At 37.2% G+C, this 203,198-nt stretch overlaps 7 protein-coding genes and 1 long non-coding RNA gene across 20 annotated transcripts; 4 read left to right on the top strand and 4 right to left on the bottom strand.

The window, feature by feature from the left end:
• Window positions 1–29,506: 29,506 nt before the first annotated feature.
• Window positions 29,507–31,826, bottom strand: camk2n2b (calcium/calmodulin dependent protein kinase II inhibitor 2b). The gene is made up of 2 exons (XM_084103353.1): window positions 31,428–31,826; window positions 29,507–30,821 (listed from the first exon to the last, which is right to left on the bottom strand). The coding sequence occupies exons 1-2, from the start codon at window positions 31,585–31,587 to the stop codon at window positions 30,751–30,753; spliced, it is 231 nt and encodes a 76-aa protein (XP_083959479.1). The 5' UTR covers window positions 31,588–31,826; the 3' UTR covers window positions 29,507–30,750.
• Window positions 31,827–33,850: 2,024 nt separating this feature from the next.
• chrnd (cholinergic receptor, nicotinic, delta (muscle)) lies at window positions 33,851–40,244 on the top strand. Its single transcript, XM_084103345.1, has 13 exons — window positions 33,851–33,959; window positions 34,048–34,256; window positions 34,751–34,896; window positions 35,372–35,416; window positions 35,673–35,782; window positions 35,870–36,025; window positions 36,127–36,236; window positions 36,317–36,517; window positions 37,418–37,529; window positions 37,665–37,779; window positions 38,628–38,838; window positions 38,940–39,058; window positions 39,781–40,244. Exons 2-13 carry the CDS (start codon window positions 34,199–34,201, stop codon window positions 39,961–39,963), a joined length of 1,566 nt encoding a protein of 521 aa, XP_083959471.1. The 5' UTR covers window positions 33,851–33,959; window positions 34,048–34,198; the 3' UTR covers window positions 39,964–40,244.
• Window positions 40,245–47,904: 7,660 nt separating this feature from the next.
• cnksr2a (connector enhancer of kinase suppressor of Ras 2a) lies at window positions 47,905–134,516 on the top strand. 10 transcript variants are annotated; one of them, XM_084102260.1, is made up of 21 exons: window positions 47,905–48,446; window positions 67,331–67,494; window positions 73,379–73,581; window positions 80,291–80,378; window positions 86,217–86,258; window positions 92,317–92,436; window positions 93,124–93,183; window positions 95,153–95,221; window positions 97,742–97,888; window positions 100,579–100,712; window positions 102,608–102,801; window positions 104,382–104,471; window positions 108,888–109,096; window positions 115,812–115,860; window positions 116,971–117,143; window positions 117,800–117,873; window positions 117,950–118,089; window positions 125,022–125,122; window positions 126,488–127,007; window positions 132,236–132,435; window positions 133,748–134,516. In XM_084102260.1, the coding sequence occupies exons 1-21, from the start codon at window positions 48,383–48,385 to the stop codon at window positions 133,976–133,978; spliced, it is 3,072 nt and encodes a 1,023-aa protein (XP_083958386.1). In that variant the 5' UTR covers window positions 47,905–48,382; the 3' UTR covers window positions 133,979–134,516. The 10 variants fall into 10 exon arrangements, with proteins under 10 accessions (XP_083958386.1, XP_083958385.1, XP_083958384.1 ...); XM_084102259.1 differs by having other exon boundaries at window positions 116,968–117,143; XM_084102258.1 differs by having other exon boundaries at window positions 100,576–100,712; window positions 116,968–117,143.
• On the bottom strand, window positions 118,330–123,585 carry LOC311075121. Its single transcript, XR_014604421.1, has 4 exons — window positions 122,791–123,585; window positions 122,350–122,425; window positions 120,174–120,239; window positions 118,330–119,121 (listed from the first exon to the last, which is right to left on the bottom strand). It is a non-coding gene; the product is annotated as an uncharacterized lncRNA (long non-coding RNA).
• Window positions 134,517–139,351: 4,835 nt separating the features above from the next.
• klhl34 (kelch-like family member 34) lies at window positions 139,352–141,987 on the bottom strand. The gene has a single exon (XM_084102263.1). It carries the CDS (start codon window positions 141,746–141,748, stop codon window positions 139,985–139,987), a length of 1,764 nt encoding a protein of 587 aa, XP_083958389.1. The 5' UTR covers window positions 141,749–141,987; the 3' UTR covers window positions 139,352–139,984.
• A 1,445-nt stretch (window positions 141,988–143,432) lies between these two features.
• On the bottom strand, window positions 143,433–153,661 carry smpx (small muscle protein X-linked). Of its 4 annotated transcripts, none has more exons than XM_084102266.1 (5): window positions 153,423–153,661; window positions 148,933–148,997; window positions 146,593–146,679; window positions 145,738–145,872; window positions 143,433–145,179 (listed from the first exon to the last, which is right to left on the bottom strand). In XM_084102266.1, exons 2-4 carry the CDS (start codon window positions 148,969–148,971, stop codon window positions 145,747–145,749), a joined length of 252 nt encoding a protein of 83 aa, XP_083958392.1. In that variant the 5' UTR covers window positions 148,972–148,997; window positions 153,423–153,661; the 3' UTR covers window positions 143,433–145,179; window positions 145,738–145,746. The 4 variants fall into 4 exon arrangements, with proteins under 4 accessions (XP_083958392.1, XP_083958391.1, XP_083958394.1 ...); XM_084102265.1 differs by lacking the exon at window positions 153,423–153,661 and adding an exon at window positions 152,075–152,410; XM_084102268.1 differs by having other exon boundaries at window positions 143,439–145,179; window positions 148,933–148,994; window positions 153,423–153,537.
• A 2,412-nt stretch (window positions 153,662–156,073) lies between these two features.
• On the top strand, window positions 156,074–162,887 carry mbtps2 (membrane-bound transcription factor peptidase, site 2). Its single transcript, XM_084103414.1, has 11 exons — window positions 156,074–156,282; window positions 156,748–156,896; window positions 157,431–157,569; window positions 157,696–157,799; window positions 158,371–158,498; window positions 158,613–158,731; window positions 158,804–158,984; window positions 159,552–159,646; window positions 160,022–160,217; window positions 160,303–160,378; window positions 161,419–162,887. The coding sequence occupies exons 1-11, from the start codon at window positions 156,208–156,210 to the stop codon at window positions 161,639–161,641; spliced, it is 1,485 nt and encodes a 494-aa protein (XP_083959540.1). The 5' UTR covers window positions 156,074–156,207; the 3' UTR covers window positions 161,642–162,887.
• A 10,266-nt stretch (window positions 162,888–173,153) lies between these two features.
• phex (phosphate regulating endopeptidase homolog, X-linked) lies at window positions 173,154–187,200 on the top strand. The gene is made up of 22 exons (XM_084103589.1): window positions 173,154–173,513; window positions 175,187–175,243; window positions 175,481–175,642; window positions 175,725–175,808; window positions 178,999–179,225; window positions 179,326–179,394; window positions 179,509–179,625; window positions 179,744–179,827; window positions 181,091–181,233; window positions 181,454–181,547; window positions 181,637–181,765; window positions 182,140–182,241; window positions 182,323–182,400; window positions 182,512–182,615; window positions 182,706–182,764; window positions 183,433–183,487; window positions 183,593–183,660; window positions 183,745–183,875; window positions 183,980–184,045; window positions 184,707–184,808; window positions 186,359–186,435; window positions 186,529–187,200. Exons 1-22 carry the CDS (start codon window positions 173,390–173,392, stop codon window positions 186,629–186,631), a joined length of 2,235 nt encoding a protein of 744 aa, XP_083959715.1. The 5' UTR covers window positions 173,154–173,389; the 3' UTR covers window positions 186,632–187,200.
• The last annotated feature ends 15,998 nt before the right edge of the window (window positions 187,201–203,198 follow it).

The raw sequence follows: 203,198 nt of genomic DNA, 5'->3' as shown, positions 1-203,198 counted from the left end.
CAACACTATCAACGCTGAAATGAATCTGAAGCAGTCAGGTGGTACAGGTCAGTGCTCTTTAAGTTGTTCATGTTCATTATTATTGTAATGTTATGTGCTTTGAGACATGAGGTAGTTTAACGCCGTCTATCGTCTTGTGACGCTTTGCAAACTCTGCTGTGTGCGTTCATGTGTTTTGAAGGAGGTGTGGCTTTGGAGACGCTCTGATAGGAGGGTTAGATCTCATACTTATGTGAAAGAATGCCCCTGAAGGCCTTTATGCTGTCCTGTCCTGTCACTGTCAACTGAGAAGCACAGGTCAGTGGGACAGAGAAGACATGATGATGTCATCGAGGTATGCATGAGCTTAATCTTAGATCCAAAATAAATGACCACAGTCTGTCTGTTCTGAACTTTCGTTGGATGGATAGATGGATGGATGGATGGATGGACTGAATGGATGTTAGAAATGAGTTAATTTAGTATAGATTAGATTATAAACTTTATATCATTTTCTGTTGCATTCTATAATCTATTTATCTGTTAATCTGCAGGTGTTACTTCTAAACATCAAAATCAACGAACTACAAAATTAAAAACAGAAAAGCCCACCCAGAAATATGCACACACACACACACATAATACAATGGATTTGCATCTGCTGGATTGCAGCAGAGAGCACATCTGGCCATGTATTTTTTTTTTTTTTTTTGCATCTTGTTTGTACAGTCTGTATGTTTCCACCCTCTTATGGTGCAGTAAATCTAATCTGTTCAGGAGTAAACCCCCCTAATAAGCTCTCAAGGCAGAATGGCAAACATCTATGCCGTTTCACTGATGAAAGCCCAGCTCACCAACCAGTTCCCCCTCCCAGACACATTACAGAATTCACTAGAATGCTTGTGGACCTTCTTACCGGAAGAAAGTCAGATGATATAGACTGACATTTTTTTTAAAGATTAACAAGCCAATCAGAATTTAGCATGTAGAATTACTGCAAATTGATTGAATCACCTGATGTCCCATGCTGTACACAAGGTCACCTAAACTGATGGTTAACCAAGCCAGAAATCTCACCAGCCAGTTGACTGCCAAATCACCAAGGTCACCTTGGAATAACAATTGAATTAATTACTTCTTGGAAAATGCAGCTTAACACGTATTATCTATCTCATGATCCTGTTAATATTGATTGTCTGTATTGTGTGCTCAGCTGGTACATATGGCTGTTTCTGGGATTATAAAAAGGTTAGAAGTAACTTCCTCTGTAATACGTTAAGATTCAGCGATCACGGACACCAAGTGCAGATGAGACCACGCGGTGTATGATCTTAGTTGAGAAGAGGTTATGGTCCGTCAGGTTGTGTGAGAGCAGGAGATTATCTGATGTTGCAGCACTCCTGATTCTTCCCTCCCTCGCTGTTTCTCTCGTTTTCTCTCCTCTTCAGTCTGTGATTAAAATCTGCTAGCAACAGACAAGAGTATAAAAGCCTTTAAAACCCAATCAGGGTTCACTCTCACACACACACACACACACACACACACACGAGACCTTGGGTTCAGTAAATGTTGTATGACTACAGAATTTTTATCCTGGATTGCACCTCTGTAAAAGCGCTCTGTGCTTTATGGCCATATGTACATACAAACAATAGTCTTTATTAAACACTGACCTGTTTTCCTGCAGACACTGTTCACCAAGGCTGCATTTATTTGATCCAAATTACAGTAAAAACAAAACTGTATATATGTGAAATATTAATACAGTTAAAAATATCTTTTCTATTTTAATATATTACATTTTTAAAAACATTTACCTCATTTATTTATGTGATGTCAAAGCTGAATTTTCAGCATCATTACTCGCAGTCTTCGGTCACATGATCCTTCGCCAGAAATCATTCTAATATGCTGATTTGGTGCTAATAAAACATGTATTTTTTATTATCAATGTTGAAAACATATAACGAACAGAGATTATGAATAATTAAAAAAAATATACAAATATTATATTTGTTAATATTTTTATTATATGATATTATTTATATAATAAACCAAAATAATGTTATTAAAATAGCAGATCATTTTAGTTAATGCCTTTAAACATTCCGCACCCTATTTGAGGAAAGAAATTATTAATATTATAAAAAAAAAATGTATAACACTAGAATATAGTGTATGTGCATATACTGTAAAGTAAGACATCAGATAGTTGTCTCATTTCTTGGTGATTGGTGAGTCAGTTTCTTCCCCCTAATATTTAGCAGGCCTTTCTAGTAATATTAATTATGATGCACCAGGTTTGCTGTTGATAAAGGGGTATTTGAGTCTTTCTGATAGGACTACGGTGCGACCTAAGACGTTCAATGCGACTTGCATTGAACCTGGGCGAGAGATAAATCTGAGCAAGCAAAGGCGATCGCACATGGACAAATACAGTCTGAAAGACAAAATGTCAGCATGCAATCATTTCTCTGACCTCCTTTCCTCTCGTGTGTTACTCTGGACATATGTTTGGTACAACCCGACCTTGACTATAATCTGCTGCACTTCCCCAGGACTGTGGGGCGTTGGGCAGACCGAATGACAGGCGGTGGGTCTGAAACCAGTACCCGGTCCGCCTCATGTCAACGCTGATTAAAATATCCCCAAGGATCGGTGATGTAACGCCACAGGCTGGACCTCCTCTTACTGTAATAGACCTCTGGCTGCTGTTCCCAAAAGCATTCCTCCGAAAATTGAAGGTCTTAATCTGCCCTGTAATGCTGTCTTTCTGGACAGGCCGGACAGAGAGGATCATCTATATGAGGGACAGATTTGTACTGTTGGCATCACTGCACGCTAGTTCTGCTATAAGTTCGGCTTTACTTTGTCCTCTGAGGAGTTTGAGAGGTGTTTAAACTTATTCTAGAGAAGATAATCAAATATAATGGCGGTACATGCTGCAAAGGAGGAGGACATACAGTGTGTGTGCATCGGTGCTCTTTTTGTAAATACAGACCTATATGTATGAGTGTTGGTATAAGGACCCTGAGACTCCCTCTATGGAAATGATTGGTCAGGAAGAGACAGACTGTTCTCAGTAAACCGTTTAATCTCCTTTTCTTTTAAAATCTCAATGAATGGACATCCACCCACACACATGCATATACAGACAAAAACATACACACAGATATACACTACATTTTATTGGGGGAAAAAAAGTATTTAGAATAATGTGCACTGATGAAATGTGCACAATAATATTGACATTTAGCTATGGACTAAACATGTGATGCGCATGTGGACAGCGTCTGCGTTTTTGAGGTTTGCGCAGAGATAACCTTTTGTTTTTTTGTTTTTTTCAAGGCTTGCACCTTGGAATCTATTTCAGGGTTTGCGTTCTCGAGCCACCAGGCACTGTTGTTGTGCGGATGAGCGGGCCGGAGCGCGTTGAGTGTTTTCTGTTAGAACGGTGTGTTGCAAGCGGCCCCTAAGTTAATAACTAATGATCTTCGCAACAGAAGTAAATTAATCAATCAAAACTAACTTTAGCTGGACAATAATATTTATTCTAGAGCTGCTGTAAAGCCTAAACAATCTCTGTTACTGTAATTTCCTATTATCACTGTAAAGCTGCTTTGAAACAATCTATATGGTTAAAAGCGCTATATAAATGAAGGTGACTTGACTTGACTTGACATTTAAGATGTAGAATAATAAAATAGAAAGAAAAACTCTTTAAATCTGAAAATATAGGCTTTTATAAGAAATTTTGTGTGCTTTTTTTAAGCATTAGAGCAACAGAATTAGGAGGTTCATATTTAAAACAAGAGCACAAAATCAGATAAGAAAAATAAAGATAAAGTTGTAATATACAATAGCTTTTTTTAAGTGCAAGAATGAAGTTCAAGAATTTTTTTCTTGTAAAAAAATTGCCATAGAAAATTATGCAATCTCTGTCTCTTTCTGTATGCAGAAACTGATATTTGGCCTATGAATTAAGCAAATGTGATTAAAACATTAAATATGTCTCTTGCAAGATATTTTGATATATCTTAAATCAAAGGGATGTGATAAAGCAGAGAGTCTGAAGTAAACTTATCTTTCTCTCGTTTTAAGAAGTTCTTCTATCTATGTATCACAAATATGATTAAAAGGAGTGCCTGCAGGACCGGATATAACATGCACATACAGTACTGTGTGTTTAGCTTCATTTTCATGGACTTTTAGTTTGTATTCGTCAGTTATCCATTTCCTGTGTTTCCCGCCACTAATCTGTTACCATGGACGTTCATTAACAAGCACACCTGTTTGTATTCCGTTCATTATTATCCTATGTATTTCCTCAGTTTGGTTACTTCTTTGTCCGGTATTGTTTGTGCTATGCACATTGTTTCGTTTGTGTTTCAGCTCTTATATGTTTATACTGGAATTGCCTCCGTCTTCTCTTGGATTAAGCGTGACAACATGCAGTCTACTGTATACCTAAACACACATACACACACAGTCTCACACCAGCCCCACATACACCTAAACACACTCACTCAATTAAAGTTTGCCCATGTGTGTTAAGTGAGTGCTGCCATGCTTAAATAATGGATGCATTTGCTTGTGACAGATCAATTTGGAAGCCTCATCATCACTAATTATTTTAGCCCCTCAGGGAGAATGTAATTGGTGGCTGTTAGGCTGCTCTCTGCATCACAGTTTCAAACACAGACCCGTTTATGCCTCTGTCTGTGTGTGTTTCCAGTAAAGTACTTCCAAAATGGTGAGATATCAAGCTTTAAAGAATGAAATCTCGAGTAGTGCATCCTTTCCCCCCTCTCTGTCTCTTCCCTTTATCTTTTACCAGTCAGGAAAGAAGGATGGCTGTGCCAGTAATTTGTATCATTAGGTATACATTTGCAAATCTAAAATACTGCATTCAAAGAGAGTTGCACGGAAAGACTGTTGCTATGGGAACCATTGTGAGGCTCACCCTCTCCAAACTTTGATAGCAGATTTGGACCTTTTTGTGTGTGTGTGTGTGTGTGTGTGTGTGTGTGTGTGTGTGTGTGTGCAAGATAAAGCATATGTGTGTGTGAATGAGACAGAGACAGATGTGCATGCAAGATTTACAATTATGTTTACACCAAAACAACAGGGCATTTCATCAGCACTGGATGACATCATAAAAATAATTCATACACACCGTCTTCAACAGAATTACTGGCCTAAATTTCCCAGGACGCATTGTAGGCCAGAAAAACATGCATCTCAGTAGAAGATGCATTAAAGGGTTAGTTCACCCAAAAATGAAAATTCTGTCAGTAATTACTCACCCTCATGTTGTTCCAACCGCGTAAGACCTTCGTTCATCTTCGGAACACAAATTAAGATATTTTTTATTAAATCTGAGAGCTGATCACTCCTCCATAGGTTTCTATGTGATTGAAACTTGCTGGCCCAGAAAAGTTATTAAAGAGATCGTTAATACAGTCCAAGTGACTACAGTGGCTTAATCTTAAGTATATCAAGCGACGAGAATACTTTTTGTGCGCAAAAACAAACAAAAATAACGACTTTATTCCACTATTCATTTCCATCTCTCTGGGCCTCGTAGTGTTTTTGCGCTGCGCGTCTGTGTTGCACGTCAACACGCATCACACACATGACCAGCGTCGGCCAATAGTGAGCCTACGTGGTGACGTGTAACACAGACGCGCAGCGCAAAAACACTACGTGAACCAAAGAGGCCCAGAGAGAAGGAAATGAATAGTGGAATAAAGTCGTTATTTTTGTTTGTTTTTGCGCACAAAAAGTATTCTCGTCGCTTTATAAACTTAAGATTGAGCCACTGTAGTCACTTGGACTATATTAACGATCTCTTTAATAACTTTTCTGGGCCAGCAAGTTTCAATCACATAGAAACCTATGGAGGAGTGAGCCAGCTCTCAGATTTAATCAAAAATATCTTAATTTGTGTTACGAAGATGAACGAAGGTCTTACGCGGTTGGAACAACATGAGGGTGAGTAATTACTGACAGAATTTTCATTTTTGGGTGAACTAACCCTTTAATTTGTCTTCTTGTTTTGTGGGAAATAAGAAAAAAATCCTGAATTTTTAATATAAGATTAAAATATTTTATATACAGCAGTATTTTGAATTTGTTCAGTAAAAGTGTCACTATACATTTATTTGGGAGGAAAAACTGTCTAATATAAGAAGACTTAAACCTCACACTCCAATGTATTATATTTAGACTTAAACCCAGAAAAGCCTATATTGTCAATGGCTAGTAAATATAAATGCAATTAAAGACATATTCTCTGAAAATAAATATTAATATCTTCTTATACATTTTCCTTCTCAAGTAAATTATTCTTGTTTTAAGGAGGCTTAATGAAAAAATAATAGGCCAACAAAAATGATTAAAAAAATTATTATTTTTTTTTTTTTGCAGTGTATCTTCTTATGGCCATTTTGGCTAGCATGATAAACTTTAGTCTTGTAAGTGGAAGCAGCAAGCTGTTTCTAAGAACACATATGGCTGGGGAGAATCACGTAACGGCATCTCTGTTCGCCTGTGGATTGCTTGAGGATTTTGACTGCTGTATGATTGATAATAGTCTGTTGGTTCCCTGGAATAAAATCTCTGATCCCTAAGATGACATTTTTGTCTGAGGCGTATTGCCAAGTCATTTGCACACTAACGAGGTTACGTAAGTCTGCGATTCTTCCACCCCTCAGCTGTCACTCACAAACACAATAAACCCACATGCATGCCATCACATGCTTTTGCGACGACAGTCAGGGTCTTTTCGCTGCCTACAACCCCCAGAAACAATAAACATCCCACCAAATCTTCACACCTCCTCCTCCTCTTCATGTCAGTTCATCCTTATGTTCTCTTCCACCCCTCATCCTTTAGTTTGACACAAAAGCCTCCCGCTCTCTTCACGAACACCTGCCTCCGACTGAACTGAACTGTCGGCGTGTGTGTGTCTGATGAACACATAACAGCACTGCACAGCTGCTGACCTGTGTGTGGATACTTGTGAGTGTGTGTTCCACAGTAGAAAGAAATTTACACGGGTTTGGAACGACATGAGAGCAAGTTAAAAAAAAAAAAGTTCTTTGATTAACATTAATGACAGACAGCATTAGTGTCTGCTGTCACTTTAAGATCTGACGACGCTGCACGCGTCCCATTTTCTCACAACTCCACGTTCATGTAAGATTTTATTTTAACTGGATATTCAACAAAACGGACAGTTTGGCATTAATGTGTATGTTATTGTTCGTTCAAGCGTGAAAGAGAACTCGAGTCTGTATAAGAGTGTGATAGTATATTGTAACGCTAGCCAAAGGATGACAGAAAAAAACGGATGCTGCGTTAATTGCGTTAGTTTTTTTTATTCTCTTTGGTACTATTTTCACAAGTTAGGTGTACATTTTCAAAACTCTTAGTGCTAATATCACAACAGATCATCAAAAGTGCACTTTTTTCAAACATTTTATCATGTTTTCAGTTGTGTAAGTACAATACTCAAAATCACAAAGTATTCTTTTCACAACACAAAATAAGTGTTTCATCTACATAAATTTTTCATTCACAGTAACTGCCTTTCATAAAGCTCTTACTATCAAACTTTTGATTTGCATCTCTTCTTGTTCAGTTTAATACATTTGTCTATGATTTAATCCAAATGATCTTAATGGTTAATCAATGAATCATTTGGTACACCTATAGATTTCTATGAATATTGATTCAATACACAATTTCTATAGAACTTGTTTGCAATTTCTGATATGGATAACTAAATGTAATGAATTATTTTAATTATTAAGTGATTTATAGATAATAACCACCATGATGTTCAAAGGACACGCATGTGTGTGTGTGTCTCTGTGTGTGTGTGTGTGTGTGAGAGAGAGCGAAGGATACAGAGAAATTTGCCATTTGTGCAAATACTGTAAAGCAGAATAGAGTATAAGGGAGAGGAAACAGTCAATGAATGTAAAACATCAGATTGATCAGAGATATATCAGTCGAAGGGAGACAGATGGCATCAAATACAGTATTTTACATTACAGTATGTATGCTATGTGATACTGTAAACATGGTAGAGACATGGCTGTTACATTACTGTAACTCAGCCTTCATCTGTAAATGTCCATTACAGTATATTCAGTCAAATAGTCAAAATCATTTACTGTATTGCCAGCAAACTCTGTCCTAGCAGAACCTCATTGCTGTGCTTCATCACAGCTTTTGATAACACACTTGATAGATACTATTACAAACATTATGGATTCAGTTCATAAGTTAGGTTATGCACATGTATTTTCTAATGTGGCAACTGTAGCCTGTATTACTGTAATTAATTCAGCAACAACAGTGATTTGAAACATGTATCTTGCTTTGTTTGCTGTTGAATGAGCTGATTGTTAAAAGTACTAAATTGAAAGAAGATCATACTGTTGTGTTTCTGTGATTAAACCAAATGTTCTCATTACATATTACAATAATCTTGTGTTTGAAACAATGATTATGTGGACTGAAAACATGTGCAACTGAATGAAAGCATTACATCAGGTTTTGAAAGAATGACTTGTGTTACAAGTGTGATCAGTTTGGATTTTTGTACCAAATGTAAAAAAAGCATTGGATTTTTTTTGAAAATGTACACCTAACTTGTGAAAATAGTACCAAAGCGAATAAAAAAAACTGTAAATTAAGCGTAGGGTCAGTTCTGGTAGGTCACGTTAGTCAAGCTCTCATCAGCTGACTCTCAGCTGATACACATCTACCTATAGGAATACAACGTCTATCACTGCATACATATACAGAATAAGCTCCTTCAGTATTATCAGCAGCTATCGCGTTTCTCAGGAGCTATTTACCCTCCTCCATCCCCAGCTCCTCCTCTCGCCAGTCAGTATGGCATTCTCATTCTCCTTGAACCAGAATAAAATCTCGAATCATGTTGTACTTTAAAATCTTGAATTAATGATATCTGCAATACATTCATGTTGGTTCTGTTCTGTTTACCCTAAGGGTTGCTGCTCTCCCTGCTCTTATCCATGCTAGGCTGCCATACCTCCAATCCTAACTGTATGCTAATTGTCAGTCGTATTTGATGATAGGCCTAGTGGTCCTATAGTGGATGATAGTGGACAGAAACATTTTTAATGCGTTAAACTGAAAAAAAATGGATTGCATGCGTTAACAAGTTAGTGTTTACAGCACAAAAAACAAAACAAATAGTCCCTTTAAGTTACTGTTAGTATCTTGTAATGTGCACACAGAATTGTGTGTAGTGCACGGATATTTTTTTGAAGATGATTCATCCGTTACGTTCTCTGGACAGTGACCCTTTCATCCGCCCACTTACATGGCAAATGATATTGGCTCGTGTGACGGAAGAGGTGAGCGAGTGATGAATTGCTCTGTCTTTGCGGCCAATCGAATCAGCACTGACCCTCAAAACACACACAAGAGGCATCAACAGTCACACAAACACAGAATAGAGCAATCTGCTCACAATCGCAGTAATTTACAGTGGTTTCCACCAGATGTTTCTTAAAGTTTGTGTATGTGTTTGTGTGTGTATGTGTGTTTGTGTGGTAATAATGGCATTTGCCCCAAATCATTTGTAATTAAGTTGTTTTCAGGGGGACGTGAGTGACAGCTTGAAACCTTGAGACAGAAGCTCATTTTTCAAAGGCAAAAGAGAAGCTGCAGAGAGATGGAGTATGTGGGAGAGAAGAAGAGAGAAAAAATGAAAGCTATTTCATCATGCGGAACTCAGTGAATATTTCATCATGTGATCAAAAATAGCTATACACTCTCTGTTTCGCTTGTCTCTGTGGTTCTTCATACAGCAGGGAACTACCATCAGATGTGTTCTAACATGAATTTGGCTGTTGTTTATATGTGAACTCCCACCTTTACATTTTTATCAAGCAAACACATTTTTTGTATATTGTAGGGCAGCTTGTGTGTGTGTGTGTGTGTGTTTTTTTTATTGAAAAAATGCAGAAAATTTTCTGTTAGGGTGCAGGTTAGATTATAACTATAAAAAAAGTCAATGCAATGTCCCTATTAGGTGTGTGTGTGTGTGTGTGTGTGTGTGTGTGTGTGTGTGTGTGTGTGTGTGTGTGTGTGCGTGTGTGTTTTGAAAATCTAAAAAAGCGGAAAGTTTTCTGTGAGGGGTAGGTTAAAGGGATAAAACATACTGCTTGCACAGTCAAAAAATTATGTCTAAAGTCCCCTTAAAACATGAACACCCAACATTTCTTGTGTGTCATATCCCATGACTCAACATCCACTTGACTGAAGTAACTGCTTATTCTTTATTTTAACAATTCAGTATCGATATCAACAACTGTGTGCAAAGTACAAAGCATTCTTAAAATATCATACTTTTACCTTGAGAGGCCATTGTGAGTGGATGTATCATGACTAAAATACAGAGTGAAATAAACATCTGTTATCTCAGATTTCTGATGGTTGCCTGTGATTTGGGGGAGTTATGCAATCTCTCAGGAAAGGTCTGACTCCCTGCCCTCAGTATCCACTTGTATTTAATTATATTATATGCACTATTGCAAGAAACCATGGGCGAGAGAGACTGTTCACGGAGCCTGAGGCAGAGCCCTGCAGGTTGCTACTGGTAGATTGTTTGATAGTATCCTGCCAGTGAACTGATGCTGAAGCTTTGTTTAAGCCAGTGTTTCGTATCCCTAACACAACTGACATTAAGTTACACATAAACCCTCATGGCAATTTTTTTCTGGCCCAGTTCCAGTCCACACAACCACTTTTCCCTTGGCCCACATACAGAATGACAGCCCAGATCTGGATTAAAGAGCCACACATGAGCCACAACTGGCCCAAATCTAAGCCAATCAATAACTCATAACTGGTTGTAGCTCCTTATTTTGCATATCATCTTGTATACTCAACACTTTTTTAGTGTAAGATGCAAGATAAGCTAACATTTAGGTGCGGAGGTTACTTTTTGAAAGTGTACTATACGCTGTGGAGAAGTTTAGACTTTATTTGTTTGCTTATATTTTACACAAATTACGGAGAAGACCAGGGATAGTTGTCATTCAGGGAAGTTGTCACAAAGGCTGCATCTCAGTAACTTTTGAGTCAAAATTAAAGTTTTTAAAGATAGTTAGTTGTGAAGTTCACACCTATATGGAAGCTTGTTTCCACCAAAATAACAAATAAAAAAGGTAATTGTGACTTTTTATCACACAGTCAGTTATAAATCGGGATTGCTTGAAATTTCTAGAAGATTTCAGAATTGCGAGATATGACGTCACATTACCTTTTTTTAAATGAATTTTTTTGGCAGAAACGAGCGTCCATACATAGTTACATCCTGTAGAATGTAGATTGAACAACAAGACATGTTTGAAACCTTTGTTCAGTAGGACAGTGAGAGAATTGTGGTCTGAGAGAGCAGTGTCATGGTCTGAATTCATTGCTGTGTGTTAAAAGTGATCTGTGCATAGCAGGAATAAGCTAGCTGAAACTAGCCTTTCTGGGGTTGTCACACATACTGGATATTTGCCATAATTGGGTCATGTGATCAAAGGGTTCTCATAGCCTCTGCATGAGCCTTCAGTAATGAGGGCAGTCAGCACTGTCACTGCGAAGACAAGCAACGGACACTGGGGTACCGGGCTTCGATTCAGGTTGCCATGGTGATACGCATCCCAGCTAGAGTGGGTGCCATGAGTTACCGTGGAAACTGGAGATGCCTGAGGGGGCCGGAGGTAATTGGCAGGAATGATAGTGGCAGCCACTTTCTTCTGTGGTGCAGAGAATCTCTTGATGGCTGGGAAAACAGCTTTTTTTGTTTGTTTCCTTTGCTTTCTTTTTTTGGTTAATCTCTGGAGCTGAGAGCTTTTTTCCACATGGGTAACTCACAGCCCATGATGGATGTGCGTGTGGGTGTGGAAGGGTCAGAGAGAGGGAGGAAGAGAAGAAAAAAGGCAGGAGAGGAGGAAGATATGTGTTTTGACTCAGGCCAAAGTGTCAGACAGCTTTTCAGACATATTCAGATCAAGTAAAAGACACTAATCGAATAGTTTATTGAGAACTTTGGATGTTTTTGTGCTTTAAACTTTTTTTTTTTTAATGTCATGCCACATGTAATATACACTATACTGTGTATACTGTAGTGTGTAATATACATTTTGGTCACACATTAGATTAGGGTCAAATTCGGACTATGTTAACTATTAACTAAGACCTTTGCCTCAATAAACTCATTATTACTGCTTATTAATAGTTTATAAGTTGTTAAATTTAGGTATTGGGTAGAATTAAGGGATGGAGAATATGGTCACGCAGAATAAGACATTAATAAACAGCCAATATCCTAGTAAAATGCTTGCTAATAAGCAACTAGTTAATAGTGAGAATTGAACCCTAAACTAAAGTGCAACCTATACATTTTAAATGGCTAAATATTATTGCTGTCAAATCGATTAATCGCATCTAACATAAAAGTTTGTAAATATATATAATTCAAAACTTCTGCAAGGTGTATGCTTAAAATAAATTAAGATATACTTTAATTCCTAAATATTAGGATATTTCGTCATTCTTAAATATTTATATTCCTTAAAAATTTATATCTTACACAATTTTTCTTCAAGTAAATGTATCTTAATTTGACTAAATATGCCTAAATATTTTTTTTAGAGAGGCTTTTTGGAGAGGCACTGAAAGTGTAGGTCTCATTTCTTGGTTTCATGTTAAAAGGGTGTTTGTTGTGAATATTTAGATCTGGCGACTTCGTTCATTATTTGTTTAGCTCACTGTCACCATTAAAAAGCAACATGACCACCTGTGGTGGGAAATCTACTCGCCTTCACATAAAAGTTGATACATTTCACATATTTACAATATTTAGAGGGGACTTACATGTTTAAAAAGTTGTCGTTAAGCATCAGCTTATTAAGTTTGTTGAAATTCTTTTCATAATCTGTCTGAAATGTTTGTATCTCAGGGGTTACGTTGCCCTTTTAGGGGTATAAAAATAGACTGTGGTCTATAGACTTTTTCCTTTGTGGTCTGTTTAAGAAAATGAGTTCAATACTTAAAAATCATATTCAATAATTTAGTCATTAATAATTTAGTTAACGATATTAAATTCAGTTTTAGGTCAACAATACATGGATTTTTTTCCAGGCAATTTCTGTCAACACTTTCTATGACATTTTCCTCAGGCCCAATTAGGACATGTAAATAGCCTTTATAAACGTGCCTTAGACAAAAAAAAAAAGACAAAAAAAGACTGGTCTGCATCTAGAGACAAAACAATGACACTGACATATTCTAACCTAGCAGTAACCTAAAATCAATGATTGCAAATGTCACTTCTGTTCATAACTGATCCTCGTAATACCAGCCATTTCCACTTTCTGTACTCTTAATCCTGATCTCTCCAGTTTTATCTGATAATTCTCCATATTTCTAGGTCAAGCTAAAGATATCTACTACCTGCCACTCTGAATTACATTTCATATACTGCGCTTGTTATGAACGCTGTGTGTGTTACTTTAATTTGTGGGATTTTGTTCTTGTTGCAGGGATGAAAAAGGAAACAAAACAATTTGAAAAGATCCTGTTTAGGAGGCTCTGGGTTTAATCTGGTAACCAGGCAACAGTGGAGCCTGGATCCTCAGTTAGTGAGTGCAGACTCACCACGTGAATCCACCGCACGTGCTGCCCGTTTCACATGCGCACACACACACAACCACACACACATACCTACTGTACTGTACTGTACACACACACACACAAACACTTGCACACAATACTGTTAATGAGCACTGGGAAAATCTCATGCATAAGTGACTTTCACCGCTGTCAACAGCAGTGAATTTTAATTGGGTCAGTCATCCAAACCTTTCTTTGTGCTCCTGATCTCACCCAAGGAATGCTTATTTTATTCTCAGTGCTCTTCATTTTGTTCTTACTTTTGTTTATATTTAAGTTAGTTTAGTTTGTGAGAGGAGGTAATTTGGTGTCAACGTTTTTAATGCTTGAAAGACTCTGAACATTATTAACTAACTATATGGCAAAAGCTGCATACGTTTTTTTTTAAAAGATGTAATATGTTGCAGCACATAGATTTTGGTAGCCTACATAAATTCGATTTTTTTCAACTTAAGTTCCTCAGATCTGCTCTCAATCAGTGTGCGCAAACAAGTGACATTAATGATTTTGCGTTTGGTCTGTACTCTGTACACCATTATTAGTTATTATTTTATTATTATTGGTTTTGGTTAAACCTGAATAAGTTGTCAAAACTCAAATAATTTGAGGTAATCAGGTACATACAAATTTAAGTTAAGAAATTGAACGTTTAAGTAAGCAGAACTTGTAGATTTTTATTTTGTACTCATATAGGTTATTTTAATTGCTCTTAACTTTACGTATTTGAGTAAGCTAATTCATACACAATTTTAGATTATCATGTAAACTCAACTTAAATATTTTTAGTAGTGGAAATTTGTCTTGCTTTAACCTGCTATTTCAATAAATACTACATTGCTAATTGGTTACACACTGCTTTGATAGCATTAGCATAGCACAGCATGTGCTGAATGAGCACAGCAATATAAAACATTTATCATACATTGTTCTCAATCCAAGTTCATGCGCCACTCGTCACCACGATGGTAACTGAATCTAACAGAAACCTAACAGAAACTCTTCTAAACAAGCATAACAAAACATTAAACACTACTAAATCTCCCACTTAATATTAATCTGTCACAAAAAAACATCATATAACACTTAATTTTAGCATTTACTCTCCCTTTTGAGTTTCATGGCAAAGCATGCTGGGAAATAGAAATCCCAGCCCAGTTTAACTTACATTTAAGTTTATCTAAATTAAATGAAACAATTTCAGAAAACTCAAAACCACGAAACAATTCAACTTACTTAAAATGTGTCCGTTTTATAAACTCAAAAGAAAAAAAGTTCTAAATACTCATAAAAGTTAATTTGATAGAACTAATCTGTATAATTTGAGTTGGCTCTACTCAAACAAATTAATTACTTTGAGTGTAGGTTTACTGAGTACACAATAAAATGGTATTTAATTCAATGTAAACTGCCTAGCTTTTCTTTGGGCCACCCAGTCATAGGAAGCAATAAAAGACTGAGGGGGCATTTACAGAACACCGTTTTCAACTAAAAACAGAAAACTTTTAATGTGTTTATTAATACAACTATGCCATTTTGGTCGGCCTGTTTTGCACGTTTTTGAAAATAATACCGTTATCCGTTATCCATCGTCTCCATGTAAACTAGAAAAAAGCATAATTGTGAAAACTGTGACTTCAAATTTGCATATTGCGTGTTCAGTCAATAGCCGTTTAATGTTTCTTGACAAAGTGACATCGCCTACTATGGCCTCGCAGCGAAATACAGCGTTTTTAGTCGTTTTCGCGGATCCTTGTGAACGGGGATCATTCTGACTTTGTCGTCCGTACACGAAAAACACAGCAAAAACTTTTCAGTTTTAGTACATCTTTGCTGTGTAAACGCACCCTAAGAACATAACACATTCAGTATATAGATTTACAAGTATCAGAACATCTTTAAGCTCATTATCGTATCAGCAAACTCCAATATCAGTCAACCTCTTATTCAAATGTTTTCACAAACCAATTTAATATATTATTGACTAAAACATGTCTTTAGTATTTTAAACTTGCAGTTTTAACCAGAATTAATTCCTTCTTTGAATGTGTGTTGCAGTCTGTTTAAGTAAGTAAAAAAATCTGAGATTTTAGCCTACAGGCTATTTTGAGATTGTATAGGTTTGTTCTGTATGGCTTACGGTAATAATTTTCTTTTAAAGTCTTGAATTTGAGTTTCAAACCCCTGCTGCTTGCCTCTGAGTAAAAACTTACTCTGACATTAAATTTCGACTGATATTGTGTTTTCATTTTTCCCTTAACAAGTGTTGCTCAAGGCATAATATGTAGATAATAGATAAATTGAGAACATCGTGAAGTAAACCTAGCAGCATATCTCTAATCTACCTGGCTCTTCTTCTTTCTTTCTTTCTTTCTCTTGAAGATGGGGGAATCCAGCCTCACGGCAAATGTAAATGTAGGTCACACGAGCATGATAGAAACAGACAGGAACTTTAGAAGTTGCCAAGACAATCTCTGACCCTCAGCTTATGGACCACTGCGGGGTAAGTTACTGTCGACGCTAATGAGGATGATTCACCTTCAAGTATTCTGGTTGCTTACTGTTGCCATCTCACAACGAATAATGGTGGTCTGGTCTCTGTCTCCTTAGTCTCGTCTGATATTGCACATAATCTGGAAAGCATTTGCAAAATAAAAAAAAAATCTGAATAATTTTATCACATATGTTGTAGCGTTTCCAACTGAACTCATATTTTATTTTAGTAAAAGTTATGAGTTTCATTGCATCTGACTGAAAAGGAAACTGGGTTTCAATCTGACGAAGTGAAAACTTCTGCTCAGGGAAAAAGTTGGGTAAGCAGTCAGAAACTTTGGTAATTAGACTGTGCTTTCTTTCATGCACCTTCTCCAGAGGGGAAAATAGAGACTGAGATCACTGAGAAGTTGAGGATGTAACAAATGATCTTTCTTAGAAAGTTCTACTTCTGTTGTCCTTCAGAGTCTTTAACTATATGTTTATAGTTGTCTCCGACAAAGAGTGCTCTCATGGGATGTACAGGGACCCTGTGGATGTTATTAACTTATTTGTTATGATTTCAAAACAAAACATAGCATTTTGTGGTGGAAATTACATTTTAAACAAATTATAAACAAAATAGGTGCTTTAAGGCTAATTTCATAATTTTATTTCATTTTATTTAAAATAAACAAAATGAAATATTTTCATATTTTTGGCGTAATTTCACTGGAATTAAAACAAATATTCTGTTCACAAGCGATATTTACCTTGATTTATTGATCCTTGTTTTTTTTACATTTCACATTTCATCTCAATCTCTTCCCAGACACTGTTGTCTTCTTGACTTTTGAAACTTTTGAAAAATATTTATTATGGGCAAAACTATTGGTTGTTGTGGAAATTATGCCACAACTGAGGTAAAGTCGTAATTTGGGTAAAATAATGTGTTTATATATAATTTTAAAACAATAAATACTAAAATAATTAGTTTATTGGACTATTTAGACCATTAAGATTAAAAAATGTTTTTAACGAAATCAAATTGGACAATTCTTATTTTTTAATGGAATATTGCAGTGTTTAGTATGAATAAGAAAGAATATGAAAGAAAACTTCTGTTTTAGTAACTTAAGATTGAAAGCCTGGGTCTGAGGCAAAAGTTAAACATTAGAATCGAAAAAAAGAAAAAAAGAAATTCAACCCCAGGAACATAAAATTCCCTTTGCTGACGAAAGACTTTGGATATTTGTCAGTATGTCCCCATAATGACATTTGACGTAATAGTCACTTACAATAAACGTTTTCATGGTTCATTACCTCACAGAAACACTCTAGAGTATTATTGATTATTCATTTCCCTCATCAGGTGGTTTGATTGGCAGGAGATGTTTGTTGTCTCAGTGAAGGACACATTGATTTACTACTGTAGTGATTGTACTCACTCTCTCTCTCTCTCTTCTGCAGGACTGCTCAGAGAGAAATCATTGGACAGGACATGGACAAGTCCTCCGTCTTCCCTCTGCTGAAAAAACACACGTCAATGACATCTGGGGATGAATCAACATCCGGCCCCACACCAATAGCTAAACAGATTTCAGATAATTCTGAAAAACCGGAAGGTTAATGCTTCCCTTGAGCAAACATTTAATGCTGATCCAAGTTCTTCAACTAACTAAATGAGGTAATTTGTCAGGCTTTTGCATTGATATATTGACTAATACATGGGTGTTGGCTTATCAGGATCATCATTTACTTATTTTTCAATTTTCTTTGGCATTAACCCCCCAACAAACTTGCTTTGTCTCAACTTCTCTCCCCAGTTTCTGTAGTTGTGCTTTGTTTTAATAAGAGTAAGTCAGTAACAGGCTGCCAGCTCTTGCTCATTGATCCAGGCAAGCACATCTCCCAGCTGGCTTAAGAACCCAGGCTTGCCACATTGATTGGAGCAAGTGAGCCTTCAGCAAGCAGTCGGCCTCCTGAGAGCGCTTCGCACATTCACACGGACACACACACACACACACGCGCCGCCTGTAATCTGCTTTTATGGGCTGTTTTTGTTTTATCAACGGGAAGGAATTTTAGAAACACAATGCAGGACACATGGCCCAAATTTATGCGATGACTCTAATGCTAATGTACTTACAATTCAGTTCAGTGCATACCAGGATAAAGTTAATGTGTTACTAGGGTATTTTTTGTCATTTGTTTATTAAGTTTATGTGGGCACACACAGGGAACAAGGTCATTGTTGAATATAAGAAATGTATTAAAAGTTTTTTTAAAACTCGTTTATCTGAACTTTTGGCCCTGTCGACTTTTAGAAATGACCGTACATTAAAACACACAAGTATTTCTGTCTGTCCTGTCCTTGTCTTCATCTCGAAACTATGGATACCCATTTCCAACCCATAAGAAAAATGCATTGGTAAATTGTAATTATGACTTAAAAAGTATTAATTATTAATTAAAAAATTATGAAAAGTTAAAAAATTTAAAGTTGAAAATATGAGATAATTAAGACATCAAAATCCCCAAAAAGTCAAAACAAAAATGTTTTGTCAATTATGACTTAGTATCTCATAATTTCAACTTATGTCATAATTATGACTGTTTATGTCACAGTTATTTCTCTTATATTATATAATTAAGAAAAAAATTCTTGTGGTCAAAATGTGCTTCCATACAAAAACATTCTGTGGTGGGAATAAAATTTCAAAAACTAGTTTTTCTAATCACACAGGTAAACAATATTTTATTTTTTTGCACAGTTTGACAAAACAGCTTGATTAGAATTTATGTGCAATAAAATACGCCGTTCACAAGAGTTGGGGGCCATTAAAAGTTCATTAAAGAGAGTTTTAGAGCTAATGGATGAGATTGACTTAACCTACATTTTCTTCAAAAGCTATTATATGGCTTCGGAAGACTTGGGAAATCGTGCACAAATCAAAAAATTGAGCTTGACAGTTCGATATAAAGTATAGTCCAATTTGCAGACAAAATCCAAGCGAATTTAGAGTAGAAATTCTGATTGACTGCCTAATATATTTTATTTGTACTGTATGTGACTTAATCTAAAATAGTTGATATACAATAAATAGGAGGTTGCTAAAAATTGGCTACTCATTCATATAATATCATGACAGTTGTCGCATTAAAATCATACAGACAGCACTGGAAAAAATAATGGAAAACACACCACTTCTTAAAACATGAGCAGAACAAAAAACATAATTTTGATTTGTGGGTGAACTATACCTTTAAGGCATGAGAGACGCCCAAAATGAGTTTTCACACCAAAGCAAGCTTGTCATGTGCAAGAAAGACATGTCGTTAAACTGTGTGCTCCAGAACCCGTGCTTCGTGTTATGAGACTATTTACAGTGTCATCGGATTTTTATTTCAAAGCCATTCAGACTATAAAGACATATATAGAGAGAAAAACAGAAGGATGGCAAAGACACAAGGCAGACGTGTCCTGTCACCCACAAGGATCTCCCTTACGCACCGAGAACAATCACATCCCTGGGGCCTGCAGAGGTGGCATGAGAGACAGACAGCTTGCCCTACTTTTTCTGAAGCCTCTGAACAATAATAAAAAAACTGCTCTACTGAAAACAAGATGGAGCCAATGTAGCTCGAATCGTCTCCTGTTGAATACGGATTGTGCAGATAAATCAATAGACATGCTTTCAGATCATGAACAAAAGCCTATTTTGAAGCAGGATATAGAGCAGAACTTTGGCATCTCAATGTATAACTGTACATTTGTTTAGTCACCATGAAATCATAATGGACAATTTAGTATTTATTATAAATGATTTTTCCTTGCACATAAAAAAAGAAAATCAAAATACCCTCCCCTCCCTCTTGAAGCAACATCTCTTCTTTGATGATGTGTTTACTGGCGTGATAACCTGTCACTCACATGACATCACAGCAACAGCAAATCACAACCATCCAATCAATTCCCAATGGACAAAATCAAGTCCCGCCCTACTTTTTTTTTCTTGTTCAAAAAGCCATAACTTCACATAGAGGTACAGGTAATTAAAAGAGATTTGCATTCTGTTTATCAGGTTTTGACATTTTAAAATATGTATGTATTTACCCCTTAAAACTCATTCTAAATATTTTCTTAGCCTGTCTCAGCACTGAGGGTGTTTATGTAAGTTTTTAGCCTGCCTTTTCAAGTCTTATCAGCATAGTACTAGTGCATGAAACTTACATAACAGGCAGAGAGGAGCCAGTGGACAACTGAATGTCTGTGTGGCTCTTATTGCCAGTTTGCTTCTCTCTTCCACAATAATTCCACTGGTTTGCTCAAAGGCCCCATAGATTGAACCAAGAACACAAAAGAGCATGATCACCAACTTATTATCAGATTGTGATATAACAAAGCCCAGTGGAGGAAAGAGATTTCATCCTCTTGTTTGAACGAGACAGCTGAAGGTCTGTTCAGTCTTGTCATGGAGATGTTCTGATACAAAACAAACAAAGTGATATCCTCCGATATAATCTAGTGAAAATACTTCTGTTTTGCAGAATCTTAAATATTTTTCCTATTCATTGTATGCCATTCATTGTAATGCATTTAAAACCAGAGACTCTGGGGAACAGTAAATAGAAGAAGAAGAAAAAAAAAAACATTGCAGCGAGAGTGTTTTTAATTTAATTCTGGCTTTTTTCTCACAATTGAGAGTTTATATCTACCAATTCAGACATTTTTTCACAATTGCTAATTTATATTGCACAACTGTTTAAGAAATCAGAATTGCGAATTCTAAACTCGAAATTGCAAGTTTACCTCTCACAATTCAGACTTTTTTCTCAGAATTTTAAGTTTACATCTCACAATTGTTTAATATAAAAAAGGGATTTTTCATCTCAGAAATGGGAGTTAACATCTAGCAATTCTGAGTGTATCTCGCAGTGGTTCAATGGATCACAAAACTTGCACGGTTTGGATCATATTAGGGTTTATGATCAGATAAAGGTCACAGATCAGATCAGTAAAATAAAAACAAATACACTAATTACAAGCATGGATAATAATACAAAGTTACAAATAAAGCAAGGTCTAACTGTAGTTTTCAGGTACAGAAATGTAATAATTAGGCTTAATGTAAAATTGCACTACAGTGTATAAATTACATATTGATTAATCTTTGTTAAAGCTGTGTTTTGTTGTTTAATGACATAGCAACAGATATTTATAGGCTTCTGTCACTTTAAGAGCGAATGCACGGATCCAATATAATGACACACATTAGATTTCTTTCTTAACGGTTTACATTCACTTAAGACATATCCGATTGTGTTTTTGAGAATACTTGCCGATACGGGTATTTTGACAATTTTGTGTGTATGTGCCCGTTCAAATTCAAGGAAATGCGAAAGAGGAATCAATTCAGTGTTCGTACGTTATCTGAAACGCGCGATAACGCGTTATCTGAAACGCGCTGCACACACTCTGTGTGTGCACACAGATAACACCGCGTGAGTACTAAATTGGCAATACAAAACGTGCAAAATGATAAACTTTCACTCTATGATGGTTAAACTTTGCAATTAATCCGCGAGTCCCAAGCGTGCCGAACCGTGGGGCCTGGTCCGTACGGCTTACGGATCAACTTCGATCTGTTTAACCCCTAATATATGAGAAAAAATGTCAGAATTGCAAGAAAAAAAGTCTGAACTGTAAGATAAAAATGTGCAATTACCTTTTTTATTTTTTATTCCGTGGAGGAAACAAGCTTCCATATCTGACATCTGTAATCATTCTCTCTCTATGTTTAACACATGACCTCATGTGTTTAGGGTGACATTTGGAACAGGGCCACTGTAAACCCACTGGTGATGCTTTCCCCACCCCCTGGCTTATTCTGATTGGTCCACTGTGGAAACTAACTCCTAAATTTTATCAGCTGTATGGTACTGTCAAAAAGACATTTTTGGTTAATACAGGTGTGGAGAAAACAGCAATGCTACATATGAAGTTATGCGACATTTCAAAACATTTCACTGTTGAAAAGGACATGTGCTTGAGGCCTCTCTCAGCGGAAATGTCGACTTTGCGGTCGATATGCGCCCTCGATGCGGACTTTTGCCGAGCCCGCACTGATGCGGACTCCGCAGCAGACTTCTTCCCGACAGTCAAAGCGGCATTACGTCACGAAAGTGCGGACTCGTAGGAAGACCACGAGTGCTTAGGGTGCCATTTGGGACAGGGCCATACTCGACGCGCTCGCCGTTGTACTATACTGTGAAACGACAGGGGGCGACTCAAGTAATTGTCCTCTTAACCATCAATCAATGGTGAGAAGAAAGGTCCACACATGACAATGTTTTTTTTAGTAGCCTACATCACCACCAATACCACACTACAAAAAGAATCGTGTAAAATCCAGTAAACCCTCAGATTATTACTTGTGACATTAGAACAGAATATGTGGATATAAAAACATGTATGTAGGCTATACAACTAAATTAACGATCTCTTAAATATTTTCTAATTTCATTAAACATTTAATTAAGTTTCGTGGACATTTTATAAAACATAGACCTTTATTTTTATTAAAATGGCTTATGTCTGCTATAGGCTCATTTTGTAATGTAAGCAACTAATTTAAGACGCACAAACTGGGTGCCGGTGCAGTGAGACGTACATGCTCGGCCAGATTCGGCTCGAACTCGTGCATCTTCGGATGCGGAGTCGCGCGCGCTGTTACAAAAAAAGCCGTGCACACCGCCAAATGGGGTCTTGCCATAGACAGTAAAAGAAAGGGTCTTGCACACCCAACGCGCACGACCGCCCACACCGCAATGACGTCATTTTTGCCGCGCGCACCTTCGCGCTCGTGCGGACGCGTCGAGTATAGCTAGTAACCCTACCCTAGCTAACCCTAGTTTTTCTCTTCATTCATCTTAAAATTTTGATCATTCAGATATTGTGTGATGATGAATGGATGTTTCTAGCAAGTAGAAAGAGCCTCTCTCGTCTCACTCTTTTAATACAGTCTACTATTGAGTCCAGCTAAGGTTGTCATGATGATGACAGTGCACACTTCAAGGAAAATTGTCTGACTCATGCCAAATAAATGCCAGAACTGATGTGCTCAAGCAAAAACACTGAAAAGGTCACCTGTGATAAACATGAAGTAGGAAATGGCTGGTTATTACATGAAAAAGTATATTGGATAGAAATTTTGTTTTTTCAAAGAATATAATTATATATAAACTTATTCTGTGTCCTGGTGTTGTCATTTTGTAGTGCTGCACATTGTAAAAGATTTTTTTCTGGTTCTGTACACTTACTTTATTAGGTAGGCAACACCATTCCTAAGGCCCGTTCACACCAAGAACGATAACTATAATGAGAACTGTTTTGGTTTTCTGTTTATTATAAGCACACACTGGTTTTATTATCTGACGCTTTAAATGCTTGAGCACTTGAAGCAGGATGGATTCTGATTGGCTGTCAATGTTTTTCAAAATATTTTGTGAAAGTGATTCCAATTTCTTCCCTTCTGTTTCTCTTTGCCATTATCGTTATAGTTTTAGACTCTGCAGTTCTTTTACATTTAGAACGATTTTTAAAGATATATCTTTATCGTTATAGTCATCTTCCTTGGTGTGAACTGGACTTAATACTGAATGGGTTTTCAAACAAACCATGGAAACCATAGAAATCACAAAATTATGGAAGAATAAATTATTTAAATTATTAAACATTTTCCAGTTCAATTTATTCTTCCATAATTTTGTGACTTCTATGGAAAGTTTCACTATTCGCTCCTTTCTTCCTTTGATTTCTGCTCCAAGAAACTGGTACCGTCCAAAATACCCTAGTATTCGTGCCAAATCAAACAATCATGTTGTAGTTACGTAATTAAGAGATTCACATTTGTAAAAAGCGTTCACATCCTCATAGAACTCGTAATTCTATGAGTAAGTACTTATGAGCCTACACCATCTAGAGTTTAATGACAGAACTTTGTATATTACCCAGTCTGAGTAGAACGTCATGCGTTGTCATCTCGAAATTACGGTTACGACATGGTGTGAATGCAGCAACTGTTTAAATATTAAATATTTAATAATCAATAATAAATGTATTGTTTTTAAATGTAGTTATATGTGTAATTTAAATAATTTAACTTGAATGCATTTATAGAATTTGAAATTATACTATTTTGTTCTGCTTTCTAAAAACTGGTCAGAAATCATGAAATCAACTACTTATTCTAATAACTGCCATAGATTTTATCATAAAGAAAAACAAATGTTTATTTGTATTTTATTTTAAAGGTGTAGATGTCAGGTGTAAATTTAGTTTGTTCTTTTTATATTAATACAAGTGTAAATTTCACTGTCTAATAAGTCTGAGTCAGCCTAATTGTGTTTTATTAATTTAATCAAATCATGAAGCACTACTTTTTCTTGGTTTTGTTTCAGAGGTTTTCCTCATGACAACAAACTCAATGCACAGGTTGTATTCAGTTTATAATCAGTATAGAAACACCTCAGATGCCAACATCTGTTAAAAATAGAAACACACGCTGACTCATGGTCAAGAGACACAGTGGCCCAATTTAGCTTGAATACATTCCAGTAGCTGGTGTTTGAGGGAAGTCCCATGGTGAGCAAATGAAGAGTGAATTATGGGTCACATTCACACGTACAATCAGTCACAACTAAAATGTCATTCCTCATCAAATCAAATATATACAGTACAAAATCTCTCATCACCAGCACTATATAGAGCACACATTGTTAGGCCTCGTCTGATGCTACAGACTACTTACCTGGGCTGCGTTTCCCAAAAGCATGAGTTAAGTTGATCGTAGAGACCATGGTAGCAATGGTTCTATAATCTACTTAGCCTTATGATGCTTTTGAGAAACCCAGCCCTGCTTGATGTTCCTGACTACCTTGCTAGCTACTGCTATCTCCAGTCATCACGTCATTCAAGTTGTCTTCCAGTCATCCTTCATCTCAACGTTGTTCCCTCGTGTGTGTGTGTGTGTGTGTGTGCTCCAACGTTTCTGAAAGACAAAGACTCTCATCTGCTAACAATCTCAAGTATTATCACGTATCTGTTTATACACTGCGTCCCTGCCATATCTGCAAATGAACCTACCTGTTTGTGCAGTTCTGGTCATTGTGTCCAAACCTGAGCATGACAACAAGTGTAGTAAGTTAAGAGACCTAGATGTTACTTGGCCAATCATAAAGTAACAATTTCATCATCACTATCTGCTATTCTCCATAAAGAACGTTTCTCAATCTTTCACATTTGGATTTATTTTGCTATGAGTTGTAAGTCAGCAGTCGCTGCTGTTTATGTCTGTCCTGTTCTTGTTACGGTTATCAGAAAAGGAATATCAAGTGATTTATTTTTAGCTTTGCAGGGAGGACAAATAAACAATAGACATCAGATACAGCTTACAACGGCATATTTAACAACTGTCTGCGCAGTGTTACTATAAATAATTTATGGATGATTTGAGTCATGAGAAGAGAAGGGTCTCTCTTTACCTCATAGTCTCTCACAGACTGACCTATTTATCAGTACATCTGAAGTAGCCTACACTCCAAGAAAAAGTACGTGAATATTAGTTTTATGTGTAGTGTAGTTAAGGAAACATGTTTTATTATATATTAGCCTACTATTATATCTGATATAATATTTATATTTAGTAACTTTCTCTATTAAAGAAACACTATGTAACTTTTGAGGTTAACAAAAACTGCATGCATTTTGCGGAAGAATATTACTTTGGTTGTGCTTCTGCTCTGCGTGACTGCGGATGAATATGACCCTTCGCAATAGAAAACGCTTTACAATGAGCTTTCTTTTTAGAGATATGGCAATTGATCTGTTCAATAAAAATACCTTACTCACCCGCTAAGTAATAAAAATGCCATCGCGCCGCTTTTACATTTCAAATCCCTCAGTTCTCCTCATCTTCGAAAAGCAAAGACAAAATTGATTCTCGTTTTATTGCGAGCTCGGTCGTTCTCTTTTTCGGTCGAGACTCTTCTGTGTTCAGCGATTAAAAAAAAAAAAAAAAAACGGAGTTTCGGGATTTAGCTGCTCCATGTCAATCTATCTCATTCGTTGTAACAACTAATAACCTACAGTATGCCACGACTTCCACAACATACACACATAATAACTTTCTCTATTTACGGATATGACTTGAAACGCACGGGTGAGTGACGTAGCCTACGCAATTTACCGCGAAAACCACACTGACAGTTCTAAAAATATTAACAATTATAATAGGCTTACCATAATCAGGGTAACAAAAAGGATTTACAATGTTGACTAATTATTTTGTTAATTTGATTTAAAAAAATAAATAAAAGTTACATAGTGTAGGCCTGCGATTCTCTAACAGAAATTTATCAAGGATGCATGGGAGTGAAGTGTTCATCTAATCCTGCCTAAATTAAGTACATGATCACTGCATAAACCATCCCATTATGGGGATTCCTATGGGATGTGCACATTAAGGGATAATCTAAGGATTATATAAACGTGAATTCATGAAACATCCATTAAAGCTTCATGTCATTCAAGGATAATGTTTAATTCAACCCCAACTCCTTTCTTACAGTCTTATCAGCATCACAGCATATATTGCCATAGTTATGAGTCAAAACTATTGCTCAACAGTTTGTAGGGATGGATATTAAATCGTGTGTTCCTGGAGTGAGGTATAAAAACAAACAAAAACAAGTCAGTATGTGCCATATATTTTAATTGAACCCAACACAAACCCACAACCAGTAAACTGGCAATTCAATTTGCAATTCAACATAGAACTAATATTCATAGATCAACGTAGATCTAATAATCTAATATTATTAATAATAATAATTATTATTATAATAAAGATGTTGAATATTCTGTCATATGTATAGAAAACACTTTAGCATGATTAGACAATATACTTCTACATTCTGAAATACATCTAATACTTTCAAAACAATTAACCTATTAATCAAAAAATTCCATCATATTGTTTTAGATAACTGTATAAAAATAAAATAAATAAAATAATTATTTGTATATTATATAGGCTACATAATAAATGTATTAATAATAAATTAAATATGTAAATTAATAAATACAAAATATGCATTACAATAAATGATAGGCCTAGTTAGTTTTAAAATATAGAAATTACATGCACATTTCCAGAAGTTATTAATATTATGTTCATGAAAAAAAAAATCCTGTATGTTGTGTGTATGATAACATATTTGTGGGCAATTAATACTGTAACGTAAAAACTACACTTACAGAAGTTAGTCACACAGATTATGGGTGATATGACAATGATATGACATGAAAACACAGATTTCATTAACTTCAAGAACAAGACCTGACTTTCCTCTCCACGAGAATCTCTTTGTTTTCCCCTCTTCTTTGTCCTCCTGTCTCCCCTCATTTGACTTTATGTTCGTTTGTATTCGAACCTGTTTTCACATACTCAGCCTTTCAGAACATTGCCCTAAATCCATGTTTTCAATGATCTAAAATCCAAGCTCAAATTATGTTTGTGTCTCTGTGAGTCAGCAGAGAGGTGCGCCACATGCAGATCCGCACAGCAGGGTTCAGTGTCCCTGCAGAGGATGCTGGGTGCCCTGCCCTGCCTGTGTCGTGCTCCGACGCCTCTCCTCTGTATTCGTTGCAGAGAAACATCAAACACCACACCGTGCCACAGCACAGCGCAAAACTCTTCTGAGGTCTGCATTAATAAACCAGAAACCATTCATTTTTAATCCTCCGCTGAAATGTAATTTCTTTCTATTTTAGAGCTCGATAAGAAATAGAGCTTGAGGGTTGTTTAGACTGTGCTATTTGAGTCACTACTTCATGGCCCGTTACACACCTCCTAGGAGGCACTGGTTTGGGTCATCACGAAAACTGATACAGCAAATAAAACTTTTGAACTGAAATTGAACCTTCTTGGTTCAGGATTTGTTGTCGTAAAACAGATGAAAGCACATTTTAACTGCTAAATGCAATTATGCGTAATATTCATGACTATGCAAATCACTGATGCGGTCTATTTAAAGAAACACATTTAAACCAAATATAGCTTTCTCTTAATGCAATACAGTGAATGATAACCATCTGTGGTCTCCCAGTGGCTTACATTATTGGCAGTAGTGTTACTTCACACCAAAACAAAAGATAACGTATGCCATCATCTCCGAAAACCTTATTTTTGTCTTATATTTCATAATGAACTCAGTGCCGACTCGTTTTCCGTCCACTCATTGTTATGAATTTGAATGTGTGCAGAGAATTGTGTATGATTGAAGGCCACAAAGGATACACTTGATGCATCCTTTAAAATGACCGGAAAGAAGGAGGAGAAATAAAGGCTGCCTTCCAAGGATCCTTCAAATTGAGACGTCCTTTGACGGAGTTTGATGACGTGGCTGCCGAGATATGCAGCCTAGGGTGCAGCCTTCCGATTGAGAAGGTGCACTTGGACTTACAATCTCCACAGCAGACATCTACCCCGAGTCAAAGCAGCATTACGTCACAAATGTACTGTATATGGGCTTAGGGTTCCATTTGGGACAGGGCCATGAAAGTAGAGCCGCTGTTGTGTGGCAGCATTGCCATGGACAACAGCGAATGTCTGGAACAGGGGTGTCCAAACTTGGTCCTGGAGGGACACTGTCCTGTAGAGTTTCGCTCCAACTTGCCTCAACACACCTGCCTGGATGTTTATAGTATGCCTAGTAAGACCCTGATTAGCTGGTTCAGGTGTGTTTGACTGGAGTTGGATTAGACACCCCTGGTATGGAAAAAAGGAGACCGCTGAATGCTGCGATTGACCAATTAGGAACAGGTATCCAGAAAGCAGTAATAATATTTAATGTCTGGCATTTTTACAAAGAGGTACATTGGCTTTTTGGCATTGGTTATTTAGATGCCAGGTTTAAAATCCTGAAGGTTTGCACGCCTAGAGCACATGTGTGGTTGGCAGACTGTGTGAGCCATTAGGTTTGTTTGTTTGCCGATTTGTTCTCATGCTGTCGGCTTGGCTGGAAGGGCAACATTCGCTCTAATTTCTGACAACTGCAGAAATCATCCCATTTATTAACTCATTCCATTCTCATTCCTGCATTAAGACCCTTAGATACCCCTCAAATTCACCATATTATATCCAAATTAAAGGATAGCCCATGATCTGCAGTTCACTCTTTTCTCGTTTTAATTTAACTAGGTATTATGTAGCTATATATATTTTTTACAGTGATTTGAATACGTTTTAGGTAAAAATGAAATCTCATGATGAATGAATCCTCTAAATTTATTTATTAATTCATTTGTAGAATGTTGAGACATTTGTGTACAGTTTTTTGCTTCATAAATGTATAATCTTGAAAGATATTCATATTTCATGCACAATAAACCATACACTGAACATTATGAATACAAAAACAAACATATAAATAAATATTCAACTGAAATGTAAAAAAAAAAAAAACATTGATGTAACTGCAGTGAGAGTGCTGTTGAACATACTCTGAAATTATATTTCCTAATCATTTTGTTATCGACAAAGGCATGATCACTTATTGCAATGAAAAGCATGTAAATGCAGATGTGTGAAACCCCTTCCCCAAAATAACATTCAGTCTGTCCTTTTATGATTATGTGTTATGCCTCTGCATCTACAAATACCCTGTCTGTGTCGATGGACTTAGATGATAATATCATAACAAATATTCAGATATAAAAAATACAAATACTGATTTCGGTAAAAACAAGCGTGCCTGGGTTTAAAAGAGGTGGAAACTCCCGCGATGGCACAAGAGAAAAGTTCATGCAAAGAGAACCGTATATATTAATCTATACACAACGCCAAAAAACAAACAAAAAAACAGTCATAGAAAAGACGCAATAAATCAAACAAGAAGTTATACTCCTCTTTCTCATTTTCCTTCCATTGCTGTCATTCTTCAGCTCTTCCTTGCTGGCGTTTCAGTGGCTTAATTCGCTATAAAATGTATTCTGGGCATTTAATCAGTCAAGGATTGAAAATGGAATGTGTGTAGATATGACAGCAGTGAATAAATGTAATCAATCTCCCCTCGATTACATACATCATCCCATTTCCATGCAAAATATAGCTTATTTCTCTGGAAAGACAGTCAAGTTGTGCGTCAGGTGCTGAACTGGACAGCTCCCTTGAATGAGCAGCTCATAGTATGATAGATGCCTATGAAACAGGGGCTTCGGTTTGCTGATGTCGGGATGAAATATCACACCCAGATCCACGGCTTCTACGAGACGAGGGGCTAAATGACCAGAAATCTTGAACAGCTTTCTTCACAGCGGCAGTTTGGGATGGGTTTCGGTTGGAGAATTGCCAGCATCTTCAAATCTCACTATTTTAACCCACTGCCCAGAGTGGCTCTTCATCCATCATCCTGTACTTGTACACTGAACCATCATCTTCACCTCTCGTTCACATGCACAGGCGACAAGTGCTTCAAACCAGTGATTAAAAGAAAAGGTTGACGAGGTGTAATCGTTCAGGTTTACACGCCAGGAGTTGACTTGTCTGTCATCCCTTTGAGAACTTCATCTATTCGGTCATCTTCAATGACCACTGTGGAGAGAGGACACAGATGTCATTTTAGAGCTTTTAAATAGTAAGCACGAAGGCAAAAAAAAGGGCACATATCTATGTTTCAACAAGAAAATAGCTATTTTGGAAAACTACCATTTTAATGGAAGAAGAATGCTATGGATAAATAGCCTATAAAATACTGTAATTGGTTAACTGTAGGTTACCTCACCACATGCAGTGAAAAATTATATTAGATTCAACAGGAAATGTAAAAATAAATGACAATGTAAAACAAATGTAATTTATATATATATATATATATATATTGTATGTGCAAGAAAAAGAAATCTATGAATTACCATATGATTTTGAGTGAAATAATACATTTTATCAAATACATGTATCAAAAAAATAATGTTTTTATTGTTCTTCATATTTAATTTATTAAGATATTAAAATTGTACATTTAATGCTTTTTGGTTAATGCTTATTTTGTATCGTGTTTTAGTATCATGTGTTGACCTGATTTAATTTTGTTTGTGTGTAACCTCTGTTGTTACACACAAACAATGTTATTAGCCATTGTTACAGGTAAGACCCATTTTGATATGTTATGCTGGTTACCAGTATATTGCAGATACATACCATGTTTTGCCCTGCCAATCTGCCCGAGTTTCGGTGGCCTTTTGGACTGTGATGTTCCGAAGAACGAGTTCGTGTCTTGCAGTCGACAGCTGAAGGAGACTTCACTGTCCGCCCCGTAGCCGTTCATCTTCCCCTCGCTGTATGGCAGCACTTCGGACATGGCTATACTCAAGTATATACTCAAGTTCCCAGGTAAAGTCGTATGGAAAAATAAATATATTTGGGGGGTTGATATCAATTAAAAAAAAAAGTATTTTCAGGCTACTTTTCCCCCCTTCAGTGTCGAAAGATAAAGTCCAGCAAAGACCCTGGAATAATAACTATCTCTCCTGGCCGAACCGTCGGGTGTATCTGGAGAGAGGAGTGCTGCGTCCGCCTGCTGGTGAGCTCTTGAGAGAAATAGAGGGAGATCCCGAAACCAGAAAGGAAACCCAGACGGAAAAGTGAAGTCATCCATCCGGGTTTGAATGGGGGAGGGTTGCAGGCAGGGAGAAATAAATAAATACAGATGCGCGAGTTAAATAGCGCTAGCATCTAAACAGAAGCATCTATTTATTTAGTAGGCTAATTAAATACTATATTTCTTAGTTTCAGCGTTTTTCCCCACTATTGACTACTATACTCACTATGTGTTTATTCCTTTGCTATTACATCAGAGTTGTTTTAAAGGGTCAGTTCACCCAAAAATGAAAATTCTGTTCTGTCATTGATTACTCACCCGTAAGACTTTCGTTCATCTTAGGAACACAAATGAAGACATTTTGATGAAATCTGAGAGCTCTCTGTCCGTCCGTTGACAGCTACGCAACTACCACTTTCTTGGATGCTTCAAAAAGTTCATAAAGAAATTGTAAAACTAACTCATATGAATTGAGCGGTTTAGTCTTGATCACTTGATCGCTAACAGTTTTAATTTAGTATTTTATTCACATTTGATCAGCGAACATAAACAGAAGTTCAACCGAAATAACTTGACGCAAGAGAACAAACCTCATTGGTTCTTGCTGAAGCTCAAATGTGATGCAACACACAAGAATGGTTCTCATTGGTTCTCGCACGTCAAGCGAACATGCTTGAGCTTCCATTTGAGTTGATGAATGTTTATATGTGAATAAAGGCCTAAATTCAATCTGTTCATCATATAAATTGATCATGTCTCTTTAGAAAATTTGGACTAAACAGCTCAATTCATATAGATCTCTTCATGAACTTTTTGAAGCGTCAAAGTGCTAGTTGCATGGACTGTCAATGGAGGGACAGAAATCTGAAAGATCTTCATTTGTGTTCCAAAAGTCTTACGGATTTGGAACGACATGAGGTTGGGTAATTAATGACAGAATTATTTATTTTTGGATAAACTACCATTAAGTAACTTGTTAATGGTAACCAACTGGTAACCAATTTATGGTTCGGAAGCAGGGCCAGAATTTACCTCATATAGTGACTTAGGTAAAATACATTTTAGAGTGTTTTTTTGAGTAAAGAAAACGCGGTACTTATTCAACGAACCAGTTCTTTATTTATCCTTGCAAACAAGCAGAGACGGTCCAAACTGCATCCGGCACTTCATTCACGATATAGGCGGGGTGGAGTTATGAGGTTTCACCGAAAGTTTGATGAACCAATGGAGTTACGAGGTTTAGTCACAAGCTCTTTTCAATACTTTTCATTGATTAAATATTTGCAAAACCCTCAGACAAACGTAAAGGGTGACCAATAGTAATGATTTTTGAAAAATGGAGATTCAATCTTCTGCCCGACAGCAATAATATTATACATTTTATTAATTTATAAAGTAATTGCAGTACAAAGTTTTAGCATTAGGGTGAAATTACCCCCTCCTAGTATAGTCATTCTTATAATTAACTATATTACAATTCAAGCTTTACTAGTACTTAGTAAAGTAATTGAAATTGAAAAGTTGACTGAGTGAATATATATATATGAATAATTGTGACAAAGTAAGCAGCTATGACAGCTTAATTTGTAATTTATCATTCATTTCAGAATCACACATGTAGCATAAGTCAATTTCTAAAATACACAACTTAAGACGTCACTGACCCAAAATTTTATACCAAAGGTAGTTAGAAAAATACATTAATGGGTAAATATGTAAATATGTAAAAAGCTGCTGCCCATCCTACATATGCTGTCATCTCCTAAATAACAAACCTTCAGTTATCTTTTGGCTCCCTCTGCTGGACATTTCAAAGACATCCTAAAACTTGTAAAGTAGCAATGCTGCATGAAAACAGTGTTAAAACTGGACAATCCAACTCTTTTTTACTATCAATGTCATGTCAGGTAGCACCTATGGCTTCTAACAGACCTGACTTTTGCCTTAAAGACTTATGGTCTGTGCAAACACATTTTTTTTTTTTCATTGACAGGTGGCCTGCCAGGATCACCACTGGAATGTTGTGTGATCCATTTTTAGACCGGGGCCGTGTGGACAAAAGTAGAGAGCAAAACAGTTGGCATCTCACAGCTGATGATGAGTGGTTTGGGTTGACTCTTTTGGATAGACAAGTAAGAGCACATATATGTTTCTTGACTACTTTGCCCTCTAATTCTGGGCCCTTGAATCTTGTTGAGCATTGTCTACATTCTCTTTAAGGCCGGCAGTGGACATTGGAGATTGTGCGTGTGCTTTTCTCCTCTGTGGATTGACTCCACACCTGTCTGTGTCAGTCAAGGGAAAAGCAGTACAGTAGAGCCCTGGACGGGCACAGCAATAACAGTAAAAGGAAGTCATTCAACGGCATGCCATGATGAGAAGCATTCTTCATCTGTTGACAGTGTCTTTGTTTTTCTTCTTTTTCCAAGGTAAGACAAGCTAAATTAATATTTAAAATATGGGATTTTATGACCCTCCATCTGTCAGCTGTTGTTCTATGGTGTTTATTTAGTAAAACAACTACTAAATGTTCAAACTGAAACCAACTTATTTACAACCACTTTATTATGTATTCGAATTGTGTTTGGAAGTCGATGTATGGGAATTAGATTGCAGTTTTACAGTGAACTAAGGATTGAATGCATTATATAAAAGATTGTTATTGAATCAGTTGATTATTGTCATATTTTTATGATGACAATGTTAAATACTTGTCATTTAGAGTTGTTTTGAGACATGTAGAATTAGTTTTTTGTAAGACTACAACATCCATATTGCTATTTTCTATTAGGTGAAGGTGTTTGTTACCATTACTAAACTGTTAAAGGAAGCTCATTCTGAGACAGAACACATCTTATCAATCAGAAATGATTTTTTTGATAGATTATCTTGAAATAGGCCTGACTGTCAATGTGTTTTGCAGAATGTTGGGGACGGAACGAAGAGGAGCGACTCATCAACTATCTTTTCAAGGAACGCGGCTACAACAAAGAGCTTCGGCCGGTCCAAAAAAAAGATGAAACTGTACATATTTACCTGGCGCTAACACTTTCTAATCTAATTTCCTTGGTGAGTGCATAATATTACCAATATGAGCATTTGTTGTACACAGAGCAGGGGAGATATTATGTACTATTATATTGTGATCAGTGTTTGGGGGTAACACATTACAAGTAACATGCATTATGTAATCAGAATACTTTTTTTGATGTAACAAATAATTCTTATTTTATAAATTTACACATTAATGTTTCAATTACTTTTTAAAAAAGTGATGCACATTACTTTTCAGTTTAATTCATTTGCTTAAACATTAAACTTCTCCATAGTCACTTACATATGCACAGTCATGCATGTGTGGAAAGTAACGTAACATTACGTAATTAGTTACTTTTTTTAGAGAGTAGTGCAATTGTAACACATTACTTTTAAAAGTAACTTTCCCCAACATTGACTGTAATATAGATATATAATAGACGTTGTATTGATGTTTATAGTTTGATACTGTGTCAGTCTGTTTAACAAAGATGTTTTTCCATGACAGAAAGAAGTTGATGAGACATTACTAACAAATGTGTGGATGGAGCATGTAAGTATTTTAATTGCTCCATGCAATGCACACACACACACACACACACACACACACACACACACACACACACACACACACACACACACACACACACACACACACACACACACACACACACACACACACATATATATATATATGTGTATATGTATATATACATACTGTATATATATATATATATAATTTTTATTTTATTTTTAGATTAATATTTAATGTGTGTTCACCAACAATATTTCTCTCTTGTTCTTTTAAGGGCTGGACTGATTATAGACTTGAATGGAATGAATCAGAATTTGATAACATCCCTGTACTTCGTCTACCGCCAAGTATGGTGTGGTTACCAGAGATTGTCCTTGAAAACAAGTATGCTACCTTTCGTCGCCATGTTTTATTTCTCAGTATTTATTTATTTAGGAAGGAATTTTTGATTTCATTGTTTCTTCTAAATAGCAATGACGCCCAGTTCCAGGTGGCCTACTACTGCAACGTATTGATCTATCCCACTGGATACGTGTACTGGTTACCTCCAGCTATATTTCGGAGCTCCTGCTCTATAAACGTCAACTACTTCCCTTTTGATTGGCAGAACTGCTCTCTGAAGTTCAGGTACGATTTGTAGTATGTCCATTCACACTAACTACTGTATGAATTACTTCATGTATTTTATAGTCTTATGAGCCCCACAACGCTTATTCTGTCTCAATTAGCTCATTAACTTACAACGCCAGAGAGATTAGCATACATCTGAAAGAGGAGGAGGAGAATGGAAAGTCCTACAAGGTGGAATGGATCGTTATTGATCCTGAGGGATTCACAGGTGAGATCTGACGTGATGATTTTCTCTTTTTCTGCCATTTCATCTAAATACAAGATCCCTCCCTGTCTCCTTTCTTGCAGAAAATGGCGAGTGGGAAATTGTTCACAAGCCTGCCAGGAGAAACATTTATAAAAACATCCCTATGGAAAGCAACAAGCACCAGGATATTACATTTTACCTTATCATTAGACGCAAACCCCTGTTCTACATTGTGAATATAATCATTCCCTGCGTTCTCATCTCTTTCTTGGCCTCGCTCGTCTACTACCTACCTGCAGACAGTGAGTGATCCTGCCATTTACATCATTTTATAGCTCATATTGTACATCTTGAAAAAGACAATGACAGAATATTGAAATAAGCAGGCAATCCTTTTATGTTTAAGCGCCCCAGTATGCTTTTTCAAATATTACCTTTCATGAAGTGTGTAATGTAACTGTTTGTAAATGTATAAGGTATGTAAAGTTTTAAAGATCAAAGTGCATCACAAATAAAGTTGTCTCCTAAAAAAGAATTGATTCTGAACTGCCTGAAACGAGTCGTCAGCAATTCCAGTCTCACTTCCTGTTATATGTAACAATGTAACAAATTTGCATAATTCCAGCCTATGGTCTTCATTGGCTGTCTGCGAATGACGTCTACTTTGACACTATATTGACAACACTATAGTTGAGGCTTGGAAGAGTTTGGCCTTGAAAACACTGTTTTCACTGCTGCGTATCCACTTTGCATGCACTTCCAAAGGATGAGGACTCACGCTGGAACTGATACAGGAAATTTGATGCCTTCATTCATATTACTGTGTATCAAGTACCGAGGAAGCCTCTGGAGCTGAAATTCAAATACGGTAACAGGCATTTAGTTTCCGACATGCGCTGTAAGCGGTAGACCAATCACAATAGAATGAGCTGTCCGACCAATCAGAGCAGAGTAGGCTTTGAAAGGAGGGGTTTAGAGAGAACGAATTTTCGAACAAACCGTTTTCAGACTCGTTGAGAGATGAGGTGATGCTGCAGTGTATATTATGAGAAAAGTGTTTTTTCGACCTTTGATGTATGTAAACTTATTGTAGAAGACCTCCAAAACAAAATTAAGAACATTTAATATAGCATAATTGGGGCACTTTAACATGTTAACATATATTAGAATAAATATATAACATAAAATGTATTTTGTTTCAGGTGGTGAGAAGATGACATTATCCATCTCTGTGCTGCTGGCTCAGTCTGTGTTTCTGCTGCTGATTTCACAGCGTCTGCCTGAGACGTCTATGGCGATTCCCTTAATCGTCAAGTATGCCGATATATTACATGTTTCAGTATCACTATGACAATATTAAGTATTGATTTTAAATACATACTGCATAAAAAGATCCCTTTTTTAAGAAAGAAAAGTTAAATAATAGTAAAATAAAAATGTATTTGACAGGTATCTGATGTTTATCATGGTACTGGTCACTGTGGTGGTGTTGAATTGCGTCATTGTGCTGAACCTGCATTTTCGGACCCCTAGCACCCATGTCATGACAGACTGGACCAGAGAGGTCAGGCCCTCACTTGTCTGTAATGTTTTTTTGCATGTGACATAAACATCTTAAACACGATAGGTACAAACTTTGACTGTTGTGCCCGTCATCTTGCTGAAAATGTTGCTTTTTTATTGATGGTAGCAGATACATAGAGATGCACTGAAAATCTTTTACATGTTATATCCAATACTAAAATTCTATACTATTTTGTCTAAATAAATGAAAATTAAAACACTAAAAAGTAAAATCAATCATTTTAAATACTACACTGAAGAAAACATTGGCTTTGAAACAATTTACACTTTTACACTAGAAAAATTCACAAATAATTGCTATGCTATTGCATTGAAATGGCTATTTCAATAACATTACATTTTGAAGTATAAAGACTGAAATAGTATTTTTGTGTAAAATGGATTTTATTTACAACTTCGAAAATCTTTTTTACACTGTACAAGCAAATTTAAGCATCACGACATTGTGATATTGTTAAAATATTATTATTTTTTAATAATGATGTGCTAAAGATTACATTTAAAGTTGGCATGAAACAGAAGTTTTGATAGTCTTTTCTTCCCTATTGTGATGTTAATCTGAAAGAAACTTCTCGAACAAGAAAAAATGTAGGGAGGGACTTTTGTCCACCAGGATTTGATTGGACGGTTGTTGTTTGCTATTGGTGAGTGACAGGTTGCCCCGCCCTCGTGCCGGTAAACACATCAAAGAAGAGATGTCATTGCAAAGTTAATTTGATTCAAGATTTTATATTGTGCATAAAAGCTTTACTGCACATAACATAGCCATTGATTCTGTTCTAAGCCTGTTTAGGATTATTTTACAACTTCTCATCTTGTCGTCCACAGTTCTTTTTGGAGCGCCTGCCTCGCCTTCTATACATGTCCCGTCCGTCCGAAGACAAACCCAGCCTGGAGGGGGCGCTGCCGCGACGCTCCAGCTCACTGGGATACATCGCCCAGGCCGAGGAATACTACAGCGTTAAATCACGCAGCGAACTGATGTTTGAGAAGCAGTCAGAGAGGCATGGCATGGCCGCTCGCCCCACTCCCAAAGCCAGTCAGTCCCACATCACCAGAATGATACATTAAACTCGCATTATGATCTTGTTTTTGAAGTGTTATCACAGTTTAGTGCCACTAAAAGTAATTTCTTCCCAGCATACACATCCAGTAATGACTCAGAGGTGTCGGAACAGCTGTACAACGAGATGAAGCCAGCTGTGGAAGGAGCCAATTACATCGTCAAGCACATGCACGATAAAAATGACTATAATGAGGTATGAAGACAATTAAATCCAGTAAACACTTTGCAGGAGATGACTTCATGTTTTTAACTCTGTAAAGCCTGACATATTAAACCGAATTTTAAACAAAATATGTAAAACATTTTTTGCAATGTTTTATGTATCATATTTGATACCTCAGGCATTTACAGTAATTTAGTTATCATAACAATAAAATATATGATATTGACAATTTTTTGTGTGTGTGTGGAAGTTGGAACCTTTTCATGCTTTATTTCAAAGAATGAAAACAGGTTTATTACATTATTATGAATTATATAAATAAAATAAAACGACAAATTATGATACTTTAATAATTATGTAGTAGGCTGCATATATAAAAATACATATGTTAGATTCCACTCTAAATATATCTTAGAAAAATTATATTTAAAATTTTAATGATTCATTTAATAAATTTCCTTTAATTTAACGATTCATTTAATTAAATGCACAACAAGAATGACTGTAACGATGATCAATACGTCAACACAACAGTTTTCCATTACTTTAACTCAGTAAGTTGATTTTTGTAAGTCAGATTAATATAATTATGTTGAAATGACTTGTACATCCAATTTGATTATACAGCAAATTATAATTATAATTACAGTGTGTGTGCAAATGCATTGCATGAACATCTTTATTAAAAAACAATATATATATATATATGTCATACAAGCTGAACTTACAATCTTTTACCATTTCTATATCAGGAAAAGGACAACTGGAGTGGGATTGCCAGGACAGTGGACCGACTCTGCTTCTTTCTGGTCACTCCAGTTATGACGTTAGGAACCATCTTCATCTTCATGATGGCCAACTACAACCAGCCACCAGCCCTGCCCTTCCAGGGAGACTCCTTCACTTATGTTGAAGAAAACAAGCGCTTTACGTGACCTCTCTACACTACCGCTAGGCTATAAATAATAGCTGAAGCGCTCTGAGAAATATCATAAAAGCTATTCTGACAGCAATACAAAGCATGAATATAAATTACCCTCCATTTAGTCTTTTTATGACTTTAACATGAACATTATGTTGTTTAATAAGTGTGCTGAATGAACCTCTTCTGCTGTGAGAAGGGGGACGTAAAATAATATTGCTTGCCTTTTCCTCCTGGGTGTAATTTTTGTTTCAGTGGGTAAATAATAATAAAAAAGTTTTTTTTTTCCCCAGCCATATTTGCAGTGTTGTTATTGCAGAACAATCTCACAGGGACATGTTCAGAACAGAAATAACCTAATCTATCGAGAGGATCCTGGGCATGCAAGGAAAGTAGAACTGAGTATTTTAAATTATAAATAGAGTTATAAATGGCACAGCTCACAAACCAGCTTAAGAGTGCCTGTCTGTTATGTAGTTATATGAATAAATCATAAACACTGCACTGCAATGCTTCACCACTAGGGTTTAGTATTGCCCTAAAAAAAACCTGTCCATCAACCTTCCCCTTCATAATTAACGCTGTTGTGCTATTGAAGTGCTTGAGATATTATACAGCACCACAGGGACAGGAGAAGGAGAGAATTGATTGGAGTGAAAAATATAGAGGTTTGATTATGCAAAGTGTAATAGACCGTAGCTGATTCATTCAACCTTTAGGTTTAAATCACATCCTGTTATTAAAGTACATAAATCTTCCTTGGTGGTGGAAACTGGAAACACATACACACACACATACAGGCTTGAAATAGGGAAGATTAGATTTTGTGTGCAAACCAACCCCTGTAAAAGTCGCTATTATAATGCAAGGGTTTGTGGGTGGTTGCCAGGGTGTTGCCACCATGCTCTGAGTGTTTTTTGTGTGTTGCTATATGGTAGCTAGGGTGTGCTGGGTGGTTGCTAGGTGGTTACTTACTGGTTATGCCGGGTTCAGACCACACAATATTTTTGTCTGTTACAATAGTCACTGTGTCAGATGCGATTTTGACTCCTAAAGAAACATGTCAGACTACATGTAGCTTCATAGCTAGCTGTCTTTAACGGCGTGCGTGATGTCATTGAGAAGGCGGATATGTGGCATAAATATCATATCACGATTTTTTTCAGGAAAATAACGATTCACGATTTTATCACGATTCTTTTTCATGTTGGTTTTACTATTTTGCAAGTGACTGAGCATTACAGCCAAACTAATGTCCCTGGTTTAAAAACAAAGCCTTACAAGGTAACAAAATATAAAAGAAAAAAGAATGGCAGACATTTAGGCCAAAGTGGTGAAGATAAAAATCTTTGTCATTATTTTCTTTGTTAGTAAAAGAACAAAGATACACATTACATGTACACAACATACAATATAGGCTACAAATGAAATAAACAGTGCATTATTTTTTCAGCTACAGTAGGTGTATTTAACAGAAGCATTCAAGAAAGAAATTAAATGAACAAATATACAAATAAAACACTACACTGTAAAAAATTTGCTGTAGTTTTGCAGCTGTTTGCCAGTAACTTACTGTAGATTTAAATCGATGTTATTTACTGACAACAGTTTGCTCAAAGTTAAATGAACATTAAACATTAACAAGTCTTTGTCTTTACAGAATAAAACTATAAAATAACAACCTAATGCAAAGCATTCTGGGAACCAGAAATCTTCATCAACCTTTTTCTGTTTTTTTCCTTCAGATTTTGGTTCCCAGAATGCTTTGCATGAGGCTGTTATTTTAGTTTTATTCTGTAAAGATAAATACTTGTTAATGTTTAATGTTTATTTAACTTTGAACAAACTGTTGCCAGTAAATAACATCAATTTAAATCTACAGTAAGTTACTGGCAAGTAGCTGCCAATAATACTGTAATTTCTACAGATTTTTTTAACAGTGTACATAGACTTCACTGTATAAATTATACATTGATACTTATTAAAGCTACTATTATTAAAGTTCTCAGAGCAGTGAGTGATTTTCTCTTCGTTTTTTGTTGTTTGTAACAAGTTGGTTGTAAAGCGATAGTTCCCCCATAAATGAAAATTGTCATCATTTACATACACCGGCACGGAAACTGGCATCTCCACGGACACAGACACGGACACGGACACGGACAGATGTTTAACTGGCAAGGCTTTAAAGCACATGCAAATAATGAACTTTTGTAAATTGCAGTAACTCCGTGAGTGTAACATGAACACACCGGCACGGACACCGGCACGGACACTGGCACAAACACCGACACGGACACACTGGCATGGACACCGGCACGGACACACAGGCACGGACACTGGCACCGGCATGGACACTGGCCCCCGACACTGGCGCCGGCAATGGCACGGACACTAACACTGGCACGGGCACACCGGTACAGACACCGGCACAGGCACGGACACTGGCACCACCACCGGCACCGGCACCACCACCGGCATGGACACCGGCACGGACACTGGCACCGGCACAGACACCAGCACTGGCACGGACACCGGCACGGACACTCCGGCATGAACACCGGCACGGAAACTGGCCCCGACACTGGCACCGGCACCGACACATGGCCACTGGCACCGGCACGGGCACACCGGTACGGGCACACCGGTACGGGCACACCGGCACGGACACACCTGAACGGGCACTGACACCGGCACTGGGCTTTTCGCATTGTACAGTATTTTGGGACGGAGGCACCAGAACTGCAACTGATAGAATGCACTGTAGCACGATACTACGATATTTCTTCAAAAGCAGATCGTGGAGACATTTTAATCATCCACAATCAAAAATTGTGATATTGCACACCCCTAGTCTAGCCTATGGAGGATTGTTCTTGTCGCCTAGCAACTGTGACAGCTGCCGTTGATGAGTGGCAGTAACATATAGGCTACTGGACTTTTTTATTCAATTATATTCAATAGAGTTATATTCAGCTGTCTAAAAAAACAAAACAGGGTTCACAAACTGTCACCATGGTCCATTTCTGTATATAGTAAAGAGTATAAACTATAAATTTAGTGGGGTTTTTTTGTTTTTTTTTTACATTTGTATCATTAGATATTTGAGTAAGCTGAAACCAAATACTTATGTTTTAAAGTGTAATTCAGCAATTATTCTAAAAAAGTCTCTGAATTGGGACATAGCTTTTCTGTCGTGAAATGTATTGTGCCACAATCTAGCTGATATTGTGTAGTTTGAACATGGCATTACTCAAATCAGCCTCCCTTCAATTTTATCCCCTTCCATCAATGCAAGACTATGGGATTTATTTAGCCAATTTTTGCCTGCCAGGTTTGATTTCCTAAAGTAATAACAAACTCTCCTTGACTTGCATAAACGGTGCAAATTAGCATTCTCTCCCTATCAGTAGCCTGCACACACACAATCTTGTAATTTGTGTAAGCCACTGCTTGGAGGCCCCAGTAAACTCTGTCTGTCATTATCTATTTTAAAAGAACATGCAAAAAAGACCAAGCCTCAGATAGGAGGCCACACTGTCCTCTCTAGAGTGTCTTTGCCCCATATAGATGAAATGAGGATTTTCCCACCATTACAGTCCAAGGCCCTTCCCTGCAGCTCAACCTTCGCCGAAGTTGTCAAATGAATAATTAATAGTCCACATGCTGTGAGTTATTAAGTGAAAAGAACTCGGTGCTCTGTCATGTCTGGAAAATGATCTGGAAGTTGGTAGTAACTTTGATCGATTGACTCCTAAAAACCTTGTTACTGTGGTCCTCACAAATTGGCCTTGAGATTGGATCTGAACTCTAAACTGGAGATTAATCCAAAGTTGTTGACGGTGGGGGGCTGAAGAATGGATCTATATCCCCACCACTGGGACCCCAGCTCCTCTAGACATGTGTCCATTGGTCTTGATAGAATGGCTTAATGGCCTGCAATCGCTCTATTGGAGAGTGTTTGTTTAGCTGTGTGGAAACGGCCATCCATCAGCAGAGCGGTTATGCTATTATAGTGAGAGAGCGAGAGAGAGAGAGAGAGAGAGAGAGAGAGAGAGAGAGAGAGAGAGCTCAGACCAGCGAGACCAATAGCTTCAAAAGCAGGCACTGTGATTACTGTACTGACATTTAATCTTTGGTTGAGTTGCACTGATGTAATACAGTATCATGTACTAAAATTAGAACTGTAAAGCTCACATTTGTGTTGAAGCACTTCAAATTTTGAGTTGTAAATATTTTCAAAATCCAGGCCCATATGGTGACGTGGGCAAATGCCTAGTGCGCCACCTCTTGGAGGGGTGATGATTATCAAAAAAATTCTACTCTGATACAACAAGCCCCTGTAAAACTTTACAGATAAATCCTTGGCTGGCAAGGGAAATACTAATGACCTGAGAAAAATTTCCCTCATGATAATGCTGAGTTTTTCCATTGCCTTAAAATCAGAACTTGCAAAGCTCGATTTGTAAATGAACTCTTTTAAAGGGTTAGCTCACCTAAAAGTGAAAATTCTGTCATTAATTACTCACCATTCCAAACCCGTAAGACCTTCGTTCATCTTCGGAACACAAATTAAGATATTTTTGAAGAAATCCCAGGACCCCCCCAAAATGTAATGTAATAACCACTTTCAAGGCCCAGAAAGGTAGTAAAGACATTGTTAAAATAGTCCATGTGACTGCAGTGGATAATATTATGAAACGACGAGAATACTTTTTGTGCATGTGCAAAAAAACAAAAATAACAACTTTGTATTCTCTGACATACATATATGATATACAGTACATATATGAAGACTTAAGATGCAAAAACCTCTAAGTCCGTCTGACTTTTTCTTTTCTTTTAAATGAGCATTATTATCAGGCTTCTATGTTTAGGTTCAGTAATATAACTTTAATGGCAATGAAAAGGTAATTATTCAGTTATTGAAATGCCTTATTTTCAAAAATGTCACTGATAAGAGTAAAGGGCGGCTGACTCTATTCTAATGTTTAAATATTGTGGCTTTAACTTTTAAACCCTAACCGGTAAAAAAAAACTCATATATTTTAAACATGATTTGCCCCATAGACGTCTATGTAAGACGTATGTATGTTGTAAGAACATTACTGCAGTGTGATTTTTGTTCAGTTGTTTACAAACTGTGGAGAAATATTCTGTAGTAATTGACAGCATGCAAGATATGCTGATAAAGCTTATATCTTCTATATTGAGGCCTGAACATTCCTCTAACATAAGATAAATGTAAGATGAACATAACGTAAGTCTTCCTAAAGATAACTCTAATGGAATGGAAAAAATGAGCATGAATATGCACCCCAAACCTCTCAGCTTGTTCTCAGGATACACACAGGTATCTTGGTGCCAGACAAGCATATTCCTTCCAACTGTGTTTATTATGGATAAGGAGCCCTGTGGCAGCTGTCAGACAGCACTGCTAACCCACTTCATTTTCCAAAATGGCATACGCTCTTTTTTTTTCTTTTTTTTTTTTGTGTGGCATTCTAGAAGAGTAGGAGCAGCATGGATATAGGAATAAATTTGATGTCTCCACAACATCTAGGCCGGCAGGAAATAAAAACACCCTAGTTCCTCCCACTCAAAAGCAGCAATGCGTTCTGAAGCCGGCCCCCCCGCCATCCTTCTGGAGGTGTTTGTTTACCACCCTGTTTGCACAGCACAAACAGCGTAAGGAAGCAGAGATGACAGAATCTTTCTATCCGACGTTCCCTATCCCCATGGGAAGCAGTGCTTTCCCTGCTTTTCATAGCACTCATCCCAGAACAAAGGACAAGTTTTTATTTTGCATCTAAATCTATGATATCCAGATCTCACTCTAAGCAAGTGATTATTACTAGATCACAACTTGTATGTATCTATATGTATATGTAAACCTGCACTGTTGAGACACTGCAAAAATACGTTGAAAGTATTCAAAGAGTGAGATCAATCCTTTCAGTTTTTTCTTAAATCTGCCAACTGCAACTATGTCTAATTTCTCTGGGTGGCCAGAAGGGGGCACACAACCCCAAATATACGAAAATCAAATCAAAACGACATTCAATGACAAAGATCCGTTTCAAAAGCAGTTGTGTGCCCTCGTAAAAGAGCAGATTTAGATGACAAATATGAAAGCAGAGTTAAAAAGCCCCTGAGCTGGACTGTGCTGCATGCAATCGGCTGCAAATGAATCCCGACAGCTCCAGTTTTTCCTGCTCTGATTCTACCGTCCTCGTGTGATTAAGAGTGCATGTTTATGGGGCAGAGCCCACTGATCACTGAATCTCTGTGGTGAGGTTCCACAGAATCTGTTGTATGATTCATGCTGACATACTGGGGCCTGATCTGGGCCCGAATCCAGCCTCCTGGCTCCATCTGCTCTGGTTCTGAAGTAAGGATGAGTTGGAAAAAAATCAATAGGCTGCCAGGATGAAGGCCAGGGATGATGGTGAACTGGCGAAACTGTCCATGTTGGATGGGTTTGCTAGACCACTTCAATTTGTATTGAAAACACTCACAGAACTGTTTTGTTCAAGATAATACATTCTAAATGCAACAAAAACATGCTATAAATGCATTTTTTTTTTTTTTTACAGAAATGTTTGACTAAGTACGGAATTTAATATTTTTGTAGTTCAGTGAACCAGTTACAGATGTCTAAGACAGAATTCATAAGAAAAAGGAAGCCTTTTTTTCTACTTTACACTGCGCTATTAGCTACTGCCAACAATAATAAACCACATTAAACAATGTTTTTGTATTCAATTGTTATGCTCAAAATGTACTTTTTTGGGGGCTCTTTCTGTGAATAATTTTAACATTAGGAATGTGATTTGGATTTTGAGATATTCTTCAGTACTCCCTTATAATGTGAAATTAAAATGCCTTTTGTCAAATCTCTCTCAGTTTATGAGTTATATATTATGATACACTTTACAATAAGGTTTCATTAGTTAAATACATTAGTTAACATGAACTAATAATGAACTGCACTTCTACATTGATTAATCTTTGTTAATGTTAATTTAACATTTACCAATAAATTATTAAAATCAAAAGTTGTATTTGTTAACATTAATGTACTGTGAACTAACATGAACAATGAACAACTGTATTTTTAATAACGTTAACAAAGATTAACAAATACTGTAACAAATGTATTGCTCATTGTTCATGTTAGTTTATTAACTGATGTTAACAAATGAGACCTTATTGTAAAGTTACTGATATTTTATGTTTATGGCTTTGTTGGTTTCAAAAATCTAGTGGTTCTTGCAAAATTCATTTTAGGACCAAAACAATAGCCTATAATTTTGTATGTTACATGAATGCCTTGTTTTTACATTTTGCAGAAAAGCCTGAAATAGGCTGTTTAGTGACATGTCCCCTTGTATTGAGATAGTATTGAGAGACAACTTGCCCATCAAGTTTCACCAAAGTTTTCTTACAGCGTCTTTTTTCCTGGGTAATTTGTGTTCAAATTGAAATGTTTAATAGCTTTAAGACTTTAGGCTATGTTCTTGTACAAAAAATGACTTTCAAAAATAAACCTACCGTGAGAAATATCCGATTGAAACGTGTGACAACTAGCCCCGGTTAAACTCCCATTTATAAATCTTTGTTATTTAGACAAGTTATTCTTGTCACTCATATATGGTTTATGCCATGGTCCTCCATAATTTTGGTTTAGACCACATTGCATTGGTCCCAAGTGCCCAAGTTTCATGCAAATATAGCGCCTCTATGAGCATCATTACATATTCCAGACAAATACTTTGCGTGCACTGCTTTTACAGAGTTTCTGAAGCAGGGCGAACCAGCGTGCCCTCATTAAAATGAATACGGCCGAAAGCCTTTTATCCTCGTGGGAAATAAACCGAGCGCGCGAGTCAAATTCACTTTGCCGCACCACCCACAGGAGGAGCGCGCGCCCAATTGAATCAACGCTCGCCGCTGCATTTGAAAGCGACGTTCACTTGAGTCCCCGTGGGTACATCGCTCATTTCTCTCTGTCTCACTCTACATACCCGCTAGTCCGCCTCTGAAAGGTACAGACTCCTAAAGAAGAGAAGAAAACGAAGGGAGAAACCGGAGAGACTGCATTTGGTGCATGGCATGAAGACGCGACTGTTGGGGACCCGGCAGAGCATGGCACATCATGCCAGGATCTGAACTGAAACGGGGACCAGGTTTGGGCTCTTAGATATGGGTGTTAATAATAAGAAACGCTTGAGTTTGCTGGAGTAAAGGGTTAGGAATGTGCCTGATGTCGTTCGGTGTGACGCTTTTGGATGCGCAATTCTGGATGGGATGAAATCGCGTAACCGGGGGCCAAATCTAGGCGCTTAACGTGAGACCATCGATCTGAGCTCCCCAGAGCTGCGTGAAACCACATAAACATCCGTGTCGAGGGGGCAACCACAGAAAGTTTCGCGATGGCTCTCGTCATGGAACCTGTTAGTAAATGGAGCCCCAGTCAAGTTGTGGACTGGATGAAAGGTACGTGATGCGTTTTGGTCCCTAAACCCACAAAGCCCATTATTTAGCCTACTAATCGAATGGCGCAGGGTAGGCCTATTCTTAAATTTTTAGTGATATATATCAAATCGTTTATGTTCTAGTTGGGTATTCTTGAGCGTACAGGTGTCTGATGTTAATGATAGCAACCAGGGAATGAATTATTGGTGGACTGTTCGAGTCTCTAACTCTCACTTGAATGGCTTGAACCCCTCAAAGGGAGACAAACAAAAAGTTTAAAAGTAGCCTGTCTTCTTTTACTTGTAAATGTTTGTGTGTCAATTAGTTAAGTACACACAAAAGTTATTTTACAAGTCAGAAAGCATTAATAGCCTCTAGCGAACAGAAGTCCCGTTTGCCTGAGGAGGTAACCATAGCAACAGTTCGCTGCTCGAGCGCTTTCCGTTAGGATCGGTATGGGATATGAGAACACGATTAATGTAATTATTTATCTATTTGTTTTTGAGTTACACATCACAAATATATCACAAGAACTTTAAAGTTTTGTTAAAATGTCTTTAAAATAGCTGACTGTTAGATATAGGGGCACTGATGTTACAAACCTCGACAGAAACTTGCTGAGAGAAATTCCTTTAAAACGTCGAACGCCCTTAAAGCCATTGATTAATACATAACTCGCATAATTCGGCCAACTAAAGATAGCCTATCAGCTAAGTTACTTATCTATAATCACAAATAACCTGTTAGATATAATAATGTCCTGTTAGAATTTAACTTTGTTATTTCACAAAAAGAGCTTGAACTCCAACATACACTGCCAGTAATGGGAATGCTGGTTACGGAGCGTCAAAAATCACCGTTTCCATTAGGTAATCTAAATTTTATAAGCATATAGTTGAAGAAAGGAAGCAGAATCTTTGACGCGCGGAGGCGGAGGGGCCATTACGCGCCTTCTCTGCTCTCGTGGGCGTGGGCGGCGTGTCTAGATTCGTCATCAGAATAACAAATCGAGCAGTGAGTTATCGAGGTTGTTTGACAGGATTCGAGTGCATCCCAGTGGGATAGTGATTCACAGATCTGTGATATAAGGCTTATTATGATATCAGTCAAAAGTGTTCTTAATATCATGTCCTGGAGCTAATATGATAGAAATATGTGAGAATATAAGAATAACACCTCTGGCATGTGCAAAAGATGAAGGTTATGAAAGCAACATATTGTGCCATTTTAATAGACTTTTGCATTGGTTCACTGGAAGCCTTGGATGTAAAGTTAAAGCTATAAAAGTAATAGTTATATTGATGGAGTAACATTGATTATTGACAGATATGAGTTTGTATTAATAAATTAATACATTTGGTTTCCCTATTAATCCTGAATAGGTCAAAGCTTTGGCTGGAACTAAATTCTGTCATTAAAGGCAGGGTAGGCGATTGGTTTCTAGATTTTTTTTGTTATGCTGGTTGAAAGTTTCTTCACATCCTTATAGCAATCACTAAGTTAAGTGGTCTTAACGTGTTTATATACATTATAGTATATCTGTCTGTGGAAGGCGTATAACCATAAAATGTTCATCCAATCACTGCATTCGGTCCGAATGCAATGGTACGATGTCCTACCTACCTGTCAACATATACTTCCATACCTCCGCGCACCCTGCTCACGCAGACATTTCTTGCTATGCATAGTTAGACAGATGTCAGTCACAGAGCACCGCAACCAAAACAGCAGCCACCTTTTACCTTTTACAGTTCCTCCTGAACCAAAACAATGAGCTTATGCTGCGTTAACTGCGCCATAACTACTGTGATTTGGAAGAGATGCAAACCCGTGAAGTTATACTCAAATGTATGTGTTTCAATGGCAACACTATCAACGCTGAAATGAATCTGAAGCAGTCAGGTGGTACAGGTCAGTGCACTTTAAGTTGTTCATGTTCATTATTATTGTAATGTTATGTGCTTTGAGACATGAGGTAGTTTAACGCCGTCTATCGTCTTGTGACGCTTTGCAAACTCTGCTGTGTGCGTTCATGTGTTTTGAAGGAGGTGTGGCTTTGGTGAGCGCTATGAAGGGAGGGTGGAATCTCATGCTTTTAAATCTAGCGTGTTATTGCTAGCAGTGCCGAAAGTTGCCTACCCTACCTTTAAGCTATGGACTTTTGCATGTGTACTAAAATTATTCAGTGTTTGTGTCTTGACGCATTTGTTTGTCAATGTGAGCATCTGTGGAGAACAGCTGAGAGACTAACCATCAGAGAAGAAGGCCTTTTCAGGAGGGATATTTGCCCTCATTTTGGATTCAAATTGTTGTGTACCAGGTTTAGTGCAACCAGTTACTGCAATCAAATTTATTGGTGTGCTATCTATCAAATTGTCTCATGATTTGTCCTTTCAGATGTGTACCTATAAGCTATAAAATCTACCTAGTCACATTAGCGGCTTGGTTTTGACCCTTACTTTCCCAATTACAAGCATATAACCTGGAAATAGAGCTGTGAAATTGTACCTGCTTGTGAAGAGAAGATTAATTTAATAGCATGGCTAATGCAGCTTAAAGGGAGACAGGATGTAGCTGAATCAGTCTGGTTTAGGCTAAATTGAAGTGGAGGCTCAGGCTTCTTTGGTGTGCGTGTGTGTTGGAGGGGTACATATGTACATCAGCTTTAGGTCAAACTGCATCTGTGACTTATAGTTAATCTATTTTTCAGTTTGTGACTCAGAGAGTTTGTGAGTGTTTTGATCGCACCTCCCCAGGCCTACACATTACACTCAGCACACCCCCTCTATGGCCCTCTCTAAATGCCATTATTAAAGTCTTGCTAATAGTGTATCGATGCTCTGAAGGCTGCCCGGAGTGCCATAAACTCAGAATCAGCAAAACATTTGGAATAAAGTGTTGGACATCTCCAACAGCTTTCATGTGGAAATAGGAGCAATTTTGCCCATGTTGAACAAGAGTCATTCACCTCAGATGCAATGATCTTTACACTGAAAATAACAAATAACAAATTGGTATAGAAACAATTTTCACATAGAAACTGGTAGTAAATTTCACAAACAATTACAAAGAAACAACAAGTATTTGTTGTACCTGCATTTTTTTCTTCTTATTTTAGAATTGTATGTGTCTGGTTAACGGAGGTAGTACATATTCATTTGTAGCAAAATAACAATCTTTCTTTTTCTTTCCCAATACAGATTTTCTGTTATTAATGACTTTTATAGATAGTTTACCCCAAAATGAATATTCTGTCATCCTTAATATTTTTGGACCCCATTGGCTTTCATTATATGGACAAAAAAGGACAAAACTTCTTTTGTGTTGTACAGAAAACTTGCCAAGAAGGGACTGGTGTTGTATTTGATTAGCCTGAGATGTGGAAGGTGTCTGGAATCATTGAGGCTGTGATTAATATGCATTTAATGAGAGATGTGCAGCTGAAAGAACAGTGAACGAGAAGAATCGTGAAGATGGAGATGAAGATGCAAGCAAGTGAGAGGTAGAGCTAAGGCTGATTATTGGTAAATCGAGGGTTCCTAAGACTTGCATGTTTAATGCTCTTGAATGAATATATTACTTTCCTCTATGCAGTTGTTGTGGTGTCTCAGAGCCATGCTGGGCCTTTAATAAACAGTGTTTAGGAAAGATGGGACAACGGGTACAGAAGGAAATTTAATGGTACATCAGCCTGTACCCTGGAGACTTAAAAGGTTTAACAGAACGATCGCTCTGTTCTGAAATACCGTGGCCTCAGTGTCTTGGTTAAAAGGTAACTATCAACAGATCACAATATGTTTGCTTCTATATGATTATTTCTAAGAGCTGCACATTTTGGCCAAAAATATCACATTATAATCATTTTGTTTAATATTGTGTTTATGATTTGAACTGCAATATGATAAACATTCAAAATATCAAGGATACAATAACAAAAATACATAAGAAATCGCAATGCTTTGATCTCCAAGTTGTGTTTTGCCTAATGTCTCATTAGAAGACACATTGTACCTGGCCTTGAAAGTGAACTTTAATATAATAATAATAATAATAATATAATAAATAAATTATATATATATATACAGTGCAATGCATAAGTGAATACACCCATGCTAAAGTTGACTAAAAAGAGGAATAAAAAATCATATTTTGGAAATTGAACTTAATGCCTTAATTAAGAAAATTAGGAAAAATCCAACCTTTAAGGACACCAATTTTCTTTGTGAATGAATAATGTATCGTAAATAAATAAATGTTCTTCCTTAAAATACATGGTGCATAAGTGAGTACACCCCTATGTTAAATTCCCATAGAGGCAGGCAGATTTTTATTTTTAAGTATTTTTTTTATTTTATTTTTAGGATACTATGCATCCTGATAAAGTTCCCTTGGCCTTTGGAATTAAAATAGCCCCACATCATCACATAGCCTTCACCATACCTAGAGATTGGCATGATTTTATTTCAGTTAGCCTAAAAGCTAGTTTGATTTGCATTGAGAGATGATCTTATGGAAAGTACCCCATGCCAATCTCTAGGTATGGTGAATGCTATGTGATGATGTGGGGCTATTTTAATTCCAAAGGCCAAGGGAACTTTATCAGGATGCATAGTATCCTAAAAAAAAATAAATAAAAAAATACTTAAAAATAAAAATCTGCCTGCCTCTATGGGAATTTAACATAGGGGTGTACTCACTTATGCACCATGTATTTTAAGGAAGAACATTTATTTATTTACGATACATTATTCATTCACAAAGAAAATTGGTGTCCTTAAAGGTTGGATTTTTCCTAATTTTTTAAATTAAGGCATTAAGTTCAATTTCCAAAATATGATTTTTTATTCCTCTTTTTAGTCAACTTTAGCATGGGTGTATTCACTTATGCATTGCACTGTATATATATATATATTTTTTTTTTATATTGTTTAGAATAAATATTTTACAGATATAAATATTTTAATGTTTTACTAAAATGTATTTTTGCATCAAACGTTGAGTTCTGCATGTTCTTGTTTTTGTCCCGTTGACTATTCATGCAATGTTTTGCTCTCCATGCGTTTCATAATATTGACACAATATTGTAATTTGCATTGAACAACTTACAGATACTTAACCTAAATTTGTAATTGTTGATGGCAGATTTTAAGTCATGGAAACGTGACCTTTTAAGTTCACTCAAGACATTTTCTTGAAATAATTAAGCCAGCTGTTGTCTTCATGTCATCACTATTTAAAGATCGAACAATTTTTTCCCAGTGTTCGGAATGCAACAGCTGGAAACATCTTCAGGGTGTCTGTGGGTGTGTATGCCTACTCCTTCCTCTTGATTAGCTTTCTGACCGCAGGGCTTTTGATCTAATCAAGTTCTGTCACATCACTGCGGCCTTACAAACTCTCATAGGCAGCAAGCCTCTTCTCTCCATCTCTCTATCACCATCTCTGACTTTCTTTTTCTCTTTTTTTTTGTTCTTTCCCATAAGTGCTACTGAATGTATAATCATCTCCTGCGGCTAACCAGTGTGCATCACTTTCCTTGAATACGGTATGCTTTGGTAAAAGCAACAGAGGCACAACTCTCATTTTTGTTATTGTGAGAACTAGCCTATTAGAAATGTTACGTAACAATTTAACAAAATTGACCTAACATAAAGTTATGAGCAAAATATGTATATTTATTTATAATGCTGTTGACTATTCATCCAGCTTAACCACTACATTTTTTCTTTTATTCAAGTTTTTGGTAGAATTTTTTTTTTCAGGCCCTATTTAGTGTTTCAGGCTCTATTTGTAGTAAAAGCCATGTATCTGCACACGTTCCAGGGAACAGAGAAATAAACATCTCAGCTTCTGATTGGAGGCCCGTCTCTGATGCCAATGCCTCCATCTCTAAAGATCAGGGTGGAGCACTTTGGCTAAACTAGAACCAGCATCTGTGGTTTCCCAGTTAGACTGTGGTCCTGCATGGTTTTGCTGTGCTTTTGTGGCTTGTGGTTTTACTGGAAGGCAGCACTATTTCAGATAGAGCCATTGCCTCAGAGGAGTGTTCAATATAATAACCAAGCGACACTGGAAGCTGTGCACTGGAGCCTATAAATGTGCTGATGGACCATTCAAGTCCTGAATCACCTACTGAGATATTTTGGTATCAAAATCAATTCAGCTGAGAATCGTTCATCACACAATGCCTGTGATGAATAGATAAAGATGACTGAGTGATAACTCTTTTATGGCTCATTAGACTCTGCTGTGCTCATTTAAATATCAACTTTGTTTCAGATTTTTTCCTTTTCTTTTGAATATATTTGTGAAATAATAATAATAATAATTATGATTTTTAACATTATAATATATAATATATAAAGCTATACAAAAAATCTGATTGGCTGCCTGTAATGCTTATTTAAATATCAACTTTGTCTCGGATTTTTCCTCAAAATCCTTTGGAATTTATTTGCAAAAACAAAACTTCTGTAATATATTATTAATATTAACAACAATAATAATTTATATATATATATATATATATTTATATACAGTATATATATATATATATATATATATATATATATATATATATATATATATATATATATAGGCCTATATATATATATATCAAATCAACTCCTTCCTAAAATTCCTTTGGAAAACTGAAACTGTAATAATATATTTTCTGTAATAGATTAGTAAATAAAATAATAATAATAAATCATTATTTTTTCTATTATTAGGAATTTTAAAGGAAAAAAATGGACACAAAGTTGATGTAGGCCTATTACTATTATTATTATTAAATAAAAAGAGAAACAAATTAAATGATTAATTTACATACAGTGACATATAGCCTAGCCATATTGTGGATAGCAAAATCTGAGAAGCTTGCAGCAGTAGCTATATCATGCCTGTCTGTAGTAAACAATTGAGATATTAACCCTCCGGATGCTACATGCACATAGAGTGATTAGGCCTATATATATAATTCAAAACCCTTCAAAAATTTCAACTTTATGAAATAATTTTTCATTATTCACTTTGAACTCATTTTCCTTTCTGGCATCCTTCACTTAAACTTTTTTTTTTAACAAACGAGAAAAAAAAGAATCGCAGCTTCAGCTGAAATATCTTGACAGAAAGATGAAAGACCATGTTACGGCGCGGCTCTCTCGCTCCACTACACATTCATAATTGATTGTCATGTAGGAAGGTGCATTAGCTGCTTTTTGGGATGTTTGCCTGAAATGACACGCTGTCGTTTAGCGGTTTTCAGCTCAGAATGCTTTGGTTTGATACTTTTTCTGATGGTTTATGAGGCTATGATGGTGTGCTTGAGTGGAAAATGTATAGCACGCATTTATGGAGGTCATTAGAGCATATGTACTCGCGCACACGTATCAGGCTCTCCAAGGCATTTTGGGGATTCCAGGCCTGTCTCCGGGGTGTGTCCTAAGGGAACACATGAATATTGTATATCGTATGACATGTGGCAGAGCTGAGGAGGATTGACTGCGTGTGTGTGACAGAAATACAGAGAGCGAGAGGAAGAAAGCGAGGTTAAAGACCTTTGAATAATAATACACACACACACGCAGAGCTTTAGCATTGCGTCCTGGGCTGAAGCTTCGAGGGGCGGGTGTGTGGGTGTGTGGCTTGGCTCAGGGCGACTCTTCCCTCCTGTGAAAAAGTGTAAAAGTGTGTTTGTGTGCTGTCAGTGGGTGTAAAGAGTGTGAGTCATCTCTGAATCACTTTATAGAACTGAAGAACCGCAGTATAGAGGGAAATATTCAGCAAAACACTCCAGAAAGGTAGCAATACAGTATGTACTCAGTAAGAGACTGTACGCTCTGCGCTGCATCCTGTCTGTCAGTGCTCACATTTTTCAGGATGGTGATTTAAAGATTGTCTGTAGTTTATAAGGAATGAATCCACCACAACAAGGCCACCCCAAAAAAGTCATTAATCAAACTGGCCAAGAGCTGCATAGTTTTACAGATGGGAGGGAAACAGATTAGCTTGAACAATAAAGTTATGCGTCTGCAGGGAGTAGAGCATCTGTTAGGAGACATACTTGGTGGGAAACACCTGGGTTCCTTTGCTGATGCTCTGGATTCAGATCATTACTCAAGAGTCAGTACCTGAGAGAAATCAGAAACTGGTTTTTAGATGGTTGATGTGAAAATGGGATTCATGATCAGGTGTTAATCCTTGGGAGCCATTATGAACAACCAGGTAGATCTGTGTCTGTGATGGTCCAAGTCAAGTTTGTTGCCATTATTTTAGGAAAGAAAAGTAATCTTATGTATGTGTTCAGTAGAGTTACAGAAGAGATCTCAACAACATCTCAAACTGCACACAGATTTACCAAGTCTGCAATATGATCTCACATTCTTCTTGTCTAAATTCTTACAAGAGGTAGGGATTTCAGAAAAAGTGCTCTAGTTCTGCCAAGATTATGGAATCAAAAATCAGAGATATGAACTCATATTGTCTGATTCTTTTAAGACCTAATTATCTGAGCTGTAATATCGGCATTTTATTTTTATAGCTCTATATTTTTATATAGGTCCCATTTGTGTCCATTTCTCTTAAAAGGAATTTTAGGAGAAACATCTGAGAATATAGGCAAGGGATTATTACGAATATGAACAAAAATATGTATGTGGACGATATGTTGGTGGATTTGCTTATTAAAAATGGAAATCATATATAAAGATTTTGATTGGTTGACTGAACGAGATTTGAAGATCAAGTCAGTGAAATTATTTGATCTTCCCATTAGCTGGTACTTCAATGAAACCTAACTGAGAACTCAGTTAATTCTCCTGAGCAAAGAAAGGAAAAATGTTAAACTATTCGAGTTTTAGAAATGGTTACATCCTAGTATATTCTTTCCCATGCATTAAAATGTACACTCAACATAAAAAAAGTATTAAAAAAATCTGTTTTTATTGCAAGGATAGTGAACAGATGACAGGAAACAATCAGTAGATGAGAAGGGAGTGGGATTGGGAAATGAGTCGATCTAGATCCAAACTCATGTTGTATGTGTACATCACAAGTCAGAGCATGTGCTATCTTTTACTCTATTATAATACTGTAAAACCAAACAAGCTGATGTGAAGAACCTACTGTATAGTGTAACCTGAAGAATGTTACTCTGAAGACTATAGGCATTTCAAGGACTATACACAAAGAACCAGTTATATTATGTTCACAGCCAGAGAAAAGAAACCAATCTAGAATAGGGTGTTCATTTTGTTGTGGAAGACTGTATTTATGAACAATTCACTGTTGGTCCAAGAACCAGCCCTTCAGCTCTCCTACTTCAGCAGAGGCTCGAGGTCTGGCTCTGCACAGCTGGATGGCTCATTTTAAGACAGGGTTTATTTAACTGATGAATTTCTCATCTCCAGAAGTCCCCTATGGCTTTGAAATTAAGTGACGGCAGAGCAAGGACGATTTAGTGGTGGACACACACACATAGAGCCTCTTCGCAGGTGGTGTCATGGCAGAACGACGAAAAAACCTGTGTAGGAGTTCACAGCTGATTCATGGGTATTCTTATCCCATCCTTTTGCAGTCTGTATTCATGTTTCTTTTCAGGGACGTTACACCTTTTAGTAACCATAACTAAGGCTACATTCACACTGCTTATTGATCAGGTCCGATTTTTTTGTTTTTTTGTTGTTTCTTTGTTCACATTAGTTTTTAAATGTGGCCATTCTGGCCAATATCAGATTTCAAGGGTGAACTGGTCGCAGCTCTGCGCAAAAGAACAATAACAAAGACGGCATGCAGCATAATGTCATACGGAAGTAAATGTCATGGAGACCATTAAAGTCAGGATTTAAGGTGATTTGCAGCAGAAGCCAGTGAATTTGAGTGCAGGCGGTAAAGAGGATGAAGACGAGGATTGAGCACTAAGACTTGCAGTGTGAACCCAGACTAAAAGTAGCGATGCTACTAACTTGACTATTCAGTAGAGTGACAGCTTAGTGTATATTTTTCAGAAACAAGATAACTTTCCCCAACAAGTAGCCTTGTATCTCACCAAGCCGTTAAATTGGTGATATTTTGTCGATAAACTATGTTCACAACTTTAAAACCAACCAAGCAAACTCTCTAATGTGGCTTTCGAAAGTCCGATTCATTTTAGTGAATAGGTTTGTTTGAATGATTCATTAAATGAATTTGTTCAAATTATTCACTTATCAATTTGAGGCATTTACACTTTTTTGTAGCCAAATCACTTTGTATTTTACTTATTTACATAAATCAGTGTATTTTCTAGTTTTATTAGTGGTATTTAGGGTAGATTTACCAGTTGCCACTGTGATCTACTGTTTTTATGCAAAAATTTATTATGGCAACGCTGAATTGTCAGCAGCCATTACTTTAGTCTTCAGTGTCAGAATTCCTTCAGAAATCATTCTAATATTTGATACTCAGGAAACATTTATGATTACGGAGTGTCTATTTACACCAAGTGCAAATAGCCCACCCTGCTGGCAAAGGCTATTTATCTCCTAAGGAACATTATTATTTTCCAATTGTATATCAGCTCGGAGAGGAGTTAATTTTAAATAAATATTCAGCAAGTGTAAATAAAGTGCCTAATGGGTATTTAGTAGCTGGAAAAAAAGTGTTTTGGAGTGGGGTTAGGAGTAGGTGTAAGGTTGGGCTTTAAAGGGTTAATTCACCCAAAAATGAAAATTATATCAGTAATTACTCACCCTCATGTTGTTCCAACCCCGTAAGACCTTCGTTCATCTTCGGAGCACAAATTAAGATATTTTTGATTAAATCTGAGAGCTGGCTCACTCCTCCATAGGCTTCTAAAGACGTTATAACTTGCTGGCCCAGAAAATGCATTAAAGACATCGTTAATATAGTCCAAGTGACTACAGTGGCTCAATCTTAAGTTTATAAAGCGACGAGAATACTTTTTGTTGCCAAAAAAAAACAAAATAACGACTTTATTCCACTATTCATTTCCTTCTCTCTGGGCCTCGAGTTTTTTCACGTAGTGTAATAGCGCAGCGCGTCTGTGTTGCACGTCACCACGTAGGCTCACTATTGGCCGACGCTGGTCATGTGTGTGATGCGTGTGACGTACAACACAGACGCGCTGCGCTATAACACTACGTGAAAAAACTCGAGGCCCAGAGAGAAGGAAATGAATAGTGAAATAAAGTCGTTATTTATTTAATTTTTTTTTGCGCACAAAAAGTATTCTCGTCGCTTTATAAACTTAAGATTGAGCCACTGTAGTCACTTGGACTATATTAACGATGTCTTTAATGCATTTTCTGGGCCAGCAAGTTATAACGTCTTTAGAAGCCTATGGAGGAGTGAGCCAGCTCTCAGATTTAATCAAAAATATCTTAATTTGTGTTCCGAAGATGAACGAAGGTCTTACGGGGTTGGAACAACATGAGGGTGAGTAATTACTGATAGAATTTTCATTTTTGGGTGAACTAACCCTTTAAAGACAGGGACAAGTAATGTCCCAATAAAGCTGAATCCATTTTTTTAAAATAAATATAATCATATACACTGAATATGTTGTTATTTTTGCATACTACCAAACAAATGCACTATGCAAATTCTTATTCTAGCTCCCCACCTCCCCAGCACCACCTGCCTAGTTCTGTTACGAAGGTGTCTCCCTCTCTCTATAGCAGCAGCAGCATGTTTCCATTAATTTTATGTTCCGAGCTTTAGCAAAAGCAAGTCATACTTGCTCTGCAGCAGCAGCCGTGGCAGCGTATAGCAGATCTAGTCTGCAAAGACCAAACCTATGTAAGCACATCCTGGTTAGACGCATTCATGGGTCAACATATTTTGTTGATCCTGGAACAACATTACAGTCCAAAAATGGAATTATAACCACATTCCTACATCTAAACCTAACCCTACCCATAAGTTATCCCTAAAATCAGAGGGAAATGATAGGTGAATAACTGACGTAGAAGCACCTACTCTGGTTGTAAGCCTAAACTTGACCTAAACTGTAAACGTGTCCCTCAAATCTGATTGGTTGATTGGAATGTTGTTCCAGTATCAACAAAGATGTTGATCCAGGAACATGTTGCACTTGGTGAAATCAGGTTCTGCCCTATGTACATTCTATTTACATTAATACAATGTTTTACAAACTATCCCGAGAGTTGTCATGACTGAACTACGTTTTTAAAAGTGTAGCTTTAGTTTAACTACTTTAGATTAGTTTAACTACTAACAACTAGGTAACTTGTAACTTGGAAATCAACTTAGTTACCCCATCACCGCTATCTGTAAACCATTAAATTTTGAAAAAACAGGAGCCTTAAAACAAATCAGAAAAGCACTTTTAGTTTCCAATAAGACCTTGAGCACTTTGTGCACCTTGAACGGTTGTCACGACAACCCTTTCAGCGGTCACCAAGTCTGCATAATGCACAGCACAGCTGCCAGAAATTAGATGGAGAATGAAGATTGATAGAATATAGAGAGAAGAGCACGAATAAATGACATTGCTTAGACTGCATCTGGGAGAGTTGGGAAGGTTCAGAATATCCGTAACTCTAGAGCTTTTTACCAGATAGTTTTATCTATCATTCAATGACTGGAAGCCAGGGAGGTGTTTAATACGTGTCATATTTTAAGTGCTCAGGCTAAGCTTTTTTCTTTATATCCTTTTGGCCCATTTTTCTGGCTTTTTCTCTCTCTCTCCCTGCAGTTTTACTGTGCTACCTGTCAGAGGGAGCAGGCCATGTGCAATGAATAATGCACTATAACAGAGCGAGGCTATTCTAATACTCCTGTACCAGCGAGTGTGTGCAGAGAGCGAGATCAAGATAGGTGTCTGTGCAGGACAGAATATATAATCTGTAAATAATTTGTTAATAAATCAACTATAATGATGAATTAATGGCATGCTGCTTGAGTGTAAGCAGGAGGCACCTCGGCTGTCTTCACTGCAGTAAAAAAAAAAGTTGCTGCAATAAATTTTTTAATACAATCAACTTAGAAGTTAAAGTAATTTCAACTTAAATTACATTAAATTGACTTAAATTAGTTGAATCTTGTATAACTTATTAAAATAAGTTTAGCATTTTTCAACTTTTTATGAGTTAAAGCAAAGTAAAAACAAATGTTGTCATAAATTATTGATCATATGTTTTTTACAGTGCCGATCACTTGAGTGTTTATCACCTTTTCTCTGTTCTTCCCTTATGCGCCAGAGAAACGAGGGCGCCGCCATCTTTAGAATATTGTCTTTGAACTTCCGTTTTTGCGGTCGCTCTGTATATCTCCATGGCATCGCTGTCCAGGAGTAATTAGCTTTTTAAGTGGATTTACTTAAACAAATGTCTTAACAAATGTCAGTAGACCGGGAAGATTTTAAAACGACCCGTTCATACATAAATACGCAAGATCGCTGTGAAAATACAGACCGGAAGTCAAAAGACAACGAGCGCAGCACTGAAAAGGGGCGGGGCTACACAAGGTCTGTACATTAGGATGAAACAATATATCGGTGGTACTAAACAGTTCTGTCTTCTTTGTGGTACAATAAATTTGATCAACTCAAAACACAAAAAAGTTAATTAACTCAAAAAAGGTACATAGTTAAAGAATGGGAAAATGGGTTAAAATTGCTATTTTTAATTTACACATAATTCAACGTACATAATAGCATAGCCTACCGTACAAAAGTTTGGGGTTAGTATGATTTTTTTTTAGAGAGAAATTTATACTTTTATTTGCAAGAATGCATTAAATCGATCAAAATTGACTATAAAGAATTGCAATATTGTTACAAAGGATTTCGAATTCAAATAAATGCTGTTCTTGACTTTCTATTCATCAAAGAATAATGTCATGGTTTCCACAAAAAAAAAAAAAAAAAAAAAAAAAAGAAGCAGCACAACTGTTTACAACATTAATAATAAGAAGAAATGTTTTTTTGAGCACCAAATTATTAAAAAAAAGAAAGAAAATTATATATAAAGGATCATGTGACTGAAGACATGGAGTAACGGCTGCTTTTGAACGATAGTGAAAGTCAGTCTCAACAGAACATGAGGGTTGACAGAAGCGATATAGTATACTGTAGATTTATACTATTGATTATCATACGGCCACATTATTATTATTTATATTATTATTATATAATTAATTATTGGTATTAGCCTATAATATCAGAAATAATTTTCCTTTTTCTGCCTCTGTGCACCTTTAAGATTATTAGCTGGCTTATACTTTCTTTAAAAAAGAAAAAACTGTTTAGATTTGTAAGGGCCAAAATATTCATGAAAAACATAGACCTCTTTATTAACTGAATAAATAAATTGTAAAGTTCAATGTAAATATTTGGTGAAAAAATGGAACTGCAGCACGCTCTAATTGAGAGATTTTAAGGGCAGATTTGAGACTGCCCCGCTTATTTTCACATTACTTTACGCAATCCTCGCTCCAGACCAAGACAAAATCAATCAGCTTCAACTATGTGTATATTACCGTAGTCTGCATTAGGTCAGTAACTAGTTGGCATGTCTGTTTTTCCTATGTAGCGTATAATCAAATAAATGAAAGTATAAATCCTTTATTTTAAATGTGCTTATGTGAATAGCCTTTATATAGCCTAGTTCTGTTGTTTGACTTATGTTTGTTCTGAGAATAGACATGACTTTCTTTTCCTGACTGGAATTCCTCCACAACTTGTAACATTCTAAAACAACATTCGGAGGCAATAAATACTACATTAAGGCAGTTCTAAGATAGCATTCTATGTGTGTGTTGTTAACTTAAAGCCTGTCAATCAACATTAGAGCGCCACCCTGAATAACACAAGGACATTAGACCTCTGCCAAAAGTGTATCAGTCTGTATTCAATTCAATTCACATTTATTTGTATAGCGCTTTTCACGATACACATCGTTTCAAAGCAGCTTTACAGAAAATGCATGTGCCTACATTACAATTTAGAGTGATCTGTTATCAGAGGTAACTTTCTAAGTTATGAATTTCAGAATCACAGTTAGATAAAAATGTACCAATTTAAAAAATGTAATAATTTAAGGCAGAAACAATGAGCTCATTGAAGTAATGAATACTTGTTTGTTAACAAATGATTATGATTATGCTATTATAGAAAATTGTAGCATTGGTGATTAGAATATAAATCTTAAAAAATGTTTTTTAAGACCCAGAATCTGCCCTACATAAATTTACGGTCAGGAGCCGCTACTGGTAAATAAATAACGGATAGGAGTTTCAGCCAAAATGTCTTTATTTGTGCAGTATTGTTGCTTGAGTTCATAGGGCCTGAGACAAAATATTTAAGGGCCTTGTCACAGGGCCCAATTGTCTTCCCTCTGATGATGGCCATAGGTACATTACCAAGATTACAACTGATCTTTCACGCTCTCTCTATACCCTTCCTTCTTTCATTCTTTCCTTTCTAAATCTCTTCATCCTGTTGCCCACACATCATTAACAACATTAACTAACAATTAACTGTTCACTGCACCTGTCCAGTATGTGATTGTGAATCAGAGCCACAGCATCATCAGAAGTTAGTCATTGCGTTCATTTCAGGATTCTCATCTTTAGCCGTACCTTCTACGTTAAATTCAGACCTCGGATCACCAACTATCTAACAACAGAAAGGGTCGCTCTATAATGAGTCAGATATTGTTTAGCAGTAATGACTGTTATTCTTGCTGTCTTGGCAAATGAGTTTTGGCCCGTTCTGTTAATGAGCTGATTGTGTTAGATTTAATTATTAGAGGACAGCTAGTGAGATTAAAAAGAGTCCTCTTACATACACTATCATAAACACATGCACATGCTGTAAGCAAAATATGTAAATCCTGCAGTTATGTACGTTGTGTCGAACAGCAGCTGTTGGGAGATCACGGCTGCTGTGAGACGTGCCGTTGGGAAACAGACTGCCCAAGACTGACAAATGCAGTCCAACAAGTGTGTGTCACTATAGAGAGAGTGTGTGTTGTCACCTGTTTGATGGTGACAGTTGTGAATGGTGGTGTTTTCGAAACTTGCTAGATCCCTCACTGTTTATTAGACTCTTTCTCTGTATTTATAGCTTTCATAGTCACATCTATCCTGTACAGCTGACGGTAGCTTTATTATTTTGATTTGTGTGTGCATCCCATCGGGTTTTCAGAAGCATTACCGTAGGCAGTGCAGCAATCATTTCTGATTTGATTTAGGATGGTTTTGATTCTGGACACGCAGCTTTACTGATATACACTCACAAGAAAACTTTCTATATAACCTTCTGTCAGGCACTTCTTAGATAGAACCTTTTAGGGGTTCCCATCATGGGATCGTTTTGTGGATTTAGTTTGAATTAATTTTATTTTAATTCCTTTGTCATTTTAATTAAATTTTAATGAATTAAACAGCTCATAAACATGCTTTATCAGTAGAAAAAATTTTAATTATACATTTTTAAAGTATTATGCAATCATTTAAAGTGTAGCTTCACTGATTTTCACCTCGCTTTTTCTTGTTCAATGTCAGTAGAATATATAAATGAACCATGTTTACTTGTTGTCTGTTACCTGGACCGAGAAATTCACATTAATTATGAGCAAACGTCTGCCCGATGGTGCAAAACGCGCCTTCAGGCGGACTTTTGACAGCTCCAGGGCTTTTGTGAAGACTACAAATACTTCAACATTTTACCTGCCCCCGGACAGGTGAATTGACAGAGCGTTATTAACAAAACAGTGATTGCAAGAGTAGGTTTAACACTGAAAATTGTATCGTACTTTTTCAACTCTTTGAACAGCATTATGGGAAAAATGGAACACTATGAGAACATCTTTCTTACATGTACGCGACAGCGTTTTGGTTTGGTGGAACTGACAGAACAACAGTTTCTTGCAGTTTTTTTCCCTCCATTTGGCCTAAAATACTGTTTGCCATCCAGTTTTGAAATGTTGACTACAAACACTGAGGCTTTTCAGATTTTCCGTCGCAGTGTTCCATATTTACGATTCTTTACAGCCATTAGCCGCTACCAATGCGGTAGATTGTTCACTGGAAACCGGAAATAACTCGCTCCTGCTAAATGTTTACTCTTTGAATTCTTTCACCCGGGTACAATTACGACTAAAAGGTTGCTAAGACGTTTTTCCTACTAAAGCAAGGCGGTATTTGACTGGTTAAGCGTATCCATAGCAAACTTGTAGTGGCCTTGGACGACAACATGTCCAGCACAGTGTGTTGAAGTTTTCCCACCTATTTTCCAATAGGAAAGACAACAGCCCTTTTCCTCTGTTTTATCTAGTCAGGTAGCACCAATTTCAAAAATTGGTTCGCCTTCCTACTGCATAGGCAGCCCAGTTTTATTGAAAGCCAATTTTGCCAGTCGTGAAGAATACCTTTTTCTCATTATATAGAAACTTTTTGGCATAAAGGTTTTTTTTTTAAATTGAGTCCAGAACCCTAAGGTTCTACGTTAAACCCCTTTGAACCTTTTTCTAGAATGTAGATATCAAAATTGTCTCATTTAAACAAACTTTATTACGCTCCCACACAAATTCTACGTGCACTTTTTTTGGACAGTGACGATTCTGCCCATCTAATGAACCTCTCCCTCAAACATGGGAAAGCTTAGAGATTATGATGTTGCTTAGCTGTCATTTACTGTCAGTTTGATGGATATGCGACATTGTTAGGGCGGAATACAGGTTGTCGACTCAGTCATAATGTATAAGTGTGGCAGCCCTTGTGTGTCTTTATCATTGCTGATTTTGGGGTAAACAGAGTCTGACGCAGATGAGACAATTGAAGATGCATTTATTAGGATTGTGTGCTGTATTTGGCATGGACAGCTCTGATGATATTATAATTTATTATCAGTTACAGCTGCTTTAAGTTAAAAGCAAAAAATTAAAGTGTTTTGAAATAAATTGCACCAAAGTGGATCTGAATCTTGTTTATGTTTGTTTATACAAACTATGGCAATATTCATTTTAATATTTACTTAGATAATTACAGTACAATGTAGATATCAAAATTACTCTGTTAATCATTAATAGTGGTCAAGTGCAATGTTTCTGAAATTAATCAACAGAATATGCATAAATATTTATTTCAGAGACCTTGCTCTTGTCCACTATTAAAGCTTTGATGAGCAATTATTAAATGTTCAACAGCATCTGCATTACTCATTTGCTCTCTAACAGAAACCAGGTCAGTGCTTCATTTACCAGTATCTTCACGCAAGGGGGTGTGGGTAATATTTGATACTTTTATTGTTTATTATCTTTATGCTCTTGTTCTTGATTTTTTTTTTCATTGAACATTAACCTTTGTGTGATTTTTATTCCATCTCAACAGTTCTATATTTTTTGCAAGTGGATAAAAGTGATCTCTTCTTTTTTGTTGGATATATATTTTTAATTTGTTAATAAGGGAATTATGGACACAGTAATTAATTTAATTGGTATAAAATGAATCTAAATGCCTGTTATAGACCTTATTCAGGGCAGCGTAATGACAGGTATAAAAATCTTTTCAGTGTTTTCAACCACGTAATGTTCATTTTAGGTTTCAGGCATTTAAATAGACATTTAAATGAAGTAGCCTGCAATATAAAAAATACATTACAAACATAGTTTGTTGAACTGAATCAGATGACAGTAAACCTTTTTGATTTTCAGTTTTGTGCAATAACAATAACAGTTAATATATTGGATGATGTATCATTGTCTTGTACAAGCTGTAAATGTACTGCTGTATTAATGGGAACTTCTCCCATCTTTCCTATCTTTTGGGCACTTTAACCATAAATCCCATGGCTTCGGGATGATTTGTGATGTTCTAATCTTTGCAAAGTGAATCAGAGTTGACCCTAGGTTGTTGATATTTTCTTAATGTCTCTACAGGTCTGGATGACTGCTTGCAGCAGTATATAAAGAACTTTGAACGGGAGAAGGTAGGAGGTGATCAGCTGCTGAGGATCACCCATCAGGAGCTGGAGGATCTGGGGGTGTCCCGCATCGGACACCAAGAGCTGATCCTGGAAGCTGTGGACCTGCTGTGCGCTCTGGTGAGAGCCTTTCTTTATTCGCTTGATCCTACATCTGCTGTTCAACACTCTGTCAGCATGGTGGACACAGAGTCCCCCACTGCACAGTGTTGACAAAGATATAGAGATGTCACTTATAGAGAAAAACAATATCGCATTCTGAAAAGACTAAAAACACTTGTTTGCATTTTCGACTGCCAATGAATGACAGCAGGCTCACTCTATTTACTTCTTATAATTTATTACGTTTACCTGGTCTTATTTCACACAATATATCAGAAAAAAAGAAACACAATCTAATAACTTAAAAATATTACAAAATGTGAAAAAAAATAACCAATGACTCTATTTTCTTATTTGTTGGCAGACACCAGTGGAGTCATCTACTGCACAATGTTAACAAAGATATAGAGATATCACTTTGAGAAAAAAGAATATCACATTCTGAAAAGACTACAAAAATGTTTGTTTGCATATATTAACAATGAATGACAATGTTAAAAATTTAAAAAGGCTCTATTTACTTATTTATTAACTCTTGCCCCGCCATTTATTTATGTAATTTATGACACAACACATCCGTCATTGACAGAATCATTTCGGTTCCACTTTATTTTGATAGTCCACTTAGACATTCTACTTACTATGAGTAACTTTGCAACTACATGTCAACTAACTCTCATTAGAGTATTAGTAGTAAACTTTCAGTAGACTGTTAGGTTATGGTTAGGTGTTAGGGTTCGGGTTCGGGTTAGTAGAATAAGTTGACTTGTAGTTTCCAAGTTACTTATAGTCAGTAGAATGTCTATTTGGGGACCAACAAAATAAAGTGTTAGCAAATATTATGCAGACAGTCTACTAATACTCTAATGACAGTTAGCTGAAATGTAGTTGCAAAGTTACTTATAGTTAGTAGAATGTCTAACGTCATGGACTATCGAAATAAAGTGTTACCGAATTTTCTGGTAATCCATGATTTCTTTATATTACTATTTTTAATTTAACAATAATATAAAGAAATATAAAATAATAATAATAATAATAGTATTGGAGCCTCTTTTTTACAATCCACTCAAATTAATATTCAATTTCACTTTGAATAACGTCGCATTACGGAGATGAAGGAAGTTTCAAATGCCATTTCATGCTCTCTTAAAAGTTTCAAGATTTAAGAGTTGCAGCTTCAATTTTATAAGATGATAATATTGTTCTCCTGGGAAAGATTTCCTCAGATTTGTTCTTAAAATGTCACTCAATCAGTATTTAAATGAGGCTTTTTGCTAGCTTGTTCCTGATTCTGTTACTGCTCTGTGTGCATGTGTGTCTCTTGACTATTTTTTATTGCTGTGAGATGTTCGACTGCTTGAAAATGATTTTCAAAAACGGTACCAAGAGTACAGACAGTGTGGGAGATGGGAAAGGATTTAGGCTGAAATTTGCTCTGCACCGCTTGAGCCTTTTACATTATCTAGCATTTAATAACTAGCTTTCCATCTAATTCTCTCTCTCTCTCCTCCACTTCCTCTCTCTCGAATCTCTCAGTTGAGGTATTAAAACAATGACTTACCAGCCCACGCTTTCAGAATGTCAGCAACATGACGGGAGGGAACAGACGACAGGATGATGTTTATCGCGTCCGTGTGAGCCGTCTCACCATCCTGAGTCTCTCCTCAGCCTTTATCCTTGTCCTTTTAATGTTTTACTCTTTTTTCCATCTTCGCTTCAACCTGTCTTTCTATCAGTCATGTTTCTTGTTGCCTTTTCCTGATCTGTGAGATTTCTAACACAAGGTGAACTATAATGAGTGTGAGGTTTTGTGAGTGACTGTGAACCACTGGCCTGTGCTGCTGACATTTAGGAGAGCGTTAATCATAAATAGATGACTTTGCTGTGCTCTCTGTCTGTTCTGAACGCTGATCCCAAATCAGAGCTGATGACATTCACGTTACACAGCCTGTGTGTGTGTGTGTGTGTGTGAGAGAATGGCAGCCTAGACATGTGCGTATAGCTATATTTCAACTGAATCATTCACTGTAACTGCACACAAAATTAGATATTTTGCAGAATGTCCCTACTGCTCTTTTCCATAAAATGAGCATAAGGGATAGTTCACTCAAAAATGTCATTTCAAAATGACTTTCTTTTTTTTTGCACAAAAGAAGATATTTTGAAGAATGTTGGCAACCAAAACCATTTTGATTTCCATTGTATAGACAAAAAAACATTGAGACATTTCTCAAAATATCTTATTTTATATTCCATGGAAGGAAATAGGTTTGGAACAACATGAGGGTGAGTAAATGACGACAGCATTTTAATTTGAGAGTGAACTATCCCTGACATTTTTAGCTCTCGAATTTGCAGCTTTTAATTTCGAGAGTATCAAAATGAAACTTTTTAATGACTTAAAGATGAAAAGAATACATAATTTCAAATCTGTGTCACATTGAAGACTACGTCTGCTGGTTAAAGGTGCTCTAAGTAACTTTTTTACCTTAACTGAACAGCTTCGGAATCATTGGAATGGTTATATTACTTATTTCGGGTTGAATGGTGGTCGTTTCGCACCCCCCTGGTGCCCGTGAGCGGAAAATACGCACTTGCAACTTTGAGCCGGCGGGCCGCCGGCCGCCGCGTCAGAAAGTCTCGCGTGATATCAGGTCTCGCGATGTAAACAATTGCTTTACGGCCAGAAGAAATCTGCTAAAATGCTGTCATTATTGCGCTCCCTCACGCTGTTTGTACCCGAATGAAGAAGACGTTTTAAAGAATGTCCCATCTGCTTTGATGTCGTTAATCTACTAGCCTCTGGTGTCTGAGAATCGCCAACGAGTTTTTACAACAGTGTTGTCAAATATCTATTCCGAAGCTGTGGGGGGAGCTCTAGAGAGAAACCTGCGAGCAAAAAGCGAGAATACAGCGAAGAAATCCCGAAACTACTGAGCCCTGCTTTAAAGGTGAACTAAGTAACTTTTTTTACCTTAACTGAACAGCTTCGGAGTCATTGGAATGGTTATATTACTTATTTCGGGTTGAATGGTGGTCGTTTCGCACCCCCCTGGTGCCCGTGAGCGGAAAATACGCACTTGCAACTTTGAGCCGGCGGGCCGCCGGCCGCCGCTTCAGGAAGTCTCGCGTGATATCAGGTCTCGCGATGTAAACAATTGCTTTACGGCCAAAAGAAATCTGCTAAAATGCTGTCATTATTGCGCTCCCTCACGCTGTCCGAACCCGAATGAAGAAGACGTTTTAAAGAATGTCCCATCTGCTTTGATGTCGTTGATCTATAGCCTCTGGTGTCTGAGAATCACCAACGAGTTTTTACAACAGTGTTGTCAAATATCTATTCCGAAGCTGTGGGGGGAGCTCTAGAGAGAAACCTGCGAGCAAAAAGCGAGAATACAGCGAAGAAATCCCGAAGCTACTGAGTGCTGCTTTAAGACTAAACTGAAATAATAAAATATACATTTATTTGATGTAAAACATACAAAAAGTGCAATAATGGTATAAAAATAACCATAAGTGAATAAGACGTGATGTGCCCTGTTTCCCCACTGTAAGGTGTCTTTGAAACCGTCTTAGATACAAACTTGCACACAAATATTGATGGAAGCCAGAGAATTGTTGAGTCTTTATTGTTTGACAGCATATTGACCTCAGAGACACAGAGCGGCCCACTCTCTCCTTTCCTGTCTCTCTAAACTCTAAAAAGCTGTCATTCTCTCACATATTTGTTTATCTCACTCTTCCCCTTCCAATTGCTTTATCTTTCTGTCATTGTGGTGTGTGTTATCTGCAGCATGAATGCCCCCCCCCACACCACACCACCACCAGCACCAGCACTACCACCACACACACACACACACACACACATCTTCTGTGCAAGTCTCCCACCACTCTGAAGCTGATTAATGTATCTTTTGTGAGTCTGTGTGTATGTTGTACAAACCTGTTTTAGTGCTGCAGGTGTGTTTATTACCTGTTCTTGTACTTTGTGAGTGCGTGTGTGGGATTTGTTCTTCGGACAAGTTGGAGCACATTACTCTGATTGATCTCCTGCTGATGTGAGCCCTACTGAAATTGATGCGCATTGCACACTTTAACACGCACACACACACATTTTTCTATCATGGTGGGCTCTTTACATTGACTTCTGTTGTTTTATGCTGAATTCATAACATTTTCTATTTTCAGCCTCTAAACCCAGCCATCACAGATACCATTTTGCATTTGTATATTTCTATTAAGACATTATTTGGGAGTGATTTTTTAAGCCATAAACATGTTTTGTGACCAACTCTTGAGAAAAGTCATACTAATACTAATACTAGTAATAATACTAATAACAATAACAATGCTTCTACTACTTCTACTAATAATAATAATAATACAATTAAATGCACGCACACATAAACAGTATATACTGTATATATATATAGCTTTTTAATCATCAGTTAAATCATCCTCTAATAGTGCAGGAATATGTATACTTTTTATTAAATGCTCAGTCTCTTGTTTGTTACGTGTGCACAAGCATGAGCAGTAAGTTGCAGTTCTGCTGCTGGCTGCAGTTCACTTAACGGCCACCGGTGTCGCTAATAACAATGGTCTCTGAATTCTACATATAGCCCCTATAAAGCCACAGTTTCATCACTAGAGGTCATTAGTCAAAACAATAACAAAGGCGTAGCTTGATGACGCCGTGAATGAGTGTGGAATCATTGGAGTTGTCGTCTTCATCTCCACAGCGGATGGAAAGCATTCCAACAGGACTCGTGAAATCATGTTCATGTGATTAGTTAACGTATTAAAGTTATATTAATGTTACTGTGATATGAAGCAGGGGAGGGCTGAGAGCCTGGGACATTTTACGTTGCTGTTTTAACTAATGTGTGTGTTCCTTCTCCTGAATGTATGTGCATAATGCTGCTTTTGATCAGCCTTCGCTCCTTGATCCCTACTCTTTATGCAGGAACAAGGTAGCCTACTTTGGTACCCTGCCAAAGGCACCTGGTGCGACCTCTATCCAACACAAACACAGCAAAATAATTTGCAATTTAATTTTTTTTACGTCCTATGCCAAAGACGCATATATCTGTATGTGATAACTAGTGTGCTTTTTGGCTTTTTTTCTGACATGGTTTTGTCAGATATAGATATGCAGATTTGTCTGAGCTGATTGCTTTATCTCACAGAGGAGTGAGGCGTGTGTAAGCTCCTATCAGCTGGCAGCAGAGACTCTCAGTGCATTATTCATACTCTGAACTTTATGTTCTGTCTCCACCCACTCAACACACCTCTACATATGAAGCGCTCACTCTCTTTCTCTCTATTTCTCTCTCTCTGCCAGGTGCTGAATATTCATTTGGGATCTCTGAGTGATCTTTGAGGGTGTGAGTGAGTGAGTGACAGAGAGAGAGAGAGAGAGAGAGAGAGAGAATATGTCTGCCAGTGTGTTTTGTGCCTCTATTACCAAATTTAAATACATCTTTAGTTTAACCTTGTTAATAACTTATAATAACTTAAATTTTATTTTATTGTTACTAATTTTATTTCATTTTTTTCTATATTTATTGCAATTTTTAGTAAAATAAGTATTTAACTAAGTATTTAAATGTATTATTAAATAAATGTTAAATTAATTTATTCTGATTTGGCAAGCCTTTGTCAAGTAACATTCAAAATTTGTTTTAATAAACATTCCTTTTCTAGTTTTAGAAAACTATAATTTCTGTCATGCCAATAATGCACAATAAAATTGAAAACAGAGAGAGGAGACTCATGAAAAAAGGGACACTGAAAAGAACAGTGGGAAAACAAAAAGCGATGTTCTGATTGAGTCATTCCTACAATTGTTGGAGTTTTGTCACTAAAGCATTTCATTTTCTTTATCTCTGTTTGACAGAACTATGGACTGGAGACAGAAAACCTGAAAACTCTTTCTCACAAGCTCAATGCCTCCGCCAAAAACCTGCAGAACTTCATCACGGGCCGCAGACGCAGCGGACATTATGATGGTCGGACAACCCGCAAGCTGCCCAACGATTTCCTCACCTCTGTGGTGGACCTCATCGCTGCCGCTAAGAGCCTTCTGGCCTGGCTGGATAGGTTAGTCCTGCTAAGAGCCGCAAACACACTGAATCAATACATGCATTAATACATACTTAAAATAAATATACACATATATTCGATTTAATTGATTTCAAATTTCACATTGATGTGTCAAGTTGGGGTATAGCCAAATTCAGTACCCTTGAAAAACGACTTTCTCAAACACTAGAGAAAAGGATGTTTGACATCAGATAAAGATTGAAGAAGCATGACCTTAAAGGTTAATAGGGGTCTTCTCCTGAAATCCAGGGTCTTATGTCATCTTTTGTTGTTGATGGTCAGATAAATGCAGTTGTGACGCGAGTAACTGACTGTGAATTGATAGTGGTAGATCTAGAGCTGCAAGTAAGTACGATTTATTTTGAAAGAAATGAATGCCTTTATTCAGTGAGGATGCATTAAATTGATCAAAAGTGACAAAGAAATTTATAATGCTACAAAAGATGTCTATTTCAAATAAATGCTTTTCTTTTAAACATTCTGTTCATCAAAAGTATAATGATTTCCACAGAAATATCAATCAGCACAGCTGTTTTTAACATTTATAAAGTAAGAAATGTTTCGTGAATCATGTGACACTGAAGATTAGAGTAATGGCTGCTGAAAAATTCAGCTTTGCCATATGTTTTTTACTGTATTTTTGATCAAATAAATGCAGCCTTGGTGAGCATAAGAGACTTCTTTCAGAAAACATTAAAAAAATCGTATCGACCCCAGACTTTTGAATGGTAGTGTATATCATGAAATTATGGATTATTTTATGGATTAGTTTGAATTTAATATCTATTCCTGTATTGGCATCCTTTGTTGTTCCTTTAAGAAGGCCTCTGATTTTGGGCTCAGAGATACGGTTGTGATTCCTCAAATGTTATTCCTGGAATGAGAATGACAGAGGGTGTTGATCCAGGAACATTTCCTGTTCGGCAAATCATTTTGTGCACGGTTTTCCCTCCCGTCAAGGGATGGCACTTAGAATTAGAGTCACAATTTCTGTGTTGCAGGGTGGACAAGTTAGCGACTTGGGGTCTCTTGTTTAGTGTGCACGAGGCCAGCTTTTGTCTGTTCAAATTCAATCATGTTGATTTGTGTTCCACCCCTCAGCAATCAGGTACATAGATGAGTGAAGAGGTCTTATATAACACTGACTCTTTCTCTCTCTGTAACTTCCGCTTCTTTCGGATCTAGATTGCGCATTGCTTCTGTTCATAGTGATTTCTTTATGAATCACTACATTACAATATGTTCAAATTTCTGCTGCCAAAGTCATCAATCAAGTCAAGAAATCTGATCACATTACTCCTTTGCTCTATAATCTACATTGGATACTGGTTCCTCTCCGCATTCAGTATAAAGTTCTCTTGTTAACTTTTAAATGTCTTCATGGACTTGCTCCCAATTATGTATCTGCACTTCTGCACTTTTATTCACCTCCTAACTCTATTCAGTGCTGTGGCTCCGAAACTCTGGAATTCTCTTCCTCCAACTCTTCGTGACACATCTACTATATCCTCATTCAAATCTCAACTAAAAACCTATCTTTTCTCACAGTATTTCCAACCCTCCTCTGTTTAGTGTTCTGCTTTTTTTTTACTCTATATTTATATGTACTATGTGATGTATAGCCTACTTACTGTATGTTTGATGCTGTTTATGCTATCTCCGCTTTATAAAGGCGCTTTATAAATAAACCTTTTTATAATTATTATTATGATATATTGATGAGCAGAGAGAGAGAAAGAAAGAGAGATGTGAGGAAAGTAAGAACCGGAACATTTCTGTCCAGCAGTTGTTTGAAACAGTTTTTTCTTCTCATAAGTATATCCACGTGGAATCTGTCCACATTTTTGGTCTTGCTGATTGTGAGGAAAAATCTGTAGAAATTCTGCTGTGCCACTAATACTTTGTTTTAAATTAAACTTTGAACTATTTAAACAAAAAAACGCTTCAGTGCGCTGGCACACTGGCAAAGGTTAACAGGTTAAGAACTGTATGTTCTTCAATAAAAACAAAAGTTATTGAGGGAAAAAATAAATATGAATTTATATTAGATCTTGACTGCATGTAGATTTTTTTTGTATTACTATATATTAATATTAATAAATTATAATTAAAATAATTTTAAGATATTTTTTGGCCCCTTTGGAAGCTTGATAGGGCCCTGGTTGAGAACCACTGTTTTACTTTTTTGTCTTGTAGATTATTGCAAATTCTGCTGATTTGTCACCAAGATAATATTATCTAGCTGGCTAAGGTAAAATTGATATTTTTTTAATGTGCAAAAAAAGAACCTCTTTATAATCTTGAAAGCATCAGCAAGAACGATCAGTAACCGATTTTGCACCGTATTCCATTGTTTTTATAGCAAAGATGTGTTTATGATTTTGTTAAATTATAGCTGTATAAATTATTTTATGCTTTTTAATACATTTTGTTTTTGTAAAAAAAAAAAAGTGAACAGAATTTAAAATTAAATTAAATTAAATTAAATTTTGCCCAATTATTTATAACAAGTATAAAAATGCATTGGTGAACATCTTTATCTTTATTTTGTTGTTGGGATCAGTTAAAATAAAATAAAATAAAAACTTGGCCAGAAGAAAAGAAAAAAAAACATTATTTTTGAAACCTGACATGTTAAAGTGTAATAAACAGAGCTGACAGTAGACAAATGTGTGCTCGTTGTACTGCTTTGCTTCTTATTATCATAAATTTGAATTCTGCTTAACTTTGTTGCTTTGTCGCTGCAAATCACTGTCATTATAAAACCCCTCATAAAACACTTAAGTTATAGACTGTAGTGCTGCAATATTTCTACTTTTTAATTTTGCAATGAATGTAAATCAAGTGGGTGGTTTGTGCTGAAGGATCCCTTTGGCATCCAGTTGCTGTACTCGGTCCAGCTCCCTCTGGTACTGAGCCTGGCTTAAAGCTCTGGACTGGGACAGCACCGCACAGTAGGACCCTTTCCATCAGACGGCATTTGATTTCCTCTCAGCTACACCCCACTGAGAACGCCATCTCTCTGTTGCTGTGCCCAGACACCCGCAACCCCGCTTTCTGATCCTGGACCCGAGAGCGGTCCATACAGTATCACACACAGTTCACATTGGCCCAGTCTGGATTGGGATCAAGCTGAGAGCGCTAATCCACACCAGCTCACGGCTTGCTGACTAAGGTGATCTTGTAGCCAGTCAGTGTTTGGGTTAGGGAGGTTTCTGAGTTTCAGTATCCATTATCAGGAACGAACACTGTAGGAACAAGGCCACCGGGTGGGAGGGGTGCTTCGTTCCCCGCTTTCATTAATGATGGCCTAATTACGCTCCCCGGCCTTTCTTCTCTGCCAAAACAGTCCCCAGTAGAGCTGTCGTCTCCCCTGCAGACATAGTGGAAGAACAGAAGGAACTCAGCGAGAGAGAGAGAGAGAGAGAGAGAGAGAGAGAGAGATGGAGGGAGGGAGGAACGAACAGAGTTACACTAACGCAGGTGAATGGATCTGAAGCCAAGAGACATTATGACTGACTTGAGAGTCTCGGTCCCTTAAGTGTTATTGGTTGATATCCATCCAGGCTGACACCAGCTCTCCTTGCCACTTGCCAAGCCGGTGATCATCGTTTAATGATATCTGTCTGCTTCTGTTGGGTTTGTTGTGGGCTTTTCCTCATTTTCATTCACTGTGGGCAGAGCTCCATGTGGGAGGGGCTTATTGAAAAATGCAGGGGAAGTTCCGTCAGGTTTGTTTACCCTTTGATTACATTAAAGGGTTAGTTCAACCAAAAATGAAAATTCTGGCATTCATTACTTACCCTCATGTCGTTCCAAACCCGTAAAACTTTCGTTCATCTTCAGAACACAAATGAAGATCTTTTTAATGAAACCTGAGCGATTTCTGTCCCTCCATTAACAGCTACGCAACTGACGCTTTGATGCTTCATAGAGATCGTGAAATTAATCTATATGAATTGACCGGTTTAGTCCACATTTTCTGAAGAGACTTGATCTCTTTATATGATGAACAGATTGGATTTATGCCTTGAATTTTTGGAACGAAATCAGGGTGAGTACTTATTGAAAAAATTCAAATTTCCTGAACTATCCCTGTAAGAGGCATAATAGATCAGTACTCGCCATATTGATTGTTGATAATTCAGGCAACAAAACACTTATAGGGCCCTATCTTGCACCCAGCGCAATTGACTTTGTACACCGACGCATGTATCATTCCTATTTTGCACCCGCGCACAGCGGACTTTTCCCTCCACAGACGCACGGCGGTTAACTAAGAAATACACTTGCGCTCCCGGGGGCGGTAAAGAGGAGGCGTGTTCCGGCGCAAACGTTCCCTTGTGCTATTTTGCAGGTTTAGAAAACAATTCCGCCACTGACCGAAAAACCCTAGTTTAAAGTCAGTGGCGCGTTGCGCATGTTATTCATATGCTATTTTAAGGGCGCATGCTTGGCCATAATCAATGTAGCGTGTGCTCAACGTGCATACACTTTGATTCTCTCATCTACACAGAAGCAGCAGTTTTCATTTTTGCAAATCATACATTATTACGATAGATAGATAGATAGATAGATAGATAGATAGATAGCAGTTTATTATAAAAGCATACATCTAGCTTACACATTTACCAAAATTATCATACGCCTGTTTAACCGAAGTTAATTTGGGTGTGTTTCTCCATCCCCAACGTCACTTCTCTGTGTTTTACGGCCCTGACGAGAACGTCGGTCTCCTCGGTTGTGAACTGCTCCTGGCGCGCGCCTGGAAAATCCGCCGTTATAATAGGAATCCGCTATAGAACAAGCGCGCCTGCTCTTAAAGGGAATGTGAGATGACGCTCTGATTGGTTTATTTCACGTTATGCCCAAACCACACCTATGAATAATGAAGCTACTTCAGACCAACCCATTTTAGATTTGCGTCGGGCGCAAGAGTCATTTATCCCGCCGGTATAATAGCAACAGCGCCCAAGACCCGCCCACAAATTTACTTGCGTTTCGCGCTTGATACTTGCGTTTTAGACCGTTAAAATAGGGCCCATAATGTCATTTGAAGTTTGTGAAAAGACTGAATGTTCAACCTCTATACAGAACATTGTGAACGCAGTGTACTTCCATTCCTCACAGTCTCATTTTCATTTGTGTCACTTTAAATTTGGCATTTATTCTAACTGAGGTCTATAGTTTTTGATATTACACTCAGCTCAGCTGTTTTCAAACTCACTCCTTTTCAAATTCTGGCCTAAATAAGCCTTTCGTACTGAATAATCTATTCTTTTAAAATCAAAAGTAAGCCATACTAGAAATAAAAATAAATAATTTTGCATTCTAGCCTCAATATAAGCCTCAAATTTCTTGATGGTCCCCCACTAGATACCCATATTTACTATTTATGGTGTAATCATTATACCTAGATAAAGGTTCCTGACTCTTTTCTGTAGCTCAAACAGTAGAGCACGGCGCTAGCAATATCAAGGTCATGTGTTTGATTCCCAGGGAGAATGTGAACTGCTAAAATGTATACCTTGAACCTTGCACTGCAAGTTGCTTTGGATAAAAGCATCTGCCAAATGCATAAATGTAAATGCCCTGACATTATTAGTGCTAATGCTTTTTCATTGATTTGTTCAGATAGGAGCTGAAAGTGTTCGGATCCTCTCTCCGTGTGTAAAAGTATCTTTTTAAATGAAGATAGACAGCAGCACATGAGCAATTACAAAAGCACCCAGACTCTCATGCATTGATCGAAAAACTGGAGCAGGAAGAGGTGAATCTTTGAGGCCTGGCCTTGAGGAGATGGAAGTGGTCTTTTTTTCCCAACTGACGGATTTCTTGTCAGCCTGGAGCCTTCGTGTCCAGATGGCGGCGTGTGCTCAAATGCTTCTAAAGAGCAAAGGTTGGATGTAATGAAGTCTAGTCAATCCTGGAGAGAATCGAGTGAGCTGCATAGATTTCAGTGTCTCGCAGACTAGCTCGGATGACTTGGTTTTGAACTTTTTCTTATTTTCTTGCTGCTATCATTTCTTTGTCTCTCTCTCCCTCTCCATCCCCTCAGGTTTCTTTCAGACAGTTCTCGTTAAGCATCTGTCCACTGCGTTCATGTTTGCTGACAGATGTCCTTTAACCGGGGTCAGACGCTGTTGCTGTACTATCACCGCAAAGTGATATTTGGGAATCAAGCGAAGTCGCTGACATTTAGGAGTGGAGTTTTGAATGGGGATTTGGTATTCGCCTAGAGCTGCATCCCAAATCCTGTTTAGAGAAGAGAGTTTGACTCAGGAATGTGTGTTCGGGTGGTATAAGAGCACTTGTGGGGTCTTTGAATGAACGATTTTTAGCCCAACGGTGAAAGATTGTTAGAGTTTCTTAAATTGTGAGGGGCTTCTGGGTTTGCGTCAGTTGGTATTCCCAGCGGTCTTAGAGGAATATTTAGAGACAAGATGGAAACGATGAACCAATGTTCCTACAGCCCTGTATATATAGCACACAGCCTCAATACACATGACCCACATTCACTTCGTCACTCACAGAAAGAGAGAAACTGGGTCTGGAGTACATTCACGACCAACGGGGATAACCTATAGCACAGCACACACCGACACATATCTAAAGTTTACAAGCACACACACTCAAATTGTCTATCTTGTGGGTCTGGCTCTAAGAATAATCTAACGGTTAATTCCAGGTGCTACTTCTTTTGCAGGTCACCGTTCGCTGCCGTAACAGATTATTCCATGACCCGGAACAACGTGATCCAGCTGTGCCTGGAACTCACTACCATAGTACAACAGGTAATGACATTCATTGACCAAACCAACTACATCAAACACACTCATATTAGATGCTAACACATTGCTAACATCTCATGGAAACAACATTTCTGAGTCTAATTCAACCGGGGAAATTCTTTTAAATATTTATGTAGGTTATATATGGCTGTAGTCTAGATGTGGAGAAGGACTTTCAGAGCAGATTTAGCTCTGAGATTGGTGCAGTGAGGGGTTTTTCATTTTTGCCAAATATGATGATGAGGGACTAAAACATAAAATATTGAGGCAGCTATTTTCAGTTTCCAAAATTAAATATGTTGTTTTTTTATTGTCACTGAAAATTGTTAAATGATCTGGAAAATATTTACTTTTATTAAATTAAAACTTTTTTACTAACTGAAAACTTTAAACTTTATTATTAAAAATTAGTGTAGTGTATTGTAGGCTACTGTAAAAAATATATATACATTTTAAAATTAATCAATGTCACATGATAATATGCATATTAGTTGCTCAAGAGACATTCCTTATTGTTATCGATGTTGAAAACAGTTGTGCTGCTTAATATTTTTGTGGAAACTGTGATACAGTACTTTTTTTAGGATACTTTGATGAATACTGTAGAAAGCTCAAAAGAACAGCATTTATTTGAAATTTTTATATCTTTTGTAACATTATAATCTCTTTACAGTTACTTTTGATTAATTTTATGCATCCTTGCTGAATAATTATTCATTAAAAAAAACGAAACTTTTAAAGATGACACAGTTATAGGCCTTTGTACTGACACCAATCTCATATTAATATCTATTACATCATTTTTTAATGATGAAAATGATGAAAGGAGTGCGCTGAAGATATTAATATGAAATTAATTTAAACCTCTCACATATCTGCTCCTTTTACGTTCTTCCACATGTTATAAAGAGGTTTTAAAAAGCACTATGAGGATGTCAAGAACTACAGCTCATTTGTTTGCATCATGCATCATGGGTAATGTAGTCCTTTAGAGCAGAGCAGGAAGGGAAACTTGATCAGTCTGTAACAATCATTCTAGACAAAAGAGAAATACGAGAAAGGAGAAGGATTAAAGGCTGCTGCAGTCATGCTAGTGTGTGTTAGTATGTATCTGTACCCAGCAGATCATTTTTGGGATGGTCAGAGGATCATGGCCAGCAAGAGCAGCATTAAATGGATGAGTCTGTCACAGCCAGCTCAGCCTGAGCACTGCGCAAACTCTCTCTTAATCCAGGAGAGATTACAGCGTTGAAGCCAGAGATCTGGTTCTAATCTCAACTAATGCAACTAGTATTGAGCATTCAGGACCAGCAAGAGGTCCTTTTCCCAGATCGGCCCCTGTGAGATTAGTTCATAATCCTTTTTTTCCCAAATAAAACCATTTTAAGTTAGCAGGAGTGTTTTTGGAACATGCTAGCTGGTTTCTACCTGATTCAAGATAATTCAAACAGGTTTAGATGACCAGATGGACTTTCAGCTGGTTAGAACCTGACTGAGCTGGTAGACGATCTTGTGCCAGCCTAACATATTCCAAAAACCTGCTTGACCATCTGATTTATCCACTGGTAGTCTACCACTGACTAGTCGCTAGTCAACCACCTAAACGAGATTTAATGACACAGTCCTCATTACTACATTATTGCATTATAGCTTACATCGCTTGTATGGATGAGCGCCCCCTGCTGGCATCACTATTACCTCCATCTTAGTTTTTGTTTGTTTGTGTGTCTCTCTCTCACTGTTTCGCTGTGTGTGGTGTCTTCTCATGATTTAAAGTAATGGTTTATCCAAAAATGAAAATGTATACATTTTTACTTCTTTTGTTCCAAAGATTCTAACTTTCTTCCATGGAACATGAGTGTTTTCAATACAATGAAAGTGTACAAGGTCTGTGTGTGTCAGCTTTGTGATAAACAGACCAAAGTTGTAATATGTATTCATCCACAGAGCTCTCCTTGGCATGTTTTGCAACGTTTGATTTGTGGATAAATTGTTCTTTTGAGTCGGATCTTTTCAGTGAAGTTGGGATAAAATCAAGAATCTGTGATTTGTTAATTCTCTTGAACCCATATTTAACTGACAAGTACAAAGAAAAGATTTACAGTGTTTTCACTGATAAACTTTATTGTATTTTGTAAATATAAACACATTTTGAATTTGATTGCTGCTACACACTCCAAAAAAATTAACAAAAGCATGTTTACCACTGTCTCACATCATCTTTCCTTTTAATTACACTTAAATGTTTGGGAATTGAGGATTCTAATTGTTACAGTTTTGCAAGCCCAATCTCGTCTGATACAAGACCGCTGCTCAACAGTCCGTGGTCGTCGTTGTCTGATTCTCCTTTTCATGATGGGCCGCACATCATGTGTTCAATAAGTGACAGATCTGGACTTCTGCCTGGCAGTCAGGCACATCCAGTCTACTGTGTAGAGTGTCTAGAAACCACTCTGTTTTAGCATGTGCAGAATGAGGCCTGGCATTGTCTTGCTTCCAAAGATGACATCTTGATGCCATTAAATGTGTCTGTACAATCCCAATATACGCCTCCATGTCAGTGATTCCTTCACACAAATGCAAGTCACCCATACCGTTTGGACTGATGCAACTCCATACAATGACAGATGTTTGCTCTTGCACCTGTCGCTGATGGAAGTCTGGATGGTCCCCTTCGTCTTTGGGACTGAAAACTTGATGTCCATTTTTTCCAAAAACAAGCTAAAACATGGACTCATCTGACCACAGCACACATTTCAACGGTCTTTTGGCCCATCTGAGATGAGCTTGGGCCCAGAGAACTCGCGGTATCTCTGCATTTAATAGATGTGTAGCTTTCTCCTTGCGAAACAGAGATTTGAGTGGCATTTCTTGATGCAGCGTCAGACTGTGTTAAGTGACAACAGTTTTCCAAAGTACTCCAGAGCCCATGTGGGTATATTTAACTGAGCAGCATGACTGTTTCTCATGCAGTGCTGCCTGAGGGCTCAAAGGTCACAGACATTCAATGGAGGTCTCCTGCCTTGCTCAACATGTACTGAGATTTCTCTGGTTTAGCTGAATCTTTTCACAATATTATGTATTTTAGATGGTGAAAGACATAAATTCTTTGCTATCTTGCATTGAGAAATGTGATTTTTAAATTGGTTGACAATTCTCTCATGACATTTGGCACAAAGTGGTGAACCATGACCCATCTTTGCTTGCAATGACTGAGAAGCTCTTTTATACCCAAACACGATACCCTCACCTATTATTACCAATTCATTGGCTAATTATGGACTGTTTAAACAACAACAAAAACAGTTTAACTTTGATATTATATAATCTTTTCACTTTTATTTTGCAGCTGTCCCAACTTTTTTGGGGTGTGTTGGAGCCATCAAAATCAAAATTTGTTTAAATTTACAAAATACAATAAAGTTGGTCAGTGAAAACATTGGAAATTGAAGAGGATTAACAAATCACAGATTGTGGTTTTAAATGCATTTTACAAAATGTCCCAACTTTTCTGGAAATTGGGTTGCATTTCCAATCATGTTTATAAGCAGTTATAGCAGTAACAATATATTTAATTTATTAAATAGTATTTATTAACACTATCGTTCAGAGGTTTGGTGTCAGTAAGATATATCATTTTTAAAAGTCTCTCATGCTCACTAAGGTTGCATTTATTTGATCAAAAATACAGTAAAAATAGTAAAATTGTGATTTATTATTACAATTTAAAATAGTAGTACAATTTAAAAAAAACTATGTTACTTTTATTGTGTTTGACAGTTTCAGTCCCTGTTTAATGTTCCTAAAAAAAAATACTTTTTTTGTGTGTAAAAGAAGAAATTAATTTGGGTTCGGACTTTGGATCAACATGAGCATGAATAAATAATGACACAATTTAATTTTAATTTTAATTTTATGTGAACTATCTCTTTAGACACTATGCTGTGACATGAGAAATTCACGTGTCTTAAGTGCACCGTAAGTCCTAATTACACATAAATATGCACACTGGCGTTCTGCGTGATGATCGATGGATTGAGTGACAGCACTGGAGAATAGGTACGGATATGCTCAGGGGTGCTCGAAAGGGAAGTGAATCAATGCGGTTTTATTTCCCGGGAACACTCTTTTCTTTCGCTCTTTCTCTCAAGGCTTTTGCTGTGCCAGAGTCTAAGGTGTGAGGGCTGGTTATTACTTTATTGTGATGAAAGGGAAGAGGTGCATGTGAGAGCACCAAAGACGGTGACAAAAAATATACTCTCTCACTAAGAAGCTGCAGAAACGGAGACATATTTCTTTAAAAAGAGAATCATGACCTCCTACTGGCATTGTTGGGTTTGGGGGGTCAGTGATGGATACATTAATCCGAGTGGGTGTTGCCATGGTGACGGCTGATGGCTAGAGATCAGTTTCTTCATTATGTTTTCTTTAATATTTCATAAATGCTCAATGTATCCATATATACTAAGCAGGGATTTATAGTCTTGTTTGTCTGTCCAAGGACCAAATGTCCTCACCAAATGTCATTTTTCCAAGTTTTATTATGGACATTTGTCCCATGAATAGAAAACTATATCACGCCATTTGGTTGATGCATATAATACACTGACCATTTATGAATTATTTAAGGTCTATTAAGAATATTAAATGACTTACTTGGCTGCTTCAAAAAACACTTCATAACAGCCTTATTCAGTAAAAATGTCACAATGGTTTCTGTAAAGCGGTAGCAAAATTTTAATTTTAAGTTTAATGACAGTGTCGATGTTGCAAAGTTCATCAATTATGAAACCAATTTGATTCAGCTTTAAAGCAGCTCTACAGAAGATAATCATTATTCAGCTCAATTTAGTTCAGTGTTGATTTAATTCAGTTTAATCACTGTCAATGTTAGTTCATGAATTATGAAACAACTTCAAAGGCAGAAGACTACAGAAGACAATCATTATGTTTATTACATGTCTTATTCTTTAATGAATAGAGAGTTCAAAAGAGCAGTTTTCATTTGAAATAGAGATATTTTGTAACATTATAGACACTTTTGATCAATTTAATGCATCCCTGCTGAATAAAAGTATTATTTCTTAAAAAAAACAAAAAAAACCCCAGGGATAAACAGTATAGTGATTTATTTTAGCGATTTTTGGATTTTCATTGAAAATAAAGCTTAAAATAGTTATGCTACTGTAAAATAGCCTGTTCAACGCCTGTTTTATACCAATTAACTTTATATTGGAAGTAAAGTTCTGAACTGTGGCTGAAATCTGACGTCAAGCTCACATTTGATTGGTCCACGGTTAGTGAACATTCTGAATGTGCAGCCTCAACAATTGTATAGACCCGCTCAAACTGTTAATTCCAGTGTAGACACATCTAGTGTCAGGTTATAATAACAATCAATGTACCTGATAAAATTGATCTTGTGACCAATAGACAAGCAAATAACTGTAGAAAATTCCCTGTGTATGTATACACTTCATGTAGAACTTACTGTACTGTATATGACACCTGTACAAACACAATCAAATGGCAGATTTGCTATTTTTCCATGAACTTTCATAGCAGTCCCGGCCCCCAGCGGGAACCTCTGGAGCTCCTTGAAATGTCTCCATCAGAGCATGAATGTTAAATTGAGCCTGGGGCTCTCCTCTGTTCAACCTTCCTACATTAGATCAGCATCTGAAAGAGAGAGAGAGAGAGATTTCACAGTGACCCAGCTGTTTGGAAGATTATCTCATATTTTGCTCAAATGTTTTCTCAAACGCTCTATGTGGGTGAGTGTGTACATGAGAGGCCTAAACTGTTTAAATGACAGTAATATCTTACCTCTGCTCTTTGCAGGACTGCGCCGTCTATGAAACCGAAAATAAGATCCTCCATGTGGTAAGAACTTCTCTTCTTTTTTTTATGCTGCAATATGAGGCTGATAATGAGCTCTAATGTTTCTCCTGTGAGCTCTGCCCCCATTTCTTCATTTACAGAAAGAATCGTGAGGATGCTGTTACACATACTCTCTTTGCCTGCTATTTCTGTGGTAGACAAAATGCCTGACTGATTTTATAACCACACTGTGCTGTGAATAGACATTTTAAATGTAGTGCATTCAAAAAAATGATTAATTTGAGTCATCATTCGGTAGAGTTTTCAGAACTCCCTGCATTTTTGGCCCCAAAAGATTTTTTTGTAGTAACAGTAGTAAAAACAGATCTAGTATTGCAGTAAATAACACTATTGCTCACAGTTGTAAATATATATTATATTATATTATATTATATTATATTATATTATATTATATTATATTATATTATATTATATTAGGGCTGTAGTCAAGACCACCTTTGTCGAGTCCAAGACAAGTCCAAGACCAGGACTAGTCGAGTCCAAGTCAAGACCGAGTCCAAAAAGGTTTGAGTCCGAGTCAAGACCGAGTCCAGGACAGGGAAAAAAAAGTCTGCTAAAAAATATAGGCTAGCCTATAGAAATTAAATCATTATGTAATAATGAAATAATGAATAATTTTAATTTTATTTAAAATAATTGACTAATTCAAAGAACAACAAAAAAATTATAATTATACAGGCCTAAAGGAGCACTACACATTCGTTTCGACTGTCTGATCAGCCTTACATTCTGTTCCTGTCAATCATACACGCGATGTCAACCAATTAAACTGCATGAGGGAAGACCGAGACAACTCACAGACACACACACACACACACAAGAGATGCGGATAAACCGCGGATCGGGCGGATGACGTGACGAAAAATAATATTTTAATTAAATTCGGGTGGGTGGCGGCTGAAGCAATCAAATGAAAAAAGTTAGCCAATAAGCAAACCTGCAAGTTATGAGCTGGGTTATTTTGTTTCGATATTAGCTATATTTTAAAACAGCCAGTCATTGCGCCTACCACTCGTGGAGGCAAAGAAAGAAAGGTAAGAAAAAAAGTCGGAAAACTTTGCCCATTAATTAGATGTGCAAGGCAAGCAGGCTAGTTTTCGGGGTGTTATGGACAATTAAAAATATGAATATTCACGTTGCACTAGCGGTGGACTTTCAGCGAGTTTATTTAAACATTTATTTTTTAAAGAGCCGTTTGTGAGTCAAAAGAGCCGGCTCTTTCAGTGAGCTGAGTGAAACGAGCCGGCTCACGAAAAAGAGCCGAAATGCCCATAGTTATTAGGTGGCCAGTGTTTCACTTTCCCTCCAATAATATATTGTTTTAATATCGCGGCGACGTATGTGTGATTACTGGGAACATAATAAAGAAACCTGGACTCGGTCGAGACCAAAAGCCATATTTGGCAAGACCAGTGGCTGAGACCGAGACAAGTCCGAGTCCGAATGCCAGCGAGTCCGAGATAAGTCGGAGACCATAGAAAAGCGGTCTCGAGTCCGGACTCGAGTCCAAGACCGGACTCGAGTACTACAGCCCTATATTATATTATATTATATTATATTATATTATATTATATTATATTATATTATATTATATTATATTATATTATATTATATTATATTATATTATATTATTCATCTTTAGTTTCACCTTCATAACCTTTTTGTTTGTTTTCATTCGTCACATGTGTTCCTTTGTTTGATTTTCCCGCCACTCATCAGTTGTCATGGACACTCATCAGATCATCACACCTGTTTGTCATCTCCTCATTATCACTGTGTATTTAAGTTCCTCACATTCACTCTGTGTGTGATGGTTGTTGTTTGTGTGTGCTTGTGTTACACACGCTGTTACTTTCTCTTTCTCTAGCCGCGTTTCCATTACCCTTCAAATTGCGCAAATTGAAATTGCGAATTGAAAATACGCTTAATGGAAACACGTAATTTTCGCAAAAACTCCCATTTATCGCAAAAAAGTTTTTACGCTCACATGAGGTGGTTTTTCAGGCAATTAGAAAAATAAATATTTCGCAAAACTCCAATGGAAACGCATTTATAGGTCACCTGACGTCGCCTAGATGACGCGGTGTGCTTGGACAGAATGCGAGACAGAGTTCTTTATTAAGACAAAATAATTACAGGAATATGGATTCTAAACCTCAAATAAATGCCACAATTAAGACCTCGAAGCAGATATGAGGGAGAAACACCCAGAAACACCTCATATGTGCTGCTCACAAGTATAAAGGTCGTTTCTTACCATTAATGCTTGAAAAACACACATACATCTCCTTCGATTAATAATAATGGCTGGTGCAGTTGCTGGGATTAGTAGGCTACATAAACCTACCAACGTCCGTTGCCATGGTTTTTGGAATGACTTTACTTATCGCAAGAGGAAATAAATGAAGTTTTAGTCGCATAACATCGGTTAATGGAAAAGCCGTCATTTCGCAATAGTTTTTTGTCGACATTTAGAAAAAATCGCAAAAGTTTTGCGCAAATCTGTAATGGAAACGCGCCTTCTTTCTCTTTCTCTTTCTCTTTCTCTTTCTCTTTCTCTTTCTCTTTCTCTTTCTCTTTCTCTTTCTCTTTCTCTTTCTCTTTCTCTTTCTCTTGTTGTGGATTACCTGAGTTTGTTTTCATTAAAGAACCATTTTGCTTATAGAAACCTTTTTGAACTCTCCTTCATCTTCAACTGGTGACATACGGAACCTTTTCCAAACCAAATTATCAATAAAATGTAAATTCTTGACTGATTTTTAGTGATGCGAATAGACATTTTAAATGTTCAAAAAAGCTAATTCATTTGACTCATCATTCAGTAGTGTTGTCCCTGCATGTATTTTTGGTCCCAAGTAATCCCAGCCTTTTAATTTAACATTGAAATTCATTTTAGGGATGGCTTTTATGATTTGTAAAAGATGTGATTCTTCATGTCAGTGTTTGTTATTGTAAAATTGTCAGGTAACATGACCAGTGGATATCATTTAGTGAACATGTATTATGCTACTTCAGGCCCTGAGGTGAAGTTCTCTTTGCAGTCACAGGAGACCCACATCAAGGCTCTTTGTGAGATTCCCGTCTCATACGCACTAGCACACAGCAGTGTGTGTGGCAGGTCCTGTTGTCGCCACAGACTGCTGGGCTGGGCACAGCTGTCATTCTCACTGAGTCCCACAGCTATAAATACCTTCACATTGCGCCTGCTAGCAGCAGATTTCATTTTCCAGCACCACCCCACCTCAGTTACTGACTGTAGGAGGAGAAACAAACACACCAATGACACCAGATGAAAGCAGAAGTAAAGCGAGAGATGAAACCATAAAACAAAGTGAACTGAAGTGCTACAGGACCCTAAAAAGCAAATATGAATCTGCAATATACCTACAGAAATGCTAAGAAGAGAAATCCAGGTGCACTTTTTGCTAATCCAGTAACAATTAGTATCGTACCTTCAAGACAGTGTGCCTTTCAACATGGGATTAGGTAGATATAGGTACTTTAGGTAGGTAGGTATGATAGGTACAGTGAGGAAAATAAGTATTTGAACACCCTGCTATTTTGCAAGTTCTCCCACTTAGAAATCATGGAGGGGTCTGAAATTGTCATCGTAGGTGCATGTCCACTGTGAGAGACATAATCTAAAAAAAAAAATCCAGAAATCACAATATATGATTTTTTAACTATTTATTTGTATGATACAGCTGCAAATAAGTATTTGAACACCTGAGAAAATCAATGTTAATATTTGGTACAGTAGCCTTTGTTTGCAATTACAGAGGTCAAACGTTTCCTGTAGTTTTTCACCAGGTTTGCACACACTGCAGGAGGGATTTTGGCCCACTCCTCCACACAGATCTTCTCTAGATCAGTCAGGTTTCTGGGCTGTCGCTGAGAAACACGGAGTTTGAGCTCCCTCCAAAGATTCTCTATTGGGTTTAGGTCTGGAGACTGGCTAGGCCACGCCAGAACCTTGATATGCTTCTTACAGAGCCACTCCTTGGTTATCCTGGCTGTGTGCTTCGGGTCATTGTCATGTTGGAAGACCCAGCCTCGACCCATCTTCAATGCTCTAACTGAGGGAAGGAGGTTGTTCCCCAAAATCTCGCAATACATGGCCCCGGTCATCCTCTCCTTCATACAGTGCAGTCGCCCTGTCCCATGTGCAGAAAAACACCCCCAAAGCATGATGCTACCACCCCCATGCTTCACAGTAGGGATGGTGTTCTTGGGATGGTACTCATCATTCTTCTTCCTCCAAACACGTTTAGTGGAATTATGACCAAAAAGTTTGGTCTCATCTGACCACATGACTTTCTCCCATGACTCCTCTGGATCATCCTTGGCAAACTTAAGACGGGCCTTGACATGTGCTGGTTTAAGCAGGGGAACCTTCTGTGCCATGCATGATTTCAAACCATGACGTCTTAGTGTATTACCAACAGTAACCTTGTAAACGGTGGTCCCAGCTCTTTTCAAGTCATTGACCAGCTCCTCCCGTGTAGTTCTGGGCTGATTTCTCACCTTTCTTAGGATCATTGAGACCCCACGAGGTGAGATCTTGCATGGAGCCCCAGTCCGAGGGAGATTGACAGTCATGTTTAGCTTCTTCCATTTTCTAATGATTGCTCCAACAGTGGACCTTTTTTCACCAAGCTGCTTGGCAATTTCCCCGTAGCCCTTTCCAGCCTTGTGGAGGTGTACAATTTTGTCTCTAGTGTCTTTGGACAGCTCTTTGGTCTTGGCCATGTTAGTAGTTGGATTCTTACTGATTGTATGGGGTGGACAGGTGTCTTTATGCAGCTAACGACCTCAAACAGGTGCATCTAATTTAGGATAATAAATGGAGTGGAGGTGGACATTTTAAAGGCAGACTAACAGGTTTAACAGAATTCTAGCTGATAGACAGGTGTTCAAATACTTATTTGCAGCTGTATCATACAAATAAATAGTTAAAAAATCATATATTGTGATTTCTGGATTTTTTTTTTTAGATTATGTCTCTCACAGTGGACATGCACCTACGATGACAATTTCAGACCCCTCCATGATTTCCAAGTGGGAGAACTTGCAAAATAGCAGGGTGTTCAAATACTTATTTTCCTCACTGTAGATATAATTACTGTAGGTTGCTACAATACATAGTTGAACGACTTAAGATTTTTTAAGTCGACATTTACATGTATGTGATTAAAGTCGAGTCGACGTTGACTAAAATCGCTGATGACGTCATTGATGAACACCCACAAGGCTATTGCTCCTACATAACAGCTTATTTTTATCAGTTCTTTTGTCTTTGGGTCGTTATATTTCTCACAGATTTCTGCTCATTCTAAATCGGATACAGAAAAAGCAGATAAAGATTACATTTATACTGTATGAGTGCATTACTGAGAGAGCGATTGTGTGTGAATTAATTCTACCTGGCTGTCTCTCTATTAATAAAATCCATAGCTGTGTATTTTAGTTTCTAAGCTATTTCTAATGCTAGAATTTTTCAGTTTCTAAGCTATTTTATTGATAAATCACAGAATAGTGTCGACAATACATTTCTGCGCTACTAAATGTTTCTCTGTGCGCGCGATCTGCAAGTGATGTGCGAGTTACTCTCTGTATGTATGTGCGTGTGTACAATACAGCAGCGCATTAGTTTAGAAATGTGATTAACTTGCGTGTACAATAACTTGTTTAAAATATGCATTCACCCAATCAATTTTGAGCATCCATATCCATATAGAATAATCAAACATATCTTGAGGAGCTATGCATTTATTTGTCATTTTAACTGTTGCAAACGTAACGTAAAATGTGTACTTCAAAAATTTCTTATCCTGTTGCGCCCTCTATTGGCCATGATCAGCAACTAGTCAACGTCAAACTTAAAGGGTCATGGCAGAGCATTAAAATGTACTAGTCTGTGCAATTTAGATGTAATTATAAACCTAAATTACATCATATTAATGAGGCTGAGTTATATCTAATAAATGATCACCCAGTGCAGAAAAGAATTGATATGCTCTCTCTTTTTCTCTTTCTGAAGTGTAAGACATTATCTGGAGTATGTGACCACATCATCTCACTGTCGTCAGACCCCCTGGTCTCCCAGTCGGCACATCTGGAGGTGGTTCAACTGGCTAATATTAAACCTACAGAGGGTCTGGTAAGATCACACATAAATACTTTGCTGCTGGCCGCTGTTCTAATTACTGCTGTTTTTACTATGTTTTTAATTCAGTTATTTAGATTACATTTGCTTAGAGATTTAATGTAAATGTATTTGTTCATAACTTCATGTTAATGCTGTCACATTTAAATACATATTAAATGCTATTAATTATTTTATTTAAAATATTCTTAATAACTAATATATCATATACTGTACTGTTTAAAAGTTTGGGGTCTTTAAGATAAAAAAAGAAGAAATTAATGCTTTTAATTTTAACAGCAAGGATGCATTAAATTTATCAAAATTGACAGTAAAGATATTGATAATGTTACAAAAGATTTCTGTTTATATTGCCACTTTAAAAGCTTTAATGTAGTTTTTGTTAGCTGTATAGCTTACAGTCAGCAGTGTAGCTGAACTCATTGTGATTATAAGTAACTTGTGTAGCTTGGCAAACAGTTTAAAAGTAATTTCCCCAACACTAATCCTTGTCCTAATGAGCGAATATGTGTGTATGCATGCTTGTGTTGATATGTGATCAAAAATTAATTAAAAAAGTAATTTCACATGAATAAACCAGAAGGGATTTGAAATGTTCTTCAGTGTGAGACAGAAAAAGGAAGAAATGGAGATTATTCATTCTAGTCTATTGTCTTTTTCCTTTGTCTCTTAAATCTTAAGGGAATGTACATCAAATCCACATATGATGGACTTCATGTTATCACAGGAACCACAGAGGGGGTAAGAGGCAGTCAGTGTTAATGTGTGTGTTCTAATTCATGTGTCTTTATAATGTCCATTATGCTGCAGATAAAACTAATAAATCTCAGCGATTGATTGTACAGCTATTATTGCACATGATCAAACCAAACAGCAGGAGAGAGAGAGAGAGAGAGAGAGAGAGAGAGAGAGAGAGAGAGAGAGAGAGAGAGCTATACAGACAGGAGTGCTCTCAATAAAGATCCACCGATTGAAAGCTCTTAGATTTTGTTGTAGCTCTAATAGTGGGTGGAAATCGCCCTGTATACTGCAATAGAAAAGAAAAAGGCACAATATATACATTTAATTTGTCATATTTCAGTTGCATCTCTTAGACCGCACTGAGATTAAATTGATAACAAATGAAGATTTCTCAGACAAATAGAGGTTTCTCAGATTATTTATCTCAAGAGATGTGTGCTCAGATATGTCAAATGAGAAACCTCCATTTGTCTGAGAAATCTTCATTTGTTATCAATTTAATCTCATATCAAACTGTGCAGATTCAGAAGTCAAACTATAGATTTCAACATGATCTCATATCCCATCAAATTCTCATCAGACCAAATTATCAGAGCTATTCTATCCACATTCATTTTGTATCTCTCCTCTATGCTCATTGTTTTTTCTATTTACAGTACACTATAACTATGATATCATGCGCATAATTAAAATACCAGACTGCTTTTATATGCAATTTCTGTAGCTCAAACAGTAGAGTGTCAAGCTGATGCTGGCAACATCAAGGTCATGGGTTAAATTCCCAGGGAATGCATAAACTGATAAAATGTACACTACCGGTCAAACGTTTGTAATAATTATTAAGATTTTTTTAATGTTCTTGAGTCACCAAATCAGTATATTAGAATGATTTCTGAAAGATCATGTGACACTGAAGACTGGCATAATGATGCCGAAAATTCAGCTTTGCATCACAGGAATAAATTAAATGTAAAATATATTAAAAAGTTATTTTTAAATTGTAATAATATCTCACAATATTTTGCATCTAATAAATGCAGCCCTGGTGAGCATAAGAGACTTTCAAAAATATAAAAAAAAATATCAAAGGGATAGTTTGAACAGCAAAATTAGCAAAAAATAAAAAATTCTGTCATTAATTACTCACCCTCATGTCATTCCAAACCAATAAAACTGTCGTTCATCTTCGAAACACAAATGAAGATATTTTATTAAAATCAGAGAGATTTCTGTCCCTCCATTGACAGTCCACGCAACTTTGTAACCTCTTTGCAACCACTTTGATGCTAAAAAAGTTCATAAAGAGATCGTAACATTTAAGAAACACAATCACTTTATACGCTAAACAGATTGAACTTAGGCTTTTATTTACATATGTTCATCAACGCACATATCAGATATGGTAAACGAAAGCTCAAGCATGTTTGCTTGATGTGAGAGAACCAATGAGAACCATTCTTGTGTGTTACGGAGCATGTTTGAGCTTCGTATGGTTTATGTTCGCTGATTAATTTTATATGTGAATAAAAGCGTAGATTCAGTTTGTTCATAATATTAAGTGATCGTGTCTCTTCAGAATATTTGGACTAAACCACTCGATTCATATGGATTAGTTTTACAATCTCTTTATGAACCTTTTGAAGCGTCAAAGTGCTAGTTGAGTAGCTGTCAATGGAGGGACAGAAATCTCTCAGATTTCATTTAAAATATCTTTATTTGTGTTTCGAAGATGAACGAACGACATGAGGGCGAGTAATTGAAGACAGTTTTTTCATTTTTAGTTTGAACTAATCCTTTAATTATTCTATATTTTTGACCCGGAGTGTATTCCTTAAATGCAAGGTAATGTTTGTGTAAAAGCATCTAACAAATTCTTAGATGTAATTGCAATACTTAGAATATTGCATTTGACTTTTTTTGCCCCTTTTATTCTGTCTTTTTATATCTCTCCTTTGCATCTCTTTCTTAGTCTCCAGCAGATCGCTGTAAAAAGATTCACGCAGGGGATGAGGTCATCCAGGTGAACCATCAGACAGTGGTGAGTCTCTCTTAGTCATTCAATCCACTTGGCTCATTTATACCTCTATTTTATCAACCATCCACCCATTCATCCATCAGTTTTTCCCCTATGTATGTAAGTCTCACTTTGCATTCAACAGCGGTTGCCCCCTTCCTCTGTGATTGTGTATAGAATTATGGGACTGAAATGAGTTCCATTTGAATTTAAGGGCTTTAATGTGTCCTTGTTAAAGCACCAAGAGGTTTAAAACATATTTCAAGTATTACTTGATGTATTTTCAGCTCATTTCTAGGACTGGGGCAACTATATTCCAATTTGACAAAATTCACAATGCTGATTGAGTGTGTTATGGTGTTTCTGAATGAGACTGGAGGGTGTTTCAAGGGCATAAGAGGCTATAAATTAAGGACTGTGGAGTGTGTTTTTAAGGATGGTCGTATTTGAGTGATTTTTTTTTTTTTTTTTTGTGAATATGGAGTGCGTCAATAGGTACTCCAGTGATCATACCATGTGGAGTTGCCTTCAAAGAGTTGATAAAGAGCCTTTTCTGCGTATACTGTATTTGTGTGTCCATAATTGCACATGGATTTCAGCTTGTGAAATCAATTCTGTTTGAAATTATTCCCTTAGTGTTTGATGTGTATGAGGTGCTGAATAATTCTTTGAATATTTGAATTTTACTCTCAAGTGGTGGCATGTATAATGAAGTTACAAAAGCAGAAATCTAAATGTTCCACTTTGATTACACTGACTTCTGACAACTCTGTTCAGATTTAAGCTCTTTTCCTTCTGTTTTACCTCAAGGCATCAGAATTCAACAGAATATTTCTTGTTTGTCTTCAGTCATCTTGTCGCCGTGGTGAGGGATGCTGAGCTCTTTTTGTGTTGCAAAAGCAACACTAAGGCCTCATTAATCTTCATGTAATTAGATTGTCATCACCTTCATAATTGGATAAAAGTGCCTCTAATGTGCGATAAGCGTTACGAATTCGGCTTGTAGCAAAAAACACACAGACAAACAATTACCGTAACAATGAGCGGTTCTTGCTCAGGAACAACCTCAGCGAGCCTTCAGGAATGGTGCGTTGTGGGAGCTGCTCTATGTAACATCTGTGATTAGTCCCCATACGCTACAGGATCAGGTCCCGTATATCCAGCGATTCCAGCCCATCTTAGTGTGTGTATTTGTGGTTGTGTATTGTGGTTGTGTCTGTCTGTGAAGGGCATACTTAGTGTAAACTGTGTGTGTGGGTCAAGTTTTGCGTACATTGTGGGTAATAAATGTCCCTACAAGGATATTAAAGGATAGTAAAACCTCAAACCACATACATTTTGGGGACTAGCCAACAGTAAACTGCTTAATAAACACATTAAATTATGTCTTAAAGGGATAGTTCACCCAAAAAATAGTTCACCCCAAAAAATTGTGTCATCAATTACTCACCCATATGTCGTTCCAAACCCGTAATAATTTTATATTAAACGTTTCTACATTATTTTATTTTATTTTATTTTATTTTATTTTATTTTATTTTATTTTATTTTATTTTATTTTATTTTATTTTATTTTATTTTATTTTATTTTATTTTATTTTATTTTATTTTATTTTATTTTATTTTATTTTATTTTATTTTATTTTATTTTATTTTATTTTATTTTATTTTATTTTATTTTATTTTATTTTATTCCCTGGACCCCACCTTGAAAACCCCAGTTTTCACATGTTGCTATTGTCACTTTACGCCACTTGAGTCAGTAATAATGTACAATGATTTTTATCATATTTTAGTGGCTTTGTATCTAACAGCACATCTTAATCAATGTAAAATCACTTGTGGTGCACTGCACAGCCTTTTTACGTTACTGAACTGTGGAATATTATGAATTAATGTAGTTTAATAATTCATCTGTAATATAAACATCTTTAAAAATGTATAGTTTGCATATAGTGTCACATTATTTTAAAATTATATTTAAACAATTGCCTCTAGCTATTAGCTATTAACCGGCTCAGTAAGCATTTTAAAACAGCGTAACAGAATTATTTAAACCATTATAAATATATATATTGTACAGAGTCAGTGTATAAACTTCTTTTATTTATCTTTTGTTTTTATTTATTAAAATATATTAATAAAATATATATTAAAATATTTTAACATTCATTTGAATTATTTTATGAATTTTTCCACATTAGGCATTTGGTTCATCATTCAGGCTTACACATAATATATTATGAAACGAAGGCTCAAATAATGACATTTCCAGGGAATGTCAAGTTCTTCCGTAGACTTCAATGTTGAATAAATTGAAAGATAAGCAAACATCACGCCTTATTAGTGTATACTCATCCAAATATATACTGTGTGTCAGGAAGCATGTGTGTGTGGTACATAGTTATATTCTCTCCATTGTTCACCATAGGCGAATATAGAGAGACGAAAGTTAGCATTTCCTAGCAGTTGCTTGTTAGGTGACGTCTCTGTGTGGCGTTCTTGTCGAGTCTTTGTATGTTGACCCTGTGTTTGTTGCTGTAGGTGGGCTGGCAGTTGAAAAACTTGGTAAGCTCTCTGCGTGGGGACCCTGCCGGTGTGACATTGACCCTGAAAAAGCGTCCCCAGAGCACGCTCACCTCCGCCCCAGCCCTACTAAAGAACATGAGATGGAAGCCCCTGGCCCTGCAGGTAGGATTCAAAATGCCCTGTCCCCAAAGCTTTCATCATATGGGCTGCACTTTCCCCCTTTATCTGCCACCCGCTCCCTGAGCAGATTAGCTTTAATCGGCTTTTTGTGGAGGATTCAAGTTTGGCTCCATACCTGTGACTCTAGACTATTAAAATAAGCTAAAACAACTAAAAATTTAAATATTTCCTAGTATTTGGTTATTTTTATAATAAATATACATCTTTCATGTTACTGTAGGTTATTGATATTGGTGTGGACAATGGGGGTCCAATGCTCTACACTAAACTTTTAGTCGTTTTCTCCAGCCACTCCAAAACAGGTCTGCATATGTATATGTGGGTGGGAATATGTTAATGGGCTGATCGTCGTGACTTCACCATGGTTGCGATTTGTGAATGGCCTGTTTGTGCAGTGTTATACATAAATCATGTTTTTTTCAGCATTATTTTCATAAATCAGCAGCTGAACAGTTTACATTTATTTATGGGTCTTTACTGGATATTTAATTGGACAGTTTTACATTTAGATTACCTTTGCCATCATCTATCGCTAGGGTTGGGTATCGTTTGAATTTAACGATTCCGATTTCAATTTCGATTCTGCTTATCGATTCCGATTCTTATCGATTCCTATTTTCGATTCCTAAAAGGTAAAAAAAACAACAACCATATCATTCACATTTAATCTTATTGCAAAACATTTAATTGTACTGTAGTTGAATATCATGAACAAAAATCAACAGGCTAAAGAACACTTACGCAAGGTCTGTGGTTTAAAAATAGCCTACCATAGAAAAACAACTAGCCTAACTTATATAAATTTCAAGCATTATTAAAGAAAATTAAAAACACTCAGTAATTAAAAAAGAACAAATAGAAAATTAGCGATGACAACAAAAGATACAACTGAACAAAGATACGATTGAAATAATGTTTTAAGATTTTCAGGTATTCCGGTACAGAAACTGTAACCAAATGTAAAATGACACTGCACTTTATAAATAAAATATACATTACAAATATACTTACAAAAGTTATTCAGTCAGGAACGAGTGAATTTTCTCTTTGTCTTTTGTTGTTTGATTAGTGTTATTATCGAGAGCGCAGTTGCTGTCACTTTAAGAGTTGCACAGGAATTGATAAGAGGAATCGAAATTAAAATTTTATGACAAGTATCCGATTCCTGACCTCAAATATTCAATTCCCAACCCTATCTATCGCTCACTTGAAGTTAATCTTTATCATTTAAAGTGCCCCAATTATGCTATTTTAAAGGTTCCTAATTTTCTCCTACAATAGATGTATATGCACCCAAGGTCAAAAAACACTTTAATTTTCTTATAATATACATTGCAGCATCACCACTTTTCTCACAGCATCTGAAAGCCCCTTCTTTCTCAGAGCCTACTTTACTCTGATTGGCCAGATGGTTCAGTCTGTTGTGATTGGTCTACCACTTATGCGTCGGAAACAAAACACCCATTACTATATCTGAATTTCATCTCGGTAGGCTTCCTCAGTACTTGTATACAAAGTGATACACAAACAGTAATGATGGCGTTGGTTTTACTGTATCAATTCGAGGCCAAGTCCTCATCCTTTGGAAGTGCATGTGTAGCGATTTGCTTTCGCAGCACAAACAACAGCATCAACTTGACATGTCTACAACATGAACCAAACTCTCCCAAGCCTCAGCTACAACTACAGTGTTTGAGGGCGGGTCAAAGCAGATGTTTTTTGTGGGCAGCCAATGAAGGCCATAGGCTGGTATCATGCAAATTTGTTACAAACCTACGTAGGTTCATGCAGGAAGAAAATTGGAATTACTGACGACTTGTTTCAGGCAGTTCCGAATCGGCTCTTTCTTTTAGGGGAATTTCTTTATTTTCTTTCGTGCACTTCTTCCTACTGAAATGTTGTATCACAACCATCAAAAGAGTTTATTTTGTGTTTATAACAGGACTGCTGGGTATCAGAGTTGCTTTTGCGGTTCTTGCGTTGCTTTTTAAGTCATTTGCACTAACATCACTTACCTCAAACTGCTTTATAAAAGGCACCTGAAAGTGTTTGTGTCTGTGCCAGAGAGAGCAGATTAGCTTTAATCGGCTTTTGCTGGAGGATTCAAGTTTAGTTCTAGACTTGTGACTCTAGACTAAACTTTTAGTCATTTTCCCCAACCACTCCCAAACAGATCTGCACTTTGGCGGCTGTCATCTTACATGCTCATTGCACTGTGATTATTTGCACGTGTCTCTTTGTGCATGTCGTGTGTGTGTACATTCAAATGTGCTGTCTGTGTCACAACCCCTGTCCCCAGCCTTTCAGCTCACTGGAGACACTAATCACACGTCTATAGTCTCTGAAGTCATTGTGTTCTGTGGAGATGCCATGAATGTTTCCATAGACTCCCACTCATTATGTCAAAGCATCCTGACCCAGAGATCCCAGTGCACTGTTTACTGCAGACAGCACTGCAGAGGGACTGCGCCGCCGTCTCACTGCTTAGGGACCTATTAATCTCTATGCCTTGCCCTTGTGACTGTCTGCAGATATCAGTGTCTGGGTCACGTCCTGGAACAGAGCTCCATTATTACATTTAGTTGTGCCCTGTAGACGTTTTACCAGTAGTTTTAGCTCGTAGTAGAAGTGAACTTTTGATCTTTAATCCAATTATCTTGTCTGCCCAGCAGCCAGTTGTTCCCAGGAGTCCAACCAGCAGTTCGGCCACGCCCACAAGCACAATCAGCACACCCTCAAAGCGTGATAGCTCCGCCCTCCAAGATCTGTATATCCCGCCCCCTCCATCTGAGCCGTACACACCCAGGTAACTCATTAAGTAATGGCTTTTTTTACACTTTTGCTGCTTTTTTCATGAAGTTCACCTGTATAGGTTTCATACATCAAAAACACTATCTTTATCATGACAATTTTCACCCTTTCTCACATCCTTAGAATTAAACAAGCTGTTTTGCTATTTTGATTGGCTCTCTGTATTGGCGAAATTTATTGTGGAAGACTGTATAAGTATTAGAATGTATACGTGGGTGGGCATATGTTAATGAGCTGATGGTTTTGACATCAACACTGTTGCGATTTGTGAATGACCTGTGTAATCTGTGTAATATTTGATCTACACTACCATTGAAAAGTTTGGGGTCATGTGACACCGAAGACTGGAGTAATGGCTTGCATCACAGGAATAAATTACATTTTAAAATACATTAAAGTAGAAATCATTTTAAATTGAAATATAATATCAAAATATTACTGTTTTTTTTTTTTACAGTGGCTGAGAGAGCTCAATGCACTGCAACTGAAGAAAACACATGCAAATTGAAAAAAAAAAAAACACCAGCAAATTAAAAAACATCATCAGTTTGACAACACTCGTGCTGCAAATACTCACAACGCAACCAAATACAGAAACACGCTGCAAATACTCACAACACAACCAAATACAGAAACACACTGCAAATACTCACAACGCAACCAAATACAGAAACACGCTGTAAATACTCACAACACAACCAAATACAGAAGCGCGCTGCAAATACTCACATCGCAACCAAATACAGAAGCACGCTGCAAATACTCACAACGCAACCAAATACAGAAACAGACTACAAATACTCACAACACAACCAAATATAGAAGCGCGCTGCAAATACTCACATCGCAACCAAATACAGAAGCACGCTGCAAATACTCACAACGCAACCAAATACAGAAACAGACTACAAATACTCACAATGCAACCAAATACAGAAACACACTGTAAATACTCACATCGCAACCAAATACAGAAGCGCGCTGCAAATACTCACAACGCAACCAAATACAGAAACACCCTGCAAATACTCACAACGCAACCAAATACAGAAACACGCTGTAAATACTCACAATGCAACCAAATACAGAAGCGCGCTGCAAATACTCACATCGCAACCAAATACAGAAGCATGCTGCAAATACTCACAACGCAACCAAATACAGAAACAGACTACAAATACTCACAATGCAACCAAATACAGAAACATGCTGCAAATACTCACATCGCAACCAAATACAGAAGCGCGCTGCAAATACTCACAATGCAACCAAATACAGAAACACACTGCAAATACTCACAACGCAACCAAATACAGAAACGCTCTGCAAATACTCACAACGCAACCAAATACAGAAATGCACTGCAAATACTCACAACACAACCAAATACAGAAACACACTGCAAATACTCACAACGCAACCAAATACAGAAACCCACTGCAAATACTCACAACGCAACCAAATACAGAAATGCTCTGCAAATACTCACAACGCAACCAAATACAGAGACGTGCTGCAAATACTCACATCGCAACCAAATACAGAAACACACTGTAAATACTCACAATGTAACCAAATACAGAAGCGCACTGCAAATACTCACATCGCAACCAAATACAGAAGCGCGCTGCAAATACTCACAACGCAAGCAAATGCAGAAACACACTGCAAATACTCGCAATGCAACCAAATACAGATACGTGCTGCAAATACTCAAAACGCAACCAAATGCAGAAACGAGCTGCAAATACTCACAACGCAACCAAATTTTCTATCTGCATGTTTTCTTCAGTTGCAGCGTGTTGAGCATAAGATACTTCTTTCAAAATCATTAAGAAATCTTACTGTGTGCATACAATCTGAATATATTGTGTTATGTTGTGTTTTTAGAGATGAAAAATGCAGTCTTCCAAGCGAGGGTGGGGTACCTGTCGCTAAAGGGTCTGAATCACCAAACTCATTTCTGGATCAAGAGTACAGACGGCGATTTCCTCTAATGGAAGAGGAGGCCGTCCTGTACTGCTACGAGTACGACCCCAGCCACGGACCCACAACGTCCCGCCGAGACAGCACATCCACTTATGGTACACAAACACACACACACAGTAGAGCTGCATGATTAATCGCTAAAAGATTGCGTTCTCGATTCAAACACACACTCAATCTCATTCCTAATTGACAACGATTCGCCTGTGTCTGTTAAAATTTTGACAAAATCACAGCGGAACATTCGGATATGCGTTGGCACTGCCGCTGACCCAGAGAGAGCAGTTGTCATGGATAAGTTTGAAACAACTTCACAAACAATCTTTTTAACCACATAGTATCATCATTTCTGTGTTACAAATATTCATATTATCACAGAAGAACTTGGATAAAAGTTTATAGTTCGGATATAAACACTGATGTCTACGGAAGTGAACAAATAGAATGAATCAACTTTTAAAAGTAACTAGGCGCTTCACATAACGATTGTATCAATTACATCGTTATGCCACCTGGTAGTGACAAGTTCCTGTTAAAAAATGTATTTGTCATTGAATCATTCATTCAAGAGATTTGTTCAAAAAATGCTGATTCATCCAGTATTGAAACAATAAAGTATTTATGAGTAAGTCATTGAATCATTCATTCAAACCAATTTTTTAAATATTTTTTTCAGATTCATTAAACATTTTAAATAGACTGCAGCAATTAACATTTGTCAGAACCTCTAGTAAATTACATGCTATTTTGTTTAGTTGTCTGTTTAGAATCATGGGATAATTGTGATCTCTGTTTGAAACCAAAAAACTGTGATTCTCAATTTATCCAGAATTGTGCAGCTCTAACACACAGACACAAAAAGTTTTGTCCATGAGTTCATTTCAGAAGGAGTTTAGTTGGTACAGCAGCAGGGTTATTTACTCTTTTAGCATGGGGAATTTGGTTTGTGCCTTTCTACACACCATAAAATAATTTGTTATTTTCCACTGGGTTTAACAGCAGATGTCTGAGGGACTGAATATTGACCCAGCGACTAACTCGAGGCGCAGACCAAACTTCTATAAACATCTGCTGATTGTAGAACAGCACATAATGAGCAAATAATCATTCTTTACCCCAATTATGATGTATAACTGTAAGAAAACTGTTAATAAGAAAGTGTTTTAGATCTGCAGAAGAAAGAACTGGTTTGGGAAACTTCTGCTAATCTAAATATGTTCTGTGTTCGATGTTTTTCCAACGTATGATTGTATGTTTTTCGAAGTTCAAAAAAAGTGAGCATGTCTATAACTAGTTTCCTGCTTTGGGGAGTTGGTTTCAGATTTTCTGTAATTAAACTCTAGGGAGCTGGGCTGCACTTTGTTGTGAATGTGTGTGTGTGCGTGTAGCATTATATCCAAAAGCAGAGAACTCAGCTCTAGTCGTTAAATGCCAGCGTGAGCCTCTGCAGTGGCACAGAACTGCTGACACACTCCATGCCCGCTGCTTCCCTAGAAAACTAGAGGACACATTAACTGTGACAGTTTGTCTTACACAAACACACACTCGCACAGACTTACCTTGGCGTCTGTGGAGAAATGGATTGTGAACTGTCAGTTTACCTCCATCTTTCTATCCCTTGTCTTTCCACACACACACAGAATGTGATGCGAGTTCATTCACATGTGTGTGTTTTCAGGTCGTATGAGGCCCATCTCTATGCCTGTGGAGTATAACTGGGTTCCTGACTATGAGGACCCAGCTAGAATGAAGAGAGAAGGTCGGAGAGGTGAGGTTTTTGTCAGTTACAGTAAATACACTTGGTTATTCTCTTGTTTTTATTCATTATTCTCCTTTTTACTCTGCAAAGGTATTATGGAAATGTAATCATCAAACTGATTACAAAGAGTGGCCCATCTTAGGTGTCCTATTTTTGTCTGTTTATAGCTATTTGATATACTTTTTTTAATTAAGCATTTTTTGTGTTAAATAAAATATTAAAGAATTAAATCAATTTCATTCCATAGATAGGTTTTTTATTTTTCTTATGCATTTTTGAAATTATTTTCTACCAGTTCATTCAAAGGTGGATCTATGGAGTAACGAAAGGCATAGTTTTATTACATCGGTCTATGATGGTCTTGTTTGACACTATTGTTGCATCCGAAAATGATCATGTATATTAATATATATAATATATTATTATATTATTATATTAGCATGGTCCTTCTGACAATCAGAAAGTGTCCAAACCCTTTTTGTCATAATTAACTTTTTATTTGTTCATTTTAAATGGTCATGCTGTGTGACAAATCAATTTTAATAGTACAAATATTCAAAAATATTCGAGACCATAAAACAGCATGCCTAATAAATATTGATGAATTGGAAAATGTTTGATTAAAATAGTTGTAGATAAATTATAGCATGTCCCACTGGAAGGTACTGCTGAAACCCCTTGAATTTTTATGCTGGCATCTCTTCCTTGATTTTAACCATCAGGATTTTATTGATTCGTGAAAAGTGGGCTGTGGTATTGAAACAATATCAGACGAGCAAAAGCGCCTTTTTAATATAACACTGTGATATTGTTTCTATGCAACAATAAGAACTTAATGTTGAGTAATTGACATTTCAGAAACAAATATGGTCAGCTAGTTTTGTTTTGTTTTATTTATACGTCTTTTTTGCTCTGCCAACTTCAGAGCCTTGGTTACATCAGCAGAAAAAGAGCTGGAGAGCGTTATTGCATTTTAATGGAAGATTATGAAAAGAAATATATATATTCTTTTTTTAGAACATGCACTGATGAATCACAAAAGGGACATTAATTGTCTATTTTATTTACAGTTAAAAGTAGAATATCATTAATAATACAATTTATACATTTAATTCAAATAATAATAATAATAATAAGTACATAGGATCAATTTTTAATGTATTTATCCTGAATATCTTATTCAGGTTTCAAATGCATCTTTGTTTTCCATCAGTTGATTCTTCTCATTCTCCCTTTATTGATTCTCTCAGTTTCTTTGTTATTACATTCTCATGGCTCTTATTCAGTAGTGATGTTTAGCTGAGCTGTTTTCCATGGATCTAATTCTCCTCGCTGCATGGTGGCTCTGAACCGCGCTGGGCATTTCTGATTACTTCCTGTGGCCGCACTGCACGCAGTGCCAGGATAACAGTGGCAGTCTCTGAGCACCAACACAGAGCCAGTGTGCGCTAGTGCCGAGACCGTCTCAACTGGCTGTTGCTTTAGAAATACAGTCCAGAACTCTTGACAGAAATAGTTGGACTGCAATACCATAGACAGATAATACCAATGGCTTGTATCAATGAAGCTCTTTCATCAAGTTTAATCATTGTGTTTTTTTATATTATGAGCTCAGGGATAAAGTTTGGCTGGTTAGCATGTTTTATTCAATCTTCATCACTTCCTTATTACCATCTTCATTGTGGATGCAGAGGCAGCATCTTTTGTTGTGACTCACTCTTGTCGTGTCTCACTGCTTTCCCACGCTAACCTGTTTTCTTTCGGTGGTCTCCTCCAGGACTTGCTCCCAAACCCCTCTCTTTTCTCTCGTTTGTGGAACTCGTATGTCTTTATATGTGTGTTTTTGAGCAAAGGAGGTGGATGATCACCTGGCTGTGTCTCCTGGCTGCTATTTGATCCTGTTATGCACCTCCGTCTATCCGCATTGTGTGGAGATTAGCGCTTTGATAGCTCTCTTATTTCCTGGCATTCTCGACTCATTCTTTTCCTTAAAACTCTGGGGAGAAAATCTGCTTGTGTTGAGGTTGCCAGATGGTGTTTAGCTGAGAGTAAGAAAGATGGTAAAAGAAGAAAGAGGCACTCGAAGGAGGTGGCGAGAGTGATGTAGGAAGAAGATTGCAATAAAATGTTGGAGTGGAGAGAGGGTCAGAGAGGATAAAGATGTATTAAGGTCACCCACAGCTTGGAAATCTGGGTAATTTGTCAGATATAGTATTTTACTGTCAGAATGGTTGTTCTACTAAAGCCATCCTCTGAAAAGCTGGCATTGCATTCAAAATTCAGAAAATCCATGCGATCCAGTTTGAGGCTTGATTTTCAAAAAATCACAATTTGAAAAAATAAAAAAATAAATCCAATAGTGTTTTTTTTTTTTTTCTGGAAAAAATTGCTATTGCAATTTAAAATGTGATTTAAAATAATAATAAAATAAAATCCAGGCTTGCTGTGCATATTTGTAGGACTGCACAATTTAGCCCAGATTTTTGTGATTACATATCAATATGACTATAAAATAATAATAATAATAATAATTTTGTTTTATAGTACAACTGTAAAATTACAATACTAATATTTATGGCTGTATAAAATTAATATTTAAACTAAAATTAAATGAAACCATGAAGCTTTTATTTCGCTGGAAAACCACAGGAAGCTCTTTAAATCTTCTTTTTTTTTAAATCTTCAGTTTTGATAATCGCATTAAGCCATGTCGCGATTTTGTTTTTATTTTCGATTAATTGTGCAGCCCTACATACAAGTACTTTGTTGTTGATAGATTTTCCAGAACTTTCCAACTGACATTTTAGATCCATTCACCTCTTGTCCATTTAATGAGCTTTATACTGTAGTTCAATCAATTTTTACAACTCAAGAAGTTACAGTTAATTCAATTATGATTTATAATGACTCTACTAGGTTGTGATCCCTGTCTGGCTGAATCTATGCAATTTAAAATCTGCCACCTCTTCAACTTTTTCATCAGCATGAGGGAAACCGAGCCGTAAAGAAGAGGGAACTTCTTCTGGAAGCATGCTGTTGCCATGGAAACTCTGACAGGAGCTCTCCTGAGTGTTTCAAGTCCCATTGGCTGCTGCCGGGCAACGGTGGACTTGGGCGTGGGAGAAGGGAAGCCCAACAATGGCTGCGGTGGTTCCTAAATCAAAGAACGAGCTCAAATCAGGGCTGCTGGGAGTCCGTTGGTTTGGCTCGCTAATATGGCTGTGACCAATCAGCTTGTTATGCTCATTAGGCAAGAATAAGCCTATAGAGTTTGATTGGATTCGACTGATTTGGGTAGAGTGCACAGGCTTAAGTAGTGCTAATGATAGACCTCTATTGAGGGAATGAATCATTGTGATTGGCCAATTGAGGTTTGGAGTATTTCGAGAGGGGTTTGGGATGCTTGATTGATGGAATACTAATGCAAGCTTATTCAGTGATTTGACACAGCACAACCTGGAAAATGTCCATAGTGTTTGACAAGGACTGGCTGTACAGATGTAATTTTGATTTACTGCACATGCCAGACAAAATCTCTAATGCCTGATTAACCATATAAAATGGTGACATTGTTGAATTTTTTCCCTCTCATAGCGGGTGGTGTAGCCTTGTGATTTAACTGGTAATAAAATGGTTGCAGTAAAATGATTGAAAGTGGGGTGTTCCCCCTTGGTCCGTTCACCGCAGGGCCCCCTAAAGCTCGGGGCCCGATGCAGTCGCACTAGTTGCACCGCCTTAAAGGTGCTGTATGTAAGTTTTTGACTATACTACAGCATAAAAATACCATAATATATTTGCAGATATTTAGAAAACATGCTGAGTTTACATACTCGTTTCTCTGAAAAACTCTCTACAGCCATTTATTTTACTTTGAAATGTGCATTCCGTCTCTGAATATCTTTTTTGTTTTGGTCTGTGCGATATCGCACGTTGCCAATTTACCCAATAGTATTTTGCCACCACAGGTTGCCAGTTGGCTGAAAACACAGCATATTGCAGCCATGGAAGCCAATGAACAAACTGGGTCAGTGATCACAGATTCTACCCGACCCAAAAAGCCTCCGCACCCATCTAAAAATCTCTATGAACGGGAGCATAATAAAACGCGATATCAACTCATCGTAAATCAATAAATCAACTCATCAACTTAAACATCAAAGTCTCCTCGCATTTCATTGTCAATTGCGCTCGTTCCTTTTGCGTGTCCTCAATCTGGCAACCCGCGTGAGCAGGATGAGGCGGGGAAAACAACTCTCTAATATTTTTAATTTGGACTGCAGTTCCCATTTCAACTGTTTGCTGTCAATCTCACATTCTGCACCTTTAAGGATGGCCCTGTGCATATGTTGACATGGGGCTTTCATGCTCCAAAAAAACTAAAAACTACTGTTATTAAAGAAATTGTTCTTTCTCTCTCTGTCTCAGAAAACTCTTTGTTGAGGTATATAAGTGATGAGAAGGCTGCCGATCTGGCAGGCCGGAGCATGAAAAGAGACACAGGGAAACGCGGAAAGAAGAAGAGCGAGAAGAGCGGAAGCCCCACCCACTACGCCCTCCTCCCCACCCTCCAAATGGAGGTGCTCCGGCAGGAATCCATGAATACGCCTAACCCAGACTCCACCTCTCTTTACCATGTGAGTAGTACGTTTTCTGTCAAAGTCCTCTGAAGAGAGTCAGTTCATTCTGCGGCCATCTTGGCATCGCTGTTTGTAATCATGCTAGTGCTGCACCTATCTCCGTGAATGGGAATTAACAAAATCTCCTGCAAAGCTTATGTTTCTGTAACAAAAAAAAAACATTAAGGCGATTGGTTCTTTTGATTTAAAGGCAGGGATTATTTGCGGCCATCATAGTTGTAACGTGTATTGTTGCATGAGATTATTATGCATTGGAGGCACCGGAGTTGTTGTGTGTGCGATTGCGGGAAGAATTGGAATTATATGCAAGCCTGTTTCTTTCATGATTATAACACACACAGAGAATATTGAATAGAACAGAATAGTGTTGGGCTGCAAACGTTTTTGTCTTGCTTTTCCATTGTTATTTTTATTTCTAAAAATATCTAACCATCCTCAAAAAAAAGATCAGTTTTATTTTTCTTTAAAGAAATGAATGGTTTTATTCAGCAAGGACACAATAAATTGATCAAAAGTGACAGTACAAATGTGTTTCAAAAGATTTCTATTTCAAATAAATGCGGTTCTTTTGAATTTTGTTAATCAAAGAATCCTGAAAAACAACTGTTTTCAGCATTGATAACAATAAGAAATGTTTTTTGAGCAGCAAATCAGAATGATCATGTGACACTGAAGACTGGAGTAATGATGCTGAAAATGTACATATTTTTATGATATGTTTATTTTACATATCAATTCTTTAAATATATTCTGTATATTCAAATATATTCTATACATTTATATTAAAGAAAAAATATATATATATATATATATGTGTGTGTGTGTGTGTTTTGTGTAATTTGTGTGTGTGTATATATATACACAGTGCAATGCATAAGTGAATACACCCATGCTAAAGTTGACTAAAAAGAGGAATAAAAAATCATATTTTGGAAATTGAACTTAATGCCTTAATTTAAAAAATTAGGAAAAATCCAACCTTTAAGGACACCAATTTTCTTTGTGAATGAATAATGTATCGTAAATAAATAAATGTTCTTCCTTAAAATACATGGTGCATAAGTGAGTACACCCCTATGTTAAATTCCCATAGAGGCAGGCAGATTTTTATTTTTAAGTATTTAAAAAAAAAAAAATTAGGATACTATGCATCCTGATAAAGTTCCCTTGGCCTTTGGAATTAAAATAGCCCCACATCATCACATAGCCTTCACCATACCTAGAGATTGGCATGGGGTACTTTCCATAAGATCATCTCTCAATGCAAATCAAACTAGCTTTTAGGCTAACTGAAATAAAATCATGCCAATCTCTAGGTATGGTGAAGGCTATGTGATGATGTGGGGCTATTTTAATTCCAAAGGCCAAGGGAACTTTATCAGGATGCATAGTATCCTAATTTTTTTTTTTTTAAATACTTAAAAATAAAAATCTGCCTGCCTCTATGGGAATTTAACATAGGGGTGTACTCACTTATGCACCATGTATTTTAAGGAAGAACATTTATTTATTTACGATACATTATTCATTCACAAAGAAAATTGGTGTCCTTAAAGGTTGGATTTTTCCTAATTTTTTAAATTAAGGCATTAAGTTCAATTTCCAAAATATGATTTTTTATTCCTCTTTTTAGTCAACTTTAGCATGGGTGTATTCACTTATGCATTGCACTGTATATATATATATATATATATATATATATATATATATATATATATATATAACAAAACAAATATAAATTACACACAAATTACACAAAATACAAATGACATTTTTTTTGTAGTGTGCTATTACGGGAGTTCGTATCGAGTGGTAGTATGTGCGCCTTTAATCCGACATGCCTCAATCAAGTTCTTTGTCTAAGAGTATATTTCAGTCTCTTTTTGAGTGTCATGCAGTCTGGATCGGGCTAAACTCTGAGACTGTGAGTAAAATTCTTTTTATTTTCTGTTGCTCAAACAAAGAGTTATTCTTCAAGGCCTGGCTGCTTTCACTGACGCTGTGCTCGATCAAGGTCTCTGTGATCACTGCAGGTAGAGTCTTACATAGTTTTCATTGAAAGCACCGGGTCATGGTGTGAAGAAGGAGAATGCATACTTACACCCACATGCTGGATAAATGTTTGTGTTTGTGTGTCTGTGTGTGTGTTGTTAGTCCTCTACCTTTAGCCAGCGTGGAGGTGTGTGCTCGGCCCTGTGTATGTGTGTGTGTGTGGGTAGGTTTTCTCAGTGGAGACCAGCCATCCTTTGTGTGAAGTTATTAGGAATGGAGGTGAAATATGGCTGTCGTTTATTAAGAGGGAACGTGGCAGCCGATATTCTCAGAATGCACACACACCAACGCAGCCATAACCACACACAGAAACACCAAGGGAAAACTAATAACCAAGGGAAAAGTGACTCGTTGTGGTGTGTCACAGTGTGCATATGGATGATGAGTAGGCAGATGGTGGTTCAGTAGCAGTGGGCGGGGCTAAGTCATGTTGTCATCTGTCACAGGGCACGGAGTGACGTGATTGGCCAAGCTCAATCTGAAACAGAGCTGTGATTAGCCAATATTCGACCATGTGCTGTCCTCATGTCAATATCTTGTACTTAAAATCTTGATATGCCCGCCAGCTCATGAGAAGTGATTATGTGTTTGGCTCTCTCTGTATCTTTTTTTCCCCTTCAAAATGCCTAATTATAGGTCCTCATGAAGAAGTGTGAATTCCAGCTGGGGTGTTACAGTCCTGCGTAAGAGTGACTTTCACAGTGTATCTTACCTGCTGCTTCTGTTTAGAAACACCTAGCAGGGTGATGTATCTGTGTCCATATGTCATCTGACCTAATGTGGGTAAAAGGGTGAACAGGCCAGGGTTGGGAAAACTTGGGTGCTGACCACTCCATCACCATAATTTTGGACCAGAACCAATGTGCTGGTCTCAGCACTCTTACTATTGTTCTTTCTGTAGCTCATGGACTTTTCTAGAGACTCCACTAACTTATAATCTGCATATTACACTCTGAATTGTACATGATTATAGGGAAGAGAAGAGACAATGAAGAGACACAACAAGATGAAATGAAACAAGAAGAGAAGGTACTTGTAAGATGCAAAAGAGAAGCAGTAAGAGGAGATGAGAAGAGATGAGATGAAATGAGAAAAGATGTGATGTGATGATGAGACAAAATCAGAAGAGAAGAGTCAAGATGAGAAGTGAAGAGACAAAATGAAATAAGAAGAGGAAATAAGATGTGAGAAGAGGTGTGAGGAGACGAGATAAAAAAAAAAATGAGATAAGACCAGAAGAGAATAGACACAATGAGATGAGATGTGGAGAGGAAAGGAAATGAAATAAGAAGAGAAAGTATGCGATGAGATGAAAAAGAGAAGAGGCTTGATGAGGCAAGACATGACAAGATAAGATAAAATAAACTCAGAAGAGAAGAGATATAATGAGAAGTGAAGAGACAAATTATATAAGAGAACATAAGATGCGAGAAGAGGTGAGAGGAGACCATATGAGACAAAACCAGAAGAGAAGAGAAACGGCTAGATAAAACGGGGAGAGGGGAAAATCAAAACTAGCGGAAGTAAGAGGAGATAAGAAGAGACAAGATGAAACTGAGATGAGGTAAGACGAGAAGTTAAGAGACAAGATCGTAAGACGTGCGAAGAAGTGAGAGGAGACAAGAAGAGGCACAACAAAAAAGCTAAATAAATATGCAAGATGATGTGAGAAGATGCAAGAAGAGAACACCAGAAGAGATGATAATTATAGAGAGGAAGATATTTAGAAGTGAGGGTTTAGTGAGATGAAAGATGAGTAAGATGCCAGAGGAGAAGATGGTGCAAGAAAAGCTGTGTGGCGTTGATTTAATAAGGCTGCCTCTGTTGGTATGCGCTGTGTAACTGCATCAGCTTCTATTGTTTACTGTGGTGTTTTATTGCCTGCGTTGCAGTCTGATAAGAAAGCTGCATTTTGTCTGAACAGTGCCAGCACCTCGCTCACTCCCTCCATCCTCTGGACACACACACACACAAAAGTATTTTGCCTGACTGTTGAAAAACTATATACACACCCCAGTGCCTGCAGTCTTATGCCCTGTTCACACCAAGGATGATAATGATAAAGATAATGATATAGGGGTGGTGTAGCGCAATGGATAAGACACATGCCTTTGGTGTGAGAGACCCGGGTTCGAATCCACTGTGAGACACCAATGTGTCCCTGAGCAAGACACTTAACCCCTAGTTGCTCCAGAGGCGTGCGACCTCTGACATATATAGCAATTGTAAGTCGCTTTGGATAAAAGCGTCAGCTAAATGAATAAATGTAAATGTAAATATAGATATAGTTCTAAAAATCATTCTAAATATAAAAGAATAGCAGAGCCCACACCACAACTATATAATAACAGAGAAACAATATCGATGGAAATCACTTTCAGAGCGGTTGACAGCCAATCAGAAACCATTCAACTTTAAAGAGCTTGAGAATCGGTAGAGAACAAAACTGCAGCATGTGCTTAGAATAAACAGAATGATATTGTCAGCTGGTGTGCATGTTAATATAGTTATTGTTATAGTTATCTTTATTGGTCTTGGTGTGAACAGGCCTTTATTCATTTGGAAATTGATTTTATCACATTGTTTGAAAACAACAAAAATGAAAAAAGAGCCCCCAGAGAAGGTACTGTTTACCTACTGGTTTGGTTTAAATATAACAAGAGAGGTTAATGCATGTGCTTTGAGGCCATCACATGCTGCATATGTCAGCATATGTCAGCTGTTGATATCCCAGCGGAAGAGGTTTTGTACCATATGTCATGTGAATTGGGGGCCTGTGTTGCCATGTGGCATTTAATTGTAAGTCAAGTCTTAGCATGCCATCTAGGGCGATGTGTTACTGAACAATCGTAGAGAGATCAAATCCATGTCTGTTCTGAAAGAGACCCACAACATCAGAGACTGAGAGAAGGGATGAACAGAACAATTTCAGAAGAAAACAGTACAGAGAGATGGATATAGCAGAGGGCAACAAGAGTAGACTGTAGGACGCAATTCGAAGAACAATTCCATGTCCATGTCACATCCTTATCTTCACATCACATCTTACATCTCCACATGAGATGTAAGAACTGTGTTTGCTTGAGTCCCATGGGTTGTAGTTGTCCCATAATGCTCTTTCTCTGAATATCATGATTCCCGAGGCATAAGAAATGAAGTTTAGAATATCTTTGGACTCAGTAGCTGATGCACATCTCATGTTCATGTCTTGTGGGATTTGTTCTGGGTGTGTGTTTCTGTTCATCATCCAAGTGACTTCATGCGTTGCAGAAAGCTTGAGGTTCTGCAACATTTAGACTCATTCATGAAGCACAAGAAGAGCGAATTCCTGTGTAAGTCACTCGTAAAAACGATCCTACACAAGAATGGTTTTACGAACGATTGAAAGGAATTGTTCTGCTTGTGTTTAATGAATGAGGCCTGTTACACGATCCTTAGTCACTGTAGGAGTTGCTCTACACCCCCTGCACAATTTTAGTGATTGCCAGTGATCATTTCAAGCAAAGGGTCGGCAGAGCCATTAACTCAGCAAGACTATGACTTTGGTCGTTTATTTCTGCAAATCAAGATTGGGCATTGCCTGTAGACATTCACCCTTCTATGTATTATTTAGTTTCTTTGATTATACACTGTATGCTGTGTCATAGTTTGCTCTATCACTTTTCTTTATTCATGTCTAGGTGTTGAATCCTCAGGGAAGTTTGTCTTCATCTGTCTAAGCCTTTCTCACAAATTGCTTCAGTTCACACAGCAATTGCGATTCACACCTTCTATGAAGAGATTCACACAGTGCTTTCGGAGGGAGTTGCGTTGACTTTGAAGTGTGTTATGAGGTTAAATGCTTGGAAAACCACCATCATGTTTTTCATTTTATATTTTTTGGGCTTAATTTGATAGAAAAGTGGAGTAAAAGAGGGTAAATGGTATTGGAACGTGACCCAGTACTCATACTTGGGAAAACCACAGTTTTGAAAAACCAATGAGAAAACCATCTTCAAGAAATGGACACGGTATATTTAGATACTCCTGAATAAATAAAGACATTCTACAAACTGGTTGCCTGAGTTTCTAAACATGTTCCATTAATCAATTTCAGTTATTCCTCTTCGGCAACAGCAGCTTCCCTCCTCTGGCACATATCAATAAATCAATTACCATGATGATAGTGTTTTCTTTAGGTCAGTGATACTGTCTCTAATCTGTTAGCATAGCAACACAAGTTTTCCTCTAAATTTGTGCCCAAGCTCACAGGAAGTTTCTTCACAGAGGAGAATTGCCACAGGGCTCGGATCATAAATATGCGCTCGGTCTGGGTGTGCTGATCCAAGAATTACTGCTCAATAAACACACGGGCCAAGGATGTTAGAAATCATTTATTTTCTCTCTATGCCTCTTCACGCCTTCCTTCTCACTAGCTGTTGGTCTCTCGCGCCTTCATCTGCTCGGATGTTGCCTCCGATTTTAATTTGTTGTACGATGGATGGATGCTCAAAGATTATGTTCATACATTTCCTCCATGTGATTCCACTCGGGAGAATCGGATGTGTTGACCAATAATATGGTCGATACATTTTTGTCTCGTTTCACTTACACCTGATGTATTTTCCAACATTTCTCCATTTGTATTTAAATATAAATATATATATATTCTGCTTTACAGACATTCCAGGGATCCTCTCTGCTATCCAAGACCAAGAAAAAGAGTAAAGGTGATCTTTTATTTTTCCTCATTCTCATGTTTGGGAACATTGCCTTCATTGCACACACTGCTTGCATATTTTGACTGCATAAGGAAAAAAATAGGCCACCAACATAGGAAAGAGTAAAGAAAGTTAATTAACTTCATAATTATAAGCATTCTGCCATCATTTTTTTGTATTACAGTAATTTTGCTATGAGTAAGAGATGTTCCTAGCCATAGCACATAGAGGAGGTGGTTGATTGCTGCAAGGCAATATGTGTTATATTAAAGGAACTGTTCACCCAGAAATGAAACTTCCTTTCTTCTGTAAAACACAAAATGAGATGCTTACACTGCCTGTTTTCTGTACTATGGAGGTAATATTGTCCCCCCAAAAAAGACAAAAACTAGCATAAGTGATTTATACGCCTGTATTAATGTTATATTTTAAGTCTTCTGAAGCCATATGATATTCCAAGTCTAATGAAGCAATTTGTGTGAGTAAAAGACCAAAACTCAAGTTGTTATTTACTGATCATTTTAATCTATTTTTGAATCAAAGATTTCAAATCTCAGTTACAAATATGGTGCATAAAGACGTGGCATGCCAAACATCATTGCTTCTCATGTGTCTCATAATCATTCATGACATGGCAAGTTTAAAAATGTGCATAATCAAAACGCTGAATGAGATATGAGAGCCATGGTGGATGGGGAAATTTTCATAATTTTGGCCTTTTTCTCATGCAAAGTTATCATACGGCTTTTATTATTTATTATTATTTTATTATTAAGTATTGTGCACAAGCCAAATAGATTACATTTATGATGCTTTTTTTTCATTTTGTGGTGTTCACTGGTCACCATTCACTTTCATTGGAAGGAAAAGAGTACCATGGACATCCTGCACTTGTCTTTTTGTGGTCTACAAAAGAAAGAAAGTCATACTAGTTTGAAACAACATGACAATAAAGAAATTATGCCAGAATTTTTGTTTTTGGATGGGCTATACCTTTAATATAGAAATTAATTGATGATGCCGTTATACAACAGCCTCATCCAATCAGAATTGAAGTCAGAACTATCCATTCTATAACATTTATTAACACATACTGTGTTCTTCTATTGCATCCAGCAGCTCCGCTGTCCTCCATCAGTAAGAGACGAATCTCCTGTAAGGACCTGGGCCGTGGAGATTGTGAGGGCTGGCTGTGGAAGAAGAAGGATGCTAAGAGCTATTTCTCACAGAAATGGAAGAAGTACTGGTTTGTTTTGAAGGGCGCCTGCTTGTACTGGTACATGAACGAGGAGGTGAGTGTGTTGGGCCAATACAGTTATCTTTGTTGTTTCTCGTATCCACCAGCTCAGCAGAAACTGTATCGATCAAGAGATGAGACTTTAATTGGTGCGGCTTTACCCTCTTGTGTGGAATAAGATTAATGCTCATCTACCCTAACAAAACTGTTCTTCTACACATGGCGTTTCTGTAATGAAGATAAGGAACTTCTCCGAACAAACACTTGCTTTTTGATTAATTACTCCTCGCGTCTTCGCTTTTTATCACAGCCTGGGCCTAGGATACGGCTGCCGTTCTGGGGGTTTCGGAGGAAGGATGGGGGAGGGGAGGGTTCCTCTCGGCCTGGTTTTGGTCCACTGAGAATGCTACAACATAGTCCGGCTTTGCTATAATTGATGATCTTCTACTGTGTGGATTTTGTAAACACAGACAGGCTTACAGAGAGCCGCAACAATTTATGCTTTTCATTTATTTATGCAGAGCTCCTGTCAGCAGTGCTGCTGCAATTTAATGCTGGGAAAAAAGTAATGGAATGAACCAAAAGAGAGAGAAAAGAAAGGAGAGAATTAGGAGATGTAACTCCTAATGAGGACCTAATGACATTACAGAAGAGTGTAAGTGGGGTGAAGCGTCCGCACAATCCTCTCTCTCTTTTTTCTCCACCTTTTAGGATGAGAAGGCCGAAGGGTTTGTCAGCCTCCCCGAGTTCAAGATCGACAGAGCCAGTGAATGTCGCAAAAAATAGTGAGTACCTTTACGAACTTTTGAGTAATGTGATGATGCTTGACAAATTCTTATTGAATCTTTGCTCCCTTCGCAGTGCGTTTAAAGCATGCCATCCCAAAATCAAAAGCTTCTACTTCGCAGCGGACGGCGTGGATGATATGAACAGATGGTTGAGTCGTCTTAACATGGCGGCAGCTGGCTATGCAGAAAGAGAGCGAATCCGTCAGGAACAGGGTGAGAATACTCGTTGTGGGAAGGTTATGGGTTTTGAAAGTTCGATTCCCAGGAAATATGAACCTTGAATGCAAAGTAAGTCGCTTTCAATGTAAGCGTCTCCCAGATGTATAAATGTAAAAGAGAATAGTGGAGCAAATCAGTGGGAGGGGCCAACCAAAATTCAGAGAGGGCCTAATAATTTCCCAAAAGCATTGCAAGCCTGAGGAGAGATCATAGAGATCATTGGTGGCTATGGTTTCTACACTCTCAGAAAAAAAGGTACAATTTTGTACCAAAGAAGGTACAAACCCTTGTCACTGGGGCGGTACCTTTTACTGGTACAAAATTGTACCTTAATATAGAGGAACAAATTTGTTCCATTCCAGTTTGTACCTTAAAGGACATGATTTGTACCATGGGCAAACCAAAATGTACCTTTTGTTTTTAAAAACTTGTTGGTACAATATTGTACCTTTTATCAAAGGTACAAATTTGATCTCTTAAGGTACCGCCCCAGTGACAAGCCCCTTTGTACCTTAACTGTGTCAAATTTGTTCCTACGAGAAAGGCTATTTTTCTATTGAATAACAAGCACATTCAACAACTGAATCAAAAAGGCATCAATTTAATAATTTCTGTAAATACATATCAAATTCATATGAACATTTGAATACTTTCATTCCAACTTACAGTAAAGTATATCTTTGTGTAAATACATCAAAGATTTCACAATACAATAAAGACTTAGCAAAATTAACAGAATATCACTTCTTTAAAAAGATTTGAAAGAATTTAAAATGCAAAAATGTTACAGTACATAAAATATATTTTCTTATCTACAACAAAGCTAGACTTGTTTTTTTCCCCCCACTTTTCACACAATACCCTTGCATTTATTTAACTTTTTAAAACACCATCATCCAACCCGAACTGCTCGGCAATTTCAGATCCCTCCATTTTTACACTGCTGAAGATTCTCCTCTCACTGAATACACGTCCAGTCAAGACATTCCCAAGATCTGCACAGTGAGTTGAGATAGCCGGTTCTTCCTGAACATAATGAAGAATCAATATTAGTAAAGACAGATGTAAATTTATTAAATTTATACTTCCAATGACAAGCTCAAATTTCACTTCTAGACTTAAAGGGATAGTTCACCTAGAACTGAAAATTCTGTCATTTACTCGCCCTCAAGTTTTTCCAAATCTGTTAACTTGAACAAAAAAGATATTTTGAGAATCGAAAATTAAACAGTTGATGGGGCCCCATTAACTTCCATAGAATATTTTTCATACTATGGAAGTCAATGGGGCCCCATTGACTGTTTCATTTTTTGGGTGAACTACACATCCTTCAACATCTCGTTTGGCATCCATGTAATGTGCTTCTATAACGGATTTCAGCTTAGCCAACCTCAAATTAACAACCTCAAAAACCTCAACCTGAAAATTATTTTGTTAATTACTCACCCTCATGTCATTTCACACCTGTAAGACCTTTGTTCATCTTCGGAACACAAATGAAGATATTTTTAATGAAATTCTGAGAGCTTTCTGTCCTTCCATTGGGAGCAATGCAACTAACACATTCAAGGCCCAGAACGATAGGAAAGACATCATTGAAGTAATCCATGTGACTCCAGTGGTTTAACCAATTTTATGAAGCGATGCAGGTGCTTTGTTTTAGCAAAAAAACACAATTTAACACTTTATTTATTAGGGGGAGCACTACGACGCATGCGAATTGTGTTGACTCAAGACCGGGTGTTGTTCCATGAATGTGCTTTAGATAATATTATTTTGTAAATATAGAGGTAAATTATGCTTCTTTTTTTTTTTTGGCAAAACAAAGCTTACATCGCTTCATAAAATTGAGGTTAAACCACTGGAGTCACTTGGATTAGTTTAATGGTGTCTTTACTACCTTTCTGGGGCTTGAATGTTTTAGTTGCGTAGGCTACCAATGGAGGAACAGAAAGCTCTTGGATTTCATCAAAAATATCTTCATTTGTGTTCCGAAGATAAACGATGGTCTTACAGGTTCGGAATGACATGAGGGTGTATAATTAATGACAGAATTAAAAAAAATTACTGAACTATACCTTTAAGAAATCCTGGAAACACCTTAAATCAACCACAGCATGCATTCGGTCCATTTTCTGGAATAACTGAAATGCAGATAAGAAAACAATTTTCACACACAAAAAAACTTTCTGCATTTTTACATTTCCCACAAAGTTTTAAATGATTCACTTAAAGCTTCATATAAAATACCCAGAAAAGTAAAATGTTAAACTAATCCATTTGAATTGAGAAGTTTGGTAAAAAATGTCTGAAGAGACTACCGCTTAGTATAATAAACAGATTAAATTTAGGATTTTATTCACATTTAAACATTGAACAAACAGAAGCTCAACCGCACTTGCTTTGACAAGCGAGAACAAACCTCAGTGGTTCTTGCGGAAGCTCAAGCGTGCTGCAAAACACATGAGAATGAACATCATCGGTTTTCGCACGTTTAGCAAACATGATTGAGCTTCTGTTTACTGCAACTGATGTGTGAATTGATGTATATTTTTATGTGAATAAAAGCCTAAATTAAATCTGTTCATCATATAAAATGATTGTATCTCTACAGAAAAACTTGGACTAAACTGCTCAATTCAAATTATTTTACGATCTCTTTATTATGGTAGCATTCAGGTATCAAAAGACATTTTGAAATTTAATATGCAAAATGGCAATGTAATATATAAAATGGCAATGTTCTTATTTAAATTTACATTTTCCATACCATATGTGCAATGTTTGGGGCAAAGTGACAATTCAAATTCAATAATATAATTAAATTAGCCATCTCCTACACTTGTTTTAACATATACCGGTAATTTAAACATATTACAAAATGATTAGAGATGTTTAAAGGCACAATTCACCAAAAATTAAAAAAACTCTGTCATTAATTATTCACTCTCATGTTGTTCCAAACCTGTAAGACTTTCGTTCATCTTTGGAACACAAATGAAGATCTTTTTAATGAAATCTGAGAGCTTTCTGTCCCCCCATTGACAGTCCATGTAACTAAAACTTTGATGCTTCAAAAAGTTCATAAAGAGATCGTAAGACCAATCCTTTTGAATCGAGCAGTTTACCGTAGTTCAAATTTTCATAAGACATGATCGCTTTATATGATGAACAGATTTCAGAAGCTCAACCGAACATGCTTGACACGTGAGAACAAACCTCTTTCTCAAACGTGCTGCGCAACACACGAGAATGAACCTCATTTGTTTTCGCATGTCAAGGGAACATGCTAGAGCTTCCTTTTACCGTATTATCTGATGTGAATTGATGAATAAAAGCCTAAATTCAACCTGTTCATCATACAGCACAAATTTTAGACTAAAACACTCAATTCATATGGATTAGTTTTACAATCACTTTAGGAACTTTTTAAAGCATCAAAGTGGTAGTTGCTTAGCTGTCTATGGGGGGTCAGAAAGCTCGTAATTGATGAAAGAATTTTCATTTTTGGGTGAACTAATTAACCCTTTAACATGTTCAACGTAAAATTGTAGCAAAATGATAATTTAAATGCTATTTTCCTTAATTGCATTTACACTCACAGTTAAGACACTTATGATTGCATTTTTATTAAATACCCACGATGAACGTGGCAAAATTCAATCTGGATTTAAAAAAAGGATTCCAAGATGATCTTTGCATCAAGTGCCTTAACTTTGAGTGTAAAAGCAACTAGGAAAAATAACCTAAATTATAGTTTTGCTATAATATTTGCTTGAACATTTTAAACATCTAATTTCTGTAATACATTTCATTTTCTATTTTTGAACTTAAAAAAAATTCAATGTATGTTTTAATTTTATGTTAAAGCTAGTGTAGTAATGCAAATTATTATATTATTGATTTTGAATATTTTTTTGCTCCAGATGTTGCACATATCATATAGAAAATGTAAATATAAATAGCCTACAGAAATACATTGCCATTTTACACATTACATTTCATATTGACATTTGGTACCGGTATGCTAACGTTACCATACTTTGTGAGTGTCAGAGTTTTAGGTGAATATACTTTCAGTTAAGTGACCGAAATCTTTCAGAGTTCATTTGAAGTGCAGTTACTGTGCTTTATCAAGATTGACATCACTCTGTCATTATGGCAAACATTTTGTCTTAGAAATATTCAACCTCATCAGAAAAAAGAATATCATAAGATTAAGAAACTCAAATAACACATTGTACTGATACTTGCCTCACAGCTGAGGACGCAGGAAGACTTTCAGATGACCAGCACTGACAGTTTACCATGCAGTTTACCCCATCATGATCTAAAAATCAAAGACACATTAGCTGAGTATATGACATCGCATTCAAAAACAGAACGAGTGATCAACTATTTTATCTGCGCACTGTTCGTTGGCGCTCAATCACGTTGTTCCAAAACCGCATTGTGGACTAATGTAAAGTAGGCTACACCAGCATGGCACCTCTGGTTGAGCATTCATTTACAACAATAATGTTTTAAATGTGAACTTACGACACAGAAACTCAATTGCTTTAAAAATTATGCAGACGGCTATCACTGACTGGATTCGTACAAATAAGCTATTTAACGTTACACTCGCTATTATCATGTTGAGTAGCTGTAACGTTTTATACATTTTATTTGGTTAAACATAAACATAAAACCCACCTTTGAATTTCCTCTTCTCTTCGTCTTATAATTCGAGTCCAGCCACTAAAGTACTTCTGACGAGGGCGGAGGCCATGGCTTGTGGTGGTGCTCCGTGCTCGTAATCTGCTTCCCGAAGTTCCCGCTCTCCGGTCTATTTGAAAATGCAGTAACGGCTGCAGCAACCTTGGGCAATAAGTTTCATGTCGCCTAATAGCAAAGTTAACATTTAACAGTTAACGTTATGGTGGATAATGGAGAACAAACGCCATATATTGTACACGTGATGACTTAATAATAGTCAATAATTGCATTAAAAAAATTAAAAAGTGTAACGTTATAACTTACAAGTCAAATGGCTAAAAAGCATTTGGAGCAAAGCAACTCGCTAAAATAACGTTAAGTGGCTGAAACATTTATATTTTAGACTTGTGAACTAAATATATACATAAATTATAAGAACTCACCTTTAAATTTCGTCTTCTTCAAGTTTGATAAAATAATCTCGACCGCACTGCAGCCGTGTAGCTGCTTCCCGCTGTCAGTTCGGAAATTTCCGTGGCTGAAGCGATTTCGACCAATCAGTGTCTTGTTGCTATGCAAAATACTCAACACAGCAACCAATCATGAATGAAATAGTAATTTGGTCCATAACTGTACCCTTGATGTGAGAACAATTATGTACCTTCATTTCAATTGTACCTTAACAGGTACCAAACAGTATCATCAGTGGTCTTTCCTGTACCATTAAAGGTACTATTATTGAAAAGGTACAAAACTGTTCTTTGAGGAACATTATTTGTACCACCGTGTACCTTTTTTTCTGAGAGTGTAAGATCTACTTGGATGTAATATGCGTTTGGGTAATGCAGCCAAATGACGTGGGAAACTTGCATACTTTTATTGCACTCTAAAGAAAGGGTTGGGCAAATCTGGCCCTCGAGATCCACTTTCCTGCAGAGTTTAGGTCCATTCACACCATGTCATAATTACCGCAATTATGTGATTTCAACCTGTAAAAAGCGTTCATGTCCTCGTAGAGCTCGTAATTACAGCTTGTAAGATGGGAATTGTCTGAGAGCTCCTACTTGTACCATGTGACTGCTGTACCACCTGACTGCTGCAGATTAATTTAGGCATTGATAGTGGTGCCATAGAAACGTATAATTGAAAAAAACGCACTTGAACAAGCTAATCAAGGTCTTCAGGGTTACTAGAAAGCTACAGACAGGTGAGTTTGATCAAAGATGGAGCTAAAGGGACGGGAAGTGGATCTAGAGGGCCAGAGTTGCCCAGCCCTGCTCTAAAGGCTTTACTGATGATGCAGAAGTTCGTACTTTTTTGTAGAAGAAGGACAGGTTGTCAGTATAGGTGACACACACACACACCCCCCCCCCCCCCCCCCTTGTTGCATACTGTTTGCATGTAATCATTAAGCTTAGTTCATTATCTTAAAGTTGCAATGAAACTGAAGTACTGACAGATCTTTTCTTCCATATTGTGATGTACATACGAGAGTAAAAGATTATCAAGAAAAAAAAAAAATGTTGGACGGAGACTTGGTTTTATGCATCGTCCATTAATTGGATTTTAGATGTAGGCATTGCACTCAAAAATGAAGGCAAGCCTCTGGAGGGACTGGGTTTAAGCTGGCAAAATGATTAGAGAACACTTGCATAATGTTTGGCGTTGTCACTGGAAGATTGAGTTATGACATTTTGAATAAAAATGTACAAGAAAAATGTTTGACTTTAAAGGGTTTCCTAAATACACATCAAAGGAGTAAAAATTGCACAATGGAAAAAGACAAACAGAAAGAGAAAGCAAGTGAGTTTTTTTTTTTTTAGGTGAATTGTAGTGATCCACAACAAGTCGACATGCACAACCAAAGGGGGTTAAAGTATGGCTGGTTAGTTGGTTACCACCTTCTGGTAGATACTGTCCTTAAAAACATCTTTCTCCTTTGTTAATTCAAAATTAGCCACTAATATTTCATTAAGTTTTTTTCCTTCAGACAGCTCTTAAAAGCTTAAAATGGCCTAGTTTTTCCTCTCTCCTGCCTTCGACATCACATCTCAGGATAGGTTCTAGTGAACGCCTTGGAACTGTTCAGTAAGATGTTTTACTGTAGGTCCTGCATCTGTCTTTGTGCCCCACATGATCTCTGAGGCTTTAATTTAATTATTGTTTACTTTATGGAAATGTTTTGCAACAAGCTAATGACTGCCTGCATGCCCCTCTCTCTCTCTTAGACTACTGGAGTGAAAGTGAACACGAAGACAATGAGACGCCCTCGACGCCCAAGCAAGACAGCCCACCGCCCCCTTATGACACGTACCCTCGGCCACCCTCAGTGAGTCAGCATCCAGCATGCACACAGATATACCAGCTCCCTCTCATTGTGTAATCCCACACAATAGCACAGACTCATAATGCTTGACATTTGGCATTGGTAAAAGAGCTGTTTTGTAGTGCCGTCCCCCAGACCTGGCCTTACCACGTCACTGAGTGACTGTGTGTGTGTGCGAATGAGTCAGACCACCTCAACTCTAAGCCCACTGTTGAGATGTGAGGAGATTGAGTCTTATCTGTCCGTCTGTACTTATCTCTCAGTCTTTGTGAGTCACTGTACTGTCATTTACTCTGTGCTTTTGATAGACAGTATGAGATATTTATTTCCTTTTTGGCGAGTCTCACGAGATCTGTCAGGAACATGCTCAAGTGATATTTCACTTATATATATATATATATATATATATATATATATATATATATATATATATATATATATAATTTTCCAAGCAGGAAGTTGAGTATTCCTCTTTTATATTGAACGGATTATAGTATATGATGTCTACACGTTCCTGAATGTATGTGGTTAAATTTGTGTGCACAGTCACTGTTTTTTGTGTATTTTCAGTGCAGTACTGCAGGGCAGGTCAGCTAGAGGCCACACACAGCAGCAATGCCTATTTAAGAGCAAACAAAGAAACTTGAATTAAACGTTTTTCTTTTTCTTTCCGCAAGGCCCCCTCCAGTCCTTCTACACGCACACATTGTTCCCAGAGATAAACGAATAAGGGGACTTTGACATTGTTAACCGAGAGACCTCCAGAGTTGTCTGGTTGTTTTTCACCACATTTCAAAACAGCATCTACTGTATTTATCTGTCTATTGGTCTATAAACCTGTTCTTTTGCCAATTGGATGAAAGCAGAAAGAGCAGTTGGTCAATATTTAGAGCCTACTAACACAGCGTCAGGTTCTCCCTCCACACCTCTGTCCCTTGTTCCTCCATTTTTCTATATTCGGCACTTTTCACAGAAACTAGAGATCTCTCTGTTCATTATTCATCTGCCTGTCTTAGATGAGAGTGGCTATTCAGGTGCCTGGCCTATATTTTGAGTTTCTTCATTAGCACACTTTATTGCCTTTTACCTAAAGGTGAGACGTACAGAATGAGCAAAAGTGTCATGCTCATTCATGATTTGTAAGCCTAGTGAATTTAAAATTCATGAATGCTTTATTCCTTTGAAAATATAGTTTCATGATGAGCATTAAATTAAATTGTAGTTATAAAGTCATTTTGGTCACGTTTTTTCTTTGCTTTTCCTTTGAATGAGAGTGATATTGTTTAAAAGCTTCCTGCAAAAATACTTGAGTTTAACCTAATGTTTACCTTATTCTTTTCTGTCCTTTTTTCTTTTTCTCTGACCCAGAATCCGGTGAGTGTTGCCAGTCCTTACCTAGAACCAAAGCACGGCCGCCTCTCATCCACAGAAACTTCACAGTCTCGCTCCTCTTATGAGGAGTACCGCTCCGAACCTCAAGGGGGCAGCAGCAGCGGTGGAGGTTCCCCTGCACGGAAGTCCGCCAGTCAGCGCCGTTCATGGCAGGACCTGATTGAAACCCCTCTGACCAGCTCGGGCCTCCACTACCTGCAGACCCTGCCCCTAGAAGATGCTGTGTTCTGTGAACCAGGGGCGGGTCTGTCTCCAGAATATCGCCGCCAATCCACTCTGCCTGCCCAACGCACACTGATGCAGGAACATTACGGTCCCTTCCCCATGCTTGAAGGGGAGAGGCTCAGAGACCCTGCTAACATAGTCGGGAAACCCCGCAGCTTCACCTTGCCTCGGGATAGCGGCCTGCATGCCCTCCTCACACCCTCTGCCACCATGGCAGAACAGCGGGACCCCAGCCGCAGGGAGCTCAGCCGTTCTAACTGCATCAATAACGGTGGGTCAACATATTTGTATTAAAATAATGTGTATTATAAATTTGTTGATTATATAAAAATACATTTTTAATATTAATTTTTATTTATTTATTTTTTCATTTATTTTTATATATTTATTTATTTTTTAAATTCCCTGACCCATTAATTCCATAATTAAATATTTTTTTATAATTGACAGTCCTATATATGTGTGTGTGTGTGTATACTGTATGTATATTCCCAAGTAATATACCTAAATTAAAATATTTTAAAATCTCAAATTGACAGCCCTAATTGAAATAAATAATTAAATAAATAATAATAATACATAGAAAATTATATATATATTATTTATATATATATATAAATTTTGTGTTTATATTTTTTATTTATTATAATTGACTTATTTATTTATTTTTATTATTTTAGTAATTTATTTCAATTAGGACTGTCAATTTATGAATTCAAATGAGTAACATTCAAAATTCATGCTTATGCAAAGGTAGTGTAAATCTTCCCTTTGTTATGATTTTGCAATGTGAGAAGCTGTGCTTTAAAGAAAATAAACCAGGTCGGCTCAAATCAGCCCACTAAAACCTCTTTACCACAATTATATTAGATTTTAATAGCCCCTCTGATTATGAGAACAGGAGGCACAGCAGAGTTATTTTAGTGCATGTGTGAATTTGAGTGCTTTAGTATTAAATTGTTAAGAGCAGTGCACTCAGAGAGGGACATGCGCATGGATTTGTGGCTCTTTTTACGTCTATCTCTTCCCTTGTTTTCTTGGCTTCTGCATCTTCCTCTCTTTCTCTGTTTGAGTGTGTGTTGGTGCTGTATGAAGCATAAACAGTGCCTGAGTTGCAGGATTTTTTTAGCTGTGCTGTGAGGTTCCCCACTGAGATCTGTCCACTCGTTTCTTACATACACACATGCACATGCAGGCATCTTCTTCTAGAAATAGCTGCATGCTCTTTCCCATGAAACTCATTTTAAACCTGCCGTATTGGTGTGGTTCTGACACAAGCTCCTGGCCCATTTCACTTTACTTTTCCTAACTTGGTTTTGATTTCCAACAACAGTTCATCTTTATCCTCCATTTCTGTAAGCCTGTCCTCTTGAGGTTATATATGATTACATTTGATTAAAAAGAATATCAAAAACAGACACCATGATACTCAAAAAATAAAAAATTGCATTTTAAAAATTTAAAGCTGCAGTCCGTAACTTTTTTGGGTTAAAAATGATCCAAAATAAATTTTTGAGCAAATACATAACTAGCCAGTGTTCAAAACTTTCTGCTTGACTTAGCTCGATTCAAAACGGTAAGCTTGTAATAATGTTTCTAATTCCAGTGGTACTGGTGGATTTCCACGGGAAATTCGTGCATGTCTTTGCGTCATTACGTCACATCTGTACACATAAAGAAGGAGTCTCGGCTAGTAGGCTATATTGCGTGTGAGGATGTTGGAGGTGGAGATTTATAGCCTTTTCTCAATTTGATGGCGGATCCAGAAAGGTTCAAACGACAATCACCAGTGACAACTAAAGATTCACCTGTTGAAAATGCAAAAGACTTCGGACTTCGGAGTGGCTACAGAAAAACATTGGATTCATCCGCGCTGTGCCGTGCCAAGATACGACCCACGTAAAGTTGATAATTCCGCGGATAACTGCAATTGCATATTTCGAACAGAGATGGCGACAAAGAGGAAAAAGCAGATTTAATTTACAACATTTTAATAGTTCCCTTGAGGGACAATAATACATTTAGCAGAACTTTATCTTCTTAACTATAATTTTTTTTCTCAGGAACATCTATTATTTGTACTATAACTTATTAATGTATTCATATAAATTTTTCATTTAATATTAATTCAAAAATGTAATTAATATTTAATTTTTGTTTAACATAATATTTCCCCCAAAATTTGTTTCAGATTAAACTAAGGGTTTCCCAAACTGGGTTTCGTGAGGGAACTCCAGGGGGTTTGTGAGTTGAAGAAAAGCTAATAATTGATTAAATCAATGAAGAAAAAAAAAAAATCAATTGAAAATGAGGTCCCACTTTATATTAGGTGTCTTTAACTACTATGTACTAACATTTATAAATTAATTATTTGATACAGTGCACTTATTGTGTACATACATGTTTCAACATTGTGCTTATATTATAATTACCTCAATGTAATTACATCTATAATTACACTGTTGACACTTTCCTTTACCTTTCAACCCACCACCTACTCACACCATCAAACCTGTCCCTAACCTTACCCATATCTCAATAGTAGCAAAACTGTTTTACAATACAACATGAACACAATAAGTGCATTTTTATTTTATTTTATGAGTGTTATAAACGAGTTTAGATCTCACAATTCTGCGAAAAGAATCGCGGGATATAAACTCGCAATTGCATGAAAAAAAGTCAGAATTGCGAGAAAAAAGTCACCTATATAGTCACCTTACAAAGACACCTAATATAAGGTCTGACCAAAAATTGCAATAAATATTTTTAAAATAAAAACAATTTAAATACAACACTTACTACAAACAATATAAAAAAAATATATTTTATTTGTTTATCTGCTTGTCATGTGACCATTAACTGTCATCAGAGAACTATAAACATGCAAATATGTTAAATTATTTAAATTAGAACCTAAAATATCCTTCAAGTAAATAGTTTACGTCAGTTTTGGCTGACAAAAGTTTGGGGACCCTCTGTTGAATGCTAATGAACTATATTACTTGGAGGAATAATTGTTTATTCAGATTCTTATTAATAAATTTAACTACTTTTTAAACATGGCCACCTCTTTTACTTTTTTAATGTCTGAAATGCTCTATCTCATGGATTTATGCTTAAACCGTAACAATAAATTCTGAATGGGCTATTAATTCTGTCCCATTTTGGCCTGGTGTCCAGATTGACACATTTCTCTCCACAAACCTCCCAGGAAGCCTCTCACTTGCTGTTGGATTACCACTCTGTTTATCTCGCCGTATTACTTTTCATCTTCCCCTCGTCTCGCAGTCTATCGCCTCATGGCTCATTGCCATCTCACCATCTATTTTCCCCATCTCACTGCCCATCTCCTCCCTCACCACCGATCTGCCTGTCTCACTTCCCGTCTGCCCCCTTTTGCAGTGCCCTGTCTAACTCTCTCTTCTAATATTCCCCTTTTTCGTCATCTCAGACGGATCTCCTGCAGCAGTCTATATATAATCCCAGTGGCTTTTAATGAGTCTCCCTCTTATCTGTGTCTTTTATATCACTCTGTCTCTATCTCTCTCTGGAGGAGTTGGGGGCATATGTTAGTCATCCACGGAGCCCATGCGTGCTGTACTACATACTGAAGAGAAAAGAGAGGCTTGGCCTATTGATCGTGACTCTCAATCACATGTTTCCCAGCAACTGGAAAGTTTTTCTGCACTACTAGAGAGTTCTGTGCCATTAAACAAGTTACAAAAAGATCACAAAGAGCTTTAAAACTTTATTGATCTACCCATGTTGAGTCGTTGTTATTGCAATTCATCACATAGCTAACCAAGCGGTCGTTAAAATGCTTTTTCTTTACAATTATTGCAGGCATTTAACAAAAGCAAGGCTTGCCAGCAATAACTTGCACACAAAATGATAAACAACCAATAAAAATAGTTAGAAATATAATAAAGAGGTTCAAAACGTGGCCTGACAGGTAGTAGAGTCCGTATCGGTTGTTATTATATAAATAAAATCTAAAATTCGTACATAACAAACAATAAAACATAATATTCTTCCCACAGTCATTGGGAAATAGTTAGAAATATAATAAAGAGGTTCAAAACGTGGCCTGACAGGTAGTAGAGTCCGTATCGGTTGTTATTATATAAATAAAATCTAAAATTCGTACATAACAAACAATAAAACATAATATTCTTCCCACAGTCATTGGGGTCTTTGGTGCATAAATGGAAAATGCTTAAATTGATAATCATTTAGATATATATATATTTTTTTGTAAACTACTAAACTCTCCTCCTTATATTGTATTTATTTAAACTACATTCCCTTGCTAAATGCCACATGCAAATATACCCTGCATCTGCAGCATGTGCTGGGAGGAGCTGTGTGGGACTGCTGCCCTCTTGTGGTTGTTCAGAATAGTGGGTATATACTCGCCCACACACTGTAAACTGCGGGTTCGTGAAGGCTGATCATAAGAAACGCATGTAATATCTGCCAATAACACCCAGCACTAGATACTGTCCATGGCCCACATGTTTTACCTACACAAACACTCCAACAACAGGACATGAGTGATTCAACTTATTTCTGGACTAACACATGAGCACCAGCATACAGTCACACGCAGACAGAAACATCAAAGAAATAAGCAACATGCCACCTACTCGGCAGAGTGATTGATTGCCAAACCTGAGTTTTTCTCTTGCGTTGATGAAATGAACATGTCATATTGAACATGTCATGAACAGTGCTGAAATCTGTCTTCTAGTCTTACTGTCCATTATTAGGTTTCTGCCATCCCAAAACCCATTTTTCAGCATACTGTAATTTCATCAAAATGTGATTCTGTAGTTTTGCCATTTTGCATGTTAATGCTGTTGTTTTTTGGTGCATGGTTTCTAGCTGGTTTATACTGACCATTAGCTGGTGGGCCAGCCACCATGTTACAAAACTCATCTTTGATCATCAAACCCATTTTTGATCATCTAGTACTGTTTACTAGCACTTCTAAACTGGCTATTAGCTGGTCCGAACTGGTCGATAGCAGAAAAAAAATCTAAGATGGATCATTAATGATGAGCTAATGACCATCTTAGACTAGCTAATGACCATTTTAGACCAGTTAATGGCCAGTTTAAACTGGATAATGGCCATCTTAGACCAGTCAATGACCAGTTTAAACCAGCTTATGAGCATGTTAGACCTAATGAACAGCTCAAACCAGCTATGACCAGCTTAAAGCAACTAATGACTAGCTTAGACCAGCTAATGAACATTTTAGACCAGTTACTGACCACCTTAGACTAGCTAGTGACCATCTTAGACAAACAAATAATCACCATGTTAACTAGCTAATAACCAACGTAGATGAGTTAATGTCCAAATGATATTACTAAATAATGACCATCTTGACCATGGTTGACAGCTTGAACCAGCTAATCATGTTGAATAGCTAGCTCTTTACTGGTGGAGCCACCCCTCTTTAACCCTGGCTTTCTGTGGCGCCCCCCACAGGCGGGGAGCCGGAGTGCCATCGGCAGGCGGATTCGCTCGGTGATTTGTATCGGGCGCTGGAGCGTGCCAGTCTGTCGCCCATTGGTGAGCACCGCCTTTCCACCCGTCTGGAGTACAAACACCTTTTCATTCGGCGTTGCAACGATCCACAGCTAAATGACAAACTGCATCATCTCCGCATCCTGCAGAGCACGCTAAAGGTATCTGACCTCTGCTGCCGCATGGGTCCCTCTGAAACCATGTGTGCCTGTTTGTTTCATCTGTCGCGTCTGTCCGTCCGTCCCTCTCCATCTGTCTGATGTCTGTGGGGTTCTGGGGACAGCAGGAATTTTTTTTCATTTTTTTTTTCATTTTTATACAGTTTACTAAGCCAAACTGCTATCCCAGAATCCCATCCATGTTAGACGGAGTTCTCTGTCTGGTGTGGGAGGAGGGTATGGCCAAACTCTGCTCTGAACCCTGCTTATCTGTGTGGGTTAGTCTGGTTTTGGCTCTGCTTGGTGCAATTGGGTCTTCTGTGGTTGGGTCAGTCGACCCATGGCTCTGCTGTGACCCATCTCCCCCACCCTCCAGCTGCTGTGCTGTGCTTATTATGTTGGGGCAGAGCCTCGCGTTGCATTGTGGGCGTAATAAACAGCTGTTCAATAGCACCAAAAAAGGTTCCAAAACCTAAGATTTACGATGGATCATTATTGATGAGCTAATGACACTCACAACCAGCTAATGACAGTTTATGACCAGTGTAAACCAGCTAATGGCCATCTTAGACCAGTTAATGATTAGTTTAAACCAGCTAACAGCCATTTTAGACCAGTTAATGACCAGTTTAAAACAGTTAATGACCATCTTAGATCAGCTTATGACCATGTCGACCAGTTTAGGCCATCTTAGACCAGCTAATGAGGATCTTAAACCAGCTAATGACTATCTTAGACCAGCTAAGGACCATCTTAGACCAGTTAATGACCACGTAAGACCAGCTAATCACCATTTTGACCAGCTGATAACCATCTTTGATGACATAATGATCTTTGGTATGGCCAAACCCTGCTCTGAACCCTGCTTTTCAATGTGGGTTAATCTGGTTTGGTGCCATTAGGTCTGCCTGTGGTTGGGTCAGTCGGTCTGTGCCTCTGCTGTGTGTCTGTAGCTCTGCCTTTGCACCCCCCCCACACCCACCCCCACCCCCAAACCCCTTGCCGTCCTAATTATGTTGGGGCAGAGCCTTCCGTTGCATTGTGGGTATTATAAGGATCCCTTATCACTCAGACTTGAATGAAAGAAGGTTAATTGGGGGCACAAAGCTCCACAGTGCCAGAGGACTCCAGTCAAGTCTGAGCATGCTATGTGTGTTTGCGTGTGTGTGCCGCTCTGCTCATCTAGGCTGAGTCCACATCGCTTCACGTCTACGCTAACCGCCTATGGCGTGCTTTATGACATCCTATCCACTGTATGAAGGAGACTGTATCTGTAATGCCCACCCTCCACTGCTCTCTTTCTTCACTCCCATAGGACAGGGAGGGCGAGGTAGCAATGATTGACAAGCTGCTGGCCAATCCTAAACTCACGTCCTCAGAGTTCCAGGAATGGAAGAAAGTTTACATGGAGCTGTATTCAGGAGAGCCCCAGCGGGACCGTCAGCCCAGCCCTGCCTCTGAGCCCAGCCCTGCCACCACGCCTGAACCTGCCCCCCGCACGCCCTCCCTCTCGCACACGCACTCCTACATCGAGACTCACGTCTGATGCACACTTCAGACACAAAAATAACACCACATTATTTGAAGTAGTTGTCGCTCACTTGCACGGACCTTCAAGATAAAGTATGGGGTGAATTGGTGTTTATGGACTAATAATCTGATATTTTAATGATGTGGCTGTGAGGGATATGTACAGAATTAACATTTAGGGATATGATGATGCACTGATGCATGATTTGAAAATGCAGTTACATTATTTAGTAATTATTATAAAATTACCCAGAGGCCCATATTATATGCACAATAAATTGTCTTAATTTATTGTGCATATAATCTGGGCCTTTGGGTAATATTATAATCAGTTATGTTCTGATTATATGTGCTGATAATTATATGCTATATTACATTATGTGCTGATAATTTTATAATCAGCTCAGTTATGAAAAATAGTGTTTATGTTCTAGAATATCTGATGAAAACCTTTAAGAATCACAATAAGATGACATCTGCCAGTAATAGTTAATGTTTTGACCCCACTTGATTTGAAAAAGGGCTTTACCTGTCTGTGTGAGCTTTCTGGCATTTGTTTTATTTTTGTTTATGTGGTTGACATATTTTCTTGGGATCACAATATATTAGTATCTTACTAATATATTAGTATATACGTTTTTTAAACGATTCCAAATTGGATCAGCTATCATCAAATGCTCACCAAAAGTTCAAGTTCAAAGATTTAATAACACTGTTAAATCTCAAAATGAATATCCATTTTTCATATTGTACATTATAATTTTATGATGCCTAAATTCACATTAAAAGTGTATTTTAAACAATTGATTTTAGTGTTTTATTATTATTATTATTATTATTTAGAAAAAAATGCATAGAATTTAAATTTTGGGCATGAAAATATTGTATCAGCTATACTTTTACTATCTGTGATTATTGTATAATCACAAAGATTATGAAGATATATTATAATTATTAATTATATTGTACTGTTATCCCTCACAGTCTCGTTTTCATTCACGTCAGATTTGATACCGCATCTACCCAGATTAATGTCCTTTAACACAAATTCCCTTCTCACTTTTCCTTGTACTTTCCCATCCTGAGAGCAATCGCAGACTCAATCTACTTGTGCTTTTTAAATACTTGAAAACATTGTTTACGCAGGCACAAATATCTGTACAAACAAATCACTCTCAATGGCTCAACTCACAACCAACGGGCTTCAGAGTATGCCACTTCTGCACACGTGGTTGCCATGGTTACGAGTCCTCCAAGCGGCTCAGACGAGGAGAGACAATGCCGTCGCACCGAGAACAAACCTGGCACACCTCTAGACAGGAACCAGAGCACTTGATCATGGAAATGGAAGCTTCGGACTGAACTCTGAGAGGAAATGCATGTCTGAGGCGGCCTTTGAACGCTAAACGCACTGACTGTCACTCTGTTGTGCTGCTGTACCTGTGTTTGGCTGTCTTTTTGAAGCAAATCTCACAGTGGACACGCAGACGGTCATCACACAAGTTATCTGCCATGTTTATATGCCACTTTAGCATACCATATACTCTACTGTATCATACTATATATTTATGATCTGCTGTTATACATCGGCTGGCCCCGACTTATAGCATTTGTACGTTTGCGTTGGAAGATGTGTGCGTGTGCATGAACATGGAAAACTAATGTGGTTACCTCATCTAACCACAATCTCCGCAGGGTCTTTGGATATACCAAGAAAAGGCATTTAAAGAAATATTCCTGGTTCAAAATAAGTTCATTTCTATTCACAGCTTCTGTGGCTTGGTGTTGGTCACCACAGTCAGTCATTTTGATTCATAGTAATGCTCTCACAATGGAAGTCTATGGGACAAGGCAATAGAACATTTTCAGGCAGGAATGTGCAGCTTGGATTCTTGTTAAGGTGCTTATATCAATTCTTCCATACAAACATATGTCTATAAAGTTGTGAGACTTTTCTAGGAACAGATCTTCTGGTAATTCCTGAGGGTGGATTTGTCTCTAAAATAACCCTTTTTGCTGTACTTACACTTATTTGAAAAAAAGTTACGGTAAATGTTCACAGACTTCACACAGTCAGAAGTTAAGACTGGATATGACAAGGTCATACAGTATGCACAGACAAGGTTAGTAAACCATTCTTTCATTTTGAGCTGTAGTTGTTTGTGAAACCTTATTATTATTAATATTATTAGGGATGCATAGACTAATTGGTACCATATTAGAATTTTATTTATTTATTTTATCAGTGGGATACACATCAGCAAATATTAAATATTTAATTCAGTAGTACAATATAATGTCGTGATGCCTAAATTGAATGCAAATGTATGTGAACTGAGTTCAGTTTTAAGTGTTTTTTTGTAACTTATTTAGAATATTCATTTATTTAAAACAGTATTTAAAAAAAAAAGAAAAAAAAGAAATGATTGACATCCATTTTGGCCAGTTTAAATATATCAGTGCATCTCTAATCATAATGATAATAATAACTTATTATATTTAGTAAAAATTCTTATTCTTATGATAGTTTTAAACATTATTTTAACATTTATTGTGGTCCATTGCCTTGTCCCAATCAGAAAAGAGTCAAAATAATTGAATGTAGTAATTTACAGAATGCCAAAAATGCTGCAGATAGTGTTCAGCTTGTTTTGAACCTGGAATATTTCTGCGCCTGTGCTGTAAACGCTTCTTGACCGAGAGTAACACCTTGCTAAACTGGGCCTCTGATAACGGATGAACATTCGGTGAAGTGTGTGTGCTTTGATTGGTAGAAAATAGCACAGGCTTCATTATCCAGAAGCAGCATTATTTCTGTAACTTGAGTCGGATTGTGGAAGTTCTCTCTTCACTACAGTTTCCTGATAATATGAGGTGAAATTATGTGTCTCTACGCAAATGAGAGTTCATAGTCAAAAACAGATTCACACGGGATGCTCCTAGCAAAGATTTGCATCCTTAAGCGAGCAGAGTCGGCACTAACAAGTGATTGTGTACCCGTGCAGAAGGTGTGCTGTTCATCTTTTATGCTTAATCTGAAGTTTTACGGATTTTTTAGTATTGTATACCTCCGTTTGGACTCAAGTTTTCCATTTCTACAAGCTGCCATGCAGTCGTCCTGTGCATTGCCGCGGGTTTAGGGACATTTGTGTCAAGCAACAGTGAGTTTTTATGACAGCCAAGGTCACCACGACACCGCTGGTCTCAGCCCAGGGACTCGCCGATAAAAGCTGTTGCCCTGAACTCAACCCAGCATCTGTCAGAAGCAGCAGCTCAACTCCTGATATTACATGTATGTCAAAGTTCAGGAGGTCGTCCATCTTTATAAACTTTCAAAGCTACATGGCTTGTAGATACACCACAATCACTTTTTTTTTTTTTTTTTTTTTTTTCTAAACCAAAGCTGCCAAATGATTTAATGTCAGTGTTTCAACTGTCAGAAAGGCCGCTCTCAGGCGCTCAGCAAACACAAAGACGCTTTATGTGAGATTTTTAAGAACACTGAATGACCAGAAGAGTGTTTATTGTATGATAAGATGTGTATTATATGATGTACATTGATATTTCAGGTATGACTGACATAATGGAGCACATTTCATTCTGTATGTAATCTAAGACTATATTAGCTTGATTTTGATTGAGTGACTCAGGTGCTAATGTGTCCATGGGAATCATGGGAATCCATTAGCTCTTAGAGAAAGTGATTACCAGTGGATATAGAGCTACTAGAACAGATGTCTATTGGTATTTTACTTTAGTAATATATCAAAGTTATTATTATTTTAGTGCAAATCATGTTATGTTTCTTTAGCAGCCCATTTTTTAACAAAGTTGTCGTACAACAATCTAGTTCATCAATATCTGTGCTGCTGCCTGTCTTTATTATGAATAGGGCATGTAATTTAGGCAGTGCAGTTTCCTATGTGTTGTGTTTAGCGTACAACCTGGTAAAGTTTACTTTATTTATGACATTATTTAAAAAGAGTTATTGCTTTATCCAGATTTAAGTGTGGTTATACCTAGAGTCAATAAACTTTTATGGATGTAATCATGCTGTATTTATTGTATATACATGTGCTTTTTTTTATATGCTGGATACTTTAAATGAAGCGAGTTAGAATGCACATTGGAGAAAGGCGTCCTCGACATTGCCTGACAGACTGCCCAAACTTTGAGGCTGGTAAACGCCTATGTAGGTCTATTATACCTTATAGCTGTCCGTTTGTGTTGGTGGCAGTTTCTCGGCTGGCATTTCCAACCTTGATTCTGCCATCTTTTTTTATGGTCAGGCATTCAATCCAAAATATATTTAATCTTAAGACAATCGCCTGAGGAGTTAAGAGCTTGACAGCCTATCGGGCAATGAGTAAAGGCACCTTTCTCCAGAGGGTGGTTAAAATGGAGGCCCATGTCAATTTCCCAGAAAGCTATTCTTTTTTTCTTCCAGAAGCTTGCTGGATCCAGGCTGTTCAGTGAAGGTAATGGACTTACATTTAATGGAAATGAACTGTTGGGTTTGCTCTGAGTCTTAGGTCGAGAATGGGTCTCCTTTTTTTGGGCACAAGAGGCAGTTCATGGGAAATTCTGATTTCTTTCCTTGTCAGTCACTCTCTCTTTCCATCAACACACCAACAAAAAAAAAGTTAAACTATCCTAAATTTGTTTGCTGGTCTTATCTGGTATAAACTAATCTAACCAACAAACCAGGTTGGGCTGCTCATACTCAAATCTTTTGCTATTTTTCTCTCATTTGCTTTATTATTACCAGCACCCTTGTGTTAATGAGTACAAAATACTTTAAAGAAACTTTTAAGTCTGGGGTCAAAGTTTTATGTAGTCAAATCTTTTATTAATGCATTTCTCTCTTTGCTGCTCATTTGCATTGAAACATTTGTAGAATTGTCATAACAAATCATTGTCAATAATCATTGTACAGACTCAATGCTGCTTGAAATGCCAACACAGAAATGGTTACTACTACTAGTTTGAACTAATTAATTTGAATCAATTTGAACTTACAGAAATGAATCAAACTTGCAACCTCTTCTACTGAAGGGAAAAAACAAATATGCATTATTTCATTAAATAATATATTATGAATTTTTGATATATCATCCAGCCTAGTGACTATTGTTGATGTATATCGCACTGTTTTGCAAGATTTCTGCTGTTCACTATTTGCAGTTCACCTTAATTATATTGGTTTTCTAGTCACACTATATTATCTGTGACTGGAAATCTAGATTTCCATGCAGGGCCTGACTTTTGAGCTGTCAGATATACATGCCTGTGCAGTTTTGTTTATCATTGCTCACTAAAAATCTCCTCATCCTCATTTGGCTTGTCTGCATCCCACACACACTCAGTGGTCTTGACACTTGTCCTTGCCCACTTTGAATTCCCATGTACCCTTCCAGATCAATGGTCTAATTTGGCTTTCTCTCACAGCGTCTGTGAGTGTCCTCTCCTTCATTTTAACTGCTGTCTTTTCAACTATCTACAGTCTGTATCCAGCATTCATGGCAGCTGTCCCTCTGTCATAAGACATTATGACTGTCACCTATGATCTTCACACAGTGCCAAATAGTCAAATCTGGTCCAAACTGGACTTCAAGTGCACACTTTTGTCTGTTTTCATTTGTTCTTATCTAGATTTCTTTTCTGTTTGTTTGTCCTTTCTTCGTGCCTTTCAAGAGTGTGCAGCGGTCTGAAATTTAATCTTTAGTTCTCCAGTGTCCATACAGGAACTATGCCATTTTTATGACAATTCATCTATCAATGTCATGACTTTCTCTACCCTATTCATAGTGACCTACTTTCAGGTGTTCCTTACTGCTTGCTGCAAAACATACTTGACAGCATTTTACCCCCACCAAGGTCTTCTGTATCTGGGTAAATAGACTCCTGTTTTCCATGCCACTTTACAATCCATGATACAAAGAATACCCTTGTTCATCAACTCTCTCTGCCCCATGACAGCCATCTGTTTGTGTGTATGTGGGATGGTGTTTGTAATTGACTTTTAGGTCTCCGGAGGGTCTTGAAGAGTCATTATGGCACACTGAATCCCACACAAGGGCCCTGGTAGTTTACACACTTCCCTCCAGGCATCATATTCTGTGTCATACTCCAGCACGTTTGTTGTACACACCTCCTGTCCTTCCTGCCATTTTCTGCCTCCAAACATAAGCACACGTCTGCCCCCTGTTGCGGCCAAACCATAGCAGAAGCGGTCATTCAGTAGGGGCTTTAAACGGGTCCACAGGTCTTGCTCAGGACTGTAGCGTTCAATGTCACAGAAGGGCTCATACATTCCCAAAAAGGTGTAAATTCTTCCCCTCACTGTTGCCATCTGGTGGCCGAATCTGGCAATGGACATGTTACAACATCTCTGCCAGGCATCCCCCTCAACAGAATTCAAAAACAACACATCTTTGCTGCTCTCTGGGTTGTTGATATGAATGCCACCGGAGATGTAGATTCCTGTTCCAATAGTGGCACAGGCGTGTCCATGAACTGAATTTGGTAGGGAAACACCACTGCGCCAGCACCCTTCACTCATATTGTACCTTTCCACAGATGACAAAGCAGGCTCACCCTTCTCGCCCCGTCCACCAATAGCAAAAATAACACCTTCCATCACACAGCAGGCAAACTGTGCCCTCTTCTGCAAGAGTGGTTCCATCTCCTCCCACTGCTCAAACCGTGGGTCATAGCGCCACACCTGGTCAGTGACTGTCATCACAGCACTCTTCTCGTTCTCCTCATCCACCTGCACCACCTCACCACCTAGTACAAATAAGAAGTTCCCAACAACGCATACTCCCTGGTGCTGTATCTTATTTGGTAGGGATGCTGAAAGTGGCTGGAATTTCTTGCTGCGAGGTTCGTAGGTTAGGATCTGATTCTGAGGTCTGTTTGCTTCTGGTCCTCCCCCTATCAGAAGAATCTTGTTGCTTATGGATCTTAGGCTGGTGTGGACACTTTGAAGTAGAGGTTGTAAGGGACCCTGAAGGTGGTAGTGAAGCGCTTTCTGCACTACGCTGCGGATGAAGGGTGTACGCAGTGCAGGTTTAAGTGCACTAAGTTGAGACAGCTCTTCAGATGGCACCAAACCAAATCGGATCCGACTGATCAATGCATTACTTTGCAGGGCAGATTGTGGGTTGCACTCTAGCCAGTCCAAAACCAGCTGTAGAAGTTCTGTCTCCTTCACTCCTGGCATCTCCTCAGCTACAAGCACCTCTTGCAGAGAATCAAGGTTTAACTCCATTATCTCAGTCTTGTATTCCTCAGTTGCAAGTATTCTGCACATGTTTCTGGCAATGAAAGAGTTGCTGTCATTGAAGGCTTCAGAAAGGCCATAGCATGCTGCTATGTTAGCAAAAAAGCAGCAATTGTCAGGAGCAATGCTCTCTGAGATGTAATGAGTGCAAAGATCCACAGCATGGGTGATCTGAAGATAGCGGGCAGCCTGCAGTGTGACCTCCAAAGTGGAGGGTGACAGTGAGATCCATGAGGTGTAGATGAAGTCCAGTATCTGCTCCAGGCCCAGAGATGACAGGGCTGGCAAGCTGATAGTATGAGTACTGGATTCCAGAGTGTAGTCTTGGAACATAGACCAGAAGTAGTCACTGGAACAGGCTAGTAAAGTGCGATGAGCAGGGAACTCCACACCTTCCGCCTCCAAAACAACATCACACATTCGACCCTCCAGACGCAAGCTCTGGTACCGAGACAGAACACCTTCTCCATGAGTGCTGCTGAGCATCAGATAATAATTCATCACTAGGAAAAGAAGGGAGAAAGATAAGGAAGACCAGGGTCAAGAACAGGTGAGTTAGAGAGAGAAAGGAAGGGAAAGAGGCAGAGGTGGCTAGGTCGTCTTGCTCCTGCAAAAGTCATCAAAAGTAAAGAAGACAGCAGGAAGAAAAGGTCCGCCGCACCAGCCGCGTCTGTTGGGATGTGGTCCATGACTTCTGCAGGCATCAAATGCGTAAACTTGTAAAGGGGAGGGTCAACCATTGCTCCTCCACCCAGTGGGCAGCCTCCAAACCTCTTGCCTCAACAAGATAGGCATGTGTTTTCTACCAGATCTCTAAAAGGGAGGGGGGAATGGATGGGCAGACATTTTGGGGCCACAAGGGGTAAACACAGTCTCGAGCTAGTTGCCCTTTCCCTTTAGTTAGATGGGAACACAGAAAGCGGGACGGATCATGCCGGGGGTTTATTATGATATGCAGATCTGAAGTCATCACTTGATAAATACAGGAGTTAGTCAGCACTGTGGATTTCTGTCTGTCGCCACCAGAAGCCACATCTCACCAAGGTGACAGGAATAGAAACTCAGAGTTTATCAAAAGGACAGCCAGGACACAGTCTAGCCCAAAAAAAAGAGAAAGAGAAAGGATTGGCAGTGAGAATCTCGTCTATAAGAACCATAGAGAGATTGTTCAGACAATGTCAGGAAGGCACAAAGATAAAAAAAGACAATAAAATTTGTTTTAGAACCACAGAGATGTTGGCTAGATTACTGATGAGTGAGGTTGATTTATAGACTTGTATTTGTGTGTAAGTGTGATCCACAGCAAAAAGGAAACATCCCACCCTCGTGAACATCGTTCCCGTCATTCTCCCTGAATAGCTACTGGCTCAAAGCTGGGATGGGGCAGCATCAGGCCAGGTTGCAGAAGGGGGTATTAAGTATAAGAGCGAGGGGTGATTATGTTAGAGCTTCTCGTATCAGTCTGGTTTCTCCTCTGTCTAGCACAATGCTATGTATTGTATTGCAAATGCTTGACATTGGAGAAACATCTATCAAGGTAATTGGTAACTGGAGTCATTTGTGAATTCACTATCACTCGAGTGCAGCTGCAATAAGGTCATGATGAATCAAATGGGGGTGTGTTTGTCTGCTATGTGTCTCAAGGAAGTGATTTTGTAGACACTGTTTGTTCTGCCAAATCCTGTGCATATACAACCCCTTTGAATTCTCGCTTTAAAATGAATAACTGTCCTTTTAGGGACCTTGGCATGTCTTTACACTCTGCATCAGCAGATATATATTTAAATGCACCAAACTGCCATGGTTTAAATTAGATGCATTAACTATGCCACACTTTTTATATTTCGTCAACAAAACCAGACTCCACTTCATTGCATGCTTTAAGGTCTTTTGCAGGATCATACTCTCTTCCACCACTGCAAAATCTATAAATACAATTTATGATAAACTGTTTTACACCTGATTGGTTTATTAGTGCATTTAATTGCATATACAGATGATTTATGTGCCTAGGCACTTTGTGAGTGTGTTTGTGTTCTCTGGTGACCCTTCAGTCAAGAAATGAGTGGCTGTAGACCTGAGTGGCTTTCTAAATATAACTATCTGTTCTTCCTGTTAGGGGTTTTGTTTGGCTCTGGTGGTCATGGTGAACTATTTTAATAATAACTGGTGAGCATAAAGCTTTAGGTAAGAAAATCCTTTTAATTAACAAACATTTTATTTTGCGGTGAGAAGTTTTAGAACTCTACAGACTCTCTCTCTCTCTTCGCATTGCATTATGGGTAATGAGGGCATTATGAAGGCTTAGTTGATTAGTTGGACAGCTGATCACTCTGTGTTCCAGGCACCTCTGCCAGATGCTTAATCCTGAAATATTCCATTCCATATCCACGTGATTGATAGGTCCTGTTCCACCATTGTACTCATTGTCTTTTGTAGTGTTTGTGGCCATTTCTTTGCTCTCCTAGGTTTTTCCAAATAGATAACCAGTCAAATGTTGGACATGCCGTTATGTTGGACAGTACTACTATTTTCCATTTTATGTGCCATTTTAGAATAAAAGCAAGTCTTCAAAACTACGAAACTACAAATTAAAATGTGCAAATGTGGGAAGCTTTTTCAAAAGGCTTGAATGTATTTCCATGTACGCTGAATACTTGTTGGTTGTTTGTCTTTCACTTCGCAATCCAATTAATTTCACAAAACTTTGTCTTTAATCCAGTCAGACATTTGTATTTGTATGGTGCTTTTCACAATACACATTGTTTCAAAGCAAACTTACAGAAAATAGAGCCTTACAAATTAAAGAAATACATATGTAGACACAATTAATCTGCATTGTACGTTTCCCAGCTTTTGACTAATAGCTCCTAATGCAACTTACTCTGATCTAAGGAGCGATACATACTTTAATAAGGACACTTTCACCCAAAGGTCATGACACCTGCTGCTAGTAAACTACAGATTGCAGATCACTGTAGATCACAGAACAGAACAGACACACATGATGTGATTTACAAGCGAGAAGATGAGCATCTTTGCACTGTTAAACTGATCTCGGTTTATGTACATAGCAAACTGATAGTGCAGCATTTGAAATCCAGTTCTATTTGTTCAAGGATAACAAGTGTTGGCTTCCTCCTACGGGTTTGCTCTTGGAGAGAACGTGAAATCATGTTTTATTATGCAACAGCCTACTCATGTACTGCAACACACAAGAACAAAGCCATAGATAAAGAAAAAGTAGGGAGTGAAAACAAGCCTGCAGCTTGGCCATTTTAAGTAGGGCTGTCAATCGTAGGAAAATTAATCAAATGAAATGCATGATTTTCCGATTAATTAATACAATTTTACGCAATTATTTGCATAAGAATCACTCTAGATGTAAAATGTATCAAGAACATTGATTTTATGGTGTCACGTTTTAACAAGTTTAGACAGAATCTGGCTGAAGAATGGAGGAATTTTAAGATGAATCAATGTCTTCAGTCATATATTCTGTTTCATGACTCAATGATGGTAGTAGGAGAATACAGAACTACTATAAAATCAAACTTAAAGGGATAGTTCACTCATGAGGGTGAGTAAATGACAGAATTTTGATTTTGGGTAAACTATCCCTTTAAGTTAAGCACACAGAACATTTTTAAACACAAAATACAGAATACGATGCTTGGTGGTTTAAACAGTGATGACCTATTTTTTGACAGACAAAACCATGGTTCAGAGCTTTGAATTGCTCAATTCCCATCAGTCTTTGCTTCGATAGAATCCACCCCCTTTCTTCATTCTCAGGTCAGTTGGTAGTGTCATCATTAAGGCTTGCCAATGATTCCTTTGCGATCGATTCTCTGGGATTTTGTGTTAAATACATGAATCTGATTGGATGGAGACCGTAACCAAAGCCTTGGATAAAATGGGGGTGGAGTCACCTGTTAAAATGAGAATTGGTTAAATAGGTTTACAAGCAATAAAAACATGGTATAATCTCAAGGTTGTTTGCTTGCCAAAATTTATTTTTAATTCTGTCACACATATAGTGGGTCACACACACTGCATGTTTTGCTCTATAATAGGAAGGTCTTGTGAGGCATGCTGGGACTGCACAACAGACTGACTTTCACTGCCCCACTGATCTGTGGAGTATTAATAGAGCCTGATTCACCATCATACCCTCACACACTCAAAAACAGCTACTCACACACTCCAGCATGCATGCTAACACACGTGCAAACTGCTTTTACAGCTACTGACACCATGTGGTCATTTGTGTGAACAGCATGGGGACTTCCTAAATGATTTCAGTGTGGCGCGTTTAGAAAACCGATTGCTCTTGTGTTCCTGCTTCTTTGTGTGTGTGTGTGTGTGTGTGTGTGTGTGTGTGCGTGCATAAGATTGAAAAGAACCAACAATGTTACAATGTTTGACTAACCAAAAATGGTAGATGGGGAAAATGGGTGCGAGTGTGTATATTTGACTGTCAGATTTACCTGTGTTGTTTAGTCTTTGGTGACCCATTTGAGTTCACTTTTTACATTCTGGATCTCGGAGAGGTTCACGGCGGGGCCCGGTAGTTTCACGGCACCAGGCAGGGGCTTTTTCTCCTCTGGAGTGACTGGGGATGGCTATAAAACCAACAGTTGTGGGAGATATTACTGAGCGGCCCTCACAAAATCTCTCAAGAATGAGTTGAATGTCATATTTTACCCCCAAAATAAAAATACTATTTTTGGACCAAAAGGTGATAGTAATATTATTTCATTAGTCATTAGACTATGTTTTCAGATGTTTTTTTGTAATTCTTTTTTTTTCTTGTAATTAATTAACATACTACCATCATGTATGATATAATATAATGATATATTTTAAAAATATAATGTATATTTTGCAATGTAATGTATAAATACAACCATATATATGCATATTTCCCCATATAGACATATTCTATAAAATAAACATTTAAATAGTGTATTAGTAATTGTATATATGTAATTATATATATATATATATATATATATATATATATAATTATTTATTTATTTTTATTATTATTATTATTATCATCAACGTAAATACTATCATGAAGTACAAATAAATGCTTTTTAAATAATATATCCTTAATACATTTTATGTATTTATATAATTTATAAATTCAAATGTAAAACGTCCATCTATTGCTGCAATAAGGGAGCAGAGAGAAGTATGCTTATTTTTCATAATAAATGTAAATGGGGCAAAAATTATGTTTTTTTCTTTTGTTCGTTCTTTCTTTCTCTTTATGTAGGCAAAGTCTAATTTACTTAATTGTGTAAGTGCATGTGTGCTTGTTTCCAGCAGAATCTGACCTCCTCTGTGTCTACTGTATCTTCTCTCCTCTTCACAGGATGTCCCGCCCCAGGACGCAGAGCCCCCATTGGAATATTAAGGTTGGCCTTTGAGACAGACAAGAAAATGCATTGAGACAGTTACCATCGCTGCTATCCCCTCACAGGGACACTGCTCATTTACTCCTGTAACCACACCACAATACCAAAGTCATTTAAGCTCATGTAATATTGTGTAGTTGTCGAAACCAAACCTTTCCACAAAACCTGCTGGACGTGTCTTCCTGCTGGAGTTTGTATTTCATAAAGAGCAAAGTGCCTGTATGGAAATGAGCTGCTGGCACCAGATAAAACAGTGAGATGACAGACATCTCTCTGTTTGCTGAAGCCCGAAGCAGACAGCCTGTCTTTTTTTTTTTGTCTGGTCTTTATTAAATGCGTCTAAACGCAGCATGAAAACGAAATTCCAAATGTGTTTACAAATTTACACTAGGAAGAAACCCTGAAAGGATCAGGATTCTTGCCACATTTCTTCTCATATATACTTTTTAGCATGTTTGTCTTAGCCATTCCATTATTTGTGGGTGAATCTCACGGAAACCAGGTCACATAAGAAATTCAATTTTGCATAAATAGCATTATTTTCATGACAATTAAACACATTTCCCCCAACATTCTTATTATCATTATCCAACTGTCATTCTTAATTTTATATTAATATAATTATAAATATAATTTAAAATTAATATATTTTCACATTAGGGAAATACGTTTTTATTTGCACTATGGTAGTGAGAATTTAGAGGGGAAACGTTTAATTATTATAATAAAAAATAATGTCGCAATGCAAAATTGGCTCTTGGGGTTCTTCAATTTCCATATACACTCTTAGAACACTCTATATAGAACCCTAGGATTCTTCACTTAAAGAACGCTTTATGCTAAAAAGGTTCAATCTTAAAGGATTGCATAATACTTTTATGTTTAATGGGTTATTTCAAATTTTCAAGTGCACTTTTTAATCCCTAAAATTGTATTAAAAACAAAATGAATTTATTAAAACTAAATCCATAAAAAGATCCCATGATGGGAACCACTAAAAATAACCTTTTCTTCTAAGAGTGGAGTCACACAAGGTCAAACACTCCTTTCAATTTACATTGCATTTCGTTTTCGATTAGAGCATGTGAGATCCCTCAACCAATCGCAAACGCCCCTAAAGAGTAGACTTTACTCCAGTTTTGCATGCATTTCATGGTACAGTACATCAAACCCTTGCATTTGTTCTTCTCTTTTTCTTTGGCTCTACATCTATATAAGCTGCTGGATGAAATATTGGCTGTTTTAGGCTGTACAGTAGTGACCATGTGTTCCTGTCTCTGCATGCATGACCTCTCTTCCTTCTGTCTGTGTTCTCTAATGTATCCTGTATCCTGAATCTTGTGTATTTTTGGGCTTTTTATGGATTTGTGTGTATATGGAGAGTTTTTATGGAAAGATAAAGGTGTCTATTTTTGGCTGAAGTGTTCAGTGTCTGTAAAAATTGTCTCTACACTGTGGTGAACTGTTATAAGAGTGTCTACATTATCGCTCCTAGCCAGACATATACATACATATATATATATGTGTGTGTGTGTGTGTGAACACTTTGGATTTCTGCATAAATTGGTCATAACGTGATCTGATCGCATCAACTGTCACATCAATAGACAAACAGTCTGCTTAAATTACAAACAACACATTCTTACATATTTATTGAACACAAAAGAACGTTTGATGGAGGTTTATGCTGCCTCCTAAGGATGTACAGTATTTTCACATTGTTTTCACAGTGTGCTCCATAAAGACATGACAAGATATCTTTTGTTTGCTTGTTTAAGCAGACTTTGTTGAAGATCATATCACATTTTTAACCACTTTATGCAGAAATCCATGTAAATTCACAGGGTTCGCATATTTTTTTTTTCTATCAACTGTATCAAAAGTGAAAAGGCTATAAGGATTTCAGTTAAAGTGTACAAGTCTATTTTTATATAAATTGTTTCTGTTTGGATAAGAAAGGTTTCCCACCAAGACAAAAAGCTGGACACACATCAACAACATGCAGTAATGCATTTCATTTACTTGTCAATGGCCTTGTGTGCACTGTAATGCATTGTACATTGAAATGTGTTTTTACAGTTATAACTCAGTGTTCAAAATAAGGGACCGGCTTTTCAGATTAAAATCTGTTGGGTTGACATGTTTGAGTGTTTTTGAGCAAAGAAAAAGCTCCATTTTGTGCCACTAAAATCAACACAAAAGCTCACTAACTATTCTTAAATTATGTGCAAACAAAAAAAACACACACCATTTACTCACCTGCAGGGCTTTGACATTGGTCGACGGCTGTTTAGACATTCTGTGCAGTTGTGTCCGCGTTTCTGCTGTAAAAAAGACAGGAATAGACTGAATGCATTGATCAGATAGATAGACTGGCCTGCTGTGGGTTTGAATACATGTATTTTGTCCGGGGAAAAGTAAAGCCCCCCTGCGGCTCTCAGGTGCCCGTGGATAGTCTTTCAGTTGCTTAGTGACTCCTGCAGTGAGGAGCAGGTAGCAGCTCTTACCCCTGAATCATTTATGTTAACATGGAGAGAACAGGGCTGGGATAACACACACCTACACACACGGTATACTGGATATGGAACATGAGGTGGAATATGTACTGATGTTGTAAATTAATATATGCATAACGCCATAGTTCAGCATGAATTTTGGATGGACATTTGAGGTGTATTGCTCAGTGGCTGCTCATTTGGTCCAGTTTTACAGACAAGGCTTAAGTCTTGTCCCGGACTATAATGCATGTTTGAGCTGTTTTAACTGAAAGCAACTTGCACTGACATACTTATCTTAAAATATGTCAGTGCTATTGTTTTGTCTCAAGATGCACACCAGTAATGTTTTTTTTTCTAAGGCAGCCATGTTTATAAAAGTTAATAAAATGTCCTAATTTAACTAAGGCTAATCCTGGCTTAATCTAAACCCTGTCTGTGAAACCGGGCCTTAATTGCAGACTTTCATATTTTGGTGGATTTGAGCATAGTTTATGACAATGTTGAGAACTCTTACAAAACATGAGCTGGCTTTTTCAGAAATAATAATAATAATAATAATAATAATTTTTAAGCAAAAGTTTCAGTTGATCTCATTGCTGTCTGATCTTTCCTTTGTTTTAAAAGGTTACTGCAAAATTTTCAACAAGAAAAAAAGAAAGAAAGAAAAAGATCTGTCCACCTCGGCTTCAAAATAATCAAGGGACATTGATGAACCACCATGGGGGGACATAATAGTCAGATTAGTGGTTAACAAATAGCCCATCAATGGATATTTATCATTTTTTTGGACAATATATTGATTCAGACAGTATATCAGTCAGTTTCAGTATCAGCATTAACTGAACATTATAGAATTGTAGATCAAAAATGCCTAACATCCTTATAAAAATCACAGAAAATTGTAAAAAATCTTTTCATAAACAATGATGTGCATTATTATTATTCTATACTGATTAACATGCAAGGCAATGAAAAGGCCTACAAATGGCCCATGGGGAACTCTCTAGAAATTTGAAGAGAATACATTTACATACTAGGCAACACAAACCGACACGGAAACAAACAGAGCAGAATGAAGGTTAAATCACTCTAATTTGGTGTTTCCGAAAGGAAGCTGTTCAGAAATATGTAAAATCATCCAGTGACCTAATGAACACAGCTGTAGGCAGATGAGCTTTGATTATGCGCTTGCGGGGAGCTTTCTGCCCATAATTTGCTCGGTTATTCTGCTGATGGAACGTCCCGCTGAAAACACCTGGCATATCTCCAGTGAACCATACAGCCATCATAATGCATTCGCAATATTATATTCTATATATTATATTCGCAAATCTTTCAACATCTCCCTCCTTCTCTAACTTAACATGGATCTTATTGGGGCAGCTACGATCAACCAAATCATGTCGGTTGGGGCTCACAGAGAGGTTCACAACCTTAGCAACTGTGTTGTTTGCACATCAACAGCGGTGCATTAGGACTCTAAGTAGTCACTACTGCCGAGCGTTGAGCTAAATTTACCTTTTAAAGAGCAGCAAGCACTACGGCAGCTGTCTGACACTGCTCCAAAATACCCTCCTTAAAGGGATACTTCACCCAAAAATAAAAATAAAAATCTGTCATCATTTACTCACCCTCATGTTGTCCCAAACCTGTATGAGTTTCTTTTGTTCTGCTGAACACAAAAGAAGATATTTTGAAGAATATGGGTAACCAAACAGTTGATGGGCATCATTGACTTCCATAGTAATTATTTCCCATGCAATGGAAGTCAATGGGGCCCATCAACTGTTTGGTTGCCCATATTCTTCAAATTATCTTCTTTTGTGTTCAGCAGAAGGAAGAAATTCATACAGGTTTGGAACCACTTGAGGGGGAGTAAATTATGACAGAATTTCCCTTTTTGGGTGAACTGTGTCTTTAAACTCCTCAGTGTTCAAAATAGCAAACAAAAATCAAATTAAAGATACTGTCAATATAAAAAAAAATCATCTAATTACAGCATAAAACTTGGATCAAACCACCTTTAGCAAAGACTAAGACTAGAACAGAAGGTTCTACATTTTTATTTTTGGTTCCTAGATTTGGATCCTAGATCAATTTAACCTCCTACAGGATCACAAACCAGCCCACCAGATACCAGAATCTCACACTGAATAATGCATTTCCAAAAACTCCCACAATGCCTCACAGGCACAATTTATTTGCATTGCTGGAAACCTCCCAGAAGTTCTAGACCTTTCCATCCTGTCTGACAAAAATTCTCTCTATCTTGTATTCAAAATGAAATGTGTATTTGACACTGCGGCACCTGAGGTCGATGTTCAACTCTGGTGTTGAGCTGTTTTTTCAACAGATTAATTGAATTTAACATTCGGAATAACACTGTTTATTATGGAAATCATCAAACGTCATCACAGTCCTATGCTTAGATGAGATGTCTACTGCAGGAAAACCACAAGATAGACAGAAAAAAGTATAATTTACATGCATATCATCAAAGAATGCTAATGCTTAAAGGCAGTTACAGTTTACAGTTAAACCTGCCTGTTGTTCCATAGTGTGTTACATAGGCCGAATCCTGCCAGAGGCCTGAGTCATTATCACAGACTTAATCATATTTCAGAAACAAGTCCCCACAAACAAAAAATATATGCATCCTTATGTAATTAGTAAGAAAAGTGAGAGTACTTTTAGAGAAAGATAGAAGAAATCTAGAAGTCCAAGTTGTTTTGATTTAAACAAATGTTATTGGTCTCATTATATCATCATATAACTATATTGCATAATTTACCTAAAGTAAGCCCATCCCCTATATTCATTGTGACCTTTAGTACCGTTATAGTTTCACACACATACACATGAACACACACATCTCCCCTCTGCTCTCAAAAAAAGTTGCATACCTGCTGCCGTAACAGTAAACCACTGTTCCCTGTTGTGAGACAGACAGGACAAATGCCGATCTATCTCTCTCTCTCTCTCTCTCTTCTGTCTCTCTTTTCAGACTAAAGCAGTCTTGACTTCTGTGGTCCACGGTTCTGGTTCTGTTCAACACCTCTGTCTCTCTTTCCCTCACTCCAGGCTGTAGAGGAGGGGATTCCGTTCATATCTGGGATTTGTTCACACTATAAATAGTAGTGTGATACACAGAGGGGACCTGCTTTCTGTCCACCCTGACTGTTCGCTTCAGACAGCCTAGTACACATGTATGCCCCATCAAAAGCCCCATTCACAGTCCTGTCACTATATACACACACAGTGTGGTCCTAAAGTCCGAGAACTGTGAGAATCTGGGATTTTAAATAAATTGGAAAAGAATATTAATAAGAAATGTTATGCACTATTTCTTCCATCAAGTAGGCTACATTAGTGTCATTGGTCATATGACTCCAGCATACAGAGACAATCAGATGTTTTTGCTTCCATTGAAACATAATTTGCATAATTTAAAAAATTAATTTATTATTTTATATTATTAATAGAAATAATTAAACTTGCCAAGGATCAATAACATATAAAGTTATATAAAATATTACAATTTTACATCTTACATACATTGTATATATTGTGTGTCTGTGTGTATACTGTATATATATATATATATATATATATATATATATATATATACAGTACACACACAGACACACACACACACAAGTAAACAAATAAAATAAACTAGCCTAAAATAAATGACATAATATATAACATTAATATATTATTAATAACAATATTTTAAACATAAACTTAATGTTAATTATATTTATATAATATATGCTTATTTATATTATTAATACATACATTAATAGGTATATAGCCTATAATAATATATATAAAAAAGAAACAACATTGATAGTATATATATATATATATATATATATATATATATATATATATCATATTATTTATTTTATATTAAATATATAAATAAATAAACTTGCCTAGTCATATCAGGCTTTTCAAACCCCACTGTATATGCACAGCAGAACACAGAATAAAAAAATGCCACTGCTTGTTACATTTGCATGTGTAATGTGTACTAGGGTATATTTAGGAGACTATAACCTAGATCAAAATGTCCTCGATATGCCTGAACATAAGAGAGAATGTACAACTTAAAGCTGCAGTACTATATAGCAGATAATGAAGATGGAAGAAAAAAGAGAGTTCAGAAAGAGTGAACGGTGATAGATGAGTACACTTTGGCTTTGCACGACACAGGACCCTGACATCATGACCCCACTGTGCCCTTACCTGTTCAGCTGCCAGCGTGAGGTCCACACCTCCTCACTGCTTTCTGTTCTGATATGATGCCTAGTCAAAAGCCCTGCCTGTTCTCTGCGAGGTCCTCTTCTGTACTCTTCTACGCAGTCAGAGAATCACTGTGCGACAATACTTATTAAGATCATGACCTAATTTAGGCTCCAGCACGCAGAGCCCAGGGAGACGTCTGATTGGCCCGTGGTTTGACATGACGACCCATTCCCAGTGGTAGCAGCACTTCCAGTTTAGAGGAGTTTCAGATCTTAATCTAGGCTGATTTTAACCCACAACCGGACAGGTATAAACAACGTGGCCTAATGGTTAAAGAGTCAGACTGATAACCTGAAGATTGTGGGTTCGATTCCCAATACCCACAGGAAATGACTCAAGGGCACTTGAGCAAGACACCTAATCCCCAATCGCTCCCTGGGCGCCACAACAAAAATGGCTGCCCACTGCTCTGAGTGTGTGTGTTCAAGGTTTGCAATGTGTATGTTCACTACTCACTGCTCCTAACTTGGATGGGTTAAATGTAGAGGACAAATTTCGACTATGGGTTACTTGGCCTTCACATGTCACTTTCACTTTGAGCGCACTAGTAAAATGTACAGTATACTTTGCATGCACAAGCCGCATGAGATAAAAGCATCTTCCAAATGCATAAATGCAAAATATTATTGTGATAAATACTGTACTAAACTAAACATTTGCCAGGGTAAATATCAAACCACAAACATAAAACGGAGAAAATAAGACTATAAAAACATATTCTGTCCTTACCTGGTGCCACTCAGACTTGGCGTGTGATCCTGCTCACCCAGTTCCTTCAATGCTGAGTATAAAGCTATACTGGAGCCACAGCTGATGGGAAAGGTGTCCTCTACAGACAGCAGAGCTATGCAAATCCTTACCTGAATTCTCCTCCCTACACCTGGCATCACACACTTCCTGCTAATCCTGCCAGTCAGTATACCGTAGGTCAAACATAATAAAATAATTATCAATATGGTTAAACGGACAATCATTTCTTGATCTTATTGGAATCTTTTTTAATGTGCATGTAACAATGCAAAGATCCCACTTGAAAGTAGCTAAATGCATGGTTGAACAATACAAATATTGTTGAAGTTCATTAACAGGTCATTAAAGTTGCGTGTCATATTATAATTAGCAGCACGAGACTGTCCTTTCAGTGTCTGTTGTCTATTTTGCATTAATCCGTCCTTGTGGGCACATGGCATTATGAAGCCAGCGGCCTCCTCTCTAATGTAAGCATAAAAGGCTGCCATAATTGCTGTCTATCTAGAACACCATCTCAGATAATAAATAATTTCATTAAACCTTTAGGAGCCTGAGGGGCAGACAAGATCACTCCCACTCAGAAAGGCTTGGTTCCCGGATGGAAAAGTTTGCAGGGATTTTTGGACCTCTCATTTGTACCCATGTGCTTTACATTCAAAGCCACTGCAGTTTTTCTTTACAGTACACTATAGCCTACAATAACTTTTTGAGAAAATTTGACCATCTCGTTTGTTGACTGGCATAATTTGCTTATAGGTCAACAGTAATGCCTGATACATCTTTATTAAATTGCACATTTAAAGGCAGGTCTTGTGAGTACAACACACACACACACACACACACACAGAGGCCAAATTCGACAAGTGAAAAGCATGTTTGTTCAGCTGGAAACTAAAGTGCAGTTGACAGATATGTCTATGGTGCAAATGAGATGTGATCTCATGCTTCAGCAAATGCAAATAAAAAAGCACATGTAGTTTTTAGCTGCATTGTGAAGTAGCGATGCCCGATCCCTAAACGAGTCGTTTTTTTTGTGTTGGATCTTTCAAATGAATTAGTTGAAGCAGTTCACAAAATTCTTGCTTTCCTTTTTGGGGCTAGCCTGACTGGTCCCATCTTTAAAGCCCACCCTAAACACACTGGAGACTGGGGAGTCAGAATACATCCACGAATAGGACTAAACAATTTGTTCAATAATAGGACCAAATCATATCGACTCTGCATCAAACTCACCGACGCATTAATTGAACCAAGAACCGACGTACAATTGGTAATGTTGAGAACCTATAAGAGTGCTGATACTTGCATTTGCAATTTGAAGTTATGAAATTTTGACTGAAGAAGGGATAAAAAGTTACGTTTACGAAAATTACACTGATGTACAACTTAAGTAGCCTGTACTTTGAGCTTAATAGTCGAACAAATAAAATCATACTGGGAATGTGTTTAGGCAGATTAATCAACACACTCGGATTTTAGTATATATATATATATATATATATATATATATATATATATATATATATATATATATATATATATATATATATATATATTACGTAGCTAAATGTAGGCTACATTAACATTGTTATTAGACCTATTTAAATGACTTTGTTTTATGACCTGAATCACAAAAAATACAATAGGATCCTTATTGATGAAACTTAAAAACGCGATTAAGTAAAAGCATCACTGAATCATTTTAAACAGTCTGTTCGAAAGAACCGATTCTTTCGAAATTCCCATCGCGCTCGATTGCTCTGTGACTGTGAGCCACTTACATGCTCTGACCTATGGCTCTGACAAAAGTAAACAGTCTGACTCGATTAGTAATCCTGCGTAATGCACGCAAACGCGGAAGCGACGTGTTCCACTGGTGTTTTGTTCACCGTGCATGTGTGCTTGACAGTCGGAATTTTACGATCGGTTGTCTCTGGAATTGGACGTTCTTGAGACGCATGCAGCCCGGTGTGCCATGATTCCCATAGCGGTGGTGGTGTGTGTGATGGGCGGGTGGTGTACCGTGTATCTGGCGGACACGCTGCTGCGGGTAGGCGGATCTCACCACTCACTCTTTAACTTGAGCTAACGAAAGAGAGTACATTCCCCATCCCCTGCTTAAACAATCGGATCGATCATAATTGATTTTTAGGCATTGGATTGGACCGTGTTCGTGGTACTACCATGGTTTACCTTGAAGTAGCATATAAAATACCAGTATAATTTTAGTTACATTGTATATCTCAAAGTACCATTGTATCATCATCTGATTTATTACTTTAACACAGCATAACTGTTACTCTCACTAATGCAATATTTTAAGTATAAAATGGCAGACATAACTTTGTATGTTTTAAATGAGATCTCATATTATTGTACAGTAGCAACAATAAATGTAGCAACTACTGTATTCATTTTGGCATAAACTATTGTAGTACCTTTTTTAAATCTTTATAAGGGTGATGATTATAAAACCTTATCCCATCCTAACTAACCATCTTTTTTTCACCTTCAGTCGTCCAGCTCAGTGAAGAGCCGCTATGAATCGTGGTTATCCAAGAACGGATTCACTCTCTCCCCCTTCCATATCAAATGGCACACAAGCATCTTCAACCGTCTGTTTGCCAGATGTGCTCACCTCAACCCTCGCTTTCTGTACATCTGGTATGAGTTTTGGCATTACTGTCCTCAAATCAGTTATTTTGCATGTTTAGATGCATGTTTAGCTCTTTAACCTTTATTGCTGTATTATACAAAGCTGTCAGTATTTTGTTTCTGTGATTCTGAATGGAAGAAACGTGGATCATGTCATTTACATTTTCTGATCTAATAACATTATGTACTATAAGACATCTTGCTCTGTTTTGGTTTCCATTGGTGTGGTTGTTGACGCATTAAATCCACTTTGATGATATTTATTTAAATTTTTTGAGGACTTACAGCTTTAGTTATTAAAAAAATCTTAAGCTGCTTATGATGAGAAGCTGCTTATGATGACCCCCCCCCCCCCCCCCCCCCACACACACATACACACACACCAACATATCCACAATCACTCTCCTTTTGTTGCTCTATCATCATAGAGAAAGAATTTAAAATCCAGAATTTAGAATCTTATTTTAACTTGTGTGTATATATATATATATATATATATATATATATATATATGTATATGTATGTATTGCACATCTGTTTCAGGTTCAGTGCTGGTATGGTGTTTGGGGTTCTGGCGATGTTTGGATCTGTGGTTCTCCTGAGCCAAACGTTGCTGCAGACTTTGAGTCAGATGTTGGCAGAGACGCCGGAGGGGTCCCACGAACAGATATTGCAAGTGGTGGTGAGTACAGAAGAGTCTTTAGGAATTAGAATGCGATGTTGGTGCATTTCTTTGAGCAGTGATGACAGTGTGAACCGTCTGTGCTCAGCCTCATCATTCCGGTCATGTCTTTTGTTGTATTATCAGGTGCCTGGTGTGAACCTTCCTGTCAGTCAACTGGCCTATTTTTTCATCGCTATCTTGGTCAGTGGAGTCATACATGAGTTTGGCCATGGGGTGGCAGCACTGAGGTAAACATATCCTCTTAAAGGTGCAGCGTCGAACATTTTAACACTTACGTATCCCACATTTAGCCAGGATAAGATAAAGAATTTAAACTTAAGAACTTTTAAAGCTTTATGCAATTTCGTTTATTACACAGCAGCTTTAAGATGAAAAGGTGCCCTAATGGAGCAAAAATCAGCAAGAATGAATCTTTAGATTTTTGCATAAAGGAAAAATATTTTGTTTACTTTTAGAAGAGTCACTAATGTTAAGTCTATTGGTTGCTTATAGGGTCTCAATTTCTAGTAAGATTACTTGCGTATTATACTTAGTTTGCATGCACATTTGTGAAAGAAAAGAGAGTGAGTCACTGTAAAGGATTGTCAGACGTTTCGGTTAACAAACTCAAATATCACCCCATTTGACTATTAAATTTCTCAGAAGTTTTTGTGTAATTTAAGCAAAGTGTGAGTTTCTGGGCTTGTGCCATTATAATGCTGGTTATAAACTAACTATATATAAAACAATTTTTTTTTAAAATGGTGTGTTCTGTTGGAAAGAAGCTTGTTTTAGTTTCTTTCTGCATGTTCTTCTCAGGGAGCAGGTGAGGTTGAATGGTTTTGGCATGTTCATGTTTGTGGTTTATCCTGGAGCGTTTGTGGACCTCTTCACCACACACCTGAACCTCATTTCTCCAGTCCAGCAGCTCAGAATATTCTGCGCCGGTGAGACTTTTTAAACCAGGCACAATGACTTTTTGCGAGCACAATGCCACAAACCTTGCATATGCAATTCATAAAACGTTGTTTTTTTTTCCCACTTTGTCTGTCTTTGTGTAGGTGTGTGGCACAACTTCATGCTGTGTGTTGTGGCCCTGAGCTTCCTGTTCCTGCTGCCCATCTTGCTGTTCCCCTTGTATTACACTGGAGCAGGGGCGCTAGTCACTGAGGTGGTGGAGGTCAGCTCAGCTTTCGTCTTTAAGTTTTATGTTTCGGCTGTGTCCTGCGTCTGAGATGAGTTTTTTGTACAGGGTTCCCCATCAAGTGGACCCCGTGGGCTGTTTCTAGGAGATCTGGTTACCCAGCTGGAGGACTGCACTGTTTTGGGAGTGCAGGACTGGCACAACTGCATTCCGCATCTATCCCATAATCCTCAGACGGGCTATTGCGTTCACACTGCCAAACTGCAGCACAGCTGGATGGCAGGAAGAGGTACTAACCTGCCATATACACTACCGTTCAAAAGTTTGGGGTCTGGTTTCTTTTTTTCTTTTTTTTCAAAGAAATTAATGCTTTTATTCAGCAAAGATGAATTACATTGATCAAAAATGGCCATAAAGACATTTATAATGCTGTTCATTTGAGCTTTCTGTTTATCAATGAATCCTGAAAAAAATGCATCATGATTTCCACAAAAATATTAAGCTGCACGACTGTTTTCAACATTGGTAATAATCAGCATATTAGAATTGGATCATGTGACGCTGAAGACTGGAGTAATGATGCTGAAAATTCAGCTTTGCATCATAGGAATAAATGACATTTTAAAACATACTCAAATAGAACAAAGTTATTTTTAATTGGAATAATGTTTCATAATATTTCTGTTTTACTGAATTTTAATTATTTTAAATCTTTAAATGCACGAGAGATTCCTTTCGAAAACATAAAAACTCTTACTGACCCCAAACTTTTCAAACGGTGGTGTAAACAAAGATTTGCTGTTTAAGTTAATATTACAAATATTTGTTAGCTCATTCTGATTTTTCTTCCACTCAGCATTCAAACGCCTCGATGGCACTATGGAGTGCTGTGGGAACAACAGCCTGACAGACCTCTGCTTCTCTTACAGTAATAACGTGGAGAGCAAATTGGTAAGATGGACACTGCAATGCTCCTAGTTCGTATTTAGGTATTTTATTCAAATTAGAACTGTTATAAAACTTATATTGAGATTCTGTTTGCTCCGATTAATATCAGCAATAAACTATATTGCAGTGTCAGATAATGGCACCTCATTGCTAAACACAGGGAATGATTATTAAAACTGAATATGAGTGTTCCTGCTGTTGGCTAACAAGGCTTTGCATGGCTATAATATCTGAAAATGAAAACGGATCTATTTTTTGCATTATTGACATTCGCACTTACGCTTTATATCTCACAAGAGGAAGGGGGGAAAACAATTCTTGCCATCTCAGTCTTGGTATTTTTGACACTTTAAACTATTGCTGTTTTTCTCCTGCTAGTTCGCCTGCCTGCCGGTCAGAAAAACCATTGAAGCGAGTCGTACATGTCGTACCAACACAGACTGTCAAACGGACTTCATCCCAAGCTTGTGTTTAATCCCATCTCTGGAGAACCAGACCAGACTGATCCGGGTCAAACACCCACCACAAACAGACATGCTGTTTGTTGGCTACCCTTCACACCTACAGTACTCGGGTCAGACGTATTCTATTCTATTCTATTCTATTCAGTTTTATGCAAAAGTTCCTGGATATAAACGTTATCATTTCTTTATTTTTAGTGAGTCTCACCAACTTTGTTCCTCGTTTGGGCTTTCTTCATCCAGACCTGCCTGTCATGCTGGAGACTTTCTGCAAGTATCCTTTCCACACAGTCAGCATTTACATCACTCATAAAGACTTCATCCTTTGTTGAGTTTGTTTAGTCTATAAATCACAATTGTGGTTCCTGGTTCATTTTGTAATCTGTAGGGGTGCAACGGGTCTCAGTTGATCTGTACAGACCAGCTGCCCCACGGTTCGGCACGCATGTGATTCGCGGATTAACTGCTAATTTTAACAATCATAGAGTGGAAGTTTATAATTTGGACGTGTTTTGTCTTGAAAATGTACAAATTCAAACAATTTTAAACGTGGACGAAGAGGCTAAAATCGGGGCTAACGCGTTATCTTTGCGCACAGCTGCACAAACTCGAAACACACACTTGCAGAGAGAGAGAGAGAGAGAGAGAGAGAGAGAGGCACGTGTTTCAGATAGCGCTCGAACAACGATTTGATTCCTCTTTCGTGTTTCCTTGCCCTTGAACGGACACATACACACAAAAATCATGTCTAAATACCCATCTCGGCAAGTTTTCTCTCGGTTATGTCATAAGTGACCAGTTGAGAAAGAAACTGGTAGCTTTTTCGGTCCGTGCATTCGGTTTTAAAGTAACGGCAGACACCTAATATTCCTACAGTTGTAATTAATGTTAATAAAACAACAAAATACAGCTTTAACAAAGATGGCACAATATTTAATTTCTTCAGTGAACAAATAAAAATTATTTTACATTTAGGCTTAATTATTAATTTCTGTACCTGAACACATTCATCTCTGCTTGCAATTTGTGTATTTGTTCTTATTTTATTACTGACTGTTCACTTGTTTCTAATAATGTTTGAATTTTATCAGTTAGGCTAGTAGTTTTTGATGTGGTATCGAAGAACTTCCAAGTCAACTTTAAGTAATAAAGGAAAAACATTTTTTACCCCCCCATTTTTTATTTATTTATTTTTTATCATCCGAACCGTAAATTTTGTGATCCGATGCACCGCTAGTAATCTGAGATAAATAACTCTGTAATGACTGACTCATTTATAAATGTATGTATAGCCTTAACTTCTTGTGTGTTGAGATACCTGGTGTCACTGTCTGGGGCTCTGGCGGTGGTAAACGCTGTTCCTTGCTTTGCTCTGGACGGCCAGTGGATGCTCACAGCGTTCCTAGAAGCTACGTTGAGCTCTGTGATCCCAGAGAGGAACAACCGAGAGCTGATTGGCTTTTTTTTTCTGCTGGGGGGCAGTGCCCTTCTAGCGGCCAATGTAGCTCTGGGCCTGTGGATGGTCACTGCACGGTAACATTTAGCCATCTCCTCCAGTCAAACTGTTTGGGGGAAATGCTTACTGAAGACCCTTCTTGAACTCATGGAGGAAACGACTGGGTGGTTTTACCTTTGCTGGTACTTGTCAGGTTTTCCCACCCTGAGAGTGCAACCAGAGGGGCAAGAGTGCTGCTGTACCCGAGAAAACTCTTAATCGATTGGTTTGAATGGCTCCGATAGAAACAAGCAGTAAAAATCATCTTGAAGCTGCATGCTTTTACACTGTGACTTAAGGACAGTGCCAATAGTGCCCTCTTTGATAAATACTGTGGATTATCACACCTTGACATAAGTGTGTCTACTATATCACGTAAACCCACAAATGAAACTATATCAGCAAATACATTGAGGATTTTGTGGGCATTACTTGCCTGTTTTGCCTCTCTGTCTTCCTGAAGTAAGGTGAATTCAGGTTGATTAGGACACTTTTTTAGGTCCCAATCAACCTGAATTCACCCTAGACACACAAAGTATGTGTAGTTTTATGTTGTACCTGCACTGTCAACCCAAACATGCATAAATAAAGCCAAATAAAAGACTTTGACCCAATAAGGAAATTTGGGAAGACGGAAAAAACATAAGATAATGAAATGAGTGTACATTCAGCAATTTTACAGACACATAAGTAACCTAAAATAAGTAGTGACACGATTACGATAGTATCAGTAACTGAAAACATTGCTGTTGCGTGATGCTTCATCCACACCACTAGGTTTCAGTGTAGAGTCCAAAATGGTTGCCATTAGCTAGCATAGCATAGCATCAACAATCTAAATTGAAATGCATACAGGGTGAGAAAAATATACATGTGTAAATATGACTAGACACAGCATGAAACTGCACAAATAAAGATACTACTGCAGTATTATTGAACTTGAAAGAGTAGCTTTAGTTGCTTAGTCAGCGATTGAATGGTTAATGGTTTATTTTAAGCAAAGTTATAAGCTCTGCCACAGCTGTGAACTGTGAAAATGTTCTCTTATACACATGACAAGGGAAACCTATTGCTAAACATGCTCTAATGTGCATGGGAAGCGTTCATATTGTATATGATCTGTATACTGTGAATATTTTCCCCAACAACAATTAGCCAGACTGCACTAATTTTACTTGTTTTTAATGTACTTTCTGCTTTTTTTCTTATATATATTTTTAAATTTGTTGTCTTTGTTCAGCTTCATGACCCCATTGTACATGCGTTTATAAAATTAATTTACATGATCCTTCCTGTGTCACTGACTTATTTGTTTACAAAGAGGTCAGTGCGGCTCTGAACATATTTGGTAAGTCTGATGAACCTTCTTCCCGTCTGAAACCCTGTCTGAAAACACATGGCAGTTAATAATGAGAATGTTATACTTTTAAACAGAAGGAGAATTATTCGAAGGAAAATTCATCCATGAAAAATTAAAATGGAAGCTTTATAGGACTGGATAAATTATTGCAGAATATTTTCTGCCAGTAGATGCCAGTATTATCCCATCTGATGTTGAATTTTGTAATTTTGACTAAGAAAAAGAGAATATAGTTATTTTGTGGCAGTGGAACTGTGATGTCTGGGTGCTTCTGATGTCAGGAAAGGTGTCACACAGAGAAGAGTTTAGTACATTTGTTGGCTGATGGACACTGCTACTTGTGTGTGTGTGTGTGTGTGTGTGTGTCTGTGTGTTTTCATTCTCAAGGACATCAGTATGTGGATTCAAGTTGGTGGCTGTCAGTCAGCTAATGGCTACGACATGTCTCTTTTCCCTTGCTGCAAGGCTCTATGGGAAAACGATAGCAATTATGTGGTCAGTTTGACAGCATTTATCATCTCAAGTGTATTTGAACTTGCATAACTGTGAGTTGTTTTTTTTTTCCATGTTTCACTTTTCACATTGCTCATAGTTTATGGCCCATTTTATCCTAAGTATCTCATTCTATGGGAATCTTGGCCTTTTCATCGTTTTTGGACAACCTTCATGATCTGCTTAATGTCAGAAATGTATTAATAACTATCTATTATTTGTTATGAATAATAAGCATCATTTCATGGAAATGGTCAATTAGAGGCTTGAGGAATGTTCTGATGACTGTCTAATATTAAAAGCACTCTTTGAGAAAGGGACAGAAGTTCATGGGTCAAGCTGCAGTTTTCTTTTCCTTTAGTCCTTTATGCACAAGTATTCAGTATTTCTGACTTCAGTTCGTATCTGAATCACATGGCATCCGATCATTGGTCAGTTCTGCTTCTGAAGATTTGCATGAACCTTGCCGTCTCATGACCTCTATGATTTTGTTAAGTGTTTCCTGATGAAGGTGTAGAGCACATCCGTCCAAGGTTTTCCTGTGAGGGTTGCATCTTTTAGCTTTGTACTGCTATAATTAGCTTTCATTGTGCATGTTTCTGAGTTTTTTTTAGGGTTTTCTCCAAAGAAGGGTGTGTTGACGCTAAATTTGGGATGTGCCCCAAGGGAAGGCGGAGGACTGTATGGTCTGTACTATTTCAGAGTGAAAAATAATTACACATGGATGTGGTTGTGCGTAGGGAGACCAGACTCCTCCCCTCTTACCGTCACCCAGAAAGCCTTGGGGCTGTTTATATGTGTGTCTGTTCTTAGTTTAGGGGGATGAACTATGCTGGGTTTATATATGTGACCCTGGACCACAACACAAGGGTACATGTTTTTGAAATTGAGATTTATACATCAATGGAATGCTTATTTATTCAGCTTTCAGATGATGTATGGTTTGTTAGGATAGGGCTTTGTTAGAATATTTGTCTGAGACGCAACTATTTGAAAATGTGGAATCTGAGGGTGCAAAAAAATCAAAACATTGAGAAAATCACCTTTAAAGTTGTCAATTTATGTTCGCGATTGTGCTGCATTCACTCACAAAAATATTTTTTGATATATTTACGGTAGGACATTTACAAAATATCTTCATGGAACATGATCTTTACTTACTAAACTAATGATTTTTGTCATAAAAGAAAAATCGATAATTTTGACCCATACAATGTACTGTTGGCTAGGTGTTGACTGGTTTTGTGGTCCAGGGTCATTTATATATATTTATATATATATATATATATATATATATATATATATATATATATATATATATATATATATATATATATATACAGTGAGGAAAGTAAGTATTTGAACACCCTGCTATTTTGCAAGTTCTCCCACTTGGAAATCATGGAGGGGTCTGAAATTGTCATCGTAGGTGCATGTCCACTGTGAGAGACATAATCTAAAAAAAAAAAATCCAGAAATCACAATATATGATTTTTTAACTATTTATTTGTATGATACAGCTGCAAATAAGTATTTGAACACCTGTCTATCAGCTAGAATTCTGACCCTCAAAGACTGTTAGTCTGCCTTTAAAATGTCCACCTCCACTCCATTTATTATCCTAAATTAGATGCACCTGTTTGAGGTCGTTAGCTGCATAAAGACACCTGTCCACCCCATACAATCAGTAAGAATCCAACTACTAACATGGCCAAGACCAAAGAGCTGTCCAAAGACACTAGAGACAAAATTGTACACCTCCACAAGGCTGGAAAGGGCTACGGGGAAATTGCCAAGCAGCTTGGTCCACTGTTGGAGCAATCATTAGAAAATGGAAGAAGCTAAACATGACTGTCAATCTCCCTCGGACTGGGGCTCCATGCAAGATCTCACCTCGTGGGGTCTCAATGATCCTAAGAAAGGTGAGAAATCAGCCCAGAACTACACGGGAGGAGCTGGTCAATGACCTGAAAAGAGCTGGGACCACCGTTTCCAAGGTTACTGTTGGTAATACACTAAGACGTCATGGTTTGAAATCATGCATGGCACGGAAGGTTCCCCTGCTTAAACCAGCACATGTCAAGGCCCGTCTTAAGTTTGCCAATGACCATTTGGATGATCCAGAGGAGTCATGGGAGAAAGTCATGTGGTCAGATGAGACCAAAATAGAACTTTTTGGTCATAATTCCACTAAACGTGTTTGGAGGAAGAAGAATGATGAGTACCATCCCAAGAACACCATCCCTACTGTGAAGCATGGGGGTGGTAGCATCATGCTTTGGGGGTGTTTTTCTGCACATGGGACAGGGCGACTGCACTGTATTAAGGAGAGGATGACCGGGGCCATGTATTGCGAGATTTTGGGGAACAACCTCCTTCCCTCAGTTAGAGCATTGAAGATGGGTCGAGGCTGGGTCTTCCAACATGACAATGACCCGAAGCACACAGCCAGGATAACCAAGGAGTGGCTCTGTAAGAAGCATATCAAGGTTCTGGCGTGGCCTAGCCAGTCTCCAGACCTAAACCCAATAGAGAATCTTTGGAGGGAGCTCAAACTCCGTGTTTCTCAGCGACAGCCCAGAAACCTGACTGATCTAGAGAAGATCTGTGTGGAGGAGTGGGCCAAAATCCCTCCTGCAGTGTGTGCAAACCTGGTGAAAAACTACAGGAAACGTTTGACCTCTGTAATTGCAAACAAAGGCTACTGTACCAAATATTAGCATTGATTTTCTCAGGTGTTCAAATACTTATTTGCAGCTGTATCATACAAATAAATAGTTAAAAAATCATACATTGTGATTTCTGGATTTTTTTTTTTAGATTATGTCTCTCACAGTGGACATGCACCTACGATGACAATTTCAGACCCCTCCATGATTTCTAAGTGGGAGAACTTGCAAAATAGCAGGGTGTTCAAGTACTTATTTTCCTCACTGTGTATATATATATATATATATTTATATATATATATATATATATATATATTTATATATATATATATATATATATATATATATATATATATATATATATATATATATATATATATATATATATATATATATATATATATTTATATTTATATATATATATATATATTTATATTTATATATATATATATATATATATTTATATTTATATATATATATATATATATATATATATATATATATATATATATACAGATATATATATATACAGAGACACACAGTACAACATTTGAATTGGATCAAAATCTTTCATCAAAGTTATATATTAATTTTGAACAATACCCGTTCTTGACAACTTTGATGAACTTTTTTGATTCACTTCAAATGTTGACTACTGTATGTAGGCCTATGTATATAAAAATATATAGGATGAAAGTACAATTATTCAGATCTCATTCTCCGGACACTGTTCTGTGTGTGTCCTTTCAACACATTATAAAAGATCCTTGTGTCTTTTAGTATGACAATCATTGTGTTTATGTCTTTCTCTGTCTCAGGACACTATCAGTGTGTACATTCTGTAAGATAGGTCTGTTACAGATACATGATGTGCATGTTTGTTTGTTTTTGAGAGAGGGAGAGATTGTTCTCAGCTTATGTTCTTATGTTAAATTGGAAATCTTTCTATTAGTCAAAAACAAATGAAAAGTGTTGACATACTGTGAATGTCCCTACAGGTGCTTGTGTAATAGAAGCGTGTCTATTCCAGGTAACGTGTCTGTCCCACAAACACAACATTCATTAAACATATCATTAAGAGCTATTTTAGTGAATGTAAAAGCCACTTATAGGTAATGAGCCTTGTTTTTCTTGTGGGCATGTGGTTAGCTGAGGCACCAACAATCTCATGTTGTCACATCTGCTCTTTTCTTTTGTAGAGCGAAGGCAGCTGCGTGATGGATAGGAGTGCTTGATTCTGCCATAATACTCTAAATTGAAGGTTTGGCCTGATAAGCTTGGCTTCATATGCTGAGTTTGGGAAGCAGAAACCACACATATCTGCAGGGTATGACCCGTTTAGACAAATGCCAATGCCAATGTTCTATGAATATTTCTGCTGGTATTTACAAACTGTAAGTTGACAGTGATGATGATGATATTTTAGCGATTATATCCCTTACAAAAATGTACCATGTTAACTATAGTTTCCACCAAAATGCCTGTTATACTAAAATACTACAGTAATAATGTTACTACAGCTATTGTTACTGATAGTACTTGTAATAAAATTATAACTTTAGGCACTACTGTCAGCATTAATTAAGTTATTACCTTTTGGTTTTATAGTAATTTTAATAAAATAAATTATATATATATTATAGTTGATCCAACTGTTCACTTTTTACAGTGTATATATATATATATATATATATATGTATATATATGTATATATATATATATGTATGTATATATATGTATGTATGTATATATATGTATGTATATATATATATATATATATATATGTATATATGTATATATATATATATGTATATATATATATATATATATATATATATATATATATATATATATATATATATATATATATATATATAATAAATTATATAAATAAATATTTGAGTCAAATAAATGCAGCCTTTCTGAGCATAAGTAATCTCCTAAGTATAATTATATAATGTTTAAAATATAATTTTATTTAATTTTATTGAGTGGTGATTTGGTGAAAATATAATACAATATGATAGATAGATAGATAGATAGATAGATAGATAGATAGATAGATAGATAGATAGATAGATAGATAGATAGATAGATAGATAGATAGATAGATAGATTATTGTATTATATTTTCACAAAATCACCACTCAATAAAATTAAATTACTAAAACTATTTTAGTTTTTGGTTTATAGTCAATAAAATTACACTAACATTAGTACAATACATTTATTAAATCTACTTTAGTTTGATCAATTATGATTATAATGGTATATTTTTGTAAGGGATGTCTTTAATTAGATTGTCAGCCTTTATTAAATGCATTTTAATGTGAATAAGCATGTGTGCGTGCGTGTGTGCGCGCAGGTAGATGATAGAATATACAGTTTGTACAGTATAAAAATCTCTAGGGACAGTCCCCATAAAACATGTAAACATGCGTGTGAGCCTCAGCCTGTGCGTATCTCAGTGTAATGACACACTGTCAGTCTGTTTCTCTGCATACTGTAAACAGAGCAGTCGATGCATGAGGTTTCGCCCAGGGTTGTGTCGTCAGTCCTCCCCCCATATCTCCCTCTCTCATTGGCTCACTCCTTTTTCTCATTCAATCCCCACATGTTCCATATCTCTAGCGCCTGTGTTTAAACTAATGTTTATGTGCCGGTTTCATCCGACCCTCCCTCTCTGTAGTCGCTCTTCCTGACCACAGCCTCCTGTTCACTAACAACATAATGAGACACGAAACGCTCCCCCCTGGAAAAATGATGTCTGTAAAAAGAAGCTTTCGCCTCCTCACTAACCACAATTGCTTTGTGTATAAATATAAGTATTTGAAAGGCAAGGCGCCGTTCTTTGTAAAGCTGCTTGGGAATGCTTTTATTGTGGGAAGTGCTATACATTTGAATTTAATTTAAATTTTATATTATGAAAAATAAATATAGTATATAGTATAGTAAATTCTGTAAAAACAGGGTGTGGTGTATGGAGGCCCTCTCTCAATCCCAAAGAATCCTTGCTGTTTCACAGTTGTCATTCGTCATCATCATTATAACATTATTCACACCAGAATAAATAAATAAATATCTAACCGATTTAGTAATGCAGAATGGCTCATCTAAAGAAATCTGATCTGCCTTGCACAAAACTGAAACTTCTGTCATTATTTGCTCACTCTCATGGCGTTTTAAAACATGTTACATTGTTACTTTTTTGGTGGAACTTAAAAGAGGGATTTTTGCAGAATCTTCAGACCAAAATTTAGGTCAGTATATTTTTTTAAATATTTTTGAAAGAAGTCTCTTATATGCTCACCAAGGCTGCATTTATCGGATCAAAAACACAGCAAAAACAGTAATATTGTGAAATATTATTACAATTTAAAATACATGTTTTCTATTGTAATATATTTATAAATGTAAATTATTCCTGTGATGCAAAGCTGAATTTCCATCATCATTATCAGTGTCACGTGATCCTTCAGAAATTTGCTGCTCAAAAAGCATTTTTTATTATTGCTATCAATATTGAAAACGGCTGTGTAAACCAAGAAGGATGATTTGAAATGAAAATGTCATTTTTTCCCCCTTCAATTTATTGCATCCTTGCTGAATAAAATTTATTTCTTTAAAAACAAAAAAATAAAAAAAATCTTTGGGAAATCTATTTGAGAAAAAAGCATCCAACACTGATAAGGTGCTCAAGCGTCAGAGCCCAACCTTTCTCCACGGAATTTTCCTGTATAATTAATGGGAAATTCATCCTGTGCAATTCTGGATTAGGGATGAGTCACAGGCGATACGGCGAGGCGATAAGAGGAAGTCTATTCTTTGTTTATACATTCCACATAAATCTCATTCTGGGATCTTCACTCTTTATATTGTTTACTACTTTAAAAGAAAGAGAGAGATTTTCCAAGCAATGGTTTTCAAAAATAAATAAATAGATGGTTTACAAATGTTTTTTTTAAATAAATCACATTTTGTTATATGTATAAATCTATTTTTTTATATTTATTTTGTCTATTTGGGGGAAAAAACAGGTGGAGGAACGGTGCTTCTAGACTTCAGATTTCATGCTGTATATTACTGTACCACAGATGAGTCCCTGCTGGATCGTTGACATTCACCTACTATATGGTGATGCGACAAAGTGATTTGATATTTAAAATGAATTCAATTGTTGATGAGATCAAGTTTTACTTCCCCTTCACAATCAAATTATTTATTCGTTTTAGTGAATGCATCCTCTGTTGAACAAATAAAGTGTGAAGCCCCTCATAGACACGCTGGAAAATGACAAGGTCAGTTCTTCCCATTTGCACATTACAATTGGTAATTCACTCCATCTGCTACAGCTGTGCATCTTCTACACTTCCACATGTCTCGGACTCAAAGCTGTTCATGAGGAAAGCTGCCCTTTTAACTAGACTAGCTAGTAGTGCTGTCATCTGACGGCTCAGCAAGTGTTTGTATTTCTCATCAGAAGATAAGATGAAGACGTTGCACGTCTACAGAATCTCTGCAATCTGTTTGTTCAAAGTGATTATTTACTGGGAAGCCAGACGTCAAACACTATTTAGCTGCTTTGATTACAAATGAAAACTGATAATAAATCTATTAAAAAAGTGTACTGTTCTTACATTTACCCTTGCAAAGGGTAATGATGTTAATACCACTTAAAGTAGTGAAATTTATGTACTATAGCATTACATGCTCAAAGATCACCATATTTTATAATATTATTTAAGATTCATTGATGTACTATTATAATTTTTGTTAATATTTTGAATTAGATTTTTTTTATATATCATTTTAATTTTTAGTCATTTTGTTGTTTTTGTCATTTTTATAAAATATTTAAAAATATATATATATATATGTTTATATAGTTAAGTTTTAGTTGTTAGTTTTTTTTAGTAAATGAGATAATAGAAAATAAGTTGTGTTATTAAAGGCACAGTATGGCATTTTTCGCCACTAGGGGTCGCTAACCTATTTACAATAACAAAGGCGTAGATTGATGACGCACATTTGCTAAGAATTATGGATCTTGTCGTCAACGTCAAGCCGACCGATCTAATAATGTTTATGGATGACTGAATACATCGATGTTTTTATCACGAGGGATTGCTAAGAGACAGCTATCAGCTCCAAACCGCTCCAAACGCGACGCGAGTCCCGCGGATATAAAAGGAATATGGACATTTCATTCTACCGAACTACACGCAGAATTACTACTCACAGGTCAGTTTATTAGACAAATTAAACTTGTGAGGTAACGCAGCGCTGTTTCACTTGGTCTAACATTAACGTTACACTATCACACTAAACTGCATTTGAATGTGTTGAAATTTATGTGTTAGTTTGTCTGTATGAGACTAGCAGTAAACTAGATCAACATTAGAATAACATACAGATCATATTCTGACATTTTATCATTGTTGAACTATAAAACATTGATTAGTTTTATGTAAATGTGCTCACCTGTTTAATAAAGTACAATTAGGAGCGGTCGAAGTCTCGGACGTGGAGCTCTCGTTTATATACTGTCTATGGGAGCTCTAGGCATCTCGAAAACACCGCGCTGATATTGATTCTCGTTTTAGTTCTCCTTTTTTTATCCAAAGTCTGCTTGTCATGGTCCATAATGTTTGAACGAAACAACAACAGCGTGCAAATAGACATTGCGAACTACAAAGTTGTCCGCGTCAGTCGCTTTGGTTACTATCAGACGGCTCTGGTTCATAGCTCTGGTTGCCATGGCAGCACGAGCGGAAACCAGGGACAACGCGGATATGACGGCATTGGCGGCGACACAACGGAAATAAAGAAACGGGACGTTTCTCGAATTAAATTACAAATTTCTCCTGGTTTAAAAGTTGTTGGAAACAGTCGGGATAATGTAAGTACACAGCTAAAAAATATATATAACATAGATATAGTGATTTTTGCTATTTTTAAAGCAAAAAAGTTTCATATTGTGCCTTTAAATTTTAAATATATATATATATATATTTTTTTTTCAAGTAATAAAAAATATATTTCATGGTTTATTTTATTAACAATAATAACCGTTACCGATTGTACTAATGCAGTTGTGGGGAAAGCATACATCAACAAAATCATATTTTTAAAACATCTATTAATTGTGCATTTAAATTGACTTGGTAAATAACATCAATTATATTTTTTAATATTAATTTAACTTACTATATGAATCTATATTAAAATTAATTCATTAAATGCTAATATAAATCAAGTATTTAAATTATAATTTAATATATAGATATGTAAATATTTAATAACATACTTAAATATTAAAATGTTGTTTAAATTAATATTATATTAATCAAATATTTACAATAGTATATGTCATATTAATATTCAAAATAAATAGTGAAATTTTATTTAATATTAGATTCACATAATTATTTTATTTTAAAGATTAAATTAGATTTAACTAGATACATAGAAAACCATATTTAATGATCTTTCAAACTATTCCAAATGTGCTTGCGTCTTTGGAAATCCTCACAATCTTTTATCAAATAATGTTACAGATTTTTCTCATAAGGAGCACCTCAAGTTTGCAATTAGACTGATAAATCATCCTGACATTGATATATTCGACAATGAGCAGATCAAAACCCTCATGATAAAACATTGTTTAGGAAACTTTATGTCTGCAGTAGATAGTGTCCTGGCACATACAAATCATCAGACCGTGTTCCTCATTCTATTTTATGCTGTGGGACATACTGAGAATAAATACAGAAGTGGCTACATTTAACCAGAGGGCTTACCATCTCAGGGACTATGAAACACACACCTGGAGCCCAAACACAGACTATATGAGTGTAGATCCACACACACACACATATACAGTCATCCCACCCTTCCTGCAGGACGCCGTATAATTACTCCTGTAAGTAAGGTGCTCCAGTTGGCTCTAAGGAGGAGAGTTCCTCCTACCCCTGGATCTCCTAACTCTCTCTCATTCACTCCTTCACTGTGTCTTTCCCCTCCTTCCTCTCTTATCCTCTCTCTTTGGCAAGTAGAGCATGACTCTCCACGCTGTGCATCTGTCACTGATCTGAGACCTGTGAGGCGAGACCACCTCCACACGGGCCCCACAGTGATCCAAAAGGGACCACGGCACCCTGGGACCAGGGCTTAAAAGTGCACATCTCCAGGCCAGGCGGAGTGAAAACCGGGTGAGAAGGATAGAGGGAGGAATAGAAAGAGAGGGAACACGCTCAACTCAGTGGCAGTATGGAAATGGAGAGGCTGGGGAGAGGAGGAACCAAACCGAGCGCGGGCCCCAACACTCTCCTGAAAGCTGCGCTGGCAGTGTGTGTGTGTGTCTGCATTGCACTACTGATAGCCGTCATCACGGGTGAGTCATTTGCATGCACAATTACCTACTTACTACTAATGTGATGTATTGCACATAAAATTGATAGATAGATAGATAGATAGATAGATAGAAAGATAGATAGACTGATTTGTGCTCTTCGGTCAGTTGTGTGTTTGTGTATGAGATTATTTTAGGAGTGTATTCTGTTACACACACAGCGTGTCTTTGAAGGCTGTAATTAGCACAGTAAGTAGGAGCTCTGGTTAGGAAACACATATATGTGTCTTTAAAGTTTTGAGGCTAGAGGGCCGTGAGTCGTTTAGGGAATGTGGGTTTTTAAGAAAGAGTGTGTTTTTAAAGGGATAGTTGACCTAAAAATGAAAATTCTGTCATTTACTCGCCCTCTCATTTCGTTCCAAACTATGACTTACTTTCTTCTGTTGAACATAAAAGAAGATATTATGAGTGCTCAAGTTGCTCTTTTCTCTAAAAATGAAAATGACCAGGTTTGTTATGCTCAAAAAAGCACCATAAAAGTGCTCCAAGGGTGAGTAAATGAGGACAGGATTTTCATTTTTGAGTGAACTGTCCCTTTAAGAGTGCTGAATGTGAATGGGACCTGAGACATTGTGAATGCACATCACATGCTGTGGATGTACAGTATTTGGGTATACACAAGTGTCTGTTGAGACAGCAAATAAATGATGTTCTTATTGTTCTCAGTTTTTGAGGGCTGCCTGCATATTTGTGGTGAGACTAGAGTGTAATTATGCTCATTTCTGTCTGTACATAATCTAGTCTCACACTCACGGCTGTGTGTGTTGGTTCTGAGGATAATGAGGCTCAGTCCCACGGGGCCGGGTGCTGGATCCTGCTGTGGTCATCTGCTGTCCAGTTGTGGACTGAACCATAAACACAGGCCTTTAAAAGCAATGCTTGTCTGATTTCACAACATACATACAGATTTGCGCTCACTCAAACTCACTGACGCAAATTCACACAGCTTCACTGAACTCAAATACACAAAATAATTAATATTTTTTCAATTTAATTTAAAATTCCATGTAAATGGCAATGAAAAGGAACTAGATCCCATCCTTAAATGAAGATGTATACATTGCAAGCAGTGCACAATTCAATTCAATTCAATTCAATTCAAGTCAATTCAATTCAATTCAATTCAATTCAATTCAATTCAATTCAATTAAATAATAAAATAAAATAAAATTAAATTAAATTAAATTCTGTAAAAAGCTAGTTATATTAAATACAAAAATAAATTAATATATTAATATAATATTATTTAATTTTAATTTACTTTGATTTCATTTAAAAACCAAGCACAGTTGAATAAACAGGTCAAACAAACAAGCAAGAAAGAGAAAATGTAACTCAAAAGTAACAAACATTTTATTTTCCATAAAAATGAACAGTGTAACCTAATTAGCTGCTTTTTTAAGAAGTAACACTAATGTAACATGTTACTTTTCCCCTGTCCTGTTTGTAGATGTGCAGGAATGTGTGTAGTAGAGCATGCACTATGTTTTTGTCCTGTGACATCCAGAGCATGGACAGCTGAAGCCTGAGCACAGTGGGGGGGGTGTGAGTGTGTGTGTGTGTGTGTGTGTGTAGCGCAATGTTTGGCAGTCATTTCAGGGCATAGTTGTCTTGATTGGTCTGCTTGACAGATTTTTTTCTCTCTCCCCCTGTAGTGTCACACAAAGCAAGCGATGAAGACGTTTGCCTTACCCCACATTGTATTGAAGCAGGTAAACCACGTTTATCATTAAGCCATATACTGTAGGGGCTAGAATGTCATGTGGACTTTTTTTCTTAAACTTGGCGCCAGTAGGCAACTACCTAGCAATTCCCTAAACTATACACTCGCTTTTCCTTTAAACATAACCAGCAGACATTATGATTCAGAAAAACAGTTCAAACACTGTTTTTACTTGTTTGAGATTACTGTAATGCTGAATCTGTGTTTGCTGATGTGTCATCTCTAGCCGGGTCTATCCTGAGTAAGATGGATCCGACTGTAGAACCATGTGATGACTTCTACCAGTACGCGTGCGGAGGCTGGCTCCGGGATAACCCCATTCCGGAAGATTTATCCAGCTATGGGATTTACCCATGGCTCAGACAGAATGTAGACCTCAAGCTGAAAGGTGCACTTATCCACATGATTCTCAAATGAATAAAACCTGCAGCCTAAATAAGGTGATTCAATATTGAATCTTTGTGCCACAGAGTTGTTAGAGCAGCCCATCCGAGGTGAAGACATCGAGGCAGTGAAGAAGGCCAAAATCCTCTACACATCCTGCATGAATGAATGTAAGAACCGAAGAGCTCTTTGCACTTCCATACAGCACTATTCAGACAAGATTATTTATTTGTTATTTTTAACATACAATACCAGTCAAAAGTTTTTAAAAGAAGTCTCTTCTGCTCACCAGGGTTGCATTTATTTGATTATTATTATTTTTTGTAATATTGTGAAATATTATTACAATTTAAAACAGCTGTTTTCTATGTAAATACAGCGGGGAAAATAAGTATTGAACACGTCATCATTTTTCTCAGTAAATATATTTCCAAATGTGCTATTGACATGAAATTTTCACCAGATGTTGGTAACAACCCAAGTAAGCCATACATACATACAAAGAAACAAACAAAAATAAGTTCAGAAATTAAGTTATGTGTAATAATGTGAAATGACACAGGGAAAAAGTATTGAACACATGAAGAAAGGAAGGTGCAAAAAGACAACTGCTGAAAACTTACAGTAATTAAAAAGCAATCCAGCCCCCTGTCAGTGGAAATTAATAACAGCTGGTTCAGTCCCAAATGATGGCCTACAAAAAGGTCAAAAACTCTTCTGATTATTCTTTTCACTCCTCTATCAGAAATCTTGTGAGGAGCACTGGTCGAGGCAAATTTATGGTGAAATTATTGTCTTTCCACTTCCGTATTATGGCCCCAAAATACGGTGCTCACTGGACCATTCAGAAGCTTAAGATGGCACCTATAACCAATGCCATCATTATGTTTTGCAACAATTAGGTTGCGAAGGTCTTGAGACAGCTCTTTGCTTTTACCCATCATGAGCAGAGCCGGACAGTAACGGAGTACATTTACTTGAGTACAGTACTTAAGTACAATTTTGAGGGATCTGTACTTTACTCGAGTATCATTTTTGGGGAGTACTCATGACTTTACTCAAGTACATTTGAGAGGCAAATATTGTACTCTTTACTCCGCTACATTTCTATCCATAACCGTGAGTACCAGTTACTACTACTTCTTCTTCTAAAAAAAAAATTGATCGGTGAGTAAAGTAGATGAACTGCCGCGCTTGTGACAGGGCAGGGCGCATGTTTAACTGAAAGAACGAGCAGCGAGAGAGAGAGCCGGTCGCGCGCGCAGACACACTCTGTCTCTCTCGCGCACTTTCGGTCTCTCTCGCGCACTGTCGCTCGCTCGCGCAGTTCGTTTCGCTTTTGTCCAGTCCGGCACCTCATACACATGCGCCCTGTCACAAGCGCGGCAGTTCATCTACTTTACTCACCGATCAAATAAGACTTTGGCGGGACAAAAATTCACTTTGGCGGGCGCTAAAACAAGTTCAATGCAGGAAAATTCATGCGTGAATTTAACTGAGTAGTAGGCTACATGACCATGCACTCGCACAAATGCGACCACATACAATTTTAACTCGCACATTCTCAAAAAATGGTCGCAGTCTGGAACCCTGTGATTTGATTGATGAAAAAACAGAGAAACTCACATGTACACACAATTGTTAGCTGAATTTTCTTTTCTGATATTACACATTAATGTAAGCTGAGCATTTGCTTGGATGTTCTTGAGTATGCGGTGTGTTTAACACAGTCAGGTTCAAATGTGGGTGCAAAAAAATCCATTAAAACTCTAGCAGAGGTTTGTCAGAGCGTTGCCATTGTGCTATTGCCTTGTGGGCAAGTGAGAAATGTTAAATAAAGCAACATGGTAAAAAGATGAAAATGACTTGATTTTACTTTCAATTCATTTTACATTCTCCAAGGTATTAACATTAACATTTTTCATAACTCCATGTAGGACGTTTCTGTACATAAATGTAAGCACTGTGGCAGTAGTAATGCAATACTTAGAAAATGTACTCTTGTACTCTTGATACTCAAGTACTTTTGAAAACAAGTACTTCAGTACTTTTACTTAAGTAGACATCTGACTGTAGTACTTTTACTTGTACTTGAGTAAAATTTAGCAAGGGGTATCTGTACTTTTACTCAAGTAATGAAGCTGTGTACTCTGTCCGCCTCTGATCATGAGATGTGTCTTGTGTGACACCTTGGCAATGAGACCTTTTTGTAGGCCATCATTTGGGACTGAACCAGCTGTTATTAATTTCCACTGACAGGGGGCTGGATTGCTTTTTAATTCCTGTAAGTTTTCAGCAGTTGTCTTGGCTTTCCATGCCTTTTTGCGCCTCCCTTTCTTCATGTGTTCAATACTTTTTCCCTGTGTCATTTCACATTATTACACATAACTTAATTTCTGAACTTATTTTGTATGTATGGCTTACTTGGGTTGTTGCCAACATCTGGTGAAAATTTCATGTCAATAGCACATTTGGAAATATATTTACTGAGAAAAATGGTGACGTGTTCAATACTTATTTCCCCCGCTGTATTTACATAGAAAACAGCTGTTTTAAATTGTAATAATATTTCACAATATTAAAAAAAAATGTCACATGATTCTTCAGAAATCATTCTAATATGATGATTTGATGCTCAATAAACATTTCTCATTATTATCAATGTTGAAAAACAGTTATTTACATTTTTATTTCAGGATTCTTTGATGAATAGAACGTTCAAAAGAACAGCATTTATCTGAAATAGAAAGCTTTTGTAACATTAAACACTACCGTTCAAAAGTTTGGGGTCAGTAATCATTTTTATTTTATTTTTTGGGGGAAATAAATTCATATTCATTAAGGATGAATTAAATTGATCAAAAGTTACAGTAAAGACATTTATAATGTTACAAAAGATTATATTTCAAATAAATGCTGTTCTTTTGAACTTTCTATTCATCAAAGAATCCTGAAAAAAAAAACGTACACAACTTTTGAGCATCAAATCCGCATATTAGAATGATTTCTGAAAGATCATGTGACGCTGAGGACTGGAGTAATGATGCTGAAAATTCAGCTTTGATCACGGGAATAAATTACATTTTAAAATATTAAACTGTATTATATTAAATTGTCATAATATTTAACAATATTACTGTTTTTTGTGTATTTTTAATCAAATAAATGCAGCCTTGGTGAGCAGAAGAGACTTCTTTTAAAAACATGAAAAATCTTACCGATCCAAAACTTTTGAACGGCAGTGTAGTGCAAATAACTGTAATTTCATAAACCGTTTGGGACTGGAATTGAGATTTTACATGATCAGGGGTGTCAGGTGAATAAATGTAAATTCTTCTTCTCCATCTCTCCACCTGACAGCTGTCCTGGAGATTGAGGATGCCAAACCTCTGCTGAAGAATCTAAAGCAGAAAGAGTTCCGCTGGCCGGTTCTAGGCGACGCGTTGGGCTCTTCCTCGCGGTGGGTGGAGTCTCAGTTTAGCCTGCTGGAAACACTGGCACAGATACGCAGTCAGCACAGCAAGTCTGTCCTTATCCGGCTTTATGTCTCTCCTGATGACAAGAACTCCAACCAGTACATCATCAAGGTGAGACCGACCTACATGTCATCAAATGTCAACCTCTGGCTCAACCAATTGCGTGAGTTGGGGCGGAAAAATACATAACAATTCTTTCTTTTTTTCCTAGTTGGATCAGGCCTCTTTGTCACTGTCATCCAGAGAAGATTACATCACCAACACAACTGAGGCACAAATGGTACATCGGTACATCCGTCAACCTGCTTAGCCTATATATCATTACATGCAGTCACAGTCAGGCCTGGTTTTATCTCTTGCTTTCTCAACCCATTCTTTTCTTGCCTCTCTGCAGTATCGAGAAGCTCTTTTAAGGTTGATGGTTGACGTTTCTGTCATGCTTGGAGCCGATGAACAGGCTGCTGAGGCTCAGATGAAACTGGTGCTTGATTTTGAGATGGAACTTGCAAAGGTGAGAAGCAAAACACTGGAAAATCTTAGGCCAAATTCCTTCAAATCACTGGCATTGAGAAAGACAACAGGGCTGTAAGGATACTTGATGCTTCAATGGAGTGTGTGCTCTTCTGTAGATCGTGATCCCCTATGAAAACCGCACCAGTGAGAACATGTACAACAAGTACAGTTTGTCTAAACTGCAGCGCACTGTTCCAGATGTAAGTACATTATAATTCAAATAAATGTATATTTTATGCCATGTCACTCATACTCGTATACACATACTTAATTAGTGGAAGACAAATAAATGAGCCAGGCTGATTAGTTGCACAGTGTTGGTTGATAACAGTTGAACAAAACAAGGATGCTGTGTTTTTTCCTAGCCCTAAAAAAAAGCTATTTACTGGGGTCACGTTCAAGTCATGTCGGAAAGATCATATTTGTGACCCTGGATGACAAAAGAAGTCAGAATTAGCACGGGTATGTTTGTGGCAATAGCCAACAATACATTGTATGGGTCAAAATTATCATATAAGTCATTAGGATATTAAGTAAAGATCATGTTCCATAAAGATATTTTTATAAAAGATAAATATATAAAATATTTATTTTTGTGAGTGAATGCAGCACAATCGCGAACATAAATGTAGAACTTTAAAGGCGATTACACCCTTTTTTTTTTTTGTCCTATCCTAACAAACCATACATCAATGGAAAGCTTATTTATTCATCTTTCAGATTATGTATAAATCTCAATTTAAAAAAAATGTACCCATGTGAGTGGTTTTGTGGTCCAGGGTCACATTTATGATCGCACACGAACGCCACCACAAAGTCAAAAAAACAAGTGGGAAACTTGGCGTGTCAGTGAGAAATGTGGCAGCCTTTTTATTTACAACAAAATAAGCTAATCGCACAAAATATAATAGCATTGCATTATAACAATATAATAAAAAATTTGCTGCCTTCAATATTTAAGTACAATCATCTTGGATGTTTAAGTTATTTCAACTTAAATTCCATTAAACAAATAAAAAATTTTTTAATGTTGTTTTAACTTATAAAAAAGCTTAAAATTGCTTAACTTATTTTGATAAAGCAATGTAAGTCCCAGTCCCAGCTAGTCCCAGACTAAAATGCATGTTTGAGCTGTTTTAACTGAAAGCAACTTGCACTAACATATCTTAAAATGGTAGAATTTAACAATAACCTTAAATTAATAAACGCTCTAAAAAATAATTGATCATTGTTAGTTCATGATACCTAATGTTAACGAATTAAAACTTTTTTGTAAAAATGTTACTGTAATTCATTGCTGATCTTTAGTCAAATTTTTGAATCAATATATTTTTAGACCTGAAAAAATTAGCTTTGACATAAAATTCAATTTACCTGGTACAAATCTAAATATATTTCTAAATACATAGTCACACTACACCACAGTTTACCCAGGTCATACTATAATTGTGTTCTTTTTGCAGTTTAACTGGCTGGGTTTTGTCAGAGCAGTGATTGACACTGAGCTGTACCCAGACCTGAAAATCTCCTCTTCAGAGCAGGTGATCGTACGTGCCCCACAACACTTTAAAGACCTCTTCAAACTCATCAACGCCACAGAAAACAGGTATCCAGACAGCTCTGTAAGGAGCAAAACCCTATTAAAACATCAGAGCCCTGAGGCTTTGCCTGTGTTGATCTGGACAGTGTCAGTTGTGTGATCACTGTGTTTTTGTGTGTGCTGTTTATGCATCCTACCTGTTTATTACCTGCTCTGCTCAATAACAGAGTCAAGATTACTTTATAATTAAGCTGCTTCAAATGTTGTACTTCCAACCTCGCCCCAGGACAGTTGCCAATTACGTCATATGGAGATCAGTATTTTCCCGAATCACCACCTTGAGCCGACGCTTTCTCTACAGATACCTGGACTTTGCTCGGGTTAGTGACCCACCTCCTCATTTTAACCCTCCTCCAATCTTTGAATAAAAATAGATTTGCTGAGGTTAAAAATATCCGTCTCTTCTCAGGTTACCACGGGGACCACCTCTCTGACCCCTCGCTGGGACAAGTGTGTAAATTATGTAGAAAACACACTCATCTATGCCACCGGCAGGCTCTTTGTCGATAAGCATTTCCAGGAGGACAAGAAACACATGGTAAGACATGGAAAACATTTTTTTATTAAAATTCAGCTTTGCCATTACAGGAATAAGTTACATCTTAAAATATATAATAATAGAAAAAAGTTGTTTTAAATTGTAATAATATTTCTGTTTTTACTGTACATACATAAGTTTTGCAACTATTCATATTAAAACTATTCTCTACACACACACACACACACACACACACACACATATATATATATATATATATATATATATATATATAATCACAATTTTTGTTTTTGTCCCCATCTAGTGGCACTAATCATGAATAACAGCATAAAACACTGGAACTCAGTTTACTGTAAAACTGCTAAACATTACTTTGAATGCTCATATGACTAATGTTTTTGTCCTTTATGAAGATGGAGGAATTGATCAGTGGAATCCGGTGGGCGTTTATCGACATGCTAGAGAAGGAGAATGAATGGATGGATGAAGAAACAAAGAGAAAAGCAACAGAAAAGGTGCGTACCAGTGTATTTGTGATGGCTATGAATACACAGCATGTTCTTTTCCATATCATTACTGTCTATATATCACTTTAGGCTCACGCAGTCTTGGCGAAAGTGGGTTACCCAGACTTCATCCTAAATGACACCTATATTAATGAGGACATCAAACGAGTACGTTTGCATTCTTCTCAGGTTTTGTCAGATGATGATATTCCAGTTTTAATTGTGTTTGGCAGATGTCAGTACAACTCAAAGTCACTGAGGTTTTATGTTTATACACAGTTGTCATTCACTACGACAGACTACTTTGGGAATGTCATGCAGACCCTGAAGTTCATAGCTCAGTCTGACATCGGCTGGCTGAGGAAAAAAGTCCCACGCAAGGAGTAAGTTGTCAGCATTTTCAAAGCCTGTTCAAATGAGATGAATCTGTCTTTGTTCGAACAAGATGAAACATCACTTTTTATTTCGCTTAGGTGGTTCACCAACCCAACTACAGTAAATGCATTCTACAGCTCCTCTACCAACCAGATCAGTGAGTATTTCGAATACACAGCTTGGTCGATCACAGCATTCTGTGATCACAATATATTTTTATAAAACAGAAGTTTCGCCAGTCAGTCAATCAATTAAAATGACTGTGAATGATTAATCTAAATTTTTCTGGAAGCAAAGAAAACTACATAAAAGAAATGAAAATTAAATGAATGGCCTACTTTTATTCAGTAAGGACGCATTAAATTCATCAAAAGTGGCAGTAAAGACATTTATAATGTTACAAAAGATTTCTATTTCAAATACTGTGCTTTTGAACTTTCTATTTTTCAAAGAATCCTGAAAAAATGTATCACAGTTTAACAAGTATTAAGCAGCACAAATATTTTCAACATTGATAATAATAAGAAATGTTTCTTGAGCAGCAAATCTGTATATTAGAATGATTTCTGAAGGATCATGTGACACTGAAGAAATTCAGATTTGCCATCACAGGAATGAATTACATTTTAAAATATATGTATATGAATAGAAAACATTTATTGTAATATTTATTGTAATATTATCCAGTATAAGGTGTGTTACAAAGAACACTTTGCTTTTGTACCTGACAGATACCAAACAGAAGAGTTTTTTTAAATGTTTTTAGATGTTTGATTATGATGTTTGTTTAGATATACTGGATCATATTCTTCCACTTTTACCCAGGATTCCCTGCAGGAGAACTTCAGAAGCCATTTTTCTGGGGACTAGACTATCCTCGGTGAGACATAGACACTTCTTGTTTAGATTTCTCCAGCACATATTATAATTTAAGATCATGAAGATTTCTAGGAAAGCTAATTTGTGAAATGTGTTCTTGTGTCAGATCACTGAGCTATGGAGCGATCGGTGTAATTGTGGGGCATGAACTGACCCATGGATTTGATAACAATGGTGAGGCCATTTGATTTATAATGAGTCTCAACACATGCGTTGCCTGATTCTCAAGGACATCTGTGTGTATTTGTGTTCATCTAGGTAGAAAATATGACAAAGATGGGAACTTGGACCAGTGGTGGAGCAACTCCTCCATCAACCTCTTCACCGAAAAGGCAAAATGCATGATTGACCAGTACGACAGATACTACTGGAAGGAGGCAGGACTAAATGTACAGTAGGAACCAGCATTTTCAATGCATTTATTTTTGAACACTTCATCAAAATGTAGCAGAGTTGCCAACGTAATACTTAATACCCACAATCCTCTCTCAAGGTCAAGGGGAAGAGGACACTGGGAGAGAACATTGCTGACAACGGAGGGATGAGAGAATCTTTCAGGGTATTACCGCATTTTCCATTAGAATTATCAACTTGTCTCATTCCATACCTGTAAGACTTTCTTTGATGGAACACAGGAGGAAAAATTTGGAGAATTTCTTACAATTTGTGAACACATCGAGACCCGGATCAACTGATTCATAGAAAAATGTGACACAAAATAATGATTCATTCACAAGTCAGACATTGCTACTTCTCTCATGAGGCGGTCACAGTCACACTACATTTTTCTCTCCATTGACATCCATTTATACTTATGTGAATGTGAGAGAATTGTGAATATGGTGAATTATGTTTTTTTAAAGACGCCGCAGAGTGTCGCAGTGTCCGTGAAAATTTCGCATACTCAAAGTCTGCTGTGACTGCTTCTCCTGGAGAGTTAAGATATTCAGTGAATAAATTATTAAATATATCATACAGCTAAATGGCTAAAGATTCATTTGAAACACTTTTATCATACTTTAATGGTTCTTTTTTTATCCTTTCTGAAGCTTGAAAGCTCCAGTGACAATTCATTTTAATTGCATAGAAAAAAATTCCAGTCTGTGTTCCATGGAAGATAGAAAGTATGGAATTACATGAGGGTGTACCTTTAATATTCCAGGTTGTGGTGTGTACAATTATAATTCTGTGTATCCATGTACATGTGAACGTGTCTGCAGGCCTACAGGAGATGGATCGAGAAAGAGAGAGGAGTCGAGGAGCCTCTCCTACCTGGTGTGGGTCTGACCAATAACCAGCTGTTCTTCCTCAGTTATGCCCATGTCAGTATTCAGTATTTCACATACATATTTGGGCCTAAATGTCAGATGTCACAGACATTATTTTTTAATCTTAATAATTTAGACTTGGTTGGTTACACCCTCAAAAGTATGCACTTTCCCATTACTATTAAAGTAAATACTTTTAAGTACAGTTTATATGCAAATTGAGTTTAAAGGTGCAGTAAGCGATTTCTCAGAAACACTGTTGAAAGTCGATCGGATCGAGCACCACAACACACTTGTAGCCAATCAGCAGTAGGGGGCGTGTCCATTCATGATGTGGGAGGAGGGAGTGAGCAAAGACTGTAGAAAGAGAGGTGGCTGAGAGACATTATAAAAGAGAAAAGATTAGAGGAATATCACTGGGAAAAGAAGGGTTATGATCAGGCAAAGCTGATAGAAAAGCTGGGAAGGCCTGAAAACGGATGTTGTTTCTGCTTCATACAAGAGTAATATTGTTTTGCTATGATTCACAGAACCAAGATATGCTTTTTTAAAGGGGTGATGAACTGAGAAATCAAATTTTCCTTGAGCTTTTGACATATAAGAGGTCATCATACTATAAGAATATCCTGTAAGTTTCAGAAGTGAAAACGTCCTTGTTAGTCCAATAAAAGCTTTTATTGACACCAGGCACAGCGAACGACAGGTTTTTCAAAGTGGGGATCTATGACGTCAAAGGGTATCAAACACCGCCTCCGCAGAAGAAGATCAATGCCTACTTCAACACTGCCTGTTTGGCCCCGCCCACCGATTCGCGCATTACATGAAACTCATTATAATATGCAAAACTGTTATCCAATCATAGCAGTGGGTGTTTACTTCCAAGTCTTCAATGCGGCACGCCCATAAAAACCGAGCGTTTAAGGAGCTAGGCTCAAAACCAGGGTAGAAAATAGCCTATTACTTTTTCATTTTGATGTTTTTGAATGTAAAAACCAAGCGAACGTCATAAGTTGACCTCAGACATCAATATAAAAAAATTAAAAAATCCAGTTCATGACCCCTTTAAATAATGTTAGCAATAGTAACAGCACAGTTTGGAGTGTCATTGTTTGAGTGTTTGAGTGTTAACAACCAACTCTTGCCTGAATATAGTCTTGTGTACTGTATATTCATTTTTTGTTCTGCCTCAGAAGATAAAATATTTTGGGGGTGGGGCAATGAAGGTAGGGGTGTGTTTGTTTGTTTGGGTTGATTTTTAAATATCAACAGTGTTCCTCCGAAATCACTTACTGCACCTTTAAAATAGCAAACATTTTTTTATTACAAGTTTTCTGAAATGTTATGTTTCAGATATGCAAAAAAGGCATCATCTAATTAAATAATGCCCCCCCACAAATCTACAGATGCAAATAGATGAAGTGCAATAAAATAAACACTTAAAAGTGTATTTTGGATGTTTTCTTTCCACTAGCCAAAAAGCCAAACAGCTCAAAATCTCAAAATTGACCAATGCATAAAAAAATAAAATAATGTTTTTGCCTGTAGTGTCTTGCCTTAAATGGGACTCTTATTGATTTGTTTGTGTATATATTGTTATGTGCTAGGTTCGCTGTAATGCCTACAGACCAGAAGCAGCACGTGATCAGATCCAAAGTGGAGCTCACAGCCCTTCTAAATATAGGTAAGGTGCAGTAATGTATACAGCTCATTTACATCTATATTACATCCCCTATTCTTCAATGTCACTCACTTTACTCTCGTTGCTATGATGAAGGGTTATCGGGGCTATGAGCAACTATGAAGAGTTCCGTAAAGCTTTTAACTGCCCCGAGACGTCAGTCATGAACAGAGGGGCGGAGTCCTGTCGAGTGTGGTAATGAAAGTAAGGACCCTGTGAAGAATTCAATCACGGCACAACCCAAACCTCCATATTGTGTCCCGTTCACTGGTTTCTATAGAGAAACAGCGGTTACTAACACTGACCACTGCAGCGCCTGGCCCTCCTTCAGCCACTGGAATACTTTAGACTCCTGAGAGCTTTCGGCCAGATCTGCGTTTTACTGTCTGACCTCAATTATAATGTGCAAATGGCAAACGGACCACACAAATTCCCTTGAGGCCTTCCTTTGGTTCGTCACTGTTTTTTACTCAAACAGATTAGGTCGCACTGTTGCTTTAAGAGTGCTATAAATTATTATTGTCAGTTTTGTCATTGTTGATAACAGTTAGCACTGTCTGTCGTTTTATTTTATTGAACACGTAAGTAAATAATTATTGTTATCCTGAGGTTTTCGAACTGTGTGATGTTTTTTTTTTGCAGAAAAACAAATCTGTTTTGGTGTATTTTACATGTTCATGATGAAACGGAAGTAGCGACAGAACTTTATTCAGTAATGTGACTTTCATATGAGTGTAATTATCGAAGAATAAAAAAAATGTAGGATGGGATATTTTGAGATGTGGGTGTTGCACTCAAAATTTAATGCAAGCTTGATTGAATGAAAAAGGCAGCGTTTAAGTGAATTAATAATTGGAGGAGTCCGGAATACGTCACCAAAGACCAAAAGATCAAATTATGACATTTTGATTAAATGTTACAAGGTCCAAGAAATAAAAAATGAAGTGTATACAGTTGTTCACAAAAAGATCTGTAACATGCATTTACAAACAGATGAATTTAGTTTGAATTTAGTTTATTTTTATTAGTTTATTTTTGAATTTATTTGGCCATGTAATAATAAGCAGGATAAAATATAGTCAGCCTGTTATTGTAGAAAAATAAATGGGACAGACGGGGTGATCAAGTCCAATTTTAACATCAACAAATGTACATGTCTTTGCAAAATAATCCAGACATTCATGAAACACTGAGACTGATTTTTTATTAATTTGTGTATGATTGCATGTGTCTACACTTTTAAAAATAAAGGTTACAAACGGGCATTTCACAGCGATGCCATCGAAGAACTATTTTGGGGTTTTTATTTTTATTTTAATAATCAGAAGAATAATAAAGAAGAACACTTTTGTGCATTGAAAAGGTTCCATGGATGTTAAAGGTTCCTCATGGAACTATAAATGCTATGAGTGCAGGGAGAGGACATCAATGCAAATGTTCTTTTTTTCACATGACCAATCAGGTAAAATGTCTGAATAACAGTCTAACCAAGCACATCAGGGACAAATTGGATGAATGACAAATGGAGGCAGCTCATTTAACATAAACTCAAAGCACAGACACTGCAGCAGTCCAATAATGCAGATAGGATGTGAACTGAAATCAATAGCTTTGACCTCCATTTATGCAGGAATAGTGGAAGTCTTGTGGGGACCAAACGGTGAAAAACAGAATTTCATTGATTGGAGTGCTAAAAAGGAAAGGTCTAAAAATAACCCAGAGTTCCTGAGGAGATGCATCCGTCAGTCTGTGTGTTGTAGTGTTTGCTGTCATTCTGAGGAGCGAGAGAAAGTGAGTGACAAAGTATAATGGGTTTAAATGTCCAGGGGGCCAAATCTTCATTCTGCCCAGAGGAAACTGGATATGAAAGAGCGAGAGAAAGCTGGAGGTGGCGAGAGTGAGTTTTGCAGAACAATGCCAGAGGCGGTCAATTCATCCACTGAAGCATGAGGCTTGTGAATGTGAGAAAACAACTGTGCCCTGCAGTGTCACATGCTATACTTCATATAAAATAATTTTAAAAATGTTATTTTATAAATGCACTGTAATGTCATTTAAGTTGAGGTTGATTGTACTTAAAAATTTAAGGCAGCAACTTTTTCATACAGTGTAGAATGCATGGAGTTTTTACTAAATGCACTGACAAACACAGTACCTATAGGCTATAATACTCTAACACATTCATATTATATTCCAATTGATTTCTGTTGCTCATTACCCCAAACTGCAAGCTTCTCTTTTTTTGCCATCTAAGCCTGGCAGCACATAAAAGTCCATTCATTAACAATGCATAGAATACTTCAAATTCATCTAAAGTTTGATACGTAAGAAATCAAGGCTCATAGCTCATGCATATGTTATAATGAAAGAGAAAGACAGTGCCTCAATTAACTGTTTCCTCTGCTTCTCTTGGCCTCTTTATCTCTCGCTCTCCCTCTCTCTGGCTGTCTTTGAGACAGAGACAATAACGCAATTATGAGCATTTATGTATACTGTTCCTATGGTAACACAGCACCCTATGGGTGCATTGAAACCTGCAGTTTGTAGAGGGGCCGCACTGTCTGTGAGACCAAAAACGTAATTATAATATTATCAGTGCAAGCATCATCTTTACTCAAACTGATCACATACTCTCCCCATAATGCACTACAACTGGTGGCTTGAGCTAATGAGGAAGCGGGACAATCTCAGAGCTAAAAGAGCAATAATCAATTCAGTGGTTAATAGGCCTATCAATCTTTAAACGATCACTCCCATAGCAATTAAAAGCTGATTGCATTAACTTAGCCTTTGTCTCTGTGTATTAGAATCTCTGCTGTAGATATTGTAGGCAATTACAGTACTAGATTTTGTGTTTTTGAGAGAGATACATAAAGTTAAAACCAGGTTGAGTGTTTTTCCATAGGTTAGCCACTAGAGGGAGATTTAACCTTGATTGTTTTTATAGGCCTATATTTCTTTGTATTTTACACTAAAAGGTGATGCATCACACCGGATGCTGCATCGGTTAAAGAGTAGTTTATATAAATAAAAATAGCTACCCGTGATTTGCTTTTTAGATATTACCTGTTGAGGTAAGATAGGTTAACTTTGTTCTGGTCTCGGGAGTTTAATTACGTTTGGCTTGAGTGCCGTTCTGATAGGCAGGGTACAGAGATAGAAACAGGGGTACTAAGAGCTTTTCGAAAGCCTTAAACACAGCTGGATGAGCCTGAAGAGCACACAACTTATTAAACACCCAGACCACGTGTCTGTTTACTGAATCACTTTGCGAATTAATTTCATCCGAGGGAGAGAATGAAAAATAACATAATTAAAGGTATCTATCTATCTATCTATCTATCTATCTATCTATCTATCTATCTATCTATCTATCTATCTATCTATCTATCTATCTATCTATCTATCTATCTATCTATCATGTGTTTACTGAACATTTTTTTATTAGGATGGGGGGAATCTAAAAGATGCATGAAAATGAAAGGTAAGTGAAAATCATCTATCTGTCTACATGTGTAATGAAAATCTATCCATCCGGAGAGAGAGAGGTATTGCTTGAATAACAAACTGCAGCCATTTTTTAAATGAACAGTGCTTCCGGATGACATTTAAGTGGCAGAGAATTGACATTATCCTTCCCAGGTGGTCCAGGTTATGAACCACAGAACTGCAGGAATTCAAGCCATAAAATATGACAAGAGGAACATTTGGGTCAGACAGTTTATCTGCCCACAGGTTTTTGTAAACATTATGTTTTCCATCAGTGCCCAGTAGAGTGCAGAAGACAGATTCACCGTTAATATTCTGTCTAAGAGCTAAGCTGGGACGGGACCGTTGAGAGGTCAGGTTGCCAGATTCTCCTCAAGGGCTTATCCAAAATAAATACACTAGGAGACACGCTGAAAAAGCGGAACGGCCAAGAAATGGAAGAATTATTTATAGACGTGTATGGTTAAAATGCAGCAGGAGATGAGCCTAGGGAATTCAGGAGCCAATCGTTTTCCTTGAAATAGAAAGAAAGCCTGGTTGCCACTTTCTCACAACAAAACTCCTCATCAATAATGCACCTGTCAATATGGATTAATAATTTACTTTGAGAAAGTTCACAAGGAAAGAAAACATCTGTTTCTTAGTACTCTGTCATTTAAGACCACCTTCTAAGGAGCTGTTCTGGAGATCAGATTCTTATCTGTGAAAGGTTGCTGAAAATCGCCTGTCTTCTAGTGTGATCTTGAAGAAATGTTCCACGTGTCTGTTGGTAGCGGGAATGATTATGGGGGTAATCAGAGTAAAAGGCACATGAGCTGTCAGGTGGGAACGAATGTGAGAGATCTCAAGTATGATTTATGAACGGCAATCCAGGAGAACTAAATGATTGCCTCCGCCTCTCATGAAAAAAATACCATCTGGAGTGGAACATGCTGACACACTTAAATCACATTCGATCGGTCAAGGTGGTAGTAAAATGTATGGACATATGCTCCTCTATATGAATATCATGGTTTATGGTGCTGTTTTGCAGGCGGAGGGATCTGTTCATTTATTCACCAATTTAATAAAAATGCAGTTCATCCATTCAATGACCTGACTATCTCTTCCACGATCAGTCCAAATTTAAATAATTTTGATATTTTATAGAATGCTCATCTGATGTAACTATGATCTCAATTATGAGTCTCTGCTACATAAGAGTCAATGCAAGGAAAAATCTTTTAAAAGTCTAGTTTAAAATATGTGCCAAGGTCTTAGAAAGGTCATTTGGGTTTGCAAATTTTGAAAAAATATATAATATTAAATATTAAAACTAAAACTAAAAATGTCCTTAAATAAATGCCTGCCCCCAAAAATGCCCTTGAAAAGAACTCTTACATAAGGAAAATATTTTATTACTTTTACAAGGTCACATTTAAATATACTTTTGATTGTACACACCTTTATTTAATTATTTATTTTAAAATACTTTTTCAAGGTGAAAAGTATTTTTAGGCAGATTGCACCACATGATGCAATATTTATTTTCACATGATATTTTCAAAAAGCTTTTCAAAACGATTTTAAACCCAGATGAATTTCAAAGAACTTTGTGCATGTGTTTTAAACTATACTTTTAAAAGATTTTTGTCACTCTTATGTCACTGACCCTTATGCAGCCGAGACTGAATGAGACTGTCTAGTATTACATCATAGTTACAACAGATAAGTGATGTAACACCGACTGACAATACCATCTGTCAAATGACGACAAATGTCCTTGATGCAAATCTATTCTGTAGAATTCACTTCTTTCTCACACTTCACATTTGCGCAATGTTCCATTGTCAGTAGGATAACTTGGATCAGTCATTGACAAGAACATTGCCTCAGGGTCTGGTGGACTGAACCATTACATATCTGTCAGGCGTTCTGACATCACTTCATCTGGCTGCCTTGACAAGCTGAAAGACACAGATGATTCATGATTCTATAAAAGCCCGCTCTAATCACCTGCTCTCACAGAATATAAATCCAAAACACAACGCCCTCAGCAAGACTTCCCTGCCGAGCAGCATTCACAGGCTCCGCTGCCATTTGTAGCTCTGAAAACAGAAAGTACATTTCTAAAAGGGTTGTAGTCGCTCTGGCCTTGAGGCAAAATAAGTAGATTTGGGAAGAAAAGCCAAAAGACTCAGTGTCTAACTAGATCAGACCTTTTTTTTAAAGGTTCTTATCCATCATGGTTTTGCAGCTAAAAGCATGCCACCATTACTCTGCTGTTCCCACTGAAAAGACACAGAGAGGCTGAGAGAGGTAGATAAATGAGGTGAAAATAAGAAAAAAAAGGAGAATGAACAGAGAAAGCGATTAGAATGGAAAGGTAAATGTTTTTTTGTGTCCTAGGGGTTTATTTATTCTTAAAACTTCAGAAAAGTTTTTTTTTTTGCTATAACACTGTCATGGAATTTTATTTTACAATGCCTTTAGAATTTCTTTTTGCTACTTTTCAAATGTCTTTTATGTATAGGTTTAGTTCTTTGCTCTTGTATTCTTTTCGCTCTCTGACTTTCAATCTTAAACTTGAATGTACATTTCCTGAAGAAAATGTGAATGGTGCTTGCAGTGGCAAAACACAATACATACATAGATAAAGGTCTTGCTGAACGGTTGCTAGGGTACTCTGTTTGGTTGCTAGGGAGTTGCCAATGATGATACTCCGAAGGCTGCTTGCCAGTTTAAATTATATAAACCAACTGCAAAGCCATGACATTCAGACTTAAAGATATCCCACTTTGGGTTTGGGTTGCTAGGGTGCTCTAAATAGTTGTTAGGGCGTGGCCAGACAGTTAGCAGGGTTCAACCAATAGACTGGATGTCTGCCCAAATCAAAAGAGCCAAACTCATGCATCTCTATGATGTCTATTTTTCATTGGAAGTATATGGGGTGGTTGCTAGGGTGCTGTAACTGGTTGCTAGGGTGTGGCTATGAGAGAGAGGGGGGGGGGGGGTCTAAGGCCTTGCACATGCGTGTGTGTGAAAATGTCATTTAGGATTCAAAAACACGAAGATTCTGCCATTGTAAGTCTATGGGATTTTTTTGCCCGCTTTTTCATCCGCTGTGCGAACATTGTAGGTCCGATCCAAGCTTGCCGCACAAGGTGTCTCAATCGCCCCCAGGCGGGTGGTCCCAGTATAGGTCATAAACCCTGCCCTCCCCATGAAGTCTAATGGGATGCGATGGAAACTAAACAATAAAATTACCTTTCATGTAGTGTGTAACATAGCTCTAAGTGAATGAAAACATCCTACAAAGTTTGAAATCTGAAAGTGCACCGTGTATAAAGTTATTGTCTTTCAAAAGTAATAGTCGACTCTGAGTAAATGAAATTAATCGTTTTTCAAACGAGTCATAAGCCGTTTCGTTGTGACGTCAAGATGAAACATTAGCATACTGCCCGCCCACTTATTGCGCGCGCAGACACCAGGGAAAACTTGAACCTCAAAGACTGCAGCTGATTCCTGTGGATACTGGATAGCATAATGTCGAGAAGACGCTGTGCTCTACAGTGTGATGGTAAAGCCAGTTTTTTTTTCACTGCCCAAGGACGAGCATGTGAAGAATCAGTGGTTAAAATTCATCTTTACCACGATACCACAGCAGTATAATCCTAAACTTTTGCTGTGTTCCCTTTATTTCACTGACGACTGCTTCTCAAATCTCGGAGTTCAATGCAGGATTCGCAAACCGCTTGCTCTTGAAAGATGGTGTTCAAAATACTTCGTTATGAGTTTTATATTGTGCAGGTCTCCTGGTAACTGGTTAACTCACATACTGTCTTACTGAGATACTTATGCTAATCAGTTGTGGACCACTATTACCTAAAACTGTGTCTATTAAGATTGTCTGTCGTTCTCACTACTTTGAGGAAAGATTAAGAAAGGACCAAGATTTGTTTTACCAACGTTTATGTTACATCAGTCATTCACGCTAGAGCTCGGCTAATGTATGCAGTTATTGATACAGTTTCCACATGTTCACCGCAATAAATTAGAAAAATACTCTGTAAATAAATAAGTACAAGTAAAATAATCGGTTTGTTGATGGACATGCACTTGTTAATGCTAATGGTGAGGAACATCTCATAATGCACCTGAGTAGTGTATCACTGAGAAACGTCCTGCTCGAGTTGCCCTTGCGATGGAGGTTTGGGTTGAATTAATAGTTCTTCCAATGTTTCATCATCGGACTCGCGCTCGCATTGATATGGTAAAATCGTAGTCATTGTTCATTACTGTGTTTAGTTTATGGTGTAGGAAGCCTCAGGACAAGCAGAGCTGACGTTGTTATGGCAATGGGCGTTTTTGTATTCGACGCGCACTGTACACTGTAGACCAATCACAAAAGACTGAGCTGTCTGGCCAATCAGAGCAGAGTAGCTCGCGGAAAGGAGGGATTTAGAGAGATTGATTCATCTGACGAGTCGTTTAAGAATCATTGAAAATGTGGTGATGTGCAAATGTATATTATGAGAAAATGAAACCGTTTTTTGACCTTTGATGCATGTTGTAGGAGACTCCAAAACAACATTAGGAAACTTTAAAATGCCATAACTTTAAAGTATATCGCTGCAGAGCTAATTCCAACTTCTATTTAACTTTAAGCGAAGAAGAACGAAAAAGAACTTCGCAATGAGTATATAGGGGCCTTGAATCATGATTAGTCTCTTTCACTATATGTTACATGTGCACAAGCAGTAAGTTGCTGGCTACAGTTCACTTAACGGCCACAAGGGGTTTTGAATTCTACATATAGCTCCTTTTATGGATACACAAAATCCTATCCAAGAAATTACCCTCAGCAAGACATAGGAGTCAGACATTTTATTCATTTTTTTTATTTCAATTCCATCACAGAATGCTATTAAACACAATACATTATTTGAGATGAGATATAAATGACATTGTGTGGAAAAAGTGCATGGCTTTTAGAGAAAAAATACAGAATTCTCCTGTGATGCATTTATGTACACTGCTAGACAGATTAAATTAACAAGAGGGTGTGAAAAGTGTGAGTGAGAGAGAGTGAAAAGTGCCTATTTGAAGAAAGGCTCAAAAAGGAGCCATGTCAAATGCCAAGCTCTATCTTCAGGTAAAATATATCAGATCGAGATCCTGGACATGGAGAAATTCAGACCAATTTTTATCACCTTGGCAGAAATAGACAGACCAAACCTGATATAGGTCTATTCACCTGCAAGATGAAAAGGCGTGGGTTAGGCTATATAAGTCATATTGCATTACTACTGGCAGCTCTTTCATACTGTCATTGTTAAATTCAGAAGAAGGCTGACCAAAAGTGCTTTAACTGTATGCACTTGGAGCAATATTTAGTGCTTGTATAGGTAGAGACAGGTGGTTACGCATAACAGAGAGATGATTGATGGGAGAATGCATCAGCTGATTCAGGCAGCATAGCCACAGTAACAAGCTGGAAAATATGATTTTCTTTTGAGTGATTTGTTCCAATCTGATTTGACAGGGAGCGTGACAAGAATCTCTAAGACCGAGTCTCATCTCCTAACCTGTCCACATTTCCTTCATCTTTCACTGCCCTTTTCATTGCCGTCCCCAAAATCAAACGTTATCGCTCAGAGGTTTCACTATTATAGCTCATGATCCTCAGTTATACCGAGTTCCCAGGAAATAAAGATCCTTCTTTTAAAAGTCCCTGAGAGAAATAAAAAGTCAAAAATGAGACAAGTATGATTTGGTTTTGGAAATATTTGGTGAGAGATTTCAGACTTTTAATTGCAAATCTGACCACAGAAGAAACAAAAAAAGATGTTAAGGAAATCTCAGTTGTGAAACGTAAAGTGAGAGTATTAACATCAGGATCATAATGGTCTCAGTGGTTTACTGCAGCTAGTGGAAATATATGAGGGTTGTGATGGTGGTTGCTGTGGTGATGGTTGCTGTGGTGACCGTGTCCGGTCCCCCACGAAGGGCTCGTGTTAGGAGGCCTTCCCATTAGCTGCGATAATGATGTTTTTCTCCTCTCAGTGGCCGTAGCCCACCCTCCATTACACAATTGCTACACACACTACAAACACGGTGCTCACGGACACACTTGTTGAGACGTGAAACTGTTGATCATGTTGACAAGACCGGTCACTGTGTTCCCAAAAAGTACAAAACACAAACACACAACAGCGAGAATTAAACTGGAACACCTCATTCAATAATTTGTTGTAGTTTCTAACTCTTGATGACTTAAAGGCATAATGGCTTCTCTGCTGAATGTATGTGTGGATCGGCTTCAGGTTCAGGTTCAGGTTCACCCATTGTATGGCTCAAAGATTGAAATGTTAAAGGCAGGGTAGGTAGGATTTTTCTAAAAAAAAAAAACATTCCAAATTTGTTTAAACTGTCTTTATATACCAATACATAATTAAAATGTAAGTACTCTGAAAAAGAGAGTATAAAAATCGAGTGTCTATAGACCTCTCACGACTGTTGTAAACACAGCTAATTATTTCCATTCACTCCCACCCCCTCCCTTCTGGGCTCCTTCCAAAGCCACGCCCCCAAAACACATGAACGCGCGACGCCAAAACGCTCAGGCTCAGCTGGAAGACGCATTTATTTACCTGAGACGAGGGGAGAGGAGCTCAGTGCATGCAGTGACATCATGTCAGAATCACATGTAATAAAATACCTAACTTTATCACTATAAATAGAAACAAATAAGATGGCTTTTAGTGCTCACTATCAAGCTAGCATATCGATACTGGTAAAGTTTAAAATATATTTTGTTTGATTCAGTAACGAGCTATATTTATAAGGCAAAGCTAAAAACAGGTTGCATTGATGCACGTTTTTCCATTACCATCAGTTAAACTGTGATGAAGGTGAATTTCGTGTAAGAGTCATAACATATACGGTGTTTTGCATGTAAGAGTTTCCATGATGAAAACATTGTTGACTCTGATGAGGACTAACGTTACACTCCGGTGACAAGTACCGCATCGTCGGTTCGAGGACAGGTCCGGGGTCAAGGGCGAAGCAGAGGAGGTCGTTCAAGAGTGCGGGCAACCAGGGTCCGAGGAAGTAGTTTTTGCCTTTGTTTGCCTTCGCTGACTGCATATGCAGGTGCTTTGAATTTTGGATGCTTTTCTCTGCCATAATTTTACTCTTCGTAGGTTCCGCGCCTCTCTTGCACTCCTCAAATCAAACGGGTGCGCGCGCATATGGGCAGATCTTGTAGCAACAGTGGTGGTATCCATGGTTGCGAGAGTGAGTGACAGTCGCCCAAACCAATCAATTGTTTCGTCCCGAATGGAAATAATGAGCTGTGTTTATTGCAGATTAAAAGGTCTACAGTCACTCGATTTTTATACTCTCTTTTTCAGAGCACTTACATTTTAATTATGTATTGGTATATAAAGACAGTTTAAACAAATTTGAAAAAAAGTTTTTTATAAAAATATTAGGAGTTGAAATATTAGCTTAGTCTTAGATGTTTCTTTTTTTTTATGGAAGCTTGCTTCCGCTACAGAATAAAAATGTAACAAATATTGTGAATTTTTATTGTGAAATATAAACTCGCAATTGCGAGAAAAAAAAGTCTTAAGTGCAAGGAAAAAAGTCATAATTGCGAGACAAAAATTTCATAATTGCGAGATATTTTTCTCAGGATTGTGGGAGAAAAAAGGTAATTGCGACTTTTCTCCCAATTCAAACTTTTTTTTTTTTTTTCTCAGAATTACATGATATAAACTTATAATTGTAAGAAGAAAATCAGGAATTGTGAGATAAAAAGTTACCTTTTTTATTTTTTATTCAGTGGCAGAAACAAGCTTCTATAATTTTCTAATTGCTTTGGAGAAATAAAAGTGACTGTTGACTTTGATATCTTGGCTAATCTAAATGGAAGCATCTTCATTTGTTCTCAATTTCTCTCATTGCTCAATCAAATCTCAATCCTCTGATTGTTGTCTAAAGAAACAAGTACGATATTAAAGAGACCTCTTATACAGACAGACAGATCTTCTGTAACAGTTGTCGCTGTTTACAGTCCTCTTCCATCAGAAGAAGAAAAGGTGTTAAAGGTTAAATTTCAAGCCTCAGCAATTCACTTTCTCCCAGTTCGCCTCTTATCTGCTGATCACAACCTTCCCAACTATCTTTAAGATCCATTAAAATTCATCAAACTCAACACCCATAACCGAGTTCCATTTGTTTTTGTTGTTGTTCTGTCTTTGTCTGTGCTTTTGAGCATTGTCACAGGCAGAAAGCCTTGAGATCTTGATTATCATGTGCTTTGAAGGCAGAGCTGAGCTATGAGGCAAGTAGAAGCTTCTATGAAAGCGTATGAGTCACACCGTTCCATAGAATCAAACACCTACACACAGACCCACAAAGACATCCACTGGTGTGACGACGCACAGGAATTTCAAAATGAAAAGCCTGGTGACCTCAGCCTTGGCAGTGTGTGCGAATGGTGTGAAATAATGTGGCAGGCGGTGGGCGATGGGGCCGAGCGTGTGCCCACCCACTTGAAAGAAGAGGCACAACAGAAGAACATCTCTCTCTCTTTTTCTTTCTTTCATATGAAGCAGTTCTGCAGTGTGCCAGACTCCCCAAACCACGGTTATTTTCATGCTGAGAAATACTAATGACTTACATTATCTGGATTATGTCAGTTTTAGAGATTTATACACTCAGCTGAGCCAGAAAAGTCAGTGCTTCATCTTAAAAAAATACTAATGCAACAGTGAATGAGATCAGTTTAGATAACCAGTTTAACTAAATGAACACACTACACAACAACAACAAATTTGACTCCACTAGTAATGTTATTAGCAAAGCATTTTGTATGGAAGCACGTTTCCGCCTCAGATTTAAAAAAATAAAAAGGTAATTGTGACTTTATATTTCTCAATTAATTGTATTGTAATGTAACATTAGGCTAATTTTTTATCTCACAATGCACCTATATATCTTGCTATTTCTTTCTCGTAATTGTGCCTATATTTCTCAATGTATTTCTTTGCATTTACAATTTTTCTTAATTGCAACATTTTTCACACAATTATGACTTTATAATAATGTGATCTCACAATTTTTACTTTATATCTCATAGTGTGACTTTATTTGCCATCCTTTTTTGTAATTGCAAATTTATTTCTTGTGATTATGACTTTATATCTAACAATTGCATCTTTATACAGTATCTTGCAACTGTGACTATATATCTCACAATGTGACTATTTCTTATTTTTTTACTTTTTCTTTGTGGTAGTAAACGGCACCAACTGATACAGAGATAATAATCCGCCGATTATGAGCACCCTAAAATGCTTTTAGAGCAATTCTCACCCAAACCTTTCCAAGAGACAGACACAAACATACAAATACAGACAGAGAAATTGTAAGGTACAAGTGCAGTGTATTGTGTCAGTGTGTATGTGTGTACGACTGGATGTGCTGAGTCATTGTGTAAGAATAGCTCTCTCTCTCTCTCTCTCTCTCTCTCTCTGCTTCAGTTGTAGTTTTTCTCCATTAAAAAAATGACAGTTTGAAGTAATGGTGACTAATGCAGAAGCGACAGGCACATTATGTATAAAAGTATGATTCAAATAGTTTATAATTAGTTTTGTGCATTTGTGTATAGGTGGGTGTGATGAAACAACATAGTTGAATCATTTACTTATTAAACTTTCAGCCAATAAGAACAGTAAATATTTGACTTACTCATGACTGACACCCACTAGCACATTCTCCAGTGTTTGTGCCAGTATACATAAGATAAAAGGCCATTGGTTGAGAATTAAAGGGTTTGTTAATTCTGTCATAATTTTTTGACCAGGAAGACCAAGATTATCAGTAAAAAATGACTTACGTTTCTGTATTTTTACTACATAATGTTATCATATGGCTTCAGAAGGCTTGAAACACAGTGCATGACAACTTTTATAATACTTCTATGGTGCTTTAATGTGCTTCTGTCCTTTTTGTTGACTATAAACTGCCACAAATCAAATCAAATGTCTACTCTTGTGTTCCACAGAAAAAACAACAGCATATGGGTTTGAGGCAACATAAGAGTGAGTATAAATTATGATTTTTTTTGTGTGAATTACCCCTTCATGTGTGCTTCTGGCTGGATTGGGATCAAGTAACAGCAATGTCTCCTCTCAGAAAAGCCCTAGAGCTTTTCCATGCAACCATCCATCTTTTCATCCATCTATCCTCTCACTTTCCCTCTTTAATGCTCATGTTCATCGACTCACTCAGACAGTCCCTTTGGGTATGCTGTCTTCTAAACAAACATGAATTAATCATAGGACAATAAGACAGTGAATTATTATCCTGACTTAAAGGGTCTGCATAGAAACTGAATTACAGTGATGAATGGCTTATTTCGATCTGTCTTATTGTAGCTCAACCTGAATGGCTGCACACACAGTCTTCATCCCTATTCAATAAACTAAATGGTACATAATCTGCAATATCCCATACAATCATGCACTGCCTGTTATCTTGCTTATTAACTAATTAATCATTAATTGCCTTCTCTTAATGGACCCTGATTTCCGGCCCCTCCTGGGACAGTGGATTACCTTTTCATGCTCCCTGCTCGTTCTTTTACAAATGTGACACGTTAAACAAGAACATCAACTTTCTCAATGAGCTGGAGAGCGTCTCATTCGAATTAGATAACGTTTATAATTCCTCCACCAAATTAGCTTAGGGCAATTTGCACGTTAGATGCTGAGTGGTAAGACGTCTTGCTACAGGAAGGTAAATTGCTTAGAACGGGAGTCTTAAAATATTTATAGAAAAATTACACAAATGATGTATATTACATAAAAATGTGTTGGACGAATTCAGCTGTTTTCACACATAGTTATGTGTGGTTTTAAAATGAACTCAACCTGCGGATTTGTTGTTCACAGCATCTAACACAACCTGTTTAGCCAAGAGCAGCCATAATGTGTCAATAATGTGTCTTTTTGTTAACCTTCCTGACACATTCAGGCCTGGTTTCACAGACAGGGCTTAGATTAAGCCAGGATTAGGCCTTAGTTAAATTAGGACATTTTAGTAGCTTTTATAAACGTTCCTTAGAAAAAAAACATTACTGGTGTGCATCTTGAGACAAAACAATGATACTGACATATTTTAAGATAATTATGTCTGTGAAACCAGGGGTCACTGTGGTAAAACCATTAACACAGTAACAAGCATTCTCCCAAAACTCACCCATTGATATGCAAGAATTAAACACAGTTTCAGTCAGTTTGAAAACATCATTTCTAGAGGCCTGTTCACACCAAGAATGATAACTATAAAGATATCCATAACGATAACTATATTAGCATCTTCACCTATGCATAATATTGTTCTGTTTATTATAAGCACGCACTGCAGTTTTGTCGTCTGCCGCTTTAAATTCTGCTCTTTAAAGCAGGATGGATTCTGATTGGCTGTCACTGTTTATATTGTTCATAAGCTGGATAAAACTTGTTCTGACAGTGATTCCAACTATAGTTTGTCGTTGCCGTTATAGTTGTGGTGTGGACTCTGCTATTCTTTTATATTTAGAATGATATTAAGAACTATATCTTAATTGTTATAGTTATATTGTCCTTGGTTTAAACATGTATTAAAACAGGATGGATTCTCATTGACTGTCAATGTTTTATCATTCATTCCTTGCCCAAAAGAGCCAAGGAATGAGGACACCGCTTCTAATTAACGAACTGGAACTCCAAAGCAAAGAGAGGACAAAAATCCCTATTAATGGCCATGGTTTTGACATTAAATGTGGAAGTACTGTATATAGCACATATGGATGTGGTGTTCAGGTGTCCATATATTTTGGCCAAGTCTTTTTTTTAAATATCTAAGCTATCTTCTTATAAACAGTAATTAAGAAAATAGAGAGAAGCCCAGGGAAGTTAAAGACATTCCTTGGCTCATTGGTTCAGTGTTCCCAGTGCTGCTTGGACAGATGTCTCAATCTCTCTCTCTCTCTCTCTCTCTCTCTCTCTCTCTCTCTCTCTCTCTCTCTCTCTCTCTCCAATTTTGCCTCCACTGAGCTCAATCTAACTGCCAGGCCAATGAAAGTGGGGCTCTTGTTATAAACACCTTTTCAAACTGTTCCTCTGTTGTTGTTTGCTTTAAACTGCAAAGCCAGGAAAGCAGCTATTGGGAATATAAATCTTCTGCCTATTTTGTAAGGATTATTGTTAAGGGAGATGAAAAGCGATGGACAGAAATGAAAAATTCAGTGTAAAGAAAGAGAAGATGTGCTGAATGGGTACATAGTGCACTCATTGTTCATTTCAACATGGTAACCTGAAGACAGAAGCATAAAAATGCATAAATATTGTTGTGAAAATACTAGTTCTTGGATTGATGCATACAAGTGTATAATAGCATGTCAATGCAGAATGTATCATTTATTTGTATTACACTTAACTCCAATCTTAACTCTAAACTCACCTGTAATAATACAAAAATGCAATGGCTGTAGAATAATATAAATGGATATGAATTGTTCGATATATACATTGGGGTACAAAAGGCTGATATCAATAGTGAGATTTTTTTTTATTTAATTGTAATTTAATTTAATACAACATTTTCACTGTATTATCCCAAATTCTAAAACCATTTTTTTTTTCTCTGACGGGAGATGACTGGTTGACTGGTTTATAGGAACATGTCAGTGTGTGTTTGTGTGTTTATTCCTGAATTGACTCATTTGTTGTAAATATGTTTAGCGTTTCCTGTGAGCATGTGGTGGGGATTACCATGCAATTCTTGTGCCCAGTTTGAGTCAGCAGGATGCGATGAACCAATAAGCTTCAGGATTCAAATTGTCAGAAAGGTAATTTCTCTCTCATTGTGTGCATCCTTTCCTGTTCTGTCTCTATGCAGATTTTTCCTTCTATTATTGGTTAGTTATCTTGACTTGTTCACCTTCAGAGAAAAACAGGGAGACATATAGGGGATTTTATAGGCTACTGCCATCAGACATGAAGTGCCCACACTGTAAATCCACATAACCCTCAATCTCTCATTTGTGTTGGTCGTCTTGGGATGAAATCGTCATAAGGCCAGACAGATGGAGAGATGTATTAGTGGAGAGATTGTTTATTAATTACATTCAGCCCCCTACTTAAACAGGAGCTTCTGTGGCTGAATGAAATATGTGTCAGTAGATGTACAGTATATCAGAACCATACAGATTTAGTGACTATAGTAAGGGGTAAATCACAGTG

This window comes from Abramis brama (genome assembly GCF_963993115.1).
Source record: "Abramis brama genome assembly, chromosome: 24".
Taxonomy (NCBI): Eukaryota; Metazoa; Chordata; class Actinopteri; order Cypriniformes; family Leuciscidae; genus Abramis; species Abramis brama.
This window is presented reverse-complemented; position numbering and strand designations above follow the sequence as displayed.

Excerpts from the sequence above, each read along its gene's own strand:
- klhl34 (XM_084102263.1), bottom strand. The coding sequence starts at position 141,748 with ATGAATTATTATCTGATGCTCAGCAGCACTCATGGAGAAGGTGTTCTG.
- camk2n2b (XM_084103353.1), bottom strand. The coding sequence starts at position 31,587 with ATGTCCGAAGTGCTGCCATACAGCGAGGGGAAGATGAACGGCTACGGG. Across the intron at positions 30,822-31,427 it reads GATTGGCAGGGCAAAACATG|TGGTCATTGAAGATGACCGA; the intron begins GTATGTATCTGC and ends CTCTCTCCACAG.
- smpx (XM_084102266.1), bottom strand. The coding sequence starts at position 148,971 with ATGTCTAAACAGCCGTCGACCAATGTCAAAGCCCTGCAG. Across the intron at positions 146,680-148,932 it reads CCAATGTCAAAGCCCTGCAG|GCCAACCTTAATATTCCAAT; the intron begins GTGAGTAAATGG and ends TCTGTCTCAAAG. Across the intron at positions 145,873-146,592 it reads ATACAGTAGACACAGAGGAG|CCATCCCCAGTCACTCCAGA; the intron begins GTCAGATTCTGC and ends TTGGTTTTATAG.
- cnksr2a (XM_084102253.1), top strand. The coding sequence starts at position 48,383 with ATGGCTCTCGTCATGGAACCTGTTAGTAAATGGAGCCCCAGTCAAGTT. Across the intron at positions 86,259-92,316 it reads AAAATAAGATCCTCCATGTG|TGTAAGACATTATCTGGAGT; the intron begins GTAAGAACTTCT and ends CTCTTTCTGAAG. Across the intron at positions 125,123-126,487 it reads CGTACCCTCGGCCACCCTCA|AATCCGGTGAGTGTTGCCAG; the intron begins GTGAGTCAGCAT and ends TCTCTGACCCAG.
- mbtps2 (XM_084103414.1), top strand. The coding sequence starts at position 156,208 with ATGATTCCCATAGCGGTGGTGGTGTGTGTGATGGGCGGGTGGTGTACC. Across the intron at positions 156,897-157,430 it reads CCTCGCTTTCTGTACATCTG|GTTCAGTGCTGGTATGGTGT; the intron begins GTATGAGTTTTG and ends CATCTGTTTCAG. Across the intron at positions 160,218-160,302 it reads TTCACACCTACAGTACTCGG|TGAGTCTCACCAACTTTGTT; the intron begins GTCAGACGTATT and ends CTTTATTTTTAG.
- chrnd (XM_084103345.1), top strand. The coding sequence starts at position 34,199 with ATGATGAGAAGCATTCTTCATCTGTTGACAGTGTCTTTGTTTTTCTTC. Across the intron at positions 36,026-36,126 it reads AACTGCTCTCTGAAGTTCAG|CTCATTAACTTACAACGCCA; the intron begins GTACGATTTGTA and ends TGTCTCAATTAG. Across the intron at positions 39,059-39,780 it reads ATAAAAATGACTATAATGAG|GAAAAGGACAACTGGAGTGG; the intron begins GTATGAAGACAA and ends TTTCTATATCAG.
- phex (XM_084103589.1), top strand. The coding sequence starts at position 173,390 with ATGGAAATGGAGAGGCTGGGGAGAGGAGGAACCAAACCGAGCGCGGGC. Across the intron at positions 182,401-182,511 it reads TTAATGAGGACATCAAACGA|TTGTCATTCACTACGACAGA; the intron begins GTACGTTTGCAT and ends GTTTATACACAG. Across the intron at positions 184,809-186,358 it reads TCTTCCTCAGTTATGCCCAT|GTTCGCTGTAATGCCTACAG; the intron begins GTCAGTATTCAG and ends GTTATGTGCTAG.